This window comes from Pogona vitticeps, chromosome 7 (genome assembly GCF_051106095.1).
Source record: "Pogona vitticeps strain Pit_001003342236 chromosome 7, PviZW2.1, whole genome shotgun sequence".
Lineage (NCBI taxonomy): Eukaryota > Metazoa > Chordata > Lepidosauria > Squamata > Agamidae > Pogona > Pogona vitticeps.
Genome location: NC_135789.1, coordinates 21,882,724 through 22,165,995, shown reverse-complemented (window position 1 = coordinate 22,165,995; position 283,272 = coordinate 21,882,724). Strand labels below are relative to the sequence as shown.

At 46.0% G+C, this 283,272-nt stretch overlaps 10 protein-coding genes and 1 long non-coding RNA gene across 19 annotated transcripts in view; 6 read left to right on the top strand and 5 right to left on the bottom strand.

Moving 5' to 3' along the window:
* The window catches only part of ORAI2 (ORAI calcium release-activated calcium modulator 2), a 14,276-nt gene extending 7,767 nt beyond the window's left edge, over positions 1-6,509 (top strand). For both annotated transcript variants that reach the window (XM_078379382.1, XM_020805014.3), the window contains exons 2-3: positions 1,601-1,841; positions 5,577-6,509. In XM_078379382.1, coding sequence (XP_078235508.1) covers positions 1,614-1,841; positions 5,577-6,122 — 774 coding nt within the window. In that variant the 5' untranslated portion in view covers positions 1,601-1,613 and the 3' untranslated portion in view covers positions 6,123-6,509. The remainder of the gene's footprint in view (positions 1-1,600; positions 1,842-5,576) is intronic.
* A 10,334-nt stretch (positions 6,510-16,843) lies between these two features.
* On the bottom strand, positions 16,844-25,235 carry ALKBH4 (alkB homolog 4, lysine demethylase). Of its 3 annotated transcripts, none has more exons than XR_013538113.1 (4): positions 25,101-25,235; positions 21,024-21,221; positions 18,972-19,842; positions 16,844-17,065 (listed from the first exon to the last, which is right to left on the bottom strand). XR_013538113.1 is itself a non-coding variant. In XM_072978269.2 (4 exons), the coding sequence occupies exons 1-3, from the start codon at positions 25,212-25,214 to the stop codon at positions 19,180-19,182; spliced, it is 975 nt and encodes a 324-aa protein (XP_072834370.2). In that variant the 5' UTR covers positions 25,215-25,235; the 3' UTR covers positions 16,844-17,065; positions 19,161-19,179. The 3 variants fall into 3 exon arrangements, 2 of the variants coding, with proteins under 2 accessions (XP_072834370.2, XP_072834371.2); XM_072978269.2 differs by having other exon boundaries at positions 19,161-19,842; XM_072978270.2 differs by lacking the exon at positions 21,024-21,221 and having other exon boundaries at positions 19,161-19,842; positions 25,101-25,227.
* Positions 25,175-66,693, top strand: LRWD1 (leucine rich repeats and WD repeat domain containing 1). Of its 3 annotated transcripts, none has more exons than XM_072978266.2 (16): positions 25,175-25,313; positions 34,868-35,010; positions 37,870-38,104; positions 39,497-39,616; positions 41,423-41,575; positions 43,654-43,902; positions 45,073-45,243; positions 47,754-47,880; positions 55,238-55,347; positions 56,112-56,319; positions 57,216-57,288; positions 57,379-57,522; positions 59,046-59,143; positions 61,996-62,154; positions 65,331-65,455; positions 66,269-66,693. In XM_072978266.2, exons 2-16 carry the CDS (start codon positions 34,931-34,933, stop codon positions 66,407-66,409), a joined length of 2,193 nt encoding a protein of 730 aa, XP_072834367.1. In that variant the 5' UTR covers positions 25,175-25,313; positions 34,868-34,930; the 3' UTR covers positions 66,410-66,693. The 3 variants fall into 3 exon arrangements, with proteins under 3 accessions (XP_072834367.1, XP_072834366.2, XP_072834365.2); XM_072978265.2 differs by having other exon boundaries at positions 44,908-45,243; positions 65,334-65,455; XM_072978264.2 differs by having other exon boundaries at positions 44,908-45,243.
* Positions 66,694-72,451: 5,758 nt separating this feature from the next.
* Positions 72,452-78,448, bottom strand: LOC140701712 (DNA-directed RNA polymerase II subunit RPB11-a). The gene is made up of 4 exons (XM_072978273.2): positions 78,298-78,448; positions 76,882-76,971; positions 76,104-76,278; positions 72,452-75,774 (listed from the first exon to the last, which is right to left on the bottom strand). The coding sequence occupies exons 1-4, from the start codon at positions 78,348-78,350 to the stop codon at positions 75,739-75,741; spliced, it is 354 nt and encodes a 117-aa protein (XP_072834374.1). The 5' UTR covers positions 78,351-78,448; the 3' UTR covers positions 72,452-75,738.
* A 165-nt stretch (positions 78,449-78,613) lies between these two features.
* On the top strand, positions 78,614-82,085 carry LOC110085145 (DNA-directed RNA polymerase II subunit RPB11-a). The gene is made up of 4 exons (XM_020805010.3): positions 78,614-78,762; positions 80,714-80,803; positions 81,385-81,559; positions 81,890-82,085. The coding sequence occupies exons 1-4, from the start codon at positions 78,710-78,712 to the stop codon at positions 81,923-81,925; spliced, it is 354 nt and encodes a 117-aa protein (XP_020660669.1). The 5' UTR covers positions 78,614-78,709; the 3' UTR covers positions 81,926-82,085.
* Positions 82,086-91,620: 9,535 nt separating this feature from the next.
* Positions 91,621-133,750, top strand: LOC110085146 (ras GTPase-activating protein 4). Of its 4 annotated transcripts, none has more exons than XM_078379379.1 (21): positions 91,621-91,703; positions 105,144-105,200; positions 106,613-106,726; positions 108,155-108,216; positions 109,141-109,270; positions 113,717-113,798; positions 115,242-115,376; positions 116,593-116,684; positions 117,917-118,034; positions 118,770-118,923; positions 119,611-119,675; positions 120,244-120,356; positions 122,311-122,503; positions 122,711-122,848; positions 124,477-124,621; positions 128,015-128,184; positions 129,218-129,355; positions 130,297-130,432; positions 130,910-131,030; positions 132,078-132,142; positions 133,115-133,750. In XM_078379379.1, exons 3-21 carry the CDS (start codon positions 106,707-106,709, stop codon positions 133,249-133,251), a joined length of 2,214 nt encoding a protein of 737 aa, XP_078235505.1. In that variant the 5' UTR covers positions 91,621-91,703; positions 105,144-105,200; positions 106,613-106,706; the 3' UTR covers positions 133,252-133,750. The 4 variants fall into 4 exon arrangements, with proteins under 4 accessions (XP_078235505.1, XP_072834363.2, XP_072834362.2 ...); XM_072978262.2 differs by lacking the exon at positions 91,621-91,703 and adding an exon at positions 91,761-91,852; XM_072978261.2 differs by lacking the exon at positions 91,621-91,703 and adding an exon at positions 93,146-93,360.
* Positions 133,751-143,414: 9,664 nt separating this feature from the next.
* Positions 143,415-169,138, bottom strand: DTX2 (deltex E3 ubiquitin ligase 2). The gene is made up of 9 exons (XM_078379381.1): positions 169,029-169,138; positions 165,118-165,476; positions 160,829-161,447; positions 157,383-157,441; positions 151,275-151,345; positions 148,729-148,887; positions 147,728-147,889; positions 145,812-145,901; positions 143,415-144,609 (listed from the first exon to the last, which is right to left on the bottom strand). The coding sequence occupies exons 2-9, from the start codon at positions 165,398-165,400 to the stop codon at positions 144,385-144,387; spliced, it is 1,668 nt and encodes a 555-aa protein (XP_078235507.1). The 5' UTR covers positions 165,401-165,476; positions 169,029-169,138; the 3' UTR covers positions 143,415-144,384.
* A 2,975-nt stretch (positions 169,139-172,113) lies between these two features.
* On the top strand, positions 172,114-196,207 carry SSC4D (scavenger receptor cysteine rich family member with 4 domains). The gene is made up of 12 exons (XM_072978259.2): positions 172,114-173,908; positions 178,592-178,758; positions 180,787-180,822; positions 181,254-181,559; positions 182,548-182,619; positions 183,419-183,733; positions 185,007-185,087; positions 185,647-185,727; positions 187,053-187,364; positions 190,518-190,595; positions 192,172-192,499; positions 193,684-196,207. Exons 2-11 carry the CDS (start codon positions 178,641-178,643, stop codon positions 192,486-192,488), a joined length of 1,716 nt encoding a protein of 571 aa, XP_072834360.2. The 5' UTR covers positions 172,114-173,908; positions 178,592-178,640; the 3' UTR covers positions 192,489-192,499; positions 193,684-196,207.
* A 2,525-nt stretch (positions 196,208-198,732) lies between these two features.
* Positions 198,733-222,843, bottom strand: LOC110085157 (uncharacterized). Its single transcript, XR_002301600.3, has 3 exons — positions 219,149-222,843; positions 216,359-216,563; positions 198,733-198,884 (listed from the first exon to the last, which is right to left on the bottom strand). It is a non-coding gene; the product is annotated as an uncharacterized LOC110085157 (long non-coding RNA).
* A 93-nt stretch (positions 222,844-222,936) lies between these two features.
* On the top strand, positions 222,937-248,038 carry YWHAG (tyrosine 3-monooxygenase/tryptophan 5-monooxygenase activation protein gamma). The gene is made up of 2 exons (XM_020805009.3): positions 222,937-223,478; positions 244,420-248,038. The coding sequence occupies exons 1-2, from the start codon at positions 223,392-223,394 to the stop codon at positions 245,074-245,076; spliced, it is 744 nt and encodes a 247-aa protein (XP_020660668.1). The 5' UTR covers positions 222,937-223,391; the 3' UTR covers positions 245,077-248,038.
* Positions 248,039-266,831: 18,793 nt separating this feature from the next.
* Positions 266,832-274,192, bottom strand: HSPB1 (heat shock protein family B (small) member 1). The gene is made up of 3 exons (XM_020805032.3): positions 272,662-274,192; positions 268,863-268,926; positions 266,832-267,160 (listed from the first exon to the last, which is right to left on the bottom strand). The coding sequence occupies exons 1-3, from the start codon at positions 273,050-273,052 to the stop codon at positions 266,971-266,973; spliced, it is 645 nt and encodes a 214-aa protein (XP_020660691.3). The 5' UTR covers positions 273,053-274,192; the 3' UTR covers positions 266,832-266,970.
* Between the last annotated feature and the right edge of the window lie 9,080 nt (positions 274,193-283,272).

Here is a 283,272-nt window from a genome sequence, read left to right as displayed (position 1 = left end):
GAAGGCTAAGTTGACAGGGAGTTAATAAATCAGTGGGGGGGGGGATCTGTTCCTGTGCCTTTTCTGTTTCCCAAATTAAATCACTCATATCCCTCCTCAACTCTTCTCTGTGTGTGATTTTTCTTTCTTTGTGCTTTAACCACATTTCTCCTTGTGGGCTGCTTGCATTGGCCAGTGTGGGAGGAGAGAAAGCATTTTTGTGGGCTTTTAACATTTTCTCCTAGTATGTCTTTTTGTTTTGACCCCCCCTCCCCCTCCTTCAGATTAGCTGTAAAAGGAGGAGAAACTATAGCAGATCTCAGAGGGTGGTGCCGAGGGGCCCAATCCTGAGGCCTAGAATGGCAGGAAAGGGGCTCTGGAGCTGGTGGGTTGAATCCGGTTGGTAGACATCCCAAAGTTGTATAGACTCATTGAATCAATGGGATTTACAGAAACTTTGCCGACTCATCCATTAACTCAGTGGGTTTACTCTGTTTGAGTGTGTTCAGAGTTAGAGCATTTTAAGAAGCAGCTTTACCGGCAGCTTCCCCTTTCCAGGGAATTTCTGTTGCCAAGCAGGGATTTGAACTCAGGTTTCCGGTGTCCCGGTCTGTTTATCAGTCTATCGGTATACCATATTGGGTATACCTCGAGGCAAAATCCGGAGCTGGAGTCCCGAAGGCAGTTCGTGTTGTTCTGCCAACTCCTGCGACATCACTGGAATCAGTTGTATTGGCTCTTGCCTTTCCATTGGACCATTTCAGCAACGTGGAGAGGGTGGATTTGTTGCTTGGGTAACAGCCTATCGTCCATACTACCTAGGCTTTTGTTTTGTGTGTGTGTGTGTGTGTGTGTGTGTGTGTTTCCATCTCGTCACCCCTATTAAGTTTCCATGGCTGAGCGGGGATTCGAACCCAGGTTGCCAGAGTCTGTCATTCTTTTCATACACGTTGGTTATGGTAGATGTATAGGGTGGACATTTCCACCAGCACAGTTGGGTCTGTGGGTGTGGGTAGAGAAGCGGTTTCTCCCTCATCTTCACTCTCCTCTGCCATGAGATCGGGGCTTATGATGATTCTCCTTTGCATCCTTGTTATGTCCTCTGACAGTCTGTTGACTGACTATCGTACCCCAGTTTTTCCTCTCTCCTGCTCCCCAATGTATGTTCAAGTCTTTTCAGTGTTGCGTTTTCTTTATCACACTTTTAAGAAGTTTACTACTACTACCACCACCACTAATGATGATGATGATGATGTGCTATCAGTTCTGGTTGGCAACATTTTTCAGGGTTTTCCAGGTAGAGAATACTCAGAAGTGGTTTCCCATCCCCTTCTTCCAGGGGGTGGGATCCCTGGGACTCCTGTGCAGCTTTTGCCCAAGGCCACCCAGGCTGGCTCTTCTCCCTGGAGGTACCGTGGAGATTCGAACTCCCAACCTATGGTTTTGCTGCCAGAAAACTAATGCACTGAGCTGTCTGGCCAGCTGATGTTTATTCCTGCTTCAGCTCTCCTTTCCTTAATTTTTTGAGACAGGCCTGCCGGCAAAAGCTTGCAGCATCATTCATTCTACATAAAAATAATAATTTTACATGTTTTTTTGTTTTAAATCCACCTCTCTATAGATTGCCATTCGTCATGAGTACTGAGTTAAATGTCCCGGCCAATCCTCCTGCCTCTGCCTGCCGCTCCGAGCCCGCCACCAAGGGCATGGACTACCGGGACTGGGTCCGCCGCAGTTATCTTGAACTCGTGACCTCCAACCATCATTCCGTCCAGGCCCTTTCATGGCGGAAACTGTATCTCAGCCGAGCCAAATTGAAAGCTTCCAGCCGGACGTCGGCGCTGCTCTCCGGATTTGCCATGGTATGGTTTTATAGTGCCACGGGTGCAAAATCTCTTGCAATTCATTCGCTGTTTCTCTCGGGGGGGGGGGGAGAAGAAGGCCAACCTGTAGCTTGTTTCTAAGATCCAGAGATTTAGGCCAAGGATCAGAATCGGCTTGAAACCTGGACAAAAGCGAAGGCTAAATCAGATTGTTAGAACTAGAGTAGACCTGTTAAATCCATTTATTAAGTCAGCGCTCCTTTGAATCAGATTGGTTCAGTGCGTTTACTCTAAGGGGGGCAGTGATTCGATTAATGCCCTAAAATTTGTTATCTGTATGGAGAAGCTAATTCATGCATCAGCCGCACTCTCTCTCTCTCTCTCTCTCTCTCTCTCTCTTTCTTTTTTTGGGGGGGACAAGACTGCGGGCTGCTCCTTTCCCCAGGACAGCTGCACATGTAAAATGAAGTGAAGCCTGCCTGTTCTGCTTCTCTGCCCGGCCCAGCGGGCAAGTCGGGCCCTGGGTCTGTCTCTGCCTGCAGCTCCAGTATTGTTGTGATAAGTGGTAAGTGGGTGTATTGTTGTGATAAGTCTAAGTATTGTTGTGATAAGGTCTGCTTGAGTGTAGACCTTCCCCTTTCCCCACTATCTCTCCTCTTTATCACAACAATACACCCACAACAAAAACACACTGATCATCATAATCACCCAACTCCTGAAAAGGACAAAAGCTGATCCAACAGCTATAAATACTCAACTCCCAAACAAACTGCACCAGAGCACAGAGTGCTACTTCAGTCCTCTGAAGATGCCAGCCATAGAGATGGGCGAAACGTTAGGAAAAACAACCTTCAGAACACGACCAAAGAGCCCGAAAAACCCACAACGAGCAACTATTTCAAAGCACTTTATGAACATTAAAATAATAGGTAAAACAATACAGTGGTGCCTCGCTTAACGAGCGCACCGTACAACGACGAAATCGCATAGCGATCCCTTTTTTGGGATCACTAATGCGATCGCTCAACGTTGTTTAGATAGGGCGAAACTCGCTTTGCGAAGATCGGCAAGCGTTTCGCTTACCGATCTTCGCAAAACGAAGCCCCGACGATCAGCTGTTCGGCGGACAAAATGGCCGCCGGAAGCCCCGAAATGGCCACGCGCAGTGTTTTCGCGCCCTCCCCTCGCTTAACGAGGGCGCGAAAATGGCTGCCGGCCATAGGAAGCATCGCTGAACGGTGAGTTTTTGGCCCATTTGGAGCGCATTAAACGATGTTTAATGCGTTCCAGTGGGTTTTTTTTTTATCCGTTCAGCGATGTTTCGCTATAGCGAAGGTTAATCCGGAACGGATTAACCTCGCTATGCGAGGCACCACTGTACTCCTTAGGAGGGGCTGGGAACTTCTTGGCTAAATTCCAGGTTTTGGAATGGGATTCCAGCAGTAGAAGGGGCCAAAGGCGCATAGGGCGGGACCAAGGATGGAGTGAGAGGGGCCAGACATAGTGTTTCACAGTACAGACATTGACCGCAAGCATAATAAGCACAGCTCAGTCCCGTGGCACACTTGTCCAATGCAACAGCTTTCTGGTCTACAAAGCACAAATTGGTTCTGTGGATTTATAACTCATAAACCATAATTTCATTTTTTAATTGGAAATTTTTGACTATTTAAATCAAGAAACTGTTTTTTTTAAAAAAATTAAAAACATATTTAAAAAATAAATCCTGATTTAAATCAGTGCAATTTTTATTTTAAAAAAAATAATTGATCCAATCCAATCCACCCCCATTCATAGACTCTTTTCTTTGACTACTGGTCAGAGATAGCACCTGAAGATGCTGGTGAAATGGATGGCGAATCCCAGATGACACTTGTCCATCTTTGGACTCGGTGGTCAGCGATGAGGCTAGTATTGTTTTGAGGCCTTTTTCTTTAAAATATGTTACTTAGATTGGTCAGACCTTCCCTTTTCCTGAGTCTTGTGGCCCAAGCATAGATCACGATCGCTTCGGCCTGAAGTTTGTCGACTCTTTCAAGACGACCCGCCTCGGCGTTTCAGGAAGTGGTGAAAAGAAAAACTGGCAGGGGAAGATGCTTTCTATGAGATGCCACTAAGATCACAAAATATCAATCTTTCTTTGGACAAAGAGGGATTGTCTCCCATAATCTGTGTTGGTTAGAAAATCCGCAGTTTAGAGACTTCCTTGCCTTAAGCTGTGGAAATGAGAGGTGGGCTGAGAGTTACTTGGTGGGTGCTGACATAAACTAGGATGGGTTTACTCTTTCTTTTCCCAGGAGACAGTGTGTAAGCAGATGGCTGCTAACGTACGCATTGTATGATTAGCCAACTTAGAAAATGCCATGATCACACCCTCTGGGCCTCCGAAGGCTGACCCTGGGTGGTCTTTTGATTTTCCCATCCCACATAGCCATGGAGGCTTGAGTGCAGACCTTCCCCTTTCAGGGAGTCTGTTCAGCGCTGGTTTATCTGCCAGACCCCTTTGTAGCATCCGTACGACACAGACATTTCTGGGGAATGTTCTAGACTGCATGCGCAGCTCAGACAGGATGCTGACTTGGCTTCATGCAGTCGGAGGTTGCAACAGAGGAGGTATGGAATGCTGTGTTGAAAAAATGCGTTCTCTACTCAGGTCTACTTGCTATTTGGGGGGAAAATCCCTATGTGGAGAAAACAGTACAGTAGGGCTTCCATATCTGCGGGACCAGCATCCGTGGTTTCACTTATCCGCTGCCTGACATTGGGGTTCCTAAGTGAATCTGTTAACTGACATCTTCTGTGAATTCCTCTGGTCCTTTTGTCAGTGCCATCTGAGCCAGAAGCCATTGCCGAATCATTGTCGTGAATTCCCTGTTTAGATGTAAGCAGGATGTGAGTGGTTGCTCATCTAGGCTGCAGTGGCAGGTCTCACTTCAGAGTTTTCAGGAGGGTAGACGATGTCTTTCATTTTACAGTGGGTGTGAGGTTGCCCTGTTTTGGGCACATCACGAGAAGGCAGGATTCTCCGGAAAAGTTCATTATGCTGGGAAAGGTAAAATGCAGCAGGAAAAGAAGTCCAAATATGAGACAGACTGACTTCCTAATGGAAGCCACAAGTTCCAGTTTGCAAGAGCTGAAGGGGGCTGTTGAGAATGGGACATGCTGAAGATTGCTCATTCATGGGGTCACCCTTCATTCCTTTATTTTATTTCTTTAATTTATATACCACCCCATTAGTGCAGAAAAGTTATTCTGAAAAGTTCGGCAACATGTTTGGACGTAGATGACATGAAAAATATGCAGAAGGTTTAAAACTCTTAAGAACATAAAAACCAGATGGTGCCATTATCCAGTGATGGCAGGGCAGGAGGTGGACGGTCTCTCCACCAGGGTCGGAATGAAAGTTTCCTCTGAAAAGGAATGTTTTGAATTGTCTCCTCAAAACCACAACAGGGAGGGAAGCAGCTGTAGGTCCTCTGGGAGCTGATATTCCATAAGGTTGGGGTCACCACCAGGAAGGCTCTGTCTTCTGCAGAAGACATTGGAGCCTCCCTTAGGGTGAAGCCTAGCCTGGAAAGATCTGGTGGGTTGAGCAGAGAGCATTAGGGGAAAGACGCCCTGGCATAAGTCAAAGGCGATTTGACTACACATAACAACAGGATGTATTTCTGGGCTCCATTTTGCCCCGTTCAGAAAGTGGTTCTGGGTTTGGACTGAAAGTCAGGACGCCAGATGGGGGATGACACTGACCTCTTGCTTGACGTTGCTTTACAGGTGGCGATGGTCGAAGTCCAGCTCGAGATGGAGTACCAGTATCCGCCCTTCCTTCTCATCGCCTTCAGCGCCTGCACCACCATTTTAGTGGCCGTCCACCTCTTCGCCCTCCTGATCAGCACGTGCATCCTGCCCAACGTGGAAGCTGTGAGTAACATCCACAACCTGAACTCCATCAGCGAGTCGCCCCACGAGCGCATGCACCCATACATCGAGCTGGCATGGGGCTTCTCCACCGTCCTGGGCATCCTGCTGTTCCTCGCCGAGGTGGTTCTTCTCTGTTGGATCAAATTCCTGCCGGTGGACGCCGTCCAGAAGAACGAGGCTAAGGGGCCCGTGACGACCGGCCAGCATACAGGCTGGCAGGCAGCCCTCATCTCCACCATCATCATGGTGCCCGTGGGGATCATTTTCGTCGTCTTCACCATCCATTTCTACCGCTCTCTGGTCCGACACAAAACGGAGCGCCATAACCGGGAGATTGAGGAACTCCACAAACTGAAAGTCCAGCTGGATGGGCACGACCGAGGATTACAAGTGGTGTGATGGACGGGCGTCTCGTTGCACCCCTGCGCACAGCTGAGGATTCTCAAAACAGCACTGAACAGGAAAGAGGCCTCTTGTTCTCAACTAATTCTTATACTCCTGGCTTTGCGTCAAAACTTGGACAGTCGGGTCTCTAGTCCTTTGTTACTGTGGACAACACTGCCATGTTGTTAAAACAGAGCCCTTTTGCTACATCCATGCAGCCGTTTGAAGATAAACTTTATTCTTCCTATTCCCAAGTTTTTGAATAGATTGGACTGGGGTGGAAGGTTTTGCCATTAATTTTAATGGGCATCTACTTTTAGGTGTGGGATTTTGGGATAGTTTCTTTTGGTCTACAAGTCCCATAACTCTTCATGTTTCACCTGACAGACTCGCACCTAAAAACCTAAATGCGGCTTGCCGGGAGCAGAGGCCTAGCTAGAAAGGCTTCATGGCTTAGCATAGGCCTAGCTCTGTCCTAGCTTCCTGTTCAGAAAGGAAGCTCCCAGCTAGCACTGGGGCAGGAACAGGAAGTTTGGGTGGAGCTAGGCCTAGCTCGGCCTCAAAGCCTTCCTGTTTAAGCCTTTTCTCTCTGGTGAGCCACACTGAGGTATTCATCTTGTCAGAACTCTCAGAATGAAGAATTAAGGAAGTTGTGGTCCAGAGAATCAGAAAATCCCATGCTTGCCTACTTGACAGAACAAATCAATATACAGTGGTGCCTCGCATAACTATTTTAATTGGTTGCAAAAAAAAAACGTTATGTGAAACATCGTTATGTGAAACACCATTTCCCATAGGAATGCATTGGAAACCGGTTAATCCATTCCAATAGGCACGGATTGCTGTCCTTAAGCGAAAAAACCCATAGGAAACATCGTTAAACGATACAATGTTTCCTCCATTGGAATGTATTGAAGCTGACTCTGCATTTCAATGGCTTTGCGAAGTCAATTTTTGCAAATTTAAGTGTGTCATAAAAGGGTCAAAAATGGTTTTAAATGTTTGGATTAGCTTCTGCACCCTCTAAAATGGATGCAAAAGTTAATTTGGCTTTGATCTGACTTTTCGTTAATTTATGGCGAATTTTTTCCCCCCAACTTTTGACAGCTGTCAAAATCTGACAGCTCCATTGGTTCCTATGGGGGAAGAAAAAATTCACAAAAAATTAACGAAGACTCAGCAACTGTTCTAAATGCTTGGATTCATTAGAGGACCCCCTAAATGGTGCAAACCTGATTTGGCTTTGATCTGACTTTTCGTTAATTTATGGTGAATTTTTTTTCGGCCCATAGGAACCAATGGAGCTGTCAGATTTTGACAGCTCCATTGGTTCCTATGGGCCAAAAAAAAAAATTCACCATAAATTAACAAAAAGTCAGATCAAAGCCAAATCAGGTTTGCACACGACTTAGCGGGTCCTCTAACGAATCCAAGCATTTAGAACCGTTTTTGACCCTTCTAAGACACTTTTTAAATTGAAAAAATAAACATCGTTAAGTGAAGCAGGGGACCTAAAATCGCATTCGTTATGCGAAGCATGGTCCCAAACTTCGCTAAGCGAAAATCACCCATAGGAAACATTGTTATACTTGCATATTATTTTCTAAAAAAACACATCGTTATGCGAATTCATCGCTAAACGAGGCACTCGTTAAGCGAGGCACCACTGTATTTCTTTTGAGGAGTGGGATAATAGGGTTTGGAAAAGAGGTCTGATTTTACAAGAGCTCTTACTGGAAACTAATTTAAAAGTGTGGTGGCCCAGAAAGTGTTTTAAAATTTCATGTACATGGACATATTCTGTGGAAAGCTGTGAAATGCAGCCACCTGGTGACCTTTTATATGAGTATTTCTGGAACAACGGTGGGGGAATGGGATTGACATTTGAGCCAAAATATCCCTCCCTCTATCTATTTTTAGGTGGTTGCTTGATGTTTTCTAATTTAATTTCCTGTTTGTTTGCTTTTTTGTTTCATATGTCCTTGGTAATGTCTGAAAATATTGAAAATCTGAAAAGAAAAATCCTAGAAATATATATTTCTAAAGGTGATGTCACCGGAACTGGCCACTAGAGGGAGCGAGAGACCACACTATGTATTACATTGGCTATTAAAATACTGTAGTGTTTGTTGTAATCCACATTTTTCAGCATCCGTGGTGGGCTTGGAGCCGATCCCCCACAAAAACAGGGGTCCTACTGTAGTTCCTGGATGAGAAGTTTCCATATCTTTTTGAATTCTTATGTAGCCTTAGGAGGGCTGGAGAAAGCCCTTAAACAAAAAAGAGCAGTTTAAAAAGAGAGAAATAGTTTAAAGGAGGAATACATAGACCTGTGTGTGGCCTCTTTCTGAGATTTGTGACAGGGAGTTTCTGTTTGCTGGCTAGGAATGGACTGAAAGTTAATGGGTTTACTGATGCTATGCAACAGGACTTCAACTGTAGTACTGTATTCTACGTGGCTAAAGTCTGTTTAGTTATGGCACTGTGCTTGAAGTGTGTTATACTTAAAATTCTATACACGTAAAACTCTTAACTGGAAAACATATGTGCTAACAAAATAATGGATCTAGAAAAGGTGCAGTGTCTAGCGGGAGAGGGCCGTAGTGCATTGTGTTATACTGTACAAGATGTACAAATCAACACAAATCTTATGTTCAAAGACCCATCAGCATACAGATGTGTGATGTCATTATATGAGACAGGAAGTGCTTTGACCTGGGTGGGCCATGGTTTATGGTAGTCATGATTGCTTGTTTTTGCCATGAATTGTGTGCTTCGGGTGATCAGACCCTCAGCGGTTTCTTTCCTTCACTTCCGGTCACTTTCTGGTTTATTTCTCCTCTGCCTTTCTTTGTCAGGTCCTGTTTCAAGGCAGGCAGCTGGATGTTTGGATGTTACAACTTGGCATGGTATAAATAAGTCAGACTTCCTAAGACAACAATAAACCATGGCTTCTAACTCATTTGCAGCTAGCTTAAAATTAACCATGGTTTGTTTGCAGTGTTTGGTTTGGACACCACCCACAGTTCAGCAGACCACAATGTGGTTTGTAGGGACTGGGTTTTCTTGACTGCAAATATCCTAATCCTACATTCTGGGAGTTGCACCTTGCAGACACCTCAATGTGATACAGCTGGGAAGAAGGTCTAAGTTGGAAAGCTTTCAGGTTTAACTAAGCCAAGCTCTGTCCAAGCTTCCTGCTCCTGCCCCAGTGCTTGCTGGGAGCTTTCTTTCTCAGCAGGAAGCTTGGAGAGAGCTCAGCCTCAATGCCTTCCTGTTTAGGCTTCTCTCCCAGACGAGCTACACTGAGGGGTTTGTAAGTTGCCTACAGAGTAAGTGGAACTCCTGAAATGGTGAATTGTAGTGTTTGTAATCCAAGATATCCCGTCCCTTGTAGTTTGCTGTACCGGGTGACTATGGCCATTATGTGGGCAGATCTGGAGGTAGTCCAGAGCCCATTTTTCTCAGAGCATTTGCCTCTCCAAAATCCTACTGTTTGGGCTTGAACAGATGTGACACTGATCATTTGTGTAAACATTTCATGGGGTCAAAAGTGCCCCATACATATTACCAGGGCTGTCTCTCAGACTCTTAGCCTGTCCACCGGGTCTTATTTCACATGAATTTCTGTGCCTCTTATGCCGATGTGGATAATGGCATGGCATGTGAATAGTTTATGATCTCTGGGAACTGCCCTTGCAAAATGGGAAAGTAATTTTTGAATGCAGAATAGGCAATTCTAAATGGAAACGCTGCACTTAATTTTGTTGCCAAAATATTCTAAATTAATAATTTGTTTAGTGGCAAGATGTGCCTAGTGGCTATACCTCATGGTCTCCTTTTTTTCATGCTTGGTTGCCTGCACAATACACTAATTGAAGTATAATTAGTAAAGTGTGTCATGTTTGCGTTTATCTCTAGTAGCTCCTCTCAATATGCATTATTTGTGAAATTTGCCTCTACTGCCAGTTATTAAATCCTTCTAAATAACTTCTGTGGTGTTTTTAAAAACTGATGGTGTCTCTTAAGCTGTTCACTCCCCTTGGAGTCAGGCGAAAGGTTACAGAGCGTGGAGTGGTGTGACTGAATGGGGCACCTCTGAAATTTGAGAGTCAGTTCCCTCCCCCAGCTCCTTTCATGAGCTGTCTTTGCTCCAAGTCCATTTTTCTGTTACACCAAAATTATGATTTTGCAAATTCTGTGAAAGCATCAGTGATGTTTGGCGTGCGTTGCCTATATGGTTGTATAAGAACATGCAGCTTTCTGAGGTTATGTTTCCTTCAGGTTAATGGATTTGGTTCAGGACCTGTGGTTCCCAACTTCGGGTCCCCAGACGTTCTTGGACTGCAGCTCCCAAAAATCATGGCCAGCACCGCTAGCGGTAAAGGCTTCTGGGAGTTTTCGTCAATAACATCTGGGGGCCCCAGTTTTGAGAACTACTGGGCTAGAACTGAGTCAGTCACTTTTGTCTCTTCTGAAATACAGTAAGTGGGAACAATTAATTACCCACAACTGTCTTAATTCTCATGGTTTTCGAAAGGGCTGAAGCCGGGCAGGAAAAACTAGACCTGTCCAGATGCTGATTGATGCAGCTCTGCTTTGCCACTGCGGATGTTGTCTGGAATACAGTAATGGGTATTAAAAGTTGAGTATCTGGAGGGACACTGATTTTCTTACTAGTATATGTGTACCATGAATTTGACACCACTTTTAACTCCATTCTGTTGAATCTTTTGGGTGCAGAGGGATGGAAAATTCTGTGCTGTAGCTTCTTAGGAGGGCACTCGAGCACCCAACAGAATTTGAAATACTTCCCCAAACGATAGATTCTGAGAGTCTTTAGGATTTGAGCCTGGGCAGTTTTAAAGTGATACCCAGCTTGTCTTACTGTAGTGTAGACACACCCTGTATCTGGATCCAGTTTGTTCAGGAGTTGAGGCAGTGCAGGTAGTCATTGATTGGATTATAACGGACTTGGTTTTAAGCCACACTCTAAACTGTCTTGGGATAAATATTGTAAAGGGGTATATAAACGCTTGAAATAGTTAAGGGTAATAAATCTGAGACCCAGTAGGAAACACGGTCAACTCCAAAAGGTTTACATGGGGCTATTCACATGTTGTCTTTCACACTGGAATTTCTCTAGACTCCCTTGAAAAAGGGTCAAGACTCAACCATGGTGGGCAAGCCTTGTGGGAAGAGAGCTTTGCCTGGGCAGAACAAGCCAAAGAATGGGCCAATTCTGTTTAAAATCCTTTAACATTTTTGCTCTTTGTGATCCTCTCCTTCCAGGAGGTTGGGAGATCCTGGCAGCCTGGGATCATCCTCTTTAGGATGAAGCTGAGAAACAAACAGGTGATTAGAGGGGGCGTTCGGATGGAACATTGAAGGCGCCGAATCCTTGAGAAAAATACTTGTGCTTTGAATACCAAATGTGTGGGCGTGTGAAAGAGTGCAAGGAGTTTGGTGACCTTGAAACCCGAGCAGAAGCGCTTTGCCGTTTAATTGAGGGAAAGCAATGAAACGTTGGGATGGGCAGGGCTGATGTTTGAGGTGACTAAGATGGTGTTGCACTGGAGATAATGAAAACAGTTGATCTTAAGTGGCCATTTTACCTCATTCAGCAGAAATTGCAATCAGTTCCTTTCCTCCCTCAGAAGCTGATGAAATGAGGCGGTTCAATTATCTCACAGCTGTTAAAGGGAAATAAGGATCTTTAGTAATTAGTTCTAATGAACGAGGGGAAGAAAACCAGAGGGGGTAGTTTATTCCTTTCAGAAAAATGCCTTTGTTCAGGGAAATATATACTCCTTTGAAGTGTGCGCTGGTGGTTCCCTTGCTGGTTGTGCTATGCAGGAGGTTCTCTCACATGGCTGCTAGTTACGAGTAGCAATGTTCTCAGAGAAACAACTAGTATATCTGGAAATTCTAATTCTCCCAAACAAATGCATTTCTATTTTGGCGGTATGTGCAGAAAGTACCACCTACAGGGAGTAAGCTCCATAAATTTCGTAAATATGCCAGATATCAGAATCATGTATAGTATGTTGAATTATATGGTATGTATTTGATGTTGTTGCGGGTGTTGAGAGTTGAACCAATAGTAAATAGAGAAGTCACAGTATAAAGAGTGCCAATGAAGAACTAGGCGAAAACTCAACACAGTGGGAGCTTCTGCTGCCTGATTGTGGTGCTGGGTGAACCCCGGAGTCTGGGAGGTAGTGCCAGCAAAGCACAAAGATCTGGTGGGTTCTACTAAGCTAGTGAGGATTTAGGCTTCCCCCCCGACCCCCAGACAAGTCTGTGTCTACTGTTCAACAACCAGCCTAATTAATTCAGCACGAGGCTTACCATCAGAAAATTGGCTGCTAAGTGAAGAATTTGCCACAGCAGCTGTTAACATAATGACCCTGCAGAATAATTGTGATCTACAGTATTAAAGAAAAAAATTGTACTGAAGAAATTAATGTCAGCCCAAGCCCTACTCTAAACATGGTTCCATTTGTGTGTCACGATACACCATAGCTAAAATTATGGTCAGTTTCAAAACGTCAACTTCAACCCCGCTCTTTCTTTGCTTCACATGCATTCTTTCTCCCCAAACTGGGTTCCGAGGTAGTTTTCAACGTGGTTAAAAAAAAAACACCTTATCACTATGAAGCAGTAAGTAAAAAATATTAAAATACTGTACAATCAAATTCTTCATAGTACCAAAACAATTAACATTAAGGCACTTTAGAACAATTCAGTTAAAATGCTAACAATAATTTATAGAAAGGATGAAAAAAAAACAACCAATGAGTTCTGAAGATAATTTATTTAATCAAACCATAATTTATTTAATCAAACCATGTAAACTACAATCATCCAACTCGGGGGGAAAAGCTGTGCTTAAGGGAAACCAAAAGTCAAGGAACCCGTCTTTTAGTTTCAGGCTAGGAGGATAAGGGGGGGCAGTACATGAGCCCAGGGCAGTTCATGCACATCATAATAAACCATGGTTTATCATGATGTTCTAACAGGGCCACCAGATGCTACCATCTAAATTTCTAACATACAAACAAAAAACCTGAAACTTGGAACTCTTTAAGACCAGAACTCTACAGTCCCACAGGAGCAGTGTGAGCTGAGGGATTCTGCAAAGTATAATCCAAAACAGATTGTTTGTTTGTTTGTTTGTTTATTGTATTTATACCCCGCCTATCTAGTCATTTCGACCACTCTAGGCGGCTTACAACATAAAGGATAACAAGTTCAAGAAAAATTTATACCAATTAATTAATTAAATGATTCTTCAAGATGGGAAAAATACAAAATAAATCAAATAAAGAAAAAAAGGGAAAAAAGGAAAGAGGACAGGAATTAACTGGAAGGGAAGGCCTGCCTATACATCCACGTTTTTAGTTGGTTCTTAAAAGTACCCAGCGAGGGTGCAGCTCGAATCTCCGGAGGTAGGTTATTCCAGAGGCGAGGAGCCACCACCGAGAAAGCCCGGTTTCTAGTTCTTTCCTTCCGGGCCTCCCTCGGCGTCAGGCTCCTCAGCCTCACCTCCTGGCTCGCGCGGGTGACACGGGTAGAACTAGTTGGGAGTAAGCGTTCCCCCAAGTATCGAGGTCCTAAACCGTTAAGTCATCCAGGCTCTGGTTAAATTGTCGTAACTTGCCCAGTCCAAGTTAACGTAGCATTCTAAGCAGGTCATGGCAACCAAAATCTGAGCTATCGGCGAACAGGAAAAGGAAGTGAGAGGAAAGATAAGACATTGTACTCTCCCCTCCGGGATCAGTGGCGGCTCCGGACTCTCTTACCTTGCTTACAGATTGCATTAGAGCTTTTTTTTGTAATTGTATTATCAATCTAACTGCTGAGATCTCACCATCACATCCTTGCCATGTCAGCAGAAGTAAGGCAACTTCACAACCCTGTGAATGGGTTCTTGTTTAACCTCCCGCGGTTCCTTGGTTTTAATCCCAAAAGGTGGCAAAGATTCATTTTGGTATATAAACGATTTATTAATTAACAAAGAATATTGTCAACAATAATTTCAGTGGGTTCAATGGGACCATCCAACAGGGCTCTCCTTGGCCAACAGTCTTTCAACTCCGGTGTAACAAATGAGTTCACCATCGTAGGTGAACTCATGGGTGAATGGCTCGCAATAGTCCCACAACAGCGTGCCATGCCCGTTCCCCTTCAGTAGGTGTCATGGGTTGGCTGGTCTGCACTGGCCAGCCCCTCTTCTTTTCCAAAGATCCCTCTTTTGGAGGTACACGTGAACGGTCCATTCTGTAGGGTCAGCTTCTTCCAATCTGAATCGCTTATACCCCCTTCCTCTCTACCCTGGGATTCCTCTCTAGCACTTTCCCTTTTGGCTAATCGGCCAGTACTGCTGTCTCCACTCTATCTCTTCAAGGAGTAGCTTCGTCGACCCTTTCCTGAGTCCAGGAGTCCTCCATCTCTGGTCATTCCCATCCTATCTGGATATCTTTCTTTCGCTCTATCTTTTTCTCCTCCTCCTCTACCTCTCTTTCCCAATCAGTCTCCCCTTTTATCCCTTCTTCCACCTCCATCATCATGTATCCTTCAGCTATTGGAAGGTTTGTCTCAGCTGTTCTTTTCCTGCACTTCTCCTCTTTCGTTCCTGCTCTTTTGTTCCTGTAATCTCAAATGTGGGCCATTGTTGGTAGCAAGGTGTAAACTTATAGTCTCCTGTAGTGGACGACCAAGAGGATGACTCACCGCCCTCTCTGAAGGTCAAGGGTTGTTCCTTCTCACAATCCCTCTTCTCTGAAGACAAAAAAAAGCAAAGCCAGACCTACTGCTGTCATCCCTGTCAGTTCATTGTGACTGCTCTGGAGGTTTGCTGAAGCAGCCATGATGACCTACTTCCTTGGACCACGAAGGACTGGTTTAATGGTTTCTGTTCACTCTCTTGAACACACAAGACTACCTTTCCTCTTCACAAAGCTAGTCTTCTCAGGTCAAAGGCACTGAATTCCTGAAGCAGGCTTTGTTTGTCAAGTCTTGATCTTTTGGAAAAATAAACCTCTTATGTTCTATTGAATTCTTAAGAACCTTTAAGGCTATTACAACTGCAGCAGCAAAGAAACCAGAATCCACTCTTAAATTATTAATTGTAGATTAAAAACCCATTTTTGCTGTTGCACAAATCTCTGCTGGCATTACTAGGAATCAGGGAAAGCACAGTAGAGGTTTTATGGGCTGCTTTCCTCCTTCTGTTATAAACTGGAGGATAGCTAATGTTTTGTGGCCAAAATGTGGCTCTGGTAAATCAAGGGTGTCTGCTCCTGGGTCCTGTCTTCAACCCCTCATGCCCTGGAAGCCCAGTGGCGTATGTCAGAACCTTGGTTTGCACAGTTTCCTCGGATTTATCCTAGCTGTACCTGGAGACCCCATGTTCTGAACCCATGATGTGCTCTGCCCAAACTCACAGCCTCCACCTTCTCTATAGCCACAGCTAAATTTAAGAACTCCCTAACTACTGAGATCTGCCCCAGCTTCACCTTCTGTTTTGATCCTTGTTGACTTTTTAATATTCAGATAGGCTTTTAACCAGGTTTGAGATTTTTGGCACTGCAGTCCTTGCTTTTTTTTTTTTTCACCATTTTATCACGTCTCTCTCTTTTTTATTATTTTCATTATTATTGATAAATCACCTTGATTTCTTATGTTAGCACTGTTTTAAAGCCCCCCTCCCCTTTTGGTACCATGGATTCAGTGTAAAGATAAAAAGTGTCAGAATAAAATTAAGGAGGCTATTAGGCAGCTCCTGCAGTAGCAGTATAACATTTAGCAATCCTTTTTGCAGCTGGTTGCCCGGTTATGCATGGGGGAGCTTTGGGCGAGTGGAGATCTAGATTATTTTTATGGTATAGGTGGGGGGAAGAGCTGTTGGAAGGGCAAGGCTACACATATAATTCTTTGATACTTTGGGTGGAGTTATTTACTTCCTGCCCTTGCTGAGGCTGCAGTGCTTAGAGAGAAATGGGCCCACAAGGGAAGAGTTTCTTAATCCTTTCCCCTTCCAATATTTGTCGCCTTTTCTACTGCATGCACGAATGAACAGTTGACTGTTGTTTCACAGAATATAGGGTTCATTACACCAGGGGCAACTATCATGCAGCCCCTAAAAGCCATCTGTGCAAATACAGGATGCCTCCCTCCCTGCCCCCAAAGGAAATCATCCTGAAAACCTCCAGGGGTGCAATTTTGACCTAACATAACTTTGGGTGTCCCTCTATTTTTGCAAATAGTTGGGACCATTTTCAGATTTTGAGAGGGGGGGAATCAGTGGAAAGGACAGGTGTGGCTACAACTATTTTGCCTGGTTTGCTTGGAAGTTATGACCCATATACTTCTGGATGGATGCTATGTGGGGAATTGTAAATTACAGCTTCCTGAGCGGTTGATTTCCTGACTCACAAATGGAGAGAAGCAATTGCCCACCAAGGTTCAACCTTCTTGTTTCCGCAGCAGTTGCTTGGAGAATCCTACCTTCAAGCGGGCTGTGGTGCTACCTGTAGACCTGGCCGTGTAGGTGAATGGATTGTCTTTTCAAAGATGGGAGTATTTGCTGGTACCAAAAGCTTTCATATATTGCTCCTTCTGATAAGACAACTAACTATTCATTCATACCTTCAATTTATCAGAAGTCTGTTGTTCACCCCTGCCTGTCAAGTAAGTCATGGGCATAAAAATTATTATTTTTGGGAGGTAGATTAGAACAACAAAGGTATTCATTTTATTTTTATACATAATTACATGATGGACATCATACCAGGTTACAGCCTGTGGCAGGTATGGAGATGCACCCATGCAATAGGACAGATGATTTCTTCATTTCTTTGAGGTGGACTCCTTGCAATCTTGCTGCTGTAGTGACTAGGTAAGTACAGCTGCTTCCTGCTCTCTGGGGATCTAGAGCATCAGATAATTGTCTCCTAGGCAGAACAAAGCAGGAACAAAATATGACTCACACTGTTCACTTTAAAAAGTCATACGTCACATGCTGCTTTAGTATGATTTTATTGTTTTCACACCTACTGCCAAACAGTTTGCACATGTGGGACATGTGGTATTGGGAGACAACCAACAATGTTTGCATAGAACATGGGCTTGCATGTATATATTGTTCCTGGTTCAGTCTTCTTGAAGGATCTCAGCTTCCAGCAGAAAAGACCTCTGATGAAAGACAAGAAGCTGCCATCCAGTTATTGGCAAGCTGAGGTCACCATCAAAGGAAAAAGGCTTTTGCCTGCTTCCTTTTGTGAAGATACAGAATCACAGAATAATTGAGTTGGAAGGGGCCTGTAAGGTCACATCAAATCCAGCCCCCTGCTTAAGGCAGGAAACAATGTAGGCAGGATTCATGAGAAGTGGCACTCTTTGTATCAGGACCCAGAATGTGGAACTTCTTAGCCCTGGAAATCATTCCTGGCACCTTCCTTCGTGGGTTCTGATCCTGGTGAAGGTTTCTGCTTCTACCAACTCTAGGACCTGACCAGTTCTTGAGTGCTATTCTGTGGATTACAGCTGTTACTTCTGTCTGGTCTTACTGTTTCAAGCTACTGGTGGTAGGTTTTAAAGAGCTACTACAGTGGGGTCTTGACTTGAGAACTTAATCCGTATTGGAAGGCGGTTCTCAAGTCAAAAAGTTCTCAGGTCAAATCTGCATTTCCCATAGGAATGCATTGAAAACCATTTTATCTGTATCTGCTCTTTTCCGTCCATAGAAACTAATGGGAAGCTGCTATTCTGCCTTCGACCACTAGAGGGGGATATTTTGTTTCTTTTTTTCTTAGGTCAAGATAGGTTCAGGGAAGGCAGGGAAAATACAGTCCAGGCAGTACAGTACCAGGCAGTCTGAAGACTGTCTCCCAATCCACTCTCTAAACGCTGGGAGGAGTGAGGAAGCAGACAGGCACCCTTTTCACTGGCCAACAGTTAACTGAAAGTTCAAATTTTGCACTTTCCCTGCCTCCCACGTGGTTTTTTTCAGTTCTTAACTCAAATCTAAGTACTTAAGTCAATATTTTCCTATGAGAGCGGTTCTTAAGTCAAAATGTTCTTAACTCGAGTCGTTCTTAAGTCAAGACCCCACTGTATATGTTTCAAGAGTTACATCAGAAATGTAACAAACTTTTAAAAGAGATGTGGCACTGCTAAGACGCTATATAAGACAGCATCTTTCATCTTTAATATAGCAGTTTTTCAGTTCTTAACACTGGACTTCCAGAGCTATTTATTAAGGCAAGGATGAAGAGGTTCTCCAGAGGTTTGACAGCAGTTCTCATCACTGTCTGAGGGCTGATGGTAGGTACAGCCTAAGAAAACTGGATGTTCCCCATCTCTCTACTAGAAGTTACAGTCGTGCCTCGCTTTACGATTGCCCCGCATTATGACAAAACCGCATTACGACAATCTTTTTGCGATCACAACTGCGATCGCAAAACGATGGTCTAAATGTTTTTTTTTTGCTTTGTGACGATTGGTTCCCTGCTTCGGGAACCGATTTTTCGCAAAACGACGATTTTCTGACAGCTGATCGGCAGTTTCAAAATGGCCACCGGGTAAACAAAATGGCTCCCCACTGTTTCTGGGACGGATTCCTCACAAGACAGGCAGCGAAAACGGCTGCCCTATGGAGGATCTTCACTGGACAGTGAGTTTTGACCCCATTGGAACGCATTGAAGGGGTTTCAATGCATTTCAATGGTTTTTTTCTTTCGCTTTACAATGTTTTCGCTTAACAGCGATTTTCTTGGACCGGATTATCGTCGTTAAGCAAGGCACCACTGTATTATACCAGATGATCTGCTAATGACAGAAAAGGCCACCACTAATTACCTGCATTGTCCTCTTATGCAGAGTGGTTAACACCCAACAGTTCTGACTTGTGGGATCAGCATGTATTTCCTGCCCCAGAATGCAAGAGCAGCAGGTTATGGGGTCTCTCTGCAGACCACTGAGAACCACTGCTCCAAAAATACAATTAACACAACTCTGCTGAAAGCCTTGCACTTCAGTTTCCAATACCTGGTGAAATAAGTAATCCTTATACCGGTGTTCCCTGGAATGTCAGAGCTGTTTCCAGGAGTTTTTTGCCCAGTTCTTCCTGTTCTCCTCCAGGACTGAACTCTGTAGATAATTCTCTGAAGGTGACACAGATGCGGCGGCTTTTAATATGGTTGCGATAAATGGCATGCTTCCACTTATACCGAGCAGGTCCGTACAGAACCACCAGAGATCTCTGAGGTAAGTGAACCGCTACAGTGACCTTTTGGGATGGAACTGTTCTTGTGGGAAAAGAACCGTCTATTTCCTGCTTGGTGGTGTTTCTTTTCAGTCCTTTATGGGGTTGATGATCTGGAGAATGATCAAGGGATTCAGAGCAGTGCATCTGCTTGCTTTGTTGAAGGCAGGCAGGGAATAACTGGAGACTGTCCTCTGAGTCGCAAGACATGGAAAGCACAGTTGCTGAGAGCAAGTTTAAGCTGACCAAGTGTTCTCCCCAAAGCCACCAGTCATCCCAGTGTGGGTCAATGGCAGATCCTCTCTCGGGGCCATAGTCCAAATTGCACTGCTCAACAGGGGAGAAGTCCCTGAGCACAGAGTAGAGTCTCATGCGTGCCACTATCTCTTGGCTGAAGCTAGGCAAACCAGAGAAACCACCAGCTTTTAGCTTGCGCTTCTTGAAGTTCACTTTGGGGCCATAGTCCTATCGAAAGAACAAGGAGAAATGGTATATGAAATAGCAGAAAGTAGTAGCTAGTTGTGTATGTTGCTGATTCATATTTCATCTTTACCGCAAACTCTCTAGGCAGTGAAGTTCTCTGAATGCGGTAATGTTAACCTGGATTTTGAGGTTTTAGAGAATTTAAGCTAATCTCCGACAGAGGATCGGACATGGATGAGCTGTGCTGACAGGGTTGAATAGCTAGATGTGAGTTTTGTGGCTTGGTAGCAATCTGAATCTGGGTCTCTTCTTGTTTATATTAAACTTGGAACCTGTGACAGAATGAAGAGGAGAACTAGGAAGATCTTGGATGTGTGGCTGATTTGAAGACGGGATGGTGCCACATAAAAATATCTGCTAGAGAAACTGGACTGCTTTTCTGTACGGACCAAGAATAGCCTTAGACCTGAGGCATAGGATTAGAAAAAGGGCAATCTTTGAAGTACTGTATGTGTGGATAAGAATTGCAATCTGGCTATATTCCGAATGTGTTTTTTGTGGACAAGAATTGCAATCTGACTATATTCTGAATGTGTTTTTAGTCAATTCAGTGTTAAAGAAGCAACCAGCAAAACAAGGTGCCACCTCTATTCCAGCTTGCAGCTGCTTCACTAGATAAAACAAGCAGGAAAGTAGTAGGATGAGCAAATGATTCAGGGAAGGGAGATACCTCCTTGAGGTTTCTGGAAGGGAATTTTAAAAACAGGATTAAAGATTTTTTGATCTTTTCAGTTAGCAGCAACAACAACTGATTCTGAAACCAAGAGAATTTACAATCGTGGAGGAACACCAAATGGCCCACTACAATGTGAATTACTTTTATTAACCCTTTCCAGTATAGAAAGAAAAGCATTGAGGTCTCCAGTAAGTTTCAGTACTGTCTGAGGATTGGAACCCATACCTCCATTCCTCAACTCCTACTCCAATGCTCTAATTGGTGCACCAGGAAGCCTCTGAGTGATCTTTCCACTCAGTGCCCTTCAACTCAAAAACTAGGTGGGCAATGATATCTGAAATGGGTCACCAAGGTCTTCTGCTGTCTTACCTATTTTTTCCTAAGCAAATCTGGGGTATGGCAGACACCAATGTACACGCAATTCCGAGTGGCAGTCAGGGAGGGATTTCCAGGACTTAGAGGAGGAAATTCAATAAAAGAACAAAACCTGCTTTCTTCGGCCAGATTGTGAAGGTTTCCATGCGTCCTGATCCATCAGCTCAACCATCCTATGTTCCTCCTCTGCACTTACAAAGTCTTCCAGCAGAACTACTCCTGGGAACGGGAAAGCCCAGCCTGCAAATTCTGACTGCTGCTCTCCCACAGCAAAGCTCGTGAGTGGGCAATAAACAAAGTTGGCACTTTTCTGAGGAATGAAACAGTGGTGTGGGGTGGGGTGGGGAAAAGAATAGATAAAAACAGAATTAGTTGTTTGCCTGGTCTTGGATAGTCATGAAGAGAAAGCAGTAGAGGCATCCTCACTTTTGGCAAACTGATGCAGTGTACACTAACCCAGCACATTTACTATGAAGTTAGGAAGAGTTGCCTTTGCAGAAGCTACTGCAGGCTAAAGTTGTGAATGACGGGTGCCCTGAAAAGGAAGGAAGCTGCTGATTCATACTGTGAACACAGGTATCACTTTCCTCAAAAAAGTTGTTTCTTCTAGAAGTGCCTTATTTGCTTATTTTTCCTCAGACATACTCCTATTTTATTTATAAGCACAATTAATTCAGGCTTGGTGTGTGTGTGTGTGCATGCGTGCACGCACAGGGGGAGAGACAGTGCTGCTTGCCCCAGGCCCAAAATGGGTAATTATGGCACTGATGGACCTTCCCTATGAGAACTTATCCCAATCTTCAAAATTTCCTGGGACATTTTTCAACCAATCTGGGTTGCTGCAATTCACGGGTCAGGGTTTGTTCACTTCAGGACCCATTGGAAACAAAACCAAAACGAAACCATGAATAACATCTACCCACTTAGGTTTCTGGCAAGATCCTCTGCAGCATAGCTTTCAGAGAATTATTGTTTCCCGACAAAGGGTCATTTTACCCCGTTTAGCCTCACATTCTGCAGAGAAAGCAAGTTTCTCCTGCTGGGCTCTATATCGCTCTCAAAGCCTACAGCTTTGGGACAGCTGAGGGTGCTACAAACTCTGTTTAAAACAGGAAGAACTGATTGAACTCTTCCTTGTCATCAGGAAGCCCTTGCATGAGGCAGTTTCCTTGGTACCTTTACTCACCATATTTTTGTTCTGCCGTTCCTCAAGGAATTTGGGTTTGGACAATTTATTCACAATTTAGTCCATAATTTATACCCCTTTTTCCTTTGAAAATTGGGACTGAGGGGAGCTTGTGACAAGATTCGAAACTGGTACTATATATATAAAGTTATGACACTAAAACAAAAGTTTTAAAAGTTGTAAGATTAAACCAGAATTTTGTTAAAAGCCATTCAAAAGCATACTGATCCACAAGTACTGCATCCAACAGTTAGGTAAAGATAAAGGTTCCCCTCGACAATTAGCCTAGTTGTGTCCGACTCTAGGAGGTGGTGCTGAACCCATTTCCAAGTTGTAGAGCCAGCATTTTTTTCTGAAGACTATCTTCCGTGGTCCCGTGGCCAGTGCGACTAGACATGGAACACTGTTACTTTCTCATCAAGGTGGTACCTATTTATCTACTCGCATTTTTTACATGCTTTCAAATGGCTAGGTTGGCAGGAGCTGGGATAAGTGATGGGAATTCACTCAGACGTGTGGATTCGAACTGCTGCTCTTTCGACCTTGCAGCCCAGAGGCTTTTAAGTTATGTCACAAGTCTCTTTTCTCACCATACCCAGGAACACATCTGCTGTTCATATCAGACAAGAAACAAAAGAAAAGCAAAACAACTAAATAAAAAGGGAAGGTAAAAACATTGTGGCACCTTGAAGACTAATTGCTCCATTTAAATGTGAGGTTTCATGGATCAAGTCCATTTCCTCAAACATAAGAATGGGACTAGGCAGTCATTTATACATGGCCCCAACAAAGAGACACATGTTGCAAGTTGTGATTTAATATGACATTTCACACTTAGTAATGACTTAAGACCCCAGAATGACGTTCGGTTTTTTTCCTTTGAAGCTTTATTCTGGAAAAAAAGGGTCAATGGTTAGTGGGTAAAAGAATGTGATGGGGATGAAAACGTGCTACAAACTCAGATGCCAGCTCTGCCCCCACATTTACTCTGGCAACACAATGACATGCTGCAACAATGTCACATACATCGCTTCAAGGGCACTTTTGCTAGGTCCTCTGCCAATGTGATCTATGCCGCTCTTTGCCAACAATGCCATTCTGCGCTCTACCTGGGACAAAAAGGACAATCTCTGCGCAAAAGAATTAATGGACATAAATTGGATGTCAGGATTGGCAATACACAGAAACTGGTTTCACATCATTTCAATCTCCCTAGACACTTTTCACTGGCTTTGAAAGATGGCATTCTGGAGAACAAAGATTACAGGATAGAGGGAGACAGCCGTGATAAAAATATATACACAGGCTGAATACCCATCTCAACAGGTTTAATATTACCCAAGTGTTCTTAAGCTATTACCAAATGTAATATACTACAATAATTATGTTGCTGTCTGTTGTTATTTTCCATAGTTCAGGTTCCTTCCCAACTAACTGTCACTGTTACAGAACCAGCTTCAAAGATAAGAGATTTTTAACTCATTACCATATCCTATTTCTGCTGCTGCTATCTATATCATGGGGTTCCTTTATTATCCAACCACTGTCGCTTTGTACAGAACAAAGTTTCAAAGGAAAAGAACTGAGTATCTAATGGGGGTCTGAAGTCATTTCTCGGTGTGAAATGCTACATTGACTCCCACAATTTGCCACTTGTCTCTCTCCATCTTGAGGACCTGTATCACTGATTCACATGTTGTCTCACTCTTACGCCAGAGGATATGGAACTGATTCATGGAAGCTCACATTAAAAGAGAATCTCAGCATATTATCTGAACTGCTGGACAACTCGGTGGCTTAGGCAGAGGTTAGGAATTCGATTCTCCATTGGGACTCTTTGACAGGGGCTGGACTCAGCGGCCCATAGTGTCCTTTCCAGCTCGGCAGTTCTAAAATGATTATTATTAATAATAATTAATTAAGTTGTAAGGGGTCTATAAGGGCATCAAGTCCAACCTCCTGCTCAAGGCAGGAATCCAAACCAGAGCAGATGGTGGTCCCATTTTCTCTTGAATGCCTCCAGCACTGGAGCGCTCTCTGCCTCCTGAGGTCGTTGCTTCAATTGTAGTACTGCTCGCACAGTTGAGAAGTTTTTCCCTGATGGCTGTTGTGAGTTTTTCGGGCTCTTTGGCCATGTTCTGAAGGTTGTTCTTCCTAACATTTCACCAGTCTCTGTGGCCGGCATCTTCAGAGGACAGTAGTCAGAACTCTGTCTGTGCTCTGGTGCAGTTTGTTTGGGTAGTTAAGTATTTATAGCTGTGGGATCAGCTTTTGTCCTTTTCAGGAGATGGGTGATTGTGGTGACCAGCGTGGTGTTTTTGTTTTTTGTTTGTTTGTTTTTTGTTTGTTTTTGGTGGGTGTCTTGTGATAAGGGGGAGAGATGATCTGTCCCTGTGATTCATCGGTGTCATTAGCTGGTCTTTTGTGTGCAGTGATCACCGGTCCTTGTGACTGGGCAGAGTTCGTTGACCTTTTGCAAGATGTATTTTTCAGTGCTGGGAGCCAGGTTTTGTTGAGTTTTAAACTTTCTTCTTTTTTTCGTTGAAGCTCTGCTTTAATAATTTCCCCCCTGATCTTCAGCCTAATTTTTTCCTTCTTGTTCCTTGAGCCCTTTTGAATGGGTCTTGCTCTCGGGGATGATCCCAAACAGATCCTCCTCTGTAGGAGTTCCTTTCAAGGATTTCGAAGAGGGCTCTCCATTCTGTCCCCTCAGCCTGCTTCAACCAGAACAGCTGGTCTTTAAAACAGTCTAATCAATGACTCTTGATTGCCTTTATTTCCCCCCTTTTTTAAAAAAAATTCATTTCTCCCCACCCCTCCCTCAGTTGTCTTTCCCTTCCTTCTCCTCCAGGGCGCTCTGCACGCCCTCAGAGGCACCCACGTCCTCAGAGGCGCCCTCTTCCAGCCTGAGGAGAAAGGCTCGCCCCTTCCTCTTCCTCCCCCTCCCCTCCCCCAGCAACCCCTCCTCCCACTCCCTCCCTACTCCGGTGCCGCGCATGGTACCTGCGGAGGCGGGGCGGTGCAGGCGGCGGCCTCGCAAAGCAGGCACGAGCGGACCCCCTTGCACCCACAGCCGCCGGGCCTGCTTCCTCCTCTTCCTCCTCCGTCAGCCTCCATTTCCCTCCCTCTGACACCCCCTCTCCCCACACGCCGTGCTTCCGGTTCGTGGCGGCACAAGGAAGAGAAAAGAAGCCGCCCTCCGCCGCCTCCTCTGAGGTAAGTCCTTGCACCGAGCGGCGGAAAAACCCCGGCGACCGTTGGAGGGGCGGGTGTGGGGGAGGAAGGGGGTGCGAGAAGAAGGAAGGAAGAGCGCGCGCGCGCGGCAGGGAGGCTGAGGCGAGCCGGCTATTCCTTTTTCTCTCTCAGCCCCCCTCCGCTTTACCCCCCTTCTCCTCTTGGCCTCCGGCGCGCGCGGGGCCCGGGAGGGAGGGGGAGGGACTCCCTTTCCCAGCCGCGCCTTGCGCGGCGGGGCCGTAGCAATCCAATGGGGAAGCCCTCGCGGTGCATGATGGGAGTTGTCGTTTAGCGCGGGCCTTTTTTTTTTTGGAAAAGCTGCCGTGGTACAAATGGCACCTTCTTTTCCCTTTAAAATCTCCAACCCCAGGCCTGGTATTATTCCCCTATTTTCATCCTTCCACACACTCCAACCCGCCTCAAGGCCGCCACAAAAACCCCTCTCCTTCGTTGCGGCCCAAAACATTGAAGGTCTTTTTTTAAAAAAATTATTCCGCCTCACACCAAACCCCCTTCTTTTCAATGTGAATGCCATGGCGGGGGGCATTTTCTGTGGGGGAAGGGGTGTGTGTGTGGGAAGGCGAGGGACCCCCCAAATCCTAAGCTCACGATGTCAATATTTTAATATTTAATTTTTCTTCACCCTCTTGTTTTTTAAAGAGGGGACGAAGAGCTCCCCCCCCCCGCCAAGGATTTTTCCTCAAGAGAACAGAAGATGCCTTTTTTCCCGCCCATTCTCTTTTCAGACATTTTTTTCTTCTCCCCTCCAGCCTCATTGAAAAGCGGTGTTTAATTCGAAATACTGTAACATCACTATTGTATCCGATCCTGGGTGATTTATTTGTTTCACCGGAATAACTTCTAGCCTGCGTTTCCTTAGGCACAAACCCATCTGCCACCGCTTGCAGGATGAAATAAAATAAAGGGTTAAAAAATATAAATGACTGACAAAATACACTGTGTGTGTTGGTATTTTTGTGTGTGTATATAATACCCACACAATAGATATACACACTTCCTAAACGCAGTTTACTCCTGCCCACCTTTATTTTAGTTACAGTATTTTAAACTTTAATTGGTCCTATCCCCCCCCCCACATAAACATTTATACTCCAAGCATTGTCCTAAAGAGAGAAGAAGGCCCATGGCATGGTGGTTTAGGAAACAGATAAAGCAGTTTGAAGGATTTTAACTTCACATACATTAAAAAAAATTAATAGCCTCTATCTTCCTGTATTTGCTAGTGAGTAAGCCCCACAGAGTAAGACAGCAATTATCGATAGCTAAATAGGCTTAAATTGCACAGAGCATCAAAAATGTCCTCACCATAACAGGCATGTCATCATGAGGGTAAAATTTGTAGGTGTTTTGTATTATTAGTTTAATAAAAACAATTAAATTTTTTTTGTTGCTAGCTGGATATCTCCAACACAGCTGTATTGTAATGTAGCTTGTTTATTATACTGGTAACATTTTTACAACAACAGAAAATCTGTATCAAATAGAACTTTATTACCTGTTCAGAATACATACAATAATGTACAATAAAACACACAACGTACACTGAAAAATAGGGAAAAACAAAAATTAATTTTGTCCAATGGCAGTATTCTCACTATATTTTATTAAAAATAAGCAACTTGGGCAGTAATATCAAAGCACCAGTCTGGTAGGTAGTATATAATCAACCAGGATCACCTTCATTATGAAATGTACCCCAAAGTGCCTTCAAACTGGGTTTTAAAAATATTTGAGAAGATGGTTTTCTTATTGCTGTCCTCCAGTGAGTTTCTATAGCTGACCCAGGATTTAAACCCAGGCCTGATAACTCCTACTCCTTTATTTTATTCCCCACACTACTGGCTCTCAATTATGCTCTCATGGCTGTGTAAAAGTTACAATATGAAATAAAAGTAGTGTTTTTTGTTTTGTTTTTAAAGTTCCTTCTGTGCCTTGTATCCTCAACATACACTGATGTCTGAGGTGTTTTGTGAAGGGTGGGTAGGAGACACAAAGCTGGGAGGAGGCTGCTAGGTTTTTCTGAGTTGTGTGGAAAGTTTGTTTGTGTGTATGTGCTGTTTTTTTAAATTTTTGCCTGTTTGCATGCATGTGATCTGGTTCTCGGAGTGGGGTTACTGCTGCCCGTGTGTTAGTTTTCTCTGCACGTGGACCTGAAATAAATGCAAGATGATTACACCACTGGAAATGAAGACATCCATCTATGCTTCAGTTCGCTAAGGAAGATGAAGTGGATAGAACAGAGAGAACATCTGAAAAATGCAGCCGCCAGGAGGAGTCCTCTAAGAAAGAAAAACCAGAGCTTGCGACTTGATTGATTGGTTGGATAATTGTATTTCGCACCTTGCCTCTCCTCCCTTGAGTTCAAGGTTCTGTACATGACTTTCGTCCCCCTACGTTTTTTTCTCCCAACACCCCTGTGAGGTAGGTGAAGCCTGGAAGACTTACAACTCTTTCACAGAGGCCCCACGAGCTTCACAAGATTTGATGAAACCAGTCTTTACTCCAGTGCACTAATCACTTAGTCCACACTGGCTCTCTGAGCTGAAAACGGGAACATTACCTCAAAAAAGGAACTATTCTGTTCCTCGTGCAAGGGAATGTAACTTGCTATCGGCTTGTGTCACCGTTAATCATGATCACCCAGGGCACCTCCAGAAGAAGAGAATGGGAAACCACTTCTGATTACTCTCTACCTGGGAAACCCTGCAAAGGGTTGCAGAAAGTCAGAGCTGACCTGAGGGCACTGAATTATTATTGTCATAAAAGGTCTTCTAGCTGAACAGGGGCTATGGCCAGCCATTGCTCCAATTGATCTCTCTATTTAGTCTTCCTTTCCTAGAAAATTCCAAAATTCTCAGGACTTTTAGAGGTGTTTTGCCCAGTTTACAGCGTAGTGACAAGGTGCGCCAAGGTGGTTGTGTGATCATTTCTGGCACCAGAGCCTCTAAAGTTCATTTGTTTGGTGGAATGGCCAAATGCAGGGCACATCCTACAAAGAAATAATAAGCGTAAATCCCATATGGTACACAGAAACAGAAGGATCAGGAAGCAAACATACTGGGTATTTGGAACTAAACAATGTGTTTTCGGCTCTTCCTGTGAATAACGATTCTGGTGACACAGAAGTCACCATGTCGGACTCTTGTTGATTCAAAGATTCCAAGCGTTTTGTGGGACCCGAAGCATCTTGTGGCCACGAGATTCTCGGATAAGAGAAACCGAGGAAACCCTGTGCAGTTTGACAGGATGTCTTGAGAGATCTGCTCCTTCCCTGTTGGAAAAATGCAACACTTGAGAAAACTCTGGTCAAGGTGCAACAAGCACAATAAATATAATTAGTAAGCATAAGCATACAGATGGTAATCTCTTCTGATACATATGAAAACAGATTCCATTGATACAGACACCTTCTCCAAAATAGGGCACATCATTATGAGGATCTGGATGTTATATTCATGGTTTGTGCCAAGCATGAAATGGCAACTGAGAGCGAGGTAGTATTTATGCGCTACTTCTCTCCCTTTCGTTCCGCCCCTGAGATCTTAAAAACACAATATATTCTGTGTACGAAACATACAAAGATTCACTGGCAGGTGAATCTACGGCTGTTCATCTGCAGAGGTAGGACTCTTGATGTGTGTACATGTTTCCCTTCCTCTTCTTTCAACTCTTGGTTCCCTTGAATCGGTCAGCTGACTCGGTTTTTGTTTCCTCTGGTTATGTAACAAAATAACTGACTTCTTCAATTTCATAATCTTGTCACACCTTCTCTGTAGTTAAACAGCCTTTTCTGTTTCGAAATTAGTTTCCTCCCCAGTGGTTGGACACATTTGATGCTTTCATCCCTGGAACAGCTAAGCAAATTATTTTATTAATTTGTTTACAAGATTTTTTTAGCCACACCATTACCAGTGGTCTCTGAGCGGCATACAACAATATTAAAACTTTTAAAAACATTAAAATAGGTGATATTATAATAGTATCCTATATTAAAAACAATCATTAAAACATTAATATTAATAAATCCTGCTGCTCAAATGGCCAGCTAAAGAAAACTATTTCATTAAAATGCTGGCTAAACAGAATTACCTTTTTTGGTGGGCCTCTTGCCTTTGGGTGGCTTCAGAATAAGTGAGGCAAGCAACACTTCTGAATCTCTTTTCTGAAGTGTTCTGGAGGTGTGTTCTTATGTACATGATTATTTATGGGTCTAGTGGTCCACTCTTGTTATTGATTAAGCTACCCAAATGCTAAGCTGTCCACTTTAATTTCCTCTGCCTTCATCTTGCTTCTTTGGTTAAACATGGTACCTGCTCTTTCTCTTCAGCCAAGTCAAAGGAAAATACACAGGCTCCTGCAGATTAATTTATTTGCTCAATCCGTACAAAGATTTATTATGGTTATAACATAAAGGTCAAAAGCATAAGTAACGATAAGCGAGAACTACCTTTAATGTACCCAATGTGGTGTAGTGGATAAAGTAATGGAGTAGGACTCAAGAGGTTTGATTCTTCAGGTCTGCCATCAAAACTCATCGGAGTCTGTGTCTGAAACCCTATTAGGGTTGCTATTAAGCAGGTTTTGACTTGGTGAAATGTATAAATAAACAAGCTATGAATGGATTAACAACATAGCAAAAGATGGATGCATAATATGTATAAAACCACTTGCTATTGCTAATGTGAATGATCTTGAGGCACAGGTGGTTATTTCAACATGGCTTCCTGCTGGTCATCATGATCCAGGAGGAGATGGATGAATACAGAAAATTGAATGCATGGATGTTACCTTTGAGGAAACTTTGGCTTCTTGAATCACAGTGTGTACTTCCATGATGAAGAATTCCTAGCAAAAAATGTGTCAAATCTTACTGGGGATAGAAGGAATGTATTTAGCAGGAGTCCAGCAAACCTGTTCAGGAGGGCTTTAAGTCCTTCTGATCAGGAGCGTATGCCAGAAGATGGAGACAGCAAACACACTGGAGAGAAAAGTCACAGTGATGCACAAGACAGTGGCTCAGTGATAAGGAAATTATCAGAAGGAATGACTTTTTTTAAAGATGTCTTTATACTAATGCATTGACCATAGGAAATAAGACAAACTTGAACTTTTAACACAGGCAAGCAAATATGATGGGTGATATGCATAGCTGGAGAGTAATATAACTTTTAAAAACATAGTGGACTCAACAGGAGTGAAGAAAGAGTAGAATTTCAAGTAAGGGATGTGACAAACAAATAAATCCATGTGGTCCTTTTGAGGAAGTTATGAACTGGAGTATGGAAGAACTGTTGAGGTACAAAATGAAAGGATAGGGAAACAATAGGGGGTTGCTTCAGACTTCAAGTGAGATTGAAAACTTGAATGATACTTCCCTAGGATCAGATTATTCCATGTTGGAAAAGGAGAAAAAGATGGAAGACTTCATCTCTCCTGACATCTGTTGATGTCAATAACTTAAGATCAAATGAATTCATAATTGCTTTGCTGGCCATTTCACTTTCCAGTACTTAGAAGAAGCAACAAAGTGATCAGCTGTCCTGGATTTTAATCTCAACAATAAGGAGGAGGAGCTGTTCCGTGAAGTAGTCACCATATCCATTTAGGATTTGTTATACTGAGGAAAACAAAAACTGAATTTAGCTGAAGATGCCTGCTGGGTTTCATGAAAGTCGCTTTTAATGAGCTTAAGACGATATTGGTGAAAGGTATTCTCAAAGGCTTTCACGGCCATGATCTGATGGTAGTTGTAGGTTTTTCAGGCTGTTAGGCCGTGTTCTGGAGGTTTTTCTTTCTAATGTTTCGCCAGTCTCTGTGGCCGGCATCTTCAGAGACTGGAGTAGGAATTCTGTCTGTCCAAAACCTACAACAACCCATATTGGTGAAATTTCATGGTCAAATGGAAGTGTCTTAAAGGCAAGATACTATAGGCAGGGCTGTAAAGAATTTCAGCAAGAAGGAAAAGTGGGTATTGTTGAAAGATGTGTGACTGCATAAAAAGCCTTTATATCAGCTGAGGTTTAAAACTGGTGCATACAGGCAGAATTGGGACGAGTCATCAGTGAAGGGTGCGTAGGCAGTATTGGTAGGGAGAAGTCTTAAGAAGCTAGGAAATGGGTTAGTTGATTGATTCAACTTCTGTTCCATCCCATAGTGCTTAGAGCACTCTCTGGGGCATTTGCAACATAATTAAACAAAGGACATTTTGCATAATATTGAGTCAGATCCTTTGTGCATTTAGCCCAACATTCCCACGTTGCTGCTTTGACTCCTTCTGGTTGACTTTGGGCTCTCGCACAGCCTGATCGATCTCACCTTATTGTGGCCAAGGTAAAACGGGGAGGAAGAGAACCATGTCATGTCACTGAAGAAAAGGCAGGATAGAAATGTAACTTGTAAACACAGCAAATAAATACACTCAGTTTGTGCAGTACAATAAAGTCAGCACATCTCGGAGCACCTTGTCTGAAATAAATGGGCATGCTTGAACAGTGATCACCAACTGATGGGCCAGAATCCTGATATGGACTGCTTCAATTCAGAGTGCTAGTTTTAACCTATAAAGCCCTAAAAGGTTGTGTCCAAGCTATTTCAATGGCCGTGTCTCTCTTTATGAGGTGTGTTTGGTGGAGACTCAGGAGAGGGCCTTCTCGGTGATTGTTCCCAGACTTTGGAACTCCCTCCCACTGGAGGCCATGCTAGCCCCCCTCGTGACTATCCTTCTGCAAGCAGGGGAATACCTTTCTCTTCAGGCTGGCTTTCTTTGACCAAGGGGATTTTTTTTAAAGGGAGCATTTTATTCCCTTTTATTTGTGCCTTTAATATTGTTCTCATTATGAGTTTTAATATAATACTTTTAAAATGCTTTTTAAACTATTGTAGTAATTTATGATTTGGTTTTTAACTTTGTTTCTTCTAATACTATAAGGTTCCTTGGATTCCTTAGGAGACAACGGCAGATAGATGAATGAATGAATGAATGAATGAATGAATGAATGAATGAATGAATGAATGAATGAACGAATGAGCGAGCGAGCGAGCGAGCGAGCGAGTGAGCGATATAAAATGGTTTGTACCAAGGGGACAACCATACACTATCTTTCCCTTCTTAAAGAGAGAGAGAGAGAGAGAGAGAGAAACTCAGCAAAGCAGAGAATGTAGCTTAAGCCTGCAGAGAATAAAAGGTTTAATAGCAAGTCAGAAAGATCCCAAATAAATATTTTAATATCAATAGAAAAAACTGTCGTAAAAGCGAGCTTCCTAAGAATCTGCTTTTACACGGAACAGAGAGGTGTCCGGAATGATCAGTCCCTTATCAGGTAAAACTGGGTCCTTTAATTTTACCCTAGGCAACTGTTTCACCCCTTCTCCCAAGTCTGATCCAATTTTTAGAAAGAACAACTTCCAGGAGTTCTAGAATATTTAATCTTCCTCCTCTCTTATAGGTAGGACCCTAAATTGGTAGCATGAACTTGGCCTGATTAAACAAATCAATAGCTTATGGTCTATTGCAAGAAGCCAACCTTCAGACAATCAGCCTTTTTATATTTTATTAGAAAAATAGAGATTAGCTATAAATGAATTTAAATGAGCAAAACATGACATCTTTACATAAACAATCATTTTCAAAAGACCCCAGCCATCACCACAAGACATTTTCCTCTATAAAAAATCAAAATAACAAATTAGCTAACTACATTTCCAAACAGAGTTTTATCTTACTGTTAATTTGAAAAATAAGATCCTTTTGTAGCTTTTCTTCTGTCGTTCATTCTTCCGTGCTGGAATTCTCTTGCTGCGTTCGGGCAGTCGTCCAGGCTGTCTCTCCGACCATCTTCTCCTCGGTTTCTCTTTCCTCCCATCTCTCTTAAATCAAGCTTTGATGTCCTTGTCCGTCTGAGTTGAGATAGTTGCCTGGCTACTAGATAACAGTCACCTTGTTCTTCATAGTTTTTTCTACTGCAAAAGAACTGACCTTGGAGATCTTGCTTCGATCTAACTTGCACACAGACACGAACGGATTTTTAGCCTAAGTTCGCTCCTATAAAATAAATCACTCTTCATCTTTCATAAGCAAATTCATGACAAAAACTACTAAAAAAGTTTATTGCCAATACTTGGTGGAGAAAAGTAATGTAATAGTAAGGGAAAGTGGTCCTTACACATCAGAAACGTTATAGTTTTTGCTGTGGTATCATTGTCAATGTGTATGATAAAGTTATGGTGCAAGCAGCATTCCCTCTGAGCTGCATGGCTGCACAGCGCGGCATCAGGGCTGAACACCCACAGCCCATGTTGCCACCATTTGATTCCACTTGTGGCCAGAACTCTACGCACACAGGGCAGGATTTCCACTGGTGGAAAAATTGAATATTAATTAAATATTACATTCAACTTCCCACCGGCACTGAGTGGAATGTGACCTTTTTTGATGCTCAGTCCACAAGAACGGTCCGGCCCTACAGAGTAAATAAGGACTTGTAGAAAAGTTTACTTTGTGACACTAAGCAGGTTTGAAGAACAGAGACAAATGTAGGTTTGATTTATTTTACAAAGGCAAGAGAGCATCACAACGTGCAAGTTTTAATGTGTCAACATTATTATATTTTTAATTTGCTTTTTGATCAAGCGGACCAGTGTACTGGTAGATACTGCCAAATAGCTCCTGTCTGAAGCAGGAGCAACGGAACGAAACAGATCTTTCTGTTCATGATTTGTTTGCCGTTATGTCTGACTATGCCATTCAGGCTTATCCCTCCCCTGACAAGCCAGAATACCATAATCGGGCATCATTATAGACTAGGATTGCTTCAGGTGTATTTGTCTGGCTTTTTAGGGGAGAGGCAAGCCAGATCTCTGAATCTGAGCAATCCCACAGATGAAAGTTGTGTGATTTGTGCTTCCGTGTCTGGGGATTATGTTGTTCCCAGCCAGGGAGACTTCCAGTTTGTCATCTCCTGTGTATGCGTTCAGTGTGACTCTCCAAAATAGTCCTTGGCTCAGATTTTTGTGAGCTGTTTGTTCTGTCTGCGACCCAACAGCTCCTTATGCAGATTACAAGTATAGTAGGCCCCCTCCATCTGCGGGATCAGTATCCACTGATTCATTTATCCACTGCCTGAAAATACTAAATTAAAAAAACCCTCAGAAATGTGTATTTGTATATATTTCAAGCGTGTATTTACCGGACCATGCAATGTATAGCATTTGATACTTTCATGTTTTTTGGCATCCCTGGTAAGGTTTGGAACCAATGTTCCACAGATACTGCAGTCTACTATGTTTTCAGTAGCTCATTGCTGTCTTCTTGGTCTTCAGGGGATAATGAAGGCTATGTTATGGATTACAGAAGGACTGTATAATCGAGCAAAATCAGTTGTACAAACAGAATCTTTTTGTCAAGTCCATCTTTAGGCAGTTGTTTTAGCTGCAGTCCCAGATCTGCTTACTTGTGAAAAAGTTATTCTGCATTGGCCAGTAGGGTTCTGCTATTAACCTCTGTTCCTCTCTGCTAGGGAGATTTTTAAAGAAAGATATCACACCACTTTGGGGCTGGAGAAACACAGAACAGACCGAAAATGTCCAAAATAACAACAGAACTTCTGCTGGAAAGAGCTGTGCCGAAATCTACAAGGCTGAGAAAGATCAAAACTTTGAAGTAAGTGCTGCCGTTCTATGTCGAAAAACTCAGAGGTCTCTGTTTTTGAAAAAAAAAAAAAGCTCGTAACTACTTTGGTCAAGTGATCACAGTATTGCTAAATCTACACAGTAAGTTCAGTTGTGGGGGAAACATAGCTGGGGCAACCCCCCTCCCCAATTCAGTGTTATAGTTTGAGGTTGAGAAAATCAAATTACATCACAAATATGCAAGGCTCAGCAAACATTTCCATGTCATGCGTTCTGCCAAACCGAAACAATTTGACCCATGCAGACAGAATGTGGGTTTCTTCATAGTGCTTTCAGTCAGATCTGTTGAGATTTGGGTTCGTGCCTTGAGCAGGGAGTTGGCCCTTTTGAACTCCATGATTCTTGGCATATCAGAGATATTTCTCCCAACAGTGCATCATTATGTACACATTGATGATGTTTCCCCTTGTGCATCTTTTTCCCAAGGCTCTTCACAGGGGAGTTACACCAGCCCTTTCATAATGTTGGTACCCCTTTTCTGCATCTTTTTCAGCAGCACAACTTTCTGCACACAGTGACCAGCACTCCTAACACAGAATAGTTCAGATGGCACGACAGGTTTCTGTAAGAAAAGTATAGTATTCACAGTTTTGTTTTTGGTTCCTGCAACAATTACAAGCTGGCTGGATAGCTCAGTGAGTTAGGTACCTGGATGCAGAGCCAGAGGTTGAGAGTTCAGTTCCCCCACTGGGCCTCCCAGGAGAAGAGCCAGCCTGGGTGGCCTTGGGCAAGCAGCACAGTCCCAGAAGAAAGGAATAGTAGAACCAGTTCTGTGTACAGTCGAGACCCGCTTAATGATTGCCCCGCATTATGACAAATCTGCAATTGCGATCGCAAAACAATGGTCTAAATGGGGGAATTTCACTTAGTGATGATCGGTTCCCTGCTTTGGGAACCGATTTTCGCTTTACGATGATCAAAAACAGCTGACCGTCAGGGTTTCAAAATGGCCACCGGGTGCTTAAAATGGCTCCCCGCTGTGCTTAGGGACGGATTCCTCACTATACAGGCACCGAAAATGGCCGCCGTATGGAGGATCTTCACTGGATGGTGAATTTTTACCCCATTGGAATGCATTGAACGGTTTTCAATGCGTTTCAATGGGGTTTTTAATTTCGCTTTACGATGTTTTCGCTTCACAGCGATTTTCCTGGAATGGATTATCATTGTTAAGCGAGGCGCCACTGTATTCTCTACCTAGAATATCCTGGCAAAGGTTACCATAAGTTGAAATCACCTTGATGGCATGCAATTAATAATTATGCTCAATGTGGAATGTTGGCTTTTTTAAAAAAAAGCAGTTTGCACACTAGTTTGGCATTTTGAACTAATTACCTACCTCAGCGCTAAGTTCTTCCCCCCCCCCCTCATTCAGTCAATACTAGCTGAGATTCCAGCAATGTTTTTGTGAACCTGGGATTCTGTCATCCCCCCCCGCCATATGTATCACTTTATATGAGCTTACACTGAATCTCATTTGCCATGTTAGTGCCTGTTTGAAAAGATCCTTTTGAAGCTTTTCATACTCTGTTTTTTCTTGTCATCACTCAAAATGTCTCTCCGTCATCAGCAAATATGGCCACCCTACTTCTCACTCTGAACTCTAGGTCACTGAACATAACCACTATCTGTAGTGATGAAGATCATTATGGTGGTGGCTGTAATTTAGAATATGTTATGCTATCTTTTGAGGTGAAGTCCCTTCAAAGCAGATATAAAGACATAAGACATAAGAAATTTATTTGTCATTGCACTCACAAGTGGGTGCAACGAAATGAGGTGCTCTTCCCCAAGGTAAAACTGGACAACACCACTACAAAAAAAGTTAAAATATACACAACACTCACCATACAAATATAGATACCCCGTTTCTCCCAGCAATTAAAAAACTTATGACCCCGCATTTAAACTCAATATTGCACTTGGGTAAAAGCTGTTCTTGAATCTGCTTGTCCTTGCTTTCAATACCCTGAATCTCCTTCTCAATGGTAATAGTTTAAAGAGCTGATGTCCCGGATGAGAGGAGTCTTTCAGTACGTTAGATATCTTCCTCTTACATCTGTTCTTGTACAATTCTTCCAAAGAGAGGAGTGAACAGCCAATGATGTTTTGGGCCGTCTTAATCACCCTTTGAATTGCCTTTTTCTCTGCCACTGTGCAGCTCGTGAACATATAAACACGAGAGAACAATAATATATAGAGTGCAGTTAACCAAAAATAGGAATATAAAACATTTATCAAAATAGCAACTTTAACAGCTTCGAGTTGTAAAATAAAGATCATTGTCTGCTCTGTTAATAGTGAATAGTAATCAAAGCAAAGTGTGCTGCTTATATGCTGCCCCATAGTGTTTAAAGCACTCCTTGGGCTGTTTGCAATTTAATTATGCAGGCTACACATGGCCCACCATGAGCTGGGGACTCAATTAACCAAGCTTGGAAAGATGGAAGGCTGAGTCAACCTTTAGCCGGCTACCTGGGACTGAACCTGGGGGATGAGCAGAGTTCAGGCTGTAGGACTGCCATTTAACCACTGTGTCCTAAATCTCGTTGTTGTAGATCGTAAGCTGAATTATGAGCCAACCGTGCGAGATGTGGCTGCAGAAAAGGCCACTGCTGTTTTAGACAGCATTAAAAGCCAGAGTGTGGAGAGGTATTTTCTCAGCCGAATGGCACACTCTTCTCCAGCTAAAAGTCTGCAGGAGAAGAGGGTTTTCGTCCCAAAGGATTAGGTGTGTTCGCTCTTGGGATGTCTTCCTTAGCATGAGGTGATGCCAAATGCTGGATGGAACGGAACTCGGTCAAGTGTCTGCATTTCCCTCCCTTCTTAGCTTGTCCAGGTTGCAGATAACCACGGAAGATCTGGAACCCCAATTGTTTTCTCATCTCCGCCACCTCCAAGAACTGGACCTTTCTGATAACCTGTTGGAGAGGCTGCCTGACAACCTCAGCTTGCCGAACCTCCGGGTCCTGAACTGCAACAATAACCACCTGGAAGATGTGATCGCTCTGCAGCAGTTCCCACAGCTGGAGGAGTTGACTTACCTGAACAATGGATACCTGACAGTGAGTCTACGTATTTTGCCCTGCAGAGGCTGTCTGAACTTCCCAGTCGCTAACTGGTGTCATCTTTCCACAAACCTTTTATCTTACAGTGGAAGAGCGGGATGAGGATGAGCGGAATAATGATAATGGTGATAAGGATTGTATACTTTATTTGTGAAATAAATCTAGTAACTTAGACGTAGGGCCCCATGGGGTCAGTATCCGCAGATTCACTTATCCACAATTTTGGAAAGTTTAAAATATTTTATTTTTAAAGATGAAGTTAGGACTGGCCATTAGAGAGAGCCAGAAACCATGCCTGTATAGAGTTCACGCACGCATGAACAAGAGAGAGATTTCCATCATATCATTACCGGAACTGACCACGAAAGGGAGCCAGAGAACATGCATTCACTATTATAATAGCGTTTGTTATAATCCGCGTTTTTCAACCTCTGTAGGGGACTTGGAACCGATCCCCCATGAATATGGGGATCTTACTGTATTAAAAATACCAATACCATATCCTAATAGTTTTGCCATGTCACTTATACAAAATAAGCTGAAATAAATGTCTTCTTGAACTTTATGGCTGAGTACTCAAATCCCAGAAATCGGGATGGGGTCTCCTTTCATGAGATTCATTATTTCAAATGATTTGTATTTTGCTCCCCTCTGTGAGAGGATCAGAGCAGCATGAAATGTGCAATAGGAGGATTATTAATCAAACTGAGCTCAGCCATGTGAAACAAGAACATTTACGATTGTGCTACAGTACTTGGTTTGAACAAAGTAAATGGACTCAGATAGAACAATTTTAATTTGTTACAAAGTTACAAATGATTGTACTCAAGGATATGACAGACTTAAAAGAAACAGTGTTGCTTTGATAGTGAGGCGAGATGTAGCACAAGCAGTTATGGGCTATATAGAGCAAAGTCTGATTGGTTAATATCAGTCACACTTCATGGAAAGCATGTGGCCTAACTATCTCTCTAGGTACAGATGCTGAAGAAGAAATGGGAAGCCTGTATGTATGTGCCCATAAGGATGTACTATGAATCAGTATACAGAAGCTGGAAATGAAACAAAAGCAAACATTGTTGGAAAATTTGACCTAGGAATTAGAAATGAAGCAGGAAATGAACTCTTAGGGTACTATGAAGCCAACAGAGTTAGGCTGTCCAACTTCTTAGAGGGTTCATAAGCCCTACAAAGACCTTTCCTGCTACTCTACCTGTATTCAGAAAGATGCAGAACAGAGTTATAATTTTACTGTCCTAAATCCTATAGAACCACGTGGCATTTCCCAGAAACAGAAGGGTCTTTAATTCATAAAGTGACTTTGCTCTCCCACGGCAGCAGACTGCCAGCGATCAAATGTATCACGCTCAGATCTTTCCTCTTTTGTAGCCCAGCGATGACTATAAGGTCATGTTTCTTCTGCGGAATCTCCGGCAATTAAACGGCAAAGATATCACCAAGCTGGCCAATCACGTGAGAGTTGTCAACAGCCGAGAGTTGACTAGCCGGGTAAGTTCAGGAAAGGCAGTGCCATATGGGTGGATTGTAGTAGTAGTACCATGTTTCCCCAAAAATAAGACAGGGTCTTATATTAATTTTTGCTCCAAAAAACACATTAGGGCTTATTTACAGGGGATGTTTTTTTCATGTTCAACAATCTACATTTATTCAAATGCAGTCATGTCATCTTCTGGTTGCTGCACAAGGGTGGAGGGCAGGATTTCACTTATTTTTGGGATTAGGGCTTATATTATGAGCATCCTGAAAAATCATACTAGGGCTTATTTTCAGGGAAACAGGGTAGTAATAATAATTATAATGATAATAACCTTAAAACTGCAGAGCTAGAAGGGACCCTGTGGATCATTGAGTCCATCCTCTGTCAAGGAGGCCCAGGGGGGAATCGAACTCCCAGCGTCTCGCCCTGCAGCCAGAGACTTAAACCACTGAGCTGTTTTGAAGGAGAGATGTTCGTTATAACAGTGGTCCCCAACCTTGGGCCTCCAGATGTTCTTGGACTTCAACTCCCAGAAATCCTGGCCAGCAGAGGTGGTGGTGAAGGCTTCAGGGAGTTGTAGTCCAAGAACATCTGGAGGCCCAAGGTTGGGGACCACTGCCTTATAACATTTTTGGTAGCTCCATCACCATGGGTGAGCGGACAAACCAGTTCTCCCCTTCAGCAGAGGGCATTTGTAAAACGGATGAGTCTTGATTGCCCATTCAAGCCACCCTCAAATACCTTGGATTGTCTGGATACTTAAAGAAAAATTGCTGTAAATTCTTGATCATCAAGGTTGGTGGGAGGGACAACTCACTATAAGGTATAAAATGAGTGTTTCTCAGGAAAGGTGGACATTTCAGGGAATCTTACTATCACTTGATTTCATCATCATACCTCCCTGCCCCTTTGATGTTCCCTTTAAAGGAATCAGCAGAGGAGAAAGCTGCTAAAAGGGAATAAGAGAAATCAGTCTGTTAAGAACGATGAGGCATTGCTCTACATAAATGGATCTTTCTGAAGAATTCCTGTCTCATCTAGCGTTTCGGTGTCCTCTCTTCCCCTCTTTGTGTTTTCATCATTCTTGGTAACATACACTGATATGTATTTAGGGGAAAAAATACTCAGCTTTTAGATCAGGATTAAAATAGTTCAGATTTTAACTTGGAAAAGAAAGAGCAGTAAAATGCCAGGAAAAGAGCAGATGAAGTAGGGTTTGTTTTTTTTAATTGTCAATAGCTGTGCAAGCCATTGCAGCTTTTTGCATGATATTCTCTGAATGTTTTCAGATCACAGCTCTACTCTGCAGGGTTAGTAGTCTGAAATGACAAGAGTTATAAAATGCTAGAACTGCTGAGTTGGAAGGAACTTGGATTATTGTCACTGGTCTCTCCAGCCATTATCCTAAACACATTTATTTACTTAATTAATTAATTACATTTATACCCCACCCCTCTAGACGATGTCTAGGACATAAGTTTGGAGAAGACTAATTTCTATTATGTGCCTATTTTTATAATTTCAACATGATAAGGATGTGTTGATTCCAAAAGAATAAAAGTATTTGGTAGGAAAGAAAACCCCATCACTCTGAAACTGACTAAATAAAAACATGTAAAAGGTAACAGCCTGGTGAATATCCACTGTGTTGCAGGCAGGAAGAGAACACAGAGTTGCCTATTTCATGAGAGATGGGATTTAAGCAGGGCCTCTGCGAAACATCTCGATTCCCAGAGTGTTTCATGCATGGCAAAGTTACTGCAGGTCATTATCCTGTGTGTTGTATTTCAAGCAGATATACTTTCTGTTTTATGTAGGTCTCAGCTCACTGGGGGAAAAACTTCCGGAACCAATTACCGAAAACATTGTCCCCTGAGCAGTTGAAATCAATCAGGAAAAAGTTCATCAGGTCTGCACAAGCCCATGTCGCCTACGGACCCAGCTCGCTCAGTGACTTCACCCGATGGCGGGTAAATTCACACCCATTAATCCCGTCCTGCATGTACACATTGGGTTTTTCCTGCAGCATCTAATCCCTGGCGTAGCATCTTGATTATACCTGGGTTTAGAGGTCTTTCACACTCAAGGTAGGTTAGTCTGATGCATATAGGTATACAGAGAAATGAACAGCTGGTCAGGAGAGAACCCTCAGTGACTATATGAATTTTGCATCAGTGAGGCATGCCAGAATCTCAGAGTGGTAGAAGGATTGGCTGGTGTAACATGAACATCAGAATATTCTTAGGCATCCTTCAGTCTCGAAAGACCATGGTAACGCGCTCTCCAGAGTACTAAGCCTAGGTAGAATAATATGGAGGATAGGCTGTTACCCAAGCAGCAAATCCCCCCTCTCCACGTCACTGAAATAGTCCAATGGAAAGCAAGAGCCAATACAACTGGTTCCAGTGATGTTGCAGGAGTTGCAAGAATGACACGAACTGCCTCCGAGACTCTGGCTCCAGATTTTGCCTCGAGGTTTAGGAACGTGGTGTCGCTGTGGGCTAAACCGCAGAAGCCTGTGCTGCAGGGTCAGAAGACCAGCAGTTGTAAGATTGAATCCACGCGACGGAGTGAGCTCCTGTCGCTTTGTCCCAGCTCCCGCCAACCTAGCGGTTCAAAAGCATGCAAATGCAAGTAGATAAATAGGGACCACCTTGGTGGGAAGGTAACAGCGTTCCGTGTCTAAGTCGCACTGGCCATGTGACCATGGAAGATTGTCTTTGGACAAAACGCTGCCTCTATGGCTTGGAAACGGGGATGAGCACCACCCCCTAGAGTCAAACACGACTGGACAAAAATTGTCAAGGGGAACCTTTACCTTTACCTTACTCCTGAAGCCATTTCCATCACTGGATATAGCCACAAGGCAGTGGAGGTTTGAAATTGGAGTTTTCCTTCTCCTAGATGGGCTGCCTTCCAAGGCTGACGAGCCCCACCTACCCAGAATAACCTCGCTCTGATTCTTTATACTTGGTTGATATCGTAAATGGGAAGACACCTCTGCTGAACTTCTGTGTTCAACTGTTTAGCATTTTATGTTTCCTGATCGCTAAAGTGGGACACCCCTGGAACATTCTTGATTTAGATTTTGAAGGGACCAGTCTGTTAGGCTGTTAAAAGGGCCAGAAAGCCTTCTCCCAACTCCTGTCCGTACCGCAGCTTTGATCTGAGTTGCACCATGCATGGATCAACTGTCTGATCCTGTGCGTGGCCCAGCCTGCTGACGTCAGTAGCCTTCCTCCTCTAAGTCTCCCACAATCCATTTGTTCCATTCAGAGTAAATTCTGTTGAAATAAATGGGAGCAACAGCAGTTTCCAAGTTGATTTGTTGAGCGTTTGCAGTATAAAAGCCTTCCGTTTTCTGTAGAAAAACAACTGTAATTTCTGCAATGATATCATGCTCCTAGGGTGACATATAGATAGTTTTCAGTATGTCTTACGTGTTACACCTGATGAAGAGTTGTCTGTGGCTTGAAAATGAGCCTGTTTAGAACACTATCCTAGAAAAAAATTATACAGCCTGTCTTTATTTATGCTTTGCAGAGCCAGTAATTGTCGTAACCATCTCATTTTCACAAGCCAAATAAAAACTTGTCGTTTCAAAGGAAGGCCGTTTGGGAAGGTATAATATGGATTATGCCCGGGCGTTGACAGCTTCCTCCGCTCTAACTTTAAAATCACACCTCCAGCACAGCCTGCCTTTTTCCTTACTTTAAATCTAAGAAACACGTCTGGCAAAATCTATCTGCCATGAACTTTTGGGGCTCTAAATTCTCTGCACTAACAAACAAGCCATGGGTGCAGGGACACCCCGATCCACGAAAGCTAACATTGAAAGTAGGAAGGATTAACTTGCTTACACCCCTTACACCTCTCATAGAGTTTTCAAGCGGGTAATGGTGTTAGTCTGTTTTGGCACGTATGACAAAAAGAGAAACATTGTGGGACCTCTGTGATGTATTTCAGAGCAAGCTGAATTTGAAAAGTGTTTCCTTTTGGCACTTACTGTCTTATTACAGCTTAACTGGTTTCCACCTTCTCCTATTAGGTGAAAATGATTGCAGAACAATTCCTGAATTCACTCATCAATCAAGAAAATAAATCTGAAGAAGGAGAAACAGTGGAGGAGGAGGAAGAGGAGGAGGAGGAGGAGGAAGAAGAGGAGGAGGAGGAGGAAGAGGAAGAGGAGGAGGAGGAAGAAGAGAAGGAGGAAGAGGAGGAGGAGGAGAAAGAGAAAGAAGAGGAAGAAGAAATTACAGAAAATATTGTGGAGACTGAAAGCAAGGTCCCTGCTAAGGTCAGGACGCTGCAAAGGGAACCGCCAATCAAATTAATGTGCCCACCTTCCCTTGATGCGTTTCATGCTCCCTGTTTAACTAAAAGGCTCCAAGGTGCTCTGTGGAGCTGCTTTGGGAAATGAAATAGCATCGTTCTATCCTCAGCTATGCAGAGAAACCTGTCGTTCCATTTTTAAAAATCCCTTTAAAGTAGAATGGGTGTGTGTGTTTCTGTGTGCTTTTTTTAAAAACCCAAACAAACTTGAAAATAGAGGTTCCCTGATAAAGCAGTGCTGGACCCAGCCTCTTTTGAACTCAGATGACTTTCACAGACTCCTAAAAGTGTGGGAGTTGTTGGAGGAAGAAACCCTTATTTTCAGGTGAAAACTCTCCATCTAATTGATAATATTAAGAATAATTAATAACAAGTTACATGCTAGGGCAGTTACTGTTTGTATTTAAAAGGCAACATTGGGGGGGGGGTATTGTTTTCTTCCTGGCTTTTGACTAGCAAGTAACATAACCCCTTGGTACTCTGAAAAGTAACGTAATGATAACGGCCTATGCAGCTCATGACTGAAGCAAGGGACCAATCACACACACATACACACCCAATATTTGGGGTGGGCCCACCTACTTGAGCAGTGATCCGCCACAGGATAGCAGTTCAGTAGGGCCACAGTATCCGTGCATCAGTTCCAAGCTCCCACGGATGCTGGAAACCACAGATAATAGCTAGAGAGAGAGAGAGAGAGAGAGAGAATACTCTGGTTCCCTCTAGTGGCCAAGTTTGATAATACACCTTAGAAACTCGTATTTTTGGGATTATTTTTTAAGTTAATACTTTGAAGCAGCTAAGTGGAACTGTGGATGCTGATCCTATGGATGGGGGGAGGGGGTCTACTGTATTCCTTTATCCTAGCTTACTGTCCAGGCTCTGATAGTCAGTTATCAATGTGCACTTGTTCTTTGTTGGGAGAGTGAATACGATAGCTGGAAGTTGCTGGTGTTCTCTTTCAATATAGGCTACAGGCGTCCCTAGCAAGAGGAAAGGCGCTCGTTCTAAAGGAGCGAGCAAGAGGTCCCGCTCCCGGAGCAGTTCCAAGGAGGAAGCCTCTCCCATCCCCAAGAAGCCCAGCCGCTTGCAGGATGAGCGCAGTCCTGAGGGCACAAAATCGTCTCGCCCGCAGGCCAAGGATTCCCCGACCGCCCAGGACCCTGGAGGGACCCATCGGAATGGGGGACGGCTTCCGAAAGCACAGAGCAACAAACGAGCCAGCCAGCAGAAAGAGGAGCACAAGGAGGAAGAAGAGGATGCACAAGGTGTCTGCAGCTCTCCGGTCAAGGACTTGGAAAGCGAGGTATGGGCGTAGCGGTTCCCTCTGAGGGCTTCGCGGGGCGGGGGCAGTGGCGGCTTTGTTCTGAAATGGCATTTCATGTACACACACGGGCGCGAGGATATGTGCAGTGGGGTTTGTGGGCTTGCAAGAAAATTTGGGTGATGCCACAATCCTTCCTGCATGAGGGCTAGCGATATCTTAGTGTCCTTTGGGGTACTCATCCCCTTGTATTCCCCCCCCCATTCAGCACTGGTTAGACCCCAGTGAAGAGTAGTGTCCAGTTCTAGACACTGCACTTTAAGAAGGATGACCAAAAAAATTTGGAGCAAGGTCACAGGAGGGCAACAAGGATGGTCAGGAGACTGGAAACCAAACACTTGGAGGAAAGGCTGAAAGAACTGGGCAGGTTTAGCCTTGAGAAAAGACGACTGAGCACAGAGAGAAGAGCACTTTTCAAAGACTTGAAAAGCAGTCCTACAAAGGAGGGGCAGGATCTGGTCTCAATCGCCCCAGAATGCAGGACATGTAAGAAAGGGCTCAAGCTGCAAGGAAGCCAGATTTTGGCTGAATATCATGAAAAACCTCTTTAACTGTTAGAGCAGCACAACAATGGGAGCCGTGACCTTGGGACGTGGTGAGCACTCCAGCACTTCAAGAGAAATTTGGGCACCCATCAATCAGATCTACTTTGATCTGGATTCCTGCCTTGATCAGAGGGTTGGACTCCATGGCCTTCTTAGGCCCCTTCCCCACTCCATGATTCTAGGATTTGAGTTCCATAGACGCAGTTAATCAGAGCTGGCAATAGATTTGCCCTTTGTTAAAATGAGTCTGTATTTGAACTCATGAAAATAAAACCCAAGTATATGACATACAGTCTCTGGCTGAATAGCTCAGTGAGTTGGGTACCTGTCTGTGAAGCCATACATCTGGAGTTAGATTCCCCACTCCTGGAAGAACTGTCCTTGGGGACAGGCTGCATAGTTTTATTTTTATTTATTTATTTATTTATTGTATTTATACCGCGCCTATCTAGTCATTTCGACCACTCTAGGCGGCTTACAACATAAGGATGACAAGTTCTTAAAAAAATTATAACCACTAATTAATTAAATGATTCTATAAGATGGGAAAAATAAAAATAAATCAAATAAAGTTCTAGGGTAAAGGGAAGAAGGGAATGGGAAACCGCTTCTGGGTACTCTCAAAAAGGATTATCATGAGTCCAAGTTGACTCCATGGCACATCATTGTAATGATCCGATTAAACATGATCCATATGTAATCAAAAGAAGGAAAATACAGTATAATTTTTTTTGTTAATTTCCTTTCTGGAGAGCTTATTTTTGTGTGTGCCGTTCTATTCAAACCAATACAGTTTAATACTTATTAGAAAAAGAAAGTTGCGTTTTCACAGATGTGAAAATTTAGATTAGAACAGTGTGTAGGGTGGAAGACTCAGGAGTGATCTTTCCAATTACCAAATTTAGCTATTTGGGGTCCAAAACAAGCCGAAGACAGCAGAAAGCATCATTGAAAAGGCCACATGCAGGTTTGGAGGCTACTGCTGGCCCTTTCTTAACTCACCCTGGACTGGGTGCTGATGGACCCCGTGTCATCGTTTTGACCACGCTGGCTGTACCAAGCATGGAAGTGGGGAAAATCCCAAGTAAGGATCCGAGTTAACTTCCCACAAGTTCTGCATAGACATCTCTTTTCCACTGTGATCACTTACAGTATATCAGACAACTGCATATACTTTTCCCATTCTCCCCCCCCCCCCCAATTCTCTCCATCCTTTGTTGGCTTTCTCCACAAGTGTGTGGTTCTTAACCTTTGTTACCCGGATGTTTTTGAACTGCAACTCCCAGAAACCCCAGCCAGCACAGTTGGTGGTGAAGGCTTCTGGGAGTTGCAGTCCAAAACTCCTGAGTAACCCAAGGTTAAGAACCAGTGTGTTAAAGCACAGGTCTTTCCTGAGCGTAGAAAGTCAGACGCAGGGGATCTGGCAACCAGGTTATTTGTGTGTCCCTAGATTGCTGTGAAAAAGAGGTGTGTGACTCAGCAGGAGAGATACTTGCCAGCCGTGCCTTAAAGGCATACAGAAATCTATGAACAAATATAGCTAAGCGATACTCACTTTTCCAAGGGCCTTTGGGGGGGGGCGGTTTTAGCACAAAAGTGCAATTTGGATATAGGCCTCATGTGCGCAAACAAGACAAGCTGCCTTGGCACAGAAACGGCTGTCCGCCTTGCAGACAGAGCCTTATGCTGCAGTGGTTAAACTGCAGTCCTGCAGCCAAAACTCTGCTCATGACCGGGGTTCAATCCCAGGGAGCCTCAAGGTTGACTCAGGTTTCCATCCTTCCAAGATCGGTAAATTGAGTCCCCAACTCATTGAAAGTGGAGGCCATGGGGTAGCTTGCCTAATGAAATTGTGAACTGCCCAGAGGGTGCTTTAAGGGCTACGGAGCCTTTTTGTGTACCTTTCGTCGTTATAAATAATTTTAAAATGACCCGCTTTCTTAATAGGAGACAATCAGCCTGGAGCCTGTTCATTTTCTACAGTGTCACAGTAAAGGAAACAACAGAGATGACTTCAAGACACAGTTATGGGCCTGCGTCTTTGAACCGCCGCTGGACTGTGGCACCAGAAAAGGTGAACGTGGCCAAGCGGCCCAGGGAAGACCTAAAGGAAAAATGCCAGAGGCAGAGGGAACATTTGTAGCTGTGCAGGTTTTCATGGCAAGGGCGAGCCAAGGCCATCTCCTGAACCCTGGTCCCTAATTACAGAAAGCCCCATTCCCTGGTTTCCTTTTTCTGAATCTGATGTGTGCTCCTTCCAGAAGAGATGACTGACTCATATCTCAAGGGTTCTGGGGTCCAGTGGGCACAGCCCAGCTACCCCAAATGGGCTCACAATTTGAGATAAAAGAGAGAGGGTTTATTTCACATCTGCTCTCATGGTTCTTCACCACTGTGGGGAAAAAATCCCCAGGGAACTGCCAATGGGACCAGCCCAATAACAGTTGAATGAAAACAGGGAGAGAATCTCTGATAAAGAAAGACAGACGACTGCAGTATTTAGCTAAGATAACATGTCTCTAAGATGTCTCTAAAATGTCTACCTTCTTCCCCGGAGGCATGTCCTTTTTTATTAAGTGTCATCATTTACATAAAGAGAAGATTTAGCCAAAGAGGACAGAGAAACTTATCTTTTCTACACATACCACACATTCCACACATGCGCAGACAGAGAATCATAGAACAATGCTACTGCTGTATCCCTTAATAGCCACAAGATGGAACTCTAGACCAAAATACTTTCCACTAAAACTTCCTACATTCCCTCCATTTTTATTATAATTTGGACAAGCAAAATGCTGCCAGTAAGACTCCTGATGGCTTCTGAGTCCATGGAACCTCTTCATTGACGGAGGGGAATATCCATGTCATCCCAACCTGTATGTTGTGCATTGACCTCATCATAAAAATCCTCATCTACTCTAGAAAGTAACACACAATATTAGATTTGATACATTTGCTTAGCAGATAAAGACAGTGATTGTACAAATTTTTGATAACAGTGAAAACATTAATCAATGAAGGAATACATTGTATAAAAATAATACCAACTATCAGTAAAAGAATACCATATGTTAGTAGTATGCAAAGCCATCCCATAGGGAAGTGTTAATATTATTGGTAATAATGGTATCACACAAATCAGCTAATTTATGCTCAATAGAATGCTGCAAGGTATGGAAGCAAATAATACTTTGAGAACCTATTACAGTACAAAAGCGTGTATGAGTATGTGCAAGCAAATAGCGATGCTCTAACTGAAAGCTACTTTAACTGGTATACAGTATTTCACTCTGCATATCTACCATAATTCATGTAGTAGCATTAACCGTTTTTTCCAGGCGACGAGTCAGACCCTAAATGCTATGCCTGTTCTTGTGCAGTAATGCCTGGATATGACCCTAGTGTGAGCACACCAGTAATAACATTTGGGTGCCCACTATTATTCCATCCTTAAAACCCTTAAGCATAACCTGGATGAAAATTGATAGCATATAGATCAAAAAAGAACCAGAAATTTGGATCTTTCAGAAACATGTGAGCACAGATTGAACCTGATCCTGTAAAATTAGCTTGCATGAAAGGAAAATCTGAATAGATATCTCCCAATGTGGAATGTTCCAGGCCACTGGGAATAAGGGAGGCATTCAAATAACCAAACCTGCCTGCTTGTTGCGCTGAGAGCCAAAACTCATTGTCACATGCAGTATAATTCTTTAAAACTTTAAAACGTTGTTCAGATGGAATGAAACCTGGAATCTTGGCATTCCAGTTCTCTGTATGAGTACAACAGAAACACAAACCATAAGTGTGGTGTGTAAACAGCTCCTAAGCATTAGTATAAACACTACAGCATTTCTTCATCCTATAAGATTTCTACTGAGCTTAACTTATACACCCCTATAGTACCTAAATATAGAAAGATACATAGACTCATAGAAAATACCAGAATTAGCTAATAAGCTCTATGTTCTGTCCCATCAGCAGAACCATTTACCAACATTTTCCCTCTGTTTTTAGTTTTGTTTTTTGTTTTTGAAACCATCCATCGCCAGTTATACACGTCAGAAAGTTCTGTATCTAGGGATCCACGTCGCTCAGTCATCGAGTGGCGGCAAAATCCATCTTTGCGCAATCAGCGAGTCATAAGCAGCATCTTCATGGAGGATATGATATTCAGCCTGATAACTGCTTAGGGCTAAGAGAATTAGATGGCACAGTCCGATGACATCCGTATCACAGCGTAGATTGAAGATAAAGCAACATTGGATAACAGAAAGTAACTAAAATTACAATTACAATAATGATATACATGACAAGAGTACATAACCATGTTCAGGAAAAAAACATTGATCACTAATTAACTATTCCATTGCTAGGAGTGCATGATTAATATTCAGATACATAAACACAGCGGACTGCTATGAGGAAAAAGCAGAAAATTGTAAGGTATACAGAACTTTTGCATAGAAACATCTGCCACAGAAACTCCTTTGCTTGAGGTTTGCTTCTGCAAAAGTGAATTAAAAGTTAAATGTTCTCTTTCCACAATTGCTTGCCCTGTGGAATTAAAAGAAATCCCATGCTTCAGTGTGATTCCCCACTGAACACACACACACACACACATCATGAATTTCTTGCATGAGACTTGATTGGAGAAATGCATATGGTAGATATGGATTGAGCAGTAGCTTCCATACATGTCCCAGTAAATGTACTTCTGGGCCACTAATTAAAAGGCAATTAGCAGGTGTACAGCTTGGCAAAAGAACAACAAGTTTAACCCCTAGAATCTGCCAGTCAAATCTTATAGCTGTTTTGTCTTTTATTCTATACTGTGTTTTATTTTTATTTTGAGGGATGAGTAGGAAAAAAGATAGAGGTGCTTGTTAGTGCCCTTTATATCTAAATTTAAATTAACTGTTGATGAATGACTGGCCTCATAATAAAAAGATACCTGTAAAAATGTCCAGGTGGCATCATGGAGCTATGACCATAACACAGTCATATGCAGACTTGAACAGTCATAAACTCAGAGCAAACTTACACCCATGCAGTCATGGCTCTTTGGCAGCAATCTCAAACGATCATTTGCATGTGTTGAATTGGCCCTTACATTAGACACACTGATGCAGCTGCTTCAGGCAGAAAACTTTGGGAGCCATGGAATGTTAAAAAGTTGTTAAGTTATTTTGCTTCTTATTACTGTAAGAAATAGGGAAAATGCTTTTAGATTTTCTGCCTCATGTGCTAAAGTGATGTGGGTAATTTTGGAAACCATGTCCCTTATCTTGTGTATGTCCCTCAAGGGAATAATTTGCTTCTCTGTCTCAGGCATAAACAGACATAAAGTTTTCATATTAAATTATAAAATAGTTTTCAAGGAAAGCTTGTGACATATTTAGGTTCCATGAAGAAACCCAGAAAATGTAACCACAATCAAATGTAATAGAAGGATATAGATATGAGGAAAAAATGCAAAAGAATAAACATATTGTGTCTACAACAAAAGTAAATTCAACATTAGAAAAAAGCTCAAAGGCTAAAAAACTGCAGCTAATTCTGAGCATTAAAACGAAGCTCTGTGAAATTCAATACCCATTGCCCTTTAAGATCTGGCTAACTGATAATAGACAGAGGAAAGACATGTCAAGCACTCTTATCAACATCACCCTGCAAACAAACAGTTAATTATCTGTTCCTGACAATTTACAGCACCTCTGTCCCTCTTTTCAGGGGTGTAGAGAACAGCATTTAGCAGCCATGAAGTAGCCAAAATAGCACTTGAAAACCACAGCTTGCAGATGAAAAATCATGGAGAAATCAGTTGTAGCACTTATTGATAAAGTGAGAGGGTTACACAAAACCCATATTTTGCATGAGCTGTAAGAGTTGCCAGATGATTCTCTATTTAGATTGTCTGATACAATGGCATTCTTTAGGCAGAACGCCTGGAGTCACTGATAAACCTTGCCACTGTTATTCCTGAAGGCAGAGACAGGAATGCAGGCTTGTATGAAGTCCCATATACTTAGCTACTCAGGAAACTCAGCAATACAAGGTGTGATAGGATTTGTAGTTCTAGGAAGAACATGGAACACAGAGTGTCCAGGACATCATTTGGATCTCTTACAAGTGTCTTGAGAGTAACAATGCTTTCTCCAGATTGGAAGGTGATGGGGGAAAACTTTAAGGAGCTGGTTCACCTCCTCCCACCCCAATTTCTCAGAAGACACTCGGCATGCCTGTAAAGCTTCTTTTGTATACCAGCCCATGACATCAAATAAATCTTGCAGATCTCCTAGTATTTTCTCTCGGCCTGGGGGCTGCCCTAAGTCCCATTTCCCCGAGATGGAATGTGACCTCGGCCGACCAGGCAGAGATACCGAAGTAGCTGTTGTTTCCAGGCCGGCCTGGGAGGGAGGGAGGCAGGCAGTTTGTTTTGCTGATTGGAATGTCTGCTTCCAGGCGTTTATAGCTACTTCTGCTGCACCAGCATTAATTTCTGCTTGCTTAAATGCTAAATCTTGCCATTCTTGAAGGCAAATGAGTCCTTCTGCTGGTGGAAAGGAATCTCTTTATCAAGGCCTTGCAGTCATTAGGGACAAGCCATGGGGCAGATAAGGAGTCCATCCCATTGTCCTTGCTACTGCTTTGCAGTTCGCGGATGCTTTGAGCTGGGAAAAGTTCAGATCCGACAGGAACTGCTGTGGCAGATTCCTGCATGACAGGAGAAGCAGAAATTACACAGCCAGTTTCTGGAGCAGCACCAGTTGTATCCATTGAAGGACGGTTATCAGTCTCAGTTGCCTGAGGGGGCAATGCTTTTAAGTCATCCTGGGTTTTTCAGGAGGTGTTCTCAGGCTGAGGCTCGGTCGAGTCCAGCAGTGGAGCTGAGGAGGCTGGTAAGGGAGGCAGAATTAGGGAGTTGTTTGAGCAGATTATTCTCAAATTCTTGATCGAAAAGAATGTTGTGTGAGCCTTGAAGGCAAGTACGCACTTTGGAGCATGTAGAAATAACTTCTGCTTTAACTCTTGGCTGTCCATGAAAATAGCTGCCTATTTTAGACCATTCCTTGAGGTCCAGCGTCCCTTCTTCGGGGATCCAGGGGCACAAATCCCCTATAGTATAAACTAAATCTTCCACTTCTGTGTGTGTGGTCGTGTGACCATTCCTTTGTAATAAGAAGTGGAGGTCCTGAACATATTGTTCCTGAAGACTTGATAAAGAAGTCCCCATGTTGCTAGGAGTCTAGGTGTCTTACTTGACAAATTCAACACTCACCCAGGGATCCTTGTGGATGATTGACGCGTCTGGGGCCCGTGCCGGGCGAGGGCAAAGGTGAATTGTCGTGCTGTTGCCTTGCGCATCTTCTCCCGTGCTTCTTGCCTCGCACAGGTGTGCACCACGTGTGGGGAAAAAATCCCCAGGGAACCGCCAATGGGGCCAGCCCAATAACAGTTGAATGAAAACAGGGAGAGAATCTCTGATAAAGAAAGACAGACGACTGCAGTATTTAGCTAAGATAATATGTCTCTAAGATGTCTCTAAAATGTCTACCTTCTTCCCCCGAGGCATGTCCTTTTTTATTAAGTACCATCATTTACATAAAGAGAAGATTTAGCCAAAGAGGCTAAATCTTTTCTACACATACCACACATTCCACACATGCGTAGAGAATCATAGAACAATGCTACTGCTGTATCCCTTAATAGCCACAAGATGGAACTCTAGACCAAAATACTTTCCACTAAAACTTCCTACACACCACTTCGTGTATGTTCTGTGTCGTCAAGTCAGAACTGATTTAGAGCGACCCTAATAGGGTTTTCAAGGTATGGGAGTTATTTAAGGAATGGTTTTACCAGTTCCACTCCCCCCAGTGAGTTTCCATGGCAGAGCGGGGATTCGAATCCTGTTCTCCAGAGACCTAGTGCATCACTCTGTCCACTACACCATGCTGGGAATCCCCCTTCCACTTTACTGTAATCTAAATGAAAACCTTTTTAATCTTTAAAGTGCTACAAGACTCTTGTTTCTTTTGTTGTTAACGGGGTAGCATGGGTTAGACACCTCTCTAGAAATTATTGAACACCTGATATACACATTCACTCTGTTCTTCTTGTTTCGTATGGCTCAGTTTGACTCTGCTGGTTTCATTTTGCAACTGCATTGCTTGAAGGCATCTTGAGATGGGCAGATCTTGTTACTGATTTACAAGCATTTATGGGCTTCTATTTAATGTGGCATTCTCAGGGCAGCGTGTGATGTAAAATGCCTGTTTTGTACTGTGTCAGGATGAAGCAGCAGGTACTGAGGGTTGCCTCAGAGGTTGGAAAGTCACCTCCTCTCATCCCCTCAAGGTGTGCTTAAGCATACCATCCAGTGGACTGAGAATAGCAGGGTGGAAGATGATTAAAGAGATGCTTTTGAGTTACAGCTAGAGATGGGGGCTTCGTGTTTGTATACGAAGGTGGAGAGGATAAGGTGAAGGACATGTGAAGAAGGTGGGTTCTGAGGACCGATTAGAAGGAAAGAAGAAGACGGACGTATTCATGGAGCGGAAACAAGCAGCATGCTTGGGAGACGATTCTGTGCCCCCTTGGACTTCATCAGGGCTGCACAGATGGCCAGAAATAGGGGGAGAGGTGGGAGGAGAAACGAGAGGTGTCTAGGGATGTATGTCTGGTTCTGAAAAATAGGCATTTGGGGGGTTTCTAAAGTATTGGGGCATCCGTGGCCTGTTTAATAGGCAAATCGCCAGTCTTGAGAGGCTTCCGTGTCTTGCAGTTAATTGGCCAGAATCCAGACTGAGGTGGGCGTCTTGTGTAAGCGAGCAGGGTAGGTCTAGCTGAAATATTTCTCAACCACTCAGTCACACAGATCAGCTGCCACCGGGGGTGGTGGTGGTTGTGGTGGTGGTCCTCAGTTGTGCAGAAGGCAAGAAACAACCTGGCATGAACCACCGAACTACCAGTACCCATCTCTAACCACCAGTTCCACAGCGATATCTGGGCACTGCCAAGTCCAAGATACGGAAGTGACGCTTCCGATCTTGCTAGGTTTTTTCCTTGTTGACCTCAGCTTAACGTTGTCTGCGCAGGTGCCCACGCTTGCTTCCACAGTCATGTAGTACGAAGGTAGCAGATGATGGCAGGAAGGCAACTGTCAGCTGCCTTTTTTTTCTTTTTCTTTTGTAAGTTTGGAATAGTTGCACTTAGAAGCCAAGGAGGGATTTGCGCATCATCACTTTGGAAATTGGAAGTAATATAAAGGGATACGGTTAGGTGGGATATTTAGAAATACAGCCCCAACCAAAAGTAGTTTGACAGCAGCTTCACATCCGCAGGGACTCTCCATTGGTGACGGGAGGGCGGTGAAGACAAGAAGGCGCAATTTTAAATCTTCTCTTGTGGTTTTATTCTTCCAGACCCTGTAGTGAGCTCATCAAGGACAGCTGCTACCTGTGGGGGTGACTCGGTTTGTTTGGTTGACTGTGAGACAGGCATTGTCTTGAAGAAGTACAAAGTGGCCGGGGAGGTAAGGAAGCCCACCTCTGCCTGTCACTTATAATATTTATTTGTTTGTTTGTTTATTTGTTTGTTTGTTTATTGAATTTTTACCCCGCCCATCTAGTCAAGTGAATACTCTGGGCGGCTAACAGCATATAATATAAACAATTTAAAATATAAGAACAAAGTAACACATCAATAGACAGGACTCAAGATGGAAGAAAAAAGTAAATCAAGTGGTGGCTGGAGGGAAGGCTTGCCTAAACAAGTCAGGTTTCAATTGGCCTTTGAAAATACCCAGCGAAGGGGCCATACGGATCTCAGAAGGGAGGTGATTCCAAAAGGGTGGAGCCACTGCCGAAAAGGCCCAGTTTCTTGTTTTTTCCTTCCGGGCCTCCCTCGGCTTTAGGCTCCTCAACCTCACCTCATGGCTAGATGGAGTGATACGAGTAGATTTATAAGTTAGCTTTCTGGACAACGAAGCATGGGTAGGGGTGTTGAAGGGGGCAGGCGTGTCTGGGAGTCTGCATGAAGACCACGGGAGCAGGTAGCCACAGGCCCGTCCTGCTTGTAGACACTGCAAACTGCAATCCCACAAATGCTCACCATTGCATAGGCTAGATCCAGCTGATGGGAGCTGCAGTCTTCATCCTGTTGAATTTGATTTATTCAAATTATTTTTCCTGGCTTTCTCCTTAAAAAAAGGACGCAAGGCGACTGGGAGAGCCACAAGGCGCTCTCTTTCCTGTTCTACCCCGATGCGTGTCTTCCTCTGCCCCTTTTCCTCTCTAGGAGTTTTACACCGTTGCGTGGACCACCCTGACCATGGTGACCAGCGATGGGAGGAAGAAAAAGCACAATGTTTTGGCAGCCGCCGGGAGACGAGGCATCGTGAAGCTCATTCATGTGACTGCCGATTATTGCTACGGGGAGATCAAGGCTCACAAGAAGCCGATCGCGATGGCCTGCTTCAGCCCCATAAGTGAGACGCATCTGTTCAGTAAGTCCTGCACTCGGGGTCACTCGGGCGATCCTTTTGAAAAGACCTCTCTTTCCACCAGTGAGACGGAGGCCCTAGAAATGTCCTTGCTTCTGTTTGAACTAGGGAATGTGGCAAGGATAGGAAGAGGGAGTGTGGAATATGCACATAAATTTTTTCTGTTGTTGGTGGTGTTTTCTTTGTGTAGTTGCCAATATAAAGTATATAGTTATGCTTTTTCATTACATGATAAAGGTTTTTTAATAGCACATGCCTGCTAGAAGTCAGCCTTTACCTGTGCTCTGCAAAGTATTTTAGATAGTCCAGTTTTCCTGTTCAGGCCCTTCTTTCCCAATTATTTTCACCCCATGAGGATTCAAAGCATGCCTTCATTTGAGTAAATAAAGGTGTAAATTTCTTTTACCAGTTTGTGCTTCTCTGGTATGGGAGAATTGCTCTCCATGCACAGTTCATAACATAGTCTCTTTCTCAGACGTGGGGTGGCAATATTTCCTAAATTAATTTTTCAGCCCCAAATGAGGACAATCAGTAGTGTTTACCTTTTTCAAATTGAGAAACTCCAAAAAATTCTCTCTCTCTCTCTCTCTCTCTATCTCTCTGCTTGAAGCCTCCCATAGTATGTTCAAGTCCCACCCAGGTCTGAGTTACCATTTGTCAGCAACGTGTGAATATGTGATGCTACTGCACAGTGCTGATTGGCCAGTGCCAGAGTTGTTGCTGCTTTTTCAAAGTGGATGAGGAGGGAAAGGTTAGGTAAAAGGGGAAACAGAGAGGTTAGCTAGATGTTAGTCAGCTTTAACCGTTCTATAATTGGGAGGCCTTTTAGTATGTTTTTGTACCATTTCATTTTAGCTGTGAATTCACATGAATTCTCTCTCCCTTCCGCCCACTTACAGCTGCATCCTACGACAAGAAAATATGCGTGTGGGACATTGGTGTTCCAGACTGTGACTATAATTTCAAAGAAAGGTAAGGCGGGAGACATGTATACACTTCCAGTTTGCCAGGAGCTGAAAAGTCAGGGGAAGGTGGGAATTGACATCATCCTTCATTTGCCAGACAGCTGTTGGTGCTGGAGACCATTGCTACGCCTCTCCGAATTGCTCTTGTGCCCTCGTGCCCGGATCGATACCTGGTCGCTGGCTGTGAGCAAGGCTGCTTTGCCTGGGATATTAGACTGGATGATAAGCAGCAGAAAAACAGGTGAGCTGCTCCCACCTAGCCTTGCCCAATACAGGAGAGGTAATTAATCCACACAAATGCAGCTTATTCCAATTTATTGAGCTAATTTATCAACCTGGTTTGCAAAGACTGTATCCAGTCTAGCGGTTGAACCTCCTTGGTAGCTTCCTTGCCTGCTAAGAGCGCTTTGGCATGTCTGTTGACTTCCTTAGTTTCTTCAAAGTCTTTGTAATGGAAACAGCATTTAATTATTTCATAATACAGTGGTACCCCGCTTGACGATTACCTTGTTATACGACAAAATTGCTTGACGATGTTTTTGTGATCGCTATTGCGATTGCAAAACGATGATTCTATGGGCGACTTTCCTTTGATGACGATCAGTTCCCTGCTTCGGGAACCGATTTTTCGCTTAATGATGATAAAAAACAGCTGATCGTCGGGTTTTCAAAATGGCTCCCCACTGTGCAAAATGTCTCTCCGCTGTGTTCAGGACGGATTCTTCACTATACAGGCACCGGAAAATGGTCATCCTATGGAAGATCTTCGCTGGACAGTGAGGTATTTCCCCCATTGGAACGCATTGACTGGTTTTCAATGCATTTCAATGCATTTTTTTTTATTTCGCTTGACAACGATTTTGCTCTACAGCGATTTTGCTGGAGCGGATTATCGTCGTCAAGCGGGGCACCACTGTATATGAATCCGGGTTATTACGGTGCACTTTTGCTGGCTCCCGCAGCTTCCCCTAGGATTGGTAATCTTCCTTGTTCTTTGTGTAGGGAAACCCTAGGGAATATGTCTGTTGGTATGAGGACCCTCTTAGTTCCTTTTAGCAACTGATCACAGAAGTCCAGGTTTTGGCCAAACCAAAGCTAGGAAAGTCACCCGTCCCAAGTCACAGCAAATGTAGCTAGTTACTGTGGGATTATCAACCAATATCATCAGAACTTGATATACGGTAAATAAAGTAACATATAATGAGAAAGGAATTTTTCCAGGTGCAACATTTTCTAGTTACTTTAAACCATTACTTTTCAAGGGCCTTTTCAGCTGTTTGTAAAAACATTTTGACCTGTTATGTCCTTCTCTTGTGTAGCAAGGGAAATCATGCTCTGGATTTGTCTTTTGTATTTTTATAAATATTTGTAATTTGATTTTTTTCTGAGCCAGAGACACTTTCCCCCTAAAACAGTGTCCATGTGGTTTTTAAAGCGTGTTGCGACTTGCGTTTGGCCCCTTTGGGCCCACAGGTTGCTTGTTCCCAAGACCCAAATAGATTAGCTGTGAGGTACCGTCAAAATAAATGGCCAGGGAGGGACACTTCGTTTCCATCCCTAACTCTAACCTAGTGTTCTACATCTCCTGCCGTTCCTTTTGTAATCACTGCAGTCTTGTTCACTAGATGTTCTTTCTTTGGGGTGGGGGCAAACCCCCCTGAAAATTCAGTCTGGGAAGAAAACAAACGTTTGATGGCTTTTGCGTACAGGCAAAAGATGGCTTGCTCGTTCTGTGTGCTCAAATCCCCATTTCTAATGTTGCAGACCTTTTGAAGTGGAGTTTCAGTTCCCAAATGATGAAAAGAATGAGACCTCTAACCACCGAGTTGATGGCCTGGCTTTTCTGAATGAAGACATTGTGGGTAAGAAGCTTGCTTATCAGGAGATCCTTGAAACATATTAGATTAGGCCTCCTTCAGTCTTGAGAGACAAGGGTATTGTGCTCTGCATGGAGGACTTGGAACAGCATCTAGTGTGGCTGAGAAGGCCGATTCAAGAGTGACCATCCCTTCCACCCTGAAGACAAATGCAGTCTGTCCCCTGTCCAGCTCCCTGATTTTGCTGCTTTTGTGACTGCCACTTTGCCTCGGCCTGCTGGACAAGTCTCTCTTCAAATTAGGAGAGCCCCTGATGCACCGCCTGCCTCCAGGCTGAACACTCAGATGTCAGGGTTTCCCATCTGTTGAGATCCATTTCCAAGGCCTTCAGACCCCGCTTGCAGATGTCCTTGTATCGCAGCTGTGGTCTCCCTCTGGGGTGCTTTCCCTGTACTAATTCTCCATACAGGAGATCCTTTGGAATCCGACCATCAGCCATTCTTACAACATGCCCAAGCCAATGTAGATGTTGCTATTTCAGTAATGTATACATGCTAAAAATTCCAGCACGTTCTAGGACTACTCTATTTGGGACTGCCAGATGATACCAAAAATCCGTTGAAACATATATTGATTAATTAATTATGTCACATCAAGTCAGTTCTGACTAATAGGGATCCCCTCTCAAGAAAATACTCAGAAATGGTTTCCAAATTCTGGTGGCCCTCTGGGATCTCTGTGCAGGTCACCCAAAGCTATGGAGGTGGCAGGGCACATAAACCCATTAGCCACACATACTCCAGGCGATCTGAATGGACTCTTTGGTTTGAACCCGTAGCCGCTGAGCTATGTTAAGCCAGAGTAAATGATTCTTTCTTTCTGCTATTAGCATGTCAGACCCAAACTCCCCTCTGACCCAGAGTCTCATGCAAACTCCTGACATTTTGTTTATTTTTATATATTTCATATAAGAGGGTTTTTTTTAAAATGAAGAATGAATTCTACACACAAAAAAAATGAATTCTGCAGTCTGTCAGTTTTGTAAATCCATCAAAAAGCCAGGGAATCCCATGCCCATGGCCTCTGGACATCCTGACAAACCACTATATTATTGTCTCAGAATTTTTTATTTTATTTTTACCTTGTTCCAGCTAAACAGGTCTACCTCTAGGGCCATAAGAACTAGAAAGTTATCAAACAGTTTTTCAAAAAACATTAAAACTGGTTGGTCCAGATGCCCAGTAAGTACCTCAAAGAATTTTTTATTGGAAAATGAATCACTTATCTAAATGGGAAGAGTTTGTCTCGGCCGAACCTGCCTGGGAAGGGGGGTGGTATCACTTCAAAGAATCTTTACCCATTTGCCCTCCGCTTAAAATTGAAATGTACCTGGAGGAGAACCTTAACAATTGAGTCTGAGAGAAAGATTTCAGTCTAGTCTTTACCTGCCACAGAATGAAGTGATATAGCGCTAAAGTGGTAGAATAAACTGAACTGCTTCTGATAGCCAGTGGACAGTATCCTCATTAATGGAGGATACTGTACTTGTAAAAAACAAAATTAAATTATGCCATACAGATAAAAAACTGGCACTAAGATTATGAGCCAGCCTTCTGCTTGTTGTGCTTGTCTGTGTGTTTGGTACAGTTTTTTTAAAATGCAGTTGTACATCGGAGCACTTTCTGTGGGACTTTACCACCACCTCACCGCTGAACAGGGTGGACCTGACTTGAGAGGTCACAAGTGCCGTTAGTATCAAAAGTTTTTACTAGCGCAGATTTTCCTTTTGAGGAGAGTGTTGGTCGCCGCTTTTCACAAGGGCACAGAAAAGGGTCTTCCAAGCAAATGAGCAGGAAGAGGACACCAAGATTCCTTTGTGTTAACATTCATTAAAGGAAGAGGCAAAGAACTTGACTTTCTAGGCACAGCCCTTACTCTTTCCCTGTTTCATTATTTCAGGTTTCTTTCCAAAACTCTTCCATGAAAAGTGGCACGTTTTTATTCTCAGGCCCCTAAATACGCCTGAAGCGTCATCATCTTTTTTTTAAATTTATTTTTTATTTTTAAAAACTAGGGATAAGGTAAGGAGTACAAAAGATAGAGGAGGATATGGGGGGGAAAGAGGGGGAAGGAGAACACAAAATGTACTGTCATCCAACCTGTTTGTTTATGATGCAATATCAAGTCGACTTTTCGCCTTTCTAACATTTGATTGCCCTCCGGGTTTCAACTTACAGTTACATCTTAGTTTAATTCTATGTTATTCAAGCACTATCTGGTGACTCAAGCCATTTATATAATAAATCCCATCATTCAGTTGCCTTTTGCATGCGACAGTCTTTCAATACTTCTGAAAGTATAAATATAAAACTAGGTAGTTCTTTGTCTTATCTGTATTATCTGGTACAATGCTCAGTAAAAACAATTCTGGGGTTAGTGGAACCTTACAAAGCAGTATTTTTTGTAACTGAGTATGTACTGCTATCCAATACTGTTTCGCTACTCTCCACGTCCACCACATATGGTAAAAGCTCCTGAACCGGTATCATCTTGACAGTTATTATACAATAACAAGTCTATTGTGCTTCCACACATGACATGCATCTCTCTTAGGGCATTTAAGGCTACGATCTTGTATACATGAAGTAAGTGGAACCGGTTTCCGAGTAGACGTGTCCAGGATTAGGCTGTGGACCTGCAGGTGCGGTTGAGTCAGGCAGAGCATTAGCAGCCTCTCTTGAAGTGAAGACAGGGTTGCCTTTGTTATATGACCAGGAAGTTTGATTCCACGGGTGCGCTGCTGCTGTTGTTGTCTTTGTCCTATCACTTTCATGAGAGGAGTGTTGATCTGAAGTCACACCACCTATCAGGGCCTGTTTGTTTTCTTCCCTCCTCAGTCACCAAGAGTTCGAAGACGGCCTCTATCAACCTCTGGAGCTGGAGTCGCTCGTTCAAACAAGGGAAGGGTGGGCGGAGGACGGTGCAGGCCGTCATTCTGGCTGAACTGGAGTGGTCCTCAACAGATCTGCCTTACCTCACCCTCAGCACATGCCCAAGTAAGTGCTGACCCACGCCACCACCGGGCCGGAGGGGTGCGGGCCTCTGTTCCAGAATTCACTTAGCTCCCCTGAGAGCTGCTGCTTGGTCACCTTCTTCTCTCAAATGGGCTTCCTCAAGGGTGTCCAGTCCTTTTTTGATGATTGCGCGATAAAATCATAGAATCTTAGCATCATGAAGTTGGAAGGTGCGTAGAAGGCCATCGAGTCCAACCCCTTGCTCAAGCCAAAGCAGATCTGACAGACGGGTGTCCAGTTTTCTCTTGAATGGCTCCATTGTTGGAGTGCTCACCACCTCCCGAGGTCATTGATTCCATTGTTGTGCTGCTCTAACAATGAAGAAGTTTTTCCTGACTTGCAGCCTAAGTCTGGCTTCCGGTAGCTTGAGCCCATTCTTACGTGTCCTGCACTCGGGGATGATGGAGAACGGATCCTGTCCCTCCTCAATATAACTGCCTTTAAAGGATTTGAAAAATGCTATTCTATCTCCCTTCAGGCCTTATGTTCTCAAGGTTAAACATGCCCAGTTCTTTCAGTCTTTCCTCAAAATGTAACACCAGTCATGCCTTGTCGATATAGACCTTCCATTTGGGCCACTGTTAACATGGTAGCTGCCTAGCCGGCATTCCCAAAGCTTCTACAGCAGTGGTTCTTAACCTTGGGTTACTCAGGTGTTCTTGGACTGCAACTCCCAGAAGCCTTCACCACCAGCTGTGCTGGCTGGGGTTTCTGGGAGTTGCAGTTCAAAAACACCCGAGTAACCACTGTTCTAGAGCATTGGTTAAGCCTGTCTGGGGGAAGTGATAGGGTCACAAAGTCATGGTGGACCTTCATGAATAGCGCTAGAAGAGCGGGCACCTGCTTTGACAGAAAGCTTGGTGCCGGCCTTACCAGATCCTTCACCTGCATCCCAAAGATTGTTGAGCTGAAACCAGTCAGTTGTATCGCTTTGCAAAACAAGCTATAACAAACATTGTTAAACCATCAATACATTTTTTTAAATAAAACCAATACAATTTCAATGAAAGGTTAAAATATTCTGTACCTTTGTAGACTATTTAACCATAAAGCCTTGATGATAGCAACATACCAGCAGAGACCCTCTTGCATAGCTATGAAATGGCACAATATTTTGGAGGTAAATTGCCCCAAGGTAAGAAATCACTACAATATTGTCATTTGCATACACACACAACTTCATATTAAACAAATAGCAAGCTTTTGTGGATGAAATCCACTTTTGGGGGGGGGGGTTCTAAGCCCGTCTCCTGTATGGGTGGTACACAAAATTTCAGAGAAGAGTCCAAAAACGGACGATCCAGGTCTTCTTGAGGCTGGGTAGTTCATGTCCAAAAGTTATGTCATTTATGTTACACCCATGTAACTCAGTAAGAAAATTTCAGCTACTGTCAACTTAGCAATAATTAAATAGTACTGTTTCAAGTGATCTTGAGCAGAGCAGTTAATCTTTAACCATCAACTTTGTTTGTAGCAAGGAGTGTAAACATTGTAACGATAGCAGAAAGCCAAGCCATTTGTAATATGGTAAATTTATCTTTGCCTGATAGTAGTACCATTAATTTATCCTGATCTCGTCTTCTGGATAATTTGTTTTAAATTGGACTTTAAAAGTCTTTCACACAACTGTAAATACAGAATCCTCCAATACTGGATGTAGAGAGCTGTTAACAACCTTACAATCACAAGGGCAGACTCTTTCATTGTACTGGGCCCTGTTACAATAACTTTCTAATTCAGCAAGAAGTAGCACAGTAGGAACCCTGAATCCACAGGATCAGAATCCGCTGATTCACTTATCCCCAGTCTGAAAATATTAAAACAAAAATCGTAGGAATATATATTTCTAAAGATGAAGTTACCAGACCTGGCCACTAATAAAACAGTGTTCACTATAATTGCGTTCTTCAGCAGCCATGCGAATGGGCCTTGGAACAGATATGGGGGTCGTACTATGAGCAAAAGATGCCTTTTTAAACAAACCTGGGGAATATTTTATTTGCTAACTGACCAACAAATCTGAATTAATAATATTAAATATGGTAAGCTGGTTAGTGTAGAGAAATTTATTTACTTCTAACTAAAGGGTACAAATTTTATTGTATTTGTATTACTATCACCAGCTTTCCTGGAAAGTACATTTGATGGTGGGGTCACAACTGCAAAATTATTTTGTCCGGCAGAAGGTCCTTTTCTGTGTGAAAGTTACAGTTAATATTATATGGAAAGAACCTTATATATTCCAACATGAGTTCTAAATAGTGAACCATTTCTCAGACTGAAGGAAGAAATTCTTGCCACTCAAGACATCCACATGGCTGTGGTTTTATACAATGATCTTCTAATTGAAGCACTGAGACCTTTTACAGTTAAGGATGTCGGATGAAAATAGGCAAGCTAGTGGGAACAGTTTACAAGAGGTAGCTGCATTGGTCTGTTTCACCAGGTTGATAAAATTAAAGTGGGAAAAAAGAAGGGGAGGAGACAAAGGATAACATATATGTTTCAGGAAGTGGATTTTGATCCACAAAGCCTCATCTCAAAACAAATCTGTTAGTTTAAGGTGCCACAAGATTTTGTTGCCTCCCTCCCCCCCTTTTAATGTTACAACATAATAAAACCTGGTTCAATAGAGAATGCTCCTAAGGTGGAAAAGAAGTAAAAAGTGCCCTAAGGTTACAGAAGTGCAGTATGCCTGTGGAATTGGTTCCAAGCCCCTCTACAGATGCCCCAAAACTTGGAAGTATCAAACGCTACACATCACATTGTAGTAAATACACTCTGTACATGCATATAGATATGTATTTCTGGGATTTTTTATTCAGTATTTTCAGGCAGAGGATTAAGCGAATCCGCAGATACCAATCTCGTGGATAGGGAGGTCCTACTGTAAATTAAAGCTAAGCGTTCAGCAGCGTCTTCCTTTGAGAATCACAGTATATAAAAGGAGAAAAGAAAATCTTGCCTCAATAAAAGGATCTTTCTTTGCTTCTAACACAGGAAGGCAGTGAGGTTTGTTTGCTTGTTCGTTTAAATGAGTTCTGGTGTCTACCTGCAGTCTTGGAAGGGAGCGTCCACTGAGATCTCAGATTCTTTGAGAGAGAAGACCACGCTTAAAAGCATGATTTTGTTGTTCTGTTTTTGCTTTACTCCTGCAGCAGAAGAGTATGTGTTCTGTGGCGATGAAAAGGGAAGCGTCTGGATGTATGACCTTAGCAACCACTTATCTGCTCTGAGCGCAGCCAAGGAAGATTCTTCGACCAAAAGAATAGGGCCTTCGCAGGTATGCAGGTCTTTCCGTGTCTTTCTGTGGTCTGTTCTAGGTCTCTGTTCATGCTTGTCTTTTGCTAAATTACCAGGCCACTTAAAGCTACAGTTACAAACCTCTGCTAGTCCTCAGCTGGTGACTTTTGGCTCTTTGGGTGTTTAAATTCCAAAACAAACAACAGAACAACCTTATCATTGTTTTGTTTTTTTTTTAAGATGAACATTTGTCGTGATTGTAACTTCCCTGGACTAGAACCCATCAAATTCACGAAGCGTTCTAAGACCCAGCTTTGCTGTGTTGAGTGAAAACAGTGGTAGGAAGGAAGCCACTGATTCTGCTCAGACACATAGAAGGGACATATTTATTTATTTTCAACTTATACATCAAGGCAGGAATCCAAATCAACAGAGGGTGGTCCGATTTTCTCTTCCACACGTCGGTGTAGGAGCCCTCAACACCTCCCGAAGTCATGGGTTCCACTGTCGTACTGCTCTAACAGTCAGGAAGTTTTTCCTGGCATTCAGCCTCCATCTGGCTTCCTGCAGCTTGAGCCCCTTGTTTCGTGTCCTGCCATCTGGGATGATGGGGAACAGATCCTGCTCCTCCTCTGTAGGTCTACCTTTCAAGTCTTTGAAAAGTGCTCTCCTCTCTCCCCTCAATTTAATTTTCTCAACCTGCCCAGGACCTTCAGTTAAGGCCCCACTAAATCCCCATTTTATCTGGGCCCAGTGAGCAACAATGTTCTACTTGGCAGCATTATATGAAGTAAGACGAGCCTGGTTAGAGATCCTCTAATTAATGCTTCCCGCACTCGCCTTTTTCACTTAGGTACTGAAGTGGCCCGAACTGAAGGCGAACGGTGAGCTGCTGACAGATGTCTTGGTAAACAACGTGGTCACGGACCCCACGTTCACGTACCTGGTTGCCCTGACTGATGTAAACATTGCCGCAATATGGAAGAAAACCTAGCTGTGCTGGCTTTTCGCCCCAAGAAATAGGAGCCACTTTTGTCTCATCCACGTTTCAGTAGTGCAGTATTTGTGACCGTTCGGAGAATAACCAGGGATGGGTGGGTGGGTGAATTTTAAGTTCCACATGTATCAATGCAAGAAAATCAACCAAAGGCATTGGCTAGAACCACGTGTTGTTGCCGCCAATGCCCACATCTCTTAACTGTGAATTTGATTTATTGGTGTATTAAGTGTATTTGTTTTATAGAAGGACAGTATTTAATAAAACTTGATACGAGGTAACGGGAAGCAGCTCTTTTAAAATAAAATGGGAAAGGAAATAAAGAGAACTTGTCCCTAGACTTTTATCCTGGCTTAGCCGGGAGGCTTATTGGGAATGGTCCAATATCACCATCATCATCGTAGAACTGCAGAAGTGGAAGGGACCCCCTGTGGATCATCTGGTCCAGCCTCTGCCAAGGAGGCACCATGGGGGAATTTGAACTCCCAACCGATGCCGCAGCCACAGAGCTATATTGCAGTTTTACCTCTTAAATTTTCCCTACTCACTTGATGCCCTGTGATGTGACATCCACCTCCTCTCCCCACTTATGCATCATCCCAACAACTTAGCTACCTTGCCCTGGTTATTTTAAAATGTTGCACCCAAGGGCTCAAGTGCAATGAGATGGTCACTGTTAGGGTTCAAGAGCAGCATTTCTTTGCCGGTACAATGGTGGTTTGTTTATGTATTCCCTTTCCAAAGAGCAGAGGCCGTCCAGATGAGAGGAGGGAGTAGAAACACCTTTTTCCATCAAAGGCTCAGCTAGGACTCGGGCACTACTTTGGAGCTGCTCGTAAGACGCCTCTTCTTCTGATCCTCTTGATGCTGAAACTTAGCACAGTAAAGTTTTCTTCTATACATTACCAGACAGAGAGAGCTGGAAGCTTGCGGTTCCTGAGGTTTCTCCTAACTCCACCCTATATGGCTGCCTCTGGTTGTAGGCCAACGCAAAGCACAAGCAACCCATGATCACCTTGAGGTAAGCTGGTACGCCCTGGTGAGGGACAGGCAGACGCGCCCTGATTTCTGCAGTGAGGGACCAGGAAATCATGTCGCTTAAGAGGCTGAACACCTGGAGGCCTGGGGTAGCCACAGTCAATGTTGAATAACATTGATATTAACAATGAGGAGTTTGCTAATTCTGCTGTCTGGGCTGGGAAACTGCTGTTTGCGGTCCATGTTGAGGCCATGGATTAAGCTGGATGCTTTGATGGGCAACTGCTTTCCCTGCAGGCAGCAAGGTTCTTAATCCAAGTCAGTAGGACCCCCTGTATCCACAGGGGATGCTGAAAAACGGGAATTATAACAAATGCTATTTTAACGGTGAACGCCATCCATGGCATGGTTTTTGGCTCGCTCTAAGCAGCCAGTTCTGATAGCTTCATCTTTAGAAAAAATTCTAGGATTTTTCTTTTAATATTTTCAGACCAGGGGTAAATGAATCAACGGATACTGATCCCGCAGATAAGAGGGTCCTATTGTATGTGCATGGCCATTGGTCGATCCTCATTTTAGCCACTGGGCTCCTTGACTATCATTGCGCCTTTCCCTAGCCGGGCCTTTCATTTTTCCCTGGAAGAGAGCTAATCTGTGCACAAAACCATGCATTCCGGTGGAATAGGAGTAAGCAGAAATGATGCTGCAGTTAATAAATGTTGGTGTGCTCTTGCACTGCACAGGGTCCAGGAAGCAGGGAGGAAAATTTCCATTCTATCCTGTTAAGATTCTGGACACAAGGGAAAGATCTGCACAAACCACTATGCCCCACTCCCCAAACTTTCCTGGTGGAGGGAGAGAGAGAGCAGAGTTTATTTATCAACTATAAGTCATTAAAATACGTTAAAATAAAATAAAAGCAGCAGGTGAGATAATTAATTAAAAAGCAAATACAATAAGACGTAAATAGGAATCAAAAAGACAAATGTACAGGAAACAAGCGAGCTCAGATGTTAATTGCAGCCAAGGCAAAGTTTGCCACGTTTAAGGTGGTATTGGCGTTGATGTCAGCCAGGAGCCAACAGACCTGGGCGAGATTAGGTCTGTCTTGGATGGAAGTCAGGGAACTTGCCAAAAACCTTGATCTAGGGGAGTGGTAATGTGGACATCTCAAAAGGTAGTGAGTGATGTCATCGACTTCTCCAAGGTGGCAAGGACAAGTTCTTAGATGATAGGGCAGATTCTCGTGTCTGCCCTCTAACACTCTTGAAGGCATACATTGAAAACGTAGAGCGGTGAAGGCCTTGCGAAGGGCGAATGTAGTTATCCAGGTCAAATAATTTTCCATGACAAAGGTTGACTTATAGAGTGGGAGTGAAGAGGAATAAGGCGAGCTAGAGATGGTGCAGAGGTCACTTCTGATATGAAAAAGGCGAATTGTGTCCTTGAGACTAGCTTTCACACATTTGAGCGGAAGAGCGGTTAAAGAATCTAAGTCGATGCCATAGGAGTCAGTTATTTGTTTCACAGCACTCACCCAGGATTTAAGAGAGGGGTTGGCCAGTTGTTCTCTGAAGCAGATCTTAGGTAAACTGGTATCATTCATTTGGGACAGTTTATGCCAGTACCGGACTAGTGCTAAATGGCAGGTGGCAGCTACAGAGATAAGGCCTACTTCTGCCCTAAGTAAGGAGGCTGGAGTACTCCGCGGGACACACAAGATGGAACGAATGAAGGTGTTCTGTGCAGCGTCTAGGGTCAAAATGTTTGTGTATCCCCAGATTTCGGCCCCAAAGGTCATTTGGGGAATCAGTTTTTTGGCAAAAATTTCAGTAGCGGGGGGAACCAAGTTGCCTCCTTTAGACCTAGTAAAGTGTAGGAGGGCTTGGATGGCATGGGCGGCTTTGAGCCTTGCTGAGTCCAGGTGTTTTGACCAGGAAAGATGAGGGCCAAAAATAATACCCAAGTAACGAAAAGCTGACACTTGCTCGATTGGGAAGTCCCCAAGCCTCCAGGTATGTTTTCTGCGATGGTTCCCAAAGGTCATCACTTTGGTTTTTGCGTGATTTATTGTTAGTTTTTCATGGCTGCAGTAGGTACTTAATTTGGCCAGTAGTCTGCGTAGCCCAACCGGGGTGAGTGAAAAAAGAGCAATGTCATCGGCATATAATAATATTGGAAGTTTTATGTCCCCAATTGTCGGCGGAAAGAAATCGAGGCCTTGGAGCTCAGGTACAATGTTGTTTATGTAAAAGTTGAAAAGAAACGGAGCCAGTAAGCAACCTTGGCGGACCCCCTTTTCGGTAGTAATTTCCTCTGAAAGCATACCATGTGGGCCGAGTCTAACTCTGAGATTGGTGTTTGTGTGAAGCTTTATAAGAAGAAGGAGGAGTCTTTTGTCAATATTGGTTTCTGCAAGTTTCCGCCATAGACGGGATCTATTTATTGTATCAAAGGCCGAGGATAGGTCGACAAAGGCAGCGTACAATTTTTTCCTCCCCGCCTGGGTGTATTTACGGACCAAATGGTGGATAACAAAGGAATGATCCAGCGTTGATTTCCCTTTTTGAAAGCCAGCCTGTTCTTTAGCGATAATAGAATTCTCTGATGCCCATTTCTCCAGCTTAAGGAGCAGGAACTTCGTGTATAGTTTGGAAACCACACAAAGAAGACTTATGGGACGGTAGTTTTTTTGGGTCCAATTTGGATCCTTTTTTGTGAATGGGGGAGACAATACTGTCTAACCACACCGGGGGAAATTCACCTGAGTGGTTAATGAAGGAGAACACTTTGGATAAAACATTAGACCACCAGTCTGGGTTACATTTGAAGAGTTCACCTGGCAGCATGTCAGGTCCAGGGGCTTTGTTGTTAGCAATGGCGGTAATAAGTTCATTTAGTTCTTCCTTAGAAACTGGGTCCCATTCAGGTAGCAGGTGAAGTGAGGGGACATTCAGCTCGAGTAAGTGAGTGAGCGAGTTGGTATCATCCTTTTCCCGGTAGATGGCGGAAAAGTGCTGGTGCCATTGGGAAGAAGAAATCTGATGGTCCAAGGGCTCAAATGAAGACTTCATACCTCTGTTGACCAAGGCCCAGAATTTGGCAGGTTCCTTGTGTAAGGCGGCCGAGGATAAGGCCTGCCATGACTTTTTAGTGTGTTCGTCTTTCTTCCTTCTGAGCAGGATTTTGTAGTCCCTCCTCAATCGAGTGAAGGCATAATAGTTAGCAGTAGAACCCCACTTGCGGAGTCTTCTGAGGGCTGTTAAAAGTACGCGCTTCTGGATTAGACAGTCTTTGTCAAACCAGCCGCCTGCTGAAGAAGAGTCATATTTAGGGGGTTTAGAGGAGACAAGGAGAGGCTTAATTGCTGCTGTAATTTTATTAAAGGTATCCAAGGGGTTTAAAGTATCGGAAACAGAATCTCTTAAGGCGAGCATATTAGGAGAATCAAGTAGAAGTAGAACCTGGTTTTGAATTTTCTCATTCCATGGAAGCCTTCTTAGGCAGTAGGGTGGGGTGGGAACACGTTGTTTATTAGTTATTGGGTTGTGGCCTGGAGGTAAGCAAAGAGTCAAAGAAATTGGCATGTGGTGGAGGGAATTTCCAGAAGTCCCCTCCCTGACCCCATGAGCCCCCCTGACCACAGTGATCACAAGGATATTTGCTGGAGTTTGCACACCAACCTTGTAAGGTACTACTAGGCATCCTTCAGTCTCAATAGACTATGGTAACATGCTCTGTATGGAGGACCTGGAACAGCGTCTAGTGTGGATGAGAAGGCCAATTCGAGAGTGACCATCCCTTCCACACTGAAGACAAATACAATCCGTCCCCTGTCCAGCTCCCTGATTTGGCTGCTTTGGGGACTGCCTCTTTGCCTCGGCCTGCTGGACAAGGGTCTCTTTACATTGGGAGAGGCCATGATGCACCGCCTGCCTCCAGGCTGAACGCTCAGATGTCAGGGTTTCCCACCTGTTGAGGTCCATACAGTAATGTATACATGCTAAAAATTCCAGCACATTCTAGGACTACTCTATTTGGAACTTTGTCCAGCCAGGTGATACCAAAAATGCATCAGAGACAATGCATATGGAAGGTGTTCAGCTTCCTCTCCTGCCGTGCACAAAGAGTCCAGGACTCGCTGCAGTACAGGAGTGTGCTCAGGATACGGGCTCTATAAACCTGGATCTTGGTATATGCTGTCAGCTTCTTATTAAGCCATACTCTCTTTGTGAGTCTAGACTGAGAATATGGTAGCTGCTTTGCCAATGTATTTATCCTGCTCAACATCTAGGGAAAGAGTGTCAGAGATCGTTGAGCCAAGGTACACAAATTTATGAACAACCTCCAATTCTTGCATGGAGATGGTAATAGAGGGAGGTGAGTCCATGCCCTGGCCCATGACTTGTGTTTTCTTCAGACTGATTGTTAGTCCAAAGTCTTGGCAGGCCTTGCTAAAACGATTCATGAGTTGTTGGAGGTCTTCAGCAGAGTAGACAACAATGCCTGTATCATCTGCGAAGAGGAAATCCCGTATGCATGTCAGTTGGACTTTGGTCCTTGCTCTCAATCTACAGAGATTAAAGAGCTTTCTGTCTGATCTAGTCGGGAGATAGACACTTTCCGTTGCAGTTCCAAAGGCGTGCTTCAGCATGACAGCAAAAAAGATCCCAAAAAGGGTTGGTGCGAGGACACAGCCCTGTTTCACTCCGCTTCGGATGTCAAAGGGGTCTGATGTTGAGCCATCAAAAACTACAGTGCCCTTCATTCCCTCATGAAAGGACCTGATGATGTTAAGGAGACGAGGTGGACATCCAATTTTGGTAAGTATTTTAAAAAGGCCACCCCTGCTAACCAAATCAAAGGCCTTTGTGAGATCTATTAAGGCCACAAAGAGTGGCTGTTGTTGTTCCCTACATTTCTCCTGCAACTGTCTGAGGGAGAATACCATGCCAGTGGTGGATCTATTAGCTCCTACTGTGTAATGTAGGAATACCAAAATACCCACAAGAGGTTCAGACTCCTGAACCAACAACCCTCTTCTCGGAATGACCAAACTGATGGAGGAATTTGGTTTTTTTATTATTATTTTATAAAATATGTTGCAAAGGAAAATAAAGGTAGAACAACAAATTCAAGAAAAAATTGAAACAACATGAAATAAGCCTAGATCCAAGAATGTTCAGATTGAGGAGCCTCGGCAAATCTAGAATACTCACCACAGAAATCAATAATCCTGTACACAACTCACAATACAGTCGAACTGAAGGATAGTCCCAGAGCATATGCAGACTGCAAGAGACTAACAAGGGAGACTCTAATCCTGAGGGACCAGGCTGAACAGGTCAATCATCTGAGCATCATCTACCTTTGTTTATGCCGTCACAGATCAGATGCAAAGTTAGACAGAATCTTCTAAAAGGAATTAATTTTTCTGCAAAGTAGCTGATTGATCCCCCCCTTTCTGTCAGTTCCTTTGTGTCTGGAGCAGGTTGTTTGATTCAGAGCAACACAAAGACATGGAATCACCTGCAGCAAGAATCTAAAATCAAATGCTAGCGGTGCGGGATATTCTTCACACAAGGCACAGAAGTTGCTTTTTGACTGGTCCCTGACCCTTAAACTGGGTTTAATTGCAGCAGGACCCCCGTATCCCCGGGAGATGGGTTCCGAGCCCCACTACACCTAGTACCAAACACTACTGTAAATGCTGTTGCAGTGGAATTGATAAGTTGGGGGAAAGGTGACATGATCAGTAAAAGAGGATAATTATAATAACAAGTTAAGGGAAAGTGGCCACTCTCTCTCTCTCTCAAAAATATTAATGTGCTTCTTCATCCTCTTGTGGGGGTGACACAAGAACCATGCGATGCAATGAAGTGAGGTAAATGAGACAGGCGTTGTGATGGCATTTAGGCTACTGTTGACCTTGTGAGGACATGTCAGAAAGATCACCTGCTTCAGGGGATCCTGGTCCATCGAGCGATGACACTGTTGACGGCTGGAGCTCACAAGCAAACAACGCCGATGGACGGAGATCTTCCACGGTTGAAAGGCTTTCCTCTGAAAGAAACCTTTTGGAAGAACATTGTGATTGGAATTTATTTCATTTTCTTCAACTCGTCAAAGTACTGCTGCAGGGGCTGCAACGCTTCGGTGAGCATACGGTTGACTTTAATGCTGCGTTCCATCCGAGGATCAGATTCCGTAATTTTGTCCTTTAAAGCTTGAGCAATCTGGAACACTTCGGCAAATTTCTCCACCGTCCACATGGCCGGTTCTTCTGCCGCTTCTTCCTTCACCTTTTCCTCTTCCTCGTCCTCCGTAGATGACTTCACAAGTTCTTCCCACTCTTCATTGGTTAACACTTCCCGATGGCTTTCGATATGTTCTTTCACTTCTTCGTCAATCATATCGACAAAGCCTTCTCCACCGATCCGTCTGGCGGCCTCAATTATTTTCCTAACTTCTCGGTCGATCTCCGGGAAACCCTTAAAATCATTCACGACTTCGCCCCACAGATTCTTCCAGCAGGCGTTTACGGTCTCTGGTGTTAATCCATCCACAGCGGCTCCAATAAAGGAAACTGCGTCCGCAATACTGAACGATTCCCAGCACTTCATGATGTCAAGATTCGGGTCGGCATCCATTGCCGATCGAAGGCGATCAAAGACCAGACGGGTGTACGTGGCCTTGACACACCGGATGGCACCCTGATCAAGCGGCTGAAGCAATGACGTCGTTTGTGGAGGCAAAAACACAACATCCACATTTCCATCTTCGCAGCAAACAGACTCGGGATGGCCCGGTGCACTGTTGACGATCAACAGGGCTTTAAACGGCAAGCCTTCCTGTTCAAAATACTCTTTCGCCTCCGGGATGAAGCACTGGCGGAACCATTCAATGAATAAGCTGTCTGTGAGCCAAGCATGCCGGTGGTGTTGCCAGAACACGGGTAGGTAACTTTTGTCCTTGTCTTTCAGAGCCCGCGGATTCTTCGCTCTGTAAACTACGCCCGGCTTTATCATATGACCTGCTGTGTTACCGCACAGGATCAGAGTTAATCTGTCCTTCCAGAGTTGGCACCCTGGGGCCTGCTTTGCACATTTCTGGATGTAGGTTCGTTCTGGCATCTTCTTCCAGAACAGCCCGGTTTCATTGCAACTGAAGACTTGCTTGGGGTGGTATCCTTTCTCCTCAATCAACTCCTTCAACTCTTCCGGAAAAGTCGCCACCGCGTCGTCCTCAGCAGGGGCAGCCTCTTCAGTGAGTTTTACACTTCTTAGTCCGAACCGGTTTCTAAATCTGTGTAACCACCCCCTACTTGCAATGAAGGGCTTGCTGTCATTTGTTTCGGGTGATCCTTTGCTAAAGTCTTCGTACAGGGTCAGTGCCTTTCGACACAACACATTATTGTCAACAGTAACCCCGTTTCTGTTCATGTCTTCCAGCCACAAATTTAATGCTTTTTCCACCTTAACTAAACACTTGTCACGTACTGTGGCCATAACTTTTGCGGTCTCAGGGGCCACAGCAAGAGTTGCCCGAATTTCTTTTTCTTGCTTCACAATCCCGCGGATAGAAGATTCGTTCTTGCCGTACATCCTGGCAACTTCAACGAACGATTTTTTTTCTTTCCCTATTAAATCGAGGATTTTCCCTTTTTCGCTTAAAGTAAGCACTTGGCGACTTCTCTTTGGCACATTTGGCTTGCCACCATCACTCCTTCTGCGCTTTGACGCCATTGTTAAAGTAAAAGAAGGGTTACGTGAAAACAAGCGATACTGTGAAATCGGATCTGAAAACCAAGACAGCTATTAAATGATTAAAGGTATTTCTTGAATTTTCTATTTAGTTTTCTCAGACCTCGGTCAACTCAAATTGCAGATGCCGATCCCGGGGATAGGGGGTCCTACTGTAACATGAAAATGCATGCCTCAAGAACAGACTCTTTTAACCTTTCTTCAGGGCTTTAAAAAAGGACTTCAAGATGACCATAACAAAAGAAAATGATAATTGTGAATACTCGTGAGGCGTTCCCTACTATAACTAAAATGCACAATGCGTATACTTTTCTATAACCTGGAAAATACACTTTTCCTAAGAGAACATGATACTGTTTCAAGATACTGTGTCTTTACTGACAAAACAACCACATTGTTTCTTTCAAAAGTCAGCATTTCAAATTAAAAGCAAAAGAACAATTTAAATTAGCCAACAGAGAAACACTTTCCTCTAAGTCACTTACAAACAGTTCAGCCGCCTGCTTCACAAGCCTGTTATTCAGTAGCCAAGCCGTCTGGGAAAATCAAAATTATTTACAACCAGCCGGCTAAGAGGCTGTGTTCCTATTCAATGCCTTCTTGCTTGTCTTTGATGGCCACCTGTAAGAGAGGCACAAGAAGAACGTTTGCAAATTTGGCTACATATGGTTTCTTGCAGAAAGATCCATTTCCCTTAACGGTCCTACAGCAAAGGGGTCAACGGCAAGAGACCCCTTTTCTCCCCTTGCCCTTTAGTCCAGACCCGTTGTTAGCCAAGTTGGATTCCGGAGTGTTATTTCCCCTCTTAATTATGGACTTGGAACAGGGCCCAACGCTGGCTTGCTCTCTCCATCCTCTGCAGTCCAAGGGCATGCTGGAACCAGACACGGGATGAGCCTCCCCACCTAGGAGCAGCACACTGCAACTCGGCTTAGGAAGGGGCGGCTTACCCGGAAGCGCTCCTCAAGGAGGGAAAGCTCGCTGATGAGATCCGTGATGGCGTTGGTGAAGGCTTCCTGGGGGCTGTAATCGGGTGTTGTCTGGACGCGAATGATGATCTTGTGCTCAAGAGGGTGAGGGACCTTGTAACCGGCAAAAAGGACCTGGGGATCTTTGAGTAGCTGCCTGGAAGGAGGAAACGACACACGCAATGAAACGAGCCCCTGCCTTGGCCAGATCAGGTCCAGCCCGCAAAACGTGGGCCTCTCTCCTGGATGACAGCAACCCTCTCTTATCTGGGGCTGCCCCTCATACAAAGTGCTTGGCTTCTGGGTTGCAGCTCGTGTACCTTCAAGGACTAAACTCCCTGCAGTTTGTCTTGGGGAGAGGAATGACACGGCCTTACTTTTGCCTCCGTTTTAAGAACATCGGACCATCCTTGTTTATGCCACCACCTGGCTGACCATGAACAGCTTTATTCCAGGAGGAGCAAAGAGACTACACAGATGGGAGAGTGGGGGACAATATAAAGGGAAGAGTGAAATAAAATACCCAGAAAAAGGGGCTTCACGAACCGATACTCCCAAGAGGAACACTCCATGTGACAACCGGTGGCTTTTCCTACCCCAAAAACTCATTGGAAATGAAAGATGCCATTAAAAAATTGCAGAAAGAGAGAAACCCATTTAACCTGAAGGATCTTCTGATACACTGGGCAGTCCTGTATCCCACCCCCACCTAGACTATCATTTGCGAATCAATTTGTGAAAACGAGACTCCTTTACTCACGACTTAATGATATTCCCAAGCGTGTGATCCTCCTTGTTAATGATAAACAGGCAGGCGTTGGGTACTTTTGTGTCCTTGTTTATGGTAATCCTGGGAGAAAGAAGCAGGGAAAAGACCCACGTCTATTATTTCTAAGGTGACGTGAAAGCTTTTTAGATACTACGGAGCAGCAAGAAGACACCTCTGGACCCTAGATGGCATTTCTATTTACATGTTCAAAGAACTAAAGTAAACTTCAGACTTACCAGAAGAAGACAAGACTCGGGTGGGGGATGGGGTGGGGAGAACAATAGTGCTGGGGAATGTAGCAATAAATCCTTTTTAAAAACCTGAAGGTGAAATAGATTAACTCTATAAAGGAAGCCATGGCTTTGGGATGCAGTAACGTCTGACCAATGTTGGGTGTTTTTAGTTCTATTGCAAACGCTCTCTTTTTTATTTATTATTTTATTTTATTTATATCCCGCCAATCTGGTCAAACAAGGACCACTCTAGGCGGCTAACAATCTTAAAATAGTACAATAAAAATGTAAATAGCGGTTCTAAATCATAAAACACTACATTACAATGCAAAAAACACAAAACATAGAACAGTAAGGAAGAAAGAAAGAAAGAGGTCATGAGTTATATGATGGGAAGGCCTGCTGAAACATCCAAGTTTTTAATTGCTTCTTGAAGGTACCCAGTGAGGGAGCCGCGCAAATCTCCGGAGGTAAGTTGTTCCAGAGGCGAGGAGCCACCGCCAAGAAGGCACGATTTCTTGTCTTCTCCTTCCGGGCCTCCCTCAGCGTTAGGCTCCTCAGCCTCACCTCCTGGCTCGCTCGAGTGACACGGGTAGAACTTGGTGGGAGTAGGTGTTCCACCAAGTATCGAGGCCCTAAACCGTTTAGGGCTTTATAGGTAAGCATCAACACTTTGAAGTCGATGCGGAATCGGATGGGCAGCCAATGCATGTAAATGTTTCCCCTTTAAACCCCCCCCCCCCCAATATTCTGGCACAAACGAGGCCACCTCTTCTAAAACTAAAACAACGGTCAGGCAAGATGGGATTTGTAATCGAAGCACCTCTGGAGGCCTCCAGGTTCTTCCCCCCCCCCCCGCCCCCACATAATTATTAGTTAGAGAGAGAGACAAGTGTGTGTGTCTGTGTCAGCCATGGTTAGGGGATTCTGGGCGTTGTAGTCACCTAAGAGAAACAATGGCTCCAAACCTTGCTGCAGGCGGCCTAGCTAGCCACGATGGGGATTGTAGTCCAAAACACCATCTGGCCAATAGTAAGATATGATGGTGTTTGTAGTCCAAAACACCTCTGGAGGCCCCAATTCCCCCCCCCCACTCGTCCTGCTGATTTCAAGACACCCCCCCACCAGAAGGAAACCCTTCCTCCTCCTCCTTGCCTTCCGGCTCTCCACTCACTTTTTCTCCCCCTTGAAAAGCAAGAAGGACTCGAAAGCTGGCGGAGCGTTCATGATCCTCACCGGAAAAGCAGAGGTACCCGCCTTCTGAGATAAAATCACTTCCGGTTGACCGTAACCCCTCCCGCTCTTGCATTTCGGCCGCCCAATTCCACTTCCGCCCTCCTCCCCCTCTAGTGGCCAGGCGCGGGAAGTGCACCGTTTTGATGGCGAGCCGGCCGGCCGGCCCCTCCCAAGAGGCCGCTCTATCCCACCATCTATGATGAAAAGGGGCTGAAAGCTGGTAAGGAGCCTGCGTTACCGAAAGAGACCAGTAGAGGGCGGGAGTGGCAGGTCGCTGGAACCGGGATTACTGTGAACCGGAAGTGAATTGGACTCACAAGGAAGGCGCCGCTGCCGTTCCGGTGAGGACCATGAACGCTCCGCCGGCTTTCGAGTCCTTTTTACTGTTCAAGGGGGAGAAAAAGTGAGTGGAGAGCCGGAAGGCGAGGAGGAGGAAGAGGAGGAGGAAGGGTTTCCTCTTTAAATCAGGGGGCCGGGCGTGGGGGGGGAGGCAAGTGGGGCCTCCAGAGGTACTTCGGACTACAAACCCCATCGTGCCTGACCATTGGCCAGGCCGCCTGCAGCGAAGTTTGGAGCTATTCTCTTAGGTGACTACAACGCCCAGAATCCCCTAACCGTGGTTGACTCTCTCTGGCTAATTATCGTATTATGTTAGTTCTTTTATTTCCTCAGACTCCGGATAAGGCACGGGTGGTAGTCGTTGTGGTCATGCTGGCCGAGGGATTCTGGGAGTTGTTGTCCAGAAAAATAAATCAACAAATGCTGTGGTGGGCTGTGGGCGATGATGGCCAGGGGCTGGGAGCTGAGGGGCAAAGCTCTCCTGTGGGGTCTGGGACAGGCTCTCCCCCCATGTCCCCACAGGCTGAGGGCCCCAGAGCACCCCCCAGAATGAGGGAGGGCTTAACCACTCCTCATTGGATCCACTATGATACTATTATATGTGCGTGAAAGCCTTTGCGAATACATAGAATAAAATATTACTTGTTGGCCCTGCTAGCCTGTGCCGCCAGCATATCAGGGAAAATCCAAAGCGGGGGGGAGAGAAGCTATATGTTTAAAAAGAGAGTGTTTACAATTGAACTGAAAACACCAAACATCAGTCAGACATTACTGCACCAGAGAAGTAGCCACACACCCGAGACTCTCAAAGACCGGGACTGTTTTGAATGTTTTCTTTGCGGACTCTTGTGTTTCATTTTCTTTTCTCCATTGGAGGAAGAGGACCTGATCCGCAAAAGCTCGCATCAAATGAGAATTGTTAGTCTTGAAGGTGCCACATGGTTTTTATGTTTTGTTCCTTTCTTTCCTCGGTTTGGATTTTGGCTCAGAAAATCTTATTTGCTAATTAATGGCAGAAGCATTATGGGGGTCGGGGTCCAGCTGTTGGGAATTCATGGCACCCTGTGTGCGTGTATACACAGAGACAGAGAAGAACAAACATATTCTAAGTTCTGGGCAAAGGCTTATGAGAATCAGAGTCCAGCGTCTGAAGGTCTGTGGGTTCCCGAATGGAAGAGAAAGCTTCAAGGATTGGCAAGGCTGTTTCTCTTGGGAAGTCTTGGCACTGGTGCATGAATGAGGTGCGAAAGAGGTTTGTTGTCTCAGACCTAATGAAGACTAAGGCATAAGAGCAGGAGGATTCTGTGTGCAGTGTCCTGGATTCCGTTCCTGGCTTCCTGGTGGAAGATCTGAAACCTTGCTGACAGTCAGGAAATGGGGAGGTAGAAGGCGGGAAGGCAAAAGGACTATGATGGTATCAACAGCTTTTAGCATCGTTCTTATGTGCCTCCGAGTTTCTTCTGACTTACGGTGAGCCAATGAATGAATGGCCTCCAAAACGTCCTACAGACAGAGGGCCTCGGTATCTCCAGGGGGTTGGTTCCAAGCCCCCTTCGGATGGAAACTGGAAAATGCAGAAGTGTCAAAAGTCTCTGGCTTCCCCTAGCAACCCATTGTGTTAAATACACTCTGGAAATGCCTATAAATAGGCATTGCTGGGGGGCATTATTTAGTATTTTCAATCAGTGGATAAGTGAATCAGCAGATAGGTGGATCCTACTGTCTTATTCAAGTCTTGCACCTCAAGGCCATGGCTTCCCTTATGGAGTTGATCTATTTCACCTTCAGATTTTTAAAAATGATTTATTGCTATATTTCCAAGCACTATTTTTTTTCCTCACTGAGTCTTGTCTTCTTCTGGTAAGTCTGAAGCTTAGTTCAGTTCTTTGAACATCTAAAGAGAAATACCATCTAGGGCCCAGAGGTGTCTTCTTGCTGCTCCATAGTATCTGAAAAGCTTTCACGTCACCTTAGAAATAATGGACGTGGGTCTTTTCCCTGCTTCTTTCTTCCAGGATTACCATAAACAAGGACACAAAAGTACCCAACGCTTGCCTGTTTACCATTAACAAGGAGGATCACACGCTTGGGAATATCATTAAGTCGTGAGTAAAGGAGTCTCGTTTTCACAAATTGATTCGCAAATGATAATCCTTCAGGTTAAATGGGTTTCTGTCTTTCTGCTATTTTTTTAATGGCATCTTTCATTTCAAATGAGTTTTTGGGGTAGGAAAAGCCACTGGTTGTCACATGGAGTGTTCCCCTTGGGAGTATCGGCTTGTGAAGCCCCTTTTTCTGGGTATTTTATTTCACTCTCCCTTTATATTGTCCCCCACTCTCCCATCTGTGTAGTCTCGGGGAACCACACGGCCGTCTCTTTGCTCCTCCTGGAGTAAAGCTGTTCATGGTCAGCCAGGTGGTGGCATAAGCAAGGATGGTCCGGTGTTCTTAAAACGGAGGCAAAAGTAAGGCCGCGTCATTCCTCTCCGCAAGACAAACTGCAGGGAGTTTAGTCCTTGAAGGTACACGAGCTGCACCCCAGAAGCCAAGCACTTTGTATGAGGGGCAGCTCCAGATAAGAGAGGGTTGCTGTCATCCAGGAGAGAGGCCCACGTTTTGCGGGCTGAACCTGATCTGGCCAAGACGGGCTCATTTCATTGCGTGTGGCATTTCCTCCTACTTCCAGGCAGCTACTCAAAGATCCCCAGGTCCTTTTTGCCGGTTACAAGGTCCCTCACCCTCTTGAGCACAAGATCATCATTCGGGTCCAGACGACGCCCGATTACAGCCCCCAGGAAGCCTTCACCAACGCCATCACGGATCTCATCAGCGAGCTTTCCCTCCTCGAGGAGCGCTTCCGGGCAAGCCGCCCCATTCTAACCTGAGTTGCAGTGCGCTGCTCCTAGGTGGAGAGGCTCAGCCCATGTCTGGTTCCAGCATGCCCTTGGACTGCAGAGGATGGAGAGAGCAGGCCAGCATTGGGCCCCGTTCCAAGTCCATAATTAAGAGGGGAAATAACACTCCGGAATCCAACTTGGCTAACAACGGGTCTGGCCAAAAAGGCAAGGGGAGAAAACGGGGTCTCTTGCCGTTGACCCCTTTGCTGTAGGACCGTTAAGGGAAATGGATCTTTCTGCAAGAAACTGTATGTAGCCAAATTTGCAAACGTTCTTCTTGTGCCTCTCTTGCAGGTGGCCATCAAAGACAAGCAAGAAGGCATTGAATAGGAACACAGCCTCTTAGCCGGCTGGTTGTAAATAATTTCGATTTTCCCAGACGTCTTGGCTACTGAGTAGCAAGCTCGTGAAGCAGGCGGCTGAACTGTTTGTAAGTGACTTAGAGGAAAGTGTTTCTCTGTTGGCTAATAAATTGGTCTTTTACCTTTAATCTGAAATGCTTTTTAAAGAAACAATGTGGCTGTTTTGTCAGTAAAGACACAGTATCTTGAAACAGTATCATGTTCTGTTAGGAAAACTGTATTTTCCAGATTATAGAAAAGTATACACATTGTGCATTTTAATTACAGTAGAGAATGCCTCACAAGCATTCACAGTTATCATTCTCTTTTTTATGATCATCTTGAAGTCCTTTTTAACCCTGAAGAAAGGTAAAAGAGTCAGTTTTTGAAGCGTGCAGTTTAATTGTGCAGCTTAATGACGTCCAGTAGGTCCTCATTTTTGCCAGATCCATATCTAAAATGTTTGTTTCCTGTGGTATGAGAAAACTAAATAGAAAATTCAAACAATATATTTAGTCATTTAATAGCTGTCTTGGTTTTCAGATCTGATTTCACAGTACCGCTGTGCTTGTTTTCACGTAACCCTTCTTTTACTTACCAATGGCATCAAAGCGCAGAAGGAGTGATGGAGGCAAGCCAAATGTGCCAAAGAGAAGTCGCCAAGTGCTTACTTTAAGCGAAAAAGGGAAAATCCTCGATTTAATAGGGAAAGAAAAAAAATCGTTCGCTGAAGTTGCCAAGATGTACGGCAAAAACGAATCTTCTATCCGCGGGATTGTGAAGCAAGAAAAAGAAATTCGGGCAACTCTTGCTGTGGCCCCTGAGACCGCAAAAGTTATGGCCACAGTACGTGACAAGTGTTTAGTTAAGGTGGAAAAAGCATTACATTTGTGGCTGGAAGACATGAACAAAAACGGGGTTACTGTTGACAATAACGTGCTGCGTCAGAAAGCACTGGGCCTTTACGAAGACTTTAGCAAAGGATCACCAGAGACAAATGATAGCAAGCCCTTTATTGCAAGTAAGGGATGGTTACACAGATTTAGGAACCGGTTCGGACTAAGAAGTGTAAAACTCACTGAAGAGGCTGCCCCTGCTGAGGATGACGCGGTGGCGACTTTTCCGGAAGAGTTGAAGGAGTTGATTGAGGAGAAAGGATACCACCCCAAGCAAGTCTTCAGTTGCAATGAAACCGGGCTGTTCTGGAAGAAGATGCCAGAACGAACCTACATCCAGAAATGTGCAAAGCAGGCCCCAGGGTGCCAACTCTGGAAGGACAGATTAACTCTGATCCTGTGCGGTAACACAGCAGGTCATATGATAAAGCCGGGCGTAGTTTACAGAGCGAAGAATCCGCAGGCTCTGAAAGACAAGGACAAAAGTTACCTACCCGTGTTCTGGCAACACCACCGGCATGCTTGGCTCACAGACAGCTTGTTCATTGAATGGTTCCGCCAGTGCTTCATCCCGGAGGCGAAAGAGTATTTTGAACAGGAAGTCTTGCCGTTTAAAGCCCTGTTGATCGTCAACAGTGCGCCGGGCCATCCCGAGTCTGTTTGCTGCGAAGATGGAAATGTGGATGTTGTGTTTTTGCCTCCCCAAACGATGTCATTGCTTCAGCCGCTTGATCAGGGTGCCATCCGGTGTGTCAAGGCCACGTACACCCGTCTGGTCTTTGATCGCCTTCGATCGGCAATGGATGCCGACCCGAATCTTGACATCATGAAGTGCTGGGAATCGTTCAGTATTGCGGACGCGGTTTCCTGTATCGGAGAGGCCGTGGGTGAATTAACACCAGAGACCGTAAACACCTGCTGGAAGAATTTGTGGGGCGAAGTCGTGAAGGATTTTAAGGGTTTCCCGGAGATCGACCGAGAAGTTAGGAAAATAATTGAGGCCGCCAGACGGATCGGTGGAGAAGGCTTTGTCGATATGATTGATGAAGAAGTGAAAGAACATATCGAAAGCCATCGGGAAGTGTTAACCAATGAAGAGTGGGAAGAACTTGTGAAGTCATCTACGGAGGACGAGGAAGAGGAAAAGGTGAAGGAAGAAGCGGCAGAAGAACCGGCCATGTGGACGGTGGAGAAATTTGCCGAAGTGTTCCAGATTGCTCAAGCTTTAAAGGACAAAATTACGGAATCTGATCCTCGGATGGAACGCAGCATTAAAGTCAACCGTATGCTCACCGAAGCGTTGCAGCCCCTGCAGCAGTACTTTGACGAGTTGAAGAAAATGAAATAAATTCCAATCACAATGTTCTTCCAAAAGGTTTCTTTCGGAGGAAAGCCTTTCAACCGTGGAAGATCTCCGTCCATCGGCGTTGTTTGCTTGTGAACTCCAGCCGTCAACAATGTCATCGCTCGATGGACCAGGATCCCTCAAAGCTGGTGATATTTCCGACGTGTCCTCACAAGGTCAACAGTAGCCTAAATGCCAAATACCTGCCTCATTCCCCTCCAGACATGAAGGAACTGGCAAAAAGGGGGGGGGGGGGAATCAAGGAGCTACTGTGCAGAAAAAATTCTTCCTTCTAGAAGATTCTGTCTAACTTCAGATCTGATTGGTGATGGTAAAAATCAAGATAGATGATGCTCAGACGATGGAGTTGTTCAGCCTGGTCCCTCAGGAGTAGAGAGTTTCCCTTGTTAGTCTCTCGCACTCTGCATATGCTCTGACTGTCCTTCAGTCCGACTGCATTGTGAGGAGTTGTGTAGAGGATTATTGATTTCTGTGGCGAGTATTCTAGATTTTTCGAGGCTCCTCATTCTGAACCTTCTTGGATTTGGGTTTATTTCATGTCGTTTTGATTTTTTCTTGAACTTTTGAATTTGTTCTTGAACCTTTATTTTCTTTTGCAATGTCTTTGGTAAAATAATAATAAAAATTTCCCCCCATCAGTTTGGTCATTCCGAGAAGAAGGGGGCTGTTGGTTCAGAAGTTTGAACCTCTTGTGGATATTTTGGTATTCCTACCTAACAAGGTTGGTGTGCAAACCCCAGCAAGCATCGTTGTGATTGTGATCCCAGGAGCATCATGGGGGTCAGGGGGGCTCACAGGGTCAGGAGAGGATTAGACAGAAAGGTTTTTGCCAGCCTCCACCACGCCTGACCCTCCTGGAAATTCCCTCCACCAGGAAAGTTTGGGTAGCGGGGCATAGAGGTTTGAGCAGATCTTTCCATTGTGCTTAGAATTTTAACAGGACAGAGTGGCACTATTTTCCCCTGCTTCCTGGACCCTGTGCAGTGAAGGAGCATGCCAGCGTTTATTAACAGTGGCATCATTCCTGCTGTCTCACTTTTTCATTGTAACAAAATATAATTTCTAAATATGAAATTACCAGAACTGGCCAATAGTGGGAGCCAGAGACCGTGCTATATGTATCTTTTGCTAGAGAAATACTGTACAGTACAGTGGTGCCTCGCTTAACGAGCGCACCGTTTAACGACGAATCCGCATAGCGATGCATTTTTTGCGATCGCTTTTGTGATCACATTGTGATGTTTAAATAGGGTAAACATCGCATTGTGATGTTTTAGAACAACTGATCGGCGGTTCCAAAATGGCCACTGGATCAAGAAAATGGCCACCCGCAGCATTTTCGCGCCGATTCCTCGCTTGCCGAGGCGGCGAAAATGGCAGCCCTATGGAGGATTCCCGCTTAGCGTTGAGTTTATCCCCCATAGGAACACATTAAACGGAGTTTAATGCGTTCCTATGGGGCTTTTTGCCCTGTATAGTGACGTTTCCAGATAGCGACAATTTATCCGGAACGGATTATCGTCGCTATGCGGGGCACCACTGTATATATTTCTATGATGTCATTACCAGAGCTGGCCTTTAGAGGGAGATAGAAACCATGCTATTTATCATGTTCACCATTAAAACTATTTGATATCATCCACCTTTTCATCATGTGTGTGGGGAGAGTGCTTGGAAATGATCCCCTGTGGATAAGGCGTTCTTGCTATATATGGATTCACGTTGAGACCCACTTCTGTTTAATGTATTTGTTTATTTATTAAATTTTTATCTCACCCGTTTCGACCAAGAGTCTACTCTGAGCAGGTTTACAAATTTAAAAACAGTAATTTTTAACATCAGAGAGATTTCTTGCAGAGGGAGATGCGGTGTAGGTGCTGTTGCCATTCATTCCAGAAGAATGGTGAACAGATGCTTGAAATCTGTTCACTGTTCTGGCACTGTGACTCAGGTTTAATACTGATCCTGTGGAGAAGGGCATCCTCCTATATAGGGAATCACACTGAGACCCAAGACTCAAGTTTCATACTGATTTCATGGATAAGGGAGTTCTTCTGTAAAGGCACGTGGTAAAAAAAGAGAGGATGTGGGCAAGCAGCTTTCCATCCTGCTCGGGTCCAGGCAGAGGTGGGCAGATTTTAATCCCCCTGCCACAATTCTGGAAGTTGAAGTCTACAAAACACCATTCAAAATACCTCTTATTTTAAGAATAAACCGACCTCTGGGATGTGGGATGACTCAGATCTTGGGCGCAGGGCAAATGTTCTGCGTTGTGTCATGGCAAAGAAATGTCACCGGTCTGCACAAACCAGGAGATGATTAATGCCCCAGATCTCAATATGAATGATACTCACCAGGGGAGATCCTCCTGACTTCCCTTGTTGGCGGTAGCAAAGTTTGCTGCCTGGAGCCACGTCACCGGTGGTTGACCAGAAGTTTAAAAATAGAAAGGAAAACAGCTAAAAATAGGATACCAACAGGGGAATGATGTTTGGAGAAGCAAGGAATACTCCCTGTGAGGTAGCTGCTTGCTGCTGAAATATTTAGACCAGCTAAGGCCGCCGCTTGGCTTTTTCCATCGTCCTGCGTGAGAAGAACATTTATTTATTGGTGACCTTTTGTCTCTCCCTGTTTACGCTGCAAACTTTTGTGGTTGCTCAGGGGTCTGTGCTCCCTACCGTTTCGTCCCCCAAAGCACCAGATCCTAACTCCTTGCTCTGTTTTAGGCTTCGGCACCTAATTCTCCAAAACCAGCTCCTCTTGAGTTATCTGTATGGGTGGGAAAACTGACGGGGGGACCTGATTTGTTTGAAATGTGGCACCAGAAGAGAGCTTTGCCGATAGCCCAGACTGCCCGAAAGACAAATACTGTAAAGTGGGTCCTAGAGGAAAATCAAGCTTGAATTATCTTTGGAGGCAAAAAAATGATGAAACTGAAGCTGTCCTGCTTTGGTCACCTCATGAGAAGGGTGGATTCTCTGGATGAGGCCATAACGCTGGGGAAGGCAGCAGGAAAAGAGGAAATTTGAGAGGGACTGACTCCTTAAGGAAGCTACAGGGCTGAGTTTGCAAGATCTGAGCACGGCTCTTGGGAATTGGATATTTTGGAGAGGGCTCATTCGTGGGGTTGCCCAGTGTCAGATGAGACTTGATGGCACATAAAACAACAAGTTCTGTCGTGTCCCGGGGTTGAGGGAAGGCCTTTTCCCTGTCGCTGGCTTTCTGTCCGATCCTGGCATCAGATACCGGCGAGTAGAGAAAATTCTGCCTTTGGCTCATCTCTGGTTGATGACCCTAGAAAGTGATTCCCTCAAATTAGCTTGGGAAAGTCGCCCCTTTCCGTGCATAGTTTTGTTGGGGGATCTGATTCCCTCGGATCCTGCTCCTGTCTCCATCTTAGAACGGTACGGATGAGCATGTATGGAAAAGTGGTCGCATCAGACACGGAAGAGGAAAAGAAAGGATAAGCTGTTAATGAGCACTGACATAAAACACCAGGAGGCTTCGACAGGGACCATGAAATAGTTTGAGTTGCCCCCCCGTCAGCTTAACCACCTGTCATCTAATGATGGATTTTCCTTGTAACAATTGTGTCCGAATGATACCCTTAGATATTTAGGGGAAGCTTGGTCTTGGGTCTCATTCTGGATCACCACCAAGGAGAAATCTGTGAGCGGCTATCCAGACAGGTTCTCTGAAGCCCCTTGTAGGTCGGAGGTTTTGTAACCCTGCATGCTGACTTCAGGAGGTTTGGCTGGGAGGGACCTTTCCGGGCCACGGTGTCTGCCAATTTACCCAGCACTAAGCAATTGTTCCCTCCTGCCTCTGAGTTCAAGGAGAGCCCCACCTCTCTGCTCAGCGCTTCCCCCCCCCCCCCACCCCCGAGTCTGGTGCATTACGTTGCAGAAACCAGCCGTGTTTTCTCAGTTTGCTGTTTGATCAGTTAGTAACAAAAACTTTTATTCTTTCTCCTATAAGTGTCTCAGCGTGAATTGTGGAGACTGTTAGTGCCAGTGGATGAGGGGAAAAAAGGGATGGGCTGCTATGGGGAACTGGAAGCTATTCTGCTTAGTGAATCCTGGCGCTTTGGCTGCACAGCTAAAGGAATTTGCCTAAAAATTAAAAACTCTGCCATATTGTATATGGCTTTTTAAAAAAACGGGCAGTAATTGAGAAGCCTTCCTTTGATGTTTCTTTAATTCTTGCACAAACAGGGCAGACAGTGAGTTAATGAGTTTGCACTGTTTGTGCAAGAATTATATATATATATATAAATTTTCCCAACAGAAATCAGATTGATGCCTCCGGGAAGCCCATAAATATAAATGAATAACTCCCAATGTACTGTTTTATCTGTAGCTGCACTTATTCTGAAACACACTGCCTCTGAACATGGAGGGTCTATTGTGGGCTGCCAGACTACTAATCACACAGTGGAGCATTGTAGATGGAGTGTAGGATCCGGAATCTGGAGATTTTCAGTCCCAGTTTTCACTGAGTCACAAATTTCACCGTGAAACCGTGGGCTCCTCACTGCCTCGACTGGCCAGCCTCCATGGGTTGTTGTATAGATAATGTCCAAAGGAGTAGAGCCATGGACGCCATCTTGATGGAGCCCCATTGGAGGAAAGATGAGATAGATATGTATTAAATCAACACATGTTACTTCAGTTGTATTCACTACTCATTACCTGTTTTCCCTGATGAACCTTTCCAGATTTTAAGATATTTGATTATAATATAATTTGATTAAAACCCATGATAAGAACTCTCCTATTAAAATGGAGTTGGAGGAAAGGGGCTGTTTCATTCAGCGTGTTACTTTTTAAAACAAGAGCTGCTGGGGTTTGTGTATTTTTGCATGAACGCTTTTCCAGAATTTATGTATAATTTAGTTACAGTGGTGCTTTTTTTTTTTTTAAACATCAGGGAACATGTGAGACGTGAGGTGAGAAAGGGCTGAAGGTTCCTCCCTCAGTGGCTCATTTAAAATACAGTATTTCTTTCGCCGGTTTCCAGAGGAGAACAGACGGGTGAGGGTAAACAATATGTGTGTAACAGCGTGGGGGAAGAGTTTAATCCCAGCCAAATCACATAGACATCACTGATGCCAAAATCGCCCCTTCCCTCCACTCCCACGAGGAAAGGCCATGTGGTACAATGGTTAGTGTCTTGGCCTGGGAGTTGGTTTTTAAACCCCACAGAACTGCGAAGCTCCATGGACTGGGTTTTCCGCCTCCACTCTGATATCATAGAATCATAAAATGATAAGGTTGGGAAGGACTTAACAAGTGCCTCGAATCAAAGATGAACAGAGGGTGGTCCAGTTTTCTCTTGAAGGCCTCCGGAGGGGTTTGGAGCGCTTGCCACCTCTTGAGGTCGTTGGTTCCATCGCCGTACTGCTCTAACAGTTAGGGAGTTTTTCCTGTTATTCCACCAAAATCTGGCTTCCTGTCACTTGAGCCCATTGTGACGTATCCTGCACTCTGAGATGATGGAGAACAGATCCTGCCCCTCCTCTGTAGGATTACCTTTCAAGTGTTTGAAAAGGGCTCTCCTGTCTCCCCTCCCTCTTCTTTTCTCCAGGCGAAACCTGCCCAGTTCTTCTGGTCTTTCCTCCCAGGGCTTGGGGTGTCCAGTCCCCTGATCATCTTTCTTGCCCTCCTCTGAACACGCTCCAGTTTGTTGGCATCCTTCTTAAAGTATGGTGTCCAGAACTGGACTCAGGACTCCAGATGAGGCCTAACCAGTGCAAAATAGAAGGGGACTAGCACCTCGCACGATTGGGAGACTAGAATTCTGTTCCTGCAGCCTAAAATAGCTTTTGCCTTTTTTGTTAGCCACATCACCCTGTTGGCACAGATTCAGCTTCTAGTATCATAACATCATGGCTGAACTCTTTTTCCATAAATAACCCTGCCTAAGGCTGATGATGTCATCAGCTGCGGCGATTTTTTTTCAGATGTAAAACATTTCCAATTCCAGTGGATTTGAACACCCCTAAAGCGCCCTGGAATGTGTCCTATGGCCCTTTCTTTGGTCATCAGCAGGTGGCGCTGTTGCTTCAGTGTGGGAGCAAGAGAGGCAAATAAATCATTATTCCCACCAGGGACTTAATGTTTCTCTGTACGATGCCATAATAACTTCTGAATGTGTTGCCTCCAAGAAAGGACAAAAAGAATGTATACAAAGAGGACTGGGAAATGTTACTGTTGGACAGGTTTATGCTAATAAAAGCATTTTAAAATTAGACTGGGACAAATTTTGGCCTAAGGCTTACATATATTTTTGACAGCTGGAAAGCCCAGTATACAAGTTCTGTACCCACGATGGGGTAGCAGGCAAGGAGACCCCGGTTTTCTTCGTGTTTACGCAGGTCAGGATGATCTGATGGAGAGGGGTAAGAGGAAGAGGGGAATTTTCTTTCCCATGCACAGAATGGTGGCTTTGAAAGGGAGCCCTTGAGGTCAACTAGCCCAACCCCTTGTTGAAGGGGGAAGTCCACATCTCAAAGCATCCTTGATGGTGACCAGCCAACACCTCCGGCAAAGGTGAATCTACTGATCTAACTGTCAAGATGATCGTTCCTAGTGTTCTGTTGCAGGAGTGGGCCTATCCTGATCAGAGGCCTATGTGTGGGTTCATGTGAAGGAGCCATTACTCATCATTCCTTTGTCAAGAAATTTCCCCATCACGTGGCCAGCTCCATCGGGCAGCTCAACGTCCCTGTGGTAGCCTTTCCATCTCTTCCAAGAACAGATCTTCAAAACCAAGTTTCCCCAGAGAGAAAATATATCTCTTTTTTTGAGCCAGCCATTTCCAAGCACTGGCTGACGGGACTGGTTCTTTTTTCCAGGGCATGATCCACAGCATGAATGATAAAGGAGGCGAAAGAGGGTAAGAAATGGTTCTGAATCCATATATGATTTGGGCAACCCACCCTTCTGACAGGCGCTGCTGCCTGGGGAGGTTCATGAAAACCATGATCTTTTAAAAGTCAGCAATTCCAGGCTCTGGGGAAAAGGTTCTTGAACTGCTTTAAAAAACAAAAAACAAAAACGAATCACTCAATTAATTAATTAAATAAATCAAACCCCCCCCTTCCGGACAGCCCAAACCCTCACTCCTTTAGATTCTGTGTCTGTTTTATGATTGTTGTGTGCTGTGAAGTTGCCTCCGACTCATGGTGACCCCGTGAATGAGCCAAAAGGCCCTGTCGTCCTCAACAGCCCTGCTCAGCTTTTGCAAACTCAAGCCTGTGGCTTCCTTTAAGAAGTCAGTCCGTCTTGTATTGGGTTTTCCTCTTTTCCTCCCGCCTTTCCCAGAGTTACGTTCTTTTCCAGAGAATCCTGTCCTCCCATGGTTTGATCGAAGTTTGATTGAAGCCTTGGCTTCAACGGAGTGTCTTTCGGTTCCCATTAGGATGATGCTTCAGAGCCGTAAGCGGTGCTGGAAAGGCCATCCTCCTGAGGGTCAAGCAGCTGCCAAAAAGCCCAGGAGCCCCGGTAGGTGAAAGGCGTCGCTGCCCGTGCTCCTTGGGGTTGCCGAAGGGGGGCTCCTGGGGCTTCCGGGTCCCCCCTTGCCCACAGTGGGGCGGCGCTCTTATGCAACCCAACAGCTGGCTGGAGCATCCGTCCCTCGAGGAGACTAAGCTGTGAGTAATGAGAGAATCCGTGCCGCCCTCTAATCCCGGGATTTGCTTTTGTGTGCTTGTTCATAGGCTGAAGAGGCTGCAAAACCGGGGGTGGGTGGGTGACCATTAAGCCTTGCAAATAAGGTCCAGATCTACTAATCTGCCTCTCAGTAGCACAAAGGGGGCATCGCTCTTCCAAGTAGGCTTGCCGACCAGCGCCAGTTTGGCATTCATAATCGAAATCCAAATTGTGTTCCAGGACCACAGAGAGAGAGAGAGAGAGAGACCAGCTTAACACTCTGAGGCCGGTGACTCTGGTTTCCAGGCGGTTGTGTGCACGTGTGGAAACAGTGACTCCAGGTTTCAGCTGAGCTCTCCGTGGTGCTGAAACTCGACCCCTCCACTCCCAAAGAGATATTTGGCACTCATAAACCCATCGTCCTGATCATGGAATTTAGATTTTGGGACTTTTTTCCCCTGCCTGGCTTTCACGTCCCTACCACAGTATGGATGATGTTCATGGGCTTGCTTTTCCCTTACACAGGAAACTGGTGTTTCTAGTTCCAACACAGAATTCCTTCCAAACCTCAACCACCACCACCATCATCCTCTTCCTCATCATAGAGCTGGAAGGAACCCATCTCCTTTCCATTTCTATTTTGTTGAACAGGTGGGGAACCTTGATGAACTTCTGTGTCTTTGTTGCCAAGACGACGGCGATGAAGCTCTTCCATTTGTTGCTGTTTGCCTGTCGGATCCTTCTAAGTAAACGCAGCTCTCTGAATTGAGCGGCTTGCGGGCGGCCCTGTCCTTAACAGCTCTGCTCAGATCTTGCCAATTCGTGGCAGTGGCTTCCTTTACCGAGTCCAGCCATCTCACCTCTTCTCCTCTTCTCCTACTGCTGGCCACTTTTCCTCGCTCTTTTGGCATTTTTCGCGTTTTCCCAGACATCTTGCAAATCTGACAGTCTCCACAGCTCTTTCCGGTCTTCCTAGGGCGCCCCGTTTTCCCTTCTTCCCCTTCCATAGTCCTACCCCCTTGCTTCTTTCTTCCTCTCCCTTCGCCTTCCGCGGCCGCTGCTTTTCAAAGCCTTCAACATCTGGGAGAGTTAAAAGTCTTAACTGTTGCCTGCTGGCAAGCCGTTGGGCCAATCGGGGCCGGAGCTGCCCCCCTCGGCCACGCCCCGTCCCTTCCCTCCGGCTTGTTGATTGGCCAGCCTGGAAACTCCCAGGCCCTGGGAAACCTTTAAAAGGCGCGACGCGTCGGCCGCCGGGCGGGCAAACCGCGCGTCTGGCTTTTGTCCCTCCTGGCTGGGTACCCGAAGGCGGGGATTTGTTTTTTTGCTCCTGGTGGCCTTTTTCCCTCCAGTTTCCTCCTAGTTAGAGGCGATCCCATTGGGAAGCCGGCGATGCCCGCCCTCCCACTGACGCCGGAGCCCTTTTTCCGCGCGATCCCGGCGTAAGGATGGCGCAAAGGAGTTCCTTGTTCATTCGCATCGTGGAAGGGAAAAACCTGCCCGCCAAAGACATGTAAGTTTGGGAACAGCCGGCAGGGAGCAGAGCCGCGAGGCTCTGGCCCCGATCCCTGCCCTCCCTGGAGTAAGAAGCGGATGACTCAGAAACGGTTCCCTGTCTCTGGTGCAGCGCGTGAGCGGTGCGCGGTTCCCTTTTTTTTTTTTTTTTTTTTTTTTTGGTTGGTTAGTTGCTTTCGGTGCGCGATCCTGTTTGCGTGCGAGGATCCCGCCCCCCTTCGAAGGGATCCCTTGGGGCGATCCGGGGGTGTCTCCCGAGCCGGGGCTGGGGGTTCCCTGCCAGAGAAGGAAGGAAAGGAAGGAAACTCACGCGCCGAGGTGGATTTGGGTCGGATGCGCCTTTGCCGCCCCGCGCTCGCCTCCTTTCCTGGGGACCTTCGGGGCTTGCTTTCCCCTCTCTGGAGCGGGCGGGCGGGCGGGCATGCAGCCGACCCACCCTGCAGATTTGGGCGCAAGGGGGCCAATCCCCCCTCCTCCCCGTTTCCCCCTTCTAATTAATCAAGTTACAGAGATATTTTGGTGGTTGTTCGGTGCAAAGTCGCCTCCGACGCATGGCGACGCCAGGGATGAGCGACCTGCAAAATCTCTCCCCCCCACCCCCTCCATTGCCCTGCTCAGCTCTGGCAACCTCAAACCTGTGGCTTCCTTTAGGGAGTCGATCCATCTGGTATCTGGCCTTCCTCTTTTCCTGCTTCCTTCCACTCCTGCCTTCTCATGAGGTGCCCAAAGTAGGAGAGCCTCAGTTTTCAACGTTTTTGCGGAGATCATTCAGGCTTGATTTGATTGAGGATCCACTTGTTTGTTTTAGCCAACCCGGGTATCCGCAAAGCTTTCCTCCAGCACCCCGTTTCAAATCAGTTCTTCTCCTTTCTTCACTGTCCACCTTTGGCAACCACCCACGCATAGTGACTGCGAATACAAGAGTGTGGATGGTCCTGGTCTCTAGTGGCACCTCCTGCCACATGAGAATCGTTTCTCATTCCTTTGTGGCTGCTTTTCCTAGTTTCTGTCTCCCTCTGATTTCTTGGCTGCCGTCTCCATGCGAAGCTGGACTGTCCGCTCTCTCCGGCCTGCCCCTGCTGTGGTTGCTGTCCAGACACACTGGCATGCCTCTGCCAGACGCCCACCTCTTTGAACAGATGGTTCTTATTTGTTCTGTCAGGTTGTGTGGCCTCCCAGCCTTCCCCCGGCTGCCTCTTTTTCTGACAGAAAAAAACTAAGTCAGCTGCAGCTCTCAGAAAGCGAAGATCGCCTTTTCACTCGGAATTCCCCTGCACTAATTGACACGCACATCAGCCAAAAAAAAAAAAAAAAAAAAAAAAGGCCCATGTGTGAAAACCAGAAGTGGATTTCTAGACACAACTTTGCCCATTCCGGTTTAGTGCAATATGAAATCATGGTCTTATTGAGGAAATGGGGGGGGGAGGAGAGATATTCCCTTCTTGCGTGTGTATGTACACATGTATTTTTGCCTGACTATCCAGTTGTGAACCCAGGCTGTGGCTTGTCTCCCCCCCACCTCACCCTTGTCCCCAGATGTCCAGATCTGTTCCTAACAGGGCTTGCCGGATTTTAAATCACAATAAATTCTGCAAGGGACAATTTATTCTTCGCCTGCATCAGCAAAAACTGGCAGGGTTCTTTCCCCCTCTTTGAAAAATAGATTTGACATAGCTTTTGTTCAATGCCATGGAGCAAAAAAAAAAAAGACAGTTTAAAAAAAACACCCTTAATTGCAGCTTGATTTTTCAGTAAATTGCTACTCTGTGCTCACCTGGGATTAAAAGGCCAGCCTAGGCATGATAAATGATAACCTCGTATTTTAGCTGGATAAGAAGAGGAATGGCTACACACACACACACACACACACACACACACACACACACACACACACACACACACACACACACACACACACACACACACACACACACACACACACACACACACACACACACACACACACACACACACACACACACACACACACACACACACACACACACACACACACACACACACACACACACACACACACACACACACACACACACACACACACACACACATGTATAACTGAAATTTGATTTTTGCTAGATTTTGCTCTAGGAGTGGATTTGCAAAACCAGACTGGAATGCTACGGTCGGGCGCCCATTTCTCTGTTTGAGAAATACAATGGTGAGATCAATCATATCAACAGCCTGGAAAACACAGGGCTGTGTTGGGCTTCTGGTGGGACCCCAGCTGCCATTATCCCCAGGCAGAAAGGCGATTAACCCTCAAGGACTGGGGATAATGGGAAATGGAAGTCCCGCACATCAGAAAAGGGCTGGAGAAGGGGGACCTTTTGACAGAGGACATGTCGTGTTAGTTGTTGCAGCAAAGACCACACACCCCTGGGGCTGCTGAAAACATTTTGTATTTCAAACCCTGCTGTGTTTGAAAAGCACAGACCATTTTTAGTTTTCGATGCATGTTGAGAGAGAGAAATCCCCTACTGATGCAGACATCGGCTGTCAAGTCCAATCCAATGTCCATTTTGTGGACTGCATAAAATACAGTGGGTGTTGCCACCTGTGTGGTGTATATTATGTTGTGTGTATGGTATGTTTGAAAGAACTGAAGAAGGAAGCAAAGCGGTTCATAAATACTCCTGTGAAGGTGGAAAAGCCAGCTTTAAGTATCATGGTTTTATTGTAGTCAACCCTGATTTTAGATGAGGGGTTTAGATGTTTGATGGGCATATTTTGATGGGCGTAAGTTTTTGTGAGGCATTGCCTGCTCCTTTATATGGCTGTAACCTAGCTAAACCAGACCTTTCTGCATACCAAGTGATATATCATAGTGTCCATACTGGTGCATATTTCACTTATATACACACCCACCCACACTCCCTGGTCACTCTGCTATCTAAAACGGTGTTTATATCCTGTTTTTAATTCATGTCAGTCCCTCGACAGGGAGGGAAAACAGGTTTGATTCCAGGGCAAAAGCTCCAATCTCACTCTAGCTCCTGTCTCTCCTCATTGGTTCAGTTCTTTTTAACCCAAAGGACAGCTGAAATGAGCGCTTCTGAATTTTCAAAGCACTGAGTCACTCATATCTATCTTATCTATCTCAACTATCTGACGTTAAGGGAAAACAAACTCAGCTGTCATTCATTTCCTTGCAACCCTCCGGTAAGGCAGGCCAATAAATATTCGAGGATTTTAAAAAGTTCATTCTTTTTTTTTTTTGCTGTGGAATGTTGAGCAATAAAGCATCTGAAAAACCGAGGGGGAAAAAACAGGAGAAAGGGATGCATTATTATTATTATTTTAAATTTCTGCATGAGCCGCCAGCACGGACTGCAGAAGCTTTAAAATGATTGTGAACAGGCTTGGGGGGTGGCAGTGTTGGAGAGAGACTCAGTTTCAGGATAAGGCCAAGCAAATGAGACAATGCCCTTTTAAAAGGGCGAAATTAAGAAGTGTGAAATATTCTTGGCATCTGGTATTCACCTGAATAGGTACCTGAAAGGGTTTTTTGAGTCTAGGGGGAAAAAATCTGGTTTTGAAAAATCCTGTTTTTAAGCCACAGATTTCCGATCTGGGCCAAGGGGTGTAGAGATATTTAAAGCTAAGGAATCCCTTGGTGGCATTCCCCGCTTTAGCATCATCATAGTCAGTGCGAGGTGCTTTATTCTTCTGGAAATCTGAGGAGTTTTATTGTAGGTCTTGCCCCCCTGCCCCGCCACACCCCGCATGGCAGCAGCTTGAAATTTGCTTCCACACGGACCCTCTCCTTCCCTTTGAGCTGCACCGGGCATCAAAATTACCAATGCAAAAGTCGGGTGAGCGAAATTCGGTGGCCATAGAACAAAGGGACACACCCTCGCTTGCCCTGATCCATCGCAACATACAATCATGCCCAGTGCTACCCTGCCATTTCCTGGGATCCCATCTAAACATTTCAAAAAATGCTGCCTTTGCAAACCAAATCCCTTGTGAATCTTGGCGGGCTTGTTTTTTTAAAATCGCCACCACTTTGCCAAACTTCAGAGCTGTTATGCTGGGATAAAACGTGCGTTGTTCGGATAAAGAAGCGGCTCGTGGTTTTGCTGTACCAGCTAGGAGTGTTCTAAATCCCCCTGTCTGTTTTCCCCCACAAGGTATTTACACTGTGCAATTATAGCCATTTGATACCAGTGAATGGTCCTGGCTTAGAATCATAGAAGAATTCATAAAATTATGGAGTGGGAAGGGGCCTCGAAGGCCATCAAGTCCAACCCCCCTGCTCAAGGCAGGAATCTAAATTGAATTATATCTGACGGGGTGGTCCAATTTTCTCTTGAAGGTCTCCCAAGTTGGAGAGCTCAACACTTCCCACCATTCTTGGTTCCGTTGTTGTACTGCTCTAATAGTTAAGAATTTTTTTCTTGCTATTCAGCCTATATCTGTCTTTCTGGTGCTTGAGCCCATTATTCTAAAAATTACCAGCAGAACCTAGTAATCATTCACTAAACCCGGTCAGTGGAATACTAAGGAGAGATTACTCACAGAGTCCCTAGTTAAACAGCTTCAAGATGCTGTTTTACGACTCTCAGATTCCCTCACCATGGGCTATGTGGTGCTAAGCCTGATGGGAGATGTGATCCAACAGCACTTGGAATGGCTATAGTTTATACACTTCTTGGAGTACTTCAAACCTGGCCTGGCAGCTGAGCAGGGCCCTCCTCCGTTCTATATCTCCGATGAATGATTCTTGGAGGTAGACTGCTTCCGAACATGGAAGTTCCTCTGAAATTTCGTGGCTCGTCAAGGCTGAAAGATTTCCCCTCTCCAAGTGTAATCTAAAACCTTTAAAGCAGATTCTAGCTGCCTGGCTGACGGATGATGACAACGGCTGTGTGGTTTAGTGGTGAGAGTTTCAGTTCCTGGTTTTGGAAGATCCTGGTTTTTGTTTTTCCTGTAAAATGTAGGGAACGTCACGGGTCCAGCCACTCGGTCTCAGCCTGAGCTACACAACAGGCCTGTTAGGAAGAGAGAGCGAGAAGAGACATTGAGCCAGGGTAGGCCGAGAACCCAAGTAAGGTAGGGGGCTGTGAGACCGCTCCGGGTTTTACTCTGAACTTTCAAGAGCTATTCAAGGGGCTGAGCCTATTGCACAGACCGGATTCAGCACCAGGAGAAAGTCCTTGAAGGTTCGGAATAAAAACGGGAGCGGATTCCCCACCCGATCCCCTCCTAATCTCCAGTCTGCACAGAAAGGAGCCTTCTGCTCTGCTCTGAGTGCGAGTCATCCTTTTGCAGCCTGGCCTTCCTCACTGGGTGGTTGTGAGGAGTTACTGGATGATAAATGCCTGTCTGTCTGTTTGTTTAACTGTATCTGTAGCTTTATATTTCTCTTGCCAGGTTTATGATAACTATGATTAGGGTCTCGGCAATCACCGGTTCAGGGGCTCCTTGGCATTTTGTACATGGTCTTCCTCACTTTTGTGCGGGGGCTGGTTTGGCCCTCTTTGGATCGCAGAGTCCCTGCTTCAGAAGCGGCTGGTGAAACAAGAGACCCATGAACGGGCGTCTATCACGTTTCCCCCACCCCGCCACTAGCGTAGGCCTCGGGTCACGCACTGCAGCTCCCTCTCTGCCTCCAGGCTACACCCCATCCTTTGGTGACAGCCGAGAAGGCCAGCTCATGAATTGTTTAAAAAGAAATAAGTCTCTGGAGAAGTCCCAGCGCTTGGCAGAACTAAATAGGAGCCCGCAGTTTCCCTACTGCTGTGGCCTGCTTTCGAACCCCATCCTTTCTCTCCTTGATTCTATTCATTGGTGTATAGTGTCTTGAGGATGGTGGGTGTGGAACTCCTTGCCACATGATATCACTCCTGGGAGCCCACCTGTCGTGAGCCACAGCCGGAACGGCTTGCGCTGCGTCGCTCCGGCCTGCAGGGGGATGTGGGCGCAAACAAGGCATTTTCTGCTAATGTTTAAAACATTGGTGGCTTTCACCTTGTACACTGCTTCGGGTCTTCTTGAGGAGAAAGATTAAAATATCAATATACTGTACTTATTTTAGAGAAATATAAATATTTCAAATAAATATGCAGACATTTTAGGCTGTGTTTCAACAGGGATTGTTTTAATTTGGTTTGCCACCTTGGGTCTTCCTGAGGAGAAAGATGGGGTAAATAAATGGATAACTAAATAAATATGCAAAAGTTTTATGCTACTTTAGAAAAACATTAGCTGTTTTAATATTGTAGGCCGCCTTGGATGTTTCTGAGGAGAAAGGAATGTTTTATGCTAATTTTTGTTAACATTGGTTTTTTTAATATTGTAGGCCACCTTGAGTCTTCTCAAGGAGAATAGTGGAGTATAAATATTTCAAATCATTCATTCAATCAATCAACCAATCAATGTCCGTAACTTGATTTAATTAAAATACATTTATCCTGGTGTACCCATAAGCAAGGCTCCTGGCACAACTTAGACAGATCATGCGCTGGGCAATGTTTGATGCCATAAAAGGACAACATGAAAGGAAGGAGGGAGGAGGAGGGAGAAGGAAAAAAAAAGACACAAGCTGGAGAAGAGGGTTGGGATTTTTTTAAAAAAAAATTTTTTGGCAAAGTGGATTCAGTGGAAGTTAGCTTTCTTTTAAGCAAGGCTCTAAGCATGAGCACGGCAGCCTAGAACACCTCACAACAGCCCACCAAACTTGTGAACCGTGCATTAAGGCCTCAAATGAGGTGTAAGCGTCGGATAGGCAAAGAGAAGTTTTTTTCCACGTATGTTTCATCTCTAAGTTTCATTGTTTTGCCTCTTGTGAGAACACTGAAATGTTTTGACCTCCCATCTCTGGGTGTTTGAAACTCTGGTTTCCTCGTGTAGTGACTAATATTTCCCCCTCTTAATTTTTAAAAAATTAGGTTTGCACAGAGAGGCTTCCTCGCCATCGTTCCCCTTGGTGTGCCTCTCTGGGTTTTTTTACTGGAAATCTTTCCCTGAAGAGTTAAGAGATTTAATGTTTCTGTCAACAAAACATAAACCCTTAACAGAAGGAGGAAATAAGATGTGCCCGTGACCTTTTGAAGGCTGTTTATTTAATGCTAACAACCCCGAGACCTGGATGTGAGAAATATGTTTTTTTGTTACAGACTCTGAAATGTCTGATTGAGCAAGGGAAGGAAGATTTTTTTAAAAAGACATCTGTGGGGCTCAGTTAAGGTGTGGAAAAAAACAACTCCAAATGTCTTTTTATAAGACCAAACAAAGATTTTTCCCACTGGAAAGCAAGATATGGCTTTCTTTTTATTATCTTAAACATTTTTTAAAAATTATGTTACCCCCTTTTAAATAGCTCAAAGAGTGTATAAGTCGGTCACTGAAATAATCCTGTTTTATTTTCTATTCCCCTCCCCTTCAGCTTTTTAAAACAATTTTTTTAAAAGTTTGCAAGCGCCTTGGGGCGGGGAGCTCTTTTCCTCTCACGGACATGCTGTGCTGTTCTCTGATTTTGGTTTCATTGGATTTGCCCGTTTAGGTTTTTCATTTGGAGGTAAATGTATTCTGAATACAACGGGACGAGCTCCTGAAAGCCCGTTTTAGGACTGCAGCCTTCCTAAACCACCTCATGAGGTCTAGAAACTTGGGCTTTGTGTTGTCATTACATGGTGTCAGGTTTCTCCGGATTTATAAATCAACGGGTGACCTTCAGACCGTCCTCAGCAGGCCAGGCGTTCTTTTTCTGAATCAAGGAAATCCACCACCTCCTGCCCCTGTGGATACTCTTTCTGTAGCTAAGCATTTAAAAAGGGTAGATCACAATCTACAGAGTATGTTGTCAAGCTAAAATTAGAACCTTCACTTCCTAAATAACCCTAATTAAGCATCTAGCAGGGCGACCTCATTCATACAACCCTTTCAGCAATATCTTAGCGTAAAGGAAAATGGGTGCAAGTATCGGTTTGACATTTTATTTGCTGGTTGTTGTTGTTTTTTGCATCAGGACTAAAAGTTTGAGCATCCCCTTTCCTCTTCTGAATTGTGTGGGTGTCTCTTTCTTTGAGTGCTTGGGCACACCGGCCTTGTTGTGTTGCATTTTGGACAAAATCGGATTTGTTTGTCTGTGGCCGTGGGAAGGATTTGAACTCAAAGCATACATGTTTAAATCTCTGCCAGGCAGAAACTCACCGGGTGACCAAAGAGCTAGGAATATTGGCAGCTTTCTTCTATACTGGGTTTGAGGATTGTTCTGCTTAATCCTGTTGCAGAGTTCTGAATTTTTGGTTATTATATCCCTTTTGCTGCTCAGCAAAAGGGCAGAGATTTACAGAGCAGAATAGGCTCAAAGTCCCCCCCCCCCCGACTCATCCATCCCTTTTCTCACTAACTGGCACTTACAGTCTCAATAAATCACTCGGAGACCTCAGCCGTAGGAAGAATAAAAGGCTTCAGTAGCAGAAAGGATAAAAGGTTTCGTTACTTTCAGCTGAACAGATAAAAACGGCAAACTGACCCACACGACTGCTTTCAGCAACAGATTCTAGAGAGCACAGAAGCGGGCTTCTCTTTGGATTCAGAGGCAGGGAAGGAATGACAGGTCGGTGCTGGATAGATTGAGAGCCACCCCCCACCCCCAGAAAAAGTCCCTCCCAGCCACACCTACCGCAGGCAGCCTGCGAGGTTGCAAAAATGGCAACAAACATTAGCTCTGGAATGGCAGCTGTGGCTTTCCATTTGAACCCGGTACCTTGGCGGTGAAGCCCTAGAGAGATGCCGCCAGCTGGCATTGGCCGCTTGATCCATGAGATCAACCGCTTCCTGTGCTGCAAACTTTTTGTGCGGCTCAATTGTATCTCTCCGTGTTGGGCCCAGATCTGGAAAACGGGTGCATTTTGACAGCCTTCTTCAAACCTTTTTTTTTTGCTGCCTTCTGGACGAACGCTTGAACCTTTTCGGACAGGCGAGCCCCTCCATTCCCAGCCAAGGGTGGAGATTCTGGTGTGAAGGGGAATGCGATGGAATGTGATGGAACGAGGCTCGGCTGGCAGGTGCCCCGAACAGGAAGACTCCGGGTGACACTGTTTTCTTACCGGTCATCGTTCTGTCGCCAGCTGAGAAACAGTTGCACAATTGCCCCCGAGGGGTGGGTCGTTTATTTATTTACGTATTTCAGCGGAATGCGAGGAGATGGGTCTGAGGATTAGACTGCTTTTTCTCCTTTCTTTCCGCTTTATTCTGGAAACCGCAGCCTCCCACATGCATAACTCTAATCATGTCCTGGCCAGGGTTTCCCAGATAAGGAACACACAAAAGTTGTTCGTCCTTCCCTTCCTCTAGGGGGCGCCCTGAGATTCGGCGGCTTTTGTCCAAGGCCACCCAGGCTGGCTTTTCTCCCAGGAGGCCCTGTGGGGATTCGAACTCCCAACCTCCGCGGCCAGGTTCCTCACTCACTGAGGGAGCGATCCAGCCCGCTGATGCATAGCAAGAGCCAGCAGCGAAAAGGTTAAATCCTGGGCTCCATAATACCTATAAATCAGCCACCTACCCTATCTCTGCTTCTCTCACCTCACAGGATTTTTTAAATGGCTGTTTATTTTTCAGCCAAGGGCAATTTCCTTTCATTCTGTTTAGAAATGATTAACTAGCAGGGAGGCTAGAAGGCTGCAGGGGAGGAAAAAAAGGAGAAGGCAGTACATAGGGCTTTTTATTCATTATTTATTCATTCCTCCCCCTGTTCCCCTTGCCTTGGGCACCGCTTGTTAAAATGAAGAATAGGCCGTTCAGAAACAGTCAGAAGAAATGCTTTCGAAACATAGGCTTTTATGGAGGCCCCAGGGTTAAGGTATGGCTACGATTTTCTTTCCGTGACTAACGCGCGTGGTTCCCCGAAGCTGTATTGGAAACAAACAAACAAACAAACAAAAAAAGCTCATGAGGACTAGCACCACACAGAACCGCCCACATAAAAATGCAGCAAGTGTCTCCACCCGGGCCCACGTGTTGGAGCCAGCGCTGCTGTTAGACCAGGGGTCAGGGAACTTTTTTACCTTTTACCCCCCGAAAAAAAATTTATATACGCCGACATTACCCCCTTGATTCGAAAGGAAGGAAATCGTACATTATTTGAATTAAAAATATTATTGAATCTACACAGGCTGTGTACCGAACTAGCAGGATGCACCAAATTTGATAAAGATGTGCACTATTTTTGCTGGAACACATTGCACTCCAGCCATGGTGTGGTATAGGGAGTAGTAAGGTGTCCAACGTGCCTAGCAAGTTGCATTAAATTTTTGCTAGCTCGCAGAGGATTTAATCATCATCAGTGGCTGCCAGAGTGGTGCTAGCAATGACATGCTTCCTAAAGACAGCCAATGCAGAGTTGGGGGGGGCTTTTGCTACCACTTTAATCGTTCTGTGTGTGGTGTGCAAAAAGGAACAAACCAGGCTAAAGGCCATGTCACCCACCCTGGTGCCACAGCCCAAAATCAAAGGACCAGTGCGCTAATGAGGGTGAAAGAGGAGAGCGCAAAAAATGGTCTGAAGCTCAACATCAAAAAAACTAAGATCATGGCCGCTGGTCTCATCACCTCCTGGCAAATAGAAGGGGAAGATATGGAGGCAATGACAGAGTTTATCTTCTTGGGCTCCATGATCACTGCAGAGGGTGACAGCAGCCACGAAATTCAAAGATGCCTGCTTCTTGGGAGGAAAGCAATGATAAACCTAGATAGCACCTTAAAAAGCCACCTCTCCCCCTGCCTTAATTCAAGGTTTCTCTTTTTCTTCACTCTCTCTCTCTCTCTGTAGATCGTGATCTACCCCTTTTAAATGCTTAGCTACAGATAGAGTATCCACAGGGGCAGGGGATGGTGGATTTCCTTGATTCAGAAAAAGAACGCCTGGCCTGCGCTGGGCTGCTGAGGACGGTCTGAAGGTCACCCGTTTCCTGGGAAAAAAACAACAACAACAAAAAAAACAAAAACAAAAAACAAACCAGGAGTTTTTGAGGAACTGGGATATTTGAGGAACTTGCACCCTCTAGTGTTGGAAAATATATACATTTAAAAATAGTTTTGAAGACATGTGTGGAAGGCCGGATTCCTCAGACCCAGACAGAATTGTTCTCTAGAGTGAGTGCATGGCCGTGTGTGAAGCCCCAGGGTGCTGGGTGCAGAAGGGAGGTGGAAAAGTTGCTCTTTGGGACTACAATGCCCATCTGGCGTCGCTATGGTCAGTGTGGGCTGTGATTATTGAGGAGTTTGTAGCCTGAGGAAAGCAAAGCTCTTTCCATCTCTAGATCAGCCTGGCATGATCTGAGGGCCTTTGGATGAGGTGAACTGCCAGCCAGGCCATATTGGCTTAGCCCTTCCCCAAGACGGCCAGAGAGAAAGCTGGAAAATCCTCAGTCCCTCCTTCTCAGAAGTCTACCCTGTTCATCTTTGCCCATTCCTGGCTGCCCTCCAGCTACCATACCACCAGGGACTTAAGAAAATCAGAACATTCCAAACTTGAGTCTGAGTTTTCCTCTTCCCTCTTCATCCCTTCTTCCTCTTGTGCCATGTCTTTTTTTTTCTTATTGGAACCCTGAAGGCAAAAAGCCCTGTGTTGGCTTTTTATACCTGAATTGTAAACGGCTCTGAGAGCCTTATCAGCTGAGATGGGCTAGCCAAATAAGCTGAGTGTGAAAAGAAAGAAAGAGAGAGAGAGAGAAAGAAAAGCTTCCTACATGCAATCATGTTTGTTTTGCATAGATATGGATCTTTATTTGTACTTTCCCCTCTTTTTTTTCAGTACAGGAAGCAGTGACCCCTACTGTATTGTAAGGATCGACAATGAAGCAATTATCAGGTAAACAAGAAACACTTCCATCTCTGATATTCGTCTACACTCCCTCCCACCCTGAGCAGGAGGGCTGGCCTACAATGGGGACTGCATCCAAAAACAGTTTTTTTGGGGGGAATTGCCCCATGTTTGGGGATGGTAATGGAAATGTTGCATCTCCAGGCCAACATGCTGACTCAGTTTTCCGTAGGGGAGCATATTGTGGACGGCTTGGATCCGCTACGGGTTTCAGTCCGAACTTTAGAAGTGCTGAATGCCTATCCCAAAAAGAGCCTCAGCAGTGCCTTGGGTAGTTTACATCAAGTTTGGCCTAAAAGCCACAACGGATTCACCGCCCCTGTGAAACTGAGTCAGCCCCTTCTGCCCAAGAACAGAATGGGCCCATGGACTCGGGAGGCACACGAAGAAAGCAGAAATCCTGTCTTTGAGGGAACAAGGCCTGTCTCATTTTCCAAAGGATGGCAAGAATCCAACTAGCTATTTATGCTTGCCTAAGAGAGATAGTCTCGGTTGCAGTGGCCAATTATTGCTCATAAACAAGGCGCTGGTTGCGTGCCTGGCCGGGCACATACCCAGGAGCGCAACCCACACCTCGTTACTTAACGTGCAGCAGTTGGCCAGCAAGACTAGTGCAATTCCCCTTACGTAAACGGAAAGGGCTAGTCGGATTGTGGCCGAGGACTTTCATACGATCTTGCCAAGGTTGCCTTGAAATATGGTGCTGGAGGATACGTAGCTTTGGGGATGCCCTGGATGGCCAGAAAGAGAAGCAAGGGGGTCCTCAAGCAAACCAAGCCTGAACTCTCTCTGGAGGCAAACTTTTTGAAACTGAGGCTGTCCTGGTTTTGGAAGGCAGGATTCTCTGGAAAAGACCATCATGCTGGGGAAGGCAGAAGGCAGCAGGAAAAGAGGAAGACCCCAATATGAGACAGACTTACTCCCTCAAGGAATCCACAAGGTTGAGAGCTGAGCAGGGCCGTTGAGGAGAGGAAATGTCGGAGATCGCTCATTCCTAGGTTCGCCATAAGTCAGGGGCAACGTGATGGCACATAACCACAATGGGAATCATGCATCTGGGTCCTTTGTAGTCAGTCTTGTGAGCTTGAATTTGCAACCCATGGACAGCCCAAAAACATTGTAAAATGGACCGGCTGGCTTTTTAGGATCCCGCAGGTGAACAGGGGTTTTGCTGATTGTTAGGAAACGGGAAGCGGCCTTCCCACCCCACTTGCCAGGGCTTCAAAGTAGCGCACAGGTATTTATGAAATGGATGTGTTAAAATGGATGCCGGAGGGGCCACCGCCGAGAAGGCTCTGCTTAAGCTAAGATGATGCGGCTGTCAAAGAAATCCCTGTATTTTCCATTGCTGTTTCCTAAGATGGCGAATTAGATGTGATCATCCACCTTTCCTCCTGCAGGACAGCCACCGTGTGGAAAACCCTGTTTCCTTTCTGGGGTGAAGAATACGAGGTCCATCTGCCCCCTACCTTCCACTGCGTGTCCTTCTACGTGATGGATGAAGATGCATTAAGGTACTCTGGTGTTTCCAGGGAAGGGACCTTCCCTCTTTCTTGGGTTTTTTGGAAACTCAGGGCCTTCTGTCATGGAGTTTCACTGGCCAGTGTTTCTGCTTCACAGTATTTTCAGCTTGCTGTGTGAATCCCGCTCTGTTGCTCATTTGATGTAAACAAGGGTGATCTGCAATAAATTGTTGCAGCGTGGAACACCCCTGCGTTCTCTTCTTAATTAATCCTGACAGGCGGTCAGTATTTCATGATGATAGCTCACGCCCAGCTTCATGGGTCTGTTTGTAGATGTCTCTTGTAAGATCTCCCCTGACAAAAAATTTTTTTGCTGGGGGGTGTTATTCCTGCAGATCTTTGATGAACTTCCCTCAGGTATGGGGATGCGTGGCATTCTTCCCTCAAGATGAACTTCCCTCCAGCATGCATGGGCATTCACGCCACCCGAGGAGGCATGGCAGAGGACGGAGGTTGCTTTTGCGGTAGAACAAAAGGGATGAATACGTGGCGCTCTAAAATGACGTTTGACTCCAAGTCCCATCCTCCTCATTCAGGATGACCAGTGGTCAAGAAAGATGGGGCTTGTAATTCTCCATAGCAAAGGCCACACTGTAGGCAGCTGATCTTGGGGGCAGTGAATCTGCCCCAGCTTGAAGTCTGAACATTCAGGACACTCTCCAAGGTGCTGAATGTGTTTAGAATTAGCACCCAGAATAGCTGATGTCAAGGTTGGACTAAAACTACGGAACGTCATAGTCATTGGTCTTAAAGAGGCCACGAGACTCTGGTTTTTTTGGCTGTTAGTTCTGCGTGCTTACAGTAAGACTTCAGTATCCACAGGGCATCTGTTCCCAGCTCTGCCGTGGATGCCAGAAACCGCCGATATAGTGAACCCAACATACACGTATTGCTGGGATGTTTTATTTATTATTTTCAAGCAGCCTCTAAATGAAACCGGGGGTAACTGATCCCGTGGATACAGCAGTCCTGCTGTCCTTTAAATTCTGGTTGTTGCTGAAATGGGATGACACGAGTCTTGCTGAAATGCCCACTACGAGCTTAATACAGGGTTGAAATGGTTTGTATCCTACTCCCTATTCTATGATTCTGTGACTCGTCTTTTCATGGTTGCTGCTGGATTTTATCGCTGGGGGAGAGGAGGTAGGTTGTATCGGGTCCTCGTGTGTGTGTGTGTGCGCGCGCGCATGAGCCTTTGCTTTTGCTGAACTTGTTGAAAGGGAACGAGAATTCCTTGTCGTAGCCCGCCAGAAGGGAGATGGTATTAAACCTTTGCAGCCGATATGCCATTCATCAAAATTAAACTTTTTTTTTCTGCTTTAGGTCCAATTCTGCCTGGGCTTAAGATGTCATTTTGATGATGATGCACCAATTCATCTTATTTTGTGTTTCTGTTTCCCCCCCCCCATCTCATCTTAGCCGGGATGACGTCATTGGGAAGGTTCACCTCACCCAGAGCCTCTTGGCTGAACATCCCAAAGGTGAGCTTAGCCCCTCTGTCATTTCCTGTCTCTCTCTTTTTGGAGCGAGTAAAGGGGTCTTCCTGGTGGAGCATTTGTGCCTTGACAGTTTCCTTTCTCTTCTGTTGCTCTGTGACAAAGTTCATGGGCCTTCCTGGAAACCGAATCCTGATGATGGATGCTCTAGCGCTATATCACTTCTCTGCTTTAGCAGAGCTTTCTCATTATGCTTCCTGACGATGCTTCCTGATGAAAAGATGGTCTAGCTCTCTGGATGGCCTAGTCTTCCTCTGCTTCCTAATGATGGATGCTCTAGCGCTAAACCACTTCTCTGCGTCAGCAAAGCTTCCTGACGATGCTTCCTGATAATTGATGGTCTATCGCTCTGGATGGTCTAGCACGAAACTACTTTTTCGCTTTAGCAAAGCTTCCTGGTGTTGCTTCTTGATGATAGTGTAGTGTTCCAGGATGGATGATGCTCTAGCGCTAAACCCTTCTTGTCTGCCTTTTTGTTTTCTTTTTTAGATTTAGATTGATACACTTTCAATGATGAATGCCTTAAAAAGAGTATGGTTCACTGCCAGTCCATCAGATCAAGGACTGTCCTTTCTAAAAAAACAACAACACACACATACACCCATCATAACCCACAAGGTGTTCTCAAGTGGGAACAGAAAAACTGGCAGGAGGCAGTGACTCGAGGATGAGAGAGGAACATGTTAGAGGGGTGTGACTTACTTTGAGATGTTGAGTGACCAGAGAGGTTCTTCTTGAGAAAGCTTTCCATCCTCTTTGTGGCTTTTTTGGAGCGATTTCAAAAATAAAAATAAAAATGCCAAGACTTCATTGCAAACTCAAAAGACCATGGCTTTTGTTGCCTCCAGACTGCGGCCACTCCAGTTTCCCTCTTGGAAAAATCTTTATTCTCCTGTTTTCTCTTCCCAGGTTTTAGCGGCTGGATGAACCTCACGGAGATCGATCCGGATGAGGAGGTCCAGGGAGAAATCCACCTCCAGATGGAAACGGTGGCCAGCGGTCATGGGAAGAAGCTGCGGTGCACGGTATTTGATGCTAGGTAACGTCAGACTGCTCAACATAAGTTCAGATGGCCTGAAAAAAGAAGGAAAGGAGGAAAGAGAGAGATGAGGCCGAAAGGAATACGTATGTGAGAGACACCAAACTGAGAAGAGTCCAGCCTAGACCAGTGGTCCTCAACCTTGGGTCTCCAGATGTTCTTGGACTGCAACTCCCAGATGCCTTCACCCCTGGCTGTGGCTGGCCAGGATTTCTGGGACTTATAGGCCAAGGAGACAAGGTTGGGAACCCCCAGCTTAGACAATCTTGGTCTCTCTGTAGAACCTTTTGAGAAAAGTCCTGTTGGATCCGGCAGAGGTTTTCATGGGGTACCTCCTCCTTTCTCTGTGACTATGGAGGGCCGTGGGAAGCCGTCCCCCTTGGTTCACCCTCTTCCCCGAGCCAGTGCTCACGTGGAGATGGACAGCTGCTCAATGCAGAAGTTTAGAGGCACAGAGCCATCCCTAAGGCAGGGTGACCGGGGCATTGGCCCCAGGGGAGGACATCTGAGAGCGCAAACAGTTGCACCCTGAAGGAACCACATTTGCCTATGTGTATTGGCTGAGCATATTTCCTGCATCCACCCGCTCCGCCCCAGGCAGAAAGAAATGTGAAATAGTCTCCATGTGGAAACAGTAGGGCTGCCACGCCCTCAAGTCAGGTGTTGCTCCATATTCTTGGTATGTACAGTAGGACTCCCCTATCCACAGGATCAGTATCTGCTGATTAATTTACCCAGTGGCTAACCCCACCCCCCAGAAATATAGATTTCCAGGGTGCATTTACCAGAACTGTACACTAGAGGGGGCCAGAGACAGTGTAATGCAGGGGTGGGCAATTAATTTCTATTGGGGGGGCACATGAAAAATCTGAACCGTGTTCGGGGGCCGAACCAACTTTCCTTTAAAAATAAAATGAAACAGTGATGTTATGATTGTTTCTATTTTAAATTTTTTTTCATCTTCACAAATACTCAAAAGGTTATTTGCAGTATGTTAAAGATAAGCAACTGATCAACTTTAGACAAAAAGGTATAAATGGTTTTGATGTCCAAAATTGTCCGCGGGTCGGACATGAGCGGCTTGCGGGCTGTATGTGGCCCTCGGGCCTCACTTTGCCCAGGTCTGGTGTAATGTATAGCCTTCCATACATCCGCATTTCTCAGTATCCACTGATTCTCTGTGGATACTGAGATACTGAGAACTGCTGAATAGCTCGGTGGTTGAGGTCTTTGGCTGCAGAGCCCAAGGTTGGGAGTTTGATTCCCCCACTGGGCCTCCTTGACAGGGGCTGGACTGGATGACCCCACAGGGTCCCCTTCCAGCTCTATAGTTCTAAATATTTTCCCCCCTAAATCCTTCATTTCTAGTTACTCAGGGCAGCTTCTAACCTGTCACAGACAATCAGCACAGCCCAGTTTTCGTTCAGGAACAAGGTGAGCTTGTTCTGCCTTTCCCTGTCTTAATTACGTGTGCCCTTAAATCAGCAGGGATTGGTTGATGGGAACGAAGGGGTTGCCCCGTACCGTGAAAGAAAGAAAAATAAAAAGATGCCAAACATCTCAAGAACAAAGAGAGATTGCCATGCTGGGTCAAAAGAGAAATCTTTCTTGCTTATCAAGAACCCTGACAAGAATGTACTGTGCTTTTCCAGCACTGAAAATACTGCCTGTTAAATTAGTTTGCTCAGAAGCTGGGCTTCACCTGCCATAAATGTGCTTTTTTTCCCCTTTCTTCCGGACTCCGGCTTCTCTTAACACGGCAAGTCGTAATCATGACCCAAGCGTGGGAAAAGTCACTAATTTCCCAACTACAACTCCCATTATCCCCTAGCCTGTACCTGTTGATGGAAGCCCAGGGGGATGCTGGCACCTAACAGCCACCGTTCCCCTCATCCCCTGAGTCAAAGCTCAGAAAAAGTCTCTTTTTTTGAATAGTTACTCCCAGTCAGGGATTATAGGACATTAAGGGGATTTTGGCATATATATACTCCAAAAGTTAATTTTTCCCCAAACTCTGATTCTGCCTTGATTTCAAGCCTGTTTTAAACAGAGCTGGACCAAGTTGTTGCTGTTGTTGTTATTGTTGTTACTATTATTAGTTTTATTTATATGGCGCATTTCTCCCAACGAGGGACCCAAAGCGGCTCACAGCATTAAAATTCACACCATTAAAAACACAATAAGTTAAATATTAAAAGGCAAATTAAACAACATATAATTTAAAATAAAATTAAATAGTTACAAAACTGTTATTGTAACTATAACTCCCAAGAATCTTGGATATATATTCGGGACAATGAACTTTTCTGAGCTTTGGCCTAGGGAATACAGAATACCAGTGGCAGCAAGGTTTTAGAGCTGAATGTACATCTTTTTCCTTCTAAACTAACACTGCCCATCCTACCTCGGGGAATTCTTAGTGCGGCCGCCCCAAAAAAGTTACTTTCCCAAGTTATGCTTGTAAGGCAGGGATGGGGTTAGGGTTTGGGTCCCTCTTCCATAGAGGGCTGGGTTGGCCCCCTCCTTGCTGCCCTTCTGCAAGCCAACGAAGACCTTTCTCTTCTTGGAAGCTTTCCCTGAGTGGCTAGCTTTCTCAACAGCAGGGGGCTTTTATAAACCGAGCTGTTGCATCTTTTCATTTAAAAAATATAGCTTTCAATTGCTTTTAATGTACTAGTTTTTATATGATCGTTTTTACAGGATACTGTTTTCCTTTTTTTAAAAAATATTGCAGTCATTTTATTCTAGCTTTAAGTATTTCCTGTTTTAATATTGTAAGCCGGTTTGGGTCCTTTTGAGGAGAAAGGGGGCATACAAAAACTGGATGGATGGGTGGATGGATGGATGGATGGATGGATGGATGGATGGATGGATGGATGGATGGATGGATGGATGGATGGATGGATGGATGGATGGATGGATGGATGGATGGATGGATGGATGGATGGATGAGTCAATTGATGGATGGATGGTCAAGTGGCTGGGTTGCCCCTTCCATCTAGGCTGGTGGGCTCAATGATGGGCTCAAGCTACAGGAAGCCATATTTAGGCTGGATATCAGGGAAAACTTCTTTACTGTTAGAGCAGTATGACATTGGAACCCATGACCTCGAGAGGTAGTGAGCGCTCCAATGCTGGAGGCCTTCAAGAGAAATGTAGACAATCGCTTGGGAGATCTGCTTGGATTTGGATTCCTGCCTTGAGCTGGGAATTGGACAAGATGAACTTAGGGGCCCCTTCCAACCCCATGATTCTGTGATTCTATGACCAATGGGGATTCGACCCTCATGCAGCGATTTCTCCACATGGACCTTGTGGGGTAGATGAGAATGGGAGAGAGCGCCTTGTGGAGGAAAGCGCTCCTGTGCGTTTCTTGACAGAGTGAAGACTTAGGTGGGGTCATGCATAAATCCCGGTTCAATATTCCAGCCACCCTGCCTCATGGACTCTGGCGATATGAGCTAGAAGTGCCTGATAAGGCAAAAAAGAAACCACTGTCTTCTTATTCCCTTCCTGGCACCCATTAAATCTTTTGCGGGAAGGAATTCTCCCGGATCCTTTCATGACAACAAACAGCAAACCCACGATTTGAAGAAAATTACTTTGACGTGAAAAGCAGCGACTAGAGAGAACGATTTCCCCACCCACCCCTTTGAATGTTGAACAGGCCGCTCACGAAAGGGGGAAAAGTGGGGGAGAAAATGTCTTTCTAAGCAAAGTGGCTGGAAGTGAAAATTGTGGGACGAAACTGTGAGAAAGGAGCTTTGCCGAGTGGTGCCATACTGTGCGCCACAAAGGCAGCCGTGTGTGGGGGTGAGGAATGGTGTGTTAGACCCATACTGATCCAGATTCCTGTGACATCTGAAAGACTACAATGAGTTGCTTTGGCCCCATGCTTTCCGTGGCCTGCAGGCCCTCTGTGTTGGGAATAACTATGCCAGATTCATTTGTTTGTTGGTTGGTTCATTCTTTAAAATATTTAAATATTGCTTTTTAATGATGCAAACTACCTGGGGTCCTTTTTTAAGAGGAAGGCGGGGTAAACATATTTTAAATATATGAGCAAAATGGGGCCTGGAAGCCACACCCAGGGATTTGGGAAGAGGGAATAAATCTTCATAAGCCTCAGAAATATACAGGTTTCCAAGAGATTAATCTTGTTTTAGAACGGCTGAGATGGAAAGGACCCTGTGGGATCATTCAGTCCAGCCCCTGTCTGGGAGGCCCAGTGGGGGAATCGAACTCCCAACCTCGGGCTCCATAGCCAGAGGCCTAAACTAGGGAGCTATCCAGCCTTCAAGAGGCATTCTTCAGCCTTGCAAAACCAATATTTTCCCCAGGAGATGTAAACTCAATGAATGTTGTATCTGACCTTAAACAGGAGCTGTTCTGAGCGGGCCGAAATCTTCGTCTGCTTCTGCTTCTAATTCCTCCTTTTCTTCCCAGGGGTTTGGCACGGAAAGATCGGAACGGAGCTTCCGATCCCTTCGTCCGAGTCCGCTATAATGGCAAGACCCAGGAAACCTCGGTAAGTCTTGGGATTTCAAGAAAGGACATACGGTAGACCAGAGACACGTCCCTCCAGGGCCCCAGATGTGGTGCTGTGGTCAATGCCCAGCATGCCATGCGGCCATGGCTTCGTGAATCAAACGAGGTCTTGCCTGGATCATCTCTGGCGTGATGGGATTGAGTCTCCCTCCCCCAGGAAGTGGCCTACCCTATGGTTACAGAGAACAAACTTATGCTCCAAAGGAGAACAATGACAGAATGTACAGTGACTTAAAGTTTGGATCACACTCGAAAAGGTCTCTTCGCTGGGTGCCATCTCCTTTAAAACAATCTTTCTGTAAACAAGCGTTCCTGTCCCAAACGCAGTAGCTCGCATCCGAAAAAAGTGTGGTAGCCCTGACACTTGACCCCCCCCCCCAAAAAATAAAATCCAGTTAGGCACAGTGCAGGGGCAATCTGTTTCGGGATCTCTTGCACGTTGTCTGGATGCAGGAAAAACGATTAGCCCAGTTGTAGTGAAATAAATCACACCCTCGTTCAGTTTTTGTGGATGGCATTCTGTTCCCTCCAGGGCTTGTAGTCTGTGAATCGGAAACAAAGCCCGTTGGGTTTGTTTGACACGCAATCATCTTTCTTAATTTTTGCTACAACGAACAGGCCTGCAAAAGGTTCTCTGTGATCATTCTTGCCTGGGCAGAATGAAAGGGAGGTCTCAGCGAGTGACCGGATTTGAAGCGTGCCATCAGTATATGGGGGGGGGGAGATGCAGATGCCCGAAAGGGTGCAGGGTGGATTGATCATGCGACGTGGCCACAGAAGGCTGGGCATCTTTGGGGTGGAAACAAATAAGAACAGCGTGGAGGGTTGTGAAGTCCCTCTAAAGAGGAGCGCTCCATGCTGCAGCTTTTTGTTGCAGATACCTCTGAAGTAGGAAGGTGACCTCCCAAAGCTTTTGGCTTTAGTGAGTAGTGGATGGGTCTTTCTCTTCTCTTTTCTGAGTGAGAAATCTTGCAACAAACCTTATAGGATTTCTCTAAAGGGGGCAGGAGAAACTCTGAGTTGCGCAGGATTACTACAATTCCTGCACAGAATGGCATGAAAGGACATTCGGTTACAAGGGATTTAGCAGTTTCTTGTGCAGAAATTGGGGGGGAGGGGACAAAGCATGGAATGTATCAGGGTTTCCTTTTTTGCACAAAGCCAGGAAACCTCCCTGCGTCAGGGGAACATCTCAGTGGGAAATCTCATCATGATGAGACTCGGGAAACTGCCAAAGACGAGAAATACGTCAAGTACCTTCTTATTATGGCTGGATGTGAAATATACTCTAAGCGGAGTAGTACACAAGAGCAGACCCCCCCCCCCCCCGGGGTTGATCCAACTGAGAGTCTATATTCTTCCTGCTGTATTTTGGATTAGCATCTAAGTGGCTAAAGGTTGCCTGGCGCTTCCCTTTCTCCAGGTCATCAAAAAATCATGCTACCCGAGGTGGAATGAGATGTTTGAGTTTGACCTGGAGGAGTCAACTGCCGAGAAGCTCTGTGTCATTGAAGTCTGGGATTGGGACCTTGTTAGTAGGAACGATTTTCTAGGGAAGGTGAGTAGGAAAAAAAGGGGGTGGTGGAGGAGAAGCCATATGAGTGCTGAAGGATGGGGTCAGTCTGTTGGGGAAAAACGCAATATTCTGCTGTATTTATTTTTGGATTCTGTGCACATTTCCTCTGTTTACAGCAGGACCCCGTATCCGCAGGGGATTGGTTCTGAGCCCCACCCGCAGATGCTGAAAAACGTGGATTATGCCAAATGCTGTTTTAATAGTAAACACTATACTGTACATAGCATGGTCTGTTGCTCCCTCTACTGGCCAGTTTGTGTAACTTCACCTTTAGAAATAAATATATTTCTAGGATTTTTCTTTTAATAGTTTTAATATTTTCAGACCGTGGAGAAGTGAATCAGTGGATACCCGTAGATAAGGGGTTTCTACTGTATATAGAAATCCCAGTTTTAATGGGTGGAGAAATAACTGGGAGTTGTAACCGCTTTGTCCCTTGTTGTGGCTGACAAATGGGAGTTAGCATGACTGTAATACCTTGCTTAGCGCTCAGGAGGCATTCCAAGAAAATGGAAAATGGAGCGTTAACCAAATCAGCACTAAACAGGACCATCCCCCCCCCAACATTTTTTATTTTTTAACAAAAGGGGTGACAGAAAGGAAAAGGGGAATTGGAATTGATGGGGGAGAAGAGAAGCAATAACATACTAACATCCATTCTATACCTATTGCCATATCAAAATTTCAAATTATTCTATTTACTCGTTTCTGCCTTCTAGGTTTAAGTTCTCATTTCAATATATGGTATTCATACGCTGCCTGTTATTTCAGTCCACTTCTTGAATAGATCCCATCTTTCTGTTGCCTTTTGTATAGGACAGTCCTCCATCACTTCTGATAAAAATGTCCATTTCCGCTATTTCCCGTATCTTTTCAATAAGATCTTCTTGTTTCGGTACCGTCTCCAGTGACTCCAGTTCATGGAAACGAAGAATCCATGGCAGCTTTTACTCTGAAGCATAGAGGAGCTATTCAGCCCTGTTTAGGAAAGAGGACGCCAGTGATTGGACGGCTTTGGTAAAATATTAAGAGTAAAACCCGGAATGGATTCACTGCCCCTGTGAACTAGAGTCACCAACTACTCTAAAGGACTGTCTGGATCTTCCCTGTCTCCAAACCCAGAAGTTTCTTGTTCCCCAAACTGGGGATAAATTGGATATGCAAAGAGAATAATAAGAGCACCCCCATTCTCTCTCAGGTGGTGTTCAATGTCCACGAACTAGAGAGTGCTCAGCGAGAGGAAGGGTGGTTTCTGCTGCACCCGGACAAATCTAAACCGAGAGCGGACACGTGAGTCTCTGTATTTCATAGCAGAGAGGCACCTAATAGTTGGGACATTAGCAATATCCACTCCATAGTACTAGCATGTTTTCTCAGATTATTGAAGTTTTGAGTTCAAAAGGCCTTGGTGTATTTTGGGGGCACGTTCCTACCCCACTTTACTCCATCCAGTTTGAGATGGCTAAGTTCTTTTTCACCTTCTCTGCTCATATCAACCCTGCAAGGTATGGGAGGCCGAGAACATATAGCAGACACAAGAGAACCTGGTAAATTTTAAAGCTCAGAGCAGCGTGGAACCTAGATTTATCCATGCGAAGACTGTGACCCAGGAAGGAGTAAATTTCCATAGAATGGAAAAACGTGAAGGCTCATATCCACATCCTCCCTGTACTTCTGAACGAAACATTGACCAGGATCCTACTGGGGATTTAGACCAGCGGAAACGTAATTGTCTCAACTGGTGAATTATTGCAGATTCATCGGCCGCTGTGCATATTCCTGGTCGTGTGCCAAACCGTACAGCTGACACAAGACCAGGACTGCAAACGGCAGCTTGCTCATTAGTGGCAATTGGTTGCTGCAACTTGTGCGCTCATGTTTTTGCTGCAGTTTGCACCATGCCGTTTATATGTTTTTGAATTACTGGCTTACAGCCCAAGTTTAATGCCAGCTTTGTCTGAGAAAAGAGTTCAAGAAACCTTGAAAGCTTTTATGTAATTTTTAAAACGATTGAATGAAGGTATTGCCCAACCTCTGATTTTTTTTCTCTTTATGAATGGATCACACAGCCATTTTCTGTACAGCGTTGTTCCTGAAGATCGTGACAGTCCTTCCTCTGGTTTGTCCCTTGAAAATTCTTCTGGATTGCCCGTCCTTTATGGACACACTCACTTTATTAATGCAGCAGAGAAACCAAAATGTGTTAAGTGAAGTGACACAACAGCAAACTGCTGGTAGCATTCCTGGCTGTGCTCGGCTGGGTGCCAAGAATTCAAACAAGACCTTCTTCATTGTTGCAACTAAGCACTATGTCACTTAGGAAAATAAATCAGCCGCTGGATTCTGGCCAGTCAGATGTTTGTCTTCCGGCTTATTCAAGTTGGAGAAGGTATAATCCAGTCACAAGTCACCCTCAGTGCTGGGGGAGGACGGAGGGAAAGAGTCTTTTCATTCTGTTTCATACAGTGGCTCCTCTTTGGAATCTTATGCTTCTTTCTCTTTACCTGAAACTTCTGTTTCAGAGGCAACCTGGGCTCTTTACACCTCCAGGTCCAGCTTCGGGATGAGACGGTGCTTCCTTCTAGCTATTACCAGCCTCTTACTCAGTTGTTGTGCCGGGAAGTAAAAGCAGGAACAAAGGTGAATTTAAATTGTCCTGCTTGAATGGGTGTTTTGCATATAGTCCTAGGCCCATGGAGTGTTCCCAATTCAACAATGAGGCCCCCACTTCTCTCCATTTCATCTGCATCCTTTGAGACGGGTCAGGTTGAGGGTCAGACTAGGGAGTCCGTTTGTCACAGGGCTTTCTTTTGCAGAGTGCTCCCCCTAGTGGTAAAATGAGCCTAGTTCCCCTAATGTGTTGCCTGTGCACCATGCATACATCTTACTTTGTCTTGCGATTGGTCCCTGGAAGGCCAAGAGGGGCTTAATTTGCAAGTCAGGTTGCCAATGCCTGTGAGTCTGAAGAAATCCCACTACGGGAGGGGAAACAGATTAATTGCAGAGAATATGCATTCCCTCAATGTCAGGTTTGTTTCTGAGACCGTGTGACTCTTTCCAAGATCCTCATAGGCAGGGTGGGTGGAGCTCACAACTCGGTGGGAACTGAAACCAAAGTCTTGGCCCCACAGTCTAATCACAATGCCACACAGGCTGTGACCCACCTCGGCGGTTGTTCTGGTGATAGTAACGAAAGGGAGTTAATGGGTGCTGGATTGGACCCCTCGGAGGTTGACAAACAAAATGGGTTTGCTACATTTTTTGTCTCAAAATAAGAGACACAAAGATTTGTATGGAAAACATACCATTTCTTGAAATTGATGTGTGTTCAAAACTTTGTTTCTTTTGCAACGGCCTCCTTTGATCTCCCAACAGGAAGAGAAAGTGCATTTAATCACCTTGATGGATGAGACGACGACTGCGGAATGTAGGCAGGAAGTGGCCGTCAACCTGGTCAAGCTCTTCCTGGGTCAAGGGTTAGCCAAAGAGTTCCTTGACCTCCTCTTCAAGCTAGAACTGGACAAAACCTGTAAGGACGAAGAGCATGATTCTTTTGTGGGGGGCGGGAGGGGGCGAGGGAGAACAGGGAAATAACCGAAGAGACACAAGGTCAATTCTTTATGGACTACAACTCCCAGAATTCCTCATGCTCGTTGGAGGAATTTGGGTAGTGGTCAGGCAGAAAACCTGATGTTCGTAGGCTGTGAAACAAGAGCTTTGTTTGTGATGCAATGTGATTGGGTTGGGATGCTCTGTGTGTGTGTGTGTGAAAAGGAGGAAGTTTAATTAGCAAGCTGTCATTCACATTACCTGGTGATATCCCTGTTGTATGATCAGAAAATAAAAAAATATGTTACTTTTTTTAGACCATGATATCTGTCTTCCACTGCTCCTGGGGTAACTTCCGTGAGGACCTGCCCCTTTCTGACTGTTACCTCTGTCTTCCCTTTGTTTTCTCGTTACTTTTGTCTTCTCTTTACCTTTGTCTTCGTGAGCGATGAAGAAAAGGCTGTTTTCAAAACTGGCCGAATATTTACCAGCTTCCTCGCCAAGATTCTGGAGAAAGTTTATTTTCTTTGCTCTGCTGTCTCCTGGTATTTCCTCAGAAATGACAACACAGACTTTCAGACAGCAAACAATAACTGATGTGTAGGCCAAATAAATGCGCAAATGATTCCATTGAACCGTTAACGAGAAGTTCCTTCCTCTCTTTCAGGTGAGCCAAATACTCTGTTTCGGAGCAACTCTTTGGCTTCAAAGTCAATGGAATCCTTTCTCAAGGTATTCTATTTGTCTGTCTGTCTGTCTGTCTGTCTGTCTCTGTCTCTGTCTCTGTCTGTCTGTCTGTCTCTGTCTGTCTGTCTGTCTGTCTGTCTGTCTGTCTGTCTGTCTGTCTGTCTGTCTGTCTGTCTGTCTGTCTGTCTATCTATCTATCTATCTATCTATCTATCTATCTATCTAAAAAGCACAGTAAACCCACATAACATCTTTTCAATATTATTTTTCAATAAATGCAAGGTCTGGGCCAGGATCTTGTGAGTTCCACCCCACTGGCGTCACTCTGTCGGCTTTGAATTTCAGTGGCAAATGGCCACCCGTTTTAAAAGTCGGTGCTAGTTTTTGTCATCATGCAGGGCTCACAAACTCGGTGTGCAGCCAGGGCAAGAACTACACATTTGCTACTTAACCCTCAATCAATTTTGTACTGTGGGTTATACTGGATAGCCCTGTGAGTATTTGTCAACCTGAACGAAGCTCTAATCCCGGTCTCTGATCCTTCACTCGATCCACTGCACCAGGCTGATGGATAAAATGCTGGTCTCTTACGCTCGAATGTCTCGGACTGCAGGTGGCCGGGATGCAGTATCTTCACCAGGTCCTTGGTCCAACCATCAGCCACGTGTTTGAAGAGAAGCGATACATCGAACTGGACCCCAGCAAAGTGGAAAACAAAGATGTGGGGTAAGAGTATGGTGGGTGGTGGGGGTGGTGGGGGTTGTTGAGCAGTGCAGTTGTGACCACACGGTGAAGGGGAGAATTTAAAACAACAACAACAACAACAACTTGGTGCTATTAGGAAGATCAGAATTAGTTTGGAAAGAGATTCAGGGGCAAGATATGTAAGAGATTGCGCAAGCAACATTTCTGCTGTCTTGGCATGCTTTTGCATTAAAATATTCTCTGTCTCGCTGGCTGGATGGCTCAGTGAGTTGGGTCACTGGCTGCGGACCCAGAGGTCGGGTGTTCAGTCTCCCCCACTGGGAATAGCCTTGGGAGAAGAGCCAGCCCGGGGAGAGAAGAGCCGCACGCCGGTCCAGAGCTCCCTTGGAAGAAAGGACTGGTAGAAACGCATCTGGCTGTTTCTTCTTTTAGATAGACTGGGGAGATCACAAAGAAATAATGAAATAAAACCCAGATTCGCATGTGTCTGTTATCAGGAGGCGAGTCCCAAAGCTGAGCCCATCTGCTGATATTTCACCAAGGATAAATGTGTTAAGTGGGTGAGCTTTTTATATATCCCTGACTTGAGCAGGGTGTTGGATTCAGTGGCCTTATAGGTCCTTTTCCAACTTTACGATTCTATGTTTGCTGATTCCAAATCAGGTCTACTATGCTTGGGGCTGGGAGGAGTACACCGTGCCTGCCCCCCCGCTGGTCATTTTCTCTCTGAAATTTTCCCTCTTGTCTGTGCAAGAGGGGTTATATAGTTTGTGCTTTTTTTGGGGAGCAGAATTTTGACCCCTCTACCCAAGTTACAGCTTGGATCGACAAGACCGGGCTGGATCTGTTTTATTTACCCCGAGTCTTGGAATCCTCTGATATTTTTTTTAAAATCCCAGATCCAATGGCTACGAAAGCATGCTGTTTGTACTTTAAGCAAGAATTTTGTGCTGTGTTAGAGGTATCGTTTGGGCAAATTAAGAAAAACACAGCAGGGACAGGGGGAAATCCTCTGGCAGCTGAATCTCACACCGGTGCTGAGAATTTCATGCTACGATAGCCAGCGGCACATGACATTTCTTCCACATGTCTTATTGAAAGTGTAGGCTCCAGCTGTGTGTCATAATCGGGAAGTAGGTTGGATGGCCCCAGATCCCTCCTCTGTGGATCGAGGAGAACCAGACCAGAAGTCAAGGTGGAATGATGTTCCTCCATTCATGAGAAAAGAAGACTAAGGGGAGATAAGAGAGCATTTTTCAAAGACTTGAAAGGCAGTCCTATAGGGGAGGGGCAGGGTCTGTTCTCCATCCTCCCAGGGTGCAGGAGATGCAACATTGGGCTCAAGATACAGGAAATCAGATTTTGGTTGAATGTCAGGAAAAACTCTCTAACTGTTAGAGTAGTACAACAGTGGAACCCATTAGCTTAGGAGATGCTGAGGGCTCCAACATTGGAGGCATTCAAGAGCAACCACATGGCTGATATCCTTAGATTTGTATTCCTTCCTTGAACAGGGGGTTGGACTTGATGGCCTTCTAGGCTTCTTCCAATTCTATGACTTTATGATTCCATGATTTTGGGGTAAATTTTGCTCATGCAGGGAGGGGAACTTGAGTCACAAGACTTGCTGTCAAGTTGGACTTAAGTTGGACTGGCGACATGACTTTTTAAAAAAGTGAATCAGACTCCGCTCATGACTCGGACCCCATCCACTCCCTCCCTTTTTTTGGGGGGGAACGGAAGCTTTCTTTTAATAGGGACACAGACTTTTAAGGCTTGAGACTTGGGACCAAAGACTCGAACCTGGGACTTGGATTGAAAGACTTGACGGCATCCCTGGAACATGAACTCCCCAGATCTTCCCGTGTTTCCCTCTCTGTGATATAATGCAGACTCAGAAGCTCTTGCTGAGGATACGGGACACAAATCTGGGAAGAAAATGCTGGGACTGACTTCTGGCTTCTTCCCGGGGCAGGTGTTCCAGCCTCCATCGGATCCAGAGCGAAAGCGACGTCATCCAGCAGAGCGCTCAGCTGCTCCGGTCCTATCTAAGCAACCTGCTGGCCTCCATCCTCAAATCCGTCAAGGCGTGCCCAGCCATCATCCGGGCAACCTTCCGGCTGCTTTTCAAGAGAGTTGGCGAATCCTTCCCGGAAGAGAAAGATCAGGTTCTGTTCAGGGGCGTCCCTCGAACCCAAGGGGGGTGGGCAAAAGGCACCCCTTCCAGGTGTAGCTGGACTCAGCATCCCAGCCTAATCCCTTTGCTGCCTGGGGCTGATGGGAGTTGTTGGCCACCCCTGATCGACGGGGGAGCCCTCCCTTTCTGCCTGGTTTCGACGTTGCCCCTTTTAACGCTCTTCCGTCTCTCCTTGCAGAACGTGAAATTCGTGGCTGTCACCAGTTTCCTCTGCTTACGCTTCTTCTCTCCAGCCATCATGTCCCCCAAACTCTTCCACCTCCGGGAGAAGCATGCTGATGCCCGCACGAGCCGGGCCCTTCTCCTGCTGGCCAAAGTAAGGACTGGACATCCAGGACGTTAGCCCAGAAGGCAACCGGTGGCCACGGAAAAGTGATTCCCCCTTTCCCCAGGGCCGGCGTGAGGGCCCAGAAGAAGACCTTCCTGAAAGCAGGAGGCAATGTGACTCCAGCTTGAACAATTCCACAGTGACAGAGAATCCACTCTAGGTTTTAGTCCGAACCCCCACAGGAGCGATCAAACAGGCTGAACCCATTTCGAGGCTTGGCTTTGGCACCTTAGGTTGCCCCTGTAAAGTTCGGACTAAGAGCTGAAGTGGACTTCACTGCCCCAGTGAAACTGGGGTCAAGAGCCTCCCCTCTTGAAGGGAGAGGAAATTGGGGGGGGGGTTGTCCAGCAGTATCTCTAACAGCCAGGGAGCATTTCTTTAGACATGTGTGGTATGGGAACCAGTAGCGCTTTAGGGCTCTGGCTGAGGTTAGGGGTTTGATTCCCCCACTGGGGCCTTCTTGACAGGGGCCGGATGCGATAATCCAGACGGTCCCTTCCAGCTCTGCTGTTCTAAGCTGAGGATTATGTCATGGCTGTATGGCATAGCGGTTACAGTCACCCCCTATAGCTCTGGCACTGAGTAGCCTTGGGCGATTCATTCTCTCTCCCAGCCTGGCCTACCTTTCAAGGCTGTTCTGGCGGGGAGAGGGGTGAAGCGGAGAGCCAGGGGTGTTATGTCTCCTGCTTTCATCTCCTGGCAGGAAAACTGGGTTTTAAAATAAAATAAGTAGAAAATAAATAAATGAAAGGCTTCCACTGCAGGAAAACCCGCTTCCTTTATTCTGTCCCACTGTCCTGACAAATGGCAGGTTCTCCAAAGGCTTAGTAAAACCTGCTTTCTCCCCCTTTCCACCTCTGGTTTGTAATCTTGCTAGGATTATATTTGCTTTCTGCGCAGGGGCAACATTGGGGTGGCTCGGTGCTTTCCCGCTAAGCCCCTGACCCACTCATTCTCCTCAGCTGGCACTGCTGATGCCATTGTGATCAGCCAGCCCCCTTGTCCTCCACCTGGATCTGGCTGGATCGCTCAGGGGTTGAGATCTCCGGCTGCGGAGCCAGAGGTTGCGAGATTCTCCCCCTACACACACAGGGGCCTCCGGGGGGGGAAGAGTCAGCCTTGGGTGGCCTTGGGCAAAAGCAGCACCATCCCGGAGCACCCCCTCCCCTGGAAGAAGGGAAGGGTCAACCACTTCGGGGTCTTCGCCACCCGGAAAAATCTTGGAAAAGGATCCAAAGAAGTCTTGAGTTGATTTGGTGGCACGTTGTTGATTTTCTCCAACTTTGGCGAACATCTACCCCCCACACACACACACAGACATCTTGGGAGTGCTTGGCATGACTTAAGTTATGGCACTGCCTTTTAATTTGGCAAAGCTCAAGGTATCTGTTTCTTATGCCTACCAACGGTGCTTCGTCTTTCTAACAGCCCTGCAAGGGGTGCCAGTTTGAGAGTCAGCAGCAACCATGACAAGCTTCCCTTAGAGGAGCATTGGTGCTGAACAGGCGTCGGAGCCTCTTCCGTTCCCAAGCCCCAGCAGGCCACCTGCTCTGCTCACGGCGGCCGTCCTCCGTCCTCCGTCCACCCTAACCTCCCTCTCCTTTTTCGGCCATCAGGCGGTCCAGAACGTGGGGAACCTGGATGCTGGCATCAGCCGTGCCAAGGAAACTTGGATGGCTCCTCTGCAGGCCACCATCCAACAGGGCGCCGCTCAGATGAAGCAGTTCATCCTTCAGCTGATCGACATTGAGGAAAAAGAAGGTTTGTATGGGCCCCGATCCCGTTACTGAGGTTGACTCCAGGTAGACCTTTGCCCGGTGATGGCCGGGCCCCTTGAGTTTGCTTTTGCAAAATTCTCTCCTATTTTTTTTTAAGTACAATTTTTAATTTTGAAAGACTTTCTTTTGAGATGTTTAAATTCCAGAAGTTTGAGAAAGGTTGAATTCCCATTCTAGAGGTAGGCACCTGGCTAAGGTTGGTAAGCTAATTAAGAGGTTTTGGACCAGCCAGAACTCCCAAATGGGGAGTTCTTTCATTATTGCTTCTCTAATTATTTAAAATACTTATCTTCCCCAAAAGGATCCAAGCCAGTTTACATTATTGAACAAGACAACGTTAAAAACTAATACTATAAATTATTACAATATTTAAAAAGCATTCAGCAGGTGTATTAAAACTCATAAATAAGAGCGGTATTAAAAGTTCAAGTAAAAGAACAGAATACAGTAAAACAGTGATATTCGTGGGTGTATAAATGTGCATTTCTGGATTTTTTTATTTTAATATTTTCATGCAGTAGATAAATGAGTCCATGGACACTGATGCCATGGATGGGAAGGTCTTACAGTAAAATAATCTATTCTAAAAATCACCTTGGTCAACCAGTCACTATGCAAATCTTGCCTGAAAAGAAAGGTTTTTCTCTGTTTGTGGAAAGACAGCAAAATTGGGGCCAGCCTGGTCTCCAGTGGCAGAGAGTTCCAGAGTCTGGGAGCAGCCGCAGAAAAGGCCCTCTCCTATGTACCCCTGGCAAAAGAGATTCTGCTGAGACTTTTGAGGTGGGGAAAATTGAGTATTTTCAGAAAAGCTATAAGGATGTCAGCAGCCTTACGCAGTCTAGGATTTCAGCTTGTCAGTCTTCAGGAGTTCAGCCGATGACTGGAATCCAGTTCATCACAGAGATACTTCGCCAGGCATTGCGCCCGGGCAAAGGCCATGGCGCCATGTGACTGTGCAACCCATGGAGCAACGCACCGGTGAAAGTGCTTCATGGATAGCCATTGGTGCCATTGTAGCTACCGTGAGCGTCATGCCCAGCTATGCCTGCGTAGCTACACAACAGGATTCTAGCTGAGGAGGCTTTATAGCCTAGCCTCTCTCTGTTGAAACTGGCAGGGAGGGATAGAAGATCGCCACCTTCTCTGCTTCCATGCGCAGAGCATCACAAACAACTTCTGTCACCCGTCAGTCTGTTACTGCCTTGATAAGTTAAGCTGCTTTTGGAACAATACGTTTGTAAGCGCAGCGTGCGAAATGCGGTTTCTTCCTACGCTCGTGGTGTGACAACCCCAGACCTACTGGAGTATACCACACTTTAATTAAGCTGCCACCAACCATTCCCTATAAGAAGTCACACAGACCAGGAATGGATTTTACTAAACAAAAGAACAAGGTTTATTTAAATAACAAACAGGGTAAATAAAAAGATCAAGTAAATAAGATACTGTAACGTGGCGTAGTCCAAATCATATACATATAACAGTTTGGTTCCCCCAGAACACTTTAAAGTAAAGCACAGACCCTGAACCTATCAGTTCTGGCTACTTAGATAGAGACCTGAACCTATCAGGTATGTACTAACTGACACACAATTGTACTCAGTCTGACACACAGACTCCAACTCTTCTCTCTCCACACAAGCTCCAGATATATATACAGTACAGCTCCTCCCCCTGATGTCCCGCCTTCCACTCCCCATAGGATGGAACTTTCCCTCCAAACCCATGACAGACAGGTACCATCAGTGCTGTATGTAACACGTGGTTCCCACTCGGCAGGTGATTATGGCATTCAGGAAACAAATCTAAATGGTGTTTTATGTACAACAGATTTCCCACCTGAAGTGGGCACTTTTCTCAAGGCATAATATTTGAAGCAGAGAATCGAGGGGAGGGGATTAAAGGGGAAAGGCGCTTTCTCTGATTTTCATTTTGAAAGAAATAATTGCCACTCAATTGCACTCTGTTCGTGGATTAATTATGTAGTTAAATCTGCACATAGAGTAGGACTACTGTATCTGTGAGGGATACATTTCAAAGATGCCGGAAACCATGGATAATCGTGAATTCTCTATATAGGATAGCATCTGGCTCCCTCGATTGGCCAGTTCTGGTAATACATCTTGGAAACATATTTCTGGGTTTGTTTTTTTTAATTTAATATTTTCAGACAGTGAATAAGTGAAACCATGGATAGTGGATGCTGAAAGCCATGGATAAAAGCAAGGGCTATACATAGCTCCCTTTGAAGCTGATGCGGAAACTTCAGGTGGTGCAGAGTGCGGCGGCCAGACTCCTCACTGGAGTGAGAAAATACCAACATATCTCTCCTACTCTGGCCATGCTGCATTGGCTGCCCATCCGTTTCCGCATTGACTTCAAAGTGTTAATGCTTACATATAAGGCCCTAAATGGTTTAGGACCTCGATACTTGACAGAACGCTGCTTCCACCTAGATCTTCTCAGATCACCCGCACGAGCCAGGAGGTGAGGCTGAGGAGCCTAACGACGAGGGAGGCCCGGAAAGAAAGGACACGAAACCAGGCCTTCTCGGCGGTGGCTCCTCGCCTCTGGAACAATCTCCCTCCTGAGATCCATGCGGCCTCCACTTTGGACACTTTTAAAAGTCAATTAAAAACATGGCTATACATTCAGGCCTTCCCTCCAGTTAATATGTGACTTTTCTGTTTATTCTCTCGTTATGTATTTTCTATTCTATTGCTGTATTCTTTTTATTACAATATGATTTATGTAATTGTGTTTTTTGTATTATTTCACTGTTTTTATTATATTGGAAGCCGCGTAGAGTGGTCTTTTAGACCAGATGGGCGGGGTATAAATCAAATAAATAAATAATAAATAAATAGTAAAAGAAAAACCGAGAAAAAAAACTATTTTCATGATGTGTTACCATAACTGGCCACCAGAGGGAGCCCAAGACTATTCTATGTGTTCTTCAACAACAAGAATACATAGCATGGTATCTTGGTCCCTCTAGTGGCCAGGTCTGATAATGCATTTTGGAAACGTATTTCTGGGTCTTTTTAATTTAATATTTTCAGGCAGCGAATAAGTGAAACCACGGGTGCTGATCCTGTTGCGATGGCAGTCCTACCTTAGTGTACTGCTAGCAAACAGCAAAGAACAAGCACCAAGTTCCCATGTTATCTTGCCATTAAAATTGGCAACTTGCCATCAGAGAAACCCGTTTGGTCTCAGCCTCAGTCTTGCTACCTGAAAAATGGGAATAAACAGTACGGCCCAACCATACGTAGTTGTTGTTTGTGAAGCACTTTGAAATGATTTTTTTTCACCATATGCAAACTCACTCTACTTCTCCTCCTGAATTTATTTCCACGGATCTGGATCTGTGCAGAATTAGACCAGCAGAAGGCCCTTTCGCGGCAGACGCAGGTGGTGAAAGAGGGGCCCCTGTTTGTTCACAAGCCGAAGAGCAAAGGCCCTCTCCTCTCGTCCACCTGCAAGAAGCTGTACTTCTCCCTCACCAGCGAGGCTCTCACCTTCGCCAAGACACCAAATGCCAAGGTAAGGAAGGTCCTAGCAAGGGGGGTAAACGTGTGGGAGACCAGTGTGACCTGGAAGCTGTACGGTTTGCTGCCCACAGTTCTTCTGCATGGTGACCTCCAAGGGTGCTTCTAGCTAGCCTTGCCTTCCGTGGTCCTCGCTGAATTCGTGCTGTCTTAAAGAGAGAAACAAAGGCGCTGTGTCATATCCAAACAGCCCAACTTCCTTTCTGTATCTTTCTTCCCTGTTGATTTTGCCTGGAAGGATTATAGCTGCCCACAATCTGGATTTTTTTTAAATTTTGCATTACATGACCAACTCCATGTCACTTTCTTCTTGTTTTGAGTTTTAGAATTCCTTGATCTTTACTTGTTTGCTTTAATACTTATTTTTTTTCCTGTACTGAAGGGGGGGAGGAGTTGCAGAGTTTTGAATTTTGGGTTAAATTTCTCTAGCAGTGCAGGGATTGACAGCAGAGTAAGTTCTTGTACCCCAGAATAGTCCACCGCTTTTTCTCTCTCTCATTATTTGGCACCTTCAGCCTCAATAACTCACTCTGAGATGTTTGAAGGAGCAAAAGGGAAATCTGTTGCATTTACTTACAGTGAACAGATAAATAGGAAGTTAAAAACACGACTGCCTTCAGCAACAGACTTCAACAGACTCTTGAGAAGGGGGGAAAAAGACACAGAGCAGAAAGATGGGACTCTCTTTGAATTCACCATCAGGGAAGGAATGATTGGCTAATGCTGGATAGATTGACAGTCACCCCAGCCCCACCTTCTCCAGGCAGCCTGCGAGGTTGTAAAAACTCCCAACATAAAATCTGTTAAGGAGTGAAAGATGGAATAGCTGTACAGCAACGGCTGGTATTTCTGGATTCTTTGGCCACCCACTGATGTAGAGCAAAGAGGAGTTTTTTCAGGACAAGAACCATCTCAGCGAGCGTGTGCGGTGTGTCTGATCGAAAGCACTGTGGCCGGCTTAGAGGAGCGTCCATTTTGATTCCAAGGGAATCTCCATTTTCTGACACTCCCGTGGGATTGTCTTTCAGAAAAGCTCTTTCATTTCCCTGGCCAACATCCTGGCCGCCGAGAAGGTGGAGGAGAAAAGCTTTGGGAGCTCCCACGTCATGCAAATCATCTACGCCAGCGAGGAAGGGCAGGTGGACACGGTGTACCTGCAGTGCAAGGTTAGAGGTGGACGGGGTGGGTGGCCTGCCGTGGGTGGAGAGGGGAGGGTTGTGGCGTACAAAGGCGGGTTGCTTTGTGCAACTTGGAAGACTAAGATGGACCTCTGTCCCTTCTAAGATTGCTGACGTGCATTGACAGCAACAAGTTCCTTGGGATTCAGGATTTCTTTCCTAGCCCGATCCTGTGTTTTTAGCAGGATTCCCTTCCTAGCCCTATCTTGTGTTTTGGCAGAATTTCTTTCCTAGCCTTATCCTAGATTTCATGCAAATGTGAGGTGCTCTGCATTCTAGTGTCTGACCAGACATGCTACCAACATGTATCCAGCAGGCATCCTCGTCAGCTAGTTGCAATTAGCCATGACAAGCTCCACAAACCTGCCACAAGCAGCTGTAGGATTCGGACTAGAAGAAATGTTGTAAAATGAAGTTAGAAATCCATGACCAAATTTGGTCATTTGTCACATATTTAAAAATTGGAAGCTAAAAACTAATTTAAAACAAGCAGTCAAAAAAATATGCCAAAAATGATCTCCCCAAAGTAATAATTAAAATGATTTGAGGGTCACAGTTTAACCCAATATTAACTCATCACTTGAAAAGAAAAGAAAAGAAAGAACACTGGACATTTAATGCCCATTGGATGACTAAGGCAACACATTTCAAATACTGTTGTTAAAAAGAATTAATGGATTAACATATAATTTTAATGAATTATTTCCAACTTCTGCTATGTTCTGATACCCAGACTATCCCAATCCCCCAGTTAATTTATTATTTAATTTATTAAAAATATTTTAAAACAAGTTTCTTCCAGGGATTTCCTGGAACTAGAATTTGCAACGCCTGTTTGACTGGAAAGAAGGGATGGTGGGCAAAATACATGAGCGTCCAGCCAGATCTACCGAGGGCATTAACCCTTCTTGTCCCGGTTTGGTTCCTAGTGCGTCAACGAGCTAAACCAGTGGCTGTCGGCCTTGCGGAAGGTTTGCGTGAATAACAGCGGGATGCTCTGCTCTTACCACCCGGGCGTCTTCCGTGGAGAGAAATGGAGCTGCTGTCATCAAAAGAATAAAACAGGTAAGGCACATCAGAGCAAAGTGTGCTGCTTATATGTCGCTTCTAGCCCTCTCTGGGTGGTTGACAATTTAGTTATGGAGGCTACGCCTTGCCCACCGACTCCAGCGAGTTGGGTACTCAGTTGACTGACCTCAGAACGATGGAAGGCTGAGTCCACCCCAAGCTTGCCCAAGGCTCTACTCCACGGGAGAATCAAACTCCCAACCTCTGGCGCTGCAGCCAGAGACTTAAACCATGGAGTCTGAGAATTCCTCCATCAGCATGGACGGTGCTCGGAGTTGTGCTCCAAAAAAAGTAACTTTTTCAAGCTTCAGGTGGGAGGAGCCTTTGAAATGGAACCTCCATTGTGGACCAACGGCATTGCTCTGATTGTATTTGAGGACAGCTGCAAAAAAAAAAAGGGCTTTCTTAGCCAGGTGCACCAACGCTAAGGGGAAAAGGAAATGAAAGACCCAACTCTTACCTTTTGCCCCGTAGATGTCGGCTGTGATAAAACCCGACACGGGGTTACTCTGAAGGAATGGAATGACCCACTGGATCCAGATTTAGAGGCTCAGCTGATATTCCGGCATCTGGTCGGAGTGCGAGAGACAATGAGGTGAGTTGGTTGGCCATCCTGTACTGAATGAGGAAAGGAAAGGAACATTGACCCTTTTAATTGCTTTGTGTGTGTGTGTGTGTGTGTGTGTGTGTGTGTGTGTGTGTGTGTGTGTGTATGTGTGTGTGTGTTATGATGATGATGATGATGATGATTTATTTATTTATTTATTTATTTGATTTATACCCCGCCTATCTGGGCGACTCGTCCACTCTAAGCGGCTTACAATGAGGGGGGGCCCACAACAAATTAAAAAGAACCTACATTGTGCTCTGTTTCTGGCAGCAAAGCTTTCCGGCCCTGATTGGCTGAGCTGACGTGATGTCATGGAATGTTTAGGTGCTTAAGGAAGTACGGCAGTCCTGCTTCTCTAGGGGAAAGAAGAATGGGATTGAAACAGACTGTGGTATGATTGAAGATTAGGAAGTGGTCTTGTGTGACGTCCAGAGAGGGCCTTGGCTGGCTGGGATGATGGGAGACTGGCAGGGATGCCAGAAAGTCTTTGGGCCCGAGTTCCAAGCCAGAATTGTTGGGTTCAAGTCCTGCGCTTTAAGTCTTTGGATCCGAGTCCCAAATTCGAGTCCTCGGGTCAGAGTCCTGAATCCCAAGCCGAAGTCTCGAGGCCCTTGGCCCCTCCCCCCTCCCTGGGGGGCGTATGCATAGAGATTGTGGGCCTGGAAGGGAAGCCGGATGGCGGGAGCCGATAGGGAGGCCCATCCTTAATAAGGACTCGAAGCATGACTCGGAAAAAGGGGTCCGAGCTATGAGCCCGTAACCCCTCTCCAAGCTCCTGAGTCACGTCCGACTTAAGTCCGGCTTCACAGCCTGGAGACTGGTCAACGCATGAGAAGAAGAAGAGAGACGCAAGGGGGAAACCTGCTTTATATTTGGTGGAGGTTGTTTCAATGTAGTGTGTTTTGATTCAGGGCTGCTCAAACCTTGGGAAAACTTTGGAGGCGTGTAGTTTGTAAACCCGTGGGTTCTGCAGAGCCGATGACTGGGTGCGCTAACTTCCACCTACTTTTGCTAATTTTTCTCCCCCTGAAGGGAGAAGTACAAGGAACTGGCCACTGTGGAGAACAGCGAAAAAGTTTGCTCAAGTGAAAGCAAAGGTACGGATTTCGAATATTCGTTAGAAGAGGGAGTCGAAGATTGGAAAGATTTCCTAGTACGTTTCAAAAAAGCTCAAGATGTTAAGAAGAGAGAGAGAATTAAGTGGATGCTCTGAGATAAACTGTTATTATTATATGTTGGCCTTTCGGTCTGTTACATTTATAGCTCTCCTTCCCTGCCACGAGCATTCCTCCTTTTCCTTCACGACGGCCCAACGAGGTAGGCCGGCTTGCAAGAGTATCTTTGGGCTGAGGTTGTATAACGTGGTTCATAACCAAGTGGTAATGAGGAGGATGGCAATTAATTAATTAATTAAACCATTTTGGATCACTATTATACATCCTCCTTGTTCTTAGGAGGGCCATCGAGAGGCACGCGCCAAACGAATCGTATCCCCCAACTGATCATATATATTCAATGTGGTAACAGGCCTATAAATGTACAAATTTCACCTTTGGGTGAAAAAAAACCCCAAGCTTTTTGTTTCTTGGGCTTTTGAATAGGGTTGGGGAGACGGAGGGCCATTGTTTTAGAGCACGACCGGGAGAAAACCAATTTCGTACCATATTGTTTTGTTGAGATTATGTGCTGTTACATCATCTCCAACTTATACCTCCAGAATTCCATATCTTTAACAACCCGGCTCAGTTCTGAGAAACTCAAGGCTGTGGGCTTCCTTGTTGGAATTGATCCATCTCATCTTGAATCTTCCTCTTTTCCTGATGCTTTCGACTTTTCCTAGCATTATGATCTAGTAAGGTCTTGCTTTCTCTTGACATAGCCTCAGCGCCATCTTTTCTGCATCTCAGAAAGACACAGGCTTGATTTCATGTAGAACTCCTTTCAGGCAGTCCAGGGTATTCATAAATGTAGCAGCAACATTATTAATACGCCATAAAGCGACTGCATGCCAGTTATACATAACTTTGTTCTCTCTCTCTCTCTCTCTCTCTCTGTCTGTCTTGCCACAGAGCCGGAAAACACTGATGGCCCCATCCGGCTTTTCCAGATTTTGCAGGATCTTGAAGAAGCACACGCTAAGGAACGCTCTCGAACAAGTGACTTAGCCATCCAGAACCGAAATTGCCTGGTGGAGCTGCCGACGTGACTCTGGGCCCCCTTCGGGCGCTTTCCTGGGTTTAGCCTGCTACAGCCGCCTGTGGGCAGAAGCGCTCCTGTCCTTCCAGAAAAGAAGCCCTCCTACAGGACTTCCCTGCTGAGATGGGAAGGATTGGAGATGATGCTTGTTCCCAGAGTCCACATGATATGGACCAAGCAAGCCCTCTTTTAGCGGCAAAGTGATTGTGAAGGATCTTCCACACTTGGAAAGCACCCGGATAATAATTTAGGAGCGACATCTTATCCTCTTCCGTGGTTCAATTGATGGTTCTTTCCCTGAAACTCTGTCATTCATCCATATCATTAAGAGTTTGGTCCTTAGTCTCAGCAGAACATAAGGGCAAGTGGTTTCATCTCCCAGAACTTGGAATTTTTCATTAGTCTTAGCCTTTTTTTCCTTTTCCCCCAAGCTTTGCTTAGAGGGAGTAAGTTTCTAGACCTCATGGTGGCAGAATTTTCTGAAGAAATAAACTGGCGTCTCTTGTGTTTGTCATGGGTTGGGAGGGCTTTCTGTGCCTTTTCTCTTTGGTTTGCCCATACGTCCTCTTAGAAGCCTAAAATCTAGAAAAATGCAGCCCTGTATTGCTCTGCTGCCAACATTGGGAGAATTGGTTAGCAGGCCCGTTGCCAGAAATCTGGAGGGCAGCCAGCCTCACTGAATGAAAAACAGGCGAGGAAGCTTCACAGTACCTTACAGAACAGTAGTCACAAAGAGTTGCAGTTTATTTTCTAAAAATTAAAGACGTAAATTTCATATTCACAGGTGGGATAACCACATGCCAGTTCTTAGCTCCAGGAGGGTTGCCCACTCAGCTGGAGATTCAAGGGACATAATTTGAATCAGAGGAGGGACCTTCTGATGTCAGATGGATGGGTTCTTCAGCGACAATTGGAAAATGTATGTTATTTCATTGTGTCCCCACTCATTCATTCATTCATTCACAAGCCCCAATGAAGCGGTTTATGAATAAATGAATTAAAATGTGTATGTGCTAGAGACCATCTACATTGCAGAATGATATCCGTTTGACACCACTTTCATTGCCTCCTCCCGTAGACCCCTAGGACTTGGTAGTTTGGTAAAAGCACATTTCTGTTTTAGCTGTAGAACCTCTAAGAAGCAGAGATGCTGAGATTTCCTTCCTTCTTTGATCAGTCCTTGGGTGCTGTGTTAAGGCTAGCTGTATACAGTATTAGAAGGGGTCAAATCCTGGAAATAACGTGCCAGATGCAATGTGCTCACATTAGAATCGTTATTTTTGTATTCATGAGGCCATGCCTGCAGGTGGCTGTCAATCATTTTCTTGATTTGTGTTCTCAGAGGCTTTCATGGCCGGGATCCAATGGTGGTTGTAGGTTTTTCAGGCTGTTTGAATGTGTTCTTGAGGTTTTTCTTCCTAACGTTTCACCCATCTCTGTGGCCGGCATCTTCAGAGGACAGGAGTTAGACCTCTGTGTTCTGGTGTAGTGCATGAGATAGTTCGCACACTTTTTAAACAGTCTAATGTTACTTTCAAAATATCGTTTTTAAAAGCTCAGATGCTTTCCTTAAATAATAACAATTAAAAAGCCAATGGGGAATGACTTTGCGAGATCGGTGCATGAAACGTAAAATGTTACCTCTGAAGTCTGAGCAGATGAAGTTGCTATTTCAGCTGGCAAATGTTCTGTGTGATCAAAAGGTAGACCCCTCTCCAGAATTCGAGGTGCTGTGACTGACCCTCAGTTTTGGAGGCTGGAAAGGAGATTTAGGTGAGTCTACTGGGAAGAGGCCCGTGAGATCCATGGCTTTGTGGACTCCTAGGAAAGGGACAGCCTACCAATTTGACCATAATAAGAGTGGAGAGAGAGAAGGGGGCATTGGAGAGTCTGCGCCCCCCCCTCCTCCAGTATCTCAGTCCAGTTGTGAGCTACACTAGCATGCTGTAGCTTCATCTAGTTGAGTGATGCTTCTAAGTGTTAGGTTTTCTTTTGATACTTTGCCTGCCATAAAAGTAATGAGCGCTACCATTGCAGTGCAGTTAAGACAGAACCATTGGCGGGGGGGGGGGGATTGTTGAATTTTGGGGACTATTCATCCCATGATGCTCCATTCTGGGAGTTCCACCTGAGAGATGGACATCAGACAGACATCTCAATTTGGCTCACCTGGACGAAATGCCTCAACTTGGAAGCGTCTGAAGCTTAGCTAGACTTCAACTTCCTGTTGCTGCCCCAGTGCGAGCTGGGAGCTTTCTTTCCAAACAGGAAGCTAGGCCGAGCTAGGCCTCAAGACACTCCTGGTTGAGACCTTTCACCCAGGTGAGCCACCGTTAGATGCTGCAAGGTGTCTCTTTGTCAGGTAGAACTATCTATGGGATGTATATATTTTTTTAAAATTCAAAACTACAGTCCAGAGAAAAATCTTTTTCTTGGCCTGTTGTACTAGGGTAAGGGGTGGTGTGGTGTAGTAAGAGTGTTAAATCTGGATTTCCTCAAGGATCAACCCAGGTCCACACTGACCTATGATCACCTTGGACCAGTTATTAGCCACACTATATTAGATGAACCTACCTCACAGGGTTATTCTTAGAATGATGGAGCAGGAGGAACCTTGATGTCTTTAGAGGGATATGGGGAATATAACTACAACTATTAGATGGCACTGGCTCTCAGTGTGCAGTAAAATATCTTTTTGCCGTCATGACCTCCATCCGACATATAAAGTCTATTTATAAACAATCTCAACATGTCTAGTCGTTACAGGGTTCGACTGGAATTGGGGAAACTTGCGTCGAAAGATTTGTTGTTGTTGTTGTTTAGTCGTTTAGTCGTGTCTGACTCTTCGTGACCCCATGGACCAGAGCACACCAGGGCCTCCTATCTTCCACTGCCTCCTGGAGTTGGGTCAATTTCATGTTGCTAGCTTCGATGACACTGTCCAACCATCTCATCCTCGGTCGTCCCCTTCTCCTCTTGCCCTCACACTTTCTCAATATCAGGGTCTTTTCCAGGGAGTCTTCTCTTCTCATGAGATGGCCACAATATTGGAGCCTCAGCTTCAGGATCTGTCCTTCCAGTGAGCACTCGGGGTTGATTTCCTTTACAATTGATCGGTTTGTTCTCCTTGCAGTCCAGGGGATTCTCAAGAGCCTCCTCCAGCACCACAATTCAAAGGCATCAATTCTTCGGCGGTCTGCTTTCTTTATGGTCCAGCTCTCACTTCCATACATCGCTACTGGAAAAACCATAGCTTTGACTATTCGGACTTTTGTTGGCAAGGTGATGTCTCTGCTTTTTAAGATGCTGTCAAGGTTTGTCATCGCTTTCTTCTTCTTCTTCTTCTTCTTTATTTATTTATTTATTTATTTATTTATTTATTTATTTATTTATTTATTTATTTATTTATTTATTTATTTATTTATTTATTTATTTATTTATTTATTTAATACCCCGCCTATCTGGTCGGTGAGGACCACTCTAGGCGGCTAACAACAATAAAATACAGTCCCCAGAAGCAGGCGTCTTTTAATTTCGTGGCTGCTGTCTCCATCTGCAGTGATCATGGAGCCTAAGAAAGTAAAATCTGTCACTGCCTCCATATCTTCCCCTTCTATTTGCCAGGAGGTGATGGGACCAGTGGCCATGATCTTAGTTTTTTTGATGTTGAGTTTCAGGCCATTTTTTGCACTCTCCTCTTTCACCCTCATTACAATCGAAAGATTACTGCTTGGCTATGATACATATATGACTTGTTGGGGGGGGGGGTCAAAATCATTACACCAATTGTAGGGCTTGTTTTAAAGGAAAATGGAGAAACTCTTACTGTCGTAAGCAACTTAGTTGAAAGAAATATCTGTACATTGACAGTTTCTGGCTTGAGAGACTAGGGGTGCCTCTCATCACCATTTTGGGGCGAGGGGCCCCCACTGGCTTGGAAGCAGAACTCCGAAGTGCTAAGACCTCTGAATTCCTCGACTCACTTTGTATTTTTAAAAAATTCCCTTTCCTTCTCTGATCAGCTGTCGGGAACTAAGCACAAGCCTCTTTTGCAAGCCGGGTTGTGTTTTGAATGAATGAACAGTCTGAAACACCTAGTAATAATCAGGAAATAACCATCCGGCCTGAGGTAGGTGAACCTTGGATTTATTTGGTAGAGTGTGTTTTTACAAAGGTGCTCGGAATATGATGGGGAAGGATCCATTTTAAGCTTGCCTCTCTTTTATTTTTATTTTTGTGTGTGTGTGTGGTTCTTCCTTTCTTTTACATCTACCACTGCTGCCACTCTCTTGCCCATGCTGTTATCAGAGGTCAGAGCAGAGATGTAAAAGAGGCCTAAGCTACAGCCGACGCCATATGCCAATTTCTGGAATTAATTTTAAGCGGAAGGGGACTCTCTCTCTCTAAGCCCTCCCACGACCGGACACACACACACGCTCTAAGCCCTCCCACGAGCGGATCAGATAGAAAGAGAGACAAGGGCCTCTGTTAAACCAGGCAACATCCTTGATTTATCTGGGGAGATGGGCGTTCTATCCTCATTGGGTTTATATAATTTGGGTCCATGTTACATAAACCATCCCGAGGAATGATCTCACTAAGTTGGGCGGTATATAAGCTTTATAAATAAAATAAAATCAGTAGAGCTGAGGAGGGATTTGCTTTTCAAGAGGGGAGAGAGAGAGAGAGAGAGAGAGCCAAACACAGATTTTTTTTATCTGTTTGGGGGGTAATGGAGATGGTGAGCAAGAATTCTGTGGTATGAAAAAAAAAGAGGACAGAAAGTCACAGAGAAATAACTTCTCTCCTGATGAAGGAATAAAGCAGCAGCCATGTGGCCTCCCTGCGTGGCCTTAAGTATATCAGAGGGACGTGGATTCCTCATAGGGTGTTCTTCCTGTTTTAATGTCCTCAAGTTCCACATTTTAGATGTTGTCTACGTATCTGTTTTAAAATTTCTACTTTGCAAACACTGGTGGGGTACTAATTAATTTTTGCAACGATTCATTCTTGCCTGGGGAGGCCCTCCCCAGTCAAGGGAGAGTAAAGCAAGGACAGGAAGACGGTCCTTTTGGAAACCCTCATTTCTTGCGGGGTCCTGAGGTTGGCTCCCACCATTCCCCAGAGAGGCTCCTCCGAAGGTGCCTACGCACAGCCGTGGCACACAAAACTGCTCCCGGGATTAACTCGAGATGATGTTCTGAGATTGGAAAAGTTACATTTTGGAACGACGGCTGCTCTAGCAAACTCTGGCCCGTCTGCGTAGGGTCCTGTCAAGGACTTGTATTCAAATTCTCCCACCCCTTCAAATCCTTGAGCTGCAAAGGAGGCCCTAAAACTGAAGGAAGAAGGTACATGAGCCACAAGAGGGCAAGACAAACCATCAGTCCCTCTAGCTGAGCACCATCCACTGGGACTGGTTTCAGCCTTTCCCACTCCTGCTTGGAGGTGCCAGGGCTGCACCCGGGACCTCTGCCATGCAGGACAGGTGCTTCGCCATTCTCCTCTGGTTCTTTCCCTGAAGGTTAAAGCAAGTAAAGTTTCTAGTCTTCAGGCTTTAAATGTGGATGTTGAGTACTATGTCACTATCCAAGCCTCATGGCCAGTTACGACCCTTCATCTTTCTAACTCTGGGCTGTTTTCAGACAGGCAGCAACCCTTCAGGTTTTAGAGAAGGCACTTTCCCAGCCTTACCAACCAGGATGACGGGTTGAGCATCCCCTTTCTGCGAGGGGGCAGGGGCTGGTGGGGACTCCAGTTTCGTGGAAGCAGTAAATCCGATCCAGGTCTTCTGACTTCCCAGCTTTACGTGAGCTGAACCTGGTCCCCCCAATAGATTCAGCACCTTGGAGAGCTCACGGAAGGGGGTGGGAGATTCAGTGCTCTCTGTGGAATCGGAGCCACAAGACCATTGGGCCCTGGGAAGCCTGCTCCGCTTCTAACCACACAACGCCTCTCACCGAGGCGCCCCGGCCACAGCTGGCAGATGGGAGACTGGAGACCGGAGGAGCGAGTGGGTGGGAGTCCCCGGATTATCCGAATGGTGGGTCAGGGTGCCTCAGAACAGCTGGGTCAGTGCAGAAAAGCTCATAGGCCGAGAGGAGTTACACCCTCATAGCCTCGGAAAGGACAGACCGTTTGTGCCTCCAAACGAGATCCCGTTGAGCGCCACCTCCTTCTGGCCTCCAGTGACCAAATCCTGTGTTACTGAATCTAAGCTAAAAACTCAAATGCGTCAGCACCAAGCGTTTGGACCGGAAATCAGGCTTTGTGTCCCTGGAGAAGGGGGTCAGAACAGAAGAGTACCCTCAGCTTCTGGTTTCCGAAATTCCTGGAAAGAGTTCCTTGAGAAAAGCAGACAGGAAGTCCTGGCTTTCTCTGAGGGCTGATCAAAGACAGGGACCGTGGAAGATGCCCTACGACGGCTAAGTCATGCTAGCGGCCCATCAAGTCCGGCAGAGTCAGATCTGCTTGGACTCTCCAAGCGCTCCGGCACAATCCTTTCCTAGCTGTTATCTGGAGATCCCAAAGTGGTCCTCCCTCAAGTACTGGCCTGGGCTAATGGTACTCAGCTTCTAAGCTCAATCTAGATCAGACCAGTGTGTCCAGAATGGGTTCCATTGTTCAAAGATGCCTCTGATGGGATCTTCTGCAATACACAGATGACTAGCTGATCCTCATAATATGAGTCCCCCTCTATTCGGCAAGTCCTCCTCTAGAGTCAGTCCTGTGTCCAGTTCTGGATGCCAGACTTTTAAGGAAGAATGCCGACAAACTGGAGCAAGTCCAGAAGAGGGCAAGCAGGATGATCTGGGGACCAGAAACCAAGCCCTAGGAGGAAAGACGGGCAGAACTGGGCATGTTTCGTCTTGAGAAAAGAAGACTGAGGGGAGACAAGAGAGCACTCTTCAAAGGTAGTCCTACATATCTGTTCTCCATCATCCCAGAGTGCAGGGTGCACAATAATGGGCTCAAGCTACAGGAAGCCAGATTTAGGCTGAATAGCGGGGGGGGAAAATTCTTAACTGTTAGAGCAGTACGACAAGGGAAGTGGCGAGCGCTCCAACACCGGAGGCCGTCAAGAGAAAATTGGACAGCCCTCTGTCAGATAGAATTCAGTTTGGATTCCTGCCCTGAGCAAGGGGGTTGGACTGGATCGCCTTCGAGGCCCCTTCCCACTCCATGATTCTATATCAAAACAGGTAAGAATACACCACATGGAAGCCGTAAGCAGCCTGCCACGCTCAGCCACCCTGTGGCAGCTTCCATTTTGGAACAGGAAAGCAACGCAGGCGTGCGCTTCGAAGACACGCTCTCAAGAGGTTGTCCGTTCTTCTCAGTGTAGAAGTTCAACCCATTTACTGCTTACTAGAGACTGGCCACACACTGGAGCTCTGGGACTTCACTGGCTGCCCTTTAATTTTTTTCTTAGAAATGTTTATTTTTTTAAAAAAACTGGGACAAAAATGCCTACTTCTGCCCTCTGGTGGTTAATTTTTTTATTTCAACAATTTGGAGGGGGTGGTCTGAGCACTGGGGGCACGTGCTAAAACATGAGATTTCCTTGCTGGTAAGGTGCACAAAGGGAGTTTTTCTGCAACTATGCTTTCCAGAAAAGTTAAATTTGGGGTGGGGTGAGGTGTCTGGGGGTGTTTTAGACCTTAGGGGCCACAAGCGGCGACCCAGTTGTGTGTTTGATTCTATAGTCATTCAACTGCTCTTCTGAATTTTAACTCATGGCAAACTTTTTAAAACAGGAAGCCAGCCAGAAAAGGCAAAACAGATCTTTCGCCATTTGTAAGAAGGAATGGATTTTTAAAAGGGCAGGGTTTGCTACATGCAGGTCCCTAATGGATAGGCCTGAGAAAAATCGGCAAGGGTGCCTTACGCTTCAGAAAACACAAGGGAGGAAAGAAGCTGCCAAGCCTGCCAGGAGACAGGTGCTAAGATAGAAGATCCGACTTTATTATTTGATGCTCACTCTTCCTGGTGGTGTTTGTGATGTATTCCGAGCCTCCATGATCGACAAAGCGCATCTCATCTCACCTTCGACAGAGATCTACCCATATTTTTCCATGTATAAGTCTCTACTTTTGTCTTAAAACTTTAGACTAAAAATTGAGGGTCCTCAATAAGCTGAGGAGAGAAAAAAAACAAGTGGAGGGGAAAGCAGGGATCAAAGTGATCCTGTAGGGCTTTGATCCCTGCTTTCCCCTCCACTTGCTAAGCCTTAGCAAAAGGAAAGCAGGTATCAAAGCGCTGCAGGATCGCTTTGATCCTTGCTTTCCCCTCTGCTTACTAAGTCCCAGGGGGCTTAACAAGTGTAGCGGAAAAGGATCAAAGCAATCCCATGGCTGTATAAGCGGGAAAGCGATCAAAACGATCATGCAGTTGCGGGATTGCTTTGAGTCCTTTCTCCATACACTTGCCAAGCCCCACTTAGATTTCTTAATTTTGGGTTAGAAAAGTGGTGTGTGTGTGTATTATACATGGGGGCGTCTTATACACAGAAAAATACGGTAATTTTCCATTCCTCCAGCGGCTCTTTGCCTCACTCCCTAACAGCATGACTGGAATCAGCTCTGTTCCATTTGCTTCACCGTAGCCAAAAGAAAAACATCTCTCCAACTGGTCTTTTGCCGTACTGCTTGTCCATTAAAAATAACTAGTTAGGCACGAACCGCTAGTTCGGTGGTTCGTGTCAGTTCGTTTAATGGCCGAACTGGGTGTTCGGTGCTTCCCAGCCCCTGTCTACTAATGATGTTCTTGGGCCACAACTCTAACTGGCTACAGTCATGGAAGCCAAATGCTGCACTTTTTCCCCAGCTGTGAGCTTGGAAAACACTAGGGTCACCAATTTTCACCACCTTGCTGTTATGTACCGGATCAAGGGTGAGAATCATAGGCTGCCTCCCCCCCCCAAAAAAAACCTATTTCTGTAGGCCCTCCAGATGCTCCTAATAAGTAAATAAATAAATGCAAGTCACCCCAAAATCTCCACCCCCCCCCACAAAATAAACCCAAGAGAATTGCACCACCAAGGAGCCCTGATTTTCCTCTGAAACAGGCACTCACTTTTGTATCTTCCTTTAGCAAAAAAAAAAAATCTCCTTTTGAAAATAAAACTTATTTTTAAGAACAAAAAAAATCTGATTTTATGTGTGACTTTGGAACTCCCTGCCACTGGCCCCATCTTGGCTGTCCCGCAAGCAGCTAAAAGACCTATCTCTCCAGGCAAGTCTTCCTTCCTGCAGTAACTGGCTGCCTGCGTGACGTGTTTCGAATTAGACTGCGGTGCCTGTTCGCTTTGAATGTGGTTCCGTTGTTGCTTTTATTTTTTTTAATACAGCATTTGTTTGATCCCTTTAAAGTATTGATATACTTACTGCTGTTTGCTTTAATATCTTCTTTTAATGCTGTAAGCCACCTTTGGTCCTTTAAAGGATAACGGTGGGGTAAAAATGTTTAAATAAAAACATACATAAGAACTAGCATAACCTGGAGCAAAAAAAATAAAACCAAACCAAACCAAACCAAAAGACCCACAACCCTCCAACTTGATCACCCCGTTCTAGACAGCTGTCCTTTGCATTTCAGGCTCTCATCCCTGCCCTCCTCAATCATATCTTAGGGTTCAGGGCTCTTGGCGTAGGGTTGCGAATCAAGCCCTCAACAGGGTGTGAGCCTGCCAAGGATTTCCTCCATTTCACTGAGCAACATGGCTCAAGGGTTTAAAACTTGACGTCTTTATTCAAATTCAAAAGTTGAATCCATAGAATAATACTACGGGAAGGTCTCTCACAACAAGAGGCTTGCAAATCCCTAGGAAAACAGGGAGGAGAAGGGGTAGAGGGTGGAAGGAAGTGGGGGCATTATGGTGAAATTGGGTCCCTGAACTTCCCGCCTTGTTAAATGTTGTCTTTCCCCCGAATTATACTGCTTCTGGACTGAGGACTCTCCCCAGATGCTAGGATGCAAAGAGAGGCTGGACTCCCCGGCCACGGCTTCCTAGAGGATGGTCATTGAATAAGATCGCCCGTGGAGCCTTTATCGTTTTCTGTTTCTCACTCCAACTCAGAAAATTTTGCAGATTTTATATGAAACCATGTTATGCCAGGCTCCCCCCCCCCCCCCGGTGCAGAGCTTTACGCCGGTCGCTCTACTGGTGCAGGATTTTGATTTTTTTTTTTTTTTTTGATTGCTGTTTGGGCCCCACCAACCACCCTGTTGATGGCTTCCACCTGCAGGCAGCTGGTGGGAGACGTGGAACCTGGATGTCAGAAAGATAGAGCCACACCCTGAGTCTTGATCTAGCCGGAGGCCTCTTCTGGCGCTCCCTTCCCTAAAACCCGCAAAGAACCAGAAAGCCTGGAATTATGAGGTACAGGCTAAAAAGGCTGGGGAAAGTGCTAACAACAGCCAGTCCCTGCAGAATGGCTTGAGTGCAACTCAGCAGATCACAAATGTCCTCCGACTGCAACCACTGGCTTCTTAAGATCCATGAAATTCACAGCACAGGGGGAATAGAAAAATCCATTGCTTGAAGGGAGCAGGAGGTTTACCTTTAAAAACAACAACAAAAAGGAACGCCAACTGGCTCCCAGAAAGAAAGAACAGAACAGAGGATTTAAAAAAAGGAACCCCAAAGTTTGGGCTTTAGATATTCGTGGGCCAAAATTCCTGGGATCCCTGGGCAGAGCCTTGAAGAGGGTATGTTCCAAGGACCTTGGAGTGCCGAGTTCAGGAATCGCTGGTCGTTAAGGGGCAAACCAGGCAACAAACACACTCCTCCATCTCCTGGATGTTGGGAACATCACCAACCTGCCCACAGCATCGGCAACTGTGCCAAGGAGACAAGATGTACGTTAACTCACAGCTCTTCTACGCTTTTCTCTTATGGGGCAGAGATGGTTCCGCTGCGCACCTTCGAGCTGGCTCAGCCCCACGAGCCCTTAAGAGGATGCAACACATTGTAAATAAACCTCCCCCCCTGCCCCCCAAACCGGGCTGGAGTTCCCAGAAACAAGTGTTATTGCTGACAAGGAAAGACAGCAAGCAAATTTAAGGCAACAGGGACAGGCCACGGCGGCCCTCCCGCGAGGCACCCAAAGTCCACGCCAGCGCCACCTGATCGCCAGCGGGGTCAGGTTCTCAAGCAGTCCTCCGTGACCCCCTGGGCGGCCAGCTCGGCCAGCACATTGTCCAGGTAGTTGGGGTCCGGGTAGCCGTGGCCGGAGACGTTGGAGTTCATCTCCGTCTTGTGGTGGATCTCGTTCCACACCACGGTGTCGCTCTCGCCGGTGGTGCTGGAGGTGCCCACGGTGAAGATCAAGCGTCTCTTCCAGGCCACTCGGAGGAGCTCCAGCACCTGGCCGGGGAGAGGGAAGAAGAGAGGCGGCGGTCAGGGGCAGGCGGAAGTCCAACAGGGCGCACGTCCTCCCACCCTCCCGGTTTTCCTTTCGCGGTTTCCAGTCCACCTCCTATCTCCTGGCTGCTTTCAGGGCTTTTTTTTTTTTTTTTGCAAAAATAAAACTCCATCTCAGCCACCCACCCACCCAGATGACATCTCCTGAGCTACGATCCCCAATTTAAATAGTCATCCCTCTCATTTTAGGGAGAAGGACTGAAATTTATTTTGAAAACCTGAACTGGCTGCCCAGGGCTGCCCGCGGGGGGATTCCCTCCAGTTTTCCTCTGCAGTTCAGTTTGGCTCTTAGGTTGTCCAATGGCTGACGGGGATAAATCTGAAAAGAAACGGGGATTCCTGCTCCTCTAATTAATATATTGGTGCCAGGTTAACTCTGTCCTGCCTTTTTAAGAAGGCATCAGCAGTCATTTTATTAACCTGGTCTGCTAAACGCCTTCATTTGCAGATCATATTCTTGTTCTTCTTATTCTTATTAAGATACGAGTAAGGAAAGAAAGGTCATCAGTTCTTCAGTCCCCTGAACTGCAAATTAATAACAACTGTTGCATTTGCTGCTTCTTTACGATTAATTTGCTAATCGTAAAAGTAGCAAAAGTAGTTTTGCTATATTTCCACTGCTTTTTTAAATCAGGCGTATAGTGGTCGTACACTGTGGCTTCACAGAACAGCAATACAAAAATACTGCAAATAAATACAATCATCCATGGACGCTTCTTGGACTTCAGTTCTACTGCTGCCGAATGTGGTGCCGTCAAAAGCGGTCATAAGAATTTCCACCGCTGGGATTAATTTCTGCCGTTTCAAACCGCCCCCTCAGAGGGGGTCCTGCAGACTTCCTTAGGACAGGTGGAAAAGCTTCTTTCTTGGTTTAAGAATGTGAACAAACAGGGATTACTGTCCTTTCCCCCCCTCTTTGCTCGTCCACATTGTCACTTTTTGCCATCTGGATATTTCGAAAGGAAGAACCCTTTGAACAAGGAAGCTGAACTGTGCTAATTGAACAGATCCCTCCATTTTTATGACTTTTGCCAGTTCAAAAATAGAGGAAAGCTTTTTTCTCCCTGCTCTATGGACTCCTGTGGAAAGGGCAGCTGGCCCCCATTGAGCCCGACCCAAAGGCGATAACGTCCCCCCCCCAATACCTTTCTTCCCTTCTCGTTATCCGGGAGGTAACAGTAGCGTGGGAAGCCCCTTGCCGTGTACGGCTGACCTGGGCTCGGATGTTCTGGACCCTGAAACAGAGAAAAGCAAGAGGCCTCCGTTGGCGTAAGAGATCCACTTGGGAAGAAGGTGCCGGTAGAAACCACACAAGCACATCCGAACGCAGGCTAAGTGTTTGGCATGAGCCTCCAAACAATCCACTTCCACAACCTGCCACCTTCTTGATCTCCTGAGACGCCGCCTCCCTCCATTCCCAAACAGGTACGGAGGCCAAAGGTCCTGCCAGGGATGAAGGGAACCTACTCAAGCCCATCTGGAAGGTGCCAACGGGCATAAACCAACATTGTCGGTACAAGTGGTCTGTCATTAGACCCCTGGCTGTTGTCCTAGAATCCTAGAATCATGGGAGTGGGAAGGGGCCACGAAGGCCATCGAGTCCAACCCTCTGCTCAAGGCCAGGAATCCAGACTGAATTATATCTGAGAGATGGTGGCCCAATTGTCTCTTGAAGGCCTCCAGCGCTGGAGTGCTCATGGGTTCCCTTGTCGTACTGCTCTAACAGTCAAGAGGTTTTTCCTGGTATTCAGTCGAAATCTGACTTCCTCTGGCTTGAGCCCATGAGGACGTGTCTTGAACTCTGGGAGGATGGAGAACCGATCCTGCCCCTCCTCTGGAGGACTACCTTTCAGGTCTTTGAAAAGGGCTCTCCTCTCTCCCCTCAATCTTTTCTGTTGTTACACGTTCTGAAGTCATTTCTGACCTACGGTGGCCCTAACTGAGTTTCCAAGACACATAATATATATAAGCTTTGCTGCCTAGCAGGCTCGATCGGAGAGCGATGACACCTCCCACAAAGGTCTACGCCTCCCAAGAAGCACCTATTCGTACATGAATAACCGCAGGCCCAAGGGAGCTAAGCAGCCTGGAAGAGAGACCTTCTTCCAGATGAAGGAAATGCAGGTGTTTACAGATGTGGGACTGTGGCTTGGGAATTCTTGGAAGAGTCAACACACACACACACAAACACAAAAGCTCTGGCCCATCCCTAGGGGGGGTACATGAATTTCAGACAGAGGAGCAGAAGTGAAGAACTTCTCCTTATTATGTCTTCATGGAAGGAAAGGCGCTTAACTGCAAAGTCATACTTGCAGGCTGTGATACTCGTAATGTATGTGGTTAGTTTTAACATTTTTACACAGCTTCCTTAAACTGGACGCAACCCATGCTCAAGCACCAGGAACCTGCTTTGGGGCCCAGCATGCAAGCAACTGAGGAACACGGAACGAAGGAACTCGGAAAGCGCAAGAGCGAAGCAGGGAGAGCAGGTCAGGAACGCCAGAGTCAAATTTCAATTTGCAGCCGTGCGCAGTCAAGTCAAAACCGACTCCGAGCAACCCGGGAATTGCTTGCAAGGTAAGCGAGTTGTTTAAGGAGTGGTTTTACCAGTTCTACACCCCACTGAGCTTCCGTGGCGGAGCAGGGAATTTGAACCTGGGTCTCCTGAGTCCTAGTCTGTCACTCGATCCACTAGACCCCCAACTGGGTATCTGAAACCTGAATTAGGGGTTGGTAAATGGCAACTGGGAGGAGCCGGATCAGGTGGCTGCCTGGCGGCAAAACTCTTGGCTCATTCCATCCGCGGCTTCCCCATCTAGCAAAGGAGGAACCCAGGCAGCTGGATCTATACCAGGAAGGAGTGTTTCTCGGACTGGCTGTTGAGGAGCACCCGGAACAGGTGAAAGCCTGAAGCAGAGAAGGGGCTTAACCGCCATCTTCCTTCGGATCCTTCCAGCCAACGATGCTGGGAAAGGCTGGCGTGCAGCCACCGAGCAACCACCACCTTGCCTCCAGGAAAGGACGCATCCCGCACGGCTCTCTCTCTCTCTCTCACCCGCACCTGAATGCCCTTGTTGATATAGTATGCAATCTGGATGGACCGGCAGTCCTCGTGCCCGGGGATGGAGTCTGGGAGGACGGAGACGTCCATCCGGCCGCTGGGCTGCGTGCCCGTCTTCTCCCCGTAGATGGTCTTGCACGACGGACACTGGAGACTCCCGTCCTGGGGATTGGATGAGACAAGAGGGTTGTCAGAATGTGGGAATCTCAAGTGTCCCAAGTCCCATGGTCCCTGAAATGGCAGAAAGACAACTGGGAAAGAAGCCAGGAGACTCTGCTGGGGTCCTCTGACGGCTGCCCAGGGTGAACTTCCTGTAGGGTGGCACAATGAATTGTCTCACCGTCTAAGGTTAGGAATCACTGAACTATCTTGGTTGAGAGAGGTTTAGAAGCATATACAGTAGCATGCTTTTATCTACGGGACCAGTATCCGCTAATTCACTTATCCACACTCAGGAAATATTAAAAGAAAAATTCTCAGGAATGTATTTCTAACCGTGAGATTACCAGAACTGGCCACTAGAGGGAGCCAGAGTGGGAGTAGATTCTCTCCTAAAATGAGGTTGTCTGCCAACGCTTAGCTCCAGAATCCATGGGGGTTTTCTTCTGATTTTTCCTTCCTGCAGAAGCAGTTTTAAGTGGCACATGGGATGTCACAGCTCTGAAGCTTCCCCTCTGTCTGCGCCATCAACAGAATGCCCAGCACAGATTCTGTGTGCCCCATCCTGAAAGGTCTCCCTCTGGGACCACGTATGATGAGAGCAAAGGATTCTAGCCATCAGACTTTCCCTACTCCCAAAATGGTCTCAGCAAGTCGTATCTTTTGGGGGCCCTGCGGACAACTGTTATGCTTTGAGGGCCCCCCCCACAGGTATCCCTGGCCCAAGGTTGCTTTTTTCCAGTTAAAAACACCTTTGTCATTTTGCGATGGTGGTGGACCTCCAAGGACCTCACGACACAGCGCACCTCCACAGACCCAGCACACTCCCACAACCACAGTACCTTGTTGCCGCTGGTGTACATGGCCAGCATGCAGAGTGCATGAAAGGCGTGGCCGCACTTGGAGAGCCTCCCCACGCTCTCAGGCATGAGTGTCTTGCTCTCGCACGCGTCGCTGTAGCCCGAAGGGGCGCCCAGCTTCTCCATGCAGATGATGCAGTCCTGGGGGAAAGGGAGGTGGGTGGGTTTCAAAAGTTATTCTGTACTTCCTCCTCCGCCTCCCGCCAGCTTGTTTTAAGGATTCAAAAACACAGGCAATCTCACGGCCTCATTTTTCTGCCAAGGGGCTCCCAAGCTGCCTTCTGCGCCCAGGCGCCCACCTCCCCATGCTTTTTCGGGTTTGCGCCCATCTCTGTGTTAGACCCTCAAAGGAAAAAAGAGTAAAACCCTGACCTACATAACCCCTCTGCCATCTCTGTTCTCCTCTTTCAATCTTCTCTCCCCCCCCCACGGCTTGGGCTTGTGAATCCACCCCCCTCCCAAGCAGACATATTCCTGGGGAGCAGGGGGGAAAATATGGAGAAGCTGGGCTTCCGGCAGAGAACAAAGCAGGCGAGGGGGGGGGTTATCTTTCCCCCAGCTGTCAGTTGCGTCTCTCGGAGTTCATGGTTTGGTTTGTGACCCAGTTCAGGTATCGTGTTTGGCCAAAGCAAAATGAACCGTCGAACTTTCACCTCTACCGACCTGGCCCTGCCGCCACCGCCACTGTCAGAAACAGCAGGCCCCCTTCCCTTCCCAGAGCTGGCCGGCCGCCTCTGCGCATGCGTCCGCCTGTCAGCAGGTAGTGGAGGCATGTGCAGAGGCACCTGGAAGGGAAGCCAATGTCGTCTTCCATGATGGTGGAGGCAGAGGAGGTGGCGGCGGTAGGACCAAGCAGGGAAGCCACGGGGACAGTGGGAAGGGTGGTGGTGGTCCCCACCTCACCAACACCTACCTTTGGCTCACCTGAGAGGAAAGGCCTAAACGGGAAGGCTTTGAGGCCTAGCTCGGCCTAGCTTCCTGTTTAGAAAAAAAAGGCTCACCGCTGAGCCAGAGCTAGGCCTTTCCCCCAAAGTGAGCCATATTTAGGTATCTTTAAGCTGTGTCTGAGTTAGGGAGAACACCCAGCATGAACAATGATAGGCTTTGTAATATAAGAAATCTAAAAATCCCATCCCTATTTCTCTGAGCAATGAAACTCACTGGGTGACCCTGAGCTTGCTGCTCCCTCTCTCTCAGTAATCCCCTACCTCACAGGGATGTTGTGATGATAAGGACAGAGGAAGAGGCGGTGAACTAGATACATCATCCTAAACTCCATGGTGAAAAGGTGGGATCTAAATGTAATCCACATTTGTGGACTGCCCCCAATGCTACATGTGTTTTTAGTATTGATTTTATTTATCGTTTTAATATCTGTTTAATTCTTTTTTAAATACAATGGTGCCTCGACTTTTGACTGCCGCAACATACAACTATTTTGAGTTGCGACCAGCTCCAGCCGCACAATTTTGCTTCAACTTGCGTCCAGAGCTTCCAGTTATGAACAGAAAAGGGCAGGGGAAAAAGCGGGGAATTCAAATTTCTAACCATTGGTGGCGAAGAAGCTGCTTCTTTGTAGCTCTTTCGCCCCAGCGGTGAGAGAGAGTGTGCGATTGGAGGAGGCTTCGGACTGCCTGGTAAGGTGCTGCTTTCTACTTTAAAAAAACTTTCTGGGTGGGTTTTACAGTGTGGTTTTGGGCTGGGGGGTTATGTCTCTGTGCTGTGATCAGTCTTGGGGGGTTTGTTTGTTTTTTGCTGTTTTTTCTCCCCATTTCCAATCAGTCTTGCGGAGTTTGTTTGCTTTTTGGTTTTTTTTTTCTCCTTCCATTTCTGATGGGTCTTGTGGGGTTTGTTTGCTTTTCTTTTTCCCCCCTTCAGCCGGAATGGGTTAATCGTGTTTCCAATGGGTCTTGCAGTGGTTTTTTTGTGTGTGTGTGATTTTTTTCTTCGGCCGGAATGGATTAATTGCATTTCAATGCATTCCTACAGGAAATGGTGCTTTGACATGACCATTTCGAGTTACAACCGGAGTTCCGGAACCAATTAAGTTTGTACGTCGAGGCACCACTGTATTTAAATATTTTTTAGCTGTTAAATATTCCCCCATTAATTTTGCAAGCCACTTTGGGCCCGTTTGAATGGAAAGGCAGTGTAAAAATATTGTAAATAAATACATAATCCGGTAAGTTATGCCTGCAAGCACAAGGCAAATGTTGTAAACTTTGGAGGTTAGTTGCCCAAAGGAAGGAATCCTTGCAGACATATCCTGTTGTGCGTCGAGCTGGTCAACGCGGTACACCCAAAGATCATGTCTAAAGTGCTTTCTTGAACTTGAGGCAGTTTCCCAGCAAAAGGATCCCACCCCTTCTGCATTATGCGGGGGGAAAGTCCCAACAGGAATTTTGGCCAGGATGATAAGTCTTGCGAATTGTCTGATGTGCCTAAAAGGGAGGGTGGAGCTGAAAGCAACCTTTCCCAATGGTCCTGATCCCTAGCCCGGAGGCACTGGAAGGATCCTGCTAACCTACCTCATCTGTTGGGGGCGCCTTTAGCTCTTCCAAGTACTGCTTCACCACCTCTTCGGGGCTGCCGGTGCCAGCTAAACAGAAAGAAAATGACACAGACAGACCAACACACACATGAGGGAGACATCAATGCCCATGGAGGGACCGACCGAATAAGATGAGGCGGACGTTAACGGCAGCACAAAGGGGAGAGGCAGATCAGGCCAAAGAGAAAGGGTTAGATGTTTGCAAGAAAGTTAATCCAGCAAGGTTGTTTCAGAGCCGTTGCCTTGCGAGCAGCCCGCGCTTCCAAGGCTACGCGCAGAAGAATGAGGTGGTGGCAAGGGAGCACCGCGACAGACCTAAGGTGGGGGAGAGACAACTTGATTTTTGTGGACTGCTCCCTGATGCAAAAAATTAAAAATTCCATGCAAGATGAATAGCAGTTCGGCAGGATGTTTCCCTGAGGTGCCCGGCCTCCTTGTTATACCTGTAAGGAACTTTGTCAGGGACAACGCACCCCTCAGAAGAAGCATTGAAGGAGTGCAGGATGCTCAACCATGTCAGGATCCAACCGGTCCTGCGGTTCTAAGCAAAGAGAGGGCGGCCTTGGATAACAGTTCTGGGATAGGAGATGCTATTCTTAAGGCTCCTTGGGAAGGGCGAGAAGAGGGTGCCCAGAAAGCAAGCGAGTGGGCTGAAGAGTGGAGAATCTGGGTCCTGGCCTCTGAAAGCACACGAGGAAGGTGGGCTCGTGGCACAAAGGCAAAGCCAGCATTTAAACCACGGAGGGGAAGGAGGAGGAAAGAGTGAGGGAAAGAAGGAAGCTTTGTCTATGATAAATGTAGCAGTCCCTTCTTAAAATTAACAGCATTCTACATAGGAGTGTGTCTACATGATATAGCAGGACCCCGGTACCAGCAGGATCAGTATCTGCTGATTCACTTATCCACAGTTTGAAAATATTAAAAATATTAAAATAAACATTCCAGGAAATATTTCTAATAATAAAGTCTCCTAAAGTAGCCAACAGAGAGAGTCAGAGACCATGCTATGTTTAGCGTTGGCTATAATCCCAGGATTCTGTGGGATGCAGCCCTGACAGTTAACATGACATCAAAGGGGCCTCGCCCAAAATCTTGGGAAGTCATTCAAAGCCACGTTTAAGGGAGCGTGCGTGAACTGGTTGCATTTTCAGTCAGATCATTTGGGGAAATGTTTGAGACATTTCCCAAGAATGTAAAATTAAAGTGAGAACCTTCTTTAATTTTGCTTTCTAAATGGTTTTCAAGGCATGGCTGGGATCCTGTTGAGTGCCTCCGCCTGCACAGCTGAGATGATGCATCAGTGCAAATCACCACTGAGGAAAAGCTGTATATAAAGGAGATTTGGGGGTGCTCGCAACTTGTACACAAACTAAGTCAAGTGCACCCCAAAATGCTTAAAGAAAGTGTTTAACCGGGGGTGATTTGCTGCCGCTGCTGACATCATGACCGCAGTGAGGACAGAACTACACAACAGGATTTCAACCATCAAACAAGATCCAAACAGATGTGTCATTCTCAATTCCCTCACTTCTACCCAAAAGAGAATCTCCAGAAACATGCATCTTTGACAGGGGAAAAAACATACTCCATGCTCATTCTGATTTTTTCAAAATTCCCCTTCCTATCTTCACTGCAGAGTACCATCCATTATTCAACAATAATCATATTATGTGAGCTGAATGTCCCAGAATGCTAATAAAGAGCAGTCCGCTTGATTCATAATGGCCTTTGGGGAAAAAAACTACAGAACCAACAGCAAAACCAAAAAGCAGTACCCAGTTATTTATTAAACCCTAGAAAAGGCAAAGGCTGTGATTTAATTCCACAAACACCGTAACGGCTAAGAGCAACACCTTCCCAATCTCTGGCCCACATGCACTTTATGGGAATACAGAAAATAAACCAACTTTCAGCACATCCTGTGTATTTAGTCTAGCCTCCACTGGCTCCCCAAATCAATCTTCTGTGACGTAAGGAGTTTCTCATCATTGTTCCACATTGTGTGTCAGTTCGCAGAGATTCAGCTGCTGCTCTGCCATGCTCTCCTTCCGATCCTGCCCCTCGCTGATTAAGCGTGCAAAACCCCGCAGCACCCCTTGCCTTCTCCTCTCCTGCTCAGGAGTGGAGGCCGCCTTCTGAGTGCTAGGGAGGCCAGGCTACGAAGCAGTGGCGGCCAAGGAGGTTGGGGCTCTATCAAGAAACACACACACACACCCCGGCCACAGGCGACAAGTCATCCTTTCAGAGGAAGCAGGTTCGGATGGAACCGGTCCACCCCTGTCACCCGCCCCTCCGAGAAACCAGAAAGGAGGAGACAAAAGCAGAATGCAGGAAAATTGATGAGCAAGAAGAGGCAGCAGCCAAAAAGGAGTCCAAGAGATCAGAGCTACCTTCGATGCAGACCCTCCTGCCCTCCTTGGCTGAGCGGCGGGGCTTTTTAGAGGGCCTATGGGATCGGCCGGGCGGAGGCACCGGGGTGAGGTGCACGGGACATCCTGGGACTGACATCAGAAAGGCCATCATGCCTACAGGGGAGAGGGAGTTGGCATGCAAGGGCGTGGGTGGGTGGGGGGAAAGGATGGGAAGAAGGTCAGCGGCGTACCATTGGCAAGGAAATTAAAGGACTTCCTCCCCAAACCTTGGTTCGAGACATGGGAAGGAGGTGGGGCTATGACAATCACAGAGAAGGAGAGGGGCGCAAAGCAAGTCAGTCCAAGGGGGTTGGAGGAATAGCTGGATTCACTGATCCACAGCTTGAAAATATTTAAAGAAAAATCCCCCCCAATATATATTTCTAACAATGAAGTTACCAGACCTGGCCACTAGAGGGAGCGAGGGGTCCGCGCTTTTCAGCATCCACGGGGTGGGGTGGGAGCTGTGAACCGATTCCCTGCCCATCACGGGGTCCAACGGGACTTTGTTTCTCTTTTGAGTTGGATTTTGCCTTGCAATGTGAAGGCAGGTGACAATCCCCCCAGGCAATTTTGACCAACGATAATATTATGCGTGCTGCCCAGTCCATTCCAATCTATGGCGACCCTCCCGGCGCCTTCTATAAAGTTCTCAGAAGTGGTTCATGACTGGTGGGACCGATGGCAGGGCACTTTTAACCCAAGGAGACATACATGCGCCGAGGCTGTACAGCTCGCCTCCCGCCGGCTCCCAGCCCCTGCCTCCACAGGCAGCTGCCCCCAGCCCACTGAGCCATAACAGCTCCGTCCGTGTAGCGAGCACAGAAGTAACTTGCATTTTGCACACTCAGGAACAGCTCCGCATGCCTGCCCAGTGGCTCGTTTCTGCTTCAATTTCTTCCCCTTTTTGGGTGACTCTCATACCCCAAAGTGACTTTTTCATGGAATATGACCCATGCGTTTGATGCCCCCTCCCATATACCTATGGGGTGGTACATAAAGCAGCATACTTTTGCTTTGCTTTAATTGCTACTGGGGTTTAATTGGTTTTAACCTATAATTTATCGCTTTTTAAAATTTGTACAGTATTTTTAAACATGGTGAGCCGCCTTGAGTCTCTCCGGATGAGAAGACGGTGGTCAATAAATAAATGAATAGATAAGCAGTCAAGGAGCAGGAGGTGCCGAGCTGGTGGCAAGCAGGCAGGCAGATGGAATAAAGGTTTTCAATTGAAGCCATATTTTAGCCTTGCATCCCAGGCCAGCCTCTTCTAAGTTAGTGCTTTCTAAGTCGGCTGGAGTACAATGGCAAGAATACTCCTAGCCAGGGATATTGGGACCTGTAGTCCAATCGACCAAGAAGGTTCCGGACTAGGGACAGTGGCCCTTGAGGGCAAGCTAAGTATAATAGGGGGCCCCCTATGAGCAGGGCAAATATCTGCTGATTCACGTATCCGCTGTTTAAAATACTAAATAAAAAATTCCAGAAACACATATGTATGTGCATTTCCCAAGTGTATTTGCCACAACTGGCCACTAGAGGGAACCAGAGAGCATGCAAATGTGTATCCTGTTTAACAAGTCCGCATTTTTCAGCATCCAGAGGGAGGGGGGGTTCGGAAACAATCCCCGATGGATACTGCGGTACTGCTGAAGCTTCTCAAGCCAGTGTCTGAGCAGCACTGTTTCAGAACTCTGAAATGATGAAATAAAGTGGAAGTGGAGGACAGAGAAAGGCCCATGGCATCTACGGAGAGGTAGCCTGGTGTGTGTGGGTGTGGGTGTGTACGCCCTCCCATACAATATCTGATCTGAAGAGACTCAAGATGGGCAAACACATGGTAGCCCCCAGCTGTGTAGCAATCAGACAGAAACTGAAAGCTTACTTTCTGCAGGTTTCCACTCTTGTTCCACCGATTGTAACAAAGCTCTCAAACTGCAAGCAAAGGTCTACAGTCCAACCTTAAGTCCAGACCCCACAAGCAATGGTGTCCTCAGCATCCAGTAGCTGCGCCGTCCAGATCTTGGGGCCCAGAAGAGTATACTGAACACATCTGCATTCGTTTCTCTCCTTTTAAAGCACTTTTTTTGCTCGTTATTTGCTGTTTTGCCGATCTTCCTTTGATCGCTATGAATCTTACCCTTCCGGTCCCAAGCACTGCCCACAAACCTTTTGGCAACAACCTCAGGGATTAGAAACTTTGCTTTCTTTCTTTCTTTTAATGAAAGCCAAGATTCCCAGGTTGCCGCGTTCCGCGGCCCGTGGACGCAGAAGCCCTGACTGGAACAATGTTTCTCGCCATGTGACATTTTAATGTATTTGTTGCTCAATACATCTGAATTGGTTCTAAAGCGCCAGCAACGTATTTCCGTTTGTGGGAGAAAAGCAGGACAGAAACTGAAGAAATAAATAAAATAGAATAGAATAAAATCTATGAAAAGCTGGAGCCTACGAGGCCAATGGACCTGTTTCTCCTGGGGAACAGGGAGAAGAGAGGACAGGATGCTTGCCCTTCTTCTGGGTTCCTTTCACCGACGCGTCTTTGTAGCAGATACTGCTGGACACCATTTTTTTAGCATCCCTCACAATTAGGTGTGTGTGAGATGTCTGTCTTCCATCCCCTCCCCACCGAGAGGATCAGGAAAGGAAAGCAAGAAAGGAAACCCAATTCCAGCCATGTGGAGCCACAACCTCTCTGTAAAAGAAACAGCGAAAAGGGTCCGACAGCCGGTCAGTTGTTGGCTGTCAAGAATTGCTGTGCAGCTAAGAAGGGTGGTGTTGGGGTGACAACTCGCAGCGTGGGCGCGTCGCCTTCCCCAAGTGAGAGAAAAAGCACCCACGCCAAGCAACGGGAGGATAAAAAGGGGGAGAGGATCCAATGGATGCAACCGTACCCTCATTTTAATGCCTACAACAGTCGGCCGACACCCCACTTGAGGAGTCTTCACCTCCCCCTGCACAGCACAGTGGAACTGAGACCGGCGAAAGCAGACCTCCAATCGTGGGAAAAGCACAAACAAATCCAAAACCCACTGGGGCCATGAATGACAAGGAGGTTCGCGAGAGGGGGCTTGCCATGAGACCTGTCTGGCCACCTCACTGGGATGCAAATACATAACCTGTGCTGTACCATCACCTTCGTGACCGCTTTCCTCCAGACGACACCATAAACATGAGTTGGAACGGAAAGGGAGCACAGCCAGACTCCGGAGTGTTCGCGAACTCTACGTTCACAGCCACTGGGAGATTCAACATGTCATTGAGAAACGGCAAAGAGAGGGAACATGACCCTCCTGGATACAACTGACCGACCACCCCCCTAAGCCCCAGAGTGAAGGTTGATGGGAACGGCAGTCCACCAACATCCACTGGGCCACAGATGGGGCCTGTACATGCCTCAGCACACACTAACGCTGCCGGGAGCATCCTGGGGTGAATCCCTCCAAGTAATCTCTTCTGTTTCCGGAAATCCAGGCGCTCTCAAGGCTTCATTTGAGGGCAAGCCAACCTGTACTCAGGAGGTCTCTGGAACATGCTAGATGACCCCCCCCCAAGGAAATGCAACCACCCACTGCGCAAACGAATACATTGCTCGCAGGCCAGGTTTGCCCCGGGGGTCCCCAAGCTGCCAACCAATCGCCAAGGAAGAGACAAAGAACTGTCAAGGCTGTTACCTGCCAGAGCCTGGCTCACTCGGCTGGGCCGCGTCATCCTCACCGGTATCTTTGGGACACTGGACGGGGGGGGGGGGGGGAAACAAGAAGAAAATGAGTTTAAACATCGGAGCACAAACCGGAGTTTGCCACCAAGTCAACCCAAGTTTTCACCCCAACCAAAGCTGAATTTTCTTGTGGGTGTTACTGACGCAACTTGTGCTGACATCACAACCTGCCGGAGCTCGTTGACTCCAAAGGAGCAACGGAGAAGCAAGCCGTGGTTCCCCAAACTCTTGACCTTGAGGGCAGATTCAGCATTCCTTCTTGCTTCTGCAGATCCTCCACACAGGCATTGCTCCCGTGTCTTAAGAAGGGAGAGAAAAATCTCCAAAGGCCGAGAGAGAGACGGCACCAAAGTCTCCTTCGAAGGCTCTGGGGGTGGCGGGCTACCTCCCCCCCTCCCCCGGTTGCCACCATCATGGGATAGCAGCAATTTCTTCACATTTGGGCAAGCGGGGGGAAAATGCAGGTACAAAACCACCTTCCTTGTTCTTAAGGTCAGAACAGACTCCTGCAGACCAAAAACAGGCCAGGGTGTTGTTGCAGAACTGCTTCCCCCCCCCTCCCGAGATGCTGTGCATGGCATTTTGAATTAAAACACAAACAGAGTGGTTCACAAGGATGGACAGCCTACTTATTTTCCTGCTCAGAGGCCTAGGAATTTGAATTCGGAGTCCAGTCTCAGAGTTGATAAACTAGTCTTAGATCTATCCCGTTTTCTAACATGTGACAATTAAATCAGTCTTTTGTGGTTTCACACCCAGTGAGTGCAAAACAAAGGACTTTTCACTAAACATCACAGCCGGGAGGGTAGGAGGCAATACCCAGATAATAAGAGGGGCTTTTACTGGGTACTGGTGTTCCCAAATCTAGTTATCAGAGAATAGCTAACAAGAGAGAGAGTATGTTTGTTTAAAATATTTTAATCCTGCCTTTTTCCTTAAAAGGATCCAAGGCGCTTGCAACAATTAAAAATCAATACTTAGAAGCTAAGAACCAATACGTATGCAAATATTTTTTAAAAAAGAATTAAACCAGTCAATAAAATTGATACTGAAAACTCACTTGAAAACAACACAGCACAACAAGCCGTTTAAAAAACCCCATTCAGACAGTCCATCATTAAGGGAAAGTTTGTCTGAAGAGAAAGGACTTTTAGCTGCTTGTGGAAGGGACAGCCAAGATGAAAACCAGCCTGACGTCCAGTGGCAGGGAGTTCCAGAGTCTGCGAGCAGCCACCGAGAAGGCCCCCCTCCCTTGTCCCCATCCTGTGAAGGTGGTGGCACTGATCTTAATACACAAGCAGGCTTGTAAAGGGAGACATGGCCCCTGAGAGAGCTTGGAGCCAGGCCATCTGGGGCTTTGTGGGTCAGAACCAGCACTTTGCATGGTGCCTGGAAACAGGCTGGCAGCCCGTGGAGCTGCTGTAACAGGGGACGTTGTGCTGGAAGGCTGGGAAGGGCAAGCAAAAAAAAAAGGTTCTAATTTGCGGCGTGGGGCAGAAGAGAAAGCAGACAAGTGAACAACACAGCCCAGGACCTGGAGGGCAACAGCTCAGAGTTCAGGTTTCTTCTAATGAGGTCTATTAGATTTTTGCCAGCTCCAAATATGCAAGCTCAGACCAAAGTAATTACACACTTCCGACGGGAGGCTCATTATGCGAGGGAAAAGACGGAAGCTGTCTGGGACTGTCTCCCAGTGTTGAAACACTCCTTTCCACACTTTACGCTTCTCCCAAAGGTTGGCGTCACCTCCAAAGATTGTTCCCCTTGGGAAAACGACTTGGGAAGAGCAAGGAAGAACCCGGCAGGTGAGGGATCATCTCATCCAACATGAGACGCAATGGCCGTCTCAAGTTTTTTTTTTCTAGCTCAAAAGTGTAGTACACACAGATCTGGTAACTTGAATGCTTGCACTCGATTGTGTGAATCTTCCCGGCAGAGAACTAGCGCAAAAGGAAGAGAGATGCAGTGTTCATTCTTGTCCCCCCCATTATTTGTAATACAGTAGGACCCCCATATCTGCAGGGATCTGTTCCAAGCCCCCCCACCCCACAGATGCTGAAAAACACGGATTACAGGAAAAGCTCTTTTAATAGCGAATGCTATATGTAGCATGATCCCTAGCTCGCTCTAGTGGCCAGTTGTGGCAACGTCACTTTTAGAAATACATTTTTTTTGGAGGATTTTCCGTTTAACATTTTTAATATTATCCGACCATGGATAAGTGAATCCGCGGATACTGATCCCATGGAAAACCTGGTCCTAGTGCTTTGATTACATGAGCACCGGTTGCTACCATTCCTGCTGTCGTGAGGTGTGGTCAAGTTGCTCCTGAATAATGACGAATACGTTTTTCAAAGCGCGTGAACTGTCTGAGGACTGGGTCACCGTCCCTCTCTGCCCCCGCCATCTTAAGTGTCTATGGTTAAGTGGAGATTTGAACCCAGACCTCCTGAGTTCTAATTACACCCCCTGTCCGTTACATCACACTGTCTCTCACCCTTAAACCCAGCAGTTTGGGGTCGGTTTTTGCAGCCCCCCCTGGAGGCTATTTCAGCTAGACTCGGAAGTCACAAGGCGGCTACCAGTGCTCTCCATCTGGACTATACATCTTTAGGTCCCCTCCTTGGCACAGCTGTCCCGTCCTCTTCCAGCTGTGTGGCACCAGAGAGCCGAAAGAAGATTCCCTCTGGCCTCTGCCACAAACTGGGGGAACCAGGGCTGGTGGGCGGCCGAACCTCTCAGGATCAAGGCAGGGCGGACAGCCCTGATCCAGAAGCGAGGCATGGAGAGGGGCGGGGAGGGGCTTTTGCATCCCTCCCTGAATGCCAGCGTCTGAGCTCTTTCCAACCTTGCATTTTCAGAAACGGGGACCCTCGATTCTGTACACCCTTCAGAAGGGAAGGCCAGATAGCGCAGGATACCCGCACATCCAGCTAGCCTGCCTTCATCGTCTTGGCAGTGAGCAGAACGACAGACCCCACAGCTTAAAAAACATTGGGGAACTTTTAAAAAAATTTTCCACCTCCCACTTCTTAACACTGCAGGAAGAGGAAATGCTGAGAAACTCTGAAGCTGAAACACATGTGGAACCACAGCTTGTTCTAAATGAGGGGCAGTAGGAGCCCACCCCACCCCCCGATCCACTGGTTCAGTATTCACTGATTCACTTATCTGCTGGCTACAAATACTAAATCAGAAACCTCAGAAATACCTATTTATTTGTATTTATCAGGGTGTGTGTTTGCCACTAGAGGTAGGCAAAGATTATGCAATGCACAGCATTCAATATTTCCGTTTTTCAGCATGCATCCCTGCAGATATTGTGCTCCTACTGTAGTGCCCACCTGGGCTCGGCTCGCCAACGCCCCTGCCAGTCGGAAGCACTGAAGGCCTCCTCACCTGATTCCTTTTAATGCGACGTGGGGTGGACTGGCTCCACTGACGGTTGCCGACTGCAACGCCGCCCCCAAACTCTGGACATTCAGCCGCGGCATCGACCTCGCTCCAGACAGGGCTGGCTTGTTATAAGGCACAAAGCCGACGAAGGAAGAACCAAGTCCAGCTGTCCGGTTGGCCCCCTGGATGCCAGGAAAAGATCTAGGGACTGTCCCGGCCGAGGGGCCCGGGAGGCTGACCATGGAGTGCCGATACCGCGAGGTTATGGGCCCAGTCCCGTTATTCAGCAAACACTGTTGGCATGAACAGGTGGGTCCGGCGTGAAGCGGGCCCGCGACCGCGGCCACAGGGTGCGGGGAGTCCACACGCCTCCGGATCCGCCGCTGGTAGCCGGTGGTCTTGTTGGTTTGGGTGTAGGATGCAAAGTCGATGGTGTAGTTGTAGCCAAAGGGGCCGAGATCGGCCTGGGGGCTGTTGCAGGCAAAGGTTTTCTCCAAGTAGATGCAGATGTTCATCTCGTACGGGAACCACCCCGCCTCGTCGTTGCGCCATTCCCAGATGACCCCCTGCCCGGCGGCCGAATCCAGGGGGAAGACAAGCCGGCGCACGGCCCGCATGGTCCCTGGGTGGAAACGAAAGGTATGTGTGTGTGTGTGCAGGGGGAAATGCTCGAGGAGACCAAAGAACTCATGAGCAAACACACACCCAATATCGTAAGGTAAGACTAAATCAAAGGTGTTGTGATTGCCCGAGCACTGTGCCGTTTCAGTCAAATTAAGAAAATAAAGAAACAAAGGTAAAGGTAAAGGTTCCCCTTGACATTGAGTCCAGTTGTGTCCAACTCTAGGGCGCAGTGCTCATCCCTGTTTCCAAGCCATAGAGCCAGCGTTTGTCCATAGACAGTTTCTGAGGTCACGTGGCCAGCGCGACTAGACACAGAACGCCATTACCTTCCCACTAAGGTGGTACCTATTATCAATTTGCATTTTTACATGCTTTCGAACGGCTCGGTTGGCAGGAGCTGGGACAAGCAACAGGAGCTCACTCTGTCGCGTGGATTCAATCTTATGACTGCTGGTCTTCTGACCCTGCAGCACAGAGGCTTCTGCGGTTTAACCCGCAGCGCCACCACGTCTCCCTAAAGAAACAAAACCCCAGCACAAAACTGCACAGCGGGTGAAGCAGAGGGCGCTCACAGATTCTGAGTGCAAAGGTATGAATTTAATGGCAACTGGAAAACTCCCAAGTTGTCGCATAATCAGCCTCTACATCTAACGTAGGCTGGGCAGCTAAGCCAGCTCAGAGGTCCGTCTGCCTCTTTTCCGGTACCCTCGACACTCCTGTCACATATACACATCCCACAATAACCAACAGTGCCCTCCCCTGGAGGCCTTTTTCTGATTTGCCACCCACCGGCCATTTCAACTCGCTCTGGAAACCCTTTTTTAAAGATCCCAAAATATCTGGAACCTATAAAAGGCACACAGCCAGAGACAGCAGCTTTGTGGTAGGGGTGGCTGGGATAACTGGCCATTTTCACACCACTGGGTGTTTGTGTGTTGTTGTTGTTTTTTTAATGGGGTGAGGGACATCCCGGGGGCCCTGCTTCTGATCTAACCCAGTTCTGCCTACTTTGACCAAAGTGGCTCCTGGAAGATGAAGATGAAAGCTGCCGGATTTCTTTTGGTTCAGTACATGCCCTGCATTTTCGGGTGCTTTGAAGGCACAGTTGACCCCATTCGTAAGACAAGCCACAAAGACAGCGCCCACCCACAAAGTGAGTCCATTTCATGGCAGACCTCATGGCTTAAACCAAGGGTCTCCAAAGTACGGCCCGAGGGTCACATTCAGCCCATCTGGCTTTTTTATTCAGCCCAGTCCTTGTGTGAGGGCGTGCATGCATGTGGGTGGGATAGCATGTGTGGGCGGGCAGGCAGGCGTGCAGGTATGCGTATGCCCTCCTTCAGCCTCGAAAATATCACAAATATCCTAAGTGGCCCTCCATGTGAAAAGTGTGGAGACCCCTGGCTTAAGCCATTCAACCAAATTTTTAGATTTCTGTGCCTCTTCCATGCCCCCACTTTTAAACCCCCTAGGCTGACGAAGAAAGAGCTCTGTTCAACTCAGAAGCTTATGTGTGATCATGGCACTCTAGTTAGGCCTAATAAAGCCACGCCCTGACTGGTGATTTTTGAGCTGGTCACACCTCCTCGTCCAGCCAATTCATCCACTGCCAGCAGCTGAGAGTCTGGGCTTCTGCAGCCCACGTCTGGATATTTAGAAGTTCAGGAAACAAGATTTCCTGCTGTTATTCCCGGCTTCCTATGAAGAGACCGACTTGTCCGTCTGAGAGGCCATCTGTATCACTCAGAAGCCTGTATTCTGTGCTGGAGTTAGACTATTTTACAGATGGATGTTGTTTCCTGTTTTCCTTTTACCGCTCCTTGGTACACTGTTAAAAACCATAAGAGTATGTTAAAAAGAGAGAGAGAAATCATCCTGCTCCATGCTGGGCAGGGAGATGGAGCAGGATCTGAGGGGACTTCTGGCATGAATAAATCAGTTCCATCTCTCTCTCTCTCCACAGACACACATTCTTAGAAGTAAAAAATATATATTTTAGAAGTAGTTCTTTTTAACAATCTTTTTTTAAACTTCCACCATAACCTCATGGCACGTAGAAGATACTGTTTTAACTCTTGTTTTAAAGTCTACTTGAAATAGACCTAAAGCTAACCTTTCACAAAAATGAGAGTTTTCTTTTTCTCGGCCCTTGCCCCCAGCCCAGCACCTCAAGCACAAAAGGAGGCCACCAGTTTCCTCTCGCCCCTGCCCTTTCCATAGTTTTGCGGCGGCTCCCATTTTCCCCTCTTGGTGTGACGTAACCACGCCAGAGGCAGATGAAGGCGCCAGGGTGCAACAGCAACAAAGAAAATGATTTCAAATTTCATTATTGTTTCACGAGTTCTATTCATGCTATACTCTCAACCTCTGCGAGCAAACATATGATAGAGGCTGTGGCAGGTTTGGATAGAGAAAAGGCTCAACTATTTGTATTGTTAGCTTGCTTTTCATGCAAAAAGGCTCTCTGAGTATCTTATGAATGTCAGAAACACACAAAAATGCCTATGCTTTGCTAATCTTACAGCCCTATATGGAGACCTCAGATTATTCAGTTTATATATATTATTAGCTGGCTAGACAGCTCAGTGAGTTAGGTACAGTATCTGGCTGTGGAGCCAGAGGTTGGGAGTTTGATTCTCCATGGTGTCTTCAGGGAGAAAAACCAGCCTGGGGGGCCTTGGGCCAGCTGCACAGTCCCACAGCGCCCCTAGAGGAAGGAAATGGTAAAGCACTTCTGAGTCTTCTCTAACTAGAAAACCTTGAAAAAGGAAGTGCCATAAATCAGAATGGGCTCGATGGCCACGTACAGTAATTAAAATTATTACATCTATTAACAACATTATTCCATCTATTAACAACATTAATACTTGAATTCTAAATCCTAATCTGTTTTTTTAGCAAGGTTAGTAACTGAACCGCTTCCAAGACCAGACCAAAGCACACTCCTCAATTTTTTTAAAAAAGAGTTTTAATCTGAAGTGGACGACAGTCCCTGAATTATATTATGGCCTATAAAACTGCCCAACAGGGACTGCTTGTGTTCCCTGACCCAGTTTGTGTTTCTAATTGTGCTTCTTCTTTAACAACCAGAGCCACAACAAAGGCTGGTGACACCTTAAAGAAGACGCCTCTCTTCGCCATAAGCTTTGTTGGACTCCCGCTCGCTTTTCCAGGTCCCGAGGCCAGAAAACTTCCGACCAAATAGAAATGCCTAGCCTTCAGAGTGCCACCAGACTCTTTCCTGCAACATCACAGCTACTCTCTTCTGGGCATTTTTATTCAATTTGATGCCTTGGTTCCACTTTGGGGTAAAAAACAGGAAAAAGACCCGATCGATAAACCCTTGCATTGTTCCCTGGTGGGTTTGGTTTTCCTGACCTAGCATCCAGTTTCTTTTCCTGAGCAATCTCAGTAATCTCTCAAAGAGTCCTCCATAGCATCCATTAGGATCTTTCCACTTAGGTGACGAACTTGGGAGCCGAAACTCGGAAAATGGCGGCTTGCTGAGAATGACCCCATCCATCCTAAGGTGCCATTGCTACCAGGAGATTTCTCTGCTCCTCACCTTCAGCACCTTGGCTTATCCAGACGGAAATATCGGAAAGCAGTACAAAGAAACCAAAACCATCCTTCTGCTGCCGAACGGCACCCATTCTGCTGGGACTTACCTGTGTCTTGGCGGAACTGCATTAAGCTTGGGATATCGATGATGTACGGGGCAAGGGCAGAATCAGCCTGTCCCAAAGGGATGCTCCCGTTGCCGGGCAAGGCGCCCAGCGACCGCCGCCCCTTTGACGTGAGGGTCTGGAAAGACTGCTCGATGTAGCTGCAGACGCTGCTCCGGTAGGGTCTCCAGTGGCCGAATTCATCCTGCCACTCCCACACGGCCACGCTGGGGTCCAGCTGCGACGGGGGAGCCCCAGTGACAGAGGGGCCTGGCAGAGTGGCCATCTTTAAAACAGGCCAAGTGCTTTGGGCTGGAGACGGAATTCAACCGTTCATCTTCAGCAACACAACCGTGTCAAACCTGCAAGAGACAAAAAAGGGGGGAGAATGACACATTCAAGCCGGTTGCTGCTCAACACTTCACACCTTCAGGGCTTTACGCAGCTCAGATGCATTAACTCCTCTTCACAGAAAAGACACACAGGGCTGCCAGCAGGAGGAAAAAAGGACGGAGAAAGAATAAGAAGGACCAAAACAGCAGCACAGGAAGAGATCAACCATCATCTTCGAACGGCAGAGCTGGAAGGGACCCTGTGGATCATTGAGTCTAGCCCCTGTCAGGAAGGCGAAGTGAGGAACTTAATTCTCGAACCTTGGCTTCACAGCCAGAGACTTAAACCACTGATCTGCCCACTAGGCCTTTTCTGGTCCGAAGTTCATAAGGTTCATGGGTCATGTTGTTGACTTTGTTCCACTGTTAATCTGTTTTCGAATCTGAGTTTTGCTTGATGTTGCACCCTGTATTTTAAACTTTTTGCAGTACCAAGTCAAGGCTGAAATCCGATTCCCTGGTGGACCGTGAGAGCCACCAGGAGACCTTAAGCAAGCCACTTTCTCTCAGGCCGATGAGACTTTACTGGGTCCTTTTGAGGATAAAGACAGAGAAGAAGACCTGTGTCCATCTCCGTGAACGCACTGGAGGAAAGGCAGGGTAGAAATGTGACACACGGGTAAATAAATAAGTAAAAGGCTGCCGGGAGTCAAAATCTATTCCATCTGCATGATGGAAACCTGAAGTTTTGACAGTGAATTTCATTACTGTCAAGTAAATTTACCATCAGAACATTTCATTTTATTAACAAGGTGCTGGCGGAGTTCCTAGGGATGTGCTTGATTGTCTAATGGGGCGCACGTCCAGATACGCAACCAGCATCTCACCAGTGAACAACAGCCTGCCACCAAGACTTAAACCTAAGTGTAAATCAGTAATGGGATTTTGACCCATAAATCGGCAAAAGCAAGTGGAAAACGCTCATGAGGCTCATGGCAGCTGGGGTTTTCCATAGCTACTTAAGCTACCTATGGAAGTTATTTTCCGAGGCCTCTCGTGTTACTAACCTTTCCTCCAGCACCACCAGGTCTGGAATAGGACAAGTAATAACAGGCAAGGAACAAGGAAGTTGCAGGAAAAACTAGGCCTCAAAACTGGCAACAGGTTTTTTTTGCACAAAGGAGAAAATCTGGGGCAGGAAACAGAGGCTTTGCAAAAGAACAGCTTGGTTCTCACTCCTGGGGGATAGTAGAAAAGTCAGAAAAGCCATTGACACAGAAAGAAGTCCACGGTACAAAGCCCTCCTTCACATGGAACATTGACAGGAACAGAAAGTTTCAGTTTCACTTTGGTGTTTCACCGGCTCTCAGGACAACAGACCAAAGGCAGGATCGGTTTCAAAGCACTGGAGGACAAAAGGAGTCGGGAGGAGACGGAAGCTGCCTTTAACGGCTGTTAAAAAGAACTATTAGGCTTTTAGAATAAGGATAGGAAAAATCAGAGGCACTAGGGAAAGAGGAAGTGAGAACACGAGATGGGCGGACTCCATAAAGGAAGCCACAACCTTTGCCTTCAGATTATGGGGGAACTACGAACGCGTAGCCTCCAAAATGTCGTCTCTTGGGAGTCCTTAATTCACAGAAAGCACACAACCCGCACTGGCTTCTTTCGGGTCCAAAGGAAGTTTCAAATTTTGGAAAATGCTTATTTCTGAAGCCCACTTTTAGAAGCAAGAAACTACAGAAGAGAAGCACAAACTTGACCCTACATCCCTCAGAAAACTTTTTGGCCAACAGGCACCCCCAAAATGACGTCCACTTTCATTGCCATGATTCCCTGCAAAATGACAGGTCCATGCCTCCAAAGCGTTTATAATCTAAAGCAAGCATGGACAGCCCTGGAAATGATTTTCTTTATTCCTCTTGCCTTCATTCTTAGCCAGCATGTTTTGAAGGTAAATTTATTTGATTGAGGAGGTTTCACTCTGGAGGGGGTGGCGGAAGAGTCTCTATTTTCCAGCAGATTCTTGGATGGGTTCAGGACACCCCCCCAAAAAAAAAAGGTTAAGAGCCGCTTCTCTCTGTGTTTACAACTGTTCTGCTGCTCCACTGCTGCACCTGTGGAACCACTACAGAGTTGGATCCCAGCGTCCGGACATGCCCAACCTTGTTAAATTAAACCCGGAAAAACCCAGACGCATTACCAAGCATTCCAAAGTATCAGCAATAACAACAACACTTTGAATTTAAGGTCTTAAAAATTAAGGCATAGCCTCTCTGGTTAATCACAGAGGGTTTTTTCCAACCGTTTCCCTGAACTTTTTCTCAGCAGCCCCTAAAAAAAACCTCTGTATTTTATGACCCTTTAGCCCTACGGGTCAGCGTAAAGCCCAGATTTTTCAAGCCCAGGGGACAGGCCACAGCGAAGACAGGCAGCAACAGGAGAGATCTCACCTCCCCTCATGTAGGGCCCTCTTGGTAAAATTATTGTGTTATTCCTGCTTGGATGTGACCCAAGCTTTCAACGTGACCCACAAGGGAGGCTGACGGGTCCAGAGAAGCAAACTCAGGTGATCTAGCCCAGCGGTAGGATCAATAAGGTATATGTACTACCTCTGTGTCTGGAGATGCAGACCTAGGGACATACAGTCCCAATACAGCAGGAACCCCCCCCCCCAAAAAAAATATGCAGGGCCAATTTCAGCTGCCTGGAATTACTAAATTAAAAAAAAACCCAAAGAAAATGTATTTGTACATATCTACTGTATAGTGTCCGAGACTTCCGCGTTTTTCGGCATCCGCGCGGGGAGGGGGCTTGGAACCGATCCCCTGCGGATACCGCCATCCTACTGTATCCCACTTTTCCCACTTTGTTCCCCAAACGGTGCACCCTGTGAGACAGGAATAAAAATTATAAATCAAAGCAGGGTTTTCTCACCACCGGCTTCCATCCCGTGACCTCGGTCGTCCCCACAGCTCAGGGGGGCGCTCTGAACCCGTGTCCCTTTCCCCTGAGGTGACCCTCACCACCACCACCCGGGGAGGTGGGCCGATGGGGGGGGAGGGAAGGGGAGGTGGGGAGAGAGAGAGAGAGAGACAGAGACAGAGAGACAGAGAGAAACCGACTCGCCCACTTCCAGAGAGTTTCGGGGCTCCGTGAGGACTAGAAACTTGGTCTCAACAACCTGCGTTTCCAACCCCAACCCCTTGCCTTTATCTCGGAGGGGAGGTCAGGACCTTCTTTCCCAGCGCTTGAAAACGCTCCCTTTGGGGGGGGGGGAGGACTACAGCTCTCAGAATCCCCAACCAGGGCTCACTGGGGATTCTGGGGGTTGTAGTCCCAAATGGGATAGAGAGGGCCCGTGGGCTGGCTCTGATCGCCCCCCCCCCCACACTCACACACACCCGGACCCCCGCTCGTCCAAGGCAGCCTTCTCCCCTCGCCCGCCCCACGGGATCCTCCCGCGCCTGTGGACGACAACTCCCATCATCCCCAGATGAACAGGGACGATTATGGGAGTCCCGGACGCCCCCACCTCTCCCCAGCTCCCCGGCGCCGAGGGGGGGGGAGGCTGTCCCTCACCTCGCTTCGCTTCCCGCGTCGCTTCGCTTCGGGCCGTGTTCACGACGCCCACCCGCGACTCCGGACTCGGAGCGCCGCCTCACCCAGGCGACGGAAGCGCCGGGTCTCCGAGTGCGCATGCGTCAGCAACTGCTCTCTTTCGCCCCGCCTCCCTCTCCCCTCCTCCAGGCGATTCTGCCGCGGAGCATGCTGGGCGTTGCAGTCTTTTCCTTCCCGAGGTCTGGGGGTGGGCTCTGATCGTTCAGCCAAGGTACACAAAGTCATGAGCAATCTCCAGTTCTTGTGTAGAGATGGTCATAGAAGGGAGGGAGTCCACGCCCTGGCCCACAACTTATGTTTTCTTCAGGATGATGGCTAATCCAAGTGGAGGTTGATGACTCAGGAGTCCAGGGGGGCAGTGAATCCATGCCATGTTTTACTCAGAATTTACAGAAGCTCTCCAAGGTGCTGGAACCTGGTTGAATTCCGTTGGCACCCCTTCTAAGTGACATGTACGTATATAGGTTTGAAGTCTTCATTCTCATTCTTAAATTTCATAATCAGAACTATAACTTTAGGAGGAATAGGTTTCTGTGCTTAATAACGTACTCTGCGTGTTGGAAAAATGGGATGGTCATCTGTAAAGGCTCACAAGGAAATCCATCCATTTGTGAAAATAACGGCCACCTTAATTTAGATAAAACCTGTTCATTAGAACCTAAAGTGGATAAAATTGCTATGATATAGTCATCATCATCATCATCATCGCCATCTTAGAACTACAAAGCTGGAAGGGACCCAATAGGTCATCAAGCCCAGCCCTTGACAAGAAGGCACCGTAGGGGAATCGAACTCCCACCCTCTGGCTCTGTTGCCAATTGCCTCTAAACCACTGAGTTATGCTGTTCAGCATAAATATTAGAAAGGCAATAGGAGTCCCTTATCCGCATGATCAGTATCTGCTGATTCACTTATTCATGATTTGAAGATACAGTACAGTATTAAAAGAAAAATCCCATATACATAGTGTACAGGTATTTCTAACAAGCTACCAGAACTGGCTACTAGAGGGAGTCAGAGAGCATGCTATGTACATTACATTACAGTACACTGTATTTGCAATTATTGCAGCATCCATGCGGGGCTTGGAACTGTGAATATGGGGGTCCTACCGTACCTCTTTATCAGAAAGTGCTGTCACATAAAATAAAATATTGGGTGTATTATGTCCTGACTGCCAATCTAAAGCCAAAGTCTTGTTGCCAAGGGATCCACGTGGAAAGAAAAGAGGCCAAACGTCCTAAAGGCAAATGCTTCTAATTAACAAGACTCTGCTCAAATTCTTCTTTGCCTTCCAGTCAGATGGCTGGGCATGTAACCAGTTGAATAAGCAGCCGTTCATCAATCAGCAGCAATCTGCTACCATGAGTTGCATCATTTCCCTTCCGCCAGCGTAACAGCACAGCGGGATTTGGGCCAAATGATGAAAGGTTGCCACACCACCTTGCATTTTAAGGACAGAAAGAGGTGTCCCTTGAGTGGGTCCACCCAAGCTCTAAATTACCTTGAACCCTCCTTTCTGTCTTGCTATGGGCAGAACCAGAATCTGGAAGTAAATATTTGCAAATAACTGTTTAGAATTAACTAGTTACTTGTGCATAATTTCTGCCACAACAAAGCGACATTGTGATTGTGGCGTGACCAAGGAGAATCTCACTCCATTTGCAATGTAATTTAAATTTTTCAGTAGATCAGTGGTTCCCAACTTTGGGTCTCCAGGGTGTTCTTGGACTAAAACTCCCAGAAATCCTGACCAGCACAGTGAGTGGCGAAGGCTTCTGGGAGTTTTCATCTAAGAAAACCTGGGGACCCAAGGTTGGGAACCATTGGAGTAGATTAAACTCTGTTGTGAAACTTATGCCTGCAGCAGGGTGATGACTTCACCAGCAGGGGGCAGTGGTTGGCAATCAAAAACATCCTCCTCCCATCTCGTGGCTACCATGGCTTTCATGTGATGAAAGGGATCACATAGGTTTTTGAATCTTTTTAATCCCAAATGAATTTTCAGTTATTCTTACCGTTTGATGTGCAATGTTTGAGGTTTTAATTTTTACTTGTTTTAGCAGCATGAGCTTCAGTTCCCTCAAAGCAGCCTGCAAAATGATACAGAAGACAGAAAGAGAGAGCGAGAGGGAGGGAGAGACCATGGAATGGGGTGAGGAAGTTTTTAATTACGAAAAATTGCCCCCTGCCAACAATATTGTCACCCTTTCATAGGCATAATTTATGTGACAGGATTTCAGCCCGTAATATTTATTGTTAAAGTACTGCTTCAGGTTGCAGCAGTACTTTAGCTTCCTTAAAACAAATAAGCATCCCTTTTGGGAAATGGAAAAGAGTCTCTCTTTCAAAGATGCAACCCTAACAACAACTACCTGTTTAAACTCCTGGGAACAGTAGCTAACTACTTTTTCAAGGCAGCTCTCCGGGACCAGGGCAGGAAATCATGGCTTCTCCAAACAGCCCCAAAACGGTTCGAACAGAAGGAAGACGAGCCGGAGAACGTGCATTTTAGCAGAGAGAGAGAGATTTCTTATCTTCCTTCACAACCCCCTGGCATGAGTTGTGGGTCTCCAGCGGAAGGTGCTTGGCACCACCGAGCGCCCCTTTTCAACAGAGCGTCCTTGGGCTGCTCTCCCGCGCCCCTCTCCTGCCTTGCCATGACGGCCACAGCCGCGGCTGCACTTTCCCCCCTCGCAAAGCAGATTAACGCTGAACAAAGGCCATTTTGTTCTAGCGGTGTGTGTGTGTGGGGAAGCTCAGAAACCTGCTTCTGGGACAGGCGTCCTCTTGTGGATGGGCTGAGGTCAAGGGACAGTGCCAACGAGAATCCCAAGGAGGACCAATGACTGGGTGGACCAGTCCAGTTCAGGGGTCAGGCCAGGGTTCGAGCCATGCCCCATCCAATCCCTGTTCTCCATATCTCTGCTGGTTTTCATATCCCTTAACAGAGGTGGAGAGCACAGATCCTACCCCCCACCAAAGCCCAAAGATCCATGACTTGCCATTTAAAGGCTGACACATCTCCTGCCTGTTTAAAGCTGCAAATCGCCTTTTGAAAAAAAGCAGAAGTCCTGTCACTTAAAATGGAAGTGCCACCTTCTGCCCGCAACGGTTTGAAATGCTGGAATTTTTTTGGCGCCCTCTAAATTTTGGTGCCCTGGGGCAAAGCGCTGACAGTGCCATCCTCATTATGTCTTTGTGGTTTTCTCCCACTCTAGCTTTTCTCTCCTGTTCTGATAGACCTCAAGGTTGGTCCAAATTGGGGATGCTCTCATAAGGCTGTCCACAAGGGAAGCCCTCCGGCACCTTGGTGCCATTAATAAACCGCAGTTTGGCTCATATCAGGAGAAGCCACCAAATCCCCTTCGTATTCCACTCCATTTTTCCTGGGTGCGCCTTGTTGTTGTTTAGTTGTTAAGTCGTGTCTGACTCTTCGTGACCCCATTGACCAGAGCACGCCAGGCCCTCCTGTCTTCCACTGCCTCCCAGAGTTTGTTCAAATTTGTTTTGGTAGCTTTGGTGACACTGTCCAACCATCTCGTTTTCTGTCGTCCCCTTCTCCTCTTTCCCTCACACTTTCTCAATATCAGGGTCTTTTCCAGGGAGTCTTCTCTTCTCATGAGATGGCCAAAGTATAGGGGCCTCAGCTTCAGGATCTGTCCTTCCAGTGAGCACTCTGGTTTGATTTCCTTCAGAATAGATTGGTTTGTTCTCCTTGTAGTCCAGGGGACTCTCAAGAGCCTCCTCCAGCACCACAATTCAAAAGCATCAATTCTTCGGTGGTCGGCCTTCTTTATGGTCCAGCTCTCACTTCCATACATCGCTACTGGAAAAACCATAACTTTGACTATGTGGACTTTTGTTGACAAGGTGGTGTCTCTGCTTTTTAAGATGCTGTGCCTTGGCGGCCTTCAGAGCGGGTTTGCTCCGGTTTGCCGCCAACCTGCAGCAGAAATCGCACCTGCAGGTTACCTGCAAACCTGTCACGCCGGCCACAGGAGCCTTGGCTGTACTTCCGAGCCACGCACGGCAGGTGAAAGCAAAGAGGAGACGGGAAGAGAGAAGGAGGGAGGGAGAGATGCAAAGAAAGTTCTCCTTATTTTCTTTCTGCTCGCATGTTGAAACCACGGGACAGGTAAAGGCCTTCGGCCAAGGCAGCTACAGCCAAATCATCATTACTGACTTCCTCCTAACTTAGACAATCTCCCCCCCCCTCCATTCTTAAAGGGTAATAAAATGCTTCAGCAGAAAACAACAGATCTCTTCTGGTGTGAGTTGCCAAACCACCCTCCAGTTTCTATCAGCAGCCTGGGGCAAACACCTTTCGCTTTTCTGTTCCTCTCTCTGGAAACCTGATCCATTCTCCCGGGAAGGATGTATCTTTAAAGCAGTCCTGCCTGAGTTTCCCTCCTCTCCTTCCTTCCACCTGCCGATGAATGGGGACCAAGATGAGCGAGGCTCGTTCCCTGACCCGCTAGCCACCGGCAAGGATTCTAACCGCTGGGCTCCTCCGTCCCTGGCGGGCGCATGCTTCCACAGAGTGATCTCAAGGGCAGGATGGAACCGCACACTTGACGGATGAGGGACGTCTCCTCTCCATGCCTCCGGGTCCACTGCAAGAAAAGGGGGAAGAAGAAAAAGGGGAAGAGGAAGAAAAGGGTTGGCGTCTTGGCAGCAAGAAGGATTTCTCTCTCTTTGGCTTTGTTTGCTTGGTTTTTTTTAATAATCCCCGGCTCACAAACGGCTTCTCTCCTCTGCTTCTTCTTCAAAGATTAAGTTTTGGGAATGTCATCCTGGCGTGTTTTTGGAGAGGAGAAGACAGAGCAGTGAGTGGAAAGGTATGTAATTTTTGTAACACCTCTTAGCCAGCATGAACCCTGGGGAGATTCTGGGAGCTTTACGTGCAGAATAGTGGATAACAACAACAACAACAACAATCATCATCATCATAACCCCTTGAAAGCTTCACAGTCAGCAAATTAGACAAAGGAGGATTCACGCACAAGGTTAACCTCCTTGGTGCTTTTCTGTGCCTGGTGCTTTGAAATGACACTTTCGGCCCCGACGTTTCTTTCAAAACCATTTACGCTTTTAATAATCACTGTGAGCGATCTGTCCACGGAAGGATTCAAAATCCTATCTTGACAGAGGTGACTGGATGGGTCTGGAAAGCAGATTTATCTGGGTAGAAGGTTTGATCCTACATCTCCCACTTTAGAATGGGTATCCAGTGAGTATTGATACCCGAGTACTAGTCTGGCAAGGGTGCTGCATTCTTTCTGATCACTAGGGATCAGCATCCAGACTGAATATCTCTCCCTCCCCTGCCTTGTTAAAGGAGTACACACTGGGTTTAAGATAGGTACGTTTCCCCAGAGAAGTATGTCTACAGGAGGTCAGACCCAGATGGAGAAGGATGTGATGAATAGGTCCAACGAAGGAAGGTTTACAGAAATGGATATATTTAACCTGGGGAAAGAGATCACTAAGGGGCGATATCTCTGAAGAGTTGACCGAAGGGAGAAAGGAGGAGAATTAACCCCCTTTCCTTTCAGCAGGTAGCTCCTGAACCCATGAGTTGAAATCCCAAGAAAACTGGGGTTCAACTAAACACCAGGAAGATGTTCTGACTGGGACATGAGGTCCAAAAACCTGTTGCTCTAGCATAGTTGATTGCAGAGTAGGCCCACTGAATGAATGGGATTTAGTGAGTCAGCTTCTCCATACATTCTGATAATTCAAAGGGGTCTACTCTAGTTGTGACTTGCTGTGCAGCTGCAGTTATAGCTGGCTGATTTGATTCAATGGGATGGAGGGGCCTCCCCAAATCCCTGTTGATTCAATGGGCCTTGCCTAAGGCGATTCACTACGCTAAGCAGCAGGATTCTAGCCCCTGAATACAGGAACTTAGCGAGTCCACACATAGGTAAGTTCAATGGGTTCAGCAGATATACTCTCATTGGGGTGACCAAACGTCAGACGAGATTCCTTGTGTTTTTACTCTGATAGCTCTCTGAAATATCTCCATCATCCTTCCATCCCATTGCAGTGTTGCATTCAGATAACAGCAACAGAGGTCTTGATCCCAAACAGCTGGTCTCTTCAGTGAAAATATTGCTTGATTACCACCAGAGCGTGGAAATGTGAATTTTATGGACTATAAATCCCAGGATCCTCCCTCAGCATAGACTCAGACCATGCTGACTGGCAGACTCTGGGATCCTTAATCACCCCCAAAATCCACATTTCCAAGCTCTGGTCAATAATGTGGACGTAATAAGAGTTTCACACTGTGGCCACCCAGTTTTTATTCTCCGCCATCTGCACACGGATGCTGTGGGGAGGTTTCATAGTCTTCCTGCTATACAGATGGGTAAACTGAGGCTGTGCAAATGGGAGAGCACAGGATTTGCACTTTGGGTTCAATCCTGCAGAGGCAGCACCTTCAGTGAAACAAGCCACTCTGCTTGGTGGCTTTTTAACCAACGGCTGTATGCTGAGATGAAAATGCATCAAAGCATTCGCAGGCGGCAAAAGAGCAAAGGGACCTCCCACGCGGGATCTTGGGCCATTCAATGTGGCATCCACGTCACTTCCTAAAGCCCTCTTTGATTATTTACACCATTTCTGCCCTTTAGCCCCCACCCCTGAAAGTGCTCAGGCAGCTTTCACGGATTAACTGTGAGACACTCCTTGGTTTCAAACTTTCCCTGGAAAGGACACAGCATAAAAGGAAAGGGGGTCAGGGTGGAGGAGGAAAAACAACAACAACTCAACTTAGACAAAGCTGTGCTCTGCCTTGCCGTTCCTGGCAGCTGTAATGCAGCTGGAAGTTGTTGGTCATACAACGGGAGTTCAGGGCCAGCTTGGGGTGGGAATCCTTTGCGGAACGGATGACATCGGTGGGCTTGACTTTGGCCTACTGCATACCATTGGGTTCTGGGCCAAAATGCTGAGTAGAGTAGAACAGGGGCCAACTCCATTTCTGTCCCTCTCCAAGTATTGTGTGGCAAAGGGTCACATCTTTGATGCTTCCAGAGAGTGGTGTCATATCTTATAAGAGAGTGGCGTCATATCTTATCCCCTTCCTGTCCCTCCTCAAGCAACCTGGGAGCGGCTTGGTCTAAATTAGCATGTCTCCCCAATCCCCCAATTTAATTTGATTTTTATTTTACCTATATTTCATATACAGTAGGCCCCCGGTATCCACGGGAGATTGTCCCAGCACTCCCACCCCCATGAATTTTGAAAAACACAGACTACAGTACTGTATTGCAAACTCTGGTCTATAGCATCTAGTGGCCATTTCTGGTAACATCTTTGTTAGAAATACATATTTCTGGGAATTTTTCTTCCCATATTTTCTGACTGTGGATAAGTGAATGAGCAGATACTGATTCTGTGGGTGCAGGGCTCCTGCTGTATATACATAATTTTAAATTGGGCAATGCCTTGATACAAATGAATAAATAAAGATAGCAAATTATGGATTGAAACGTGTGAAGTTGGGGGGGGGAGGCCATAAGCATGAGGCAGACAAATCCCAAAGTCCCACAGCTCATAGATGCACCTCTGGGGCCGTGCACACTCTCATGTACCTCAGAACAGAAAAGGGAAGGCTTTATTAGCAGCAATCTGGTACTGACAATGACATCATTACCGTTATGGAGGCGGAGCTGTGCAACAGGATTATGGCCGAGGTCCCCTCTGAAAATTCAGTCCAATTCAGAATTGGTGCATAATTTCTGCCGCTCTAAATTTAGGTTCCCAGAATTGGCTGTCTGGCAAGTGAGGTTCAGCAAAGGCGTGGTCATTTAGCTAGCAGCACAGCAGAGGTCTGGCAAAGCTTGCTGAGGATTGCAGAAAGCTTGCGCGGTTTGGCTTTTGGAAGGTAGGAGCAATCCGCCATGCCTTCGTGGAAACGAAGGTGCCACTATACCTGGCTGCGGCATGTATAAGAAAAAGCCTAGGGAATTGAGTTTCCAAATCAGAAGTTTTAGAACTATCTATCCCCGTATGACACATCTCAGTCTTCCACCCACCCTTAGCAAGAGCAGTGGACAAGAGATTCGGAAGGTTCTCCATATGGCAGAGATCCCACATGGGGATGCTCAGAAAGAGGAGGAACAAAATCTGAGCAAACCTGTACACCTTCCTGTAGCCAGGAAAGGTACATGCTGCTGGCTCAAAGAGCCATCTCATCTGCCATCATCCTGCTTTGCTCAGCGAATGGCGGGGGGGGGGGGAGCAGGCAGGGCCATTCAGGACAAAAGCTGACATTATTTGCCGAGAAGTCTCGCACCATGATGAATGAATGGTGTATTCAGCCGCAGAAACTTACGGACTAGATTATTTTTCAGCTTCCGAGATCACCGCGCTGTTTGTCTGCTGCCGTACAGCACCCTTGCACCCTAAGTGGGGGGAAATTCTGGGTCTCCGGGTGCGACTTGACAGCATGTCCTGAAACTTTAGTCCTCACCCTTGATTACTGAACACAGAAAAAACAAGATATACATAATGGCCCCAAATGCCTGCAAATGTCACAAATTAAGAAACCAGTGTAGATACAATTTGCTGCAGGCCAAGCCGTGAGATGCTCCTTTGCCAATCGATTTCCACTTGAACCAGGCATTTCTGTGCAACACGTAAATGCACGCCGTTGCGGGAACGTTGTGCAAACATGAGGAACCTGCCGACCAGATCCAGAGGCTCTTGCATGAGTGGATCTCCAGAGGATTGATCCAAGCTCCTTTTAAAGCCATTGAAAAGCATCTCTTTTTATTTCACGAAGCAAATTTGGTGAAACTAATTCTGCAGGGTGTGGAATTGGGGGAAAAAACCCAACCTTTACTTTGTTTTCTTTGAATGACTTGATACCTCCCCAAGTCCTAGAACTATGTGAAAGAAAGACAATAATCTCTCGGTCCACTTCTGCACCCTCGTAGCCTCCCACCTCTGTTGAATTCGGGCCTCTCCTTGGACCAAAACTGCTCTGATCCAGAAGGGGGTGTTTATCATAATGGGCGGGAGTGCCGTCCGAGTGTCAAGGCATGCAGTCCTTTGGGTAACGTTGGCCCAAGCATTCCCTCTCAGCATAACCTACTTTGTTGTGAAAATAACTGGGGCAGAAAAGAGCTATGAAGAACTATTTTCAATCATCAGAGAAAAGGCAGGCAGAAATATAAATCCAGGAGGATTCCCATATCAGCGGTTTCACTTATCCGCAGTCTGTAACTATTAAAAGGAAAAAACCCAGAAATGCTGTACATGTACTTCCATGATGTAATTACCAGAACCGGCCACTAGAGGAGCCAGAGACCATGCTATGTACTGTACAGTATAGTATTAGCTTTTATCTGTCGTTTTTGGCATCCATTGGGGAGAGGACTTGGAACAGATCCCCCGTAGACACTGTACTGGGGGGAGGTCCTACTGTAATGTCTAACTATAAAAGAAAAAGCGAGTTAAAATAAGAATTAGGAAACAGGGATGCTCATGTTCTGTCATCCTTTCCTTTTCAGGTGTGGCTTTGTGGTGGTTTCTTCAGGACACCCTTTGTGAGAAGCAGAAATGAACATTGGTCTTTTTCCAGGACACAGGACGAGACGCCAGAGCCCCAGATTTTGGGTACCACGTGCCTGCCTAATCTTATCCAGGCTGGGTCCTCTCCTCTTCCTCTTCCCGACAGGTGAGCAGCTCCTTTAGAAGGGAGCTCGGCGGCCAGAAGGAAAGCTAAGTCTCTTTTTTTATTTACTAAGATTGGTAAACCACTTTCAAAGCAGGATGACATAGTCCTATAGCATATGCTGCACTCCAGATCAAAATGCAATGCCCAGAGCACAGAAGTAACTAATTACAAGTCATATAGTTACCCAGATCTCGCTCCATTGTGGGTAACAAATAATGCAGGAAGTCATTGAAAAGTTGCTCTACACTATCTAGGTATAAAAAGTAACAGTTAGTTACTTTTGAGAGTTGCTTCTGGACGGCATTTCAGCAGATGTTTTTAAAGGAATGTTTCCAGTTTTATGCATTCTGTTCAAAAATTCCATCCGGCAAAAGAAGTATTCTTATACTTTGTCTTTTTCTAAAGATTTCCAAGATGTAGTAACAGAATTGGGTAGTAGTAGGAGCCAGAGAGGACCCCTCTATTTTTACTGCCAATAACATGCATCCATAAGATGCACCAAATTCCTTACACAAATAAAAGCAACAAAGACAGTAATGGCAGCCACGGGGCGTCCTAGCAGTGGTTGTGCTATCAGTCTTCTAGACTCCCAAGGGTCTCACCTTCTCAGACATGGCCACTGAGCCCCCCACCATCCACAGCTCCTGGGGGCCCAAGAGTCTGGGATCTGTGAGGTTGGGCAGATCGTCCACCCTATCAAGCTCTGAAGAGTCCTGTTCATTGGGCTTGAAGACCCCTCTTCTGAGGCCATGTTTCCCTAAAACGGGTCTCATGCTGCTAAATGTTCTGCTCTGAACAGCTTCTGAATAAGGAAGAACAGAAAGAAAAGCAGGCACATGTTGTGCTTTGACTTTTGTAAGGCTTTGGCCATTTGCAGCCCTGTCTTCAAGACTCAGCAGGTACCAGGCATTTTATCCCAGGTTTTTTTTGATCATCTGCCGAGGACGGTTGGTGGGGCAAGATCGGAAGAGGTGGCTGAGGCGGGCGACGCCAGTTTTATAGGCTTTGTGAAGCCGCCTTGGGTTTTAGTCCGCACTTTATAGCACCTATTCAAAGGGCTGAAACTATTTCCAGGTTGGGGTGCAGCACATTGAAATGGTTCAGTCGATTGGATAGGGTCTCCTAAATTGGGATTAAAACCTGGGATAAAATCGCAGCTCCTACAGAATTAGACTTGTTGGCTTCCGCGGGGGGGGGGGCGCACAAGGTTCATCAGCAACGGAGGTCCTTGCATCAATTTTGCCAGCCTTTCTTTCCAAACCCAATAGAGCCATTGTTTTATCCCTCCCGCCCCCAGTCAACATGTTGATTTAAAGACCTTTAAGAACTTTGCATCACGGTGAGAAGCGCAAAAATGTGGGTGGCTTCATGAACAGATTTCCTTTTCCTGATGATGGGGGTGAGGGGGACAGCGGACGGAGTGGAGGAGAAACACAGAAGTGCCACAAATCATGGATTTCCCATTTCTGCCGCATCATCTGCCTGCTTCCACTCGAAAATGTTGTGAGACTGTGATGGTTGAGGACAGGATCAAGGTCCAACCAGGCTTGTGTGATGGGGCTCTGTATTTATGTATGAGCCCTCAGGCCCCATGTGGGTCGAGGCCTTGCTTTGGCCATGCTCATTGGCCTGTGAGCAGCATCAAGAACCACCACTGCTCACAGCATCCACCGATCCACATGGGTGGCCCTTGTGGACAAAGTGTGGCCCGCTATTAGGTTATATCAGGGGAGAGTTCTTAACTGTTAGAGCAGTACGACAATGGAACGTATGACCTTGGGAACTGGTGAGCGCTCCAGTGCTGGAGGCCCTCAAGAGAAATTCAGACAACCACCTTGGCAGATATCCTTTGACTGGTATTCCTGCACTGAGCTGGGGGTTGGACTCAATAGCTTGTATAGGCCCCTTGATTCTAGGATTCTACAGTACAGTACTGTGTTAGACAAGGTGCAAGGCACGAGGGTGTGGGGTCTGAAATGTTTAAAAAAATGTCCATAGTCCCTTTAATCCTGCTCTTTTCTGTTACAGCTGGAGGCGCTGAGGCTGCACAGATGTCAATTCCGGGTGAGGTTTGTTGACAGAAAGAGAAAGAGAGATTAAGCCTGCTTTTGAGATGTGGTGAATTTGGAAGCTGTTCCCCCAGATAGGCTATTCAGTGGTTTTTAAAAAATATATATATTTCATCACCAGAGGGTGCTAGGGAGTTCAGACTTTTTAAAAAAATATCTAAGAAAAATATAATGTGAGGTGGGAATTGTGGATGTCATTGGGACTCTATGAACATAAGGAAGAAAATGTGTGCCCTCCACCAGACATCTGGGAGTTGCTTACCCCTCATCTAGTTAAAAAAAAACATCATGTTAGTTAAAACAAAGCAAAGATGTCTGGAGTAAGCCTCTTGAGTCCTGCTTCCCCCTTTCGGCACACAGTTATCCGGGTACTTATGGCTGTCTCTCCTTTCCTGCCACCTTGATAAGAGTCCTCTTTCCTCCCAGAGATACGGCTGGTGAATGGGCGCAGCCGGTGCCAGGGCCGCGTGGAGATCCTCTACAACAACACATGGGGCACAGTGTGTGATGATGACTGGGACATCGTGGATGCCAACGTGGTGTGCCGCCAGTTAGGCTGCGGGCGTGCCATTGCCATGCCGGCCACCCTCTCCTTTGGCCAAGGGCGTGGCCCCATCTTTCTCGACAACGTGGACTGCAAGGGGAGGGAGCCCGCCCTCAGCGAGTGCAGTAGCCTCGGTTGGGGCATCCACAACTGCTACCACTATGAAGACGTGGCGGTCACGTGTAACGGTACAAAGGTTTGGGCCCACTGGGTTCAAGTGGTTGTGCTGGGATTTGGTGGGGAGGTAGGTAGGTGTGACTACACATGGAGAGAGAAAAAAATGAACTGATTCACTACAAAGCCGCACCTGGAAAGTCAGGTTTTCCCTGGTACATTCATGTTAACTGGCCACACAGGGGTAGAGAGGAGGAAATTCGGAGGGTAGCCTTGTTTGCAGCCGCCTAGAGTAGTCGTATAGACCAGATGGGCGGGATATAAATCAATCAAACAAACAAACAAACAAACAAACAAACAAACAAACAAACAAACAAATTCTTAATGTTGCACACTGCTGTAACTCTCCTGATTTTCAGGAGGCACAGCCACATGATAACTACCTTAATAAGCTGTAAACAGGGTTCAAGTGGCAATTTCTTCCTGTTGTTTTCTTTCTCTTTGTGTGTGTGTAGGAAGAATATCTAGCTGCCCTAGTGCAACTGTGCTAGCACCAATTTTTTTTAAAAGATCACTTTATTTTAATCAAATTATTTGCAAAGATCTAGCCTTTCCAGTATTTTTACAATGCCCCCCCCAGCCACTACACCATCACATCAACCACTAGCATCCTTGCCTGCATTTTTTTGCATCGGTTCAAGCAATTGCACAGGCTGAACCAATGTGAATGGATCTAATGTCTTTTTAAAAAAGTAGAAGTCCCAGCAGCAGAGGGGGAAAACTACAGATCAGAGCAGGGAAAAGTCTGGCCTGATTTACATGGGTTTTTCTGTCATGCAGTCAATGGGGAGGGGGGGGGGAAGGCAAATCAGACCATCCCAGTCTCATAGCTTTGCCATATTAAATCCATCAAAAGTGGATTCTCAGAACAGATTGGCCGAGCTTTTGAGCCGCTTTGCTGAGCCTGCTTTAAAATAAGGAGGGTCTGTATCGGGGTGGGCTTCTGCCACTGCACATCTGGCCATGCCGTGGCTCACATTTCCTTATTGGTTCCCTTTTCAGAGCTGTTCCCTACCGAAGCACCGAGAGGCCCCATCACTAAGATGGCCACAGCTTTCCGGCAAAACGGGAAAAGTAAGTAGCCTCCACCTACACCTTGACTCAGGTTTTCTTTTAAAAAGGACTCCAATTCGACTCAAAGACTTGGACCCATTTTCCGAGTCATGTTTTTCAAGTCCCTATTATTTTAATGGAGACCTGCCAGGTCTCCATTAAAATAACAGGGACTTGAAAATGGGACTTGGAAAAAAACAGGTCTGAGTCGCGAGTGAAGCCTGAGTCTTTGAAAAAAAAAATAGAAGAGGTAAGCAGTGGGGATGGGGGGGAAGCTTGACTGGTTGCCCCTTTCCAAGATGGTGAGCTTGGCTTCCTCCCACAAAATCGAGCTCGTCCCCTCTTCTCACGAGATCAAGCTGAATGGGGGAACGGGTTTGGGGGACGGGTTTGTCTCTTGGGGTGCCGTGTCAGAGCTTTGCCATTGAAGGGCCCTCCTCGGACTCTTCATCAGGCCCCTTGGAGTAAGGGTGGTCTCCTTAGGGCGCCCCAGGAGGGATCAAAGAGGAGGGGGGAGGAGAACGGGGCTGGTTGGGAGGAGGAGGTGGAGCGGCTTGGAATGAGGACTTGAACTCAGGACCGAGACCTGAAGACTCGGACCTGGAGTTTGAGCTCGGATCCAAGGACTCGCCAACATCTCTGGTGGCTTGGGGGTGTGTGTTTTCTTGAGGGGCAGTGAGTTGTCTTTCGGATCTGACATCCCAGTGATTGCTCTGCCAAGACAGAAAGAAAAAGTATCTCTCTCTCTCTCTCTCTCCTCCCTCTCCGAGAAGGGTAGGATGATAACAGAATTTCCCTATGGTCCTCTCTTCTGCCCCAGGTGATGGGAGCCTCCGGCTGGTGAATGGGGTCAATGCTTGCCAGGGCCGTGTGGAGATCTTCTACAAAGGGTACTGGGGCACCGTGTGCGATGACGACTGGGGGCTCCGTGACGCCGGAGTGGTTTGCAAGCAGATGGGCTGCGGCCGCGCCGTGGACTACCGGACCAACGCCTTCTTTGGCTACGGCACAGGGCGGATACTCCTGGACAACGTCAACTGCGACGGGAGCGAGCCGCACCTCTCAGCCTGCTACAGCCTGGGCTGGGGCATCCACAACTGCGGCCACCACGAGGACGCCGGCGTCGTCTGCTCGGGTGAGCGAGGTGGCCAGGGTGGCTCAGCAGCGGGAGGGAAATGCTGGCTGTGAGGACGGAGTGGAGATAACAAGGGCCACAAGTTTGCAATCTCGAACTTGCAGGAGGAAAGGAGTCCAACTCACCGGCGACTGGTTTTTGTGTTGTGGTTAAGACTATTGGCTTGCAATTCAGGAGACTCCGGTTCAAATCTCCCCTTGGCTATGAAATGCACTGGGTTCAAATCTCCCCTTGGCTATGAAATGCACTGGGTTCAAATCTCCCCTTGGCTATGAAATGCACTGGGTTCAAATCTCCCCTTGGCTATGAAATACACTGGGTGACCTCGTCTCACCTTGAACTATTTTACAGGGTTGTTGTGAGGATGAACTAGGGGAGGAGAGCCACACACACACGGCCTTGAGTTCACTAGAGGAAAGACAGGGTATAAAAGCAACCCAATCAATCTATCAAATAATAAGGAAATAATAGGTAAGGACTACAAGGACAGATTAAGAGATCTAGTTTAGGGTGAGATTTTGGGGATCACATGATCCACTGCCTAAGACACACGGAGTATTGTATTCAGGCCACGGGTGCACCTATATGTCATTCTGGAACTGGGCGTCGGGTGAGGTGAGACACTGGCATGAGATTCATTTCAGAATGGCAATAGCACAGGCCATGAAACTGTGAATCGTCAAGTAGCACAGGTCATGGATGTTCAAAGGGCCTTTCAAAACATTAATGATCTGTACATCCTGACAATAGGCAGAAGAACAAACGAACGTAAATCAACTCTTGGCTTACCCTTGATGACATGCCAGGGATTTTGCTGAGGTCAGTTCTTCTTGAACAAACTGCTGTTTCTGAGGCTGAAGTTTTACCAAGGAGAAAAGGCTCCTGACTCAGAACTCAGATATAACAGGATTTGTTTGGGGACGGCGGCGGTTTGTCGCCAATATATATGTGATGCATTTTTTTTATTTTTCTGAAATACAGTAGGACCTCCTTATTCATGGGATCAGTATCTGCTGATTCACTTATTCACTGTCTGAAAAATATTGAAAGAAAAATCCTAGAAATAAATATTTCGAAATAAGTTACAGTACCAGAACTGGACAGTAGAGGGGGCCAGAGACCATGCTATGTATAGCATTCGCAATTAAAATAGCATTCACTATAATACGCATTTTTCATCATCTGTGGTGGTGGGGGTTGGAACTGATCTCCCACAGATATGAGGGACCTACTCTACATCTGATGCATCTGTTCCACTGTTCTGTCATTCCAGGCCTTGGGACAACAACAGCATCTGTCATCACTACTTCAGCAGTTCATAACTACAAGGAGTCCTTCACTGACACGGCCACAGGTGAGCAAGAAAACCCCCACTACAGATGGTTTACAGCTGGCAGAAGCTGAAGTTGGTGGGATCTCTTCTGTTAGTCCAATCTTGAGAGAGTTTCATTGAAACGATAGCGGCCCAGCCTAGCATACTCCACTACTCCGTGTACTCCCAGGGGTGCATGAAGTAAATGATCTTTGGAGTTTCTTCCTTGGTGTTTCAGCTAAAAGAGAAGCAGATTCCTGCATTCAGAAATCCCACCATTGTGACGTGCAGAATACTCCTGTTTTTTTTCCTCTCATGAGCTTTAATCACCATTGCAAGCTGCTGATCGGCTTGCTTTGGTTCGCAATTGGCTGTTGGGAGGCAAACACAGGCTTCATTTGCAAGTCAGGTGGCCCAGGAATGGAGCTTTGAGGGGATGGCGTCACTGGAGTATTCGTGTGCTGGCTGCCTATAAACACAAGCTGATTGTCCCTCGGTTTTCCCCGATCATCCTCACCCCGATTGTCTTTCCAAGGGTGTTTAATTGGCAACTGTTGGGGTGCCGTTGGCAACACTGTTCTAACAGGGTGTGTCTTTGTAGTCACAGATGGAAGAGTCAGCCAATCTTCCCCTGAGATGGAAATCTTGATGACTTCCACTCTTCTCCTGATGGAAAAAAGAAGTAAGTTTTGGTGTCCTTTGGCATGTTGTGCTGTGATCCTCCTTGGAGACGTGAAATCTCCTGAGAGTATTTGAGATAACGCTGAGGGTTGTATGCTTAGATCCTCTCAGAGGTGGGAGAAGTTACTTGTGTGACATATGCCTCCCAGAATCACAAAGCCACTTTGGCCAGTATCCATGCTGAGGCAGGAATAATAATAATAATAATAATAATAATAATAATAATAATAATAATAATAATAATAATAATAATAATAATAATAATAATAATAATAATAATAATAATAATAATAATAATAATAATAATAATAAACAAAGGAGTTTGAAAGAGTGATCTTTTCCATCTCTGGGAGGTGTTCCTTGTGATGGCAAGTTGTCTGTGTGCGTGCTTCATGACGTAGAAGTCATCTTAGAAAATTTACTCTTTTTTTTGGACAGCATTTTCCAGAATCCACCTGCTGGCCCGACTAGCAGCCAGTTCTTTTTTTAAACTCTGGTAAAGGTCATAGTGTAGCTGATATGAAAAAACAAACAAACTAGAAGCGTAAGAAATTCACGCTTTCGGCCTTCCCACAGCTCCCAAAATTGAAAGCCACTAAGAACGCCAACAGTCAGAATCATTGTGCATTAGATGCTTGCTAATTGCCACAAGGCTAAACTTTCCCCCCTCCTGCTACCAAGTCGAACCAAAAATAAACCAGGGTTTTGGAAAGGTGGAAAAGTTGCTGAATGTGAGCGGGGGGAAAGGGGGGGGTGTACAATGTGAGATAAGATGAATGTTGAGCTGCCTTGAGGAATTTGGAGAACTGTTTGATAACGATCTCCTTCAAACCGGGTGACCTTGATCCTCAGGCCTCTGCCACAACGTCCAAAGAACCATATTTCAAGTTAACTTTTCATGCCATGAAAATTTGGGATGGATGAAAATCCAAGCATAGGATGTTTCCTTCAGAGCTTTTGCCACTGTTTTCAAGAACAAACAGGGAGTGGAATAATCCCAATGTTCCAGAGTTAAGAGAGAGAATGCGGTGCAGTGGTCTGAGACCCGTCCAGGCCTTGAGTCATCCGGGTGACCTTGAGGAAGTTTTTCTCCCTTCACCCCCTCCTTCTTTGCAGCCTCCCTCTTTCTTCCTGACCTCCCTCATGTTATTGCAGTTTGGAAAAGGGCCATCCAGATTTTTTTTTTTTTTTGCTGGAGGAATAGCTGGAGAAAACTCTGCACCAACATAAAAGATGTGTGATAACGGTTTGACAAGGATCAGTGTTTTGCGATTTCTTTACTTTAAAGAAATCGATTTCTGTGCCTTTCCCCCGTCTGACCAGCAGGTGGCGGCATCAGGCTGGCAAACGGAAACAGCAGCTGCCAAGGCCGGGTGGAAGTCCTCTATGGGGACAGCTGGGGGACCGTCTGTGACGATGACTGGGATTTCCCCAATGCCCAGGTAGTCTGCCGGCAGGTGGGTTGCGGCTCGGCAGTGGTGGCCACCGTCCTGGGATACTTTGGCTATGGCACTGGCCCCATTCTCCTGGATAACGTGGACTGCACCGGCGTGGAGGCGGATTTGGCCGACTGCTTTAACCTAGGGTGGGGGCAACACAACTGCGGCCACCACGAAGATGCCGGGGTCATCTGCCGAGGTGAGATGCGCACTGCGAGAGACTGATTCGCTTTCCCGGGGATGCCGAGATGCAGAAACCGGCTTTCTTAGCCCTACCTGGACATGCTGGGGCATGAATCCAGAGCGTTCTGGGGCAAATCCTGTTAGCCTAACTACACACCCGCGGATGGCAGGGGGAGATTTTCAGCAATTAAAGACTTCCCCCTTCGTTCTCATCACTTTCTCAACCTGTGAACTCTCCGTTCCATTGCGTGGAAGCCACAGGATGGAAGGAGGAAATCTTTCTTTAGAGAAAACCAACACCAGATAAGTAAGGGGGAGATCTTTGATAGAGATGACATTTCTTGGACTATTAATCCCATGATTCCCCACTCTGGGATTTCTACCTGGCTCACCCATGCTTTACCAACACCTAAATGTGGCTCACAAGGGAGAAAATGCTTCACTTGGAACGCCTTGAACTTAGCTAAGCCTAGCTCCACCCGAGTTTCCTGTTTCTGCCTCAGTGCTAGCTGGGAACTTTATTTCTGATCAGGAAGTTCGGTGGTACTAGGCCTAGTTCTGCCTCAAAGCCTTTACTCTCAGATGAGCCACATTTAGATATCTGTAAAGCATGTGTAAGTCAGGTAGAATTCCCAGAATGGGAAATTATGGGGCTTGTAAAGCAAAAAAACACCACCGCCCAAATACTATCTGTAATCTTCAGTAATGAAAGACATCCTCCTTTCATCCCACAGATCCCACGGTTTCCACATAATGAAGTGCTTTATTTGTAATTCAGAAAAGTCACAGAAGAGAAGGGGAAAGTCATCACACTCAGGCAGGCATAGTAGTTGCCTCTTACCTCTTGGAGAATCCTTGTAAAGTTCAGACTAAAATCAGAAGCAGACTCAATATCCATGCAAAACTGGACTCACTAAGCTCCATGGCTACAATCTCTTCCCAACACATCACTTAGTTATTCCCTGGCATCTCTGATTCAAATATTAACCACACTCAACCCAACATCATCTTCAGAAACTGAGTGTGTTCAGAGTGGTTAAGCGAGCTCCTTCTCATTTGTGCCTGATCTTTGGACCTAAGAGGAACTAAGAACTGATTTGCAGTTCAGAGACTGAGCAGCAAATCAGGAAGTCCTCGGTCTGAATCTCACTTCTGTGACAAATTCTTCAGGCAGCATTATATGAGCCCTCCACTCTTAGCCTCCATCTTTCCCAAGGTCACCCAAACTGCAGTATGGTGAACCAATTTACCTTATAAAAAGGTAATACTGCTAATATTGACTTATTTGGAATGCATGATAAGTCAATATTGTCCATCTTCAAACAGCTGAAGACCCTGTTTTTCTCATGTGGAAGGTGGAGAGCAGAAATAGTTGTGAATCGCCTCCTTGCTTTCAGCTGCTTGAACAGATGGAATCCATACTATGGATTCAAACTACAGCATAAGCAAGGAAGTTCCCATTCAACATTAGGAAGACCTTCCTGACAGTATGAGTTTTTCGACAGTGAAATGGACTGCCTTAGAAGATGGTGGGCCCTCCTTTGTCAGAGGTTATTAAACAGAAGCTGGGAGTGACAAATCCATTCTGGGTTTTGGTCTGAACTGTATAAGATCAAATCAAGGAACTTTCCACTGTGCTACCACAGCACTTTTGTACAACTTTAACTGGGGTGGCTATGTCCTAGGGAATCTTTGGCTCTGTGGTTTGGTGAGGGACCTATCTGCTAAGAGCTCCGTGGACATTCTACTGACCTACAGGGTATCATTTTGTGTCTCTCTCTAAACTACAAAGCCCAGGATTCCATAGGAGGGAGCATTAACTCTTTAAGTGGTCTCAAGTGGCCATGGCTATATAGGCTAGGTGCACCCAAGAATTCACAAATATTATTGCATTGTCATGGGGAATAATATCATTCCTTTGAGTATGTAACTGTAGTGTTTTGTAGTTACTTTTGTAGGAAATGTAAGGCCTTGTGTTCCCATAGCAAGTTAACAAATCCAGTTTCTTTTGAATAATGAGAAAACAAAATATTATCCCTCCATTAACTATAATGGTAACAAACTACTGTACTTGGGGGGAGGTTGTATGTGTAACTGTTAAGTAACTGCTTTTTGAAAGTAACTTTCTAAGCTTTGATGTGAGACTTTGCCCTCATTCCCTCATTCATCCTCCCTATCAGCACCTCCACCCACTATCCATCTTCTGATCAGCAGGAAAGAGAGGGCTGAAGATGGGGGTAGGTGGGTGATTCTCTCTCTCTCTCTCTCATACACACATACACACACACACACACACACACACACACACACACACACACACACAGAGAGAGAGAGAGAGAGAGAGAGAGAGAGAGAGAGACCATCTGCTTGCACACCCACTCACTGCTGTGTAGAGTGAGTGTGCATTTTGTCTCTCTTACGCTTTTCATAATTTTGTTGATATCCTGCAGTTCTCAAAGAGGGAACCAATTTCAGTCTGGTTCAGCATAATACTTTTTTTTTCTTGGCCCATTTTAAATCTTGCTAGGTTCCCTAAGAAGAAGCGAAATAAGTCTTGCTTTTAATCAGTCAATTTCAGGGTTTCCGGGCAGGTGGACATGAGAAACTGGATTTCCCAGGTCCTAATCCAGCCCTCCGCGGCCGCACCACAGTGGCTTGGGACATTTTCGAAAGCCTGAGATGCAAAATATTGTTGGGTGTATTTTTAAACAGCGTATGAAAATCCAGTTACAGTATTCTGATGTGTTGATTCCAGACTTTCTCAAGACAAGGCCCTGAAATGTGGATAGTGTTTTGCTGTGCTTGTAATTTTAAAACGAAAATGTAACTGACCTTAAATAACAAAAGGAACAAACAGAGAGAGAGAGAGAGAGAGAGAGAGAGAGACTTTTGGCATCTTTAAGACAGATAAATGTATTGCCAGGTTAATTTTCATATATAGAATCTACAGGAAACTATATATTTGGATGCATGGAATGAGCTATCTTGGTTCCTTTTAAAGAGAAAGGTGGGGTAAAAATATTTTAAATAAATAAATATATTTCTGGGTCACCGGTTTATATACAGTATTCATGGTGCGTGTGTTTTTGAGAGGGGCTTGTTAGGGGTCCCTTTCCAGACATCTCCTTTCGCTACTCAACGCGTCCCCCCTTTCTTCTTCTCTGCTCAGGTGCAGGCGAAAGAGGAGAAGCCTTCCCGGAGGACAGCTTTGCCACGATGACCCCAACCACCACACGGCCCAAGGATGGTAGGTGGCATGCTGGGTCAGGGGCTCCCCGTGGAGGTTCCCCAAAACTTTTAGTAGGTACAGGGCGAGGGGGGTGACTCTGGGTGGCCACCGAGCCAAGCTGTTAAGTAGCCATTTTGGCTCCTGGGACTAGTGGTGTGTAGACAGAGCACATGATCGGGTGCAACCTGCCTCCACCCCCCCCCCCAAGCAGGTCCTGTTCTGCTGTCTCTGGTTAAGGCAAGCAGGCAGAGGGAGCACCTTCTAAATTTGGAAACCCCGGGGTCAACACTGCAGCCATCCCTCCCTTCGTTACACCTCTGCCTCACAGGACAGACTTTGCTGTTGTTTTTTATTTATTTGTTGCAACGATTCAGTGAAATCAAGGTGGCTTGGAGAGCGACGTTTCTCCCCGCTGTATCCTCAAGACAATTCTAGGCAATAGGCCAGGAGGAGATGCTGCGGATGGCCCAGGGTGACCCTGGTGAGCTGCCGTGGGCTGAGCAGGGATTTGAACCCGGGTCAGCTGGCTCCTCCTCTAACACTCTGTTATTCCAGGCCTGCTTCAAGGCAGAAAGAGGTGTGAACTCCCGTTTGGCCTCCAGATTCCCACGTCAGATTCATTAAAAAAAACACAACATACCGATATTAACTTCCAACAACTTCTGTTTTTTTGGTTAGTTTGCTTTTTTGAGTATGTGATGATCTTTGGCTCTGTCTCAGGGGCAGGATATTGACCCTTACAGGTTGGCCCAAACGCCTGTAAGATAGTGTTTGCATCTTTGCTGCACGTTCACCTCCTGACTGGGCGGCCTTAATGCTGTACATATCGAACACTTCTTTCCCTTTCTCCAGCTGGGAATGAAAATGATTAAATTCCCATCCCCTCGAATCATGTTCACACATCATGGCAAACCATGGTGTGCTTCATTTAAACCAAACAGGTCGCAGTGTGCGAATCCATTCCTGTACACAGGCCATGGTTTGTCCATCAGCTGCAAACTGCCATATGAGCACAGTGAGCTGTTGTTTGATGGAAGAACTCTGACTTGTTTAAACCATGGCTTGTTGTGATGCCTGAACTGACAATCATGGCTTGTCCCTGGCTTGTTCCCCTGCCTGCCTATCCCAAATGGAAAGATGAGGGAAAGGGCAAACAAGAAAGAGATGAAAAACAGTGAAGGCAGCCCATGGTTTGGTGATATGCTGTATAATTTCTGGCTTAATCCCCACCAAACCACGGTTGACACAAACTATGGCTTGCCATGCCCGTATAAGAAATCAATGTGAAATTATCTCTCTATTGGAGGTGATGGAATACATAGAGAGATGGGAGAAGGACACCCCTCTCTGCTCAGATGGGGAGTCGTAGGTTGATCAGTCCAAAGTTTTGGCAGTTCACTTCAGTGACCATACTGGCTGGAGGGAGTTCTAGAGGTTATCATTTTTTTTTTAAAAAAATGCAAGTTTTCCAAGCTGTATCCTTTGTCGACCCCCTTTTGCTGAAAATCCCGTCATGGGTTTGAGGGGGGCAGATGGGGAAAGCGAACCTCCCCTCGCTCATCATCGTGACTCTGCCACGCGCCGTTTTTTGCAGGCTTCCTGCGGCTGGTCAACGGGAGTCACCGCTGCGAAGGTCGGGTGGAGTTGTTCTACCTTTCTCAGTGGGGGACGGTGTGCGATGACGCCTGGGACATCAAGGACGTGAAAGTGGTGTGCCAGCAACTTGGCTGTGGACGGGCTTTAGCCGCCTCGGGAGAGGCCCGGTACGGCCCTGGCGCGGGCTACATTTTCCTCGACAATCTGAAGTGCAAAGGAGACGAGTCCTCCCTTCTGCGTTGCTCCCACATCCGCTGGAATGTCCACAACTGTGACCACTCGGAAGACGCGGGCGCACTCTGCCACTTGCTATGATGTGCCGGAAGGTGAGGTCCACGTGGGTGGCCTCCTTAGGGGTTCTGTGCAGGCTCATGAAAGGACACAAGAGAGGGGTACCACTGGGAGAATCCTACTCCCTCCAGGTTCTTTTCTCGCACCTCAAGCTTCTGGTCTTCATTATGACCAGCCAGCGGCAGGCAGTCTTCAGAGGTCCCGAGGCTGTGACACCTGACCATCTCTAGGTCCAGGAAAGCACACACATACACACACACACATTTAAAGTTTACATCTGGAGCCCAGGGGTCCTGGGAGGCCCTCAGAACATGGCAGAATCACCCTATGCCTCCTAGCGGGCACAAGGGGATTTTTACAATTACAGAGGTAGACGTTGGGGGGGGGGCATGGCCTACTCCTGTTATAAATGAGGATCTGCTAATGAGTATAACGCGTCTTGCTAGATTCCTTGTAGGAACCTGGACTGGACGGGGCCAGTCCTTAACATTCTGCTGCCAGACATCAAGGACCAGACAGCTTCTCCTTCAATGCCACGTACAGAAACCAGCTAAATTGGCAGCCGGGTCTTCTTTCCAGCTCTGCAAGAGGGACAGGGCAGGAGCAGACGACTGCAGGGGGTCAGGAAAAAAACAAACTTACCCCACATTCTCCTCCTGTGAACATCCAGTTGCCCCCACCCACCTCCACTGCCAAACCAGAAGAGTACAGGAGGTCACTTCCAGTTTTCCAAAAGGGCAGCTTTGGGGTATTTTGAGATCCGGAGGTTGGTTGCAAAGAGCCTTCCTGCCTCCCTATGTGGCATGTCTCCAGTAGCCACACAGGCCCCAACCCACCCGTGTATGGCCTTCTGCCTTTCTTGAAGGGGTTAGGGGGAAGAGTACAAAACCTATGAGTTCTCCACACAGCTCTGTTCTCCCATAAAGGGCCTCAGAAGAAGGACAGGGGGGGGGCTTCTCCTCTTCTAACCCCTGCAAAAATCTGCCATCTAAGGCCTCACTGTCCCTAACCATAAGGCCAGCTGTCTCAGCCACAAATATTGAACGTTGTAGGCTGAGCTGGGCTTAATGGTGGGCACCTTTCTCTATGTCATGCATCCATTAAAATGTAATTAATTAAAAACACACTGTTTCTTGAGTTATTTTAGGATTGGACCCTGCCATGCTGGACTCTTGAGTTGCTACACCTGCTTCTTGCTTTTTTTCTTTTCTTCCCACAGGCCAGAACTAGCTGTGAGAGGCTGAGCTTGTGTCCAAAACCTTTTGACTGGAACGGAACCATTGTGGCGGAGAGGTCTTGGGAACGAGGACAGCCGCACCCACCTTGGTCTCTTGTGTGCGTGTATATAGTTGTGTGTACACCAGATCCAGAGTCCCGCTCCAGTCCTGCTGGCTTAATGAGACTGTTATCACCCATCTGCTAAGACCAGCCATGGACTCCAAAGAACAGGGGTGGCCAGGAACCCAACACAATTCCCTTCTATTGTCTTCTTATCTTGGCAGGAACAAATTATTTCTCCAGATCAGAGCATGGAAGTAATTAGTTATAAGTCACATAGTTAGCCATAATTAGTTCCTTTTTGTAACAAATGAAGAAATTAATCTCAAAGTAATTGTAGGTATAAAGAGTAACGCCCAAGTTGCTGACATATAACAAGGAACATGTAGTCAATTTCAAAAGTTACTTTCAAAGGCATTTTCGCACAGGTTTAATTCAGGTTCCACCCTATTCTGTTATAAATCATAACTGACGAGGGAAACGGTCTTTGGTTTTGTCTTTTTATAATTTTTTCCAAGGTGCACTATCAGAATTGGCCGCTAGGGGGAAACCAAAGAGTACTGTATTTCTCTGTATTTTCCTATCAAGGGAATAATGGCAACAAAATGCAAAGAGAAACCACAATGTAACAAACTACTTGGGGAATGGGAACGGTAATCATTATCCTGGCTGTAGAGAATGAGTAATGTCATTAAGTTCCTTTTAAATGGTAACATTCCAAGAAATGCTCCAGATTACTCAAGTGCTAAGAAACTGGGGTGGTGGAGACACCTGATGACATATTTGCATTTATTAAAAAAAGGTCTCATTGCGTTGGTAGCTATTTCTCACGTCAGGAAGCAGTATCTAGTCTCTGTTAGCCACGCGTCCTTCTTTACAACAACCGTCCTCTGGCTGAAAACATCCTCAGTGCACAGGGCTGAAACACCTGCAGCCTTTCAGACATTTACAAACCGTCGCTCCCATTATCTGCCATCCATTTGCGATACCTGGTCGGGGATGATGGGAAACGGAGGCCAAGAAGGAAACTGAGCAGGAGGGGTCTGAAGCCAGGAACTGGTAAAATGATTGTTTCTCAGAACACCCCCAGCCATGATGGTAGCAACGCGAGCTTCTTGGCATGGTTATCGCGGAAAGTAACTTTTCCCCAGTAACTGGGGCAGACTGAGCCTCCCCCAGGTGAAACAGGCTGGTCTTGGCCTTCCCTTTCATAGAGAGACAGATTTTTGATTCAGTTTTAAAAAGGAAGCAACTGTTTCCAACCACAAATCCTTCTCCTCTCTTGTTGGATTGATGAATTTTAGAGGAGAATAATGGAGATGAGGGAGGAGAAATGAAGCTGGGCAGAGAGCAGCTGGAAATGAAATGGAACAGCAAAGGTAAAGATACGACTTGGGATACCCTGTATCCACAGAAGATCAGTTCCAAGCTACCCCCTGCAGATGCTGAAAAATGCGGATTATAGCAAAACCTATTTTAACAATAAATACTATATATAATATAGCATGATCTCTGGCTCCCTCTCGTGGCCAGTTCTGGTAACTTCATCTTTAGAAATATATATTTCTAGGATTTTTCTTTTCATCTTTTTAATATTTTCAGACTGCAGATAAGTGAATTAGTGCATAAGGGGGTTATGTTTTTTTGGACTACAACTCCCTCTGGGGAAAAACATAACTGTGCACCTGCACTCAGAATTTACTACCACAATACTGATCATACAGTATTTCTGGTATGGGATTTCCCCTCCCTAGAGAACATATTTTTGGTTGCATGCAGAAATTAACGGCTTTCCAGTGGTCCCCATTCAGAAAGGAAGAAAAGATCTCTCTGCTTCAGAAGCATCCTGTTCAAGCTGTCAGAATGCAAATTAAGCGGGTGCTGAACTCCTGACAGCCAATCACAAAACAGGAGCAAGCTAATTTACAAGCTACAGGAGAGCAGATCAGCTTTATGGCTTTTAACCCTTAAAGAGGTGGCACTTCCTTACAAGTAGTTCTATAGCATCCAGTTCAATTCCAGAAAGCAACACGATGGATCCAATGCTGAGGATTCCTGGAACAAGTCTGCAGCAGGGAGAGCTTGGAAAAGTTACTTTCCAAAGCATCCACCCTCTCCCAGCCAGCATGCCAGTTGAATGGTTCAGAGACTTCCAGTTCTAAAACTAACTTGGGAAAAGTCCTCACAAGTCATCTGAGTCAACAGAGGAGGATTCAGACTAAAAACAGAGGTAGGTTTTTTTTTCTGTTCCTTTTGGGTAGCAGCACAGCCGTTAAAAATTGATGATTAAGGAAGGCCCCGCCCATGTAAATAAATGTAATTTGAGGGGAGGGGAGGGCAAATAAGGAAATGTACGTATCATTGTTTTGTCAATATTACAGTGTGCATATTCTACATTGTCTTTGTTTTTTCTTATACATTTTTGTTTTTGAATAAATAAAACCCTTTAAAACCATGCAAAAGAAGTTAAATCGGAAGGTTAATATAAAGACAATTGTGAATGCTTGGATCACATGCACTTCTACCATCACAAAGATGTTTCCACTATACATAGAAAGTTGACATGTGATAGAGAGAGAAAAAGATATTCTGTTTCCTGGCGATTCTGGGGGTGCACATGTGATTTACCATGTAGGTGCCATCCGGAATCCAGCTCATTCTTCAAAACTACAAGATGGAGGAATTTTAGTAAAGCGATCTGACACTCTCACCAAATTACAAAGCCCCGGACTCCGTAGCTGTTGTAGTTACACAATTCCAGTGGCATCAGTTATACCTGCTATATTTGTGTACTGCAGATAATTTGCGGTGAAGTTTGTCTCCACAACAGACAGCACGGAGGCCACCTCCGGTGATGGATACGGGATTGGTGAGTTTTTTTATTGGTTTATTACAGATGGAAGTGGCATTGAGATGGTTGGACAGTGTCATTGAAGCGACCAACATGAATTTGACCCAACTCCGGGAGGCAGTGGAAGACAGGAGGGCCTGGCGTGCTCTGGTCCATGGGGTCACAAAGAGTCGGACACGACTTAACGACTAAACAACAACAACATGATGGGAAGACTTTCGTTCCCCACCTTCCTTTCTGTTGCTTGGTGCTAGTGCCATATGGGATTTACCTGGCTTTGCGTCCAAACCTTTCTTTAAATTCTCTTACTTCGAACATCAGCCGCAAATGAGAAGCACCAGATTTCTCTGGTTCATTACAAATAAACCACACTTTCAGGAAACATCTCCAGCTCAGCAGGACTGGGGGAGATCCTGGTGGGCGCCGCTCTGCAGAATAGATGAGAATGGGGCTGGGGGAACCGTTGGCTTTATGATGGGAAACAGCTTCACCATGCTTCCAGGAAATGGCCCATGTGACTCAGCTACAGCACAGCCTCAGCCTCCCGAAAAATCTCCAGTTCAGGTATGCTGCTGCTTCCCAGGTGAACCAGAGCTTTTCCCCCAGACTCTGGGTCGGTGTTGCTCAGGCTTCTGCAACCGGGCAGCCGGTTTCCCACTTGCAAAAACCCACCAGCTTTTTGACAGGGTGTGATGTTGCATATATGCAAGACCCAAATAAGCTGGGCTGAGCGAGTAAGCCCCGCCGCCACTAGGAATGGATGCTCAGATTTGAAACACCTTGTCTGCAGAAATAAAGCTTTCTCCTCCTGAGATTTGCTTCCCCTGTCTAAAGAACCCGAAAAGCATTGCAATGTCCTGATGCCCCGAGAGCTGGCAACCCCATCAGAAAAACCAATAGCTGGATTCAGGACAGGAAATAATAAAAGGAACTGATACATCCACGGAAAGATTAGGTCAAAAAAGGGGGAAACCGTAATAATCCCATGATATAGACACTATCAGTTGACCTATCAGCTTTCTTCAGAGGCGATATAACATAAAAAGAATTACAATTATAACACTGGTTGTTGTAGGTTTTTAACATTATAATTTACTGGGGAAAATGTCATATTAAAAAAATCATATATCCATAAGTCTAAAAGTACATCCATAAAATTATTTTAGATAGTATAAGAATGCACTAAAAATATTTATGGATATGTTGTAGAATTATTATAATTCTTTTTCTGTTGTAATGCCCCTGAAGAGGGCTGGTAGGCCGAAACACGTTGGACATTCTATACTGGAATAAAGAGAAAAGCAAACCAACTGACCAACTAACAAAAAGCAAAGTGTGCTGCTTATATACCACCCCATAGCACTTAAAGCTCTCTCTAGGCGGTTTACAATTTCATTATAATTGATGAAGGTTACACATCCGACCCCCTCACCCTCCAGCAAGCTGGGTACTCAATTCACCAAACTCAGAAGGATGGAAGGCTGAGTGCACTTTGAGCCGGCTGCCAGTGAATGAACCTGGATGATGAACAGAGTTTCGGCTGCAGGTTAACCACTGCACTGTGAGGCTCCTGCTGGTGCACCAGTTGAGAGCACCATATTTTCTACATCCTAGGATTACAGTCCCCCCCCCCCTTTTTATTACTTCATGATTCAGGATAGGGCAGCTTCCTTACGCTAGTGCCAGAGCTGATGTGGCCAGCCACTTTCCCATCACCCCCAAACAGGCCAAAGGAGATGCTGATTTGCATAAAACTATGTACAGTACCGTAATTTTTGGCTGATGGGAAGTGAAATAAATGGTAGTATATCTGTGTATTAGACACCCCCATGTATAAGACCCCCTCACTTTTCTAATCCAAAATTAAGAAATCTAAGTGGGGCTTAGCCAGTGTAGGGGGAAAGGGATCAAAGCGCTGCAGGATTGCTTTGATCCCTGCTTTCCCCTCCACTTGTTTTTGTTCTCTCCTCAGCTTACTTCTGTGTATAAGACTACCCTCAATTTTCAGTCTAAAGATTTTAGACAAAAGTATATTTTTATACACGGAAAAATACGGTAGGCTGATTATTGACGTGTCCAGGCACAAAGCTAGAAATCACGTCTGTCATTTAAAGAGAATTCATCTCACTTGGTTGGGGAAAACAGTCATCCGATCATCTGAGTGTTTGCCGTTCGAACAACTTCAAGATCAGCTTCAAGGTTCTCGACACCCATCCTTCTGGTTCTTTTGATTCTTCCTCTCTGATTCTCAGAATCAGACGGGATGGCCCTCCAGGAAAAGGGACCCATTCCTATGTAAAAGAGGACAGGAGACAAGTGGGATTCAAAGGGCAGCCCTGGAACGGAAGGGGGTAGCCCTTGACCCGAGGCGGCAGAGTTGCCCTGAACTAGTCCTGGGCACGAGCCTCTGGAGAGCCCTTGGCCCCTCCCCCCGCCGTTTTGCAGGCTGGCTCAGATCCGCCTGGATCAATACCATCCATTAGTTCCTGCTTCATCATTTCTGCACAGGAAAAAAGTGGTGCAAGAGCCGGAGCTGTGGCAGGCGTGGATGGGAGGGAGCAGGAGGAGAAAGACAGAGGAATAAATATTTCAGGAAGGCTGAAGCCAAGCTGGTGGCTATTTTCGGGCTGGATTTACGGCCTGTCCAGAGTAAGGAACAAGCGGGGGGGGGGTGCTTAATGGAAATGGCAAGAATGATTAATCTTCCAATGAAACCTGACAAGTTAGCAAAGGAAAATAGAGGGAGGGTTAAGGAAGACTGGGGTAGCCGGAGTACCTTTCTGAACACCTCAGTTGCAAGGAGGGGGGGGGGGCCTTAATTTTTTTTTTTCATGGCCAAGGAAGACGGCTGAATCTGGGCCTCCATCGCAGTAGAAGACAGATGTGGAACCAAAGAATATACACCTCCCCTCAAAATACAAACACAACTTTCTGAAGGATCCAGCGACTCCAAATATAGAGAGGAGTAATTTCCCCTGCAGAAACTTTCCTGCTTTGGAGTAAAACTCCCAGCTTCTATAGAGTCCAAGAGAACCGTTTCTGAATTCTGCTCCACAGTTAATTCTATACTGATGTACAAAGCAGTGGATTTATACAACTCCTGGAATTAAAAGACTGTCCTTTGGAATTACGGAGACCACAGTGATTGGAATCAAAAGGCCCTGGGATGAATAAACTGTGCATGGAGTGGGTTTAGCAGAGAGGTGAGCGGGTGCTTGGGGGCATCATCTGGCCTTTTCTTTCTAGGAGGGCCTTTTATTGACATGTAAATTGCACAATACCCTGTCTTCTTGGAAGTCAGTCGTGGTGGTTTGCATAACAAAAACAGAAACCAAAAAACACAAACAAACAAAAACAGAAATAACACCCCAGTGGCGCCCTGAGGATTAATAGATTTATATGTAGGAACAGTTCGTGGATTACAATTCACCTCCTCACCCACCCTCTTACCAACAATACACTCTTATGGGAAAGCTAGCTCTAGGGGCTTCTGTCACCAAGTTTAGCACTCCTGCCTCCTTCACTATTCCCAAATGGATTTCCTGTGTCTGAGACACAGACTGCAGTCCACAAAAGATCACAGTAAAAGAAAACTGTCTTTCTTGAACCTGTCCGTTTTGGTTATACACACTGAAACAGACAAATAAAGCGACTTCTCTGAAAACCAGTTATCCTTCCCAGAGAGAGGGAGCCAGACAAGGCAGCCGCCACCATGTCCTCGCAGCTGGAAAGCCAACCTCCAGGGCCTTCCCTAACTAAAACCTGGAGCACCGTTTTCCTGCCCTTATCTCTGAATCGATTTCCTGAAACAAGGAAGGCAGGTTTCCTATTTTTACCTAAAATCAAGTCGTTCGGCAAGCTTCCTTTCGCTAGCTAAGTGCAAGTACCCAGCACCAGGAGAAGCCTCCCAGCTGTTCCTCCCAACACTCAGACCACTCTGGAGAAGAGAACCGTCGGCTACAACCTTTTAAACAAGCTTGCCGGCCTCGGGCCCAGGGGAGGACATGGCTCCGTCAGCAGATCTGAAGTAAGAGCCTTCTGGTGGTCTGGCTGGCTTTGGCTCACGGACCGAGGAGAGGGACCACTTTTGTCCTTCCAAAAAAAGCAACCAAAAAAAAGCAGCAAAAAAAAAAAACTTGGGTCATAGCCTGGGCTGATATATATCCATGTCAATGCATGTGTGAATGTGACCTCTGAAGCATTACACTTCATAGTACATTGGCTACACTTCTTGGAACTCTGCACAACTCATAGATGGGGATGGTTTATCTTTCAGAATCCCCTGGTCAAGGAGGATCAGCAAGTATGGTGGACAGGGGATTCTGGGAGGTGTACTATCTTCTTTCTCTACTACATATGGCTTCCCAGCAGTCTCTACCTTGTCCCAAGACATGGAAGACTCCTTTCTCTGGGTTTCTTTGGGCATTTCTCCAGGCCCCCCCCCCATGCTTTCTTGCAGGTGGCTCTCACACTGGTGTGTTGCTCCATAGCTTTGCAGAAGGAAAATAGCAACCCCCCCCCCCCAATAAAGCAGTGGTCAAGATTTCACAAAAACAGCTTTCCTTTTTAAGGGTAGGGGGTTGCGGAGAGTTCAAGAGCTGAATTCAGTTTCAAGGAAGAGCCAGTGACGGGCAAGGCCACAGGCTGAAAGGAGCAGACGTCTGCAGTCTCTAGGTGGGCAGAGGTGGGGTGATACATGCATTCCTCAGACATTTTGGATCCACCTTTGGACCCGTTTGCTTGAGATTCTGCTCTGTGGATGCTTTCTGAAACCAACAGGCAGGCAACTTACAGGGATGTGATTTTCCGAGCATCTCTTTTGATCGAAAGAACCCTTCTAACCATGGAAAGAACAAAAAGCAGCACAGGGCAAACAGAATGGGACCTTCAGGCAATGTTGAATGGGGGGGGTGTACATCTGTGTGTGGGTGTTGCAAAATATTTGGTATGTTAAGTGGGGTGGTGGTGGATGCCACAGATATGATCTTATTTTTACTGGTAGGATGTTGGAGGAAATGGAACAGACCACAGTGTAGCTATACTGCAGATAATCTCTCTTTCTCCCTCTCTCCCTCTACCCCAAAAAACTTTGTACCTCTAACCCAAACCACAATATCCCCCTTCCCATCTCACTTGTTCCCTCCTTGATTGACCCCCCTTTCCTCTTCCTAGCCTCCTTGTTTGCTTCAAGCAGGTCGAGAGCAGCGGGAGAAAATGCACATCGCGGTTGCTAGGCAATGGGAGGATGCCCTCCTCCTGGACCACCTGCCGATTGGCTGCGTCCACAGCAGACAAGAGGAGGAACAGAAGCTCCCTTGAGGCTGAGCAACTGGGGTTTGGCCTGTGGGGCTGAGACTTAAGAGGGCACAGGGATGTGGTGGCGCAAGGGGGTGAGCCCCCCTCGCCTCGCCCTCCCCAGGCTGGAGGAGACGATACCAGCGGGCTCAGCATGGCACCGACGTGGGCGTGGGCGTCAGATGCTCAGTTCCTCCATCTGCTCTCTGCATATGTCAATCTCATGGGACCTGAGCTTCATCGGTAAGGGAGTGAGGCCTGAGCTGAGGTTTCTAGGAGGGGGTTCTCGACAACCCAGCAGTCCAATTTGATGATGATAAGAATCATCAGCTCAGGCTGCTGTTAAGATTGGGGGGGGGGAGCCAAGACCATCAGACACGTTGACAGCTAGAATTCAGAACCTTGTGCAGGGAAAATGTTCTGTCTCAATGCTACAGAGTGCACAAGAGTGCCCCACCCCACACTCTATGTCCCCATAAAAGACTCTTTCTTGGAGGGGGGAAAGGGGCCTCAAATTGACAACAGAAGCATGGAAGAGGAATGCTCCCCCCTCCCCAATTAAGGCATACAGGGACCTTCTTATCAAAACTGACAGTGACAGCCTAGTCACTTCCTGTTTTGGAAAAGAAAAACCTTCAGGAACAGGGTGCGCCATCAGAAAACGGGCTGGCGTGGCCCATCACAGCCCCCTGACTCAGAGGCAACTCATGCCTCTCCCTAGATTTTGGAGCGCCACCCCTTACCCCCACGATCCCACCCCAAAGCTTCCCTCCCCCCACTACAAAAAATAGGTTTTTAACTCAAAAGGTCCACTTATGCCCCCTAGTGGCCCTCTAATTTTTTTTTTTAATTCAAATTTTGGTGTGCCGATGGCAAGAAGATTTTGGGAGGCCCTCTAAATAGGAAAAGGTGCTCCTACACCCCCTTGAGAGACCTTTTGGGATTCTGCCCCCCCCATTCCTTTAACTTTTTTTTTTGTTAATGCTGTCAGGATGCCAGAGGGCCTTGGGCCTTGTAGGGCTTCAGCCTGGTCCCTTGTAAGCCACATGTAGTCCATCGGACACATGTGATCCACCCTTACTTTAGAAAGTACAATATTCGGTCCACCTGTCTTTCCGCCCCCCCTAACTGGGAGAGTTTGGGGGAGGGACAGGGGACAGGCTGGAAGGCAGACGCAGCCCTCTGAGGTCCCAGGAGGCAGCCACGGTGGGCTGCGACTCTGGAAACCCAGCCCTCTTCCAGTCTCTTAGCAGTTTCCAGCCAGGGGCTGAGGACCTCCAGACCGACGGCCAGGCTTTCCTTGCAGAGACCTCCTGCCTGCCTACCAACCAGCCCGTGAGGGGAGAGACAACCACATGTGGTATAGCCCCACATTTGGGTCATCTCCCCCCTTTCGGGTTCTCCTTCCTCCGCGGCTCTCCTTGCAGACCTGCTACTGCTGCTGCTGCAGAGCCGTAGCAACCGGGGCTGTGCTATTTTAAGGAACTGCAAAGTCACTTGTGCCATCAGCTCATCAGGTTTCCGAAGCAGGTCTCCGGCTTGTTCGCCTGCTGAGCTGGTCTCCGTTTCTCAGAAGCCGAGAAGATCTTTTCGGCACTTGGCAGAGAGAGCTTTTGGCCTCCGTCTGGATGCAGAGAGGCCCTGAAGCTTTGGCCGTAGCAACACGGGCCTGCTCTTTCCGTTATAGCTAACTGGGATTTTAGCTGAGCCTCGGGTGACGCCTTTGGGACCTGAGCAGAAAAGGGAACGAAGGCATTTCTGCAGGTGTCGCTGCTAAACACAACCTGTTTGCAGAAGCGCAGGGGAAACAGTACTTGGTAGGACTACACATCCCATAATAGCCCATGGCTTGGTGGCCATGCTAGCTGGGAGTCTTCTGCAAGGTATAGTGTCCCAAAGTAACTTTTTGTGGCTCCATATATTCGGAGAAAGATCCAAGGGGGTTGAAATGGAGGGCACAGCTATGTTTAACATTATTTACATAGAAGTCTTTAAAGAAATAAGCTTTAAAATGGCTTCTAATTTATAAATTGGAGAACTGGAGAGCTGGAAGGGAACCCAGGGGTCATCTAGCCCAACCTCCACTGAAGCGGGAGACACACAAGGTCAAGTATCCCCAACAGGGGGCCACTCAACGTCTGGTTAAAAATCTGCCATGAAGGAGAATCCACGAGGCCATCTGCTCCACTATCAAACAGCGTTTATTCTCAAAAGGATTTCCCAGTGAGTAGTTTAAATCTCCTTTCTGATAATGGGGACCCTTTATTTAGGGCCCTACCTTCCAGAGCCACAAAAGAGCGCCTGCTTTTCTCTCTCTCTCCCTGTGACGATTGTTCAAATACTGAAAGACGACGATCCTGTCATTCTCTCCGTCTTCTCTTTTCCTGGCTAAACCCATCTATAATACTCTCGTCGCGTTCCTTACAAGGCTTGGTTTCCAGATCTTTCCATCGTCTCTTCTGGACCTATTCCAGCCTGCCAATGTTCTTCACTTGTTTTAACATGATGTTGCAAAATTAAAAAGCCGTGCCGCTCTTGTACAAAATTTGAAAAGAAGGTTAAGGAGCCCCTTTCCTGGAGCACTGCATCTATAGCCCAACATGTGGCTAAGAAGCTCACAGAGACGGGATAATCTGTATCTCCAAAGAGCTGGAGATGAAATGTTTGGTTGGAGCCAAACTGAAAATATTGTCTACCTGCAGAAGGGTGATGGCATCCTCGGGGGGCAGTGGTCCTTAGGCAGTGAGAGATCTCCCACCTTTGGCTGCAGATATTTTCCATAATGAAACGAGAAAGAAAAAAGCCATCTGGTCTGTGTCCAAAAGGCCAAGAGAAGTTGGGTTGGTGGTCAACGCCATGATGAAACTTGTCCAATGGGACCTTGTGGAAGGCTCCTGTTGGAACTGAAAGCACACTTTTAAAAAATGTTTTAATGGTACAAAAGCAGTATCATCCAACCTCGTTTTTATAGGAGAATTTGCTGTGTTTTTTGAAAGCTTTCTCTAGCTGTTGATAATGTAGTGATTACCCTTGGGTCCCAGTAAAAGGAGAAAGGTGAACACTCCATAAATGAATACCTAGCAGCTGTCCTTCCTTATATGTCTCGATTCCTTCATATTGCCTACCTCCCCATAAAGCTTATGCAGGAATTCTTAAAGCAGTAGGCACTATGAGTGTCTTCAACGTAAGGATATTATTTAGCTTCCCCTCTATAAGACTAGGAGTTCAGGCATGCTGGTGTTTAGGAGCTGGACCTGATGTACATCTTTGTACCACTATACATTTAGAAGCGATGGCAGCTGTTTAAATAGAAACACAGTACCTCTCACCCTTGTGAGAAAGATAGTCACTTTGTGACTTGTGAACCAGGTGAAAGAACCTGGCTAATCTTCAGGAGAAAACAAGTGGAAACTGGGAAGATTTGTCTAATTAGCAGTAGAGGCCAGATGGGATCAAGGAAGTAGGGGGAAGAGGCTGGGCAAGGTCAGGGATGTGGCTCAAGTGGTGGCTTGCTTGTGGAGAACGAAGGAAGGAAGCTGAAGAGCACCAATCTGTATGTAGACCTAGTCGAGATAACAGGGCGATTTGTAGATGGGCCTTGGTCAGCGCTAGAGTTTGCTGCCTTTCCACTTGTCTGTTCTGGTTACCTGATGGTAAATCAAGGTTGATGGCTGCATTGGATGGGAATGATGGAAGATGTTGTCTGGCACATTGGGAAGACGCCATGTTGGGGAGACTGGGTGTCATGCTGACTGATGGTATGAGGGAAATAAGAAGCCCGACCATTCAGAGGTAGTTTTGGAATTACTTAGTATTTTTTCTAGTAAAGTATAGTTGTCTCCTGCTGTTATTTTGACTTTGGAATAAACATTACTAGACTAGAGATGGGTAATAAGACAAAAGGAAAACCTGCTGCAGCTTATTCCCTTAGGAAACCCATCTAGGGATAATGTTGGAAGAAAGAAAATCTTAAACCGACTTACGAAAACTTTAAGGCTGGCTTTTGTTGCGGGGTTCTTTGGGTAGCCATTTCTCTAACTAGGAAAGGCAGGACCAGGAAGTGGCTTGGAGAAAGAAGGAAAGAAGCCCAGGAGTCTAATCTGATCTGTCCAGGCTGAGCCTAGAAAAGAGAGGGGGAAAATATACCTGGGCTTTTTCTCTCCCTATTACACCTCTCTCTCCTCTGGTTCCCATTACCTGCCATGTGTATCGGTTGGTACTCAGTCCCAGTAATATTAATCAGTAGGCCTCCCAGCTGCTACATGCAGGAAAGCACATACTTGTGCGTCATCCCGGTTGTGTCCCACTTGTCACTGGGTGCGTCACACCCAGGAGTCCCACTTGTCACTGGCACACAATTTCCTCCACCACCACCAACCTGCTGTCTCTTAAAGCTAAAGCAACGATGCAGGAAAAAACTACATTTGGGGGACTATGTTTTCCAAACTCCCACAGCCAGCATCAGCATAAGGGGGGGGAAAACCCCTGCGAAGCAGAGCTTTGCATGGTGGGGGGCAGACACAGAGCTAGATGGGCAGGCCGAGGGGCACCTTGGCTCCGTGCCTTGGCTGGGTCTCCCGGTGGCCTGAGAGTCCTTCAGGTACCGACTCAGGAGTTCTGGCTGCTCTGCTGAGTCACTCTGCGGAGTCCCTCTCTTTCAGACTGCAGCACTCGGCTGCTTGAGATGCACCACCCGGGACTGACGCTGGCTCCTGATGAAAACTAATGTGTCAGTTGATTGTTCTTTATGGCCATGGTTGCTTTCTGCTTAACTGGCTTCTTTCTCTCTGAATCCATCTGCAGTTAACTGGCAGATCGAAATGAGGGAGGGAGGGAGGGAGGGAGAAAGGAGCCAAAATGTGTGTGCTTGTGCGTAAGAGAGACAGAGATGGGGAAGGAAAGAGAGAAGGAAATGCAGCAAGGAGAATTCCTCTGCTCACTTCATGCCATTTCCCCATCTTCCTTGAAACAGTCGCAGGAGAAAGGAGGCCCAGGATCAAGTGACGCCAGGATGTGGGACAATGAAAAATGGCGCTCAGTTAACACTGGCTCATCAGTTGTCAGCTTATACTGTAGCATTAGGACGAGTCATAACATGTGGCTCTCCAGAGGCTGGTGGACTTCATCATCTCCCAGGATTCCTGACCCTTGGCTAGGTGGGTTAGGGAGGACGGGAGTTGCAATCCAACAACCTATGCAGGGTCACGCCCGGCATGCCCATCCCAGTTCAAAAGGGTGATGCTTTGAGGGCTGTTTTAAGGCAGAGTAAAAATATCCAAAATAACGATGCAATACATTTTGCAGCCAGCCATGACCCTTGACTTGCATGAGACTCGCTGCCGCTTCACCAGGAAGGTGTCGCATCTGGGAAGGAGGTGGGAGGTGTCGGTGCCCGCAAAGCCTGGCCCTCTGGGTATTGTTGGCCTACAGCTCCCATCAGCCCCTTGCTGAGGGATGCTGGGAACTTTGGTCCCACAACACCTTGGCCTGCCCTTGTTTCCTCTGTTTCTTTCTTTCAGTTTTTCTTGGTAGGGCATCTGCTCTCGCTCGGTGCCTCTGGGGTAACAGCTGCCCTTATCTGGCAAACCATGTTTTTGCTGAAGGGTGGGAGAGCCACATAAAAGACGGCATTTCCGTCATGCAGAGCACACGTACACTGAGGAACTCACTGCTACCAGATGGAGTGACGGCTGCTAGCCCAGGAATCTGAGTAATCCATGGAGGTTAGGGCCAGCAGTGGCTACTACTCACACTGGCTATGCATTCTGCCCAGTGTCAGGAGTTGTGTGGGGCTCTATGCTAGTTTGCTATGGAACGTAAACAGAAGGGGGTGCCGCTGTGTTAGTCCGTCAAGCAAAATCATAAAGGGAAGGCAAACAAACAAACAAACAAGAGACAAAAACCATGTGGCACCTTAAAGACTAATGTTTCTATTTTGATGTGAGCTTTTGTGGATCAAATCCACCTCATCAGGCCTATGGGATTAAAATGAAAGACAACATTCACAAGTAAAACATTCAGAACATTCATTGGCTTAAGAGTCTTGGGCTGGGTTTCCCAGAAACATCTGGCAACACAGAGGCAGGGTATCCCCCACAATCCTCCTCTTCAGCCCATTGTTGTCGCTCCTTACCCCTCTGCCCTGTATTTGCTGCCTCAACACTACCGAATACCGGAGCCAATCCTGCCTAATCTCCAGGAAGCCAACAAGCAAAGCAAGGCACCAGAGACCCGTCCCCCGCTGTTCAGGGGAGTCGGAGGAGAGCTGGGTACAAGACATTGTGCTGCCCGAGATGAAGAACAAGACAACAAGAGAGTTATTTACAAAAGCTGACTAGACTGGCTGTACATTCTTTCCCCAATGCAGTTGGTAGAGTTTGGGAAAGTTCCTTTTGGGATCACAATGACCAGAATCCCCTCCCTTTGCCTGCAGTGTGGAACAGTAGTACTGTAGTTAGGTTAATGATCTACTGCAAGCGCCTCCCCAAACAGGACTGAACCATGTGCCCTAAATCGGTATCAAATCAGGAGGGGGTCCGTGACAAATTTCATCCTGACAGATCTAGAGTGCTAACTGGAAGTTTCTAACTGGGAGTTTCAGTGAAAAGTGCCATGGTACAAATAATCCATATCCTGAAACAAAGCAAGGCAAAAACAAAACAAAACCTTTGCTTTAGGAGATACCAAAAAAAAGCATCACAGAAAATCACAGTTTGTGTCACTAAATGAGTCACAGCGAGTATACAGTAATTGCAATGGCAGGATAACAAAAATGCTTGGGAATATAGACTGCCCTGAGCCCTTATGCTCACCGGCTGCCCTTTGGGAAGGTGAGGGAGGCTGTCCTCTCTCTCTAGTCTGCTGTTGGCTGGATAGCTCAGCACTTTAGATCTCTGGCTGCAGAGCCTGAGGGTTGGGACTTCCATTCCCCCATGGGGGTCTCCTTGAGAGGGGCTGGACTCAAGGCTCTGTAGGGTTCCTTCCAGCTATGCAGTTCTAATAAGTAGGGTACATTTTATTATGCGTAAAGTCATACCAGTCCCAGGCAGGAAACCGCCAGCCCTGTCCTGATGCACAGGGTCTGCTAGATGGTGAGGAGAACAAATGGACCTTCAGATATATTAAAGATTTTGAAAGAGCACTCCAGGGCAGTTTAGGATGCACAGAGGGCGATCTGGCTAGTGTGATCTGGAAGATGTCTCCCAGCAACCCAGCTTTTCCCACTCTCTGCTCTTGCCAGGCCACTGGCAGCAGCTCTTTAGGAAAAGAAAAATTAAGAGCTGCAATGCAGATCTGGTTGTGCCAGCAAAGGTTTCCAAGCAGAGCAAGGCATGCACACATGCAGTATCTGCCGACAGGAGCTGCCTCTCCCCGCCCCCCCCAGGGCATCTCATGTAAGTCGGGTCCCTTTCCTGACCTTCCCCCCCGTGTTGCAAGATGAGGGAAAAAAGGGCCCCAGGCAAGAGGGACTGCTCAGATCAGCAAAAGGTAAGCTAGGATTGTCACCCCTGGGATGCCAGTTGAGAAAAATGCCAGCCAGGAAGATGGGGTGGGAGGCTGGCAGCAAACCTTCTCCCATCATGCACCATCTGAGGGGGCCACCTCTCTCTGCCTTGGGAGGGTCCTCTGCTGTTATCATCTGCTGCCTCTTGCTGTAGCATTTCTTTAAGCTCAGAAAGGCCTCCAGAGAGCTGGAGAGATGATGGATGGACAAAGTGTGAAGCACCCTTCCCTCTTTGCTTCTTTGTTCTCACCTGCTCCCTAGCAAAAACAGCTCCCCTGGCCCTATTTGCATACAGCGAAGGTAATGCCAGAGGCATACCCCCCCCCCGCCGCTGAGTCTGATGGGGAAGCTTTGGGCTGGTCTTGGCTATGCTTGCAACCTCTGCAGCCCTTGCCTCTGCCACCCACTCACCCTGAAAGGTGCGTGTGTGCCTTCTGAAATTCATTCTCGTCTAGCGTAAGGGCTGCCTCAAAAAGGGCCTGGCACTCTTGCAGTGGAGGGGATGCCGAGCACCTGCTGGCTTTTATTGCAGTCCTGAATCAGTATGACTTGCAAAGCATTTCAGCTGCTGTGCTGCAGTCTGGGGGCTTTCAACCGAGACGGTGCCAGGAGAGCGCTGTGCTTCCAGGATGCAGCGGCAGGCCTGGTACAGTCCAGGGGAAGTGGCTTCATGCATAACCCTAAAAGGCTTGACGGTTGCAAGGGAACACAGGCACATGGAGAGCCACTTTTTATTGTGGAATTGACTTCATTGCCTTTTCATGACCCTTCCCTGCCGCTTTTGAGGAGAAAGGCCATACAGCCTCAGCATACAACAAGATCTTCCCAGCCTGATGTACGCTGAAGCAGTATGGGTGGAGATGGAAGGGAGGACAAGCAGGGAATCCACTGACATATTAGCATCCATTTCCCACTGTATTTCTCTTAGCAGAGTGCTGTAGCCTTGTGCTGACCTTGAGATTGTTCAGGGGAATAATTACTTTGGGAAGGGACATTGGGAGTGAGTGAGTGAGGGAGGGATAGAAAGAGAGAAAAAGAAAGAAAGAAACAGACATTGTTATTTGGCTGAAATGTGTTGCTTAGTGTAGTAAGTCACAACAAGAGTAAACCCACTGAATCAGTGGGGATTTGGTCAGTCAACTCCTCTGTAGGTTCAATTGATTCAACAGGCTTACCCTAGTTACAACTTAGGACGCCGAGCAACAGGATTTCAGCCACTATATAAGAAATCCATTGATGGATAGTGCTGGGTTGGGAAGCTTCTAAACTTTGCAGCAGAAACTCTCTTAGGGCTAGCCTTCATGCTAACCTGACAGGAGCCCCAGCCCATAGGTAGAGCAGGGAATGGGGAGCCAGTGCTTCTCTGGATGATGTTGGACTACCGTGGGAGGAGACGAGGTGTTGTATGTAGTCCAGTCCAAGCCCAGCTCTCAATCTCTATTGATTCTCTCCAGCCTCTGATCTTTTCCGCCTGTAGGGTACAGTCTGCCCATCATCTGTCTCTACTTAGCTCTCCTCCCTTGGGGATTGCTGTGATTGGGCTTTGGGGCTTAATCTTGGCGGATGAGCCTTGGTGGGGGGTAAAGGGGGACAGGTGGCCGAGCACCTCTTCCTAGGGTTGTCTGGGCTCCACCTGCAATTTTCCTGCCACCCAAGCAGCTGGCAGACTGACTGGCCGATTAACTTTGTTCCACCACCTCCACATCTGGGTCTCCCCACCTTCTGTCATTGCTCACTCATCTGCCCTTTAAAGCCAGATTGCCACAGAAGCCTGTCTTGTTTAACACAAGCATGGACATTATTTATTGATTGATTTAAAATATTTTTTACCCCGCCTTTCTCCTTAAAAAAAAAAAAAAGGGACCCAGAGCAGCTTACATAATTAAACACAATATTAAAAGCTAAAAACAGTAAATTCTTCCAATGACTTTTTAAAAAAAGAATTAAATAAACATATTAAAAAATATTCAACAAAAGCATTAAAGAAACAGATTTAAAAGCCAGGAAAATGATGAAAACTGCATATGCAGTTGCTGTACTCTTCAGATCTCTAGCCTTCTCTGGCTCTCTCCCTATGGCGTGCAGGGTAGCAAAATGGTTTTTTAAAAGACTTTTTTCAGTTTGTGCCTATTTTGGAGGACTCTTCCCCCCCCCCCTTCGGTTCCCTAAAAATGTGTGTCCTTATTAAAACACGTTGTGAACTTTGGAAAAAAAAAGATCAGAGAGGTTACTTCTTTCAACGATGGCTCCAAAATATGTGGGTGTGGGGAGGAATCCTGAAATTTGTAGTCTACATAAACACCCAGAGGCCATGTTGTCTGGAAAATTCTGAGAACAGAAGTCTAAAATGCAACTTTGCCACCATCTGCTTAGAAATGAATGTATTTCTTAGGCAAAGAGGTGTGCTGAACCACTGAGATACTGAAAGCTCCACCCCTGGGTCTCAATGCCTTTCCATGTTGGAACTGGACCACCTTTCGAATTCGAGCTAGCATTTGGGCACATGGGCTCCTTGGTGGGTTTTTTGCTTGTTTGTTTGTTTGTCTGCTTTTTGGGTACTGTATCTTCTTTTGCCAGTCTTCACACTGAAAGATGTTCAACTGTAGCTTGGAAAGTTACTTTTCAAAAGTCATTGGCTCCTGATGCTTGTTACAATGTCTCATTGTAACCACTTCTCATAGTGCTGAAAAAAATATTGCTTTAGTTACATTCATTATTGCACGACCTATTACTTTTTCCATTTTGTTCATTACTGGGTATTAATAAGAAAGTGGTATAACAGTTCAGAAAGTACTTTAAAATGATTTCAATGACTTTTAAAAATAACTTTTGACAGTAAGTAAAGTGACAACATAATTGTCATTAAAATAACTTTTGAAAGTAACTAGAGTCAAGTTTATACAGTAGTTTGTTGTTGTTTAGTCATTAAGCCATGTCCGACTCTTCGTGACGCGATGGATCAGAGCCCGCCAGGCCCCCCTATCTTCCACTGAATTTGACGAATTGGGTCAAATTCGTGTTGGTCACTTCGATGACACTGTCCAACCATCTCGTCCTCTGCCGTCCCCTTCTCCTCTTGCCTTCACTTTCCCAAAATCAGGGTCTTTTCCACAGAGTCTTCTCATGAGATGGCCAAAGTATTGGAGCCTCAGCTTCAGGATCTGTCCTTCCAGTGAGCTCTCAGAGTTGATTTCCTTCAGAACGGATAGGATTGCTCTCCTTGCAGACCAGGGGATTCTCAAGAATCTCCTCCAGCACCACAATTCAAACGCATAAATCCTTCGGTGGTCAGCCTTCTTTATGGTCCAGCTCTCGCTTCCATACATCACTACTGGAAAAACCATAGCTTTGAGTATTCGGACTTTTGTTGGCAAGGTGATGTCTCTGCTTTTTAAGATGCTGTATAGGTTTGTCATTGCTTTCCTCCCAAGCAGGTGTCTTTTAATTTCATGGCTCCTGTAACCATCTGCAGTGATCATGGAGCCCAAGAAAGTAACATTTGTTACTTCCTCCACAAATTCCCCTTCTATTTGACAGGATACTAATCCTACTTGCTATGGAACTTTGTGGATTCCTCATTACCCTCAAAAGTAACTAAATACAGTTAATGCTATAACTTTCTACTTCCAAGTCCCATATTTAAGATAGGGTTTCGCTTCAATTTTCACTTGAATGCTTGGCATCAGGATGGGAAGAGAGAAGAAGCGTATTTCACAAATTAAACAATTTACCAACACAAGGAATCAGCCGGAGGTTGGAAAGCAGAGTTGGAGAGCAAGGTGTCATCATGACCTTCAAGCTACTGGTTGATTGGGGATCAATAGCTGCAACGGGTAGTGCTAGCTGGTGTGAATATACTGGTCTCTAGATCTTCCTGTCTATACACAGGAGTACACATTTCCCCATCCACTTAATGGTACACACAAATACTCATTCCTATCAGATACCTGGCAATCAAGGAGCTGATGTCATGAATGATCAAGGGTGCCAGGGGCACCTAGAACCTTTTAATTTTTGTTTAGAAAGAGAGGAAACAAAAGGGGGCTTTCTGTTCTCAATAAAATTAGATAAGTGGAGGGAGAGAGGTTTTGCTTCACTCAACATCTCCTCTGGTATAGAACACAACCAGAAGATTAAGGAGGAAAATGTCACTTGTTACATTATTCTAACCAGATTCTCCATTGCCTTCCTTTATGGGGTGATAGGAATTTGAGATTAACAATAAAAAAATGGCACTCCAATTGGGCAGAAACCAAAGAACAGGGCTAAAGGTTGCCTCCTCTCATTCTGTGTTTTTCAACCTTGGGTCCTCCAGCTGTTTCAGACCTCAACTCCCAGGAGACCAGGTCAGTTGGTCTCATGGTGAGGGATGCTGGGAGTTGAAGTCCAAAATAGCTGGAGGACTGAATGATGGAAAATACTGCTGCATATGAAAGCTAGTTGGACTAGGAAGATCTTTCTTAAAAGCTGGCAACGGCCCAGCGTCCTCCACAGGATGGCAAGTCAGCGGCCTGGCTTAAGAGATGCAGCCCTAGCAGTCTGCACATGGGTTTTCTCCTGCCTTGGGTGGCCAATGCCTTCTGCACCATCTGCCACCTGAAGCGATTGCCTCACCTAGTCTAGCAGTACAGCCGGCCTTGCCTGAAAACAACTATCTAAAGAAGTATCTTCTTTATGGAGAAGTTATTTTTCAGAAAAGCAATTTGTTGCCTTTCTTATTATTTCTTGGCCACCAGGTCATTGCTAATCATTATCATTCCATCCTCAGACAAGCAGCTGGTCGTGTCGTGTGTTATTAACATTTTGCCTTGTCATTAACAACTGACTGAGCAATAGGGGGAAATATTATCTTCTGCTTTCCTTTAAGGGCAAAGGCTGATTTTGTATCATGCAAATGTTTACAAAAACATAAAAAGCAATAGAAAAGAGTACTTCCCAGTCCACTTTAAGACTGACTAGAGAATGCCATTAAATGTGAAAAAAAAATCTTGTAAAATTTTTTACTAAAATATCTGTTAAAAATACTCCAAAGAGTAATGTTTGAAAGTAACTAGAAACTCACCATTTATTACAACTAATGAGTAACAAACCCTAACCATTTGTTGGATTTTATTCTTACTGTAACTTTATAAATGTTTGTGACATTACTCATTGCACAAAAAAGCAAACTAGGTACTTTAAAGATCTTCTTGGTTCATACACCATTCACAAGAGAAGGGTTTTTTTTTGTTTTTTTGCTGTGCCTCTGTTAGCCCTTGTCAGCTGTTAGATGGGTCCTTTCTGCCTAGGGTCCTTTTGAGGAGAAAGGAGGGGTAAAAATATAACTGACAGACAGACAGATAGCAGGGGGTTTGACTCGATGGCCCCTGTGGTCTCTTCCAACTGTGATTCTATGATTCGATAGGTAGGTAGGTAGGTAGGTAGGTAGGTAGGTAGGTAGGTAGGTAGGTAGGTAGGTAGGTAGGTAGGTAGGTAGGTAGGTAGGTAGGTAGGTAGGCAGGCAGGCAGGCAGGTAGGTAGGTAGGTAGGCAGGTAGGCAGGTAGGCAGGTAGGCAGGTAGGCAAGGTAGGCAAGGTAGGCAAGGTAGGTCATTTATCTGACTTTTGGCTTTTGTTCCTTTTCATTCTGCTATCCTGTTTTTATTTTTGTTTTTTAATCTGTATTGAAATTCTTATCGATGAACTATGGTTTAGAAACCTTTTTATGTGAACCTTTGGTTCTGTCAATAGAAACTATATAATAATAATAATAATAATAATAATAATAATAATAATAATAATAATAATAATAATAATAATAATAATAATAATAATAATAATAATAATAATAATAATAATAATAATAATAATAATAGTGTGCTATCAAGTCAATTCTGACTTACGATGACCCTTTTCAGGGTTTTCTGGGTATATATGAGGGCCGCACATAAAATACTCAGAGGGAAGGTGATTATTGAGGCCAAGACTACTCTCAGGGAATCATCAGAGAATCCAGAGGTGTACTATGCCCACAGAGTGGATCTCATGAAGGTGAACCAGGCTACCAAGGATAGATCCCCTTGACATTTAGTCCAGTTGTGGACTAGCGTAGAGCCAGCGTTTGTCCGAAGACAGTTTCTGTGGTCATGTGGCTAGCGCGACTAGACACGGAACGTCGTGACCTTCCCACCGAGGTGATACCTATTTATCTGCTCACATTTCTACATGCTTTCAAACTGCTAGGTTGGCAGGAGCTGGGACAAGAGTGACGGGAGCTCACTCCGTCACGTGGATTCGAACTTACGACGGCTGGTTTAGCCCAGAGGCTTCTGCAGTTTAACCCGCAGGGCCACCATGTCCCAATGATAGATCACGTCTACAAAATCTACTGGCTAGTCCTCTGAGTCTGAAGGACAGCTTCAAGACTGTGGGCCTGGTCATACGTAATTTGATCCATTTCCTCAGTTCAGGCAATGAAGCAACCAGCAAAGGGATTGCTTAAGATCTCTGCTGCACCAGCAACAGCCTGCCTGAGGGATCTGTTCAACCAGCAACAAACTAGATCAGTCTGGATGTCTTTATCGGCACTGCTCCTTCCTGGCTTTTCAGCTGGGCTTTGATTTAGGGTCAAACTGGATGTTCACAGGAACGTGTATTCTCTGTCATTCATTCATTTCCCACCCTACAACAGGTTATTGTCAGAGATAGGCACTTGGGCAATCAGATATCTGAACAAAGCCCTTGTTTACATCCCTGTGGCTAATCACAAAAAGAAGAATGCATAATGCAAAAGACACCGTTGAAGAAAATTACGGGTATCTTTCCCCACTTGAAGGATCACCTCTCCTAGAAATGGGCTAAGCCCATCATCTCATTTGACATGTAGTCGATGTCTTAGACACACTGCTCCCTACTTCTTAATCACTTGATAAGATCGCTAGGGCCAGGACACTAGCTGGGTGCCACGGAGGTGGTCTGAAGTTCCTACCTGGTTTGTTGCATCTTCTGCAGCTGTGTCTGATCGAAGTCAAGATGGTGATGAAGACTGAGACACCATTGCAAGGCCATGCAAGTGGCAGGGAGTCCTCTTGTGATGTTGGCTCCACTGTAACAGCTAGTTTCTCCTGTGTGGTCATGATGCTGGTTTCTGTCTAGGGTCTGGCTGAACTCTGACAGAGCTGTGGCACATTTTTCTGGTGGCAAAAAAGCAGTAATAATCCTGTAAACACAGCAATGGCTATGGGGAGCAACCATACATTTCTCAGAATGCCTTAGAGGATGGTCCATTGCACATGTTGGAGAGGACTGCAAGATATTTAGAGGCTAGATGAGATAGGGAGTCAAGGATTGGGCCCCAACAGGGCTCTGGGAGCATTGCAGATAGCTAGGGATGATGGACGACACTGTCAGTCCTGACCACCATGGCCAGGTATCTGGTCTTTTATGGCACTAAGAAGGGAGGACATGAGACCCACACAGAGGGGATCCTATCTGCATATAACAATCTGTCCTTAGAACTCCTTCAAATTGATGTGACATCCCTGGATCAACATAATAACAATAACTTAGAACTGTGGAGCTGGAAGGGACCCTATGGATCATCGAGTCCAGGCACTGTCAAGGAAGCTCAGTGGGGGAATCAAACTCCTAACCTCTGGCTCGGCAACCAGATGCCTAAGCCACTGACCTATCCAGCAAAGTCTTGCCAGTTCCTCCACTAGAGAGAGGACTCTCTGTTTCCCTTTCCTAGCCCGTTTTGGTCCAGATTGCAATTTAATCTTGTCTCCCGTCTTCAGGGAGAGATGCCTCTTTGACCTACTTGCTCCTGTTCTATTTCTGGGCTTTATTTTAAGCACATGGAACATCTGATGGACTCTCTGCATGAGTCTGCGGTGGGATTCCACTTCTCATCAGCCTTTCCCGCCATAACTGATGAGTGATGGAGGAAACAAAAGCCTTTATAACATTTTAGGGGCCACACATTTCCCATTCTTATACTGAAGAATCCTTTTGTAGATTCCTCTCCCATCCCAGTTACAAAAAGGGTGTAAATCTCCACGGGGAAGGCTCCCAAGGCACGCAGACGGTACAACTAACTTCCCGGACAATGACTCCCAGAATGCCTCAGACAGGTTCTCTCTCTCTCTCTCTCTCTCTCTCTCTCTTTCTCTCTCTGTGTGGTTAATGTGTGCGTGTACATATATGGTTAACCTAAACAAGTAACAGATCTCTGCCAAGAGATAAGTTATCTCAATGCCACTTTGGCGCCAGGCAAGACATTCTTGCATTCTGTCATGCATTTTACTGGTATGTGTCCATGGGATGAAGGACTAAAGCGTTCAACATTCCAGAACGTTAAGGCTTTGGGGGCTGCTTGGCCGCGTGTGTGGTTGTCTTATTACCACCTTACTTCAGTAACTGGAGATAAATGGCCAGGAGGGTCATACCACAAAGGCCACATAGCAAAGATCAGTAATGTGTGAGCCTCCAGATGTTGCTGGACGGCAGCTGGCGGAATCCCCTGCCTTTCTGCCTTCCAGCAACATCTAGAGAGCCACACATTCTCTGTCCATGGCACATCCGGCCTTGAAGCATTCAAAATGTGCCACTAGGATCATAAACAGAGAAACAGGAGGGGAATCTCGGTGGTTCTGAGTCAACGCACACCTCAAAAACACTCATTTTAGACGTGCTCCAAATTAATTTTCCAAACACCTGGAGTAGATTGTGGGGAGGCCTGCAGCTTAGGCTTTCTTAAAAGCGCTAGACGTTCATAAGGCTACAGCGTCTCGTTCAGCAATATCTTACTGGCTCAGCTCCTGAATTTTTATGCTTTGTCATTTTGCAAAAGGCAGTCCTCTGAAGGCTGTTAGCAGCTCGCCCCCTCCAGTGCTGAAGAACAGGGTGTGTCCCAGTATGAATACTGAGTACAGAGCAATCTCTCTCTGCACATGTACATGTGTCTATGTCTCTCTCTGTGTGTGTGTGTGTGGGGGGGAAGCAGGGACAATTAAATAATGTTTCACATTTCTGCCTTGGAGGGACAGCATCTGAAGAAAAATAAAAGAAAAATGGCCACCAGGGCTGAAGTACGGCAGCAGTACATACAGCCTTTCTCAGCCTGTAAAGAGTTGGGGCCACTACCTTGGTTTGTCTGCCTAATTTTTGAAGGCCAAGCCCTAAAGAACCTCTGTAGGCTTCAAGAAGCAAAGCCCTTCTCTCAATTTCACCTCCCTTAGAGGCATTTCTCGTAAGAGAATCAGAAGGGGCCTTCTTGGAGTCTGTGCAACTCCCCACCACAGGAAACCTGGTTGTTTCCTTACCTACTGCCTTTCCATGGGCAGCTAAAAGACTTTCCTGTTCAGGCATGTTTTTGGCCACTGAAAGGGCTGAAGAGAAATTAAGTGTTTAATGAGAGGATGCTATATTTATTTTTCTTTTAAGCCTTTTCCCCCACGTTTTCATGCATGAGGTTTTTCCTTGTTTTTTAATGTGTTTTTGAAATGCTTTAAGTTCACATTACTCTGCATTTGATGACGTTTCAAAATGATCACATGTTTATTTGCATTTTTAGTATTGCAATTTATGCATCAGTGTTTCCCCTTGTCTTGTAAGGTGCCTTGAACTCATGAACATGGAGACAGGCAGGATTGAAATGGAAGGAAATAAAATAAATAATCTGGTTTTCTGCAAAATGTATTTGACAAGAGTTCCCATTCCCATTAGCCCCACTGACTCCGAGTTATGGGACTTGCACGAATTAGGTGATTACAATTACCTGATGTGAGATTAAGCTTTTGTTCACAAATCCATCTTCTTCAAGGTGTGTCATGTATGTGGATGACAGCAACTCCTTTAAGGTGCTCTAAGGAATCAGTCCCACACACATTTTCTGGGAAGAAGTCCCAGAGAATGCCATAAGTCTTGCTTCCAAGTAGATATAGATAGGATGTAAGTGTTCCTGATGAAAAATAACAGGCAAGTGTTTATAACTGTTTGAAATAGTTTAATTGCATCTGTTTCATGTCGTGAATCAAATCATGACTCTTGAGTTTGCTAGTTTAAAGTGTTGGGACTATGAAATGGCTTTACATTCCTACTTAACCATAAAACTACTGTACAATTGCACTCATATATTTTATTTATTTATTTACAATGTCTACTCAGAGCAGCTTACAATAAAACATATTTAAGTCAATGGTATTAGTATTGTTCAAGATGGGACAGGAAGCAACAGTTAGAACTAGATGTGGAACAACTGATTGATTCAAAATTGGGAAAAAGAGTACGACAAGGCTGTATATTGTCCCCTGGCTTATTTAACTTATATGCAGAATATATCATGCGAAAGACAGGACTGGAGGAATCCCAAGCCAGAATTAAGAGAGCCGGAAGAAATATTAACAACCTCAGATATGCAGATGATACCACTCTGATGGCAGAAAGTGAGGAGGAATCAAAGAACCTCTTAATGAGAGTGAAAGAGGAGAGTGCAAAAACCGGTCTGAACCTCAGCATCAAAAAAATTAAGATCATGGCCACTGGTCCCATCACCTCCTGGCAAATAGAAGGGAAAGATATGGAGGCAGCGACAGATTTTACTTTCTTGGGCTCCATGATCACTGCAGATGGTGACAGCAGCCAGGAAATTAAAAGACGCCTGCTTCCTGGGAGGAAAGCGATGACAAAACTAGATAGCATCTTAAAAAGCAGAGACATCACCTTGCCGACAAAGGTCTGCATAGTCAAAGCTATGGTTTTTCCAGTAGCGATGTATGGAAGTGAGAGCTGGACCATAAAGAAGGCTGACTGCCGAATAATTCATGCTTTTGAATTGAGGAGATTTTTGAGAGTCCCCTGGACTGCAAGGAGAACAAACCTATCCGTTCTGAAGGAAATCAACCCTGAGTGCTCCCTGGAACGACAAATCCTGAAGCTGAGGCTCCAATACTTTGGCCATCTCATGAGAAGAGAAGACTCCCTGGAAAAGACCCTGATGTTGGGAAAATGTGAAGGCAAGAGGAGAAGGGGACGACAGAGGACGAGATGGTTGGACAGTATCATCAAAGTGACCAACATGAATTTGACCAAAGTCCAGGAGGCAGTGGAAGACAGGAGGGCCTGGCGTGCTCTGGTCCGTGGGGTCACGTAGTGTCGGACACAATTTAAGGACTAACAACAAAGCCATAAAACAAATGGAGTGATGTAGTGCAAACGATGACCTATCAAGTGCTATATGATTTGGGTCCAGGTTGTCTGAAGAACCCCATTTGCACATTTGACTCCCTTACTCCACAATGTTAAAATGTTCAATGAAGTACTTTTGCTTGGTCCTGCTGCTTTCACAGGAATGTCGGGTGAGGACACAAGACATGGCCTTTTTGGTGGCTGTTCCTAGGCTGTGGAACTCCCTTCCACAAGGGGCCAGGTTAATCTCTTCCCTTATCAACCTTTTGAACAGGATCTTATTTAGATTTCAGTCTATAACACTTCTGGGCTTCCATGTCTTGTGTCCTCTCCCTTCCTACATTTCATCATCTTTCTTCATTCATACCAGAGCATTGCATAATGCAAAATTATGTATATAAAATACAAATAAGATGCAAACTAATTATATTATGAAAATGATTAGACTAATTTTGACCAGAAACAGGCCACTTCAATAGCATTATCTCATCCATTTACTAAATTTTCTTTTGTCCACGTGGTAGGGCACAAGTGGCAGGGGCATAAAGGCTGCATTGATTGAATTTTTCCACATTCACAGAAAATTGTCCTATATCCAAGTAGCCCTGTTTAACTTGATTATTCTTTTCATCTTCCTACATTCTTTTGAAGTCTATTTGAGTGGCTTCCAGATGGTCCAGCCAGAATCTTGTCTTGGTGAGAGACACTCTTCAGCATTCATCCACTTGGCAAGTGTGTCTATTTTTTACTCTCCATAGGTTTACTTTTAGCATATTTTGGTTTAATATTTTAATATCAAAATTTAGTATTTAGGAATTTCGAGGTGTGTGGAAAGTTTTTCCTTGGTTTTAGCTGTTACCTAGGGGGTTGGTATCCGTAAAGTGTGTGGGTTCGGTGCTGTATTACTTTATTTCGTTCATTATTTGCTAGCACGTCTCGACGTACTTCTGGTGAGGCAATGCCAGCCAAATAATGGACTTTTCCAATGGAGATAGATTTCGGGCAATCAGTAATTATCCTGCACGATTCATTAAGCTATATCCACTTGTTCGACATGTGCATTTTATCAAGTGACAGCCTGGTGGAAAGCTCTGTTAGACTTGAATATTTTGTGCAGCCTAATTATTTATTAATTTATTAAATTTGCAAAGTAAAACAAACATGCCATAAATATTTAAATAATATACCAAAAAAACAAACACTACCTATAAACAGATGTGTATTGAAGCTATTTCCCCTCCTGTGGATTCTATTTTAATTCATACAAATTAACAGGGCCCTTTTTGGAAATTTCAATCCTGTTTTTGACCTGTGGAGAAAGGAGTTTTTAGTAGGGGATGCTGCACTGCCCCACTTATTGAAATATTCTTTTAAGAGTTCAGTGCTCTGTGATTTTTATAGTTATATATTTAATTTCATCTTAATATTGTAACTGGTAAATATAATAAATAATTTATACAAGCTACTGGGGGCTTCCTTTGGGAGAAATTTAGGATCTAAAACAAAAGCATCTCTATATTAATATATTTCTCAGGGTATTTTGAGAAGGTAATATAGAAAAGGGAGATTTTTGTTTGCTTTTTATGAGAAAGAGTGGGACACGCGCTGACTATGAAACACGTATAATAGCTCTAGTAAGACAATATTGTTATTTGTTCTATTTCTTTCATATAGCCCAGAGCAGCTTACAGAGCATTCCTATTTTATTTTATTATCTCAACATCCCTGTGAGGCAAATAAGAACCTACAGTAATTCCTTTACAGCCTTTGGACCTATGCCATTCCTAATTATATTTTCATATCCGATAATGAAAGGTTGTGCTGTGTGAAAATATTTTAAAATGCTGCCCCTTGTTTTTTACATCTATGAAAATATAGTTATAAAAATATATAATTGTGGAAGGTAAATAAGAACCTCATTCATTCACAGTTATTCCTAATTGTGATATTTTCAAATCTGATACTGAAACGTACAGTACTAAAATTCTGCCCCTTTTTATATACATATATGTGTATGTATGTATATATGTATGTATGTATGTAATAGTTTTGTGTGTGTGCGCGCGAGAGAGCGGGCGAGTATCGCACGCCTGGCTTTCTGGGAAATGAAGTCTTTCCTCTCAGCCAGCCTTCCCTTGCCCTAGGGGCCTAGGAGGAACCTCTGTAGTGCTTTGAAACTACAACCCCCGTGGTGCTTTGCGCGGCGGCGAAAGGCAGGGCCCTTGGGGCCAAAAGCGATTTTAGCGCCTCAAGTCTCCCCCCCCATTTTTTTCTCCTGAGAAAGGCAAAAGGGGGCGTGGCTGGCGAAGAGTGGGCGGGGCCGCCCGAAAGCGCCGGTGAGAGGGTAAAAGGAGAAAGAAGCCAGGGCGCCTGCGCAGACTCCACCCCACCCCTTCTCGCGTCGCTACTACAAGCCCGTCCGAGCAGTCGCGGCGTGTGCGTGTGGGAGAAAGCGAGAGGAAAGCCAGGCGGGCGAGTTGTCTCGCGCTGCTCAGGGGTAGCCGCCCTCGACCAACCGCCGGCCTCGCTCGGTCTCGCGCGGGAGCGCGCCCTTCAGCCTTCGAACGACCGGCCGACCAATCGCCTGCTCGCCTTGTCGGCGCGCGCTTCTCTCTCTTTCTTTCTTTCTCTCTGTCTCTTTCCTTTTTTTGTCCTTTGATTTTCTGTTTGCCTTCCGCCAAGCTCCCCCTTTTTCATTAGCCTCGGTCGGGAGCAAAAAAAAAAAAAGATTGAGAAAAAGAGAAAGAATCTTGTATATTAATATTATTATCACTTAAAATCCGAGAAGACCTCCACCTCGTCTTCCTCTCCCCCGCCTTGCAAACCTCGCAAAGATGGTGGACCGTGAACAGCTGGTGCAGAAAGCCCGGCTGGCCGAGCAAGCGGAGAGATACGACGACATGGCGGCCGCCATGAAGAACGTGAGTCGCTTTTCCCCCCCTTTCCTGGCCGCGGCCAAAAAAGGGCCCGCCCGCCCCTTTTTCTCCCGCACTCCTCCCTTCCCGCTTCGCCCTCCTGAGGGGGAAAAAAAGGGGGGGGTCTTTTTGAGTGAGTGTCTTTATAATTTGGGGGGGCATTTCTAGTCTCATTAATTCTCATTAAAACGTGTGGGGGTGTTTTTTGAAGACCTCTTTCCACATAGATGAGGTGTTTTTTTAAAGGGAAATATTCTGTATAAAGATGTTAATTTCTTTTCGAAAACTGGGTTTTAAAAAAGCTTATTTTTAAAAAAATGTGGGAGAGGGAAGGTGTTTTTATTCTTATTTCAAAGGGGGGCTTTATTATATAATACTTCTCCCTTACCTAAAATAACGATTTAGAAAGAGAAAAGTGATTTTTTTTTTAAATGTAGGGGTAGGGGAAATAACATCTGGTTTTTAGAAGACTAAAAAAATATCATTTACTAATGATAAAGAGATTGAGGCAATATATTTTTTCTTTCCAACTCCAATAAAAAGGGAGGGGGGAATTTTCTCTTCTAAATGCTTCTACATCTAGATTCATACAATCTTCAAATGGAGAAAAAGGGTTGGGGTGGAATTGACCCCTTTTTGGAGAAATTGGGTGGTGCCTTTTTATGTCATTCAATAAGGCACATATTTTTTTTAATTGAAAATATTTTTACCCTGCTTTTCTCTTTAAAAAGGACTCAAGGTGGCTCAATATGCATTTCCCCCCTTTTCCTCCCAAGCCCACCCTTTGTCTCCTCATGAAATAGTCCAGACCCAAATCTCATTCCTCTGCTTTTCCAAGACAGGATAAAATAGCCATGACTTTCTCTTTCAGTGCTGTGCCACACCTAGAAAGGGGGGGGGGGAGGATTTTTCTTCTTAACACATGTCTGAAGTTTTGGGTGGGGAGATCCACCCCCCCCTTTTAAGCTCCAGTCCCAACGCTGGCACCCATGCACTCTTTAATATCCTTTTCTCTCTTTGTATTTCGGTAGGAAAGATGGTTTGGAATAAGACAGCCGAGGCTTTTAAAAGGCATATTTTTATTTTCTGTGTCATGCCTGGAGCAGATGCCCCTCCCTGGGAAGAACTCCCCACCCAGCCGGGTTTCTGGGAAAAGCCTCGCCCTGAGGCTCAGATCCACAGGGCACTCCTTTCTTTGCCAGGGCAGAGGAAGTGCCCCTCCCTGAGGGCACACATCCCTTCCCATATGGCTTTAGCAAAATCCGCTCCTGTAAAGCACATTTTTGTATTTGGGGCTGGCAGGCCGGGTGGCCTTTTGCCCTTGACTGGATGTCCCTGTGCTTGACGTGCTGAATTTCTCTTTCATCCCAAAAAAGGATAAAGGTTCCTTTCTCCCCATTCCTGTATTTTTTCAGGTGCCCTTGTGTGCCGCTTTTGACCATGGTATGGGTTTTATCAGCTCTTTTCTCCCCAGTCATCACCACAGCCATTGCTGCATCTTCGGATTTTGCTGAGTTGCTTTGTAATGTGGGGCATAATGGATGCTGTTCTCTCTCTTTTTTCTTGATCGTGGATGGAGTGAATCCATGGCTGTTTGCTCTTCTGCTTTATCACAGGGCCTAGTTTGACATGGTTTCCTTTTCCTCCTTGAGGGAGGGGAAAGGGGTGGGGTGCCTCTATGCTATTTTATGCATGAGTGCTTTGTGGGTGACTAGTACTACAACCCTCCCTTGCTTGTGGTACCACATTACAGAAATGGAAAAAATTCTGCAAGTGCTTCTTTAATGGTATAGTGCTGAGTTTGGATGCTCAGTGCCTCTTATTTCTTTCTCTCCCACCCACCCCCATCACCCCTATGTCTGGATGGTGCCACTCCCTGGTCGCATTTCCCATTAATTCAGCTGGTGTGTCCACCTCCTACCCCTCACAAGGAACTCCACCCACAATCTCCCCCCTTTAATCTGCCCTATGACAGGATGGTGAGCTGCCTTAAGTGCAAACATTTTTGCCTTAGACCAATAATATATGAGATATCTCATATATATTATTGGTCTAAGGCAGGAGTATTTGCACTTAAGGCAGCTCACCATCCTGTCATGGGGCAGATATATAAATCCCATTTTCCAAAGAGCGTTAGGACAGAAAACTGAAGGAGCAGAAGATCTGCCAACCATTTCAGTTTTTATCATGGAAAATGGGACTGGGGCTAAGGTATTACAGGTTGAAATCTGGATTCTGATATAACATATGTAGGTGAACCAGCAGAGAAGCCCTTTCCCTGGGCAGTTTTTCTGTTTGCTATTGTACACTGAATTCTTAGTCATCTGCCTTAGGAAGATGAGGTGCTTCCTACTCTAGCAGTATGTACATGGTTTCCTTACGTTAGCTTTTGAAAAAAGATTTATTAGGATATGTTGTCCAGGGTTAACTCAAGCTGTCTTAATGTGCTTTACCCTATAAAATAATGGCATGGCACAGAATGCTTAAGTGTTGTAAACGAGGTGGTTTTGTTTTAAAAAAAAAGACACCCCCATCTGTTTTTTGAATCAGACATGAAGAAGAGAAATCTTTGATCTGATCTTGCAAACAAAGCCATCGTGGGAGGCAGTATCAAGTCATTCCAGAAGATTCTGCATTTGTCATATTGCAGAGAGGCTAGACTGGGTGGAGAGAGGGAGGGAGGGAGGGGTTGTTTTAAAGGGAGAACAGTTCTTTCTATTTGCCTTGTTAGTCAGGTCTGAGCCTTTAAGAGAAGCTGGGGTGGCCTCCCTCTCTGATGAAGAGTGAATACTGATCCAGAATTGTCGCAGTCTCTGCCTGAGGTGCTGCTGCTCTTTATCTTATTGCACCATTTTGTCATAACCTTGTGTTCGCTAAGCAGATGGTAGAGCTGCCAATACTCAGTAGAACGATGCAGCTAGAGCAGGATGAATGGAATGGCAGTTTAGGGATCAGTTTAGAGGCGTGATGGTACAGATTCAAAATTTGACAAGCTGCCTCTGCAATATGATACCATGCCAATCATTTCTCTGAATAGGCTCCCTGGAAGGAGCTGGATGCAACTGCAAAAATGGCATATTGTGATCTGCGCATTCTGTGTTATAACTTCTTGAAGGCTGTTTTTTGCTGCAGCTTTTCTAGCCTTCTGTTATCATTCTGCAAGTTTTCATCATGTCCCTTAGTCAGAACAGTACTCTTTTTTAAAAAAAGACAAAAAAGAAAAAAGTCTATCTTTGTATATAAATGTTAAGCTCTTCTAAAACTTCAGCATCTTCAATTCAGCCCCTTAACATCTCACTCTTTGGGCGTCTGTGCACATTGCTGTCTCCTAAGGCTGACACAAAGATTTAGGCTGTTAATACTCAGACGTGAAATGACAAAACCCTTCCAACCGACTGGACTTAGAGCTGCCTGATAGTGAGTCTCCTCATGCTTGTATTCCATACCATTTTCCTCCACCCAGATTCTAGCGGTGGAAGAGACTAATGACCTCGCAGTCATTTCCGTAGCAATACAGTGATGTCACAGGTAACAGCAAGGACCTGCAGTGCACCCAGGTGGTAGCGAAGAGTGGTAGAATGGCATTTGTCCAAGGTAATGCAGAAATGTGGGCATACAATTGCATTTGCATTGACAGTTTTTATCTTGGGAAATACTCCCCTTGTGCTTTTACAGCTAAGATGTTGAATTTCATGAGTGTTGTAACTACATCTGTATTAGAGATGTAAGTCTCTTTCTGTGATAAAACGTCAATTTGTGTAGGATCTCACAAGACAGGATATGATTACAGTTAATGGTACTTACGTCCTAGTATTATTATTACCCAGGGCCACTAGGTCAGTTATCTGGGCTCCCAGGTCTTTTAGGACTACTACATCTATTCCTTGGGTGTGCTTTTAAAGACCCGATTGGGGTTGGTGCTCCGTGCTATTTGGGAGCCCCCCAGGTTGACTGCTGCTGCCCTAGATGGTACTCAGGCTGCTGTGTATAGTGATTTCCTTCGTTAACTTGGTTGTAGCAGGTACGTGCATGGGGGCTGTACTGAGTACAAAACGATGGTGGAGACATTCTGTTTTCTTTAAAGACAGAGTAGTGCAAGTATAAGGAGAACCTGCTGGGAAGACCAAAGAAGTATCTAATCCAGCATGCTGTTTTTTACAGTGACCAGCTAGGAAACCTGCAAGCAGGACAGGAGGGCAGTAGCAGTCCTGCTGTTCTTCCACCAGAATTGACACAAATTGGCATGTGAGCGCAGTGTGAAGGGTGGCCATTGCTGTGCTTCTGGGAATTAAAGGGTCATTTGTACACTAGCATCTAAAATGGATAGGTTTACCTTGGAACAGGGGGAAAAGGTGCGGAGTTAACTAGGTGTTCTTGAATTTCAGTTCTCAGCCATCAGATCTCTCCTAAAATTGGAGCGGGACCCCAGCTGATGTTGGTGTGTGCTGAAAGCATCTGGAAATGGGTGTTTTGGAAGCTGTTCCTGAATCGGCGTTCTGTCAGTCATACAGCTACCTATTGTGGGATGCCTTAATCAATACCCATTAGTGATAATGGAGATACAGCCCTCTTATAGAGTCTCTGGAGGGGGACATTCTTGCCAGTTCTCAGTTCATAAGAGCTGCACGAGGCCTGTGTGCTTAGCTCTGCACAATAGCCTTGGACCTCTGGCATTTCTCTGGTCTATCTTTGTAACTATTGGGAGTCTGTTCAGGTTTTATTTGAATGTATATGGTAGATAAAGGTGGATAAGGCTTTTAAAATCAAAATATATTGTCTGGTGGTGAAGTCAGGGGTGGGGGATTTGGTTTGATCCTGGGAAAAGAGCCAGCTTGTGTGGCCTTGGGCAAGCTGCAGTCCCAGGACACCCCTGGAAGAAGAGAATGGTAAACCATTTCTGAATATTTTCTACCCTGAAAAGGGTTGCTTTACATCAGAACAGCTGGCTGAATAGCTCCTTGAGTTAGGGATCTGGCTGTGGAGCCTGGGGAGTTCAACTCCCCACTGTAGCTCCTGTGAGTAGAGCCAGCCTGTGTGGCCTTGGGTAAGCTGCATAGTCCCAGAGCCTCTCTAAGGAGGGACAGGTCATCCACTTCTAAGTACAGTGGTGCCTCGCAAGACGAGCGCTTCGTTTAATGAAGAAATTGCATAACGAAGAAGTTTTTGCGATTGCAAAACGATGTTTCCGATGGGTTTTTTCACTTTGCGATGATCGGTTACCTGCTTCGCTAACCGATTATTGCAAAACGAAGATTTTTGCACAGCTTATCGGCGGTTTCAAAATGGCCACTGGGTAAAAAAATGGCTACCCACTGTTTTCTGGGACGGATTTCTCGCTGCACGGGCAGCGAAAATGGCCGCGCTATGGAGGATCTTTGCTGGTCGGTGAGTTTCAAGCCCATAGGAATGCATTAATCGGGTTTTAATGCGTTTCTATGGGCTTTTTAAAATCACTTTACGATGTTTTCATTCTATAGCGATTTCGCTGGAATGAATTGACATCGTAATGCAAGGCACCACTGTACCTCACCTTAACAAACTTGAGAAATTGGAGCAATTTAGATTTGACTTGATGGTGTGCAGTTATTAATAGCTAAAGCCAATTTCTGCTAGGTTTGCAATTTCCCTTTTGGGTCTTGCTAGTTTGTTCCACATTATTTTCTTGACATTAAATGTTGGTTTCCTTTAGGGCTAGTGTTTCTCAATCTTGGCCCTCATCAGGTATTTTAGACTTCAACTCCCAGAAACTATGTCATTGGCTATGCTAGACAGGGCTTCTGGAAGCTGAAATCAAATTACTTGACGGGTTGAAGTCTGAGTACTGCTACTACATCCAGATTGAAGCTAAAAGTTAATAAACGTTAAAATTGGCAACTGTTCTGTTGTGTTTCACTTTCTTATACTCAGAATTAGCAACCCTTCATTGTGAAATAGCTGGCTATAGAGCTCGGTGACTTAGTGATCTGGCTGTGGAGCCATAAGTTGGGAGCTTGATTCCCTTCTGCGCTTCCTGAGAGAACAGCCAGCCTGTGTGGCTTTGGGCACCCTCAAAAGAAGGGAATGGTAAACCACATCAGAGTATTTTCTACCTAGAAAACTTTGGAAAGAGTTGCTATAGGTCAGAATTGACTTGATGGCAGAGATTTAGTAATAAGAATAATAATTTAAAAATCATTACACAGTTTTCTCTCCTCCTGGGAAATAAAACAGTTTGTATTCTCCAACTCTAAGATGAAGAAGTCTTTTAATTCTTAATATATAGTTTTAAATTCTGTGTAGTCCAGTGACTCAAGTGTAATAATAGCATTAGGGCAAAGTGTGATATTATAGATGACCTTCAGTGTACCGTGAACTGACAGTGCTATAGTGATACAAAGATAGATCACAAACCTGCCCTTTCCAACTGCCCAGCATCTGTTTGCTCATGATGTATGTATGGTGCATAGCCAGACCTTAATCAGTGCTTTGCCTCTTCTGCAAATGGTAGCTCTGCCAGGTTTTTCGATAGACTCTCTGTGAAAAATGACCAGATCTTGGGTTTCAGTCAGTGCACTTGCTGCATGGAGGACACAGTGGGATTCATAATGGGAACAACCCTCCACTAGAGTGTCTAGCAAGCATTTGGGGCAAGTGATGATTTCTTCCTTCTCCATGTCACTCGCTGGTCGACAATTCGTTCATACAAAAAGGGTCAAAAGTGTTGGTTTTAGGTTCAGATTTGATCCACAGATGGGCCACCATGGGGTTAAATGCATCCCAGGTAACTTGAGAGAAGAATGTTAGGTCTAGGGCCGAAGATGAAAATCCAGCTGCAACTTCAGCTTAATTTTAATGTGGCTTCTAGAAGAGTAATGGATTAATGATTGAACTTCCTTTCTAGAGGGTCAGGAAAATATGGGTTGCTGAAAGTCTTTGTCCTTGAGAAACAAAATGACTAGTAAACATACTGTATAGCGTGTTCTGATTATGCATTTAATACAGTGGTTAGTCTGTTTTGGTAAGTTAGGTCTAATAGCAACAAACTTGCTATTCAGACATTAGGGATTAAATGTTTTCTGTGTACCTACATCTTTTTAGAAATGAGCCTTAGGTCAATGATGTGGGAACTTTTTATTTAGTGAAACTGTGTTCCTTTTACTATTGACTTAACAGTTTTTTAAAAAGCTAAGCAACAGTGTAATCACGGATGTGTCCCTTTAGAAATTAACCTCATTGAATTGGGTATCTCTTACTCTAAAGCAGGTGTCTGGAGGTTTGCAGCCTAAGTGACTCTTCTCTAATTGCTTTATCCTTCAAAGTTGAGTTGCATGCAAGCTCATCAGTTCCCACCCCCAACCCCTGCTTTTATAGTACGAACCAGTACTTGTAGCTGCAGAGGTATGTTTTAGCAGTCTGCGTGTGGTACTGTAGGCTCTGCTGATTTCCTTGATTGCTTGATGTGGACAGTCTGATCTGTTGTAGCGAATGCTGGGTAAGGCGACCATTACCCAACTCTGGCTATACATCACAAAGCTCTTACAGCTCCTGAAGTTATCCTGAAGCTTGGCTGCGTACCTTAAAGGTAGGTGACTGTTTAGACTAGGGAAGGAGCAACAGATTCTGTTGTAGCCCTTCCTAAATTGGCATTCTTCACATCTCTTGGGGTACAAGGTGGAAGCTGAACTGGCAGATATACGCTTTCTTACATGAGGTTAATTCAAGATGCTGTGTGCTTTTTTAGGGCAAGGGTATTGCCTTGTTTCATCCAAGGGCAGCCTAATGAAATTAAGTGGTGATGTTCTTCTAAAGGAGAGAACAAAATGGTTCTGTAACCTCTGGGTGATTTGGATCTCCTTGCTGTTGCAGAAATGTCTAAGCTGCCTTGAGCATGTTTGTGCAGAAGGCCCTTGAGCTGCCTCAAAGTGAAGGCTGGAGAAGAGCTGAGCTTTGTGTCTTCAGGCTCACTCCTGGAAAACCTGTAGTATTCTCTCATTTGAATGGGAAGAATATTTAAATCAGATTTTAATTGCTGGATAGCTTAGTGGTACAGTGTAGGTCTCTGGTTGTGGAGCCAGAGATTGGGAGTTCGATTCCTTACAGTTATCTCTTTGACTGAGGCTTTACTCAGTGATCCATAAGGTCCTTTCGAGCTCTGCAGTTCTAAGATTATTTAGAACCATGTTTATTTTATATCTACTTGAGCCTTTACTCCCTGATTGACATGCTAGACATTTTGGCAACTATGGTCCTGTATCAGCACAAATGGACTACTGCACATGACAGATTTTTCCATAACGTAGGTAAGTACTAGGAATTCCAGATCATGCTAACGCATCTTAGTTTCAGAGGGAGTTGCATTCAGTCTCACCACATCCCTAGCTGACAAAAGCTTCTTGTATACGTGAAATTCATAAGGTGCCTTGCAGACCATTCAGCACTTGGGGCCTCACACCGTGTGCTGATTTGGCCATGTGCTGACTCTATGTCTTAAGAGAGAAGCGACTGTCAAAAGAGGCAGCACAGGCTATCAGGAGAGGTTTGACAGTGATGTCACCCCCTTGAAATGCAGCTGTGACCACTGGAATGGAGACAAGGCAGTTTTCACAGCTGACTCTGAGGCCCCTGGAGAGTGTTGTGAAGGGGCAAGAGCTAGTTCTGGCTGGGAAAAGGGCAGAGAAATTCTTCCAGAGGCCATTTTGCATAGGCAAGCACACACACACCCCAAATACACACACCCTTCCGCCTTTGCCTTGCCACCAAGATAGGTTCACTTTCAGCTCATCATCCATCCCATTCGTGGTGGAGGCTGAGAATCTGTGGGGCAGACATGTGTAGGATTAAAGTGTTACAGACCACTAAGTGTGAAGACTCTTTGTGAGCACGTTTCTTCGCCTTCTCCATAGCAACAGTGTTGCTTAGTTTAGTGCGTTCACAGAAGCTGCTGTTGCTGCTGCATTTTCCTTCTTCCTCCTATGAATTCCCACGTGTATCTTCCCTGCTTGGCTTGTTGTGTAAGTCTTGTCCTGTTCTGTACCTGATAGTTCTGTTGGGCTGTCTTTTTCTTTCTTCTTGTGTTTAGTGGGCTAGGGTAGGAAAAACAATGAATTTTCAGACCAGTCTACTTGCTGGTCGTACCTGTTGTCTGGAGTTTCCTTCTGCTTACCAGGTTCGCTCCTGCTTTTTTCCATCAGGAAATTTTGTGTTAGCTTCTTACAGTTTTTATTTTAGTCTATTTCAGTGGTTCACAACCTTAAGTCCCCAGATGGTCTTGGACTGAAACTCCCAGAAGCCTTCACTCCTAGCTGTGTTAGCCATGATTTCTGGGAGTTGTAGTCCAAGAAAATCTGGAGTCCTAAGGTTGGGAACCACTAGCCCATCTGCAAAATTAACTCTCAATTTACTCTAGTAAAGAGCAGTAAACAGGTGCTTCAGTTTTTGCAGAAGAGTGCTTTAAAATCTTTCATACATTGAACACACACTGAGGACTGAGCTTCTGCAAGAAAACACCAATAAAATACCGAAACACACAGATTCTGTTAACTCACACTGTGTAGTGTAAACTTTGTTTATGCAGTTCCTCTTTTACAGAATATGTGAGGAAACACTTCCACAACTTGTGTACATAGGTCCTGTTGTCTTGAGAACTCACATCAGTCCCTTGAAAAAATCCAAGTGCGTAAGGATTGCCGCACAGTAATTTGGAAATGCGAGCTCTCACTTGGTTATGCGATACCGTTGCAGACAGCATGGGCTGTGGCTCACCCCATCCCGAGAAACCTAGCCCGATGTGTGATGGGAACAAATGACTAAGAGGCATTGCTTCCAGGAAAGACTTAGGGATTTTTGGTCAGAGCTCTGTGTACCACGCCAATCTTGCAATAATAGCTCCATGATGCCTGGTGGAAGGGAAAACCAGAATGAGTTAGCTCTGTGCTGCCAGTATTTGATTTTGACATTGCCGATAGCAGATAGCCTTGTGTCAGACTGTGGTTGCATGCCCTTCTGCTTTTGTACATGCAGGATCTCCTTCAACAGCTTCCCAAATGCAAAACGAAATGGTTGCTGCTTATTTAACGTTGCTCTATTCACCTTATTAACAGCTCGGGAGTGCCCAAGGATTGTAATCTATATTGCAAAGCACAGCAGTTGTCTGCGGACAAGAAAGCCTTTAGCTGTGGCTGGCTATACTTTCCTAAGACTAGAGGTTTCTGCCCCATTTGAAACTGTTATACACTTGTACTGGGCGAAGGCAGGCAGGAAATCTTAAGAGTTAAATCCTAGAAAAAGACTTCAACAGTACTACACGTCAACCTGGAAATTCTCTGAAAGCACTCTGTCCATTTTATCTAAAACACTGTTTCCTGGTTATTTTAAAAATCCCTTTCATAGGTGGTTTATAGCTTGAAAACTTCCCAGGATGATTGGTGGTGTGTCTTATTATTATCATTATTTTTTACAAAACAATACAGTGGAACAGTGCTTTCAGAAATGGATGATTTCCTGCAGACACCAGCAGTAGTGGAAGACTCCTCAGAAAGGCAGAGTTTTGAGAAGCCAACCGGTCAAGGTCGGCAGGCCGACCTAGGCAAAGGTATGAAGGGCCGATGACCAGCTGAAACTTCCGGGCACTAAGCTGTTTCTTGCACTAGCTTCTGAAGAGGTTTCAAGAGCAAGCCAGTTTAAAATGTACTAAAGTGGTCGCGCCCTGGCTCTCAGCCCAGAGTGTGGTGGTGCAGAGCAACACTGCTAGACTGGCCACACTCTCTTAACGCCTAGAGGGCAGGGAGAGAAGGGAGGGGTGCTTTTTGGAAGGCCTGCCACATTCCCAACTCTTACAAGCTAGAAGCACAACAGCACTTGCAAGGCGGGTCTTATTTTCTGGTTGTAGATTTTCCACGGTTGGGTAAAGAAATGGAGGACTGCCACATAGCCCAGTGGTTTAGGCAGATGTTGGGAGTTTAATTCCCCACCGTGTCCCCTGGACAGGGGCTGGACTCAGTGGTCCATTGGGTCTTTTCCAGCTCTGCAGTTCTAAGATTATTATTTTACTGTTACTTTGCTTGTGTAAACTTATGGAAGCTAGAAATACCTGTGAAATTTACTGATAATGAGGGTAAGCATTTTATAAATGCAGGTCTAAAAATGAGCGTGTTCATGGTGAAGTTTTCTTGATAAAGTTCGAGGAATATTGTATTCTCAAAGGCTTTCACGCCTCGGATCCGATGGTGGTTGTAGGTTTTTCAGGCTGTTTGGCTGTGTTCCGAAGGTTTTTCTTCCTAACGTTTTGCCGTTTCCAAAGAATATTATTGCAAAGTCATATTATACCAGCTACCGTTTTTGGTTTTCTCCAGATTTCAAAATCTGTTTGTGGCTTGTTTGTTTTTTTCTGAAAAAAACTAGATTGGTAACCAATTAACAGCCACCATTTATTAAACTTTTCAGCAAGGTCACATAGAATTCTGGGATGAGTTGCAAAGGTCAGGTGTTACTAAATGCCATGGTATAGTTTCCCACAGCAGTGAAGCAATGTCTAAGTTAGGACTGCTGAGTAACTTCACAGTGAAAGCTTGGGGGATGGAGGCTCGACCCATGCTGTTTCTTCTAAATATTAAATTGTCAAAAGCAGATTGAGAAAAGGATCCTCGTTCAATTCTGCAGCAAAATCCCTGTCTCCCCTGTTTTGCCCTTCTGTGTAAACAGCACCTTAAAATCTTCATTATTCTCTGGTAGTATCTAGGTCTGAAATCATTTTTAATTGTGTTGGACCAAGGCAGATGGAGGCAACCATCATTTCTGCATCCAGGCTGTGTGTGTGTGTGTGTTTGGCTGTTGTTACTTCACCATTTTTGTATGGGTTTACACCACAGGTGGCGAGTCTTTCTTCTCTGAAAGGCCAGTAATGTACCTTAAAAGTTAGTCTGCAGGGAAGTCGTGTCTGGGTGTTGCAAGATCATTTCCCCCATTTCGCTGCCTCTTTTCTCCCTCCTGACAGCAACCAGCTGCAGTATTAATGGCCTCACCACTGCTAAGAAAGCAGTCAGCCCTTTCCTGAGTATAGGGATCTTAGAGACTGCCCTGTTTTGTTTTTGGCTTGCTTTTTCTCCCAGTGACCAGGTAACCTGTGTTATTTGTTTCTCATCCTCATTGGCACAACCAGGCAAAGATACCATCTAAAAGTGTGGTTCTGTCTCTCTTTGGAAGGGAAGAAGCATGTCAACCTGTGGAGCAGATGCCACATCACCTCTGTTTATCACCCAGGGCATTCTCACCTTTTAATGCTCTGTAGCTGACATACATTTTATTTAAGACTTATTTAGTAATAAAGTCATTATCCAGTAGGGTGCATTCAGTGGGCTGAGAGATAACTTGGAAATACGAGATCAAGGTTCAGTTCCCTGTTTGACCTCCAGATTCATCGCTTGACCTTAGATAATTCGGTCTCTGTCAGGGTAATAGGATAAATCTTCCTGCTAACTATAAATTCCTTTAACTAGACACCTCGTATTGCTGAAGAAGAGAGAGGTGTGGAGACCTGGCAGTGGCTCCCTTGGAAAAATCTTATTTGCTTCCTTTACTATCATTCTTTATCAGTGTTGAAGTGGTGCTTATCCTTCATCCATTCCTTTCATCCATATGACAAAGTCTTGGACAACTGGGAAGCTTGCTGCTGTTCAGTGGCATTTTGTTTTGTCCCTAATTAAAGCGTAGCGTGACTATAATTTGGATTTGCCCCCTTCATGGATCAACATGACTGTCATTGCTTTTCAGGAGTGAGTTCCTTAATCAAAGGTAGAAATTTCTCCTGCCATAGGGACGCTGGCTAGAATAATGAAAGCTATAGAAAATGCCAGTTATTTTTTAGTACAATATAAATAAGTGTTGCCTCTCCTATGATCATGGGAACTGTCAGTGTCATCCCTGTATGACTGTCTTACCAATATGACTGTTCATATAAATGCTGAAAAATAGTCTACAGTCAATTTGTGTAGACTAGGGATGGGATCATGAAATGGCTCCCGTCTGTCTCAGGCAGCTTAGGCGACAGTGATGAGAAACGGGAGTCTGTCCAGCATTATCTGAAGAACCATGTGTGCCCAAACACTGCTAGAGACTAAAGTGGTATAAGCAGCTTGTGGTGAGGACTGAAACACTGTGTGTCGTGTTAAGGCCAAATATGGGCCTTGCTTTTGAGCTTCGGAGGAGACAGAAAAAGTGATTTTTTGTTTCAAAATAATGCCTGGCTTGAAAGACAAAATGTTCCTGCAAATGAGACGTGAATATCTACCCATGAATATGCAGCTACCAGTTCAAATTTCTGTACCCACCCCCCAAAATGATGTGCTGTGGAGTTGGATGGAGCAAAGGGTCTAAAAAAAAAAGCAGCTGGCTAGTGTGCTAAGAGGCACATTCTTGTGGGCTTTTCGGGGTGCTTGGCCGTGTTCTGAAGGTTGTTCTTCCTAACGTTTCACCTGTCTCTATGGCCGGCATCTTCAGAAGACAGAATTCTGTCTGTGCTGTGGTGCAGTTGTGTGGGATAGTTGAGTATTTATAGCTGTGGGATCAGTTCTTGTCCTTTTCAGGAGATTGGGTGATTATGGTGATCAGCGTGTTTGGGCTGATCACCGTAATCACCCAATCTCCTGAAGTAGCTGCAGGCTGTCCAAAGCAGGCTTGCAGTGAAGTTCCCCTAAGTGGTTCTGAAAATGGTGGCCTAAAAACAACGAGCTTTTAGTATGCTTCCTTGTGTGGCAGTGAGCATATGTCTCTTGCCCGTTCTTTAGGAAGCTCAGGGTATCATGCTTCCCCATTTCATCCGTCCAACAGCTCTGTTGGGCTTCAGGTGACTTGCCAAGGCTGAGCAGGGGCTTGAGAGGTCAATCGTAAGATGACCTTTCGCATATTCTAGAACCTATTGAAGACAGCGTAGACTGCAGTGGTGTCGAACTGTGGCCCTCCAGATGTTCTTGGACTTCAACTCCCAGAAGCCTTCACCACCACCTCTGCTGGCCAGGATTTCTGGGAGTTGAAGGCCAAGAACATCTGGAGGGCCACAGTTCGACACCACTGGCGTAGAGTGTCGCCCTTGTGAGTGATAGGCCTCTTTCTGTAGTAGCACTGAGGGCCCGTTCAAGACTTAATTCGTTACCACTCTTGTGGTACCACTCTTCATTAACATTCTTGTGAAGTCAGCCTAATTCTTGTCCATAGCTAGCAACCAGGCTATCGCTAGTTTGTCACCCGCATCCAGGACTAATAGGTTGCCTCTTAGCTGCTAAGGCTCAAAGGTCCAAGTTGTGCTTGTGGACAGCACGCCTCAGTGGAGGACTCCCGAGAGAGGTTTGGGTGGAGATGAAAAATGAGGGTCTCCGGAGGTGGGTGAAGAGCAGGAGCAGCTGGAAACGCTGTCCTGGAACAGCTGTTTGACAGCAGTTCCCAATGACTGCAGAGACTGGGATTTCTCTGGAACCGGTAGGCCTAGAGTGAGTCGTTCACAGATGTGTTTGTGCACAGGAACACGTGGGCTAGTGAAATCCTGCTCTTAACATTATGGCATCTCCTTGCTTGTGGTGGGGGTTCAAGGTTTTTTGGCCAGGGTCTACGGAGCTCTTTTATTTTCCCAACCAGCCCTTCCCTATCCCCACCACCCCAAATCAGGATAAATCGTGTCTCTGGAAGTCCCCTTCTTTGCTCTCAACCTGCAGAGGCCTAAATGTCCACGAGGATTCCATTCCCTCTGCAACACCTCATCCTTTAGTATGTATTAGAAAATGTTTTCTGGTTGGAATAAATAGTAAAGGTGAATAGTTAGCAGTCATGAAGTAGGAGCCAGGTGGATGCAGACATTTAAGAACTGGTTTTGGCCTCAAAGGGCTTTTTTTAAGACAAGAGGAACATTCCCTTACTTTGGGTTTTGGGGGAAAAAGGGAGAGGGGAAGGGACCTCTTTTGCTGAGGTCCAAGAAAGTGTGGGACCTTCAAGGTAGACTATGCCTTGAGCTTAAAACACTATACTCCTGTTAAGCACTACTGTTCCATTTGCAGAGGCAGTGAAAGGCTTCTTTTTGAAGCTGAGGGCTTCACTGTACATAGCATCTTGATTTTTGGGGGGTGGGTCCACCCTGTAGGCTTGCACATTAGAATTCTAACTCTGATGTAGGGAGGACACACTCATTTAAAAATTCTCGCCTAGAGATGGCACGCTCATGTCCCTATGTATAGTGGCTCCCAAAAAAGGACATTCTTCCTTTTGTCCTGCATCCTTAAATCCTTTCTTCTTAATCTTGAGCTTTGCCAGAAGCCTATGTGACGCGTGGACTTAAATGCCCTGCTGAAGCCCCAAAGCTTCTCTTAAAAACTCGCAGGAGGTCTCAGAGAGGTTTTGTACTGAAGGCTTTCACAGGCAGTGGGAATGCAGAGCTTCGGGAGTGAACATGTGTTAGAGAGGTGAGAGTTCATGGCGTGGAACTTGGCTCCAGTAAAGCATAAAGCTCTGATTTGTTTTGGGATAAATGGGAAGTTGGATACAGGCACCTGCAACTTTAATAGTTCCTGAAATTAGAACAGAAATCTCTTTTGGAGGGGCCTGGTAATAGTATCTATGCAACCGTCTTAGCACCAACACCGTCCTAGTGCCATAGCTTAAATTATGAGTCTTGTGCCAGATGCATCCATTTCATGTCTGGTTCTGAAGCTCAGTAGATTGAATCCTTCCGTCAGGGGCTTCTGATTAACGAAGCTGTGGATCTGTTTATCTGATGTTAACAGATGTGCAGGAGAATGTTCTTCTATGTGTGACTACTCCCCCCCCCCAAGCAGGGAAGATGTTAGAGAACATGCTCACAATAACTGTCTTGTGTAGAGGAGTGTTACTTTTGTAAAAAAAAAACCTTTGTTTATAGAACTGTGTAGTAATTTTTAAATATATCCATTTACCTTTAGTTTAAAATGTGTGGTGTACCAACCAGGGATTAATCATTTACCTCCAGCATTATATGGATTTGTTTTTGATCTAATCCTAACTTGTCATGTTAGTGCTGTATAGAAAAGTGTTGAATTCACAAATGAATTTACTGAACTCTTTCAAATCAGAAGCTTTCATACTTGATTTTGATATTATATTCAAACCCCCAAACTGTTTAGACTTAAGGTGGGCAGGTTGAGTCCTAATATTTTAGGAGAGTCCACTTTATAAATTACTTTCAGGTGGAGTTCTTTCCTCTACCTTGTAGTTAAGACTAACCGTGGTTTGGGTCAGGACGTAACAATAGACTGTGGTGAGCCGTTCATGAATGCTGGAGCTTGTGATCTCATGGGCCGTGGGAGAGCAAAAGGTTAACTTACGTAATTGTAAACCATAGTTGAAAGTTCAGTGTGAAAGAGACTGATGATCCCTCTGTTTTGTTTAGGAGTTGTACATCCTTTCTCATTTTTTAGCTGTTTGCATTGGCATGAAGTCCGCCCAGTGTTCTTAGTGTGGAATTGGAATTTCAGCTGCAAAACTAGAAACGATTGTGTCTAAGCTGCTTCTGCCTTCTCTCCAACAGCCAGTAGAAATGCTAGTCACTGAACTGAGTGTTCCCTGTGATTTCTAGGATGATTTATGTCAAGCGAGAACTTCACAATTAGGGTTTAATGTTACAGGGAATGAAAAGGCACCTGTAATCAAAATTGGCTAGTTGATGGTAACAGATTGAAAGTGATACCCTGAAACCAAGCAGTCTCTGTCTTGAATAACATTTTGCTGGAGCAGCCTACAGATCAGAAGGCTTGCTGCTGGTATTTTTTGCCCCCATGAGCCTTCTCTTAAAACACAGAAGCAGCCTGGATTATTTCTGGGTGCCTACAAGCAAAGTTTTGAGCGACACGTTGTTCAGGAAAATCTTTAGTGATGAGGATTATAATCTCTAGTGACATTACTTTAGCTAGGCAGAGAGTGGAGTAGCCGTTGCAGAGTGAGAGAGTGACAGCAAAAGGCTAAGAGTACAATGGCGCCAGGCTGATTGCCTTCTCCCCCAAACACAAATGCTTTCTCATTAGGGATGTGCATCCTCCCTTCAAGGTAGCTAGCATGAAAGTCAGCTCCGGAATTGGAGCATCACACTTGAAAAGCCCCTATTCATCATGACAGTTTATTATTCCAGGCAGCTAGGTAGTGTGCAGAGTTTCTAGGGTAGACTGCAGGATCACTCAATGGTTTGATTGCAGGACTAGATGTTGGGAGTTCAGTTCCCCTTGTGCCTCCCTGACGGGCTGGACTGGATGATCCCATAGGATCCCTCCCAGCCCTGCAGTTCTAAGATTATTACAAATGGATGGACAGTCCAGTGGTTTAGGTCTCTGGAGTCAGAGGTTGGATGTCCAGTTCCCCCCACTCTTCCTCCCTGATAGACTGGACTACATGATCCATTTGGTCCCTTCCAGCTGTGCAGTTTGATGGTGATGATGAAGAAGATCTAAGTACAGCCGTGAGTCCGTGCACTTGCTGCAGAAGAGCGCACTTTTGGCTGATGGGGGATCGCCTAGGATTAGCCTGGCCTTGTGCTGAGCCTGCAGTGCGGTTGGCAGTGGGGCCTAGCTCTCGTTGCTTCCCGGATCACGTGCCTGCCTGCCTTGTCGGGGAGGGGAAAGAGAGCAGGTCGCACACAAGGGAGGCTTTAAGCTCTGCATGATGTCATGGCACAAAGGGGAGACGTGGTGGCAGCCACAAATATTTTGGCCGGCTTTCAAGGTCAGCTGTGAACAAGCATGCTCCCATCTGTCTTTGCATTCATGCTGTGCTGGTATCCATATAGTACCGTGGAGGTGTAACTACTGGTGTAAAATGAATACGAGGGACTGCATAGGCCCTGCTTCTGTTTAGTTGGCTGGTTTCAGCTTAGGATAATGCAGTTCCTCTCCAGTTCCATGCTGATCATTTTCGGTAAGGTGAGAATAAAGACCACAGGGTTGTGCAGTCCACTTGAAGAGTTGAGTCCGATTTCTAGAGCAGGATTCTTCTGCTTGAGTTGTGCAGAGGGTAATCAAACGGATACCTTTCTCCAAGATGAACTCAACTGAAAGTGTGCAGTCAAAAGGACCTGTCTCTGGCCACATCCTGAAAACCTTTGTGTGAGGTAGCCAATTGGAAGATCTGGCCCCTGTCGCTTCACGCGGGCTGGTGTGGAACATTGGGAAGCCTAAGCAAAGTGGAATATCAAAAAGTGAAATATTTCAGAACCTCTTTGGATGAGCAAAGTGGCACATTCTGCTGCTGGAACCAGCTGTTGGCAAAAATGCTGCCCTATAAATTAGTTGGGCCAAGACGTTGCCCACCTGCCAGTTTGTCTGTGGCACCTGAACAGCTGTGGTGGGTCAGGAGGCTGAACATTTTATCCAGTCTGCGTAGGGAGCTATTTACAACCCGGGAGGTTGCCAGGACGCCAGTTAGTTGTATACAGAGTACCCCGCGCTCCCAGCAGCCGCTCGTCTGCCCTTAAAAGAGCAGCCCAGCCAGATCGTTTAGGCGAAACGTGGGAGCGTTTTGTTTCACAAGAGTTGCCTTTTAAAGTCCCCAAATGAAGGCTGTTGTGGTGCAGGGCTTTCAGTGTGCTTGCTGCTACAACTGCTGATACCACAATCCTGCCACACCTCAGGCCCTCATGGTTCTGTGGATGAGGATGGTTGCTTGAAGGTGGAAGATGATCCACAGAGTCCTGAATCAGTTCATAGACCAGAAGCGTGTTTCAAATTGTACACAGACCAGTCCCTTCTAGCGCTATTCTGTGTGCAAGCCACAAGCGGCGACGGTGCCTGAGTCTTGCTCCTCAGCTGTGGTCCCATCAGGAGATGAAGGGGGATGAATGTCTTCATGCCAAAATGCCCACCTTCTGAGCCTCACAAATGGCATGACGGGCACCTCTGGAGCAAAGTGCCGAGGGGGTATTTGTCCACTCGAAGCCTGGCGGAGGTGAATTAAAATCGACTCAAGAAGCTCTGAATAGTTTTCCACATCCTGGGCTGCAGAAATATGACCAAAAGGTTTTTAATGGCTTCATGGCAAGAAATAGCGAAATGCTGTGTGCAGAATTACGGAGGGAGGGACATCCTTGTATGTGATACCAGTGTTCTTTGTCATTGCTTAGATCCAGTCTTTGTGCTGTCGCCAGAGGTGGGCACAACGCTGCCTCTGGGGATCTCTCCCTCCACTTAGCGATGTGAGGGAAAGTATGTGCAGCCTTAAATTAAGAGTGCCAGGCCCTCTCTGTACACAGGAGGGCTTCCTGCATTAGCTGTCCACAGTTGCTTAGGGTGCTGGAAGGTGGCTGCCATGTGGCCTACAGAGTGCTTGAGTGCTGTGGTTAGGTAGATGTCTTCAAGGACCACATACAGGCTTTATGTGTCTTCCTGGAGAGAACGGGATTTGCCAGCGCGAAGCACGCCTTCTTTTGGGACCACTGCCTTGCTGTAAAGCACTTATTTTGGAACACCTCCTAAACCAGATCTTAAGCCTGCGGGATTTGTGATCCGTCACCAGTTATTGGTTGTAGAACATTTTTGACTTTCAGGGCCCTCCCTAGACTGACATATCTTCAACTCCTGTAAGGTCCAGCTGTATGCCTGGTGGTGGTGGTGGGGCATAATGGGAGTTACAATACAGAACAACAGTGTCCTTAATCTAGTGTAGTATCTGAAGGTCTGGGGATTTCCAGGGACTAAGTGTTTTTTATTTTTATTTTTAAATCTCAGACTTGTTATAACCTGGTTGTTGCTGTTCTTACAAGTAACATGATTAACTGTGAAGGAGTATGAATGCCTCTCCCTCACATCAATCTCCTTGCCCCATCTGGGTCATCCAGTCCAAAATGGCTACATACAGGTGGCTACCCCAAGGGAGGCCCAGAAATCTACAATTACAAGCTGGGCCTTCTCGGTGGAGATGTGTCAGGCCCCCTACCCTCCTTGGCTTTAGCAAACAAGCAAAGGTGCAGTTTTTTAACCCATGTTTTTTAACTACATTGTTACCCTTCCTAAATTTACTATCTTTAATTACCAACAGCCCGTTGTTTATGGGTTAATTGACATTGGTGTGGCCGTCATATTTTGTGTTAGTCTTGTTCTCTAAATATCATTAGGCTTGTTATTAGGGGGGGTTATTTTCTTTTTGTTTCTGTTTTAACTTATGCTTATTACTGGATTTGATTTTATACTGATGATTTTGTTTGTAAGCCACCCAGAGCCCCACCTTATTCCATTTTGAAGCCAGCAAAATTCAGGCCCACAGGTTTTGGGCTTGACAGGTCATTATTCCTGCCGGTACCTGATGGGGCTTAATTTTCTTCCTGAACCAATGAAATCAAAGTTGGGTTTTTTGAAAGGAAGGTTTATAGAGGAGAATAGTATGTCTCCCTCCCAAGAAACAGGCAATATCTTAGCGTGCAATATAGCATGTCATCATTTGGAGGAAATAAAAAATATATATAGTCTTTGAACTGCTCCTCATATATTGGGTGTTGAAGAATTTGTTCCTTAGTGCTCATGTGCTGTGAATTCAGTTCTGACTGGTGGTGGCCCTTTTCAGGATTTTCCAGGTAGAGAATATTCAGAAGTGGTTTCCTATTCCCATTCTTCTGGAGGGTTTCTGCAGCTTACCCAAGGTTACACAAGGCTGGCTGTATTCACAGGAGGCACAGTGGGGAATCAGATTACCAATCTCTGGCTCCACAACCAGAGACCTAAACCATTGAGCTCTCTAGCCAGCTGTTCCTTAGACAGCTTAAAGCCTTTCTGGTTTCTTTCCTCCTTACCGCCTTTCCTTCTGTACTGTTCTGACGGGGGTTCTGTTAATGCTGTGAAACTGATCTAGTATCATCTTAAAATCTGTGATATCAGCTATGAGGAGCTCTCAAGATGTTCTTTGCCCAGGGGTGTAGAGTTTGGAAATGATCAGCCAAGGCTAACCGGGTGTCCTGTGTCTCCCCTTCTCTCATCAGGTGACGGAGCTCAACGAGCCGCTGTCCAATGAAGAGCGGAACCTCTTGTCGGTGGCCTACAAGAACGTGGTGGGGGCCCGGCGCTCCTCTTGGCGGGTGATCAGCAGCATTGAGCAGAAGACCTCTGCTGACGGCAATGAGAAGAAGATCGAGATGGTGCGGGCTTACCGCGAGAAGATTGAGAAGGAGCTGGAAGCCGTCTGCCAGGACGTTCTCAGCCTCCTGGACAACTACCTGATCAAGAACTGCAGCGAGACCCAGTACGAGAGCAAGGTCTTCTACCTGAAGATGAAAGGGGACTATTACCGCTACCTGGCCGAGGTGGCCACCGGGGAGAAGAGGGCAACGGTGGTAGAATCCTCTGAGAAGGCCTACAGCGAAGCTCACGAGATCAGCAAGGAACACATGCAGCCGACTCACCCCATCCGGCTGGGCCTGGCGCTTAACTACTCTGTTTTCTACTACGAGATCCAGAACGCCCCCGAGCAAGCGTGCCACCTGGCCAAGACGGCGTTCGACGACGCCATTGCCGAGCTGGACACCCTCAACGAGGACTCCTACAAAGACTCAACCCTCATCATGCAGCTGCTGCGCGATAACCTAACGCTCTGGACAAGCGACCAGCAGGACGATGACGGCGGTGAAGGCAACAACTAGGCCCCCCTCGGACGGACTGGCAGCCGCACGCCGATGCTACTACTGCAGTCTTTATTTTTTTTCCCACGAGATGGGGGGGAGGGGGTCGGGGGTGGGGGAGGGGGAAAAAGGAGGGGTGACCTTCCAGAGAGGCTCCCCGCAACCTGTCTTTGAATGCCTCTTTGACACTTTTTGCCAAAACACCACTAGTGGAAGATTAGGCTGGCTGGGATGGGATGGAAGGGCAGCCTCCGCCGGGGCACCTGGACTGTTCGGGAGGCTCTTAATTCATGGGGAGCGTCTTTAAGTTCTCTCCATTGCTAGGGCGTACGCGAAGTTGACAAGAATTAACTTGGAATGGAGTGGCCCTCTTTTTTTCTCAGTGTTTCCCTTCCTTCGTTTTGAGACGTTCTGTGGCTCCTGTCAGGTTTCCATCCATCTCTTCATCTCCTTTCTTTTGGCTAAAATGCCATTCTCTTTTGTGTGTGTGTGTGTGTGTGTGTGTGTGTGTGAAAAACGCCTTTTCTCTCTGTCTCTCTCTTTCTTTTTGGTGAAGACACACTTGTGCTTTCCAAATCTTTGAACATCCCTTGCTGGTGACAGCGTAGTTTTTAAAAGGAAAGAGAGGCCCCGATTCCCAAGCAAACAAAACCCAGGAGCCTCTGACCTTTCTGGCCGAGATGCTTAAAGAGAGCTTACAGTATTAACACTAAATTACAGTTTACAGTATTTCTACATGACAGCCATATTTGACGTCAAGCCATTGAGTGTAACCGTGCTTTGCTTGTTTTTAGCTGGCTGGACGTTCTCTTATCAGGCCTGCATCTGTGGGTGGATCTACCCGCCCTGTTTCATCTTCCAGATGCTTCAGTGCTGCCTGAGGAAGTTCCACCTCCTCTCGTTCTTAGCTGTTTTTAGTGGGTGCTCAGCAAGCAGCTCTATGCGTTTCCAAGGATCCAGAGCGAACAAAAGGAGAGGAGGAGGATTTGGAATTTAAATCTGGCACAAGGGGAGACCTGTTAAAAGATAATGTTGTTTGGCTGATGCTGATTCAGGTCTGTATGTCTCATTCTGTCTGGCGTTGTCCAAGACATCTTGAATCTTCCCTTAGAGAAGAGAAGAAGAGGTGGGCGGTGTTCCTCTGCCTTTTCCTCAGGGATCGCGCTGCCATTGTGCTCATGACCCAAGCTTTTCTACCACTCTGTAAGGTGATCAGCTCTTTTCCCCTCTGCCCTGTGCTCCTTCTTTGCCTTGATTGGCAGCGGGGCCTTGCTGTGTCGGCAGCTCTTTGCAGAAGTGAAACACTCTGGATTGGTAAAGAAAGCCCCAAATGTGAAAAGTTGTTGTGAACAGCCTTTAAAAAAATAATAGCAACAACAGAACACAGCAGAATCTGGCACTTGTATGCTAAAATAAGCTCAGTTGATCTTTCACATCTGATTTGCCTGGAGAACGTCGTCATGGCTAATTAAACAATATGTCCCACCCCCTGAGGCTTTTTTGTTTGAACGAATCATGACTGTTGGAAATTCATGGCTGTTTTCTTCCTTGAATTATGTTTTCACATCCCGCTGTTGTTCATTGAAAGCTCCCTCTAGATGAAAACTAGGCTTTGATTGCTCCCGTTGGATAAATGGCAGCTGTCACCATCCCCTTTGGAAACGGAGCATCTTGTTTGACGTAGTGGTGTTGTGGGTGGGCTAGGGTGGATAACCACAAACCTCAGTGGTGGAGCAAGCTTCCCTAGCAGTCGGAGGGTGCCGTAGAACATCAGGAGCGTAAAATGCCCGGGTTGATCTTGGCGAAATCGGTAGTGATTTGGTGTCAATGCAGAGAGATGCTTTTTTAAACAAACACACACCTTTGTTGTACTTTATTGCAGCTTGGCAGTTTGGCTTTGGTGACTTCGATGCAGGCCACCACAGTAAAGTGTCACACCAGGAGCCTGGTTCTTGTGTCTGACAGGATTTCCTGAGGAGCCGAGAGGCTAGCAGGTTGGGTTTGAGGGGGACGATGAAACCTCTCGGAAATATTGTGGACTGGAAAGACATTTGTAGGCTTCTCTTTCTTTCGCAGTCACCGTCGTGTGAGCTGTGCGTGTTTGTCCCTGGCTTTGATTTGGAAGTGGTTTACTGGAATTACACAACCTTCCTTACGATTTCCCCATACACCCCCCCTTCCCCAAGCTTTTTAGCTCTTGCTGCTTTAGGAAAACTTTTTTGCAGGGGAATAAAAAGATCGCACAAGAGGGCTAAATTCGGAGTGGGGGGTTGGGGACTTGTGAGCAGCTTGAATGGTTTCAATTTTTTTTGTTATGTTTTGTTCAAAGAAATGCACTTGCCGATGATACCTGTCTCTCCAGTGAAATGAATTAACTGCTCCATTACTCTATTGATACAATATTGTGCATGCTGGTGTTGTATTTCTATAAGGTAGCTTGAAATTTATTAACTTATACTGTAGATGTTATGTATTCCTATGACAATAGTCTTCAACAATTTTTTAAAAGTTTTTTTTTTAATTTATTTTATTTTATTTTTCCTTTTGGGGTGGGTGGGTGACGTTTGCTCTACCAAATAGTGATCGTAACAAAACTGATCTGTTATGGATGTTGCTATAGTGACATGCAATTATATATGATTTTGGGATTTTTTTTAAAAGAAAGCAAAAGAAAACACCAGTGTTAGCTTAATCTTAATGTCTGGTGTTCGTCATGGTGACATTATAACTATTACAGTGTAGGGGGGAAAATGACTATGTTCTTTGAATGAGCCTTTGTTTGTGCTTTTTCTGTCATGTTATGCAGTGAACTCTTTTTAAGGTCTAATCAGTGATATTTTTTTTCCAACTCCGTGTTTCTGTAAGGAATTATTTCACACACGGACCATTCTTAGCAGTTTTTCCTCAGTGATGGAATATCATGAATGTGAGTCATTATGTAGCCGTTGTACATTGAGCAAATAAACTTACAGATCTGATGTCAGTGTGACTTCCTGGTGGGTCTTGTGTTCGCGTCTGCTTCTGTTCTTGATAGTGAGGGATGAGCTGGGGTGGAGGTGTCTTTCCCGGGTCCCCCAAGTGTAGAGCTTGTCAGAAGCTTCTACCTAGTCCTTGAATACCCTTTGAAGAATATGGAAAGCTTCTACGTAGTCCTTGAATGCCCTTTGAAGAATATGGAGACCAGAGATAGATGTTGGAGGTGGCTCTTACAGCTATGGATTACTTGAAAAAAAAAAGGCTGAGCATCATTCATCAGTACCAGTCTGTAAACTGGGCTAGTACTGGTCGGGAGGTGGTGACCGCTTCAACTATGGAGTCCTTTAAGGGGAAATCAAAGCAGATCTGTCAGATCTGCTTTGATTTGTTTTCCTGCCCTGAGCAGGGGGTCGGACTTGATGGCCTTAGAGACCCCCTTGAACTCTTACGATTCAAAGCTTTCTGCTCTCGAGCCCAACTTGTCCTTACCTGCCCTGCTGAGTGTTAGTGGTTCCTTCGCCTTTTCTTCTTCCAAGGATGGCTGTTGGCAGCTGAGCTCCAGGATCCAGGCAAGAGAAAAGCTATGCCCTCAAAGGAGGCCGCCAGGAATCAAGGCTTGGCACATGCTCTTTCAAGACCCCTCTAACTGGTGTGGCCCTTAATGGACTCGGGAGGTAAGCCGTCCACGCATGCTGTGGCCAAATTTAGTTCAGTGGTTGAGTCTCGTTTGAGGAGTGGGGGGGGGGGCAGCGTGTGGCCCTCTGGATCTCTCATCAGCCATAGACTGTGAGGAAAAATGCCGGGAGGTGCCGTACACCGCCACCACAACATGTCAGGCAGGTTGCACTGAGCCGCCTTCGGCTTCCTGTTGCCAAGGGTGTCTTATCTTCCCAGCTGGGAATAGGCATGTCATTTCCTTATTTAATATCAGGAGATTTGGAAGCTGGGATAAACTTGAGAGTTAGCACTGTATCTCTCCCACCCCCCACTTTCCTGTAAGGCAGAAAACTCTGGAACAAATTATCTGGCTTTACAATTGGCTATTTGGAGTCTTTGGCAGCCAGCATCATCCTCTTAAAACAAACAAACAAACAAAAAAAAAAAGGATCATGCAGCTCGCTTATTTGGGGACACCAGATGCCCCACATTGTTTGGAGTCGGGGTGCATGGGATATTTATTTATTTATTTATTTATTTATTTTATTTATATGCCGCCCACTCTACCCAGAGGTCTCTGGGCGGCTTACAATAATTAAAATTCAATACAATAAGATGATTAAAATACAATTATAATACAATTAAAATACAATTAAAATTGCCATCATCAGGACCCACAGTTGTTATTTCAATTAAAAGCCTTCTGGAACAGGAAGGTTTTGACCTGGCGCCGAAATGTCATCAACGTCGGCGCCAGACGGATTTCAGTTGGGAGGGCGTTCCATAGTCTGGGGGCAGCTGCCGAAAAGGCCCTTTGTCTACAAGCCATCCCTCTTACCTCTTTGAGGGATGGCTCTTTCAAAAGGGCCCCCTGGCTAGATCTTAACTGCCGGGTAGGCTCATATGGAAGGAGGCGGTCCTTCAAGTATCCAGGGCCCAAGCCGTTTAGGGCTTTATATGTCAAAACAAGCACTTTGAATTGGGCTCGGGCAGCAACTGGTAACCAATGTAAATTGAACAGAATTGGCTTGATGTGATCTCTAGCGGCTCCACCACTCACCAGCCGCGCAGCTCGATTCTGGACCAGTTGCAGTCGCCGGACCGTCTTCAAAGGCAGCCCCACATAGAGCGCATTGCAATAATCTATACGAGATGTTACCAGTGCGTGTGTAACTGTCATGAGACTCCGCTCGTCCAGGTAGGGCCGCAGCTGGTATAATTTCCGCAGCTGAAGGAAGGCGCCTCTGGCCACCGAGTCCACCTGGGCTTCCAAAGTTAGACTGGGGTCCAGGAGCACCCCCAGGCTGCGGACCCTGTCCCTTAGGGGGAGTGTAACCCCATTCAGGGCAGGGAAATGGCCCTCCAACCTGTCCGGCGAAGCACCCACTAACAGCACTTCCGTCTTGTCTGGATTGAGTTTCAATTTATTAACCCTCATCCAGTCCATTATCAGGTCCAGACACGAGTTCAGCACAGAAACTGCCTCACCTGGATTGGTGGAAAACGAGAGGTAGAGCTGAGTATCGTCAGCATATTGCTGACTCCTCAGCCCAAACCTCCTGATGACCTCTCCCAGCGGTTTCATGTAGATGTTGAACAGCATGGGGGACAGTATTGAGCCCTGAGGAACCCCATGACATAAATGCCATGGGGCAGAGCAACTGTCCCCCAGCACCACCTTCTGGACACGGTCAGCTAGGAAGGAGCGGAACCACCGTAAAACGGTGCCCCCAACTCCTAACCCAGCCAGCCTATCCAGAAGGACACCATGGTCGATGGTGTCGAAAGCCGCTGAGAGGTCCAGGAGTATCAACAGGGTCACACTCCCCCTGTCTCTCTCCCGGCAAAGGTCATCATACAGGGCGACCAAGGCTGTCTCTGTACCAAAACCCGGCCTGAAACCCGATTGAAATGGATCCAGAAAATCCGTTTCATCCAGCAGCGCCTGGAGTTGCCCGGCCACAACCCGCTCCAACACCTTGCCCAAATAAGGGAGGTTCGCCACTGGTCGGTAGTTGACCACCAGCCTTGGGTCCAGGTTAGGCTTTTTAAGGAGTGGTCGAATTACCGCCTCTTTCAAGGCGGTAGGGACCACTCCCTCTCTCAGAGAGGCGTTCACGGCCTCCTGGACCCAAGTGCGAACCCCCCTGGCAGATCTTCCAATTAGCCAAGATGGGCAAGGGTCGAGCGGCGTGGTGGTAGAACGGACAGATCCAAGCACCCTGTCCACATCCTCGGGTCTCAACAATTGAAACTCATCCATTAAAGTTTGACCTAAGCACGGCACACTGGACACATCTTCCGATTTTGCAGTAACAGTGGAGTCCAGCCCACTGCGAATCTGAGCGATTTTTTCCTCAAAATGAATAGCAAACTCATCACAGCGAGCTGATGAGCAGTCCGGGACCTCCACCAGGTTTCCCGGTTGAAGAAGATCCCGGACCACCCGAAACAGCTCTGCTGGGCGATATTCTGAGGAAGCAATGCGGCTGGAGAAATATTGCCGTTTCGCCAGCCGTATTGCCACGAAATAGGCCCGATAATGGGCTCTAAGTCGTGTTCGATCGGATTCCCAGCGGGACTTCCTCCACCTGCGCTCTAGCCGTCTCCCCTCTCGCTTCATCGCCCGCAGTTCAGAAGTATACCAAGGAGCTGTCTGGGCTCGGCGAGCAGGGAGAGGGCGCTTAGGCGCAATCGTGTCAACCGCCCGGGTCATCTCCCTATTCCATAGGGTGACCTGAACTTCGACAGGAGCGCCGACCATATCAGACGGATAATCCCCCAGAGCATTCAGGAAACCATCCGGATCCATTAGTCTCCGGGGGCGGATCATCTTAATCGATCCCCCACCCTTGCAGAGGGAAGAAGAAGCTAATAGACTGAACTTGACCAGGAAGTGGTCTGACCATGACAATGGGGTCACAACCAGCCCCTCCACATCCAAATCACCACCTTCCAGTCCCGTTGAGAAAACCAGGTCCAAGGTATGGCCCTTCTCATGTGTCGGGCCGATGACACATTGAGACAGCCCCATGGTTGTCATGGCGGCCATGAAGTCCTGAGCCGCCCCAGTCAAGGCAGCCTCGGCATGGATGTTGAAGTCTCCCAGCACCAACAGCCTGGGAGTCCTCAACACCAGGTCTGAGACAACCTCCGTCAGCTCAGGTAGGGAGACCGTTGGTACGCAGCAGGGTGGGCGGTACACCAACAGAATCCCTAATCTGTCTCGTAAGCCCAACACACAATACAGGCCCTCAAGACCTCCTCTCAAAGGGACAGGAAGCCTGGTCAAGGAGATAGAACTCCTATAGACTATAGCAACTCCCCCTCCCCGACCCTCCGAGCGACACTGGTGCTGGACTGAGTACCCAGGAGGACACAGCTGGGAGAGGGGGACACCACCTTCCTCTCCCACCCAGGTCTCAGTAATGCACGCCAGGTCAGCACCCTCATCCAGAATTACATCATGGATGAGGGCAGTTTTATTTTGTACTGACCTGGCGTTCATCAACAGCACCGTGTGGCTCGAGGGCTTGCTGATATGGTCGCCTGATACCATTTGGTTGGAGGTAGGACTAGAAGAGGGGATAGATGTAAGATATCTAACCTCTCTTCTCCCACGCGGGCGTGTTCTACCCCCACCGCCATTCCTTCCCCTACCCAGCACCACCTCAATGGCTGCCCCCTCCAACTACATCTCCCGTCATCCCTGATAAGTGGGCACACTAGCTACGGCTGCTGGGAGATGGAATTCAGCTTGTGAAATATCCTGCAGGATGAAGGTCTCACTAGGACCAAAGAAAAAACTTTCTGCTTTTTAAGAAACCGGAAGGCTTCTGCTTGATTCCCCGGTGGTAGCTGTGAACCAGCTTGGTGATTACAGCTATGCTGACCGAGCGGTTTAGGACTATATGGTGTGAAGTTGCAGAAGATCGCATCAACTGCAATCTAGAGATTTTTAAGGTAGATTTTCTGACTGCAGAAATGCCCCCTCAGGTATTCCATGCATAATGAAAAAAGCAGGAGGACACAAGTGCCTCTTGCTTACATCCTGGGCTGCTGGCAGTTTTACTCTTTCTTATCTACTAGGTAGGGATAATTTATTTCTCTTATCTGCCTGATTAGTTCACTAACAACGAAACCCCTCCATTGCAGCTTCCTCCTGGAAGTCTGTGCCTGTTTTCTCCCCCAGAATCACCGTGAGTTTTGAATCCCTTTAAAGCTGCAAAGGCTTCTTTCTGCCTTTGCTGCTAAAAAAAATCCGTTCCTGTGCATGAACATTGGTGCATAATGTGTGGAAGTATTTCCCACTATGTACTGATCCAAAAAGTGTGCTGTTGGAAATAATATTTCTTTTCAATTTCTGAAAAAAAAAACACATTTAAAAAAAAATTACATTTAAAGGGGAAACAAGCCTGGAGTTTTTTCACGCATTTGGCAGCTTTCCCCCCTTAATTGGTTAGAGAGGGAATATCCTTTTTAAAGCTCTTCCTTCTTTCAAGATTGGCAGATATTAGCCATTTTTACTGTCTGCCTCTGTGTAGGAATGGGCTGCTAATAAGAGATGGATTTCTCATGGGATCTCCCTGTTTAAGAGCTCCAAAATGTGACCATTAATTAGTTTGCCCTTGGTGACAGATGGTTTCTGCTCCTTAAATGGCTCACCCACCTTGAACAGGCTCCTAATTCCCCCCCACCTTCTCCCTTCCTCTCTTCGTGGCCCCCCCATGCCTTCATTCAGGGGTGTTTCTTAACGTGACACAGAACAAGGGTGCCAGTTCAAAACGCAAAGATCAGTTTTGTTAAAACACCTTGATTTTTAGACACAGTGGGTTGTGCGTGGATGGGAAGGCTGTAACTCAACGTGTTTGGTAGCACATAGCCTGTGACGTAGTGGTGTCATGCCAAGGACGGTTCCATGAGCCATCATCACGAGCAGTCACTGGGAGTTGCAGTCCATTGAAATCCGAAGGGCTGCTGTGGTTTACCCCTGATGTAAGGGAGAAACTGGTGTGTTCATTTGAGTCAAAAGGCCCATCGTTTTTCATCTCCCTAGTACTTAAATTTCTGTAGAAGGAAAGAGGAAGGGGATTGAATTCTATCACGCATGTCCTTAAAACACCCTCAAACTAACTTCAGCTAAATGAAGTGCAGTCAAAATATGCCTTGCTAGGATGATTCTGAAGGAGATCAGGGAGGGCGGGGTAGATCTGAACAGAGCCTCCAGATTAAGAAGTAGCATATCTTGGACAAGTTAACAACTGTCCCCATTTAGGCCCTGCAGGGAGTGAAAGTGAAGGGTGCATCCTGTTTTGGGAACCGAATACTGGATTCAGGAAGCTTGTGACTACCAGCTTACACCAGGCCTGGCCTGAATAGCCGGAGATGAAGGATGAAAGGAGTTGTAGTACGTCATCTGGAAGGCCAACTGCAGCCCACTTCCTGCAGGGTGTTCATAACAAGCTCTCATCCCATGTGTCTTCATACCCTTTCTGCCTCTCCTTGCGCCTTCCTAGTTAATGGGGGAATCAGCTGGTCGAGCGTGATGGCTGTGCCGATCCCTTTGAAATAGCACTGCCCTCCCCAGCAAACACCCTTCAGACGGGCATTTGGGGTTCCCTTTGCTGCAGGAACATTAATTGCGCTTGCAGCCTTTCCACTCATTTTAAGCACAAAGCCTGGATTTGCTCTTTGGATGAAGCTGAAATTCAAATTACACCCCACTTTTCTCCATAAAAGGCTCATCCCTGAAAGACAATATTTAAAGCTAAAAACAATGCATAACCAACAGTGACTTGCATAATTAAAAGACAGTATTTGAAGCAAAGATCCATGAATATAAAGAGGCAGCTTAAAATGCGAAGCTAAATTACAGCTGCTGCCCTTTAACCGGGCTGCATTTTAGTCTTGATGGCTGTGTGTTTCTACCCAGGTACCCTGGAGGGGAGAGGGTTGGGTCTAATGCAGGGCAGACAGAAGTGCCTTTCGGCACTACAAGGGCGATGGACAGATTCTCAAGCTCCTGATCCAGAATCGGAAAGCGAACGGTCCCAGAGAACCCACAAAAGCAGAATGAAATTTGCAAAAATGACTGTTGTTGCCTTCAGCCCTGAAAGGACTGTCAACAGGCAACCTCAGACTCAGCTGGGAATAGGGTGCTTTGCAAACTCTTACCCATAGCCATGGTGGCTGATGGGAGCCGGAGTCTCATCACCCTCCCCCCAAGTCCAAATAAATATTTCTCATTCTTGCCTTAAAATTAAAAAAAAAGGGGCAAGCACTTCTTGGTCTCACCTGTCGAAGGATCCTTTGTCTGTCGTGATTGTCCATTAGTACAGGACGGTTGGGTGGGTTCGGGGACATAGAATCATAGAAAAGTGAAATTGGAAGGGGCCTATAAAGCTATCAAGTCTTCTTGATGCAGCAAAACAAATCAAAGGGCATCTGCCAGGTGGTTGTCTAAGTCTCTCTTGAAGTCCCCCCCCCTCAGCGTTGGAGCGCTCACCACCTCCCGAAGTCATGGATTCCATTGTACTGCTCTAACAAGTTTTTTCCTGATGTTCAACTGAAACCTGGCCTCCATGCCTGTTGCCATGTGACTGGGGAAGGCTTAGGTAAAGGTAAAGGTTCCCCTTGACATTGAGTCCAGTTGTGTCTGACTCTAGGATGTGGTGCTCATCCCCGTCTCCAAGCCATAGAGCCAGCACTTGTCCGTAGACGATTTCTGTGGTCATGTGGCCAGCGCGGCTAGACACGGAACGCCGTGACCTTCCCACCGAAGTGGTACCTATTTATCTACTCACATTTTTACATGCTTTCAAATGGCTAGGTTGGCAGGAGCTGGGACGAGTGACGGGCGCTCACTCGGTCCCATGGATTCGATCTTACGACGGCTGGTTTTCCGACCTTGCAGCACAGAGGTTTCTGCGATATAATCCGCAGCGCCACTGCGTTCCCCCAGGGGAAGGCTTCCTCCTTTGCAAAAGGATGGAGTCATCTCAGGATCTTGGCAGGGTTGGGTGGGGGTGGTTTGCGTCTGGAGCTGCGAAATCGGTTTTGTGAATGGCTTGTCATACAGGCAGGTGGCCCCCGCCTTGAGGGGTCAATTCGCTCCAGAAGTGAGCTCTGTAATAGTGGTGACTCACTGGTAAGAATCGCAATGTGTGTAAGAGAGTCTGCTTTGTTGGAACAGCAGTGCTCAGAAGAGGCATTGACGTAGCGCAGCTAGGCCATGGGCGGGAGGTGTGACAGGCTGCGGCGATTCTCCAGCACCCATAGGCAGCAGGGTGGAGTGGTTAGTGTTAAGATGAAGGTGCTGAAGTCACTGGGTGATCTTGAGCCAGTCATCATGAGGTTATAGAATCAGAATCATGAAGCTGGAAGGGGCCTCTAAGGCCATTAAGTCCAACCCCCCCTGCTCAAGGCAGGAATACAAAGGGTGACCGCCATGAGAGGGAGGGGAGTCCCAGAACCCCCCCCCCCTTCAGTTCATTGCAGTAAAAAATGTGATGCAATTATTCCAAATAAAGGAGGCATGATTTTTGATTTCTGAGGAGGCTCCCTCACATCCACTGTTTTTATGGTGGTCAGTCAGGCGGGCATAAATGCTTTAGCTGAGTGGCTCGGCTTAAAGCCCCGGTACTTTCTGAGGCGAAGGAGCTGTAGCATCTTCCCCACATCCCTAATTCCCCCGAGAGCTCAGCAGCAATCCTTACCCTAGCTGGGATGAAGGTAGATTTCCCTAGGAACAGTACTGTAAATGGTTGCAAGCTGTCCCACCTGCAATGCAAACTATTTGAGGATAGCTTGGTCATGGGCAATGAAGAGCCATGAGCTTTACAAAAGACCTGCTCTTCCTTTGCCAACCCACATTTAGGGGTGGTTTGTAATGGTGAGGAGTGAGCAGCTAGACTTTCCCATTTACCTCCATGCCATTGGTGCAAATTGTCTACTGGATACATAATCAATTACATGGCTGACAGCAGTCATACCATGAAATCCACTTCCGTGATCACCCCTTCACACATCGTATTCTACTGTACAGAATTGTTATAAACATACATCCTTGATGGTGGTGGAGGCCTAGTAAAAGGGGGGCACAGGCCCATAGAGTTGAAGCCCCACGTTCCTACAGTGAGCATTGCTGCTCTGGAAACAGAGAGCACCCACAATAGGGTGGATACAACTCTGGGTTCAAACTAAAAACTGTGGGCCCGAAGTTGAACATTATAGATTAGGGGTTTATTATGAAGAAGACCAAAATCATAACTACACACAGCTCGAATGTTGACAATGGAGAAATGTAAATAGTTGACAGATTTTGTATCCCTAAGTGCAATCATCAATTCAAATGGAGATTGCAGACAAGAAATAAGAAGACAGAGAGTCGGAAGGGCAGCCATGAAGGAACTAGAAAAAGATCATCCGTTGTAAGGATGTCTCACTGGAGACCGAAGGTCAAGATTAAATCATGGTGTTCTTGATTCCTTTGTGTGGATGTGAAGGTTGGGTGATGGAGAAAACAGACCGGAGGGAGAAGGAGATACTCATTCAAAATATTATAGCGCTTTAAGCACTTTTCAAAGACCTGAAAAGTAGTCCTACAGAGGAGACGCAGAGTCTGTTCTCCATCATCCCAGAGTGCAGGACACCTAATAATAGGCTCAAGTTACAGGAAGCCGGATTTCAGCTGAATATCAGGAAAAAAAAATTCTTTACTGTATGCAGTATGACAATGGAACTCACAAACTGGAGAGAGAGAGGGTGAGCGTTCCAATGCCGGAGACATTCAAGATAAAATTCGACCACCCGCTGTCAGATTTCCTTCGAGTTCCTGCCTTGAGCAGGGGTTGAGCTGTAGAGACCCCTTCCACTTCCATGATTCTATGATTATGCTGGAGGAAAACTTTATGGATATTATGGACCACTAGAAAAAAAAATAATAGGTGGGTTCTTGATTAAATCCTGAACTGCCTAAATGATGAAACAAACTATTAACATTTCATGAGAAGCCAAAGCTCCCTGGAAAACAAATCGTGCTAGGAAAAAGGAGCCGCAGAGGGAGAAGAGGGGGGACCCAACAGGAGATGGATTGGCCCAATCAAGGAAGCCATGGCCTTGCGTTTGCAAAAGCTGAATGGAGATATGAATGAGGAGCTTTTTCGAGGTTACTGAGTCATAGGGTCACAGAAGACCAGTGGCACATAACCCCAATGTTTCTAACTTTCTGGCTTCCTATAAAGTCCATGGGCTGACTTAGGGTGAAATCTAACACTCTTATATCTGTCGATGAGCCCCTTTTTGGCTGCCTCAGCCAGGAAAACATGCAGGCAACCAGGATTTGAACAGCCAGCTTCTCTAAGACCCCAGTCTGTAAGATCTCGCCTGATGCAGAGCCTGTATACCCTTGGAAATATGTGTGATATTCTATACCCTTTTTGTTTTTAGTTATCTCAGGGTGTATTTAGGGACCCCGCAGCCCTTGCGCCAGCTTTTGCATGCTGCAGGCTTCTTCATCAGAAGAGTCGGCAGAGAAACGGGGGCCGACGGGGTGCTGGAACCCAGATGTTGACAAATCGGTCGCTGCGCATATGAGCCCTAAGGGTCTAAATATGTTTTATTTATTGATATGCTGTTTTTCTCCCCAAAGGGGGGCCCAAGTCAGACCGCCACAATGGAAACCGTACAATAATCACCGTTTGAAATGTCGTAAAACCAGGAGGAAGACTGGAGTTGCAGGACTTGCTCTCAAGTTTGACTTAAATTGCATCGGGGACTCAAGTTGGAATTTTTTTTTTAATGACTCAAACTTGCCTTGCCCCTTGGAAACTCCCCCCCCCATCCTTTTTTTCTAGGGGATTTTTTTTAACAATAGGGACTTGTGAAAGACCTGTCAACGTCCCTGTCGTGAAACAAATTCACCACAAATAAATTCACCATTCACCCATAAAGTGCACTCTGCTCATGACACGCTTTTGAGGGGCCGATCCAGGCAGGCTGCTGTCTTGGGCGTGAGTTTCATCACTCCTGCAAGCATTCAGCAACCAAATGAGTTGTTTTGCCTGTCTGTGCCCCCGTCACGCTCTCCATTCAAAGCTTTGCTAAGTTCCTTTTTCGGGACTACAGTTCCCAGAATCCTCCCAGGCAGCATGGAGGTATAAGGAAAGCTGTACCTGTTGGATTTCTGTGGCTGTTAAAAGAGACAGCTAACGAAAAGGGGCAAAGGAAGCGCTCAGATGTGACGGCAAACTTCTGCCTGTCCCCCAGATCTGATGCCCTAATTGCCAACCATTCCCCACCCCCGTGCCTCAGTTTCCCCCTCCCTTCCTAGCTCTAGCTGCAAGAAAAAAAAATCCACAGTTCTGCAATGCAGAAAGCTTGCGCAGCCGCACTACGACTCTCCCGCGCGCGACCGCCTGGTCGGCGCCAGGCAAGGCTGCGGCGGCGGCGGCAGAAATCTCCACGCTTGCCTCCGGCGTGCGCTCGCCGCTGCTGCCACCTTCAGGGGGATGGTGGTATTGCAGCCCGAAAGACTTCCCCCCCTCCCTTCTCCCGGATAAATGTATTTTTTTTAAACTTCTCATTAAAAAACATCTCGGCCAGTGCCCTATGAAAGCCCCATCCGTGAGATGGCCGTGAGCCTGAGGGTCTTCTCATGCGATTCATGATAATTGTCCAGCTCATATAATGCTCTTATAAACTGCCTTTTCCTATATTTCCCTTTTTAAATCCCTAACCTCCTTTTGGTTTGTTTGTACAGTATTTGCGATTAAAAAAAAAAAAAGAATGCTAGGATTTGAAATCTGTGAGGCCAGGAAACGTGTGCTTCTCCCTATGAACTTGCTCTCTGAGAAACTGGAAGCCCCCCCCCCACCTCCATCTGAAAATGATCATGTCTCAACGCCAGTTAGAAGGGGCATAGACTGGATCGGGCCCACTTTCATTGCTCCAAACTCCGCTTGCGGAAAATAAATGTTTGTGTGGACATTTGTTTCAGCACCAGAACATCTGGGGGCCTAGAAATGGCCTTGGTGCTATTTGCCCAAAAGTTTGCATGCAAATAGGATCCTTGTAAAAGTCTGGGGCAGCCCAACGGCCCAAAGATTGTGTACGGACGACCCTCACAAAAAGCATTGCTTGTTGCCAACTTTGTGACTCCCTGGCGCAGCTGTGCCTCAAGAACTGGATGCGCAGCTACAGCCCATTGCCAAAGAATAAATCTGTTTGGTTTGTGCGCTGGCTTATTTCTGAACCCCTCTTGAGATCTCTAGGGGGGTTTATGGTCAGGATTCCTGATCTCCCGATCTCCTGCATGATTTTCTCTGCTGAAATTAAGAAAGGGAGTGGAGGAATTATCAGAATGGGTGCTGAGCTTCCGTGTGGGAAGGGCGTTGAGATCAGCTGGGTTCGACTATGGAAGACGGGCCCTTTCTGCTAAGAATCGGCTCAGAGGCCCTCTCTTTAATTCAAAGTGTTTAGTATCAGAGCTGAACTGCTGAAAGTTGGGGGGACCCCCCCGGGTCGCTCTTCCACCTTTTCCCTAGGACACGTCTGGTTTTCACCACATGTTCCCACCAAAAAGGACAGGGGGTTGGGTTTAAATTGCAGAGTGGCCACCCTGGAGGCTGCAGGAAAAGGGTGGAATCATCCAGTCCAGGATTGGTTTTCCCCGTGGGGCAGGTCGCCCAGATGTTCTATAAGGCAGCCCCAAAGTGAGTCGTAGTTGGCCAGAGATCCTAGTTCTCATGAGGTAGGGCTTATGTGAGAAATCTATAGGTGGGACAGCAAGCAACAGAACCGGATATGGAATAACTGATTGGTTCAAAATTGGAAAGGAGTACGACAAGGCTGTATATTGTCCCTTGCTTATTTAACTTATACAGTGGTGGCTCGCTTGACGAGGATAATTTGTTCAGTTCAAATCGCTGTTAAGCGAAATCCTCGTCAAGTGAAATTAAAAAACCATTGAAAACCGCTTCAATGTGTTCCAATGGGCGAAATACCTGCTCGTTTTGCGAAGATCCTCCATAGGGTGGCCATTTTCCAGTACCTGTAAAGCAAGGAATCCCTCCTGAAGCACAGCGGGGAGCCATTTTGCACAGCGGGCGGCCATTTTAGAGCTGCCAATCAGCTGTTTTAAAATCGTCGTCTAGCGAAAAATCATTTCCGGAAGCAGGGAACCGATCATCGTTAAGTGAATTTTCCCCATAGGAACATTGTTTTGTGATCGCAATAGTGATCGCGAAAACTTCATCGTAAAGCGGTTTCATCGTTTAACGAGGCACTCATTAAGCGGGTCACCACTGTATGCAGAATACATCATGTGAAAGGTTGGACTGGAGGAATCCCAAACCGGAATTAAGATTGCCGGAAGAAATATCAACAACCTCAGATATGCTGATGATACCACTCTGTTGGCAGAAAGTGAGGAGAAATTAAAGAACCTCTTAATGAGGGTTAAAGAGGAGAGTGCAAAAAATTGTCTAAAGCTCAACATCAAAAAAACTAAGATCATGTCCACTGGTCCCATCATCTCCTGGCAAATAGGGGAAGACATGGAGGCAGTCAGAGATTTTACTTTCTTGGGCTCCATGATCACTGCAGATGGTGACAGCAGCCACGAAATCAAAAGACGCCTGCTTCTTGGGAGGAAAGCAATGACAAACCTAGACAGCATCTTAAAAAGCAGAGAAATCACCTTGCTGACAAAGGTCCGCATAATCAAAGCTATGGTTTTTCCAGTAGCGATGTATAGAAGTGAGAACTGGACCATAAACAAGGCTGACTGCCGAAGAATGGATGCTTTTGAATTGTGGTGCTGGAGGAGGCTCTTGAGAGTCCCCTGGACTGCAGGGAGAACAAACCCCTCTGTTCTGAAGGAAATCAACCCGGAGTGCTCCCTGGAAGGACAGATCCTGAAGCTAAGGCTCCAATACTTTGGCCATCTCATGAGAAGAGAAGACTCCCTGGAAAAGACCCTGATGTTGGGAAAGTGTGAAGGCAAGAGGAGAAGGGGACGACCGAGGACGAGATGGTTGGACAGTGTCATCAAAGTGGCCAACGTGAATTTGACACAACTCTGGGAGGCTGTGGAAGACAGGAGGGCCTGGCGTGCTCTGGTCCATGGGGTCACGAAGAGTTGGACACAACGACTAAACAACAACAGGGGCTTATGTGGGAATAATTGACGAGATTGGGGCAGCCTGTCATTTGACCCACCTCATCATTTGCCAGTGTGGGTCTCCCTAGTTCCTTAAATGTAGTGGAAACAAGAGAACGACCCCCACTTTTGCTTTACATGTTCATAGGAGCACCCTGTCTTTCTGTTCAGGTTTCTGGGGAGGTAGGGAGAGACCCCAGTTTGTATGCATGCGCTGAGCTCTCCCTGCAGCCCCCCCCCATCTGTCTTGCCCTCATCTCCAGCCCTGACACCCTTCAGCTGTGCTTTCCTGCGACACGGAGCATCATCCTGATCCTCCATCTCCCCAGCGGGTCTGTGGGGTGCGCCACCACTGGGGAAAAGGAACAACGGCTTTGGCCGACAGGAGATTTGACCTTCCTTTGTTGGCAATCTGCAATGTTCTAGGACTGCCACACTGCTGTGCGCTCTCTCTCTCTCCCCCCCCTTTGCAATCCGACACACCACACCCTTTGTTCCGGGCTTGACGCAATTCTCAGGGTGCGTAGCTAAAACACACACACACACACATACACACACACACATGTGCACTCTTCCCTTCTTTGGCCAATCCGTGCTCAGCGCTCGCAGCCAATAATTCCCGGCGAAAGGGCCCTGCCTGCCGAATCAGCACTCTGTTGCTAAGGCCGGAGCAGGAAACGCGCAGGGCGGGTGTGCATGCGTGCAAGTGAGCAATGTGGCACTCCCCCAGCGTAGCAGAAGGAGGGTAGGGAGGCGCGCGTACACTCTCTCTCTCTCTCTCTCTCTCTCTCTCTCTTCTTCTTCTTCTTCTGGACCTTTCCAACACATGGGACTTTATGTAACCACCACACCGCTGGGTTTAACCCCCGGGCAGTGCAGGCAGCTCTCAGCCAGCATGCTTAGATCACTATTTCCTATCCGCAGCGGGTTGCAGTCTGTAAAACGCAGGCCTGCTTTGTGGAGGCGAGGCGCCGGCCTGCCATCCATGAGCCTTACCAGATGGCCCACATCCAACTCTCTCCAGCAGGCGACCTCTCTCTTAGGGACAGCTCAAATGCACCGCCCCCCCCCCCCCGGTTGGGTGTAAGCTTCAGAGTTCCACAGAATTCTTCATCCGGCGAGGTGTTTTTAAAGCGAACCAGCACGAAGTGGGAAGGAGAGAGGAAGAAGCAGGGGAGGCTTAAAATTTCAGCGAGATGTTTCAAGCGAGGAGGTCTGCCATGAAATTCTTTCCGCAGATGGGGATGTTGACCAGTCTTGTGGCCTGAGTCCCAAGTTTGGAGCCTTTGCTACCAAATCCGAGTTCCTATTAAAAACAAATTTCCCCCCAGGAAAAAAAAAAGGAAGAGATGGGTCGGTTCTGAGACACGAGTTCAAGTCTGAATCATTGGAAAAATAAAACTTGAGTTGAGTCGCCTTAAGTCCAACAGCTCAGGAGGTGATCGGCTGGCGCTGCTTGTTCCATTCCTGGATGAGACCTTGGGGAAAGAGCTGCCTTTCTGGCCTAGGGTGTTTGTTGTGTTGCATTAACCACAATAACAATAGATTGCATTTTTAGATTGCCCAGTAGCCAGAATGGAGGGCAAAATCTTTGGGGGAAAATATAAAATGCAGATGATAAAATAACAAGACAGCCTCAAGTAAAGTTACAACCAAGCAAAATAGAAACAGAATAAAATCTATAAAATAGTGAGAGCTTCCCATACTTTCCTTCTCACGATCAGAAATGTTTAGACCGCCTCTCTGATCTTGTGGGATTACAAATCCCATCAGCCTTTGCTAGCCAGCCAGTGATAAAGGTTTTTTTTGAAATCGACAACATCTGAAAGGATGATGACATCCTTTTCAAGGGAACCCAAGGGATGTGCTGGCTGAGGATGATGGGGTTATGATCTGGGGACACCTGGATCAGCAAAGGATCCCAGTGTGTGTATCGGGACCGACTGATAACGGCCCTAACAGGGCTTTGGAGCTAAATGAGAAATTTAAGGAGTGCTTTTACTAGTGCCACCTCTCTGGTTCAGCCCCTGAACACACTTCAGATTTTTCATGTGCCCCCCCTTATAGAAATTAATTGCCCACCCCTGAGGTAATGGGATGCAGTGGGGCTGGCACTCTGAGGCAGGAGTGAAAACTGCACGTCGCTGCAATTTTAATGTAGCACAAGAAGTAAAAGGTCGGCAACTAGAAGCTGGAAATGCCAAGCTCAGCCATTTCCCCCCTAATGCCTTAAATGCAGCCTCCTCAGCATTGTGTAAGGCAGTGACTGGCTGAGTATGCAACAACACACACGGATATACAACCCTGCCTGCTCCTTGATCAAAGCTCATCCTAAACACACAGAGGCATTTCCGTAGCTGCTGTTTTCTACCCCTTCCTTTAGCTCTCCCGGGGGGAATTGCCCTTCTCAGATTCCGGACATCTCTTTAATAGCTAACATCCATCACTGCTACGAGGTGGCTTCCAGATATGTCCCCAAAGGCTCCGGGCCCATCGATTTGTGCCCACTTCCGGCCGGCAAGCTGTCACCGGCGCACAGCAGAGTGAACCTGAGAACGCCACGGATGCTGAGTTTTCGCCGGCGTATGGTTGGGCAGCGGGTTTCAATCCACTCTGGGTTTCAGTCCAAACTTGAAGAGGTCTGAACTAGCATCAAGGGCAGGGAGAAGGACCTTGGGGAGCCTTGGTTTGGGATTGGATTAGAAGCCACCCTCCGGTAGCTGCTTGGGGCCGAGGAAAAAAGATGTCTGCATCCCCCAACATCTTCTTTAGGGTTCTTTAAAGCTGATTTGGGCTGGGCAGTCCGCAGAGACCCACAGCGACTCTCTCCAGCTGGCTTTAGGAGTGAGGTGAGGACTCTCACAATTTCACATTTTTGGCGATGTTCCACTTCTTGCCATGCCGTGCATCTCAGCTGAGACGCCTTCTCGTAGCCGAAAGATTTCCTGGCTTCCGGTTAAAGAAGACGCAGGATCATTTCCTTCTAAAATGTGTTTTATTTTGTTGCTTGTTGCTCTGCGCAGCATACGACAGCCAACCTCTGTGCAGCTCTTGCTGGTGCGTCCTGCGCAGGGTTGGCATCTCTCCTGCACTTTCCAAGCGTCTTCCTGCATAGGAAGGTATACCGTCCTGCGCGGGAATGGTAATACGCTGGCCACCACCTGTTTTTTTTCCTTCAAGGACAAAACGTGACCACGAGATTTCCCTCCAGTTTTCTGGGGAGAAAAAATGACCTGTGGGAAAATCTCATAGCCTTTCTTGCATATTTTTTCCCTTGAAGATGTGCTGTGCAAACATTTCTTGTCAGCGAAGGTGGGGTGGGTGGGTCTGTGCGGTACAAGGGAAACCCTAAGAGTCCAATTCTTTGGTCTCCCTATTTGTCCGTCCTGCCTGATACATTATTGTAGGGTTGTTCGTTAAGGTCCCAGAGAAACGAACATTTTGCCCGCCGGTTGCTGGGCAACGCTGCAGGCTGCGGGAAGCTCAGAGAGAAATAACATGGCACCACTGACACGGGACAATTATAAATCTTCATATTTTGCCCATGCCGATCCATACACACGCACACAAACATAATTCGTGAGAGGGGGAGAAATGTGACTTTTTTTTTACATTTACCATTTCCAAAGTAAGGATACCGAAAGGGAACACATCTGATGCTTTACAGCTGGCCTCTCTGAACAACACACACTGACGCCGCTTTGAATGACAGCTTGCAAACAGTTATCCTTGCTCCCTGCGCCATTTGGAAGCATGTTGAACTCCTGTGGCGCTGTGTTCCGCCGGCCAGAGGCTGGCTACTATGCCAGGGCTGAGCTTTGGGTTTTTGGCCCCCAGCCTGCATGTTCCGTGTTGGGCATGCAGCCTTCAGCCGCACTTGGCTGACCTTTGTTCTTTCCCCTTGTGAAAAGTCTGTCGGGATCTTGTGGCAGTGAGTTCCACAGGCCTTTTGCTCTTACCACTGAAGAGAAACATTCTTTTACAGGATTCCTGCCTGTTTTGTTTTTGTTTTAAAGACCAGAAGGCCCTTAAAATGCCCATGGTTGCGACAAGAGCCCAGAGGGGTCCCTTCCTTATCCTGGCTTTCTTTTAAAAAGATATTTCCGACACAAGGCAAACCAGCCTGCCACGAAAGTCACCAAGCCGTTTCTGTTCTCCTTTGTCTCGGGTGGATCCTGTGGCTTCTGGGCCCTGTCTCCCCCAGGCGGCCACTTCTCTCCTGAAACTGGCACCCCGAGGGGGAAGAAGATATCGGTTGGTATTTGGCGTTGACAGTGTTGCTGCTTTGGACTGTGAATTTGTGTAGTCTGACTGGAAACCACAAATGCCAGGTCACAAAATCCTTTTTTTAACCTTTCCCTCTTCAGGAGACCTGGGTTCAAATCACTCCCTGGTTGTGAAACTCACTGGAAAACTCTGTCTACCTGACCTATATCATGGGGTTGCCAAGAAGACAGGGGAAGAAGCCAATTTACAGTCCTTTCAGCTATTTGAAGGAAAGGCCGTGTATATAAATGCAATCAATCTATCAATAATGGTACATAAAATCATCCTCATCCTCTTAGAACTGCAGAGCCGGAAGGGGCCCTATGGATCGCCCAGTCTGGCCCCTGTCAAGGAGTCACGGCGCCTCCTTGGCTAGGGCTGGACTAGATGACCCACAGGGCCCCCTTCCAGCTCAGCAGTTCTAAGAGGGTGATGAGAACCACGACTGGAAAATCGGCAATGGGATATTTAGCTTTTTAGCCCCGGCAGGTCTCAAAAATGCTACAGAAAAGTCGCCATTCGTGGCATCGTCGTTTAAAAAAGGAGTAACTTCTCTCATTCCCGGCTCAAACCCCTTCCAGTTTTTTAATTTTTCAAAGGACGGACTGCGTCCCTCTCCACGGGCTCAAGATGAAATTGGAGCTCCGTGGGGGTGAAACCACCTGGATGGGTTGATGTTCGGGGCGGCCCGGGGACATCAAAGAAAAACGAAACGGAGTGACACAGGGCTTTACAAAATTTATTTGGGGAAAGTGAACACAGAGGTAGGTTTACCAAAAAAAGAGAAAGGTTTAGGTGATGACTCCTGGTGGCCTTTCTCCATCGGGGGGTGGGGGTGGTGGCTCCCCACCGGCCGGTTACTTCTTGGGGGGCTCCTCTGGCTTCTTTGCCTCCGAGGGAGGGATCTGGGCGTGAGCTTCGAATTTCACCGGGATCCTGATCTCGGCTGACTGGATGGCAGGCTTGGGCAGAGGGGCTTCCACCGTCAACATCCCATCGGGGGAAAGAGAGGAGTGGACTGCTGCTGGATCGACGCCAGGTGGCAGCCTGGGAAAAAGAAAGCGGAAAGGCTTTTAAGAGGGATGCCCAGTCCAGCCGGGCGATAAAGGGGACGGAGTGGCCGCGGGGGACGAGGGCCAAACCAGCGCGAATCTTCATTTGGGAAGACAGACCATGTCGGTGGCTCCAGTTTTTTTTTTTTGGGGGGGGGAAAGAATCTGCTCCGACTTTTACCCTGAACTCCTCAAGGCTTTATTCTAGGCACAGACTAGAGATGAGAAGGCCTGGTAACAAAAAATCTGGAAAACCTGGGGGGCGGAGGAAACAGTCCCCCCCCTTTTTAACCAAAACTGTTTTATACAGCTTCAAAATTGCCTCTCTAATGCAGATCCTCTTTGGGGTGGTCGTGTTCAGAACCTGGGACAGCGCCCAAATGTTTCAGACTGAAACCTGGAGTGGGCTTCCACCCCATCCAAAAAAAAAGTACAGTAGGATCCCTTTATCTGCAGGACCAATATCTGCTGATTCACTTATCCACGGTCTGAAAATATTAAAAAGATTAAACAAAGGATCCTAGAAATATACATATATTTCTAAAGATGAAGTTACCAGAACTGGCCACTAGAGAGAGCCAGAGACCATGCTATGGATAGTGTGCACTTTTAAAATTGGGTTGACTGTAATCTGTGTTTTTCAGCATCTGTGGGGGGGAGGCTTGGAACCGCTCCCCCACAGATACGGGGGTCATACAGTACTTCAAGACTCTACTTGTGTGGCAAGCGTCCTCTGGTGCTGCTGACTTTTAAACGCCTGCTTCCATGTGCACGATGTTCAATTTAGCCTGGTGCTTTTCTTCCCAGTGACAGCATTTTTTATCCTGAGACAAGACACCTGGACGTCACAACCTGCATCAATTCAATTCATTTCAGCTCTGTTCACCTATTGTCTTTCTCCTCAAGGCTGGGAGCAGATTCTCAGAGATAGACTGCCCCTGGAAAAGGAGGTTCTGCATCACCCACTGAGCCGACAGTTGCCGCCCGACCCATGGCTTGGTCTAATCCTTTCCAGGTCCCAGCTAAATAACGAACCGGGCATGGTCATCAGTCAATTGTGCAATAGGCATGTGACTCATTGTTCAAAGACTAAAATAGTGACCTTGAAGGTTTTGCCAAAGGCTTCCTTGGTTAAGAGTTGCTTCTAAGGAAAGATGGCAAAATTCGCCAGCTTTACTTTTGCCTGTATTCAGTAAAAAGAAAAAAAACTTAAATTGATTCAATCCATATCAAGACATCAACATTTTGCTTACATGCTTCGAAAATGGAGCAGAATGATATTTTCCTTCACCTGCACTGGCCAGGTTAAAGAGGTACAACTATTCTAGCTTGCAAATAACTAGTTACAAGTAGTGTAGTTACCTGTAACTAGTTAGTTTTGGGTAACACACAATGGAACTAATAGTTACTAAGTTATTTTCGGGGGGGGGGAGAATGATGCCTCTGTTACATAGGTATGATAAGTAAAACCAAGGTATTTCCAGAAGTTATTTTTCGAGAGCATTTTAAGAAAAATTTAAGAGGCATTTGGGGAAAAAGTGTTCTGGTTTTGGGTCATTCTTTTCTCAGCCCCAAGTAGCTGGGGAACTTTTTTGTTGTCTTATGAATATTTCATAGTCCTCGGACCCAACTGCCCATCTCTGATTTATGGCACAACTGGTTTCATCTCTTTGCACCTAACTAGTTCCATTACTTACGTGTATTTTCTTGTGAAGCACCTGGAAATAAAGCCATGCTCATCCTGTCTTTCTTCATGTTTGCCTAAAATCAACAAAGAAGGAGAGAAAATGCCAAAGTTATGGAGTGGCTGGTATTGCTTTAAATGACAAGAAAGTATTTTCCACAGTTGGACTCAGAGCCTGGACTACAACTCCCAGAATCCCTTAGCTAGTTTATAGCAACAGTTCCAAGGGCTTTTCCTGGATCATAGCACCCGTCTACCTGCAGCAAACTGCTTGCACTATTTGGTTGGCTTTCTCTAATATATACATTCTGAGTACTGGTTAAAAAGACAGTAGGACCCCCTTATCCACGGGATCGGTATCTGCTGATTCAGTTATCCAGTCTGAAAATATTAAAAGTATTAGAAGAAAAACCCAAATATATATGTATACTGTAATTTTAAAAATGAAGTTACCAGCACTGGCCACTAGAGTGAGCCAGAAACCATGCTATGTATAGCATTCACCAGAGAAATAGATTCCATGGCGCCATTACCAGAATTGGCCACTAGATGGCACCTGAGACCATGCTCTGTATAGTGTTCATCATTAAAATAGTGTTCCTCTTGTTCAGCATCTGTGGTGGGGCTTGGAACGGATCCCCTGTAAATACACGGATGACAACATACACAGAAGTATCAAACACTATGGTCTCTGGCTCCCTCTAGTGGCCAGTTCTGGTAAACACATCCTGGAAATACAGTATTTATACATCTGGGGTTTTTTATTTAACATTTTCAGACAGTGAATAAGCAAATCAGCGCAGAGCAATCTCACGGACCAGGGAGAATCCTACTGTATTTATAAACTGCCAATATACTGCTTAAAAACTCCATCCCAAAACATAGACTCACAAGCATACTTGTCTGAATGTCTCTCACAGAAATCAACCCCCGTATTTGTTTCAGCCACTCCTCCCAATCCAGGTTGCTAAAAATGGCCACACCAAAGCAGGCTAGAAAGGCGACAACAGCAAACTGGGTCTTCTCGGTGGTGGCCCCCAATCTTTGGAATAAGCTCCCCATTGAGGTATGCCAGCCTCCTTTCCTTCCTGATATTCGGGAAATTGTTGAAAACAGAATTGTTCAAAGCTGCCTTCAACAACGGAGTCTCCTGGATGCTGTTAATATTAATTTTTCCCCCCTTGTGCTTAAAAAAGAGAGATCTAGTTTGACGAAGCACTACGTGGATTATAGGGCCATCTGGGGTTCTGAGTTTTAATCTGTGCATTGTGTCCACTAGAGGGGTGGTTTATAAATCAAGTAAACAAACCAACAAACCAACACAGAGACAGCTTTGCGAGAAAACAAACAAAGAGAAACGAAACCTCCAAATTATGTTTATGGGCAACAGCCCTCTCTGGTTGTCCGATCTTGCTAAGCAGTTTATCTGTGATGAGAGACGGAGTTGATTCTCTGATTTCTGTAGCCCAAATGGCTTTGTGGCAGAGGAGCGCTCCGGGATGCCTCTTTTAGGTCAGTTGGCAGCTTTCCTTGCTCGTGTTTCTAGTGCTGATTGGGGTAACTCCTCACCTTTCCCTCTGCCTCCTGACCCCTTTATCCTCACCCCCTTCTCCACTTCATCTCCGGTGCGTTGCCATAGCTACATAGCTACTGTGGCCACCCATTAAGCCATGCTCCGGAGACATCCATGAATATTTCAGACAGTGATGAATGGGAGCAGGAGGGGGTGGGAGTAAGAGCCAGGTTCCCACCCCAACCCCCAGTGACCAGCAGTGGCTGCAGCACAAACAGTGGGGGGGGGGAGGGGAAGATGCATCTCCGACAATCAGATCCCTCTGGGATCTGAACAAAAAGAGAAAGCATCAATAATTCAGGCAATTCCACTAATGCAGTCTTAAGAGTTTGGAGAAAGAGTGAAGGAACAGAGGATGATTGGGGGAATGATTATGATGGAGGAAAAGGTGACCCCCCCCAATATTTAGGGGAACGGGTCCTTGGACCTCTGGAAAAAGTTGTCTCCACCCACTCCTCCCATCCCATAATTGCCAAGGCCAAGCTTGGCACCGGCTCAATATCTTATGGATTTTAATCAAGGATAAAGCGCGCCAGCGGCGATGCAGCATGAACAGATCCTCCTCCCGGATGGTGTGTTTCTTTGTCTGCCTCCTCGGACCGCTCCCCTCTTTGTTCCTTTCCAAACCCTCCGATCTGGAGATACATGGTGCATCTGAGGAGAGGCCCCGAAGTTTGTGCCAGGAGAAAGCGATGACGCTCTGAAGCTGACTGGGGGATTCTGGGAGTTGTAGTCACAACTGAGGTGACTTTCCCAAGCACTGCTTTATTATAGTGGGCAAGAGGTGACCCCTTATGCATTGGTGTTAAAGAAGATGGAACAAAAAAGAAAAGAGGAGTTGTCAACAAATGTTGTTGCATTCCACCACAATGGCAGATTTTTTTCACCTCGTACTTAAATAAAGCTCCCAGGAACAGGAAGCTTGGGCAGAGCTCAGCCTAGCTAGGCCTCAACGCCTTCAGGTTTAGGCCTATCTCCCAGGTGAGCCAAAGTCAAGTATTTACAAGGTGCCTACAAGGTAGAGAGAACTCCCAGGGTGGAAAATTATGGTGCTGGTAGTCTAGTGTGATCAAATAGCTTCAGAGATGTCCTCGTAACTTTGCGCAATTTGCTTCCAAACATTACACTACCCATGGAACACTTAAACAAGATTTCAGCTGCTTTTAAAGATCAGTATCCACTAATTCACTTATCCACTGTCTGAAAATATTAAAAATATCAAAAAAAAATAAAAATAGAAATATGCATTTTAAAAGATGAAGTTACCAGAACTGGCCACAAAAGGGAGAGAGAGACCATGCTATGTATAGCATTCACTAGTAAAAGAGTATTTGCTATAATCTAAGTTTTTCAGCATCTGTGGGGAGTGTTTGGAGCCAATTCCCACAGATATGGGGGGCCTTCTGTACTTCCTAAAAGAATCCATGTGTTGTTATTTTCCCCCCAAGAGACTTCATTCTCTGTAGAAATAGCTCAGTTTTCAATCTGAAACAAATGCAAAAATATTGTTTGCCCGGCTCAGCCGTCCCCCATTCACTTCCGTATGTTATTCTGACTTTAGATTTTAAAATGCTATTTAATTCAGAGCAGCAGTTTTTTCCCTTCGACCTTCACGAGGACACACCACACAGTTTACAAAAACACCTCCTGCTGGAACAGTACATTAAAGGTGGGGGGGAAAGACACAAGGCTGAATAAGGCAAAATAACAACATTGGTCTTCTTAACTCTGGCTGAAACATAAAATGGCACCTCTTTTAAGGTTTTGCTGATGCCAACGTCTCATTTTTATCTACTAGTGTGTCTCTTTCTCCTTCCATTTCATGGGTCCTCCTTTTCTCAGTTTCCTGTCACAACAGTCCTGCGAGGTAAGGCGAGTCTAAGAGAGAGAGAAACCGGCACGAATCATTCTATGGGTTTCATTGGTAAGCAGAGACCCAGTGAACCTTTGACTGCAAAAATCTGCACCCCGAACACTGCTTACGACCACCGCACTGGCTCTCCTCATATCAGGGCAATGTCTTGATATGTAATAAGCAGATTACTTGATTAAAAGCCTATGGTTTCTGAGTTATTAATTCTGCAATTGGCTGGTCATTCTCCCAAGAATGGAACCTCCACCTCCGGAGGCAGTATATCTCAGCCTAACATACACAAAGAGAAATGCCACTTGCATTTTTTTAAAGCCTGGCCAACCTTGCAGGGTTGCTGTGAGTGCCCTTAAAGTTCGTAGCACCTACCAGTGATCTCCACCACGCCGTCCTTTGTCTTCACCACCAGCTCTTCCGGGGCAAAATGGCTGACGTCTAAAGCCACTTTCCAGGTCTCGGAGGTCTGCCGGATCTCGGAGATCCCGCTGCTCAGCTGACGGCTCAGGGCTCTGTTGTAGGCTGGGCTGGCGGCCGGCGCAGCTGCCCCGGGGCTGACCACCACCGGCTCTGGGCTAGGACTGACCAGCGGGCGGACGTAGCCAGGCCAGCTGCTGGTTCCTGCGGGCCACTTGTACCAGTCCTCGGGGATCATGGGCATCCCAAAAGACTGATCGAAAAGCCGGCTGCCTTGGTACCAGTCCCGGAAAGGATCCCAGCTGGGAGTCCGGAGGAACGTGAAAGGCACTTGGCGCTCCGACATGGCCGAATCCTGACTTTGGTGCTCTGGTTCTTTGTTCCGCTCCTCTGAACTGCAGGGAGAAACCTCCGGCAGCCGGCCCTTATGAACAGCCCCCTTGTCTATTTTTGGACAAGAATGTCACAATCTCTATTAATGGAAATTACACTTGGCCGGAGGAGGTGTTCGTGAACATCCCGTGTCTCTTGGCTTCATTCTTTCGCTGCGTTTGTCATCCTGGCCAGCCCGAGGAGGGAGGGCGATGGGGCAAGTATGACGAGAGAAGGTGAAATGGAGATAAATTCCCACCGGAGCTAAGAAGGAGCCTGGATTTCCAAGCCTGTCTTTCATCCCAAACCAGGGAGCTTACCTTGAACTGAGGATGTAATCTTTTGGGTCCACATCGTGGTAGAAGAGAAAGGGACCCGTTCTTGCTTCCCTTGCAAAGAACATGAGAACCGGATAAAATACTGTTCCTCTCCTACGGTTCCTGGTAAATGTATTTGCAAGATTTCCTGGGATATTCCAGATTCTGGAAGTGCATCATATTCAACAGGCATAGACAACGTGGGATCTAATATTTTCACTCCAGTCCTTATGATATATACACACACCAGGCCTGGTGATGCCGTTTAGTTTCTTCTCACTCAGGCAGAACTTCTAAATCTTAGGGTCCCGGGGCAAAGCCCCATGTACTGTACCCTACTTATGCCTCTGCTTAAGGAGCCATAGAACTAGCCCCGGTGGGCTATACAAGGCATGCGAGGTTACCAAACCTGCTGAGCAACACCTCCTTCTACCAGCTTCAATTCATGATCCAGGTGCAACGTTACCTGTGGAAGGATAAACTGGCTTAGTGGTCTATGGTCTGGGCTGGATTACTGCCCTAGGCTTTACGAGGGGCTGCCCTTGAAGACTGTCTTAGTAGCTGGACTTTAGAAAGGGTGTTCAGATCACATAACTACGCCTTAGCTGTCCTGTGAAGGCTGCGAGCCATGGTTCAAAATCCGAGATGAGGGAGCCCAGTAGCTCAAGAAAAAAATATCATTGCCAAAGAGAGCAGCAAGGCATCCCATCATCCTGCAACTCCCTCTTACGGGGGATCCTCCTTCTTATGAGAGAAGAATGAGTGGGGTCCTGATCTCTTTGGATGGGGTATATTTGTCTGGTTGTTCTACCAAGAATGGAACCTTCAGCTTCGGAGGCAGTATATCTCAGCCTAACATACACAAAGAGAAATGCCACTTGCTTTTTTAAAAAAAGCCTGGTCAACATCGCAGGGTTGCTGTGAGTGCCCTTAAAAGTTCGTAGCACTTACCAGTGATCTCCATCATTCTGTCCTTTGTCTTCACCACCAGCTCCTCCAGTGCAAAATGGCTGGCATCTAAAGCCACTCTCCAGGTCTTTCCAAAATACATCGTGGAGGCTGATGTCCCCTATTTTGAAGAGGATGGGTGGGTGGGTGACCTGTACCGGGTTTTACTCTGAATTTCACAAAGCCTGTCCATGGTGCTGAAACCTACCGCTCAAAGAGACCCCAGTGATTATTACAGCTTTTGGTAATGATCAGACTCATAACTGGAGCAAATTCACACACACACACCCCTGGGGTGGCATGGTCCTCAGCCACCACTGAAAACAGAGGGGTCCTTGACATAGAGGGCAGCCCCTTGTCCAAAGGGCCACCCAGCATGGATCTGGATTAAACATCAAGAAACAGAAGGGGATCCTGGAACTTGAATTTGCCCAGCAGCCACAATGAGCAGGATCGGGCAACAAACTCAGCTGTAGGTGCACAAATCACTTCTAGAGATGGGATTTTTTTTGGATCTCTTGGACTACAAGCCTCATCATTCCCCATTCTGAGTGTTCTACCTGACCGACCCACACGTTACAGATGCCTAAATGTGGCTCGCCTGGGAGAAAAGGCCTAAACAGGAAGGCTTTGAGGCTGAGCTAGGCCTAGCTTCACCCAAGCTTCCTGTTCCTGCCCCAGTGCTAGCTGGGAGTTTTCTTTCCAAACAGGAAGCTAGGTGGAGCTAGGCCTAGCTAAGCCTCAAAGCCTTCCTGTTTAGGCCTTTTCTCCCAGGTGAGGCATGTCGGCAAGGTGTGCACAAGTCAAGTTGAACTTCCAGAATGGAGAATTATGGGATTTTTTAGTCCATCAAAAAATCCCACCCCTAGTTCATACTTTCCCCTGATCTGTTGAGTGGAGCCTCATTTGCTGCACTTTACTTGAGTGGGGTAGATCATAACTCTGTTTCAATTATAAACTTCTAATTTGGTATCTGCATATGCAGATTAAGATGCCTTATTTATGCAAATCCATGCCTGCTTTAATCTTCTCTTGTTGTCAGTGCGTGCCCTCTTTCTGGGCCGTGTCTAAGTTGGATCTTTGACGCTCCTTGGCTGGCTGTGAGTCAGCGGGTAAAAAAATACAAGGACAGCCTGCGGGACTGAGAGATTCTCTGAAGTCATCGTCCTTGGCCGGGCCAAGATGTCTCTTGGGAAACGTGCAGGTCTTACTAACACATTCTGTGTGTTTCTCCCCACTTAGGAAAGAAGAAAGAAATACATGGAAAGCTGGCTAGGGCTAGTGCCTCATTTCCTTCCCCTTGTGTTTGGGTTGATTTCGGGGGAAGATCTGGCCCTGCCCTGTGGCAGAATTAGGCTCCTGTCTCAAATTCAAGACTCAGGAGTGGGATCATGAATTAGCTGTTCGGCTTGAGTGCACTTCTTTCTTGCAGCTAGAGTTGAAGACTGGAACCCTTGTTTGGCTCCCTTGTGCTGTCAAGCCGATTCCGAGCAAGGGGCTCTCCTGTGCTGTCAAGCCGATTCCGAGTGAGGGGCTCTCCTGTGCTGTCAAGCCGATTCCGAGTGAGGGGCTCTCCTGTGCTGTCAAGCCGATTCCGAGCGAGGGTGACCCTTCCTGGAGGCTGCACAGGTGGCAGGGACTGTAAACGCATCAGCCCCATACTCTCCATGGTGGTTTCGGCCAACCCCTTTCCATGGGAGGAATTGGAACTTGTGCCCAAAGCTCTGCAGCCTGGTGCTCTGACTTGTTGGAGTTATTGCAACCTTGCATGCTGCTTTTATTACGTTTGGCTGGGAACAACCTTTCTGGGCCAGGGTGACTGTCAAGCTATCCAACCAATTGTTCTTTAGCTGCCTCTGAATTCAAAGAAAGCCCTACCTCTTCACTGAGTTCTTTCCCCACTCTTTGTTCTCTGTTGCCCGTTAGGAGTCTGTTGAGGTCTGTTGCTGAAAGCAGCCACGTTTTTTGCTTGCTGTTGTCTGTTCACTGTAAGTATGGAAATATTTTATTCTTTCTCCTACAAATGCCTCAGAGACTGTAAGTGCCAGTTGATGATAAAAAAGAGAGAGAAAGGGTGGATTACTTGAAGCTATTCTTCTCCATGAATCCTTGTATTTCTGCTACATAGCTAGAGAAATTTAACCGAAACTCTGCAACATTTTCTGCCTCTTTTTTTACTTCACTCCAGTACTGAGCAGCTGAAATATATCTTCTAAGGCTTAGTTGTAGCAGGCCGCGAGAGCTCTTGGCAAAAAATATCCTGGTATTTGGAGGCTTACTCCCGCCCGCTCCAGGAACACAGGCCTTCCAGAACTGAATTTAGCTGTCAGGTTGAAAGAATCCCCGGCCCTTAATTTAGACCGAAGGAAAACGTCAAATTGGGAAAAGGTACCACGAAAGAGGCATAGAGAGAATGCTCCAGAGGATCTCACCCCGGGCAGAGCAGGATAGGCGAAATATTTACCCAAGGGGCTGGGAGAGAGGCAGTCATCCAGACTCCTGTCTCTGGTCACCATGCTGATGGCTTTGTTAATATGTTCCAGGGAGCAGCTGTTGATCGGCACTCAGATAACATGGGGGTTTATAAATCCCCTGTTCCTTTGGACTCTCCGGACCAACATTGCGGTTGAGAAAGTGTGTGTGTGTGTGTGTGTGTGTGTGTGTGTGTGTGTGTGTGTGTGTGTGTGTGTGTGTGTGTGTGTGTGTGTTTGCATGTGTGTGTGTGTGTGTGTGTGTGTGTGTGTGTGTGTGTGTGTGTGTGTGTGTGTGTGCGTGCGTGCGCCCCCCTTTTCTCCACCTCTAGTACAAAAAGCAATGTGTGTCTTAGCTGGCTGGGTAGCTCAGTGGTTTAGGTTGTGGAGCCAGAGGTTGGGAGTTCGAAATCCCCACAGTGCCTCTTGGGAAAAGAGCCAGCCTGTGTAGCCTTGGGCAAAAGCTGCACCCCCAGAAGAAGATAAACCACTTCCGCATATTCTCTACCTAGAAAACTCTGAAAAGGGCCACCATAAGTCAGAATTGACATAACAGCACATCATCATCATCATCATCATCATCATCATCATCATCATCATCATCATCATCATCATCATCATCATCATTATTATTATTATTATTATTATTATTATTATTATTATTATTATTATTATTATTATTATTATTATTATTATTATTATTATTATTATTATTATTAAAAATCACCAGGCACAGTCAAAATTATAAAAATATTGACTAGTATTATATAACAGAGAGAAGCTTTAACCAAAAACCTAAGTACTGTATCTGTTAAATATCAGTGCAGTATGTAGGCTGTTCCTAATATTGCCCGTTTTTAATAGCTCTGATGGTGTGATTTCCGAGATCTGCAATTGCTTGTAACACTGTGTGAAATTTCTCCATATTGTTGCTGAAGTCCCAGTGACGACGGGGACCACAGAAGTGTTTTTCATCCACAAGCAAGATGTTTTGATGGCCAGGTCTCTGTCCTTGGTTAGTTTTTCCAATTCTTTATTTTCAACTCCGGCATCCCCTGGAACTGCAATGTCAAGGATCCAGACATATCTTTGTTTGGTCACTGCTATGTCTGGTGTGTTCTGTTCAAGGTGACTTATCCATTTGGATCTGGAAATCCCACAAGATCTTGACTTCATCATTTTCTGACACCTTCTCTACCTGATATTGCCATGGGTTTTTGGAGGCTGGCAAGTTTTATATATATTTTTTGCATAACGTCCAGTGCACTCACTTTGCCACTCGATCATATCTAACTTTGTAATCTGTTTGTGCAATCTTTGGACATTCACAGATGAGGTGTGACACAGTTTCATCTTTTCCTTGGCAGAGTTGACATTTGCTGTTAGCACCAATTTCTTGAATCTTCGCTTTCATCACATTGGTTTGGAGCGCTTGTTCTTGTGCAGCCAAAATCAAGCCTTTGATTTCTTTGACTTTTCCTGCTTGTTGTGAAATGTGGTAGCCTAATCCAGTTTTATTTAAAATTATTGACATGGGGATTATTGAGATGTTAAACAGCAACGGTGACAATGAATCCCCTTGAAATAGTCCTCTTTTGATGCTAACTTTGCCAAGTTCTTCCATTAAAACAGTTTTCCATTTTCCATGGTTTTTTAAAAGGTACAATATTTCTGAGAATTTTGCTAATCCCAATTTTTTTTGGCAGGTGTTGATTCCAGCTATGTGGCAATGAGTCAAATGCCTTTTTATAGTCTGTCCAGGCCATGTTAAGGTTTGTTTTTTTGTCTTTTCTGCATTCTTCAGTATCATTTTATCAATAAGCAGCTGATCTTTGGTGCCTCTTGATTTTTTAAGGTTCCCTTTCTGTTCAGTTGGGTGTAGGGAGTTTTCAATTATGATAAACAATTATATAGTGATCTTGCAAGTACTCCTGTGAGGAGCTTGAACATTGTTGGAAGGCATGTAATTGGTTGATAATTACTGGGTTCATGGTCTTTTGATGATCTTTTATTATCAGAAATCTGCAGCCTGTTGTCATCTAATCTTAGTGGTAGAATGTTGAAGTAAACGTTTAAATTGCACTGCTATATATTGATGATGGAGACTTGTTAAATGCTTTAACCAAAATCTGTGCAGCTCATCTGGATCAAGTGCACTCCAATTTTTCACATCCTTTACTTGCCTCTTAATCATTTCAGTTGTTATTACAATATCATCCATTTGTTTTCCTTGGGTTTCTTTACAAATGTCTAATTCATGAGGCATTTGTTGTTGTTGCTGCTGCTGTTAGAACAAGAGCAAAAACAAACAAAACCAAATGGGTAGAGATTATGAGTGGGAGAATCCATGAGCAAATTCTCTCTGGTCACACCACAGACTGATAAAATGTCAAGGGGGACCAACTGCAACACACTGTTGCAGCGTGGGATGCTCTCTTCCAGAGTGCAGCCAGACAGGTCCTTTATGAAGGGCACTCCATTCCATTCTTCCTTCCCCATCTCTGGTTTTCCCTCCCACTCCATAGATACTTATCATTCTGCAACTACTGAGCATGCTCAGTCCTCACTGGGTGTTTCGTCCCCCTCCTCTTTTAAGGTTTTCTTCTCAAAAAGTTATTTTTCTGCCCAAGAGAAGAAGGTTTAATTTCACCCCCTCCTCAATCATCCCCCTTGTAAAGAGCCTTCTTTTGGCCAGTGAGGTATTAGCATATATTCAAATATACACCAACGCCCATGGAAATGGCTGGGCTGTGTGGCCCAACATGCCAGTGACTAAGTGCCTAGGAAATACAGTGGTGCCTCGCTTAACGATTTTAATTGGTTCCAAAAAATTCATCACTATGGGAAAGCATCGCTAAGCGAAACGCATTTTCCCATAGAGATGCATTGAAAAGCGGATAATCCATTCCAATGGGAACGGATTGCCGTCCTTAAGTGAAAATCGCCATAGGAAACATCGCTAAGCGAAACGCGGTTCCCCCATTGGAATGCATTGAAACCTTTTCAATGCATTTCAATGGGGGAGAAAAAAATCACCAAAAATTCAAAAAGAGTCAGAATGAAGCCAAATTTGGTTAACAAAGGGTTTATTAAATGCATTAACTATTTCAAGCACTCTAAACCCTTTTAAAACAATTTAACACCTTTTAAAAATAGTGAAAACGGAGCTGTCAAAAGCATTGTTAAGCGAAACAGGGGGACCTAAACTGTCATCGCTAAGCGAAGCAAGGTCCCGAACATCGCTATGCGAAATTCCCCCATTGGAAACATCGCTAAACGGAGTACAAGATCGCTCCTAAAACCTCATTGCTAAGCGAATACATCGTTAAACGAGGCAATCGCTAAGCGAGGCACCACTGTATAGGAATTGTGGGCAGGATTGTGGCAGCGGCTGGGGATTATGGAGACTGTAGGCTGGCAGGACCAGGTGATGTGGTAGTGGAGCTAATAATGATAATAATAATTGTAGAACCACAGAGCTACAAGGATAGTTGAATACAGTCTCTATCAAGGAACCACAGTGGGGAATCGAACTCCTAACTTCTGGCTCCACAGCCAGAGATCTAAACCACTGTGCTATCAAGGAGTTATGGGAGTTGTAGTTCAAGATGGCCCATAGTATGATGAGCGGAAGTCGTAGCCTATCATGTCCAGTAGCATGCCAGCCAGTGTGTTATGGGATTTGTAGTCCAGAAAGGCAACCGTGCATGCTCAAGAGGATAAGGAGAAATGCAGGCAGAAAGGACAGAGAGACCAAAGGAGTCGGAGTCAGGCCAAGACGGAGGAGGAAGAACGGCTGGTTGTTGGTGTCGAGTCACGCCGGGTTCCGAACTGATTTGAAAGCCTGGGGGGCAGGCCAGCGAGTGAGTGGTGGCTGATAAATAATGTTGCTCTTGTCTCAATTACGAGGAACTGACAGGCCCCATCTGGCATGCGGCACTCCGATCCTCCCCGCTGGGATGATAATGGAGCATGATGTGAAAGCTGATTGCCCAGGCGGGGCTGAGAAGCATCCAGAAGGCCTCCTCCAACCTGGGCGGGAGGGGGAGAATTCTAGGCCTAGAACATTCAGGCCCAGCACCGCTGCTGTAAGGGCGAAAGTGACTTCCTGCACTTCCTGGGAAACTTTGCCCTTTGTCTCCTCCTGCTGGTCAGACGAGGGCACAACCGTCAGAATTCGGCTGCCTACTGCCAAGTGTCCATTTCAGAGTACATAGACTCCAGATTCTCCCCCACCCAAAACTGTTCTGTATTTCCCTGATTTAATCAGGGGTGTCTAGATGGACCTCCCCCCCCCCCGTTTCTGAAATAGTTGTTGTTGAACCACAATGATCTTTTAACAAGCTGCGTCAAAAACTATGTGACAGTTTACCAGGTGGATCCAAAATGTGTGGGGTGTCGAAGCAACACCATTGCATTAAGAATTCAACCGCCTGAGATTTTTTGTTCTCTCCTCCTCACCCTTAGGAAAGGCAATCTTAATCTCTTTCCTCCTTGTATATGAAGTGAGGTGAGCTGAAATATATTCTCACCGCTGGGAACAAAAAATACATCTTTTAAAAAAGTTAGCTACAGGGAGATTTTGTACATTGGGGGGGGCTGTTATTTTTTTTCTAAATGAGTTTTGGTTAAATGCCCAGTAAAGAGGCAACACATGGCCTGTTACCTTGTAGTAAAAGGAGTACTTGTGGGTTCTTTATGTTTGTTGGTGGGTGGGTGTGTCCATGCTGAGCGAAAAATGCCATTAGTTTTGCCCCAAGGCAGAAATTTTACCCAAACTGTGTTTTTGTGCAAATTACAAAAGCGTCGAGGGGTGCCACCTTCTCCAGTTTTGTATCTAGGTTTTCTGTTGGAAACAAGATCTACCAAAGAGGGCGGGAGATTCTTAAGATCATAGAATCATGGAGTTGGAAGGGGCCTCGAAGGCCATCAAGCCCAACCCCTTGCTCAAGGCAGATCTGGCAGAGGGTTGTCTTAATATTCTCTTGAAGGCCTCCAGTGTTGGAGCACTCGCCACCTCCCGAGGTCATGGCTTCCATTGTCGTACTGCTCTAACAGTTAGGAGGTTTTTTTTTCCTGATGTTTAACTGAAAAATCTGGCTTCCTGTAGCCCATTCTTACAGGTCCTGCACTCTGGGATGATCGAGAACAGATCCTGCCCCTCCTCTGTAGGATTACCTTTCAAGTCTTTAAAAAGTGTTCTCCTATCTCCCCCTTAGTCTTCTTTTCTCAAAGCTAAACAGTTCTTTCAGTCTTTCCTCCTAGGGCTTGGTTTCCGGTCCCCTGATCATCCTTCTTGACCTCCTCTGAACTTGCTCCACTTCTTCCAGTGTGATGCCCAGAACTGGACTCAGGATTCTAGATGAGGCCTAGCCAGTGCTGACAAGAAGGAAACTAGGACCTCGTGGGATCTGGAGATTCTACTTCTGTTAATACCTCCTAAAATCACATTGGCCTTTTTTGCAGCCACATCTCACTGCTGGCTCATCTTCAGCTTGTGACCTACAACAACTCCAAGATCCTTTTCACTTGAGGTGCTATCCTGTCTCGAGGAGTCTTAAATGGGGAGATTTCTTCTAATCTCTGATGGTCTTTTCCCCCTCCATCTCGGTGTGAGCTAGTGAGTTGGATTTCAGGGGTTGGATTTCCTGGAAATCAAGCATCCATCCATCCATCCATCCATCCATCCATCCATCCATCCATCCATCCATCCATCCACCGACCCACCCACCCCCTCATTTTGTTATTTCTTCTGACAAAGTCCAAACATTTCAGGGGGTCCAAAATGCTGCAGTCAGTTTGCCGACTGGGGCTGCTTACAGGATCACATAACCCTCCCTGTTACAGCAACCCCACTGGCTGCCATTCTGTTTCGGGGCACAATTCAAAGTGCTGGTTTTAACCTATAAAGCCTTAAACAGCATATTTATTCCATATGTCTGACAAAGTGGAGTTGTCCATAAAAGCCCACATTAAAATATAATATTTTGGCCTGAAATGCTCGCATAGACTAACATGGCTATCTCTTCTAAAACTGCCTTAAACAGTTATCAGTCTGTTGAGCCCCCTCTAGAGATGGGCACAAACTAAAAAAAAAAGAATGACCAAATTTGTTCAAAAATTGCGAATTCATATTTGTACAAATCAATGCCCCCTGACGAATACGAATCACTGATTTGTTGCTTCATTGGGCTATAACCACCACCACCCCCAGGCACGTAGGGACAAGAAAACTGTAGGGAAGCTTCCTCTAGCTGTCCTCTACAATCTCTCCATGTTTGGTAAAGGCTGGGTTTCCCCAAGACAGCCGCTAAAGGGCACTTTTCTGGGGGGGGGGAGGACCCACTTCATGGGTGCATAACTTGGATGTCTGAAACCCAATCTTCACCAAACCTGGAGGATTGTAGAAGAGAGCCAGGGAACGTTTCTCTGTGATTTTGTTGTTTCCCCGGGGGGGG

Bases quoted from the DNA above. Each gene is read 5' to 3' on its own strand.
- LOC140701712 (XM_072978273.2), bottom strand. From the start codon at position 78,350: ATGAACGCTCCGCCAGCTTTCGAGTCCTTCTTGCTTTTCAAGGGGGAG. The intron at 76,972-78,297 runs GTGAGTGGAGAG...TCTTTCTCCCAG, and splicing joins CTTTTCAAGGGGGAGAAAAA to GATTACCATAAACAAGGACA. The intron at 75,775-76,103 runs GTAAGCCGCCCC...CCTCTCTTACAG, and splicing joins TCCTTGAGGAGCGCTTCCGG to GTGGCCATCAAAGACAAGCA.
- SSC4D (XM_072978259.2), top strand. From the start codon at position 178,641: ATGAACATTGGTCTTTTTCCAGGACACAGGACGAGACGCCAGAGCCCC. The intron at 180,823-181,253 runs GTGAGGTTTGTT...CTTTCCTCCCAG, and splicing joins TGCACAGATGTCAATTCCGG to AGATACGGCTGGTGAATGGG. The intron at 183,734-185,006 runs GTGAGCGAGGTG...CTGTCATTCCAG, and splicing joins CGCCGGCGTCGTCTGCTCGG to GCCTTGGGACAACAACAGCA.
- DTX2 (XM_078379381.1), bottom strand. From the start codon at position 165,400: ATGGCCACTCTGCCAGGCCCCTCTGTCACTGGGGCTCCCCCGTCGCAG. The intron at 151,346-157,382 runs GTAACAGCCTTG...CTTTCTGTTTAG, and splicing joins AGTGAGCCAGGCTCTGGCAG to CTGGCACCGGCAGCCCCGAA. The intron at 148,888-151,274 runs GTAGGTTAGCAG...CCTTTCCCCCAG, and splicing joins AGGCGCCCCCAACAGATGAG to GACTGCATCATCTGCATGGA.
- LOC110085145 (XM_020805010.3), top strand. From the start codon at position 78,710: ATGAACGCTCCGCCGGCTTTCGAGTCCTTTTTACTGTTCAAGGGGGAG. The intron at 80,804-81,384 runs GTGAGTAAAGGA...TCCTACTTCCAG, and splicing joins CTTGGGAATATCATTAAGTC to GCAGCTACTCAAAGATCCCC. The intron at 81,560-81,889 runs GCAAGCCGCCCC...CCTCTCTTGCAG, and splicing joins TCCTCGAGGAGCGCTTCCGG to GTGGCCATCAAAGACAAGCA.
- HSPB1 (XM_020805032.3), bottom strand. From the start codon at position 273,052: ATGTCGGAGCGCCAAGTGCCTTTCACGTTCCTCCGGACTCCCAGCTGG. The intron at 268,927-272,661 runs GTAGGTGCTACG...TGTTGATTTTAG, and splicing joins CGGCGTGGTGGAGATCACTG to GCAAACATGAAGAAAGACAG. The intron at 267,161-268,862 runs GTAAGTAATGGA...TCTTTTTCCCAG, and splicing joins TGCTTCACAAGAAAATACAC to GCTGCCACCTGGCGTCGATC.
- ALKBH4 (XM_072978269.2), bottom strand. From the start codon at position 25,214: ATGGAGGCTGACGGAGGAGGAAGAGGAGGAAGCAGGCCCGGCGGCTGT. The intron at 21,222-25,100 runs GTACCATGCGCG...TTCATTCCTCAG, and splicing joins GCACCGCCCCGCCTCCGCAG to AAAAGTGCCAACTTTGTTTA. The intron at 19,843-21,023 runs GTTTTGTTCTTT...TTCTTTCGATAG, and splicing joins AATCTGGCCGAAGAAAGCAG to GACTATGGCCCCAAAGTGAA.
- LRWD1 (XM_072978264.2), top strand. From the start codon at position 34,931: ATGTCCAAAATAACAACAGAACTTCTGCTGGAAAGAGCTGTGCCGAAA. The intron at 35,011-37,869 runs GTAAGTGCTGCC...CTCCCTTCTTAG, and splicing joins AGAAAGATCAAAACTTTGAA to CTTGTCCAGGTTGCAGATAA. The intron at 43,903-44,907 runs GTCAGGACGCTG...CTTTCAATATAG, and splicing joins AAAGCAAGGTCCCTGCTAAG to GCTACAGGCGTCCCTAGCAA.
- LOC110085146 (XM_072978261.2), top strand. From the start codon at position 93,296: ATGGCGCAAAGGAGTTCCTTGTTCATTCGCATCGTGGAAGGGAAAAAC. The intron at 108,217-109,140 runs GTGAGCTTAGCC...TTCTCTTCCCAG, and splicing joins CTTGGCTGAACATCCCAAAG to GTTTTAGCGGCTGGATGAAC. The intron at 128,185-129,217 runs GTAAGGAAGGTC...ATTGTCTTTCAG, and splicing joins CCAAGACACCAAATGCCAAG to AAAAGCTCTTTCATTTCCCT.
- YWHAG (XM_020805009.3), top strand. From the start codon at position 223,392: ATGGTGGACCGTGAACAGCTGGTGCAGAAAGCCCGGCTGGCCGAGCAA. The intron at 223,479-244,419 runs GTGAGTCGCTTT...TTCTCTCATCAG, and splicing joins TGGCGGCCGCCATGAAGAAC to GTGACGGAGCTCAACGAGCC.